The sequence below is a fragment of the Delphinapterus leucas genome, chromosome 1 (assembly GCF_059928025.1).
Source record: "Delphinapterus leucas isolate spDelLeu-1000000601 "Yukka" chromosome 1, BTC_Dleu_Yukka2, whole genome shotgun sequence".
Lineage (NCBI taxonomy): Eukaryota > Metazoa > Chordata > Mammalia > Artiodactyla > Monodontidae > Delphinapterus > Delphinapterus leucas.
Window position 1 is genome coordinate 177286051 of NC_143129.1, and position 272030 is coordinate 177558080.

At 53.7% G+C, this 272030-nt stretch overlaps 1 protein-coding gene, 1 long non-coding RNA gene and 1 other non-coding gene across 18 annotated transcripts; 2 read left to right on the forward strand and 1 right to left on the reverse strand.

Moving 5' to 3' along the window:
- Positions 1-64826: 64826 nt before the first annotated feature.
- Positions 64827-204225, reverse strand: ARHGEF10L (Rho guanine nucleotide exchange factor 10 like). 16 transcript variants are annotated; one of them, XM_089900115.1, is made up of 31 exons: positions 201731-204223; positions 200762-200938; positions 200176-200226; positions 196086-196125; positions 175942-176015; positions 170528-170719; positions 169710-169743; positions 156084-156175; positions 154245-154328; positions 150062-150234; positions 145377-145493; positions 142389-142497; positions 139773-139879; positions 137468-137545; positions 136295-136474; positions 135181-135297; positions 133773-133865; positions 132854-133027; positions 127849-127994; positions 125425-125606; positions 122435-122550; positions 121779-121906; positions 120334-120434; positions 111474-111595; positions 105343-105429; positions 103466-103692; positions 101673-101827; positions 94670-94818; positions 74763-74937; positions 67237-67359; positions 64827-65905 (listed from the first exon to the last, which is right to left on the reverse strand). In XM_089900115.1, the coding sequence occupies exons 5-31, from the start codon at positions 175973-175975 to the stop codon at positions 65367-65369; spliced, it is 3834 nt and encodes a 1277-aa protein (XP_089756241.1). In that variant the 5' UTR covers positions 175976-176015; positions 196086-196125; positions 200176-200226; positions 200762-200938; positions 201731-204223; the 3' UTR covers positions 64827-65366. The 16 variants fall into 16 exon arrangements, 15 of the variants coding, with proteins under 15 accessions (XP_089756241.1, XP_089756244.1, XP_089756247.1 ...); XM_089900123.1 differs by lacking the exon at positions 67237-67359 and adding exons at positions 80227-80325; positions 82394-82625 and having other exon boundaries at positions 65692-65905; positions 200762-204224; XM_089900125.1 differs by lacking the exon at positions 64827-65905 and adding exons at positions 80227-80325; positions 82394-82625 and having other exon boundaries at positions 67191-67359; positions 200762-204224.
- LOC111163417 (uncharacterized) lies at positions 139022-141743 on the forward strand. The gene is made up of 3 exons (XR_002641755.3): positions 139022-139374; positions 139495-139718; positions 141148-141743. It is a non-coding gene; the product is annotated as an uncharacterized LOC111163417 (long non-coding RNA).
- Positions 182379-182485, forward strand: LOC115803910 (U6 spliceosomal RNA). Its single transcript, XR_004024709.2, has one exon. It is a non-coding gene; the product is annotated as a U6 spliceosomal RNA (small nuclear RNA).
- Positions 204226-272030: the final 67805 nt, after the last annotated feature.

The window sequence follows — 272030 nt, forward strand, 5'->3', positions numbered from 1 at the left end:
CTTATCCACTCCCCTGTTCTTCCTGTCAGAGCCCAGGGCTGACACCTCTCATACACCACAGCTCCAGCGGAGCCATCTGCTTCCCCTGCCTACAGGCCCTCTTAGCTTCACTGTGCATGGTGGGAATGGCCAGAATACCTGGTCAGCTCATTGGCCACTATGACCCCCCCAGATCCTATTCTACACGTAGTGGCTCTTTTAAATGGGCCTATAAAACCACTGCTCTCTGGATACTAAAAAAAATAAAAAATTGATCCACAAGTACCCTCCAGACCAGCGACAGCAGTAGATGTGATAAAGTCAGTAGCTCTAGCCAGAGGTCTCTAAAACTTTACGAGAGCCAACAAATCCTGCTCTTGGGCTGCCCACTGGCTTCAAATAAACCTGTCCTGCCCACAATCTCACAGGGGTAGAAAGTAGAAGTCCCTGGGACTGCTGTCCAGGTTATGGAAATCTCAAGGCCTCCCTCCTCGCTTTTTTCTCTCTGTGAATATACGATGAGGGGAGAAAGCAGCATACTCTGTTGCCATAGAAACTAGGCTAGGCTACGTCTGCATCACGAAGGATTAAAGATAGATGTCAGAGGCGGAAGTAATCCAGAGGGAGAGGTCCAGGCACACAAACTCCTAATCTGTGATTAAATTTTCTCAAAGAGGTTTCTGCCCCTTTATTAACTCTGAGCTTACATACACATTATAAACCACAGAGGTCATCAATAAATACAAATCAATATATCTGGAAGGCAAATATTTGATTTTTATTTATATGCATATTAAATGGAGCCACATCTCAGCCGGCTAGAAGAAACCCAAACAATCCAGCCCAGGCCCTGCAAGCCAGCAACCCACAGGCCAGCGCCAAACCATGCAGCTGCTCGTACTGGCTTCCACAATCATTCCCCGAATTTCTAAATAAGTCGCTAACATTTAAAACTTGAAATATTTTCAAGCACAATTCAGAGTTCTGGCTTTTTTCGAAAAGAATCTGAAGATCGGGCGATAGCATCCCTACACAGCAGCAACCGGTTGGCCCTGACTGGGGGCTGTCCCTGCAGGCAGGCACATGCCCGCCAGGCCCCTAAGTCTCCAGCACCCTCTTCTCTCCCACACCTGGCCCATTTCACACCTTGTGTCTCCTGGAGGATCCCTGTAGGTTTCTGAATTTGTGATACCCCACCCAAGTACCAGCACCCCCATTTTACCGGTAGAAACGCTTAGGCCTACGGAGGAAGAACATCGTGCCTAAAATGAGACAGTAGATTCATGACAGAGCTGGTCTCCCAACAACCAGGGCAGGACTCAGCTCAGACCTGTCTGGAAGCAAAGTTCAGAGGCTGGGTTAATATCTGTCAGCTACAAACGTGTCTAAGGTAAAAGTTAGATTTTTCTGCTGACTCCACTTTTGCCAGCTTCGTTCCAGCTCTTTTCAGGGCGAAGGGAGGGAGGAGGGAAAGCTCTGCAGAGACAAGGGGAAAGTCTCCTCGGACCCTCCCCAACCCCCCTGCCTTCGGCCATCCTTGCCTGCCCATGGCCACACTCAATGCTGTCTAGGAATACTGAGGAAGAAAAGGCTGGAGGAAAAAGAATGGCGGTCCATAGCCCAGGACAGCTGGCCAGGCTGCCCCCGACTTCACAGCTGATGATTCTGTAGCACAGATGAGTAGAGAACATCAGCCAGGCCTGGGCTCAAATCCCCTTTCTGTTATTTGCTCGCTGTGTGATCTTGGCCAAGTCACTTAACCTCTCTGAGCCCGTGTCTCTTCACCTGCATAGTGGGGGTAATAGCAGCGCTATCGGGTAGGCTTGCTACGCAGGTTAGATAAAGCCTAACAAAGCACTTGGTAGTGTCAGACACACAGTAGGTCCTCCATAAAGCAGTGTATTCCATTACTACTCAAACTGTGCTTCCGCCCCAGCCAGACACAGTCACCCTCCCCCGCCTGGTGTTCCGTTTCATCCTCAGCCAGCAGCTCCAGCTGCACGCCCCACTCCCTACCAGTGAGTGAATCCCCAGCCGGTCTCCACCTCCACTAAAACCAGCAGGCACATCCCAGCCTCCAGCCTCTGTGACTTTGCCCAAGCGGTAAGCCTCACTCAGAGCACCGTTCCCCACCCTTCCCCCTCCCACTCAAGAACACCCAGACCCACAGTTTCCACAACCTCCCCCAGACCCAGAAACCTCCGTCCACTCTGACCTCTGCGCCTCCGTTCGCTTGGAGGAATCTGGTCCTGTTCTCTAATATTCCATATGGTGACACCCTCTGCCTTTAGCATCCTGAAGGTCCAGGAGGCAGCTCACACATCTCTGAGATCCTTTGAGGGGACATTAGGTATCTGTAGCAGCCAAGCACTCGTCCCCTCTTCTTTTGATACCAACACCCCCAAATTCCTGTCCAGGACTGACCCTCACTTCCAAAATGCAGTCTGGGCGGGACCACTGATCACGAAGTCCTAAACACCCCCAAGCCAAGACTGGTCATATGACCAAAGCCCTTTCAGTTAGATCCTTCTCCCCCAGGACACGGAAGTACATCCTGTGCAGTGCTTAAAAGCTGGGGCTGCCCGTCCTGGTGGGGTCCCAGAGGCCTTTGAAAGATCTTGCTAAGAGACCACCTAGAGCTACCTGGGCTCTTGGTCTTTTTAAGCCAGTCCTTCAGCTCAGCCTCAGATCCCACGAGATTCCTTCTGATCAATTCTTTTTCTGCTGCTGTTTGCAGAGTCCGCTGTTTGCAAAAAAAGAGAGCTGACATTCTCTAGACTCCACATCACATACGTGCTCACATAAGCCTCCCAGAACCAAATCCCCAGACACCCAGTCCCATCAGAGGCTCATAGGTACCACTTGCGCATGGCCAAAGAGGCCAAAGCCCTCACGCTTTCAGGGAAAAAGCCAAGCAGCTTAACTCCTCCCCTGTGTCAGCAAACAGAATCCAAGGGCATTGAGAAGCCAAGTGGGGGGGATACCTCTTGCTTGAAAAAAATAAAGGTAACAAGAAGATGTACTCAGCAGATTACATATAAAGCAGGTATTTCTGCAGATGCCAAAAATAAGAATTGAGGACCTTAGTAGGACAAACACAGCATGCACGGATCTTCAATGTCCAAAGAGCAAAGGGCTTACAACGCGCTGAGAGACCAAAGGACAAGACAGCCCAGCGGACACAAAAGAGCAGCACCCAGGGGCCCTGGGCATAGATGCAGCCAAACTTACCCTTCCAGGAGTGCAGAGGAGGTCTTAGCCATGAGGGAAGGATGCTTAGAAGTCAGCCAGTTGAAGGAAGGGGAGAGGAGAGACTTCTAAGAAGATCCTTAGAACCACCACGGTCTAAGCAGCCAGGACCATCTCTCCCCTGTATCACAGCAACGGCCTCCACACTGTCCCCTCTGCCGCTGCCTCACCCTACAGCCTGTCCTCCACAGGGGAAGTCAGATCGTCTTCCTCTGCTCAAACCCCACCATCACCACCACCCAGCATCTCTCCACTCTAATCTTTCTGACCTCACCTCCTCCCACCTCCCTGCAGGTCCCTGAGCACGCTTCACACAGCCTGACCACAGGGCCTTTGCACATGCTGCTCCCTCCGCCTGAGACCTCCTCCCCATCATATTCTCATGGCCCACCTCTTGCTTCCCTCGGATCTCTAACCCACCCCTACCTCTCTAGCTAAGGTCTCCCCTCTCCCATCACTCTGTCCTCCCTCCTAATTCACCTTTCTCCACAGCTCTCCCACCCTGAAACTGCATTATCTGTCTGCTTGTGGTTTGTCTCCCCCAACTGGAATGGAAGCTCCATGGGGGCAGGAACCTTGTTTTGCTCCGGACTGAATCCCTAACACCTAGAACAACGCTTGGCCCACAACAGGCACCCATAAACAATGGCTGAATGTGAATGAATGAATGAATGAAGTCCCTGAAGAAAAACTAGAGTACATCCAGGAAGGCTGACTTTCTGCACAGCTCACAAGGCAGGATGGTTAGAAGCTTGGCCCTGGGGACTTGCCTGGGTTCCAACCCTGGCTCTATCACCTCCTGGCTGCCTGCCCTCGGCTCAGCATGCCCTCTCTGGGTTTCAGCTCCCTCTTCTGTAAACTGGGTATTATAACAGCCCCTACCCTGGCAGGCTGGGAAGATGAAACATGTTACATATACAAGGCAAAGAGGATGGTGCCTGGGGTGAGCCATGAGTGCCCAAGGTTATGATTTTTGCTTTTATATTATTGCTCTTCAAGTGTCCGCTGGGTGGCAGAATCATCAGGAAGTCCTCTCTAAGGGGGCCTCTGAGCAGGAGGGATGGGAGACAGCAGAAGAGCACGTGACCTGGGGGCAGGAGACCCAGGCTGCAGCCAGGCCATGCCACTCACACACCGTGCAATTTAGGGGGACAGACAACTTCTCTGCCCGACACGTCAGGGCCAAGCACCCCTCCTAGCTCACTGGCCTGCCACGAGCCTCCAAACTGGACCAGCCATGTGAACACAACATGGGGGGTGGGGACAGTGAATCAACGCGTCCCACCCTGCAGTCATGATTCTATTCACACAGCAACCACGAAGTGAAAAAGCCAGAGTTCAAAGGTGACGATGCTTCCAACACACGCCGCGAAACCCTAGCTCCCTTTGGAGATGTCGGCAGTGTTTTCAAAGCCTCGATTACAAGGGCAGGGAGTGTCACTGCTCCTTACGTTTCAGTCACAACATCAGCCGAGAGCTGAGGGTGATGCAGGGGAAATTATAGTAATTACTTCGCTGGAGGGCTGGCGGCATGAACTTCGGCTGATCTAAAACTTGGGGGGAAATTTAACTCCCTGGAAGCTGGGGTGGGGGTACACCGGGGGAACCTCTGCCTCGCGTCAGGGTACCCGGGAGATGACGCCAATGTCATTTAATGAACTCACAGCTCTCGTCAAGCCAAGCGGCAGCAAGGTGTCGTCGTCAGGAACCCAGGTGTCAAGTCCGATCAGCTGGCTCTGCCCTCCCTGTGCCCACCACGAGGCAGATGCTGTTCTCAGAGACCTTTTTCCCAGGGCAGTAGTGACAGGACATTCCTACATGCTACGGAGGAAGCAAGGAGGCTGATGTCTATGCAATTGGCCCAGGCGTCAGGGCAGACTCCTCTGAAGAGGCAAAACCGAAGCTGAGCCCTAAAGGATTGTGAGGAGCCAGCCACAGAGAGGGGCCTGGGCATGCTCCCCCCCTTCCCTAGGCCTCAGTTTCTTCATCTGTCAAATGGGTATAAATATCATGCCTACTTCATGGGGTTATGATGAGGGTCTGATGAGTTAACAGACACAAAGCACTGAGCACAGGGTCTGGTCCATACGGTTTAAGAAGAGGTTGTGGTTTGGAGGCAAGGAGGGGGCTGTCCTGTCTGAAGTGTGAGACCCCCTCTGTGCCGGACCCAGTCCAGCCACCGGGACACAGTGGTGAACTAAAGCAGATACAAATCCCAGCCCCCAGAGACCAGGATGGGAGGAAGGCTACCCCACCACGGGGTACCCCACCGGTGGAGCCCTGGGTTCACTGTCCCTTTTCACGGGAGCTTCCAGCTCATCCCATCTCTCCACCAACTCTGGATCCCAGTGGCGCCCCTCCCCTGTCCCCTCTGGCTGAACTCCCAAAGGCTGCACAGTTGCCCACTGAGAGCTGTGTGTCCCCGGTCCCTGAATCAAGGTCTCAGTCATGATCCCCTAGGGAGCTTGTGACAAAATACAGATCCCAGGCAAGGCATTCTTTGGATCTGAGGAAGACCAAGACTTCATTCTGATGCCTGGTGACCACACACAAAGCCACGTGCCCATCATCTCTCCTCAGCCCTGAGTCCCCAGGGCCTGGCACACAGGAGGTGCTCAGCAGAGAAGATAGAGGATGTTTAACCAGATCAAAGCCTCCCCCTCCCCCGCCAGGGCACCAAAGGCCCATCACACAAGACACGAGGGGTGACCTGCTCTGTGCCTGGCTAAGTGGAAGGCAGGGGACGGACAGGCAACCTGGGCACAGAAATGCCTTCTTCTGAGCCTCCATTCCTCATCCTGGGAAGGGAACTCCATCTCTTCCAAGTTTGGAGAATTCAAGGCTCAGAGGATTTCGATCTCAGACATCTTCCAGTCCAGCCCCTCACACACCTGAGAAGGATCCCCTCTGTCCCACCTGGGCAATGGCCATCGGCCCCTGCTTGAATACCCCCAGTGATGGGATGCTCACCACCTCACCAGAAAACCCATCACACAGGTCGGCTGGTCTACTGCTAGAAAGTTCTCGCTTTAGAAGCCAGTCCTGCCCTTTGACTCCACAGATTAAGGCTGCTCCTTGTTTCATCCAACTGAAGGGAAGTCACGGGAAACCTGCTAAGGATGGGAAAGAGGGCCTCGGGTGGCAGGCTCCGCAGGCATTGACCTGGGTCTAAGGCCCAGGGTCACCACTCACCAGAGGTGAGACCTTGGGCAAGTGACCCCTCTAAGTTTCAGCTTCCTGGTCTGTAAGACAGGAGAAATAACAGCATGCCCATTATTACGTAAGGTGGTTGTGAGGACTGCATAAAATAAGGCTTGCTGGGTGCCTAGCTCAGAAGCCTTCCAGGAATTTTGCAATGACAAGGGAGGCGTAGGGAGTAGGCAGATCACAGGGCCTTGAAAGCTGGGCAGAGAGGCTGGATTTATCCCCAGCACAGCCTTGAGGGCCTCCCTCTGTTTCCCTCATGGAGAGTGGGTGGCTGGACAAGGCACAAATAAATGACCACGCCCTAGAAGGGACCAGAGTTTGGCAGTCCCAGTGCCTGCGGCTCAGGCCACCAGGTGGATTCTGACATTTGCTGCCCGCCTGCGCCCCCCACCGCCTGGACACAAGGCCCAAAGTCAAGCACCAGCTTGGGCTGCAGGCAGGGGCGCAGGGAGCAGCACAGAGGCTGCCGCCCTCCCGCAGGAAGCTAAGTGGGAGCCAGACTGAGAGATGCTGCCAGTCTATTAACACACTGGTTTCTGCATGAACTCCCACGGGGAGCCAGGCGGGCAGAGTTGGAGGAATGAGGGCCTCGAGACAAGTAGAGTTTTTTTAAAGAAATATTCAGCTGTTAAAACCCCGGCTCTCGGGCCAGGCTGCGGCTGCACACCAAGTGGGCCTGGTGGATTGTCAGCGGCGTGTGGGTAGGCGAGGAGGCTGGAAGGGACCTAGACATGGGGGGGGGGGGCGGGTCCACGGAGGGGGCCCAAGAGGCTGGGCCACTGTGGTCACAAGGGTACCCAGGCTCGATCAAGCCTGCCTATCAGAATCTTGTAATGTTCCCATCCACACCCATCAGAGCAGTGGAAAGAAACAAAGTGAGACAAGGAAGGAAACTCCCAATTTTCAGGCTGACTTCATACCAGTCCCCTGGCCTTGCCCCAGATTCTCATTCAGCCAGACGTTACTGAGAGCTGACTATGGGCCCAGCAATACTGACGTCTGGGGCCAGAGAAGTCTCTGTCGTGGGGGGAGGGGCACCCTGTGCAGTGTAGGGTATTTATTAGCTTCCCTAGGGTCTATCCACTAGATGTCAGTAGCACCCACTGCCCCCAAGTTACAAAAAAAAAATGTCCCCCTGTCAAAGACTACTGGGCTAGAGAGAGAAAAGCAATTTAAAAGCAAGCTTGATCTCACTGCTCCCCTGTTTCAAACCTTCCCTGGCACCCATGACCCTTGGCACGGAATCCCAAGCTCTGTGGCCTGACATTCAAGGCCTACGTGACCTGGCTCTTCTACGTCACTGCTCACCATTCCCTGTCCCACTCTTGACCCTCCAGCAACAACAAAGCACAGGTCATCCCTGCCCAGAAGCCCTCTTGCCTCCTGGCCTGTCCTTCCAACCCTCTTGTCTGCCTGCCTCCTGTTCCTGTTTAAAGATTCCATTCAGGTGTAACCTCCTCCAGGAAGCCTTCCCTGCTACTCCCCACCCCCCCCAGGGAAGCAGCGCACTCTCTGGGCTCCCACACCCCGTATCTAACTCCATCGTAGCACTCACCTAAGCATTCTGTGGGCAGGACCATGCTGTGGTCAGCTGCTTGCCCAGGACAGCCTTCACCCTCAGGGAACTTGCAACAGAATGAGCGTTCTCTACCTCCTACTGAAAGGGGTCCCACTCTTTCCTCTGGTCATAAAGGGAAATCCGGAGCTGGAGGGGACGCTGATAAACTTCAGGGGGACCCAGACTCTCAGGGAAAGACAGAGGGACCTTAGGGGAGGAGGACCAAGGACCACACCCAAGGCCCGCCCCCCAGGCGGAGGAACTAGCCAGAGGCTTGTGCACACATCAAGGGGCACAGAACCACGGCTAGCTCTGCCGCTGGCTTCCTAAGCCTCACTCAGCTCCACTCCTCATGGCTCTGTTTCCATCCTTTGCTATCAGATCTGGGACACATCACCCAAAACTCATGACGATTGTGATAGAAAGCATGAGAGGAGCCATTTTCTCATTAACCCTGGTGTCAGCCCTGTGGGGTTACCGTTCCCACTTAGCGAATGGGAAACTATGGCTCAGACTCACGGGGTCATCAGCTGATAAAACAAAGAGTTCCATCTCAAATCCAAGGATCCTGAGGACAGACTCCTATCACTCACTACACCTGTTAGCTGGAAGCTCCCAGCCTCCCGTTCTTTTGGGCAGGGGGCGGGGGCAGGGGGAATGAAGAAGCTTTTTGCTCCAAGCGTTCCCGTGCCGGAGGCCTGGACACAAACCCAGAAATCGTGGAGAAGGCCTCCGGCTAACAATGAATTGGGAAGAAACGATGTCATCAGTCCCTGAGCAAAGCCTCTCCAAGCCTGAGAGGGAATCTACAGCGCCTTCCAGACCAGAGGGAAATCACCAGGCTCCCTCCCAGGCTAGAGGCAAGGGGCCCCGGGAGCGGCAGAGAGGGGGCGGGGGTCCTACACCATCAGGGTTCAACAATCGGGAAGGGGGGGAGTGGAACCGGGGGAGCTCAGAGCTGCCGGGCTCCAGGCCTGGGGGGCTCCCAATGCCAATCCCCGCCCGCAGCCCCAGTTTGAGCTGGGAGACCCAGGGGGGGCGGGAACATGCAAATGTGATTGAGGAAACCAGGAAGCACCCCTCCCCACCAGCACACTTCATCCATTACGTCCACTGCATAGTAGTCCCAGCGCTGCACCTTATCTGAAATCTTTTCTGCCTGGGCTGGCTTGGTCACCGTCCGTCTCCCCACACCCCCAGGGGCACCATGTGGGCTGGCTTCTGGCCGTCCTTGCTTCTCCTGCCCCTAGTACAGCACCGGGCACCAGAAGGCACGTTCAATACATAAATGCTTCATTCATCATAGTGACAGGGAGTCCGAGCTCCGAGGCCTGAAACCAAGTCCCTCCACCCCAGTCCCAACCCCTAAGCATGTTTCATCATTTGTAAAGCAGGAATGACGCAGGCTGTGTTGCTATCCTGACATCAAAAGAAGGGGAAGAGGGTGGGGTGGGGACTTGGGGGGGAGGGGAGGCAAGAATGAGTGCGTGTGCGTGTGCCATGGGCCAAGCCAGGATCACCACAGGAGCTGAACCAACAAAGCCCCCCGCCACTGCTTTATACACCGTGAAACACTGCCAGGGATGAAGCTATCAGCACAACGGAAGCTCATCCAAAGACCAAACTTCCTGCTGTTGTTCAGAGCCTACAGGCACCAAGGCCCTTCCCTGATGCCCACCCCGTCACAGGCTCTTTCATCCCCCAGTGGGGTGCCGGGGAGAGTTCTAGATACTCAAGTCACTCCAGCCCCAAAGCCTCCCCTCCCCAGAGGTCTCCTAGCCTGACCCGAAAAAGCAAACACAGAATCAGGGACCCACTCCTGGCCAGGGGTTTCTCTCCCACACTCTCCTCTCACTGTTGCCCCGACCCTACAAGGCAGCCTTGTCATCCCCACTCACAGGGTTGGAAACCAAGTACCTGGGAGGTCAGGGGACCTGCCCAGATCATGCAGCCGCAGCAGAGCTGGGGGCCCCTGCGCAGCCAGATTCCCCCCTCCACAGCCCCCAGCAGCCCAGAGGACCAAGCTGTAGGAGGGCCCCGTCTGTGGGCTGGGGGGGACCCAGGGAGAGGCTTCCCTGGCAACAGACGCCACCAAAGGGCTCAGCTCCTCGTGCACCAGTGCCTGCCACGCCCCACCCTCAGCCCCAGCGCCCATGGCTCCAGTCAGGCCCCAGGGGACTTGAGACACACCTGCTAAACGGTCACCCTCAAACCACCGGGCAGAGAAAGGGGCCCAGCCCAGAGTTACCTGCACAGAGGTGGGCCCGGGCCTGGGAAGGACATCCTGATGGCTCCTGGCCCCAGGTGTGGGCTATTCAACAGCTGACTCTAAGGCATGAAAGTGCAGCCGGCTGTGAGGCCTGGGCTTCTGCCCCTGATTTTAAAGGGTCCAAGAGGGAGGGGGAAGGCTAGTTTGTGCTTGATGGGGAGGTGGGCAGGAGAGGCCGGGGAGGGACAGAGAGTGACCACGGAGAGACTCCTGGCCTAGCAGGCTGGGGACTGTGTGTCTTCAGACTCTCAGGCCCAAGCTCTGCCTTTGAGGGTCTGGACCCCATGAACTGGTCTCTCTGGGGTCGGGTAATTCACCTCCACCCTCAGTCCTGTTTGAATCCTTTCCAGCAAGACCACTGACCTCACCGGTTCACCCCAGGAGCCCAAGTTTGCCCCCAAAATGTGGTCTTGCTCTCGGCATCTCAAGTAGGGTGAAGGAAAGGGGCTGGACTTCTAAAGCTATGTCCCTCCAAAACAGCAGGCGCACCTGGCATCCAGGTGCCCTCAGATGAGCCCCAAAACCTTCCCATCCAAGACGGAGGACGTCACCTTCATCCCCAGATGCTGAGGGGTTAAAATGGCTCAGGCACTGGAGCAAAGCCGTATATTAATAACAGAACAAGGTTGGGCCCACATTCTCAAAGATCTTCTCTCTCCAGGTTCCTTTGGGATGGATGCTTGGTAATTAATTGTCCCATTTTAAAGATGAAGCTTTAGAGACCCAATGGGGTTACATGGCTGATCACACAGAGTCTGTGACAGCAAGACCCTGGCCTAGAAAGACTGCTGCCTCTGACCAGGAGCTGGGCTCGGGCCCCAGTGGAAGAGGGAGGGAAGCAGGGAAAGCAGGAACATGCATTCATTAAGCACCTGTGGCGTGCGTCCAGGATCGTCATAAATGCCACAACCCCCAAGGTTCAAACGCAAAGGCCCCTTTTCTTCCTCCCTCTGCAGTGACGGACCTGCCCCCACCAGCCCAGCCCCCTCCGGCCCAGCCCGCTATGGTGATCTGGCTCACTCTGATGAGGACATCTGCAACCTTATTTAAAAGTCACTACTGCACATAATTAGGGGCAGTTACCCCCCTAGATCCATCCTTCTCCTCCGATCAGTTTTATAGCCAGTACTAACTCTCATAAATTCCTCAGCAGATGGAAATGTTATTTGCCTAATCATGGCCGTTTGACTTGCTGGGGTGCAGTGGCTCAGGGCTCGGGCTGGCAGGGTGCCAGTCGAGGTGACTGTCAGGGGGCCGAGCAAACAGCCCAGAACCCAAGGCCATTCTGCAGGTCCACTCCCCAGAGGGAAGCCACAAGAAGGCGTCAGAAAGCGCCGGGCGCTGGACAGCAGTGGGCAGCTGTGCTCCGCCTTTTCTGGGTCCAGAGGTGCCTCTGGGCAAGGTGCTGAGACCCTTTCCCACCCCTCCAGGCTCTGACCTCTGAGCACATGGTCGCTAGTGCCAGCAAGAAACTGCAACATCCTGGCTTAAACACCTAACAATATCAGTGTGTTGGCTGCCACGTCCCACGCACACCTGTCCCATGCCAGCCCCGTGCCAAGTACCCCATGGGCACCATCCCATTCAGTCCTGCCAACAACGCTATGGATGCACGTGAACATCCCCACTTCACAGGCTGGTCGCAAACAGATGCTAGAGCAAAGCCACATGCCAGACGCGCTAGGCTGAGCTGCCACCTTCATCTTCGGGAATTTAAGTTTGGTGCTCCACCCCCCACTCACACAAGGCCAAACAATCCTTCCAGGACCTACAGTGAATCCCATCGCCGCTACAAAAAAAACAGACCCACAAAACTCCTGGTAACTCCTCAGCACCCTCCAAAGTTAAAACCCATTAGCCGGGGACTTCCCTGGTGGCACAGTGGTTAAGAATCCGCCTGCCAATGCAGGGGACATGGGCTTGAGCCCTGGTTCGGGAAGATCCCACATGCCACGGAGCAACTAAGCCCGTGCACCACAACTACTGAGCCTGCGCTCTAGAGCCCACGAGCCACAACTACTGAGCCCATGTGCCACAACTACTGAGCCCACGTGCCTACAGCCCATGCTCCGCAACAAGAGAAGCCACCTCAATGAGAAGCCCACGCACCCCAACGAAGAGTAGCCCCCACTCGCCGCAACTACAGAAAGCCTGCACGTAGCAACGAAGACCCGAGGCAGCCAAATTCATTAATTAATTAATTTAATTAAAAAAAAAAAAAACGGGCTTCCCTGGTGGCGCAGTGGTTGAGAGTTCGCCTGCCGATGCAGGGGACACGGGTTCGTGCCCTGGTCCAGGAAGATCCCACATGCCACGGAGCGGCTGGGCCCGTGAGCCATGGCCGCTGAGCCTGCGCGTCCGGAGCCTGTGCTTCGCAACGGGAGAGGCCACAACAGTGAAAGGCCCGCGTACCGCAAAAAAAAAAAAAAAAATTATTAACTATAACAGGAGACTGCATTAACACGGACTAGCTAGAAAGAAGTAAAGAGAACTCGGGTGAACAGTATCCAGGAAGAATCCCCCAAGGGCTGACACAGAGCCCCTGAGGAACAGCCCCCTTGCAACCTGGACTGAACAGAGCCCACAGGAAAGCACCCCTCTACCCCCGAATGAAAGTGTGTCCAAGGAAGGGCCCCCAAGCCTGAGGCAGAACCCCCAAAGGAGTATACACACAAACCCTCCAGAGCTGACATCCAGACCTTGTTGAGCGGGACGTGCCTGTGGCTCAGGCATGGCAATAAGCGGTCTGTGCCACACACCCGTGGAACTTGCTAGAAATCCAACCTGCGGAACTTACCAGAGATCTGCCCTGGAGGATGCCACACAAGCGGCTCACAGGAGGTGTCTCACCAGAGGCACCCCACTGCAAAACTGCCTTTAGAAGCGTGCTGGGGGAGCAGCTGGGTGCTACTGACCACCGTGCCCCGCATGCGCCACGCGCTGGAAAGGCCGCACGTGGCGCCGGAGCCCGCCCTTGAGCGCCTGGAATCCGGAAGCAGAGCCCTTTGCTGCTGCATGGGCTCTCCAGCGCCCTCTACTGACGAAGCTCAGCTTGCCGCTTGGCCAGGAAAAAAAAATTTAAAGGGCCCAGATCCATTTTCAGCCAGCAGGCAAGAAGCATGAATTTGGAGCCGCAAGGCAATCATGTATAACCAGCACACTCCATCCCTCTGATGACTCAGCTTCCACATGAGCCCTTCTCACACGACTGAACTCCTGTACAGCAACACAACTCTGTATTTCTACCTAAGAAGACACAGCTATCGTTCTTACAAGCCAAGTTCTCACCCTTTCCGTAAAATGAAACCAACAGTCCCACAGTCACAATACTGTCTTTATTACCCCTCAAATTCAGTCACAGTTCCACAGAATATTGTCACCTAAAGACTAAATTGTAAAGCTAAGCTCCAAAAATTTGCATATAAAATAAAACTGGAAAGGAGAGAGAAGAAAACGGTTAGTTGCTAAGTGTCCTTATTCTCATTTTTCATTCAAGAACTGGGGAAATAACCTCAAGGTGGGTCCATGGACCAGCCCAGCCCACTGTGAGTCAGACTGGAGCCAAGACTCTTTCTATCACCTACCATCAGCCCCACTTTGACTTACGGGCCACAGTGGCACTGTAGGTCCCTAGGAATTAGGGTGTACTCAGAGCCAGTGTCTAGTAATCTCAGAACCATCTGGGCATTTCCTTGTCCCCAGTGCACAATCGCTCTGGTAAATGGCTGCAGGTCCCAGTGGGGGAGGTTTAAAGGAATATTTACGGTAAGTACTTGCAGCAATGATGCAGGCTCCTTCCTCAAGGGGGCCTGGCCTCCTGAGGGCTTCTGGGTCGGTGAATTGACTTAGGTCTGGGAACTGCAGATTTCATGTAACACATCCAGCCCAACACTCCTTTCTCCCCAAGCCTTTGAGTTCCCTCTTCCACATCATGACCTTGCAACCTCATTAATTATAGGCCACCGTTGAGTCCAGATTTCAGTCAATCAACCAAGTAAGCTGTTAGAACCACCCCCAGCTGCACATGCGAATAATCAAACCCAGAATCTCTAGTGAGGGCATCCACAGCAATGAATTCAGCCCAATCTAGTGTTATATGTTGCCCTCTTTGGTCAGAAAACCTTAGAATACATTCCCACACACGTTCCCCAGGTTTCTGCTGATATATATTAGCAAAGTCCAGCAATTCTTTTGGGTTTTCCTCGTAGGTCCTACTGTGTCCCTGTCACCAAGGAATGGGTTAAGATTTGATCCTTAACATCTAGTGACAACAGGGGGTGGTTATGTAGAATCTTAAGGAAAACGGCCATCTGCCCCCAGTGAGGTTATTACAGGATTTTTAAGTAGAGGAAGAATAGCCTCCTCAGACAATGGAGGGCAAACTCCCACCACCCACATGGGAGGCTAAGAGCCTCTTGTGGTTTGAGATCATCAGTTTCATCTGGGTCTCACAGACCTCCCCATTCCATGTTTCAGGACCCCCTTCTTTCCCAATTAATACCCTAATTTTCACATGAGCAATTTGTCAAGGTGTGAATTCAATTCTCATTGTAATTCAGCAACCAGCACAATTAAACTTTGTATTTGACTTTTAGCAATATCAGCCCTGGGGCTGCAAGAAATAAGAGCTTCTGTAAGCGCTGTCAGGAAGCTCTCTGGTTCTCACACCAGATGAGAATGACAGTTGATGGACCTGAGCTCGTCGTTTTCTGTCAGTGCTCAAGAGGCCTCAAAAGAATCCACCGCACCCCACAGTTCTTATAGCCATCAATACTGCCCTAGCAGTCGGGGGCAGCATCACTCAGGCTCCCAAGGGATGTGTCTCTGTGGCACTTTATCTCAATCAACCATGCGTGATACCTTGGTTAACTGTAAGGCCACTACGTGCCTTGGATTACCAGCACCCCATTTCCTATTGGCAAGTGCTCATGCTTGGGCCCAAAGACATGAGAAAACCAATCTGTAAATCTCACGTTTACAGATCAATCTCCCGGTATCTCTCCTGACACCAATTCTATATTGGTTTGGGTCCAACCAAGAAAAAGAAACCACACGGTAATTTTAACAGGGAAAGTTTCAAATGATGAATTATTAACTTATCATAGGGGACTGAATCAAGAGGCATTGGCTAATTAATGTAAGAACAGCAGCTATAAAGAGTAGCGCAACCCACAGAGCTGAGATTGAGCCCCTAAGTATCCACCACCCACCCCCAGGGCTAAGACACAATCCCCAAGAAAGATCTTCTAAGGGCTTTGGTAGAACCCCCCGAGGACGAGTCCCTCCCCCACCCTGAGGTGAAGAAAAGTCCCAAAGAAAGAGTTCTCTAGGGGGCTTCCCTGGTGGTACAGTGGTTGAGAGTCCGCCTGCCGATGCAGGGGACACAGGTTCGTGCCCCGGTCCGGGAAGATCCCACATGCCGCGGAGCGGCTGGGCCCGTGAGCCTGCGCATCCGGAGCCTGTGCTCCGCAACGGGTGAGGCTACAACAATGAGAGGCCCGCGTACCGCAAAAAAAAAAAAAAAGTCCCCTGGGGCTGAGGTAGAACCCTGAAGGAAGAGTTCCCCCAAACCATGGCTGATACAGAGCCCCAGAGAAGAGCCCTCACCCTAGGGCTCATATAGAGCACAGAGCCCCAAAAAAGAAACCTCTCACCAGGATGAGACAGAACCCCAAAGAAGAGCCCCCCCCAAGGAGGAGCTCCCACCCGGAACTGAGCTAGGGCCCCCAAGCAAGAGCCCCCTCCCAAATCTGGAATAAAGTCGTCCAGGAAAAACCCCTTAGCTGAAGGAGAGCGCCCGGAAGCAGTACCCACACACACAACCCTCCAGAGCTGACATCCAGACCTTGTTGAGCGGGACGTGCCTGTGGCTCAGGCATGGCAATAAGCGGTCTGTGCCACACACCCGTGGAACTTGCTAGAAATCCAACCTGTGGAACTTACCAGAGATCTGCCCTGGAGGATGCCACACAAGCGGCTCACAGGAGGTGTCTCACCAGAAGCACCCCACTGCAAAACTGCCTTTAGAAGCGTGCTGGGGGAGCAGCTGGGTGCTACTGACCACCGTGCCCCGCAGGCGCCACGCGCTGGAAAGGCCGCACGTGGCGCCGGAGCCCGCCCTTGAGCGCCTGGAATCCGGAAACAGAGCCCTTTGCTGCTGCATGGGCTCTCCAGCGCCCTCTACTGACGAAGCTCAGCTTGCCGCTTGGCCAGGAAAAAAAAATTTAAAGGGCCCAGATCCATTTTCAGCCAGCAGGCAAGAAGCATGAATTTGGAGCCGCAAGGCAGCCATGTATAACCAGCACACACTGAAATATTACCCATCAGTGAAAAAGAAGGAACTAACGATGCCTGGATTAATCGTCTAGATATTATGTTGAGTGAAACAAATCAGACACAAAACAGCACATTCTGTAATTCACATTTTTATGAAGTTCAGAAACAGGCAAACTAATCTACGGTGACAGAAATTTAAAAAACAAGATGGAGAGAGGTGTCTTACTGTAAAGGGGCACAATGGAATTTTCTGGGGTAATGGAAATATTCCCTGTTGTGATTGGGGCAGTGGTAACACAGGCATTTACATTTGTGGAAAACCTTCAGACTGAACATTTACTATCTGTGCATTTCATTGCAGATAACTTATAACTCAAATGTTTTAAATTAGCCCCCAAATTTCTGCTTTCAAATTTAGCCACTATGTAGTGCTTGCACACAGTAGGCAAACACATATGTTTAAGTAAATAAATGCATGCATGAATCACACACTTTTTACTTTTCTCACATCTAACTTGACAATCGCCCCCAATCATTAAGCTACTGGTCTGCTTTTCTGGGCTCCCATAGCCCTCAGCTCTTAGTTCAGTCACAGCTTTTATTATACTGATGTTCACTGCAGAGGGGTAAAAACTACTACCAGAGTGACCAGCATATCATGAGTGCTCTGTGCCTGACCCTGTTTTGAATAGTCTAATATGTCTAACAACCCACGCAGTAGTTACTTCTATCATCCCCATTTTACAGATGAGGAAATTGAGATACAGTTTGTGTACACTCTTAACCACTTTGCCTCTGGAGTGAGACTGTCCTAGGTTCATATCCCAGCTCTTCCACGTGCTAACTGTGGGTTTGGGGCAAGACAACTGATTACTCTGAGCCTGAGTCCACTCATCTCTGAAATGCAGATCATATTTTGCCCTTGGGTTGTCAAGAGGTACAAGTTAGTTTATTCACACAGACTATGTCCAGTGTCCATCCAGAGCAATGGCTCACCATAATAAGTAAACAATGTATTTCATCGATGCTAAGACCCATATGTTTTCACGTTTTCGCATCTTTTTTTTTTTTTTTTTTTTTTGCGGGATGCGGGCCTCTCACTGTTGTGGCGTCTCCCGTTGCGGAGCACAGGCTCCGGACGCGCAGGCTCAGCGGCCATGGCTCACGGGCCCAGCCGCCCCGCGGCATGTGGGATCTTCCTGGACCGGGGCACGAACCCGTGTCCCCTGCATCGGCAGGCGGACCCTCAACCACTGCGCCACCAAGGAAGCCCACGTTTTCACATCTTTGAAAACAGAATGTGTCTTGCAATCAATGGCATCTCACAATCTCCTTGGACAGTGGCTGTCATGATATAGTTGTCACAGCCTATGCAGGAGGAAACCTGATCTAGACTGTTCATATCACTGCCACTTCTATGTCTAAGTAAGTATCAACAGCTCTTTCCATAAGAATAAAATAAAAATACAGTGAGCTGAGAAAGCATCATATCATACTTCAGTTGGCCATCACTTTTCTTTCTTAGTGGTACATAAATTAATGGTGTGTCTTAAGGTTGATGGTTTCCTGAATTTGATGAAATGCACTACAGTATTATCACAGGTCTGTCTTCCCCCCTGCAGACGATTAGATTATTGTTCCCTATTCTTCCTGCCTCCCTATTAGAGAGTTAGACATCCGTGCCTTTGTTGTATGACTTTGCAGTTCCTCCCACCAAGTAGAAAAAGAAAATTTCCCCACCCCATCAATGTAGGGCTTGGCCACTTAACTTGCCTTGGAATATGAGCAGCAGGACAGTGCACCCATTTCAACATGAAGCCTTAGGGGATATTGTATATTTCTGCCCAGCCATGAAAGCAGGAACTGAGTAGCCACTGTTACAAGGAGATGGAGACAAGGGAAGCTGATGTGGACCCAACTGGCAGCCTGAAGCAGAGCCCTCCCAGCCGACCCAAACTCTGTGAGCAAGAGGAATAATTGCTTAGAGTTATAAGCCACTGAGATTTGGGGGACTATTTGTTACACAGCATTCATGCAGTACCAATAGCTAATACACTCTCTAAACTATGAGCGCTTTGAGGGCAAAGCCCATAGCCCATTTACCTCTGTGTCTCCAGTATCCAGACTGGTACTTGGACACAGTGGGTGTAGAGGGCACTCTGAGAGATATCAGAGATGGGAAAAGGCAGCCTTTGGAGTCAAACAGAACTAGATTCAAATCTCAGCTCTGCCACTTAAAAGATGGGTGACCTTGGAAGAGTCATTTAGAGTTCCTAAGTCTCAGCTTCCTCATCTGTAAAATGGAGACTCCTATATCCCAGGTGTGATGAGAAGTGAAGCAAAGGATGTGCAAGGGCTTCACTCAGTGCCTTGCACCAGCAGGCACTCTGGATGTACACCAGTCCCCTTTCCTTGTGATTGAATACATGACTGAGACACCTGTAACCCATCCACACCCCAGGTCCTGCCAGAACACTCTCTCCCAGATGTTCCTGGCGCATGGCCGGCAGGATCTGGTGGGGAGGAGACATCCCTAAGATGGATGGTCTGGCAGGAGCCAGGAGAGGCGGTTGCCAAATTGCTCCCAGCAGTTCAGCCCCTCAGGGACCCTCTTTACTAATTCTATTTCCAAGTTGCTTGGTACCCAGTTGCCCAGGCTGATGCCAGACTCAAACTTGGCAGACTGTGTGCTCCCCCAGAATATTCTGCCCCAGTTATTCCGGTGAAAATGCGAAGGTGGAGAAGATGGGAGAGGAGAAGGCAGCCCATCTGGTCCAGGCAGCAGGCAGGGGTGGGTCAGCTCTCCTGGCAGTAGATCTACCAGCCAGAGGCCCATGCACACAGGAAGCCTCTGGACCAGGGCATCCCAAGACACCCACTTTAGGCCCCACCCTGGGACAGTGTTCAGCAAGGAGGCCTGGATTCCAGCCCTGAGTCTGTCACAGCCTGCTGTGTGACCTGAGGCAGGTTCCTTAACCTCTCTGTTCCTCCATTGCTCTTGTGTCTACAATGAGCAATATCTAGGAATTCTCCGTGGTTCAGGTCACAGTCCCATCTGAGAAGCTGGGGAAAGCCATATACAGCCTCCCAAGAACAATGCTTCTAACTTCAGATCACCAGGACCTTGGAGCAAATGACCCCAAGGGAGCCATCTGATGGGTGCTGAGAACCCTGTGCTTCTGGAATGTTGGGACTAGAGGTCCAGGGGCTTACCTCCCACTCAGATCCTCTTTGATATCTCTCTACCCAAATAGTCCCACGGAACCAGGGAAACAAACCCCAATGGACCTTCCTCCTGGGCTTCTTTCTCTGCGGTCTCAGAGATATACCAGTTCCTGGCCTCCCCCATCCCTGCTCATTAATTATCTCTTTGTTGCCATGATTTTTCTGAGCCTTCCACAGAGAGAAGGCCAGAAACAAGCAGTGAATCAGATCATCAGCCGCCCTTGGGCTGAAGGGTCGTCAGAGGCGACCTAAATACACCCACATATGCACACATATACCCGCACATGCACAAGTGTTCACACGCACATGCATGCACATGCACATATGTGCGCGCACATGCATACACACGTGTTCACACACATACACCCGCACATGCAAACACACGTGTTCACACATATACCCGCACATGCACACACATGCACATGTGTGCGCGCACATGCATACACACGTGTTCACACATATACCTGCACATGCACAAGTGTTCACATGCACATGCATGAACATGCACATATGTGCACGCACATGCACACACACGTGTCCACACACATATACCCGCACCTGCACAAGTGTTCACATGCACACACATGCACATATGTGCGCGCACACGCACACACACGTGTTCACACACATATACCCGCACGTATGCACAAGTGTTCACACGCACATACATGCACGTATGTGCACGCACATGCATGCACACGTGTTCACACACATATACCCGTACACACACACCCCTACATAAACACATACGATACATGTATGCACATGCATGTACACATGACACTGTTCCTGTGGCTCAGCCCTACACCCCCTGCACATACCATGGCTGCTCGCCCTCCCAGAGGCCCAGAGACTGTCACCGCCACCATCACATCTTCCCCCGATCCCTCCACCCCCGATCCTGCCATTTCATTTCTGGCAAAGCCTCCAGTACCCACCAAGGTCAGTAAGGTTTAGGGGACACAAATGGTTAAAACAGGGCATCTGGGAACCACAGGATCATCAACCCTGTTACCCCCTTGCTATGTGACTCTGGGGGCTGTCAGTGATATGCTTTATGCTGTCATTGTTATATTTCACACAGCCTTCCACATGCATCATGTACCATGCAAAGTGCTTACCTGAATTTCATCTTCACAACAAACCTACAAGACAGATATTATTATCCCCATATGTTATTTCCCCACTACTGTGTACCAAGTTACCCCACAACTTCACAGCTTAAAATGACACACACTGATTATCTCATGGAGCTTCAGAGGGTCAGGAATCTGAGAGTGGCTTAGCTGGATCGCTCTGGATCTCCCACGAGGTTGCATGCAGGCTGTCAGCCAGTACAGCTGTCTCATCTCAAGGCCTACCTGGGCCTGGAGAATCCACCTCTAGGCTCATCCACATGGCTGTTGGAAGGCCTCATTTCCTTACCACGTGGCCCTCTCCATATCCTGCCTGAGTGGTCTCAGGACAAGGCAGTTGGCTTCCCCCAAAGTTAGTGATAAGAGAAAGAGAGAGAGAGGAAGAAAGGGAGAAAGAGACAGAGACAGAGAAAGAGAAACCCAAGACAAGAGTCTCAGCATCTTTAATAACCTAATATCCTAGCCTTAGAATTGAATACCTTCCCTTTTGCCATGTTTTGTTGGTCACACAGACCAAGCCTGGTACAATGTGGAAGGAGATTGATAAAGGGTGTAAATACCAGGAGGTAGGGGTCATTGGAGGCCATCTTGGAGACTGGCTATCACACCCCATTATGCAGATGGAAAAACTGAGACTCGGAGAAATGAAGTGACTTGCCCGAGGTCACACAACCAGCAAGTGATGGAGTAGAGATTTGAATGCAGGACTGTCCAGCTCCAACGTGTCTCCCCTTAACTGCGTATCTTCTCGTCTATCTGGCCTTGGTTTACCCAAATAGTAGAGATGTTAGAGGAAGGAGTTAAACTGGATAATCTTTAAGGGCATGGCCCATCTCTTTAAAAGTTCACCAAAATGTTCATCGCAGCTCTATTTACAGTAGCCAGGACATGGAAGCAGCCTAAGTGTCCATCAACAGATGCATAAAGAAGATGTGGGACATATATACAATGGAATATTACTCAGCCATAAAAAGGAACGAAACTGAGTTATTTGTAGTGAGGTGGATGGACCTAGAGTCTGTCATACAGAGTGAAGTAAGTCAGAAAGAGAAAAACAAATACCGTATGCTAACACATATATATGGAATCTAAAAAAAAGAAAGAAAGGAAAAGGAAAATGGTCAGAAGAACCTAGGGGCAAGACGGGAATAAAGATGCAGACCTACTAGAGAATGGACTTGAGGATACGGGGAGGGGGAAGGGTAAGCTGGGAAAAAGTGGGAGAGTGGCATGGACGTATATACACTACCAAACGTAAAATAGATAGGTAGTGGGAAGTAGCCACATAACACAGGGAGATGGTGCTTTGTGACCACCTAGAGGGGTGGGATAGGGAGGGTGGGAGGGAGGGAGAGGCAAGAGGGAAGAGATATGGGGACATATGTATATGTAAAACTGATTCACTTCTGATACACCATTGTAAAGCAATTATACTCTAATAATGATGTTAAAAATATATATATAACTAAAAATTAAATAAATAAAGAATAAAAGTTCAAAGGCTTAATTAACAAAGGTACAGACTGGGACCAGTCTCCCGACTTCCAGCCACCAGGCTCTTGTCTACTTCAACAGAGGAGCCCTCAACCCTGGGAGCTTCTCTTCTGTATAAAATTGGCTGGTGCAAGTCTCAAACCATCTCTGGGTCTCGATTACCTCCTCTGGAGAATGGGAGCAAGAGAGGGCATAGACAAGCTCTAATGACGATGCCAACCACAATGAAAATGAAGATGGTAATGGTGATAAAGAAGATGGTGCTGTTGCCAGGGATAAAGATGGTGAAGTTGAAATGACGATGATGGCGGTTGCCGTGATGACGATGACGATAGTGATAAGTAATATGTACTCTGAGCACCTCCTACGATGCTAAGAACTTACATTTCATTTCATCTTCACAAGCTTTGCCATTCGAAATGTGGTCTATGGGCCAGCAGCATGGGCACCACCTGAACACTTGTTAGAAATTCAGAGTCCTGTCTCACTTGCCCACTCCAGGAGATCGGTGTGCACAGTTGAGCTTGACAAATGCTCAGACTTCTCAGAATCAAAAGCTAACACAACCATCCAGAAGGGGATGTACCATTCTTGACCCTACTTTGCAGTTAAGAAAACTGAGACGTGGAAAATTTCCCAGCCAACAAGGGGTAGAGCCAGAATAAAGTTCTTGATCCTCACCCCAGACCTCTCCCACTCCTGCCCCTTTGGATTGAAGACTCGTCTGTCCCTGGGCGAGGTGAGGTTACAGCCAGGGAGGACCCAGCCCTGAAAGCATCAGGACCGGTCCCAGCATCTCCTCCATCAGTCTGCCTCCTGCTGGCTCACAGCCCCTCCTCCTGGCAGGGGCTTCAGCAGGTAGATCAGAGGCGAGGAGGCCCTCCTGGTAAACAGTGACCTTGTTCCAAATTACTCCAGGGGGAAGGACATTCAGAAACAAGAAATAGCACTCAGCACAACATTTCTGAAAGAGGGGGAAAAATTAAGTCTTTGAAATAACATTAATCATGATAATGCTTTTGCTGGTTCCTTCCCTTGGTGTTTGCTGGATGTCCTTTCCTGATGTAGGTTTAACCCTCGGCAGCCCGGGCTCCCACAGAGTCCCTGGTGCTACATTCTCTCCCTGCCTTGGCCAAGAAACTCACCTGGTGCCTTGCAGTCCAGGGAGTTCATCTTTCCCAATCTCCCACCAGCCTTCCTAGGGCCAGGTGTCACTCCAGAGCAAGGTCAAAACTCAGAGGCCGGGCAGGTAAAATAAATGAAGGAAGTGGGCTGCGATTAAGACTTGAGTGCCCGGCTCATCCTGGGTTGCCTCGTTTTAAAAATGAAAGACTGGCGTCCCAGGAACCCCCTCTGTGCCAGGCAAACCATGAAGGGTAGTCACCCTAACTGGGACTGTTATGAACAGAAAAAACAAAGCCCTGTCCTGAGGGAGCAGCTGCTGTTCACCTTGGACTGATGCTACATCATGATAGTTTGGACTGAATTATGTCCCCTGAGTTGAAGCACTAACCCCCAGTGTAACTACATTTGGAAAAAAGGCCTTTAAGGAGGTAATTAAGATTAAATGAAGTCTAAGTGTGGGCCCTAATCCTATTGGACTGGTGTGCTTTAAGAAGAAGGAGAGACAGCAGGTATGCACGTGTACAGAGGAAAGGCCATGTGAGGACACAGCAAGAAGGCAGCTGTCTGTGCACCAGGAAAATAGGCCTCAGGAGAAACCAACCCTGCCAGCACCCTGATCTTGGACTTCCAGCCTCCAGAACCTTGTTTAAGCCACCCAGTCTGTGGTATTTGGTTGTGGCAGTCCTAAGCAGGTTAATATCCATGGGGAAAAAGATAACAATAAGAAAAGGCAACATTTACACAGCCCTCACTGAGTTCCAGGCACTATTCTAAATCTCTACATGCATTAATATTTAATCCTCACAATGACCCTATAAGGAAGGTACTATCACCGTCCCCATTTTACAAATAAGGAAACTGAGGCACAGAGTTTAAGTAACTTCCCCCGAAGACTCACAGCTAAAAAAGGTCAGCACTGGGATTTGAACTCCTGGCTGGGTGCAAAGCTTGGCTCTTTACTGCTACACTAGGAGTAGGAGCCCATGTTGCCCAAGCTTTCAGTTTTCCAAGGGAAATTGAAAAATTGCCTGATTGTTAAATGCTGTCTGTTAATTAAGAAAAAACCCAGTATTTATGGACATGAACAAAGGATACCTGTGTCTCAGCTGCCAGCTTATAACTGCTGCTTTTCAAGAATTTCAGCAAGTCAGAATTTAAATTTCATCCACCTCTACCACCCACACAACTACCTCTGCTTTCCAGTACGAGTGTGGATCTTACAACTCTGGGGTTGAGAGAAAATTAGATCATCAAAGAACATTGGAGCCCAGTGGGAATTTGGAGACTGTGGCAACCAAGCCCTTATTTCACAAATGGTACCACTATCCTCAGAGAGGTTCATGGATCACTGAGGTCACACAGCAGGCTAATGTCAGGGCCAGTGAGACCTGCTCACTGGTCACCCATCAAATCAAGGACAAAGGGAGCTGCTGTGCAGCCTGTCTTCATTGCCTGCTTTTCTCTCTGTCTCCAAATTTGGCTTTCTGTCCATCCATCTGTCTATCCATCTATCCATCCATTCATCCACCCATCAATGAGTGGATGCACTCATTCATTTGTCCATTTATCTACTCATCCACCCATCCAACCATCCAGCCAGCCAGCCACTCAGCCAGCTGGTCAGCCTAGTTCAAGGCTTGCCCTGATTGTGAATGCCTTGAAATCAGGGGCTTTGTCTTGCCTGTTTTTGTATTCCCAACTGTTACACAGCACAGTGTTTAGCACAGTCTTATCCAACTTAACCCCTTGCTGGCTGTTATCCTTGGACAAGGCACTTCACCTCTCCAAGCCTCAGTTTCTCCATCTATAAAAATGGGGCCTGGGGCTTCCCTGGTGGCGCAGTGGTTGAGAGTCCGTCTGCTCATGCAGGGGACACGGGTTTGTGCCCCGGTCCGGGAAGATCCCACATGCTGCCGAGTGGCTGGGCCCGTGAGCCATGGCCGCTGAGCCTGCGTGTCCAGAGCCTAGGCGCCGCAGCGGGAGAGGCCACAACGGTGAGGCGCCCACGTACCGCAAATAAATAAAGAAATAAAAATGGGGCCATAACAGTACGTACTTTGCAGTGTCATGAGGAGAAGAAGGAGATGTGGGCACCTAGTAGGTGCGAAGTAACCACCAGCTGTGATCATCATCTCTCCTGTGGGGCTGGAGCCCATGTTATTCAAGGCCCTTCCAGCTCCACGCCGCTGAGTCTGCGTGATCAGAGCATGCGACAGGGCAGGTGAGGAGCCTTGCTGCAGGAGAGGGGATCGGGGGTGGAGGACTGCAGTGGGCCATAGAGCAGCACAGGACAAGGCTGCAGAAAGCTGACTGGAGACCTGGCATTGCAAAAGAAGACAGAGGGACAACGGTCAGTGCAGTCGCGAGGGACACAAGATCTGCATGGGGGTGGGGGAGCCGCCCAGCCTCAGGGTCTCTCTTGGAACCACAAACACTTTGGGAGGCAGGGCCCACCCACCCTGCTCCCCGCCTGGTACAGCTTCCAGAACGATGCAGAGCTGCACTAGTTTCCCATCATCAACTTCTGAGAAAAATCAACTGTGATCGCTGAACTCCTGTTCCTTTGTTGTTATTGTTTTTTAATTATAACTCCTTTTTTTTTTTTAGCTCAGGAGCCAAATTGGATCTAGCCGACCTGAAATTAATTTGTGGTGTAACGTGGCGGTGTAGAAAACTGGGCCATCCGCTCTCTCAAGAAAACTGGTCATTCTCTTCTCCCCCTTTCTTCTCCATCCGGTCCCTGTTGGGAAAAGACGTTTTCTCCTCCATGGAATCGAGACTGAAGAAAAGCTGATGCCTGGGGATTTTAGCTCCTGTTTCAGGGCACAGATGGCATTAGGACCCACAAGGGGAGTCAGGCTCCTCATGCCACTCCCAGGGAGCGTGGGAGTCCTGGGGATACAGTGGGGACCCTTTTCCAAGACTGAATTTCTCTCTCCCTCTTTGTACCCTCTTTTTTCCATTATTTTAATGTATTTTTGCTCAAGGCAGCGGGCGGGGAGGATAAAGAACACCTTTCCCTTGTATTCCTGGGCTTTTTTGGAAAGGGCTTTCCTCCTTCTCCAGAAGTGGGCAGGTCAGCCCATGTCCCAGTGCCCCAAGCTGGGAGAACCCCTTAGGCCAGCCAGAATCCTGTGTGGCTCAGGACTCCTCTTCCCACTGCCAAGAAGGCCCCCATCAGGGGTCCCTGCCCCACTGCTGGGTTCAGCAAGTTCTTCCTAGGGACTTCTGACTCTCACTGGCCAGGAGGAGCTGCCCGGCTCCCTTCCCGCATCTCCTCACCCACCCGCCCTTCCTCCGTGTCAGCTTGGTACACAGCAGACATCCCAAAGGCACCACGCAGTTCCCTGTGAGGGAACGTTCCCAGGAAAGAGAAGAAACATTCCCTGGAGAGAGATGACCTTGTTCATCTCCCATCACCCTGGGCTCAATTTCCCTGCCGCCATTTCCCATTTTCTTTTCAACCCGAGCCAACTTGGGACTCAAAATATAACAGCCTCAGTAAATATGGTCAGTACGAGATGACCTTTAAAAAGAATACGGTGTTAGGACAAAAAATACTTAACGACATTAAACTGTGAACAGCTGATGTCTTTGAGAAGGGGGAGGATTACCAATACCAATAGTATTTTAATTTTTCACTATAAGCAAACATTACCTTTCTAATCAGGAAAATGAAATAGAGCAGTTTCAAAAACACAAAAGCCAGAAACCCCTGGTTCAGTCTCAGTTTGACAATCAAAGGTCTAGAACAGGGGTCAGTAAACTATGGTAGGGAGCCAAATCCAGCTCACCACCTGTTTTTATAAATAAAGTTTTATTGGAACACAGCCACACCTAGTCACTTATATATTGTCTACAGCCCCTTTAGCCCTACAACTCCAGAGTCGAGTAGTTGTTATAGAAATTGTGCGGCACGCCAAAACAAAAATATTTACTATTTGGCCCTCAGAGAAAAAGCTGGCCAAGCCCTGATCTAGAAGAACATAGTTTTGTGAAGAAAAAATTAGTCCTTGCCCAGTGCCAAGGCAAGATTACCGACATTTATAGGTTGGTAATCTGGGCATTACAGAATCCTGGGTCATTCGGGATTCAGAGGTCACTCAGTCCATCCCCTACCTCCATCCCCCATAGATAAGGGTCTTCTCTGCTCTGACCAATCACCTAGGGAGAGCAATACCACGACCACCTTCTGACAGGGGAAGTCCTTCCTTAAGTCTAACTTAAATCTGGCACCCCCTAATCCTCCTGCCTCATGGCTCAGACCCCTGGACCAACCCCAGGCACTTTGTTGGGTGACCCCATTGTCACTGGCTGAGGCTTGGATCTCGCTCAATATCCCATCAAGACAGCAAGATCTCAATCATCAGGAGGGAAGATGGCGCTACCCCACCCCTCCCCCTCCTGGCCTCCGGGCTCTGGGGAGGTACACAGGCAGGGTTGACCGATGGGGTCCACCACACTGGCAGTAGGTGGGAGCTGATGGCTTTGGAAGTAATGTTACCACTTCTGGAAGAACGATTACTTTAGCGTTGCATAAACACCCATCCAGACCCGCTCCTCAGGGGTAAATGAAAGTATGAGAGCATCTGGGCTGATTTATCTCAACCAAAGGAAGCCAGAGAAATTCATTTCCCCCTCTAAATGATCTCCTCTGGGTCCTAAATATTCAATAATTTCCTAGCTGGGAAATGGATTACCTCCCCTTCCCCGTGGCAGACAGTTTGCATTCTCACGCCTGACGCCATCAGGGTGTTAAAAGGCACACTTAACAGTGGGCTCTGGGCTACAGCCCCTAACCCAGCTCAGGGAGACTTAGTAGCATGTCAGGACCACAGACCCCCTCTGAGCTGGGGCAGTTCTCACCTGTTCCTGAGCCAGGTCTGTGGTAACTGTCCCAGCCCAGCCCACCTAGCCCACCACCAGACAGGCTGAAGAGGAGGTCTGGCCGCCCAGACCTGGAATCTGATGAGAGCTCGGAGCCTTGTCTGTCTTCCCCGCTAGGGGGTGACTCTGAGGGCAGGGACTGTCTCAGGTTTATTCCTATATCCCTATGTGTCTGTGACATAGAAGGCGGTCACTCTTTATTGAAGGAGTGAATGGATAAATGGATGAATAAATGAACGACGAGAGAATAGAAACGTCGATGAATGGCACTTTCAACATCATTCACTTGACTCCTTAGGGTGAGGATTACGATTTATTTCTCTCCTGCCTCAGTGCCTGCAACACCATAGACAGCCCACAAATGTTCATTAAATTCATGTATCAGAGAATGAACCAGAGTCACTGCCCTAACTAGTCTTGAGGACCGGGCTTCCTAACCCAACCAAGACTGGAACATGCTCAATGGGGACTCTGACCCCTAAGTAGCCCCTACCCGCTCCAGGCCTGTGGGGAGGGGGAAAGGCAGGATGCTACAGTCTGCTCTGCATGCACTGGCCAGGGAGGGAAATTTGCATCCATTGGCAGAGGAAGGGAAGCAAGTCAAGCTGCCCAAGGGGTCTCGGAGCATCAGGCTTGGAATATGTTCATCAAGAGGGAAAGGATATAGCCAGAGAAGAGAGATCCAATCACTAGAGACGCTTCCAGATGTCCCAAGGTGTCAGGGGTTCGAGTGTGCCTGGAGGGCTGGAGACAAGCAAACAAAGGAAAAATGGAGAGAGAGAAGCAGAAAGAAGGGGGCAAAAACAGAAGATTGAGACAGAGAGTGAATAAAAAAAGGGGGGCAAAACCAAAGAAGGAAGAGAATGGGGTGGAGACATGAGACAAAAGCAGCCCCCAGACCCACCACCTCGAGACAGGCCCCAGGGGAAGACCTGCTGTCATCTTTTCTGGAGGCAGAGGGGTGGACTGGATGATGCTGAGATGCCCGTCACCTAGAAACTGAATCAAGGTCTGCCAAACAGGAGATGGAACCCAGGAAAAAGTTTGACTCCCTTCTTGGCCAGGTTTTAGAGACTCTACCTAGAGGGTGTGCTGGGAGCCTCCCCTACTGCCCCTGTACCCAACCCTGACCCCACTGCCTGCCCCAGCCTCCAGGCTCCATCACTTTGCCAGCCGTGAGTATGAACAAAGAGATGTTCAGATGCCAGAACACCTCTGGACCACACTTGGCATATCAGCACTATAAACTCGAACTTGAGCTTCATGAAAGCAGGGATGTCTCTCTGTTTCACTCACAGAATGTATACCCCAGGATCCAAAACAGTGCTCATAGTAGGTGCCAAATACGTGTCTACTGAATATGGGTGAATGAATGAACAGACGCCCCTCACAGTACCAGATCCAGGAGAAGCCATCTCAGTAGCTCCAAGAGGAGGGTCCTGGGCTGCCTGGGCCCTGAGTCTGGGAGTGCCCCTGCTGGGAGCTAAACCCAAGGTTCTGCCCCAAAGCCCCAAGGTGTGTCTTTCCCCCTCGCATCTCAGAAGCTCTAACAGGACACAGCTTCTTCTTACTCACCCCATCCCAAGCCTGGCTGAGCTCAGTGGTTCTTAGCTCTTGACCACACACTGGAATCACCTAGAGAACTTTTTAAACTACCAGCTCCATCCCAGATCAATTAAATCAATTTCTCAGGGTGGGTAGCAGTTTAAAATCTCCACAGATGAGGGACTTCCTTGGTGGTCCAGTGGTAAAGAGTCCACCTTCCAATGCAGGGGATGCGGGTTTGATCCCTGGTCAGGGAACTAGGATCCTGCATGTCACGGGTCAACTAAGCCCACACGCCACAACTACTGAGCTTGCACGCCTCAACTGGAGAGCCTGTATGCCACAAACTACGAGCCCACACGCTCTGGAACCCACGCGCCACAACTGCAGAGCCCATGCGCCCTGAAGCCTGCACACCACAGCTAGAGAAGAGAAAACCCGCACACCACAACTACAGAGAAGCCCACACGCTGCAACGAAGAGCCCGTGCGTCACAGTGAAAGATCCTGCATGCCTCAACGAAGATCCCGCATGCCACAGCTAAGACCCAACGCAGCCCAAAATAAATAAAATACATAAATAAGTCTCTGAAAAAAAACTCTACAGTTGATTGATTCTAAAATGCAGCCTGACATACATGCAGACAAAACAAGAATTCAAAAAGATACGTATGCAGCCCTGTGTTCACAGCAGTGCTATTCACAATAGCTAAGACACGGAAACAACCTAAATGTCCGTCGGCAGATGAATGGATAAAGAAGGTGTGGTATATATATACATATATATATATATATGTATATATATACAATGGAATACTTCTCAGCTTGAAAATGAACGAAATAATGCCATTTGCAGCAACATGGATGCAACTAGAGGTTATTGCACTAAGTGATGTAAGTCAGAAATAGACAAATACCATATGCTATCACTTATATGTGGAATCTAAAATATGACACAAATGAACCTATCTATGAAACAGAAACAGACTCACAGACATAGAGAACAGACTTGTGGTTGCCATGGGGGACAGATGAAGTGGGAGGTTGGGATCAGCAGATACAAACTATTGTGTATAGGATGGATAAACAACAAGGTCCTACTGTATAGCACAGGGAACAATATTCAATATCTTATGATAAACCATAATGGAAAAGAATATATAAAAGGGGCTTCCCTGGTGGCGCAGTGGTTGAGAGTCCGCCTGCCGATGCAGGGGACACGGGTTCGTGCCCCAGTCCGGGAAGATCCCACATGCAGTGGAGCTGCTGGGCCCGTGAGCCATGGACGCTGAGCCTGTGCGTCTGGAGCCTATGCTCTGCAACGGGAGAGGCCACAACAGTGAGAGGCCCGCGTACCGAAAAAAAAAAAAAAAAGAATATAAAAAAGAATATATATATATGTATAACTGAATCTCTTTTCTGTACAGCAGAAATTAACACCACATTGTAAATCAACTATACTTCAATTAAAAAAATTAAAGTAAAAAAAATTAAAGTACTTTGAAGGCTAAAAGACGCTATACTTCAATAAAAAAAATAAAGAAAAAATTTTTAAATAAAATGAAGTAGAGCTAAAGAACTTAGCATCTAAGTTCTAAGTTCCAGAACAGAAGTTTTCACAGTGTGGTCCCGAGAATAGCAACAACAGATTCACCTGGGAACTTGTTAGAAATGTAAATTCTTGAGCCCCAGACCTGCTGAACCTGCAGCTCTGGAGGTGGGCCCAGGCAGTGTGTGTTTTGAGGAGCCCTGCAAGTGATCGTGATGCAGTTCAAGTGAGAGAGCCAGGCTCTAATATTTCTCCAAAATCCCTCCAGGGAGAAAATCCCTCACAGGGTCTCCATCAGGCCTGGAATGAGCTCCCGAGAAAGCCAAGTTTCCGAGGGCCTGGGGATGAGAAAGGATTGTTTCTGGGGTACAAACAGCACAGGGAATAAATATTCTGGGGGGATCAATTTCCTGGGATGGGAGTCCAAGACTTCTTGAAAAACAGCATTCTTGGGTGATTAACACTCCTGCAATCACAATCCCAGAGACTGTGTTCCAGTGATCCTTAAATATGTGTTTCTGGGGCATCAACTTTCTGGGGTATCAACAACCCAATAACAACAGTTGGAGACCAGCAAGATGGGAACATTAATCTCCCAAGATGGGATTCCAATCCTCCTTCAATAGGAGGTCTGGCAGCGCATCACTTATTTCCAGGCTACTTTTCTCTGTGTCCTGTGGGAAGTCTTTCCCACACCATTTGCCAAGTGGGGCCTGTTTCACAGGTCTTTCCTCCAGCCCCGGAGCCTTGGGGGAGAGGGCAATGGGGGTTCTGCAGTTTCCAAAAAATCCTTCCTTCTTTGCTCCCCACGTTGTTGAAGGGCTCCTAGTGGGGCAGAGGGGGGTTGAATGGCTGCCTGGTGAAACTGCAAGACTCCTCCTGGAGTCTCCTCCCATCTTAACTCAGTCCCATCTTAACAACGGTCCAGTCAGAAGGGTAGTTTCTCCAGGGCGTGTCCAGCCCAGCTCTGGGTGGGAACAGGGAAGGTGAAGCCTCAGACACTGGAACGGCAGCCGCAAAGGGCACAGTTTCTACCTGGCTGGACCCATCAGAAGAGGCAGATGAGGGAGAGGCAAGAAGCAGGAAGCCTGCAGCCAGGAGATGGGTTATACACTTGCTGACTGGGGAGAACCCAGATGTCCCAGCAGGAGGGAGGGCCCCCCTGAGGCCACCTCTTGGGTGCTGGCCGTAGAGGCTGGAAACTTCTGGCCCTGGCTCCATCCCAAATGCTGTGTGATCCTGGAAACTCTCTCTTCTTCTCTGGGCTTCAGTGACTGCATCTTTAAAAGGGTAGAATGAGCCTGGATTGTTTCTGAGGCCCCCTCCAAACTTCCAGTCTAATCCAATCCATCTAATCCAGCTGTCAGCCTTCATTCAACAAAAGTAATATGACCATCTTAAAGATGGAACAACTGAGGCTCAAAAAGGTGACATGAGTTGCCCAAGGTCACGTGATGAATCAGGGACAAAGGAGAGAGCCAGAGCCCTAGCCCCTGCCCTCTAAAAAAGGACAGTACCCTATGGGGTGGTAGGATTTTGAGTTTTAAATTCCAGCTCTCTCTTTACAGCTGTGTGACTCTGGACAAATGACCCCCCTTCTCTGATCCTCAGTTTCCTGATGACCTCTTGGAGGATTCCCGCATGAAGATAAAGTAAAACAGTAACCACGAACAATTTCACAGCCCTAACTTTGGGCCAGGCCCTGTTGTAGACACTTATGCAGATGGATTCATTTGTGTCCTCCCCACGGCCTCATGAGGTACGTACTGCTGCTGTAGCTCACAGTTCACAGAGAGGAAGTGGGCTCAGCACAAATTCCTTCGTCTGAAGACACTGGCTTTCTAGTGACAGAGCCAGGGTTCCACAAGGTCCATGCATTGAGCCGCCTAAAAGAACATTTGAGGTTTGGGCCCATGTTACACAGTTTAGCTGTTTCTCTCCCTCCTGCATCACCTGATTCCCTTCACGATGACAAAGGTCTCCCCCTGCAGCAAATAAACCAGCCAAAGTCAGCTGAGCAGAGGCAGGAACTTCTTCTCGGGCAGCATCAGCCTCACTTCTCTGCAACCTGCAAGACAAGAGCCCTCGGGGGTCCCATTGGCTAATGAGACCCTCCTTCTCCACCATCACGGTTAGGAGGACAATTAGCCAGCAGCCAAAGAGGATCCTGGGCAGCTCCTTTCTGTCCTGTGCTAATTATGTCCAGGGCCAGGCCCAGTGCAGGTCCCCATCTTTGCAGGCGGGAGCCCACAGGCTGGCAGTGACCCTTGCAAAGACTCACAACCTCCACCCCGACAAAGCTGGACTGAGAGCCAGCCCTTCCAGGGGAACGCAGCCACCCCCTGCACGGTGACAGGGGAACGTGCCCAATAGTCCCTGCAGCCAATCCAGCCCTGAGATTTCAAACCAGCCACTCGGGGGACATTTCTGCAGAGAAGCACCAGGCTTGGGGGAAATCCCAGGCAGTGGTCGGGCACAGCAGCCACAGCTGGGGGCAGGGACAAGAAGCAGCCAGCAGGCGAGATAGTTGTGCCCTCTTGTCTAGGAAGGAAAATCTGAACACTGCCTGGGCCAGATAAAGGAGGCCTCCCCCGCCCCGGACCAGAGGTGTGTGGCGGCCACAGAACTGGCTGGGGGTTGAGGTTATTAATTCACCAGTCGAACCCTGTTCAGTGGTTCCATCCTTAATTGCAATCAAGCGGGTTGGAGGCTGTGGGAGGGATAGGAGGGAGGGAGCCACCCCCAGGACTGGGGCCTGGGGCTGAGGCAGCCCGGATGCAACAAGCAGCAGGGTATCTCAGGGACATCCCGTGGGCCCTGGCCTTGGCGGGGGGCTGCCAGGTGGGGTTTCACCCCACCTGGGTTAAGTCCCCGTTATGTGTATGAACCAGCATCAGATAAACGCGGTTCCAGTCCCAGCTCTGCCCCCCCAGGCAAGCTACCCCACCAGCCTGAGCCTCCATGTCTTCATACGAATGGGGATCAAAATAACCCGTCTCAAATGGTTATCGAGAGATTAAATGAGATAATCCATACCGAGCAGGAGACACAGCCCTGCCCTGTGCCCAGGGTCAATGAACATAAGCCTGTAGTATTTCTGAGTCAAGAACAGAATGAAAGGGCTGTTTCTAAATAACCACCTCCACAAAATGCTCATTTGATGGCTCTGAAGGGAGGCTGGTGCATTTAAGACAGGAATCGATCCGGCCCTCGGCCAGGCCGAGGAAGAATATCAATCCTTGGGTACATTAAGAGCGGGATTGATGGGGAGCTTGGAGCTGTGATGAATGGAGTCTGTGGGGACCAGGCCCTGCCCCAGCCAGGCCCCTCAGGCTTCTCCCTGCAGTCGGGCTCAGGAGAGGAACCCATAGGACCCTCAGACCCGAACCATGACTCCCGGGCCTTTTCCCAAAGAGCAGCTGGGATCCAAAGCCCTTACACACACACACGCGCGCGCACACGCACACGCACACGCACACGCACACACACTCTGAGCTGTGCCCACATCCTAGGGACAGCTGCAGTTTGGGGGGATGGATGGCAGCTCACAAACTCAATCCAGTTACACTAGTTCTTGTAAAGCCCCAGCTGTGCCGGGCCCTGGAGCCGGGGAGGTGAGTGACGTAGTCCTGCCCTCAAGGGGCTCACAGTCCAGTCTGGGATACAGACCTGCCATAGGGAATCACTGCTGAGCTGGTGAGGACTCTGAGAGCCCGAGGGCTGCAGGAGCCCAGAGGAGGGGCACACGCCCGGGCTAATAGCCAGGAAGGAAGCAACACCTCTGCTGAGCCCTAGCGGTGGACGTTAGGCAGGGAGAGAGGGAAAAGCGTTCTAGTCAGGGGAACAGCATGAAAAAGGGCCAGAGGCAGGAGAGCACCGCGTGTGTGTGCAGGGACCAGCAGCCATCCTGCAGCAGGCAAGGGAAAGGGGTCCAGGTGTTATCCTGTGAGTAATGAGGAAGGATGAAAACATTTAAGGAGTCAGTTCTAGACCTTCTCTCGGGAGTGGGGCGCAGGTCGGGGATCAGGTGAGGTGGAGGGGAAGGCTGCCGTCCTGGGCTCCAGGAAGGCTCTGAGCAGCCCAGGATTCTCTGTGGAGCCAGCCATCTGGAAGCTACATGAGCTCTGCTGGAACCCACAGAGCAGAATGCCACCCTTGACCCCCAGGGCTGCCCCCCTATAGCTGACTCTCCGTCCACAGGCCTGAGGTTGGAATTGAAGGGAATCGTGTGTATAAAATTGACCAGCACAACCCGCTTCCTACCCAGCCTGGCTTGGCTGTGTGACCCAGGGGCACTCACTCCACCTTGCTGAGTTTTCAGTCCTCATCACTGTAACTCCCCCACCCCGGCCTTTCCCTTGACCTTGGTGGAAAAAAGGAGAAAGAAGGAAACTGACTTCAATCTAGTAAGTGCCAACTGTGGGCCAGGAGCTATACTTCCTTTCATCACTAGAAAATTCCTCTCTACTAAATTGGCTCTGTGACCTTGGGTCAGCCACGACCCCTCTCTGGGCCTCAGTCTCCATGCTATAAAATGCCGTGGTTGGTAATGCTTGCCTTCAAGGGTTCATCCAGGGCTAAACAGTGCAAAAAGAACCATTTCGGAGTCAAAGTCCTGGCTTCTGGCTCTTGGGCTCTGTGACCTTAGGCAAGTGCCCCAAACTCTCTGGGCTTCACATTCTTCTTCAAGATGGGGCTAATAACTCCCACCTGGCCAAGAATGGTGGGCACACCAAGAGAAAGCTTATGCAAAGCATGCAGCTCATCCTGAGCACACAGAAGCCCCTTCCTATATCTGTGGGGTTGGATGTCTGCATGGCTTCCCGGCGAGGAGCTGGCCCTCCTCCAGCACAGAATGGCTCTGGCCGGGCCCGGGGAGCTGGGGCTGCAGCAAAGGACAGGGCAGCAGAAATGCACACAGGCACTGGCTGCTTGTTCAGGCATTCTGTTTGGAATGAATCTCCTTTTATCCCTGCGACTGAAGTCTCCCGCACTGGGCAACTCGTCCTAGGTGAGCGTCTGCCGTGACTCGGGCCCCCCACTTATCACGCGGGCGTTTGATGGAATATTCCTCCTGAAGGAATTGCACTCCCAGACACTCCTCACACCCCGCCAGGGTCTTTGAAACTTAACAGCAGGTTCTTTAAAGGGACAGGAGAGGCGAGCTGCATCCCAATTTGTAGCTTTCAAATATGTCAACATTAATAGAGGTCACTGTTCCGGGGGACATGGGACCCTTCCCAGGAATAAATCAACAGCTGGCCCTGCCAGCCGATCGATCCATTTTGCTCATGTTTCCTTTCTGATCGTCCGCTGGTGCCTGGGGTTAGAGGTGTGGGGGAGGTGGACGTATCTGCACCTCCTTCACTGGGCCTGGCAGGGAGAATCCTGTCTGAAAGATGCCTGGAGAGGTCGTCTGTCGTCCTGTCCCTTCTGCCATGGCCAGGTAGGATGATGGGATTTCAGTTCAGGATACCACTGAGCATTACGGAGGGTTTATGGGAGCCGGGCACCGGTCTCAGTGCTCAGGGTGCATCCTCTCATTTCATCCTTAGAGCTCCCTGGGGAAACTGAGGCCCAGAGATGGTAGGGACCTTGCCTGAAGTCCCACAGCTGTTAAGGGACTCAGCTGAAACTCCAACTCCGACTCACCTCAATCCAAAGTCTGACCTTAACCATGCACCAGACTGCCTGTCAGAAGGGTTTGGCGGTCAAGAATTGGAGAAAATGAGATTTCCTGACCTGCAGACCCACTGGGTATGATCCCTAGTGACCTTATGTCATTTCAGTCTGGCCTTCCCTTTCACCCAGAGAGGAGGCAGGAGGTTGCTGCCCATCTGACCATCAACTGTCTATCCTGACCCAACTTCCTGGAGAAAAGCTCCTACAGTAGGAAATCTGGAGGCAGCTTGGCTCGAAAATTACACCCCAGGCTTTGCAAGCAGACAGTGCTGGCTCCAATCCCTGCTCTGCTCTGTCCTATCTGTGTGGCCTTGGGCAAGTGACTTGACCTCTCTGAGCCTCAGTTTGAAACATACACTCAGCCTTGGTTTGAAAACACAGCCCCTCCAGCAGGGCCCCTGCACAGTCACGGGATGGGGGCTATAGGGTCTACGTGACCATCGCCCCCACTGCCCCAGACCCCTCTGACTCTTTTTTCCCAGCACTTCACTGTCTGCAATAATGCAGGCACAGAGCAGCCTGACCCTGTGATGGTCCTGCCACACTTAAAACTCTTGCCAATGCTCAGATGTATAATGTTTTATGTTTCTGTCATTTCTCAGTTACTGATTGTTTTATCAATAGTGCCACTTGTGTGAGGCTTATGATTTATCTGGTTCTGCCCCCACCTCCCTGGGTGGCCCTGGGCAAGTCATTCATCCTCCCGGATCACAGAGCACAGGAGCTGGGAGGGAGGGACCTCGGAGATCATCAATCAGGCCTTTCATTATATCAATAAGAATCACAGCAGCAACCCAACCACCTAAGAAGCCGGTGGTAGACCAGTACACTGGGGCCCCACCCCTCACCGTGCCCCTGCGTCCCAGCCCGCAGCCAGCACCACCTGCCAACCAACCACGAGAGTGATGCCATCCTCAACATCCCAGCCGAGTCAAGCCCATCGCCGGCTGCAGCTGCACGAGTGACCCAGACAACAACAGTGACCATCTCAGTTTTCCCTGGGACTCTCCAGTTTTAGCGCTGAAAAGTCTCACCTCCCAGGAACATGCCTCCCCTACCCCAGTCACCCTACTGAAAACAGATGGAGCAGAAAAACCAACCCATCAACTCGTAGAGTTAAGAGAAACAGTAAACAACTGCTGTTTTAAGACTCTTAAGTTTGGGGGTGTTTTGTTGCACAGCGAATGGATAACTGAAACCTGTCCCTAACCTGTGCCAACCTTTCAACACAAAAAGTTCCAATCTTCACAACAGTTCTTTTGAGATGGTTTTGTTACCCAGCAAGTGGAGAACATGAGGCTCAGACAGCTCACGTGATACTTCAAGGTCAGACATTCAGAGAGCGTGTTCAAACCCCAGTCTAACTCCAGCAGCTGAGCCAACAATTGTCATCACAAAAGCCCTGAGTGTTACTACTGCCGTTTAGCAAATAGGAATGACATTTGAGACAGATGTGACTTCTCCAAGGCCACACAGCAGGATAGTGCACAGGGCTGCATCCTCTGACATCCTAAGTTCAATAATACAAATATGTGCATCACTCATTTAGGCCATAGCAATACTGTTTAACAACCATAAAAACTCAGTGGCTTAAAACAAGCATTCATTTAGCTCATGAGTCTGTGGGTCACCTGAGCAGCTCTGGTTTAGGCTGGGCTCCTGTGTCTGGGGTTTGGCTGGCTGTTGGTTAATCCACTGGAGCAACTCAGCTCTTCTCCGTATGTCTCCCATCCTCCAGCAGGCTAGCCCGGGCATGTTCTCATGACAAAGCAAAAGTGCAAGGACAAACAAGTGGAAGTGTACAAGACCCAGCCTTGGAACTGGTGCAGCATCACTCCAGCCACATTCCCACCTGACCACAGCAATCACAAGGCTAGACTAGGCACAAGGTTTGGGGAATTAGACTCTGCCTGTTAAGTGACAACACTGCAGGGTCTTTTTTTTTTTTTAATTTATGCAAATAAGACAGTTACTTATCTTTCCTTATCGTAAACACTTTTCTATGACGATACATAATGGTAGAAATCATCCTAATGATTGCAAAATAGTTTATTGTAAGAATTGCCATAATGAATTAGATAATGCATTTGACTAATTTAACTGATTTGTTACTGCATATACAAGTTCATTCAAGAACAAATATTCAGTTCTTTTTTTTAAATTTTATTTATTTATTTTTTATACAGCAGGTTCTTATTAGTTATCTATTTTATACATGTTAGTGTATACATGTCAATCCCAATCTCCCAGTTCATCCCACCACCACCGCCCCCAACTTTCTCCCCTTGGTGTCCATACATTTGTTCTCTACATCTGTGTCTCTATGTCTGCCTTGCAAACCGATTCATCTGTACCATTTTTCTAGATTCCACATACATGCAATAGCATACGATATGGTTTTTTCTTTTTCTGACTTACTTCACTCTGTATGACACTCTCTAGGTCCAACCACATCTCTACAAATGACCCAATTTCATTCCTTTTCATGGCTGAGTAATATTCCATTGCATATATGTACCACATCTTCTTTATCCATTCATCTGTCGATGGGCATTTAGGTTGCTTCCATGACCTGGCTACTGTAAATACTGCTGCAATGAACATTGGGGTGCATGTGTCATTTTGAATTATGGTTTTCTCTGGGTATATGCCCAGTAGTGGGATCAACTGCAGGGTCTTATTGCCAAGGATAGAGGTACAAGAAAGACTGAAAAATGGAGCTTGTTAATACAATCAGTTTATCACAGTAGAGTCTTTACCATGTGCCAAGCAGTGTGCTAGATCTTTTACACTAGCTGTTTATTTCTTGAACCATTTAATTAGGTACGATTATTAGCCCCTATAATCCACTTAGGGAAACTGAGTCATATGACCATTAAGCAACTAGCCCCAGAATATAGTCAGAATTCAAGGTCAGGTCTGTTTTGCCCTTAACCACTGAGCCACACCAGCTCACCCAGCTTCCTGCAGCCGCTCCAGCCCAGACATTAGAGGACAAGAGGCTGGGCTCTCTGAAGGCTCCCTCTGGAGTCAGGAACCTGTTTCTTCCCCAGCCAGAAGTTTCTGCTGATGGGGAGGGAAGTCCTGCTCACTGAGATGAAAGCCCTTTGCTGGGAGAGGTGGCTCTGCTGACAAAGGACGGGCTTCCTTTAGAGTCAGTCCTCCAGGAGGGGAGCAGGTGGGAGCCTTGGGGGTTGAGGGAAGATTCTAGTGTGCAGCTGGTCCCTGGGCATGCAGAAGAGGGGTCAGGGGCCCACAAGCTTCGCCTGCATCGAGGGGTCCAAGGCAGAATGGGGTTTAGAGGACAGAGGCTGCCCGAGCTACTGAGGCACTAGGGGTGGTCCAGGCCCACAGCTTCTGGTACATGTGGGGAAACTGAGGCCCAGACAGGAGCAGAGACTTAGGGACACACAACCAGAGGGAGACCAACTGGACACTGGGCACTCCTCCTGCCTGCTGGTGACCCAGCTCACCCCTGCGTCATGTCAGGGCATCCCTACGGGTTCCCACTGAGAAGGGGGCCCAGTAAAGGCAGGGGTCTCCGGGACTTCACATGGCCTGGTCCTCGCGTCTCCAGGGAAGTCAGGCCTTGGGGCATTCAGGGCCCGCTGAGCTATTTCTGTCTTTTCTTCAAGGAGATTCAGTGAACATGGTCTGATCGGCAAACATCATTTATTACGTCCACTGCTCCAGGAGCTCCGCTCTCTGAGACAGATAACGCCCCTTATCTCAGCCTGGAGAGTGGGGCGGGGGAAGGCCCGGAGTGATGAGCCCCGCTCTAATGATAAGGATTTGGAAGCACTAGCCTCCGCAGGTGTGAGCAAACACAACGCCAGGGACACGCTTGGCGTCTGCATGGGGAATTTTACAACGTGGAGCCCTCGGCCATGCAGAGGACTCAGCGGACGCACACCCTGGATGCCATGCAGCCTGGGCCTTGCCTCTGCCCCTGACTCGCTGGGCGACCTTGAGCAGGTCAGGGGACCTCTCTGGGCCTCCTTCTCTCCATCTACATGGATGAGAGTAGGGGTTTTCAAAGTGGCTTCCTTGGGACCCCAGGGTTCCCTGGAATAGCCTCAGGGGCATTTTGAAGTGGGGGTGGGGGGCGGGGGAGTAGGGGGCAGTGGGGAAAGTGGAGCTCTGGCCCTGACCCGCAGCTGTCCCCCAGACCAGACTCGCTTTTACCTGCTTGTGTGCTGGGAGTCCATGTTAGATGTCATTTCAACAAAGGATTCCCCTCCTTTCAAGGAACCTTGAAAGCCTGGACTAGACGAGTCGTGAAGGCCCTTCTGGGAGTCTAAGGGAGGAGGATGGGGTGGGGGAGGCGGGGAGATGGGACTGGGGGGGGCTGCATGATGGGGGAGGGGTGTCAGGACTGAGAGAAGATACAGCCCCACCCGGCAGACTTCCTGTATCCCCCCATTTCTCCACCCGCTTTCAACCCAGTGCCTCTCCCACGCCTCCCTCCCTTGAAAAATCTATTACCTGCCTCGCACTGGGTGGTCTGGCCCCAGTGACAGGGAGGATGGAGATGGGGAAGGAAAGCAGGAGGGCGAACCAGCTGATGGAGGGCCGCAGCAGGAAAGAGGTCTGGCTGCAAAGCCCAACCCCACTCTTCCGAGCTGTGTGACCTGGAGCATGTGCCTTCACCTCTCTGAGCCTCCATTTCCTCCCCCTATAAAATGGGGAGGGTATAGTGCCTCCCCCATAGAGTTGTGAGGCTCAAAGTATACGTCACAGTGCTTAGCACAGGACCTGGGACAGAACAGGTATACATTCAGAAGGACACCACACAACCTATATAACGGAAGCCCAGCAGTGGTTGTTAACTCCAGACCATTGGCAAAGCAGGGTACTCCTGAGTACCCATGGGTTCGGGGAAGGGAGAGGGAATGACCAGGCGGGGCAGAGATGCTGATACTAGACACCTCCTGTGTAGCTCTGCAAGTCCTCTCACCCCTGCCCAACACCCGCCCCTTCTCCAGCCACTGCTGCGGACCTCACGCAGTTTCATGTAGGGGCCACTTCACAGCACTGAGGATGCTGACCCCTCGCTTCTGGCCCCTCTTCCGAAGCTGCAGCAGGACTCACACGCACAGCCACAAGTGTGGGGAGCCAACACCCCTAGGCCCACCTCGACCAGTGGGGGACAGGAGCCAACAGGTGAATGTTTCTCCCTCTGCCCCCTAGGTGGACAGTTCAGAGATTTTTTTTTTTTTTTTTTTTTGCGGTACGCGGGCCTCTCACTGCTGTGGCCTCTCCCGTTGCGGAGCACAGGCTCCGGACGCGCAGGCTCAGCGGCCATGGCTCACGGACACAGCCGCTCCGCGGCATGTGGGATCTTCCCAGACCAGGGCACGAACCCGTGTCCCCTGCATCGGCAGGCGGACTCTCAACCACTGCGCCACCAGGGAAGCCCCAGAGATGTGTTTCTTAAGTCTTCTCAGAAGGTTCCAGCAAGGTGGAACACTGATCCCCCGTGCCAAAGGCTAACTTGATAACGCTTGCCTCCATCTCTCTTCTATTCCCCTGGTCCTTGGGATCTGGTCCCAAATAAACCACCTGCACCCAGTCTTGTCTCAGAGTCTGCTTTCTGGGTGGGGGACCCAAGCTGAGACAGATGTGCTCCAGGAGACAGGTCTCTGCAGTGATGAGCCTGCTGGTGCCGCCTGCTTAGAAGGCTTTCGGAGAGTCTCCTGGGGTGATCCCAGGGCCCACCACCAGCCGCCAGCCCCCACGAGGCTGCAGGAGTGGGGAGCAAACTACAGGGAAGCATCATTATCTCTGTAGGGAGATGCCACGGGCCTGGGGGAGGGTGAGAGGGAAGAAAGGTTGGAGGCAAGTGGTGGTTATGTCTCAGGGAGAGTCAGGAGGACCCAGGCCCTCAGCCCTCAGTGACCCACACTCACCAGGAGTACGTGGTAGAAGCTGATAGAGAATTCCTGCAAAACCCTGAGTCAGCTTCCTCTGCAGGCACCACAGGATCAGAAGAACCAGGGCCCCAGCCCGAGCAAGAAAGGGACAGAGAACGAGAAGGGCAGGGGAAGCCGTGGGCACTCGAGGCAGACAGGCCAGCTGAGTCCTGCTCTGCCACCTCCATGCTGTGTGACCTTAGGCAGGTGATTCACCTCACTGAGCATCCCCCCATCAGATCATAGTGAAGATCAAATGGAGTTAAGGGTGTGAAGGGTTAGGATGGTGCCCAGTACAGAGTAAAGATTCAATGAATTTGGCAAAAGTTATGTGTGGACTTTGTACATTGTGATCTCCATAGGGTCAGGGGAGGCACTATTATACCCACTTTCTAGATATGAAGCCCAAGACTCAGAGATAACAAAGGATTTGTCCCAAACCACATAGCCGGTAGCAGGCAGAGCTGGGATTTCAGCCCAAGTCTGTGTGATCCCAGAGCCCATCACCTGAAAACCAAAGCAGACTTATCCACGTCACTGTCCCTTCTCTCTCACATGGTTCCTGTAAGAGAATCCCCATAGGAAGTTCAGACGCCAGCTGAACTGTCCAGATACATCAGACGACGGCACACAGGTTCCTCAGGTTGGAGCTCACAGAGCCTTTGCCTCCTGCCCGCCTCCAATCCCATAACCCAAACCCTGGCCCTGTCCCCTAGAGGGCCTGGTCAGGGCTAGAATTCTAGGGCAGGGATCACATCGCCTATTCACAGCCCTGATGGAGTGTGATGAGTATAAACCAGACAGGGTTCAACCCCAAGTTGCCCCCTTACTGGCTGTGTGACCCGGGGTAAGTGACTTGACCTCTCTGAGCCTCAGTTTCCTCAACTGTAAAAGGTGAATTGTAACACATGGCTGATGTGAGATCCACTGAGACAGCATAGAAAGAAAGAGTACACTGTAGGTGCTTAGGACTCCCCCACCGGCTCAGACAAGAGTGGGGCTGGATGTGGGGTGGGAGGAGGCTGGGTTTCCCAGGCCCATCATAGAAGAATCTAGCCTCCAAGGCTGCTGTGCAAAATTCATCCACTACTGGATGCCTCAAGAGGTGGTCATACAGCAACTCCCCAGGCAGAGCTGAGGTCAAGGCCAGGGGGCCTAAGACTTAGTCACCAGAGCAGGGCACTGGCCCAGGCATCTGCCAATGGGGAGCTCGGCCCTCCCCAGGTGAAGGGCAGCAGGGAGCAGGGAAGGGGGGCTGATCCTGAACTCCTTCCCCCTCCTTAACCAGCCCTGAGGGCTCAAACCACTTTGGCCCCTCGCTCACCACCAACACCCCTCCTAGCCCCTTTACCTTGGGTAAAACAAATCCCTAGTCTGAACTTCAGTTTCTTCAACAACCAAAGTGAGTTTTAACACAGATTAATGAGCTAATACATGTAAATAGGTTAGAATAGCGCCTGGCACACAGTAAGCACTCAGTAAATATTAGCTGTTCCTATTTGCGGCTCTAACCAAAGTTCCCCCAGAATCCTCCTTCATGCACCAGCATCTCCACCCCACCTCACACCCAGTCCAGACACCTGCACTGTCTTGGCTTCTGACATAAGGCAAAAGATGTGGAAGAAGGCAAGAAGGTATAAAAGCAAGGATTCTCACCCCAGGCCAGCTAAGGAAGAATCCCTGGGCTGAGCACAAGAGTATCCGAGAGGGCAGGAAAACGCTAGATTCTAGCAGAAACTCTATGAAGGTACGGAAATCTAAGGCCAAGAGGGCCCGCCTGCCACTCCCCGATCCCTGCATCAACACAGAATGAGAGTGGAAGACATGTCTGCCTGCGGGGTCCAGGCAGAGGGTGCCTTCGGAGGCACGCCTCCTCAGGTTTTTGTGAGAATTAAAATAAAATCCATGTAAAGCTCTTTACAATTCTCAGCCCGACTCAACAAATGATCCTTATTATTTATTAACAGTATTGTTATTACACAAATGGTTATTATTACCTATCTCCCAGGCTTGACAGTGAGCTCCTTGGTCGGGGGTGGGGGCGGGGGCGCGGGTAGAGGGAAGGACAGAGTTTTTTGGCCTTGTGCATCTATTGCAACAACCTGAATTATCACTGAATTGTTGATTGAGTGTTGCATTTTGCCTCCTTGAGCCTGGTGGCAAGTTCCCTGCAGCCAGGGCTCAGGACTCACCTCTGTGCTCTGGAGAGGGTGGAGAGGTAAGCCATGTGTCCCAAATCCTTCCTCAGTGCATAAATGGATCCTAGGACCTACTGTGTCTAAGCATCACAGCTACCAGGAGGCCATCGCCATTCTCCACTTTGGGTGGATGAGGAAACTGAGGGCTGCCATGGTGATGGGGAGGGCAAAGGCCCCAGGGCCCCAGGGGCAGCAGCTAAACAGCATTTGAACTCGGATCCATCGAACTCCAGGGCCATGCTCCCTGCACAGGTCTCAGAGGTGGCGGTCATGGTGACGAGAGGCTTCAATGAGCACGTGACACACCCCGATGGGGAAAGAGGTGAAGGCAGCCCTAGAACAGACTGGACTGCGGGTTTAGAGGCAAAGGTTAACATTCATTAATATTGCTGTTGCTATTATTACATATATATATATATATAAAATACTAGATGGTTGCTGCTGCTTGAGGAAAAATGGTCGAGGTAGGGAAGAGTGAAGGGCCCAGAGGATCAGTGGGGAAGAGGCTCAGGCAGGTGGGAGACGAGAGATAGAGGAGTCGAGGCCTCTTGGTCGGGGGTGCTGGGTCTCTGGCTCCTGGAAGCTGGACAGGGGAGTGAGGGTCTTGTGCCTGGGACCTCACTGCCTCCCCGCAAGACAGCTCATTCAGAACCAGTAAAATGCCCCCTACACCTGTGCAGACTGTGAATGCACCAAGGGGAGAGTGGCTGAGGGCCTGAGAAGGCCTAAAAGGACCTGGAAAGTTCCAGAATCAGATCAGAACTAGGAGATCAGGGCTTCCCTGGTGGCTCAGTGGTTAAGAATCTGCCTGCCAATGCAGGGGACATGGGTTCCAGCCCTGGTCCGGGAATATCCCACATGCCACGGAGCAGCTAAGCCCGTGCGCCACAACTACTGAAGCCCGCGCGCCACAACTACTGAAGCTCCATGTGCCTAGAGCCCGTGCTCCGCAACAAGAGAAGCCACTGCAATGAGAAGCCCGCGCACCGCAACGAAGAGTAGCCCCCACTCGCTGCAACTAGAGAAAGCCCACACGCAGCAACGAAGACCCAACGCAGCCAATAATTAATTATTTATTTATTTTATTTTATTTTTTTAAAAGAAAGAAATAGGAGATCAGGGAGGTTCCCTCCCCTTGGACACCAAGAAACAAACATCACGACAGCTGTGGTGACTGAGCCTGAACTCTGGAGAAACCGAGGCTCAGGCAGGCTGAGCAGCTCGCCCGCAGCTGGGCTGGAGAGCTTGCAGCCCGGCCTCTTTCCCAGCACCAGGAGCCTCTCTCTCGGGTGCCTAGTCAGAACCAAAAGACATGGGCAGGCACGGCCCCTCCTCCTTCCCTCTCCCTCACAGGTCCTGCCCAGGGCTGCCCGCACTAAATCGGCCAGCGTTTGGTTCCCACGTGTGTCTCCCAGGCCTGCGATGGGAAATCCTGCCCCCCTGCAAGGCCTGGGCAGGGTTGAGAGGCTTAGGGTACCTGTTGTACAGTTGAGTACACGGAGGCTCAGAGAGGACCACAGCAGGCCCTGGTCACTGGCTGGCCGGAGGCAGCGGAGGTGTTAGAATCCAGGTGTGTCCCCATGCCGGGTCCCTCCTGACTCTGACCTTCCACAGCTAAGAGGAGGCGGCAGGCACCTTCCTGCAGGGCCTGAGTGTCTGACAAGGTGGGGGGATCTGGAGCTTCTGAGCAGCTGAGGTTCTCAGGATGTGGAAACACAGAGGCGCGAGGTCAGACGCTCTCCTCCAAGTCTGATGCAGGCAGAAACGACAATTTACAAGCACCTTGGAACAATGGGGGAACCATCTCTGCAGACTCCCAGCGCCTCTAAAAGCTGTCTAACTTTCTGTTTCTTCCTCTGTCCCCAGCAGCCCTGGATCCACAGCTGTCCCCTCTGCTCCTCCCATCTCCACACCCGGCATCTGCTCAGCTCCCTACCAGCTGTCCCGCCCCGAGGCAGCCCCTCTGAACCTCAGTCTCCTCCTCTGAACCTGCAGGTGATAAAGCCACACCCCCAGGACTGTTTTGAGGGTGGCTCCTGGCACTTTGTAAGGGCTCAGTAATGTGGGGTTTTTTCCTGTGGAAAAGCAGCCCAAGTCTTGGCCCCGCCCAATACACCAGGCCTGTGAATCCCTCCCCCTCCTCAGGGTGAGGCTCCAGGGACACCCTTGCTGCCCCTTTGCCCCTTGTCTTCCCAGAACCCAGAGTCAGGAATGTCCATTTCCTCGGGATCATTTCTCCCAGCCCCCTTCTCTGTGGTCCTCCAGACCTAGAGCAGGACCCCCATGAGCTCAGTGAATAATTGTCGAATGATCAACCAACAGGAAAAACAGGGTTCAGGAAGTTGCCACCAGGAACCCCCTCCTCCAGGAAGACTTCCCTGACCCTCTACCCAGGCTGGGTTAAGGGCTTCTCATATGAGCTCCCCTGAAACCCCCAACTATTTTAAGTGTAGGCTCTGGGGTCCAAGCCTTGGCTCTGAACTGGCTAGCAGTGTGCCTTTGGGCAAGTGACATAACCTCTCTGTGCTTCCATTTCCTCACCTGTAACAGGAGGATAATAATAACAGGGTCTGCCAAGGAGAATTGTGAGGGGTCAGGGGACAAGCACCACACACAGGGTGGCACCAGGCACATTCTGAGCGCTCACAGATGTGAGTGGTTTTTATTAGTGGTCACGAGTGTCACTTCGTGTCGTCTGTTTACCAGACTGTCTTTTGCCACCTGCTCATGAACTCACTGACACTTGTCGCGAAGATGGTTGGGTGCTTCCCAGACCCCCACGGAGCCCCTTCGCAGCTTCTGTGAGCCTCCCCGCTGACTCTGGCCTACCCCTGTGAAGTCTGCACCCACAGCTCTCCTCCAGAGGCTGGGCTGCTCTGCCCACGTCTACAGAGAGCTGAGCTGCCTGGGCCTCTGCAAGCCCAAGGCTGGCCCTTGGCCAGAGACTGACAGGTCACCAGCTGAGACCAACCGTGAGGTGTAACTTATACTCCAGAGTCCCCCGGGGGATCAGGCTGAGGCTGCTCCCTGCGGGGCTTTGCCCGAAATCACACTCTGGCTTGGCAGTCCCCCAGCCATCCCCCAAATCCTCATCTCTTGAAGCCACCTATGGCAGTGGCAGGTGTGCTGCCCACCTCTAACCCCACTCTTTTTTTTTTTTTTCTTTTAGCATACGGGATCTTAGTTCTCCGACCAGGGACTGAACCCGTGCCCCCTGCAGTGGAAGCACCGAGTCGTAACCACTGGACCTCCAGGGAAGTCCCTACCCCACTCTTAACACAGCGCCCAGACACAAGCTGCAAGGTCGCTGTGGGGGAAAGGTTGAACTGAGTGATGCCCAAGAAAAAGATGTAGCGAGTCAGCCAAGGGAAGAATTCTGAGAGGGAGAAGCCAAGGCTGAGAGCCGACGGGTTTCCCCTGGACCCACCCCACCCCATCTGCACACAGCCCCCTCCCCTGCCCACGCTGGGAGCCATTTGCAGCCATAAGTGTTCAGTGGAGTATGTGGTCTTTAATGCACGGGCCTTGGGCTGCATAAACAAGGTTGTAAAATTTAAAGGCAAATCAGGCCGGGATCCCAGGGGCAGCCACACTGACATCACAGCTGGGGTCTGGGCTCGTGTGGAGTGGGGAGGAGGGAGCTTTCGACAGCGTCCATTCTGGGATGGAAAGAAGAGGTGATGTGGGCCCGACTGCTGGTTGCTTCTGTTTAATCATTGGATCTGAAATGACTAGATGGGTGCAGGCCCACATTTAGACCATACCACAGTCAAGGGGGTTATAGATATTTCGTCTCTTCCAAGAAAATTCATCGTCCTCTCTGCGGATGAATAAGGGACCCAGCACAGGATCATAGGTGTCAGGGCTTCAGCCAAGGGAACAACGTGAGGCCCTGCCCTCCTGGGGCTTTCATTCTAGAGGGGAAGAAAAAACAAGTACACCAGGAAGTCATGACAATTTTAGGTACTGATCAGTGCGATAAAAGTAAGATTGGGAGGGAAGCCTACTTGAGACTGGGGGGTCACAGTGGGATGACACCCCAGTAATACCTGTATGAGGAGGGAGGAAAGGGCGCAGTCTGCTGCGGACCACAAGGCTGGCTGCTCCGTCAGCAGGCCACTCCAGGCTTCTCCCCCCACCTCCCTGCACTGCAAACCGGGCAGCTGCTTGCAGATCAGACTCATCTTCACAGCCTCACCCAGGGGGGTTTCTCACCCAGCTTCCCAACTCCACACGATGCCGATTAAGCATGTAGGCTTTGGAGCCACAGTCCTGGGTTCAAATCCCAGCTCTGCCACTTACGAGCTGCATGCTCCTGGACCTCGTTTCCTGGTCTGCAGAATGGAAGTAGTGACAGAATCTACCTGCTGGGATTAACAACACTGGGAAGATGAAATGAGGCAGCGTGTGGCACAGAGCAAGCCCACAATAGGGCCAGCGATTATGTTGTTTTTATCTTTATCACCCCTTCCTTGTTATGACCCAAGATAGCTCTGAAGTCAACATAAGCAGACCTGGCAGATTGAAGACAAAGGGTGAGAGCTACAGAGATGCCTGTTCCAAGAATCTGGCTGAGACCGGAAGAGAATGAGCCAGTCAGCTGGAGACAGAAGCAGCTGGGGTGGGTAGGGAGGGGCTGGGCAGAGGAGGAGGGGCCTGAGGGCCTGGGATCAGGATAAGAATGAGCATGGAGCCAAAGCGGGGGCTGCCTCATCCAAGACATGCCACAGACGGCATCTGAAGGATCCAGTGGATGCTCTGGGATGCTCAAACACGCCTGTTGGAAGGTACCCAATTTGTAAGATGAGGGAGGCAGCAGAGGAGGGGAGAGGTGTCAGGTAGGCCTGATCAATCCTGGCTTCAGCCATTTAGGGGCCATGTTATGAAACTCCCTAAGCCTCAGTGGTACCATCTGTAAAATGGGGAGAACCCTAGAACCCACCTCAGGGTGATTGCAAGGATTGAATGAGACGTTGCATGAGTTAGCACTCACTTAATGGAAGTTAATAGAGTGAAGAGTCTCTGATTTTAAGATCCAGTGAACCCAAGGCTCCAGATTTTATGTTTCTACATGGCTCACGAGTTTAAGACTAAATCTTACTAGAATGCTGGCTCTGTGAGACAGGGATTTGGTCTGTTCTGTTCATGGTTTTAGTCCCAGTACCTGGCACCCAGGACTTGGGAAATATACGAGGGACTTCCCTGGTGGCGCAGTGGTTAAGAATCCGCCTGCCAATACAGGGGACACAGGTTCAGTCCCTGGTCCGGGAAGATCCCACATGCTGTGGAGCAGCTAAGCCCGTGTGCTACAACTACTGAGCCCGCACGCCTAGAGCCCGTGCTTGGCAACAAGAGAATGAGAAGCCCGCGCACTGCAACGAAGAGTAGCCCCTGCTCACCCCAACTAGAGGAAGCCCGCGCACAGCAATGAAGACCCAACGCAGCCTAAATAAATAAATAATTTTTTTTAAAAAAATAGGTGAGCAATGTGTGTTTGTGTGTGTGTGTGTGTGTGTGTTGAATGAATGAGTGAATAAATGAATGAATGAATTGGCAGGGCTGACCATTCTCTGGCCAGTTGCACAAACCAGAAAAAAGGATGCCATTCCTGACTTTTTCTCACCCCCATCCATCCATCCATCCCGCCTCCTAAGGAACGCTCTCCCATCAACCACCAAACCTCCTCCCTCGGAGCCGGACCCTCACTCACCTGGAATGCTGCTGCAGCCTCCCTTGCCTATCCTCCTTTCGCATCTTAAAAATCTCATTTACCAACAGAAAAGTTCATTAGCCAAATTGGGGGCATGCTGCTGCAGGACTGAGCCATTATCGGGCACAAAAGGAAGTCTTATCCCTGTCACTTACAAAATTAACTCCAAGGAGCTCAGGCACTGCAGGCCACGGCACACCCTCCTTCCCAAGAAGTCCTGGAGTGTCGCCAGGGGCTGGCGGCAGTGACCAGGGGTGGTCACTCACAGCCCCAGACCATGACGGAGCAGGAACCCCACCGCGGTCGGGTCATGCACTGACACCCTTCCCCGGCTCACCCCAGGACACTCTGAACATGAGGCCAGCTGCTCCCGTATCATTAAGCAGCTGGCACAGGGCCCTGGGAAACGTCTTAAATAGATGACCACTGGCTCTGATGACTACACTGGTCAGCAGAGCTGACCACGTTTCTGAGAGCAGCTGCCCTGAGCTCTACGAATCAGAATCTAGGGAGAGGTGAAAGGGCTTGTGGCCGGTGACTCCAAGGCAAGCTGTCCCTCCACTCTGGTCTCTGCCACCCCCAACCTCCACCATGCATTTCATCCTCCTTAGACTGAAGGACCCAGGGGACCTAAAGGTCCCTGAGAACAAGCTGGGTTTCAATCCAGGCTTTGCCATGTACCACAGAAGTCAAGTCACCTGACCTCTGAGAGCCTCACTCTTCTCTGCTGTAAAATGGGCATGACAGTCCCACTTCCTGGCGCTGGTTAAATGAGATACACATAAAGCATTTGACACAAGCCTGGACGTAGTGGGTCCTCAGTAAACAGTAGCAGTTACTATTATTACTGAAATAAAATAATGAAGCCCCTTCACTGACTTCGTGTATCCATTTGGAAAATGGTTCTATGGGATAAACGAGTGACTCCTGATTTTCATGAGACTTCTCTCATTCTGGGTTTTCTGTTCCCTTTGGGATTCAAAGGGTTGAAGAATTTGATCAAGGTCACATAGCTGGTAAGTGGTAGATGCAGGATCTGAGCCCAGTATTTCTGACCCCAAAGCTAAGCTCTTCTTACCATACCATGTGCTAAGGAGGGGCAGCTGTGCAGACATGTGAGCCTGCAGATGGATGGCTACGCCTGAACACATTCGTTTGACCATGTTTTCCTTCTTACCAATCGTCAATTGCATGGGAGACTTCAACAACCTTGAGTTCACACTGGCCGTATGCAGTGGGTGGAAAATCTGTCATATTGGAGATCAGGAGACCCCGGGTCCAGGCACAGCTCTGTCACAACTCTCTATGGCCCCTTAGCTGGGTCACACCCTCTCTCCGAGCCCCTTCACCATCTGTAAAGAGGAAGGAAGGTTTCTGACTCTAAACAATGTTCCAGCCCAATTCCTTCCAAGGGTCCTCCTCTAAGGCACCTGCTCTTAGGTTTGGAGGTGCCTGAAACCTCTTACCATGCACCTTGCACCCCGACACAGCGTCACCCCACGGAGGCTGAGCACACCTGAACCACCTGCGCTCCGTCTCCTCAGAGAGCAGCACAAAGGATTAAAGGTAGACTTCAGGAATTCCCTGACTCCACATAAGGCAGTTCCGTGGGGATGAAAGATTCTGGAAACGGAAGATCTCCTTGGGATGTAAAATCCACAAGCTGGGGTACGTGATAACCACTGATCAGCAAAGAAGAATAACAATGATAGCACGAAGGCTTTTCTTCCCCTCGCTGTAAATGAAAGAAATGCATTGGGTGTCTAATTAGCAAAATATTAGATAATTGGTGTAATCTGGTACTATTCCCTTTTTGACAGCCTCTGCTGTGCTGTCCCATTTCAAGCTAGAGCTGCCGGTAATATCAGCTGATAATCGTAATAGTGAAAATGAAAAATCAAATCAGAGTCATTGGAGGCTCCCATTAAATTGATTTAAGGCTGGAAAAATTAATGGGATTCCCTTGCCTCCCCCGCTCTTCCCCCGCCTGATTTCTGCCTTGCTCTGCCCCAGAGCAGAACTGCCACATGAAGAGAGAGGTTGGGTGGGGGTCTGCCCCTCGGCCTGTGACCTGCTCCCACCCTGCAAAATGGTCAGAATCCACCTCCCCTGAAGGCAGTGGTGGGAGTCAGTAACAGAAGAGGGTAAAGGGCCCAACGCCGGGGCCTGGACAGAGCAGGTATATCTTTCCTTTCCCATGAGGACCAAGCCTCTGAGACAGAACAACAAGTTTGATAATGCCAAGAAGTGGAGTCAGTTCAAGTGACAGAAATCACCTCAAACCAGCTTAGAGATAAAAGAACATTTATTGGCTCATGAAACTTGGAAGTCCAGAGGAAGGGCTGGTCCAATGATGTCACCACACCATCTTTTCTGTCCTCTCCCACGGCAGCTGGAATTGTTCTACAACGAGCTGGTGTGGGGATGGGGGTGGGGAACATGACCACAGACGACTTCTGGATTCATGTCAGTCCCAGTTTAGCAACCTCAGAAGAAACAGCTTCTCTCACCCAGCATCAATATATAAAGCCCAGGGAAGGGCCCTGATTGGTTCATCTAGAGTCACATGCCCATCTCCGAGCCAATCACTATTGCCAGGTGGCTTAATATTATATTGACTAGACCTGGGTCCCAACCCATTCCTGGGACTGAAGGAGCAAGGTGTTAATAGGATTGGCACCCCCACCAGGAGAGCAGGTGAAGGGGCATCCCAAAAGGTTGCCTTTACTACCAGAAGAGGAGGAGGCATGTGGTTACAGAAAATGAACCATCCCAAAGTTTAGCATCTTAGAACAACACCCTTTATGATGATGTCATGATTCTGTGGGTTGACTGGGTTCAGTTTGGTGGTTCTTTTGCTCGATGTGACATCATCTGGATCTGTAGTCATCTGGGGACTTGACCAGGCAGCAGCGTCCAAGACAGCTCACCTGAGTGCATGGTGCCCAAGGCCAGGACTCTCTCTCAGGTCTTCTCTGTCTCTGTGGGTCTGCCCCAGTTGCCTCTCCAGCAGGGTAGCTGGGCTTCCCATACGGCAGCTCAGGGCTCCCAAAAGCATGAAAGAAGAAGCTACCAGGCCCAGAAATGGCATAGTGTCACGTCCATCATACTCCATTGTCAAGCAGAAAGACAGACTCAGATTCAAGAGGAAGGTAAGAAACTTCTCAGTGGGGACAGTTCCAAAGAATCTTCGGCATTTTGAACCCATCCTGGGAGGACTGAGCAAACAACGGCAGCAGGCATGCCCCCTCATGTCCACTCAGCTGTGAATTAACTCCAGAAGCACTCATGGAGGCCCTGCTCAGTGCCAGGCCTTGTGCCAGGGGCTGGGCCTGAAGCTGGACCTCCCCACGACCCCCTCCCTTGTCAGGAGGAGGGTCCTATGACTGGGCCGTTGTGTATTTGTTGTCATGGGAGCCAAGCCATTCTGGAGGCACAGGTGCTCCTACAGGTCTTTCCCCACGAGGCAGTCCAGTGAAACATGGGAAAAGAAGAGGAGAAGGCCTTTCCCTGGGAAAGAGATGCTCAGGGGCTCCGAGGGGGACTCTTTGAGCTGTTAAAGGTGGGGTTTCTCACTCTCCCTCATCAGAGCAGAAAGGTTCTGGAACCAAATTGGCCTGTGTTTGAGTCCAGGGCCTCCAAAGACCAGCCTTGAATGGGTCCCTTTGGCTCTCTGCACCTCAGTTTCCTCATCTCTAAAATGGGGTTGATAATTACCCACCTCATATAGCTCTAAGGAGAAAATGGACTCACATGTAGAAAAGCTAGTACAGTGCCTGACACAAAGTAGATGCTCAATAATGAGGCCCTATTAAGACAGGTTACCACCACTCCCCAATGTCTCAACCTGTTCCAAGGTCTGTGCTGTGTTCCAAGGACACCCTGCCCTGTGGTTTCATCTCAGCCGATTCAGCTTCTTCATACCCAGGCCCCCAGTCCTGAGCATGCCTGGAGGAGCTGGCCCCAGTGTCCTTCCCTGGTCTAACCATCCCCAGGAGAGCACTGGCCCCTCTGAGCTCCTCCATCCCTGCCTGTGGGGTTCAGGCCAGCTCAGAGAGGTTGGACTCAACATACTCATTTCATTTCACACACATTGAGTTTGGGCCTCTTGAACCTCATATCCAGAGAAACATGCAAATTGATGCAAATGATCCCTGATTTATGCAAAATAGCATGCAAATGTATGTGCCTGGATTTGCCAAAGAAAAAGGCCCAGTCACCTAATTTAGCAGAAATAACAGGGGGATAAAATTGTGTCTGTCAGTCAGAGTTAGGTTCAGGCTCAAAGAACTCTGGAGGCCTTCTGGAATGGAGCTGAGGGATCCCTAATCACCCTGGGCCACAGACCCTGACCACAACCCTTGGAACCAGGAGCCCCCAGCCGTGGGTTTGCCAGCAGAGCCCAGCTTCACAGTGGTGCCCTGTTCCCCTGCAGCTGAGCTCCCAGGATCTCCCTTCCCTCCAGATGGGGCCCTGGAAGAGGATGCTCCCCAGCCCCACCTCCCTGCCCACATATACCCACACGCTCACTACCTATCAGGCCCATTGTTAATATCATTCAATTAAAAAGAGCTACCACTGAGTGGGCAGGCCCTGTGCTGAGTACTTTCCACACACGGCTCCTTCACTCCTGACAGCAGCCCAGGATAAGGAACTGTTATCCCCATCTTACAACAGGTGAAACCGAGGCCAGCAAGCGGGAGGCCCCACATCTGTGGGACCGCCCCCCCCAGCCAAAACCAGCGTTCTCTCCCTGCACACTGGGTCTCTAAGGACCTTTTCTTTTCACACCTGTGTTGGCCTCGAGGCTAGGGGCTTAGCTCCAGGAGGGCAAGGACTGTATCTGCTCCGGAGCCCCGCCCAGAGCCTGGGGCACAGCAATGAATGAAGCCCGCTCTGGGGTATCACTTGCTCAAACACAGGTATGTTTTCTGCAAACTTAAACTGCCTATTTTATGGACCCCTTAAACAGCTCACAATGTGATACCTATCAGGACAGTTTTCACTGCACTTTGCCCTTATTCTCCAAAAACACTTGGTGAGAGGAACCAGTTTCTCTGTGTCCTAAGGCAGCAGAACCAGTAAGACTTTCTGCACACACTGCTGAGTTCTCCGAGCTATGCCTCTCTAAAGGAGGTGCTAAGGGCTCACAACGTGCCTGGCACGTTTAACGCTCTAAAGAGGGGCATCTCAGATACAGACGCCTGGCAGGGCTCCTGTGTGAGATGATAATAAGCCAGTTAATGAGGGCTCACCGTGGGCCAGGGGTTGCTCGGAGTATTTTACATGAATTAACTCATTTCATCCTCAAAACAGCCCATGCGATCAGTGCTGTCACTATCCCCACGTTCTAGAAGAGGAAACCGAAGCTAAAGGTCCGCGTTCTGTGGCTTGCACTGGCACCTGGGCCCCTGTTCTCACGCCTCTGTCCTCAGGCAGCAGAGGGAGGGGGCGGGGCCGGGACAGGGGGTGAGGATAGGGTGGCAGGGAGTGCAGGGTTAAGGGTATGGGCATTAAGGCCACAGCCCTGGGGTCCTCTTCTGTGCTGTGTGACCCTGAGCAAGTGACTTCACCTCTCTGAGCCTCAGTTTCCTCATCTGTAAAGTGGGGATAACAACAGAACCTCCTTGGGGGGTGGTTGTGCCGATTCCTTGCCATCAAGGTTATAACTCACTTAATACGGTGCCTGGACCCGGACGAGAGCTCAGCACCTCTGGATTACTATTGGGCAGGACTTGGGCTCACAGAGGTGGGCACCCGTGGGTCACATGCAAAGTGGTGACAGAGACAAAACTCAAACCCACATCTCCTGACTAAAGGCCTAGCACCCTCTCCACCACACAGCCTGCCCATCCGTTGGTGGGGGGGGGGGGGCTGGCTTCCAGGGTGGGGCACCTGTAAGAATCTGTTCCCTGCAGAGAAGGAGCCAGCTGTCTGCCTGGGGGAGAGAGCCTATAATGGCCAGGCTTCTCAACAGGAAAGCTTTGTGGTTTCTGTTGATATGAAAAGATAACAAGAAATAGCTCAGGTAATTATATTAATCTTCCTCAATTTACACATTCTTGCTATCTGCTATTTCCCCAGGAAAGTGTAAATGAGGAGTTGAGAGCAGTTCAGCAGCGCTGTAATTAGGTCTGTGTTGTGAAAAAGTTTCTGTTGTGTTTCTTGTTATCAGATCTCTTCACATTGAGGGTCCTGCCTCCCCTGTCAGACTGGAAGCTCACCAAGGGCAAGGGATTACCTCCCACTTCAGGCTGGGGGTCTCCACCATCCGATTGGAGAATCCTCCAAGGGAAGGGATAGCTCTCCCCCATCAGACTAGGGTCTCCTCCTGGGGAGAAACTGTATCTTCCCCATCAAACTGGCAGATCCCTGAGAGTTGGGCTGGGTCTCCCCCATCAAGTTTGGGGTTCCCTAGAACAGGCCCATGTCTCCCTGTTGCTAGTCGCAACTTCTCCATCAAACTAGGTGAGAAAGGCTGTGAGTCCTCCATCAGACTGGGAGCTCCCTGCGAACAAGGACCTCTCCCCCATCAGACTGGGAACATTCTCGTCTGGCTCTGTCTTGCCCATCAGACTGGTGGGGTCAGTGCTGTTAACATCCTCATATGCTGTGGCTGAAGCTGACTCCGTCCTCGTGTGGACCGCACCCACATGAACACACATGCACGTGCATGGCAGTCTAAAGAAAGCAGGATCAGACCCACGAGAAAGCAGGTTTCAGAGGTTCTGTGACCTCTAAGGAATAATGGGGCAAGTTTACATGTGTGTGTACTGGACTTTCATAGGGTCACACAAAACATGTTGGTGTCAGGAGGGCTGGTTCCCCTCAGACAGGACAAAAAGGAGCCCCACATGGTTCTGGCCTCAGGGAGGGACAGCTGAGGTTACCCTGAGCTGAGCCTAGGATTTGGCAACAGGCCAGGAGAGCCTGGGCCAGAACACAGCCCCGACCCCTAGCCCAGCCCCAGTCCCTCCTGGAACCAGACCTCCCAGAATGGCAGGCCTCTGCCCCACCATCCTCGTCCCCCTCCCCGGGCTGTGTGCACTGTAGCTTACTGCGCCCTCTGAGCCTCCGTTTCTTCATCTCCCTCCCTTTCCAGTTAATTTTGGTTTTTGGTTTTTCTGTTGTTGTTTGTTTGTTTTGTTTTAATATTTAGTTAGTTAGTTGCGCTGTGTCTTACCTGCAGCATGCAGGGTCTTCATTGCCATGTGCGGGATCTTTTTGTTGTGGCGTGCGGGATCTTTTTGTTGTGGCATGCGGGATCTAGTTCCCTGACCAGGGATCGAACCCAGGCCCTGTGCATTGGGAGTGCAGGGTCTTAACCACTGGACCACAAGGGAAGTCCCCTTTTCCAGTTAAGTTTGAAGATTCACTGAAATAATGCTTGTAGCAGTAGCAGCAGGACTAGAAGATGTAGTAATGATAGTAATAGCTAATACCTAACATCTACTAAGCGCTCACAGCCACCCTGCAAGGAAGGCATTAGTAACCCATTTATTCAGCTGAGGACGTGGAAGTACAGAAGCCTGTCCCTTGTCTAAGGCCGCATAGTAAATACATGATAGAGCCAAGATTCAAACGCAAATCTGCATCACTCCAAAGCCTGAATCTGCTGCACCACACCTCACTGCCTCCAGAAAGCCTCCCTCGATTGAATCTCCTTGGCACCAGTACCCTGCTTGCTGGACTGCATGTTCCATGAGAACAAGAACAATTTCATATCCCCAGTGATTCTAGTGCAAAGTACCCAGTTGTATAGCAAGGTGATGTGTTTGAGATATAAGCCCGAGGTTTATTTTCATCCCCTATAAATCTTGATGAGTCAACATCTCCCTGGCCCCCACCCCACTAAAACAATGCCAGATAGCGTGTGTGTGTGTGTGTGTGTGTGTGTGTGTGTTGCAAGGGAGGAGAGAGAAGTTGTTATGGGCTGAATGTGGGTCCCAACCACCAATGTGATGATATTTGGAAGTGGGGCCTGTGGGAGGTGATTAGGTCATGAGGGTGAAGCCCTCATGAATGGGATTAGTGCCCTTATAATAAGTGGAAGAGACACCAGAGCATCTTCTCTCCATCACATGATGATACAGCAAGAAAGCAGCCTGCAAGCCAGGAAAAGAGCTCTTACCAGACACTGAATCATCCAGCACCTTGATCTGGGACTTCCCAGCCTCCAGGACTGAGAAAGAAATTGTTAAAGTCACCCAATGATGGTCTTTTGTTACAGCAGCCCAAGCTGATTAAGACATAGGGGATGAAACCTAAAAGAAACAACCAGCTTTGAGTTCCAAATTAGATATTTTTGTGTCCATAGCAAGACTATCTTCTTGGGCTTCCCTGGTGGCGCAGTGGTTGAGAGTCTGCCTGCCGATGTAGGGGACACCGGTTCATGCCCCGGTCTGGGAAGATCCCACATGCCGCGGAGCGGCTGGGCCCGTGAGCCATGGCCACTGAGCCTGCACGTCCAGAGCCTGTGCTCTGCAATGGGAGAGGCCACAACAGTGAGAGGCCTGTGTACCGCAAAAAAAAACAAAAACAAAGACTATCTTCTTGAAAACCTGGCTTTGTTGGGGAAGAAAACATTTAAAAATTATAAAAGCCACAGCCAGCTCTCCTGGGCACTCACTACAGCAGTCCATGCTCTACTGGGGGCACAGGGGTTGCTCGGCCCGAGGCCATCTCTCTGGCTGCAGTGAAGCAGGCTGGAGGGCTGGATGAATGGCTCTGGGAGCAGCCTCGGCCAGGACCCTACTGACAAGAGGTGGGGATATATGCCCAGTGTCCTCGCCCCGAAGCTGGGGAATTCTGAGGCTCTGCATGTCTCCCGAGCTCCCCAGCATGGGTCACCTGCTCAGTTAACACACACTGCTCTGGCTTCTGTCCCATCCCTGTCTCACGTCCCATCCCAGTATCCCCAGTTTGAATCAAAATCCTTGTCTCAGGATCTGCTTCTGGGGGAACCCAGGCCAAGTCACTTCCTTTGATGAAGCATGAGCAAAGCTCCACGTCTGAGCCCAGAGACCCCCACAGGCCACAGAGCAGCTCTTCCCAGGCCAGAAATCCCATTTTAATCAGCAAGTTGGAAATGGGGGAGACTGGAGGAGACAAGCCTGAGGATAGACACTATGTGGGCTCCCGGGGAGGGAAGCACACTCCCAGCCCACACCCTGGGCCTCACAAGTCCAGGAGAAAGTCAGGAAGATGAAGGGAGACAGAGCCGTGGGCAGGGATCTGTGTCCCTGTCATGCCCACCAGGGTGGGAGAGGGATGGGGACAGCAGGGAAGAGGACGGTCTGGGCCAGCAGGTCTGCGATGGCCCAAGTGGTGAGTGTCCTTGTGTGCAGGGAAGGACAGCAGGAGGGAGAGAGCAGGCTGGGGCACCCATGGGTGGGTGGCGAGCAGCCTGCCATCAGCCTGAGATCCCCAATGAGCAGCTGCACAGAACCCCAGCTGGGAGACGGGCCCAGGTCACAGCTGCCTCCTGATGAGGGTCTCATCTGGAGGCTGTATCTGCTCATCGGGGGTAAAGAAAAGAGTGGTTTTCCCTCAGGCAAGGGCAAGGGGCTAAGGCACATGGTCTGATATGCTCTGGGCCCTCAGAGCTATGGCATCCACACCTGTCACTCCCTCCATCCCAACCACAGGGGCCCCAGGTTGCCTCAGCCTCAGAGCCTCACCCCGGACCCTGCTCCCCGGGCTCTTCGCCCAGACCAATCAGTTCTTCGCCTCCTATTCGACCTTGAACCCCCTTCCATCAGGCCATTCCCCACCACTCTGCCCGAATTCTTCTTGTCAAGGTCACCAATGGCCTCCACGTGGCTAAACTGAAGGTCAGTTCTCAGGCCTTGTCTTACCCTCTCCACAGCATTGGACGTGGAAGATCGTTCCCTCTTCCTTCCAACCCGCTCACGTGGCTTCCAGGACGTCTCGCCTTCTTGGTTTTCCCCTTGGTCTGGGCCGGGCCTTCTCAGGCTCCCTGGGTGTTGCGTTCATCTCCCAGACCTCCCAACACCCGCCTTCCCTGTGCTGTTCTCACGTCTCCTCCATCTCCTCTGCTCCCCTGAGATACAGCCAGGCTCACACCTGCCTCTAGCCTGGACCTCTCCCTGGACAGCTCCAAACGCACAGGGCCACTGCACCCCCTGCTTCTCCACTCCGATGTCCAATGGCAACTCAACGGTAACAAGCCCCAAACCCAACTCCTGGTCTCCCCCTAGAAAACCAGCCATTCCGCAGCTATCTCCAACCCCTGCCCCCACCTCAGTAAATGGCAGCTGCGTCCTTCCAGTTGCTCGGGCCAGACACCTTGGGGTCATCCCTCACTCCCCTTTCCCTCCCAGCCTACCCATCAGCTAACCCTGTGGACTCCAGCATCAGAACCCATCCACAATGACTGGCGCCCTTCACCTCCACCACGCCCACGGTGGTCCCGGCCTCCAGCATCTTGCACCTGGATTACAACAGGTGGTCTCCTGACCTCCGCACTTCTACACCTGCCCCCATGCAGTCTCCTCATCTTAGCAGCCAAGAGTGATTGTTAGAAAGCCAGAGACAGATGGCATCATTCCTCGGCTTGAAACCCTCCGATGACCCCCCCATGTCACCAAGGAAAAGGCAAGGTCCCTCCACAAACTGACCTAGTAATGCAGGACCAGCTCCTATGGCCCCCCTCCCTCCGTTCCAGCTGCCCTCCTGCCTCGGCGCTTTGCGCTTGCTGTTCCCTCCGCCCGAAATGTTCTAGGGCCTCATGTCTGCTCCTCCTTCTGCTCTTTGCTCAAACGTCACATCGTCAGTGAGGCTTCCCCAACCACCCGGTTTAACATCAGAGCCCCCTCTCTAGTACTTTCTAACCCCCTTCTCTGTGTCATTCCTTTCCAGAGCACAGACGCCATCTGACACATTTTACTTATTTATCTTCTGTTCCCTCTGCAACCCCCGTAGAATGGGGGGCAGGTGCGTACCGGGTGTCTGGTTCACCAGTCTACCCAGTGCCCATCTGGATCTGGGTCCTGGCACATAGTAGACTTTCAATAAACCCTGAATGAATGGTACCCAGCTCCCATGGCAGGAACTGTTTACCATCCCCTCCCTGAGACACAGAGAGGTTAAGGTGCTTGCCTGATGTCACACAGCTAGTAAGTGGGTAAAGCACAGTTGGAACTCTGTCTCCCAAGTTTTGCTCTTGGGGGCAGAGTCACCTGGTGGCTAAGAGTCTGGCTCTGGCGGCAGACAGACCTACCTCAGTCTTGGCCTTGACATTTTTCAGGATGCTTAACTTCAGGATGCTGCTTAACTTCCCTGAGCCTCAGATCCCTTACCTGCAAAATGAGGCAAACAGAGCAGCTACTCAGGGCTCGGCTATGAGGATGAAATGGGCTGGCGCACCCAGAGCGCTTGTGGTTATTATTACTCTGATGAATATCTAAAGTGAGGGCCTCTCCTCTCCTATGCGAGGCACATCCTCCACTCGACTCGGGAGCTGTTTCCGACGCCCCCCGATCCTCCCTCACTCTGTTGTCAGAGACTCGAGAGAGGAACTGTTGACTGATATGATAATTTCACTACAGTAGCAGAGTCATTCAATTGCTCAGTGACAGATTTCACGGGCCCCATCACATCTCCCGGGTCCTCTTCAACTGAGCGATCTGCAGGGCTAGGATCTAACAGACCCGCAAAGCTCTCAGACACTAACTCCTGCACAAAAGGGGGGGACTTCTTAATATGAACAGCCTGCCTCAAATCGTTTGGAACAAGGCAGGCTACGACGACATAAGCAATCATCACAGAGCCGCTGCTGGAGGACCGTTCTGGTGCTTTCCATGGACCTGTTAACACTCGTCCTCGGTAATTCTTCAAGGCATCATCGTCCCCATGTTAGAGGCGAGGAAACCGAGGCCTGGAGGTGAAGGGAGGCCCTGGAAGACACACGGCAGGGCTGTGGCAGAGCTGGACGTGAATGCAGGCCTGCCGGATCCTGGACTCCAGGCTTGGCTTGTCTGTCGTCCCAAGCGGCCTCTACCTATCAGTCACTGTCCCAGGAGAAGCCCCGCCCAGCTCCCCCGGGGAGCCCCACCCAGGCAGTGCACTCAGTTATTAACTTGAGCAATGAAAATGAAGACATGTTCTTTTTTTTTTTTTTTTTTTTTTTTTTTTGCGGTACGCGGGCCTCTCACTGTTGTGGCCTCTCCCGTTGCGGAGCACGGGCTCCGGACGCGCAGGCTCAGCGGCCATGGCTCACGGGCCCAGCCGCTCCGCGGCATGTGGGATCTTCTCGGACCGGGGCACGAACCCGCGTCCCCTGCATTGGCAGGCGGACTCTCAACCACTGCGCCACCAGGGAAGCCCAAGACACGTTCTTTATCTCATTTGTACTTAGAAAGGACCCTCCTCTCCCATTGGAGGTAACAAGCCTCCCTTTGATACAAAATGGGAAACTGAGGCCCAGAGAAGATGGGTTCATCTGGAGTGGATGTAGTTGGCCAGTGTCCAGGGCCAGGGTTCCTCCAGACACAGCTTCCCCCTCCTCCTCCTGGGCAACCATGCTAGAACACTCACCCGCACCCCACCCCCCGCCAGGAATAAGCCAACCTGTGCACAGGCTTTACCCTCCACAAGGCCTTTCCCTTTCCCTGCAGCACCCTTGACCTCCCCCAGCCCTCGCCCACTGGCTCATGCCTGCCCTACCCGCTAAGCAGGTACTTCCTGAGGACAAGGGACAGAGCTGGCTGTGGCCTTGCTCACCTCCGTGGCCCCAGCAACTAGCATGGTGCCTTAGTCCAGCGGGGCTCAAGGGGCGTGTGAAAAGAGCGAACAAGGAAGTGACTCCTCCAGTGCACGAGGTCCCATCAGGTAGTCGGAACACGGCTGAAATGTCCCCTCCTTGGCGGCTCTTCCCCTGGGTTCACGGAGCTTCCCATGGAATCGCATCGAGCCGTGAGGCCGGGTCTCATTTCGAGGTTTGCTTCCCGCCTCGGCTTCCCTCCTCCCTGTATCCCAGTGTGGCCACTGTTACGTGTGGAAGGGAGGACAGGTGGGTGGGTGGGTGGTGGGCAAACAGACACGCCGACAGATGACAGAGAGGTGGATGGATGGGGGGGAACACTTCCCTTCTGGGTGGTGGGTTTGGGTTTTGGTGTTTTTTCTATAGGCAGCTCCAGAAACTTAAGGATGGAGATTGAGCCAGGTCCCCACCTGCCAATCCCACCCCACAGCCTAGGCTCTGCTCCCAGCCCCTGGAACTCACCCCATCCTCCCTCAGACCCAGGGACCTCAGCCCCCTCCCTCGTGGCTCTGTTGCCCTTACCAACAGCCCCAGACCCTCACCCTCCACACAGTGAAGCCCTTCAGTTTCTTTTCCTCCCAGGTTTGCCAGATGGATGCCAAGGCCTGTGCCTCCACACCATTCCAGAGCTGGGGCCCAGCCTTCTCTTCCAAAAACTTTCAGAAAAGAAACTCCCAAGAGCCCCTGCCCGAGCAGAAGAGAACTCTCTGGGGTGATGGAAACAGTTGTACCTGTGCTGTTCAATGCGGTTGGCACTCACCACCTGGGCACCTTGAGCCACACTAGAAATGTGGCTAATGGGACCGAACAATTGAATCTGTGATTTTATTTCATTTTAATTAATTAAAAAATTAAACAGCTACATGTGACCAACGGCGACTGCACCGGACAGCACAGTTCTAGGGCCTGTTCTCGCGGTGCCTGGCCTGGGTCCTTCCTGCTGGTTCCAGAACAACCCCTATCCAGTGACAGCTGCTCTGTCTCTTCGCCCATCACATCTCGAAACAACAAAACAAAACAAAAAAACAACCCTCAATCCAAGTACTGATGTTATTCTTGCCTTTTATTCCAGCATCTCCCAGAGCTCCAATATGTACAGACTTTATACACATATAATATACACCATATATACGTATTTATATATATTCACACACCAGCCCACACACTCTCATACACTCACACACACGCACCCTTCCAGGAAGGGTGCGTGGCCGCCCCTGAGCCCCGCTCGGGCCTGGACAAGAGGCACTGGGCTTGCCAGGCAATTGTGAGGTTTTGTGTTTTTTGCTTTTAAAAAGAAGGCCATCTTCTCCAGAGGTGTCCTCCCTCTCCCCAAACCCAAACCACTCCCCTAAACACTCTGAATTTTTTCTTTTTTTTCTTAAAAAGGAAGAGGTTTTCCTCTGCCCTGCTCAGGTAGTTACCAGAGCTCCAGGCCCGTCCGCATGGCGCCATGCAGGTCCCTGGAAGGCATTGCCACCCAGTGCTCCCTGGGGACCCTGGACCGCTGGGAGGGTCCATAGCAGGCCGAGAGCCTGGCTTGGCTGCGGCCAGGCCTGTAGCTGCGCGGCCTGGGTGGGGGCTATAGCGTCAAGGGCACCTGCCAGATGAGGAGGGCGCTGTCCGTCTCCCCACACAGGGCTGGTTTCCCACTGCCGCCCGGGGCGCCGCCGAAGTTGCGGTAGCCCTGCCCTCCGGAGATGATAGCCACCGAGCAGATCTCCTTGCGGTGGGCGTCACGGGCACAGGGCCGGCTGCGCACCCAGACGTCGGGGTCATCAGCCATCTCGTAGATGGAGCCGTCCTCCTCACTGTGCTCCAGGGCTGAGCCGTCCATGGGCTCCGGCTCCCGCACAGAGAGCAGCGGGCCCGGGAGGTGGGCGGTAGAACGCAGGCGGTACTGCAAAAGGATGCCCTTCTTGCGGGTCAGCTCTCGGCCCACGTGGCTCGCAGGCACGGGTGCTGGCTCATGAGCCTGACTGTCTGGCTTGTCCTCCTCGGCTTGTGGCCCCTCGGCCTCCTCCTGGTCACTCCGCAGGATATCGGGGGCCAAGATGCTGGAGGCCATGGCCAAAAAGGCCACAGGTCCACAGTGACCGTTGAGCGAGACCATGCCTTTCCCTGCAGGAAGAGGGCAGAGAGAAGGGGCCCAAAGGCCCAGAGTTTTAAAGACCCAACAGGTCTCTTGGAGAATTTCTGGGTTTTGTTTTTGTTTGTTTTTTTTTTGGTTATTGCCATCTACGTTGTTATCTTCCCAGAAGGCCATGGGTCTGGGGGAGGGCTCTCAATGCTCCAGGGTTACTTTCTTTGGAGAACTGGAGCAGGGGAACACGAATGACTTTATAAACCACATGGGGAACCTCGGTGTGAAAGCACCTGCAGCTCCCTGCCTGAGCCATCCTCACATCTCTGTGCTTTTGCCCAAGCCATTGCCTCTGCCTAGAGAGCCTTTCCCATCCACCTAACTCTACAGCTCAGCCTTGAAGCCCAGCTCAGCTCCTCCACAGGGCACCCTTCTTGCCTTCAGCCATGAAGAAATGACCACTTCTGTCTCCATGCCCTGCAGATTCCAGGACACCTGCCATCATAGCACCTGCTACCCTGACTACAAGCTGCCCCTACCAGACTCTCAGCATTTGGGGGCAGGGTCTCTGCCCAATGCATCCCTGCAACCCCAGGACCAAATTGACCTATGTGATAAAATCATGAAAATGGGAAATCTTACAATTTAGGAAGAGAGTCTTCTTTGGCAGAGAGGTTTGAGCTCCACCTGGGGCTGGTCTCCCTCAGGACTTCTCCCTCCCACTGCACTCAGCCCCGCCCTCCGGCAGCAGCTGAAAGAGGCCACTTCGTCATCACCCTCAGGACAGAGGCAGAGAGGGGCCCAGAGCTCTGGGGTCTTCCCTGATCCTGGACCCCAGTGCCACAGTCAGGGCAGCCCTCCCTCTAATCCATGCAAACACAGCTGCACATGGATCCCCAGCCCCAGGAGCCCTCAGGTATTTCTACCACTGGAGCCTGGACACTTTGAAGCTGCTGTGGGGAGGGGGCAGAAGGGGCCCCACAGATCCTCTACCATTAGTCAGTTGTCTCAGCCAATCCCCAGACCATCTGGCCAATATGCCTACTGTGTCCATTGCTAGGTTAGGTAATTGAGACTCAGAAAGAAGACTCAGAAGGAGACTGCAAGGCCAAGGTGATTTAATTCCACTGAGCCACAGTGCCACCTGCGATGACAGAGGACGTTAGAGAATGGACCCCCACCCCCATATCAGAAGAGAGCGCAAACACCTGGGCACAAGATCCACCCTTCCCTGGCCGTAGGTAGCTGACTCCCCGGGCCCTGCAGGACTGGCTCCCAGAGCCTCACCTGTGATCTTAGGGATGCCTTCCAGCCGAGGCACAGGCAGCAGGACAATGACACCCTGGTCAGTGCCCACCCAGAGCCTCACCTGTGATCTTAGGGATGCCTTCCAGCCGAGGCACAGGCAGCAGGACAATGACACCCTGGTCAGTGCCCACCCAGAGCAGAGCCTGGCAGATGAGGAGGCCGGTGACACACAGGTGCTTCTGGCCTGCAGAGGGAGAGGTCAGCATGAGCGGTACGTCCTCTCGGGGGGGGGCAGTGGATGGGGGCCACGGCAGGTGAGAAAACGGCACAGTCTGGGCTCCTCTCCTGAGATAAGCAAGAAGCTAGACAGGGTTGTGATTAAGCTCTGGGGCTTGGGAGGCTAACCCGGCTGGGGTCTGGCCCCTGGGTCCCCCAGCTGAGGGTTCCCCCGACGCAGCCTCAGTTTCCTCCTCTGTAAAGCGGGGCTGCCTTGAGGATGCTATGAGGGAAGGCCACGGTACTGGCCCACGTGAGCATGGCTGGCTTATCTTGGCACAAGGTGTGCACTAAGGGCCGCCCGTGCCAGGGACACAGCTGGCCAGCTGGGGAGTGAAGGGAGGCCTGGGAAAGTGGGGGTTTGAGGGTGAAGCAGATGGTGCAGACGGGATGCGTGGGGAGGGGTCCAGGTGAGTTGGCAGTCTGTTGCAGCCCCTTGGTTTCCAGCCCGGGCTTAACATCTTGCCCACACGGGCCCTTCCTTTGGCGAGGGCAGTGTGCCCTGCAGCCCCTGGTCCCAGCAGTGAAACGGGCACTCAGTGCCAGGCGCTAGCATGTTTCTGATGCCAGTCCAGATCAGTTCTCATCCGGCTATCCCCGGGGCTGTCTCTTCCTTTTAGCGAGAACAGCAATAGCAGGGAAGGCGGGTCCCCCTGCTCTTCACAGGGAGGAAGCACAGTACGGGCTGCACAGCATGGTGACTGCGAGCACAGCTGCGGGGCCAGGCGCTGGGTTCAAACCCCAGCTCTGCTACTTCCTGCCTCCGTGTCCCAGAAACAAAACCTGTCTGTGGCATGGTTCCCTCGCTTGCAAAAGGCGACAATGATGATATTTCAAAGCCTTGTCCTGAGGAGTAAATGAGCCAATGATTGTAAATCACATAATCCAGTGGCTGGTACATGGCACTCACAGGTAGGGGCCGTCTGCCATCCTCGCTGCTGTTCCACTGCTAACAATTCCGGTCAACGGGAATGGGCATGAAGGAGGGGCTGGGAGCCCACTCCTGCCCCTCCAAAGGGCCGTCTCACTTCTGGCCTGAATTGTTCTGCCCAAGGACAGGATTATTCTCTCCTCAAATTCAAAGTCATGCCATGACGCGAAGTGATGCTTAGAACAGGGGGTTCTCGAGCTGGGCATGCATCAGCACCACCAGGAGGGCTGAAAACGGAGGGGCCAACCCCAGAGGTGAGCCCCAAAACTGCATTTCCAGCAGGTTCCCAGGTGATACCGATGCTGCTGGGCCCGGGACCACACTTTGAGAAATACTGCTTTGCAGTTTCCAAAGCACTTCGTGTACCTGCCCTAGCCTGACATAAGCCTTGCAACAGCTGAGAGGTACGCAAGACCCGGATGCTGTGCTCATTTTCCAGACAAGGATTTTAAGGTCCAAAGAGGTCACCCAGCTGATGAGTGGGGGGTGGAGAGTGGGCAGGAGCAGAGCTCAGGTCTGCCGCTTCTTACGGCCTGATGCTTTCACTGCCTCTCTACTCGAGCAAATTACCTGAGTTCCATACCTGTAGGTGTATGGGCTTCCTCTGCAGAGCAGAGTCGTGTGGCTCCATGGTCACCCCAGAAGGAAGGTTACTATCTTGGGGTTCACACAGCATTTCCTAACACACTGGTCTATACCATCACCCATCCATTCGCTCGGCACCCCAGCACATCCCCAGGACCTACTGTGTGCAGGACGCTGCACTCGGTGCTGGAGGCACAGGGGGAACCACGCACACAAAGTTCTGCTCCTAAGGAGCAAACATTCTAGAACTTTCTACCATAATGGAAAGGCTCTCTACCACACTGTCCAATTCGGTAACCATTAGCCACATATGGCTACTGACACTTGAAATGTGGCTAGTGGGACTGAGGGGCTGAGTTTGTAATTTCTTTTAATTTTAATTTTAATGGTAGCTACTGTACTAATGCAGCCCTGGGAGGGGAAAGAGGAAAAGAAAACAGAAACAAGGAATATAGCTACTAGGCAGAGGAGTGAAACGGGGCAGTGAGGCAGAGAGTGGGTGGGAGGATGCCGGGGTTTCGTGCCTTACTCTGCTTCCTGGGGGGATGGGGAGGCTGCATCCAATGACAAGGAGGCGGCAGCCACGCCAAGACCCAAGCAAAAGCCCTGGAGGCGGCACGTGCAAAGGCCCTGTGACGAGATGAGCTCGCAGTCTGTGGAGGACTGAGCCAGTGCAGCTTGGGGATGAGGGCTCTACGAGACAACGGGGGGAGGGTCAGAAGAGTGGATGGGCCAGGGCTAGGGCTTTGACTGTTCATTCCGAGCGTGATGAGGTGCCACTGGCAGGTCTAAGCAGGGGAGTGATGCACCCGGATTTTAGAGGAGCATGTTAGCTGCAATGAGACGGAGGACTGGGGTGATGGGGGGAGCAAGGAGACCAGCAAGGCAGGGATGGTGGCACCTGAGACACGGTGGTGGCAGGGAGATGGTGAGAAACCAACAGGTTAGAGACAGACCTGTTGACAGACTGACGGGGAGCGGGGAGGGGAGAGGAATCAAGGACAGCTCAGAGTTTTTTGTCTCAAGCAGCTGGGTGCATGGCAGTGCTGTGGACCGAGACCAAGGAGGAGCAGGCTTGGAGTAGGAGTCCAAGTTCAATACCGGATGTCGTTTGAGATGCACATTAGATACCCAAGTGGAGCTGTCAGCAGGCAGTGGGATATAGGAGTCTGGCGACGTGATGCAAACTCAGCAAGTCTTATTCATAGTGTTGATTCAATGTGGAAATGGAAGCCACAGTGGGAAAAAAGCCAGTTTGTCAGGGGCTATTTCACAAACAGTATCTGGGTTTGGGGGAGCTGGGACTCTTCCCCACATCCTCATCAATTCAGAGAGTGTAGGCTCCCAACCACTAGGACAGCCTCAGAGGACAGTCCAGCCGTGGGTGATTCCAGCCCTCGTGAAATCAGAAAGTGCAGGAGGCTCGGTCTGTGAGCCCTCTCACGTCACCACCTATCTTCTCTTCTTGGCTCTGCTCAAGGTCTGTAATTCCTCTATTTCTCCCTTTGCTCATTTACTGTTTGCCTTCCCAAATGTAAGCTTCCTGAGGGCAGCAGCTTATCTGTGTCTCAAAGTTGATTCCCCAGCTCCTGGCCGAATACCCTGGTTCACGGTAGACACTCGAAAAGGACCTATGAGTTCAGATCTAGAGAACAAACTAGTGGTTTCCAGTAAGGAGAGGGGCCGGGGGTGGGGCAGGACAGAGGAAGGGGATTAGAAGGTACTAACTACCAGATAGAAAATAAATGTGCTACAAGGATATATCGTACAACACGCGGAATATAGCCAATATGTCATAGCGACTATAAATGGGGTATAACCTTTAAAAATTGTGAGTCACTATGTTGTACACCGGAAACTTATATTGTAAATCAACTGTACCTCAATAAATATTTTTTAAAAGCACCTGTGAGTAAATGAGTGAATGAGAGAATGAATGAATGAAAGCAGAGAAGTGAGTAAGGACACAGGTGTTGCTGTCACTTACCAGCTGCGTGAATCAACAAGCCACTGTCTCTCATTGTTCAATGAGTATTACAAATGTCCCTTGCTCGATTTTATGATTATTAGCAATATTATATATGTATATATACACAGGGAGTATGTATATAAATATATATGTCTATACACACACTATAATATATACACACAGTTGAGCACAGCTCTTGGCCCATAATATATAATCAAAAAATGGAGGCTATTAGGACAATATTTGTGATTATTAAAAGGACCTAGTCTCTTGGGATCAGCTCCATCAGAGCCAGAAACCCACGAAAATAATAAAAGCCAAGAGAGGGAGCAGTGGCAAATGTTCCATCTCACATGCCTCCCCTCCTTTTCCAGGGCCCCTGAGGCCTCAGGACCAGCAGGAGATCATTTCCTGATGCCCCTGCCTCCCCTCGGCCCCCACTGGACTGCAGAAACCTGGCAAACGAAAGGAAGGCAGCGAGAAACCAAATGAGATGGCGGAATGGAGAAATGACTTCATCTGCAGACCTCATGCCGAGGCCCTTCCTCCTCCCACTCTGCCTCGAGGAAAAGAACAAGGCCCTGCACAAACAGAACGAAAGGAAAAAAGAAAGTCTAATGGTGGATAAATATTTTATCACAGAGGCTTAATGCAGCAGTGTTCAGCTCACCCAAGCCATCTATCTGGAGATATACAACTTTAAAAAGCTCAGGCTCTCAGAGAACATTTTATTAATGACCTGTCTAGTTAAGAGGAGGAGGGAGTTTAGGTTCAAAAATGCATTAATTCCAGTTGGGGACGCGAGTGGAGGAAAGGGGTCGGGGAAAGGAAGCGTGATGAATTTTTAACATGCCCTTAAAACATATCCGCACTTAGAGGAGGAACAAATTTATTAGTAATTACACAGTTATTTCATTTGGTGGGATGGGGGAAGAAAAAATACCTAAAAGCCTTTTAAAAATATCTCTAATAAAGAATTTAAGAATCCTGCTCTTTTCTTCTGCCGGGGCACAGTGTAGGGTGGATTTGATGCCCCCCTCCACCCAGGGCTGGCTCCTCCTGGGCTCACGGTGTCCCGGCCAGCAGGGGCCCGGGCTCCCCAGTGTTAGGAAAGGTCAGGTCTGGGGGAAGGAGGCCCAGGACAGTAACTCCTCGGGACCTTTGGGAAGCCCTGAACGCAGGAAGCTCAGCCTCCACTCTGACGTGTCCAGGGCCCAGCTCCAGGAGGTCGGGCAAGCGGACAGGTGGCTTCTGTCTGTGCCGATGTGGTGGGAGGGGCCCTGACTGGAGGGTTGGGGGGTGATGCACGGCCGAAGGGGACCAGTGCAATGAGGGGCAGGGACTGCCATGAAGATAACGATGGTGGACGATACCATCACGCACTGGAGCCGGGGACCGTGGGGCGCTGTCCTCACCGCCTCAGGTAAGGCCCACACCTGCCCTGAGAGGCGGGGACGAAAGGTGGGAGAGGCTCCCCACTTGCTTCCGGTCACAGAGCTGGAAGGCGGCAGAGCCAGGATCCCAGCAGGGCCTGTCTAACTCCGGGCTCTGGTCTGCCCTACGAGCTCTGACTCAGATCTCCGGCCCTCGCTGTACAGATGGGGAAACGGAGGCCCGGGAAGGGGGAGGCCGCCCAGTGAGAGAGCTGTGATTCGGGTCCTGGCTCTGGCCCCTCAGCGGAGTGACCTGAGGCCAGTTATTTAACCTCCTGGGCCTCCGTTTACCTGCTCATGAAAGCCAATGTCCTTTCTTCTTTAAGGGTAACTGCAAAGAACAAGTCAAGACAGTGGACGTGAAAATGCATCTTAAACCTACAGTGGGGTCGGAGTTGTGCAGCGGGAGCCTGCTGGGTTTCCACCTGCAGTGGCTCTGTCCACAAAGCCTGCCTCTGACTGCGTGATCAACTTGATTCTTTCTCTACTCTCCACCATCCCCACAGATAGACTGAGAAGATGCAAAAGGCCCATAAGATTATCTATTTCTTCCACTGTTCCACTAGCTTGAAATAACTTAGCTAGCGGCATAAATGTGGAAATATTTCTGTGATACTGAGAAACTTTTACTGTAGTTAAAATAGATTTACCTCATATATAAATACTATGAAAGACAATGAAACTAAAGCTAAAAAAAGGAAGGAAGGGAGTGAGGGAGAGAGGGAGCGAGGAAGGACCCATAACATAGGTCTCCCAAGCCCCTACCCCAGACCCCAGGAGCAGGTTAGGAAGCCGTTTATTCTCCTCATGGATGCCCCAGACCTAGGCAAGGCGTTTTCCCATGCCTGACGCCATTTATCCTGAGCCAGGAACCACTCTCCATCCCACAGAGGGACCAGAGGCTCCAGGAAGCAAAGAGACCTGCCAAGACCCGACAGTGGCCAAGCCAGGACTCTGGCCACCTCTGAAAACATCTCTTCCCCTGTTACGACCAGCGGGACTCTGAACTGAGTCCGACCTCATGTGACTCCCTGTCCTGCCTCTGGCCACTTTACCCTGATGAACAAACCTCAGTTTCTGCATCTGTAAAATGGGGACAGTGAGCTCCTGTATGTAAAGCCCTTGGGACCTAGCTCACTGTAGGGCTCCTGGCAGGCTGGCAGCCACTAGGTACTATTGCTGTTGTTGTTGATCTTGTTGTTAGTAACCATTCCCCACTCCACCCCCCTTGGCCGCTTCCAGCCTCTGCCATGGCCCATCTGCCGAGCCCCTCTCACAATCAGCTCCAGGTTCAGCCTGCCACGCCTCTCTGTTTCCCTGGCCCTGGGGCCCTTCGGTGCCCCCAGCTGCTGCACCCAGCCCAGTCGGCTGAGCTTGAACAGGACAGTCCCCACACCCTCCCAGACCAGCCCCGGGTCAGGGCAAGCCAGGCCAAGGCCTGCTAGCCCTGAGGGCTGCTCTAAAGCCCGCTGGGGGTAGGGATGGACCCTGAGCACATGTCTGCCCTGGCTCCCAGCACAGTCCACAGGGATCTGGGCGGCAACTGGGGCAGCAGACAGTATGGGAGATGCCTGGAGCCGATTCTACGGATGCCTCGGCAGGTGCCGGGTGGCAGCGGGGGTGCTAGGTGAGCTCAGATCTTAATCCTCTCCGTGGGTCTCACAAACAGCTCTGCAGGAGGAAGCACGGGCCCCAAGGGGATGATGTCCAAGGTCTTCACCCTCCCCTTGCCCCAAACCTGAAGGCAAACTAAGGGGGACAATTGTCTTTCTTTAAAAACCTCTAAGGAGGGCTTCCCTGGTGGCGCAGTGGTTGAGAGTCCGCCTGCCGATGCAGGGGACATGGATATGTGCCCCGGTGCAGGAAGATCCCACATGCCGCGGAGTGGCTGGGCCCGTGAGCCGTGGCCGCTGAGCCTGCGGGTCCGGAGCCTGTGCTCCGCAGCGGGAGAGGCCACAGCGGTGACAGGCCCGTGTACCGCAAAAAATAATAATAAAAAAATAAAAATAGAAACCTCTAAGGAAAGAGACCCTTAGTTGACCTTCTCTCTTTCCCTTTGCCTTATTCTGAAGGTGATTTGAGGCAGAATTGGGTTTTTGGTCAACCTGAGGAGCGGGAGGTATAGATGAGCCTGGCTTCCTGCCCAGCGTGGCTTTTTAGCGGCCGCCTGACTTGGGGGAGTCCCCTGAGCTCAGAGCCTGACTTCCCACGAGCCCCCGTCTGCTGTGCTGTGATGACAGCCAGAAGGGCTTTGGAAGGACAGGCCTGGGTTCAAATCCTGAGCCCACTGCTTCCCCTCTGGGAGGCCCAGTTTTCAAGGCTGACGAAAGGCTGCCTCAAGGGTTAATGAGATGGGCTGGGCTGGCCGTGGAAACTGCTTCCCGGATGTCTGCTCCCTCCCTCCCTTCACAGCCCCAGGACAGCAGGGCATGACGGCCCAGCAGCAGCCTCACCTGGCAGCAGGAAGGTGGTCCTGGTGGCTATGTTGATCTCCTGCAGATGCTCCAGCGTCTCCGTGTGAAAGAGGCGGATGGAGGAGCCGGAGGAGAAGGCCATCCAGACGCCGCTGCCCGCCTTTACCATGTGTGTCACACTCACGGCCGCGTCCTGGTGTGCCTCGAAGCTTTGCTGCGGCACAGAGGGAGGGCTGTCAGTGCTGGGTGGGGCCGGCCAGCCAAGCATCTGGGAGCCAAGCTAACCTGGCCTCTGTCTGAACCCAAGTCAGAGGGAAGAAACCTCAGAAGCCCGGCAGTGCTGTGTCGGTAAACATTTTAACAACGGGCGGGGGGAACCCTGGTGTGTTGTGTCTGCTGATTCCCGTGGCGTAAATACTTCTAACATGACCCATCTCAAGCTACCCACGTGACAGCACCGAACGTGGAGCAAGGGAAGACAAGCGCACACCAGGCTCTACCATGACGCTGATGCAAGGGAAAGACAGAGCTGCAAGTCTACGGAAGAGGAAGTGACAGCTTACATATATTATCTAAAGGTCTGAAGGCACCAACAGAACAGAACTCTCGGGGAAGGCAGGTGGGTGGTGTGAGCCAAACCCTCATCTTCACTGCAGGGAGGCAAGACATTATGTCCAAAAACTGATAAACCCAGAAACAGTGGAGCACACAACTGAGTCACAAGAAAAGTGCCCGGTGGATTAAAAACAGAACAGGTGAAAGTATTTTCTTCCAGGAAGCAGGACTGGAGACGGGGAGTAGGAAGGGCCTTTCCAGATAAACCATTATGTGCTATTTGATTTTTTTTTTTTTACAGTTTTAAATAAAATTTTGATCTTTCATAAAAAAGGGCTTCCCTGGTGACACAGTGGTTGAGAATCCATCTGCCAATGCAGGGAGACACGGGTTTGAGCCCTGGTCTGGGAAGATCCCACGTGGTGCATAGCAACTAAGCCCGTGTGCCACAACTACTGAGCCTGCGCTCTAGAGCCCATGAACCACAACTACTAACGCCCGCGCGCCTAGAGCCCGTGCTCCCCAACAAGAGAAGCCACCACGATGAGAAGCCTGCACACAGCAACGAAGAGTGGCCCCCACTCACCGCAACTAGAGAAAGTCCGTGTGCAGCAACAGAGACCCAACACAGCCAAAAATAAATTAATTAATTAATTTAAGAAAAAAAAAAAAAACTCTTACAAGAGAGGAGATAAACATCAGGCTTCCCATCTACTGCCGGAGAAAGTCTAAGTTCCTTAGCTGGGCTTTCCAGGCCTCAGCTCTGCCCCAACTCCCACCTCTCCTGGCAGGCTCCCTATGCTCCAGGCCAACCAGAGCCCGGGCCTGGAGGGTGCTCAGGATGCACTATGCGGCCACGCCTCTGCCCTCGAGATGGCCTGTCTGCAGTGTGCACCACCCACTGCCCTCCTGGGAAAAGCTTTTCACCATCCTCAACCGTGAAGCCCACTCCAGCCACCCTTGCACCGGCCACTTCCTCTGCCTGCCACATTCCAGCCTGACAACATCTACTCCACTCTGGCCCTGCTCGGCTGCCTCCCACACCGGTCCAGGCCCGTCAACACCCTCCCTGTTCAGCATAGGGCCCACTGCACAGTGAAATCTGGTCAAAGAGCGAATGGATGGATGCTTGAATTCCAGCCATGACATTGAGTTGTCACTTAAACATCGACAACCCCAGCGCACCAGGCTAGATAGAGGCCCAAGCACTGGGGACAGTCAGGTAACTCTGGTGCATCCACCCGGTGGACTGTCCTACATCTATTCAACGTCATGTTTACAGAGACTGTGTGATGAACGTAGAAGAATGTGAATGTTATAGCAGTAATTGCAAAAACAAACAAAAGCAAAAGGCCACATTCAACACTGGGGGAGGGGAAGGGGCAGGAGAGGTGAAACCTGCGCACTGAGGATTATTCCAGGGCCGTACCTGCTGATTTTCCTCCTTTCCAATTGTCTGATTTTCCTTTTTTTTTTTTTTCTTTTTCTATAAAGAGCAGATCTTGGGTGGAAGCCCAGGACAGCAGGAGGTGTTGGCCAGAACATCAATGTGGAATCAGGCCTGTGGTTAAACCTCATTTCCTCAATAACTTCCCAGGTCTGGGCCTCAGTCTCCCCATTTGTAGATGGAGGTTGTCATGAGAGTTATAGGGACTCCTGGGTGAGGGAGAGCTTAGCACAAACCCAGTTCCTAATACGGCCTCATTCATCCAACAGATGTTCTTGAGCCCCTACGATATTCCTGGCGTGGGTCTAGGTGCTGGGAATATAGTGATGAACAAGATAAACAAGGGGCCCACACAGTTAAAACAAATAAAGATTACTCCCAACGGTAAAAATACTGGGTGCCAATAAGATTGGGTGACCAGAGAAAGTCTCTCTAGGAGGTAGTATTTGCCAGAGATAATAAAAATGTGAAGGAATCGGATCTGGGATGTGGGATGGGGGAGGGGAGAGCATGTCAGGCAAAGGGTACAGCAAGTGCAAGAGCCCTGGGGCAGGAATGAACTCGCCGTGTTTGAGAAACAGAAAAGTGGTCAGTGTTGGGGAGCACGGTGGCAAGACAGAGGTGGGACAGGGGGTCAGGGGCCAGATCACACCCGGCAGCCCTGAAGTGCACGGCGAAGAGTTTAGATTGTATTCAAGTGCGGGAGGGGGCTGAGCCTGGTAAGTGACAAGTTCAGGTTTACCTTTGAAAGAAGTTCAGTTCGAGGGCTGTGTGGCAGCGGGCTGGAATTCTGGGCCTCGCATGGGCTTAGCCAGTGACAAGTGGCAATAAAAGGACTCGGTTTCTTTTGCCGCTGTCACACCAGTCCCAGCTCAACCCCAAATCCATCCCCGTTCAAATCACTGGAGGTTTCCCACCGAGATAAAGAAGCTGGGGCAGGGGGCTCTCCATGGGGAGCCAAGCCAATGAACTCAGTGCTCACTCCCGATCAGAACACGGGGCCCAGGCATCCCTGGTGGTGCAGTGGTTAAGAACCCGCCTGCCAATGCAGGGGACAAGGGTTCGAGCCTTGGTCTAGGAAGATCCTACATGCCGTGGAGCCACTAAGCCCATGCGCCACAACTACTGAGCCTGCGCTCTAGAGTCCGTGCGCCACAACTACTGAGCCCATATGCTGCAACTACTGAAGCCTGTGCGCCTAGAGCCCATGCTCCGCGACAAGAGAAGCCACCGCAGTGAGAAGTCCGCACACCGTAAGGAAGAGTAGACCCCGCCCGCCGCAACTGGGGAAAGTCCGCGCACAGCAACGAAGACCCAACGCAGCCAAAAATAAATAAATTAAAAAAAAAAAAAGAGAACACGGGGCCCCGTGGAGGGCAAGGCTGTGAGACGGCTGATGAAATGGCTTTTTCTGAGCCAGTCCCTGCAGGCTGAGCTCTGCGGTCCAGGTGGGGTGGCCTGACGGACGGGCTGGGGGGGGGGCAGGAAAAAGCAGGGTCCCAGAGGAAGGGCCCCAGGCTGCTCTTGGGAGGCAGGGTCCCAGCGCGCAGCTAACCCCTGATGGGGGGGCCCCTCGAGCAGAAGCTGCAGCTCCCTCTGGGGCAGGAGTGCCTCATCTCCTTCAAAGTGGGCGCTCCAGTGGTGAGGAGGGGGTCGCGTATCAGGCCGGGCACACTCAGAGGGCAGGGAGCGATTTCCTCCCTCAGACTGGGGGCTCAGATAGGGCCTCCTGGGGGGGTGTCTCTGTTGCTCCTTCCTTGGCTCCCCTCCTGTGCCCCGGTGAAGGCCCGGGCGCTGGAGGCTCAGCCAGGCAGCCCTGGGATGTGAGAAGAGGCCTGACCCCCTCACAGCCTCCACAAAGCCGGGCTCAGTCCGTGCAGCGCAGGGCAAGGCGGGGAACGTCCAAGTCTCTGGCCTTTTGCTCCGCAGTCTACTGCCCACTGCCCTGGCAGTGCTGGCCGGCAGCTCCTTTCCGGAGAGGAGCTCTCCTTCAAGGAAAGAAACCGCTGTTGGGGGTGAGGGGTGGTTATCTTCCTGCACCAGCCTGCATTCAGCTTTCCTAAAGGCTCAGACCCAGGCCGAGCCCATGGTTACAACAGGACACCCCCCCGAGGGGGTCCTTGCTGGGAGAGTCCAGCCGAGGAACCACCAACCCCCATCACAGATGAGACCCTGAGGCCGGATCCGCAGTCTCGCAATGCCCGCCGTCAACGAGCAGATGGCTGAACGGATGGGGCAGTGGGATGGGAGGGGCACCCAACGTGCTTGTCTGCAGACTTTTCCAAACACCGGCACGCACGTATTTGCACATGAAAGCACAGACACATAGTAACCAACAGGAAGACGTGCGCAGGCTCACGCACGTGCAACAGACTCCTGCCCGGCTCCCGAAGGAACGTCAGAAGCATTTCCTGCCTCCGGAAAAGCCAAACCGCACTACAACCAAGAGACCTGGGCCCACGGAAAGCTGCACCTGAACCTGCGTGCTGCCGCCAGACTCTCATTAGAAGAGAACTCAGGGCTTCCCTGGCGGCGCAGCGGTCGAGAGTCCGCCTGCCGATGCAGGGGACGCGGGTTCGTGCCCCGGTCCGGGAGGATCCCACATGCCGTGGAGCGGCTGGGCCCATGAGCCATGGCCGCTGAGCCTGCACGTCCGGAGCCTGTGCTCCGCGACGGGAGAGGCCACAACAGTGAGAGGCCCGCGTACCGCAAAAAATAAAAGTCAGCAGAGGACATCCAGGCTCATTTCTCCAGAGGCATAACACGTCTGTCTCCAGGCCCAAAGGGCTTTGCCCAAGGCCGGTGCAAAGCTGCCAAGTCCAATGGTAAGGCGAGTGGGGGTGAGGGCAGGGATAGGTGTGAACAGGGGCAGCTCCAGCCTCCGCCCCTCACTCCTCAGTTATTCCTGGGCTGCCAGGACCCCTCCCCACACCAGGAGCCTGCTGGAGGAAGCCGGGTCTGGGGCACTGGGGCTGGGCCTCCTGGGCACGCAGGGCAGGGGTAGGTGGCACCCTGGCATTGTGGGTCCCCCAGGAGGGCGGAGGGAGCTGAGCACAGCACCCCTGGGTGGGAGCAGGCGGCAGTGAGGCCCAGCCCTGGCTGACACTGGGTTCGGAGCTGACAAGCATACATCTCATTTTGTTTTCCAAACATGGGGTGTTTGCCTGCCCAGAGCCGGGGAGGCTATCAGCTTATCAAGCTCTCCTCTCCTCCCAACCAGGATCAGGTGAAACACTGCCCACCTGGCACCCCAATTCCAGGCCATGGCTCCCCATTCTCACCTCTGGACCCCTCCTCTAAAACCTGGCCAGCCTGGGGGGCCCAGGAGTGGGAGGACCACCTTACCATCTAAGAGGCCTTTACCCCGTGTCCCTGAAGAAGGCCCCCTGCCCCCCTGCACAACCAGCCCAGTCACGCCCCTCCTCTGAGCCCCAGAAGGCCTGATACTTCCTGCCCACTCGGCCCCTATGGTCCAGGCACGGCTATTTACCGGCTGCTTACCTTGCACCAGGAGCTGCTCTGTTAGGATGGTAGTCTGGACGAGAGGTGTGCACACAATGGCCCTCAGGCTACACCAGCCTGCCGCCGGTTTCGGTGAATCTAGTTTTATTGGAACATGGTCACACCCACATAGAAAAGAATCCATTCAAGTAGGTTGGGAACTCACTACACAACCTTGGTCCTTGTTTAAGGACAAAAAGATCCACAGAAAAAATCCTGAACTTTACTTAGTAAACTTGGTGGTGGTAATGGAACAGGCACAGTGATTCTGACACTACACAGTGTGACTGAAGTACCCTGATGTTATTATTGGGAACCAGGGTAAACAGCAAGAGTCAAGTGTAGAGTGAGAAGTTAGGGTAGAGCTCTATGACCTTGGACTTGAATTAGAGGTATCGGTATGAACTTGAGATTTTTCTCCTGGCTCTGTCCACTGAAAGTGTCTGGAAGCAATGACACCCCGGCAGCAGGGAGCACACCACTTCTTGATTTCTAAACACCATTCCCCACGAAAGGGAACCCTGGAGAAATGGCTGATTAGAGCAGGGTAAGTACCAGATGAGCCTAGAGCTTCTCTAGAGGCAGACAAGCAAGGAAGTGCTCAAGAATGATGAGGAAGTGTCCACAGGACCCAGAACCCAGCACAAAGGGGCCCCTGGTGTGCAAATCGGGGACAATTTGAACATCAAAAGTAATAACAATGGTCCTGGATGATAGCACACTGGATTTTAAAAATACTCTTTGAATTTGCAGCAGTAATAAAGGAGGAGGGTTAAGTGGGAGGGGAGGAAACTCCTCTTTAAATAAAGTTCGTAGTGAAAATTCACTGAGGAACAGGGTATTCTCCCATTTTCCAAGAATCCCCCACAGTAATTACAAAGGAAAACTGGTACCTTTACGATGGGGAGACCTGGCAGACCCCCACCTTAACCAAGTGATGAAGGATGGGACCAGCCTGCATTTCCCGCCTCCCCAGGGATTCGATAGGAAGGCATGGCTTCCTACACCGAATCTGGCCAAATACTCCAATCGCATCAGGAGGAAACAATGGGGCAATTCCAGCTGGTGGGACCTATGAAAAGACACTGGCTTGGATCTCTCAAAAAAGTCACTATCATGGAGAGCAAAAAAAAAAAAAAAAAAAAGGAGAGGAATTATTCTAGATTAAAAGGAGACAAAAGAAACATGACAACCAAATGCAACATGTGTTCCCAGCTGGATGCCGGAGGTGGCAATGGGCAGTAGCTATATTTTGAAGACAACTGGGAAAACGGGCCTATGGTCGGTAGATTGATGGGCACGATAATGCTACTGAGGTTATATAAGGGAGCCCAGCTGAAGTATTTACGTATGAAGGGCAATGATGTCTGCAACTAGCTTTTAAGTGAGTTAGCCCCAAAAGGTGTGTGTGTATATGTATAATATGGGAAGAAAATTATGGTAAAATGTTAACAGTTGGTTTACTAGGTGAAGACAATTTGTGCATTCATTGTACTATTCTTTCAACCTCCTGTAGTTTGAAATATTTTAAATTAAAAAGTTGGGAGTCAGGGGAGTAAAGTTATTTTTGAAAAAAAAAGGTTGGGGCTTCCCTGGTGGCGCAGTGGTTGGGAGTCCACCTGCCGATGCAGGGGACGCGGGTTCGCGCCCCGGTCCGGGAAGATCCCACATGCCGCGAAGCGGCTGGGCCCGTGAGCCATGGCCGCTGAGCCTGCGCGTCTGGAGCCTGTGCTCCGCAACGGGAGAGGCCACAACAGTGAGAGGCCCTCATACCGCAAAAAAAAAAAAAAAAAAAAAAAAAAAAATGGTTGGTCGCTGGAGGGGAGGGCCCGGGCCTGACTCCCGGCTCCCAGCTCATCTCTGGCAGGGTCACTGGGTCTCCTCTCTCATCTGCCAACGGAGATACAAGGAGAACCTGCCTTACGGGGAGCTGGGCAGTTCATGGGACGGGGCCAGCACACCGTGAGCGCCCCACGCACGCGGCTGTGGGCAGAAGCGGGTCGGGGAGCAGGGACAAGGCAGCGTCCTGCAGCTGCCCACGAAGCCCCGTCCCCTTCGCCCTCTCCCAGCAGCCTCACAGCAGCCCTGCGGCAGACATTTGCTCAGAGGGTCTCAGGTGAGTAATCCCACCCCAAGTAGTGCTGACACAGCCCAGCCTCAGTCTTACAATATTTATGTGCCTCCAGGTGATGCTTCTGGGCCTGGTTTCCATAAATTCCTGGCGTGAGCAGCTCAGCACTCAAAGTCATTAGAGCTGCGATAACGCCACGGAGCCGGGAAGGGATGCTGGGGCCTTCGGGGGCCAGGGGCTGCCAAGGAAACGTCAGGAGGCTACTGCTCGCTGGGCACCTACTGTGTGCCAGGCCATGCCACATCTGGTATTTCATCTTCCCAGAGGCCTTCACGAAAGAAGAGGGAAAGAGCTCAGAAGGGGACACGATGAGCCCAGGTGACCCGCCAGACAGGGGCAGAGTTGGGGTGTGGGCCTGACCTGTGGACTCCAAGCTCCAGGCTTGCCCCCGACACCTTCATGCCAAGCTCCCCAGCAGGGTGTGGGCGTGAAGGGGCTCTTGCCTCCTACTCGCTGCTCGGTCACCACAACGAGCTGGCCTGGGAGGCCCGGTCATGGGCCAAGAGACCATCCACGGAGCGCTCACCAGCACTTTGCCAGCTCTGGCTCCGCTTAGTATCCCTGCAACCTGGGATGAAGACACCACCCTTCCATCCTCACCTAACAGGCAGGATGCCGACGCTTCGAGAAAGCGGCGTGGGGTCACTCTGCCAGCCAGGGGACAGGCTGAGGATTGAGACGCAGAGGTCATGCTCCAAGCCGCTGCACTGGGCAGGCAGAGGCAGTCTTTTAAAGACAATTAGGACACAACTCCCTTCCCTTATCTATCTTATTCTTACCAACATTTTACAGCTGAGAAAACAAATTGAGAGGCTGAGTGCCGTTCACAAAGTCACTGTGCTTGGAAAATGGGGGGAAAGCCAGGATTCCAGCTTAGAGTGACCCACTCGTCCCAGTTTGCCCAGAGAGACCCCAGTTGTAGCACTGGAAGTCCAACTCCTTGTCTGGACGAAACGGGACAGTTGGTCACCCTAATGGGACTCCAAAGCCTACATGTGACCTCTCAGCCATGGACAGACATCTTCGTGGGGCTCCGTCCAAAGCTTAACACTCTGCCTTCAGAATCGGACCTGGTCAAGGCCAAGGGGATGGTGTGCCAGCGGGGAGGCTTAAGATGTGGCATCCACCTCTACCTCTTACCAGCAAGTCAGTTAACACCTCTGGGTCTCAGTTTACTCATCTGTAAAGTGGGGGTGAGGCCATTCTTGTCTAGCAAGAGACTTAATTGGGTGCTGGGCTCTCCTGGCTCAGGGCCACCCCGGGAACCTAGAAGGGACAGAGGGAAGGATGACGTCTCTGCCCTAAGAGTGATAGCCGGTCCCAAACTTGTCTTCAACAACCCATTTTGGAATTGATTGTGCAAAATTTGGTGTGTTTGGTGCATTTTTCTAGAAAGATGATCAACAGTTTTTGCCAACATCTCAAAAGAGTCTGTAAACCACTCTTGCCCCCCGCCGCCAAGTTTAAAATTCCTGCACTGAAGCTTCTTTATCACTAGGCACTTAAGGAGGTGGGCACAGACCCTCCTTGCCACCCACCACACCCAGAGCAAGGCCCACAGAAACCGCCACTGCAGGGATGGTTGTCCTGCTGTGGCCACACCAACGTTTTGTCTTTGAAAACAAAACTTCAATATCCCGTAATAAACTACAGTGGAAAAGAAAACAAAGCAACCAACCAAAAAAAACTAAACCAAACTGACATCCACCTGTGCATCTGGCTGAAAAACATCTCAAAGTGTGGGCTATAGATATTCTCCTCATTAGTCCTATTTAATTTCCTTCTGTTTTCTTCAGTTATACAAGCCAGCACATGCAGTGCAGACACCTGAGGAGGGAGCCGGACTGCCGGCCACCTGGGGCCACCGAGCACCCTGGCTGTGGGTCTGCTCCAGCCTTGCTCTGGACTAGCAGGTGCCGGGCTGCACCGGGGTCTGCCTGGTGCCTGTCCCTTTCCAGCACCACAGGGACCCCGGTGAAGACCAAGCAGAAGAGCCGGGGACGTGTAGCTCGGCACCTGTGTGCATCTGGGCTGCGCTCACCACAGCTCAGCTCCACTCTGGGAGCCCCCGCCGGCCCCGAGCTTTGGTGGGACTGCGGAGCCTCTGGTCAGATGAGGAAACCGAGACTCAGAAGGGGAGTGGCCTGTCCTGGAAGTAGTGGGGCCGAGCTTGGCTGCCTGGCTCACCTTCGGTGTGACATCACTGTGGCCTGAGGTCATCTTGTCACCTGCCTCCTGCTTTCGAGAGGTATTGAGGCCATGGGCTCAGGACCAGACCATCAGGGTCTGGGTCCCAGTTCCACCACTTCCTGCCTCGGTTTCCTCAACTTTAAAAGGGGGGGTAATGAGGTGACCACCGGCATAAAACTGTTGTGAAGGTTATACGGGTCGCTACTCACAAAGAGCTTGGACCAGCCTCTAGGTGAGTCTCGATAAGCGTTAACTCATGAGGGGGGGGGGTCTCTGTCAGCCCTGTGACCACACCCACACCAGAGCGGCAGGTCCATGGGGGTGGGGGCCGCTGCTGGAGCCCAGGGCCCTGCACAAGGACTGGAGCCCCAGCCAGTGCAACACCTGAGCTGGGGGCTGGAAGAGCCAGGGAAGAGGCAGCCTGGGTGGTCAGGCTGAAGCAGGGTCAGGTGTGATGGAGCTTTGCTCTAGAAAGAACCCCCGTGGTGGCTCAGCATTGCTTTCCAGCTCCAAGGGGCAGATGGCATTACACCTGCCGACCCTGCCCCGAGCGAGCCTGTGTGGTGCAACTCCAGGCACCCACCCAGCCCTCCATGGCCCCCACCCCTTCACACGGAATCTGCTCAGCACCTGTGGCACCTGCTTAACCAGAGGGGGGCCTCCTGCCTCGTGACGGCCTGGACTCCAGATTCCCCTTGGGCTCAGCAGCAGAGGTGAGCAGGCTTGGCCAAGGCGTCTTCCCTGCCATCCCGCTCAGGGCACGAGTGAAAGGCTCTGCGGAGGGCCACCTCTCGGACCAGGCGCAGATCCACACCCAAGGCGCTGGGGAGCTGTGGCAGCCATGTGAGAGATCAGGGTGACTGTCCAGAGCGGGTGGGAGCTGGGGATGGGGCCAGGGGATAACGGAGAGGGGGGACTGATTCCAGGCTTGACCCAGGCCCTCAGGTCCCGACAGGGTCCATCAGCACTCTCAGATCACAGGCAAGGACCTGTATGACATTAATACACTCGGCCTATTTCCCTCCCTCTCGTGTGCACGGCCCATGTGCACTCACATGCACATGTGCTCGTGAACACGGGCACTGGAGTCACAAGCACCCTGAGATCTGGGCTCCACCACCTACTGGGGGAGAGGGGTCCCTGTGATCCTGAGCAGGTCCTGTAGTCACCATAAAACAGCGGCTGACACCTGCCCGCCCTGCTGACTCCTCACCGGGCAGAGAGCCCTGGGAGTTTTACGTACATCACGCCGCTTAGTCCTGAGGTAGGTTCTGTAATTATCCCCATTTTATAGGTGGGTAAACTGAGGCAATAGGTGGTGGAGCTGGGGGTCGAAACCAACCAACCTGGCTCCCGGGCCCACACTGACCATCAGCTGAGTCTGCTCAGACCACAGCAGGGGCAGCCGGCAATGCGTCTCAAGGTTCCCACCAGGCAGACCCTCCCCCAGCCCAGCGGCCAGGCTTGCAAAGGCCATGACATAACCACCGCGTGCACCCTAAGCACCGGGCACTGGCCTAAACCTCTCCCGGTGTGACCCCTCCCAGCCTCCACTGTATTAAGGCCCAGCCCAAGGCCTGACATTCCGTGGGTCCGTCCGTGGCTCTCTGTGTTTTTGCCAAGCCCCAGGGGATTGGACAACTGCTGCTATGGTGTCCCCATCCCTAATCCTGCAGCAGGGCTCAGAGGGGAGAGTAACCATGGTGGAGGGGAGGACAGACTGACAGCCAGAGATGCTGGGGGACAGAGGCTCAGAAGACAGAGGACTGCCCACTCCCCACACCTCACCCCCAGCGCCATCGTCTGCCCCTGCCCCATCTCCAGTCCCAGTCTGTTCTCTCTCCAACGTCCCCTCCCATCTGCCTTCCCTCTACCGTCTCCCTTTTCTCCTCCATGGTTTCACAGAACCTGTTCCCTGAGCCGACAGCTTCAAACAATTTTTTCTTTAACCGTGAAATCCTTTCATCAACCTAAATCTTCCAGGACGGGGGGAAACCAAACATCAGAGACAAGAAAGCCCTGAGCTCTTCTTGGTGAGGAGAGAGGAAGCCTGGAGCCCAGCCCCTTAGCCACCCAAGTCCCACAGGACGTCCCTTGAGATATGTCCCCACAACCCCCAGACCCCAGAGCAGAGGCAGCAACCATGGCCCTGGACCACTTCTGACCCATCGGTGCCCCCCCCAGGAAAGGAGCCCCACGGGATCCCCAAATCCACCCCCCACATTCTATCCTTCATAAGCTTCCTGAAAGGAAGACCTTCTGAACATCTAACCTCAATTCTTCAGGCTACTAGAAAACACTTGCACTCCTTTGGAACTTGTTACTTTCCTCCTGGGAAGTCTCCACAACCTTTAGAAAGTCGAGTTCTCGAGTTTCACCTGCCAACTTTTAATTAAAGAAAGAAAAACAGGATGACAACAATAAAAATGACACACACACTGAAAAAAATTCAGAGAAAACTGCTGAACTGAGCTGACTCCATGGAGTGTCATGACTCCTGATCCACAAGCTTGGGTGACCTGAACACCAGGGCTCTGGGCCTTGGAGTCTCCCTGGACGCCCGAGGACTTGGTGCATCTTCCCACGCTCACACCAATTTGCATACCATTACCCAAGAATCCCTGCGCCTGGATTTCGCTTTTGCAAATTCCCACCTGTTTCGTGTCATAAATAAGATAGGAGACAGAAAACTAATACAGGCCAGTGATGCATTATTCATGCCACGTCACACTGTTATGATAGAGTTACAACAGCTAACACATGCAAACTAAGTTTGGGCACTAAACGTGAAAATTAAGGCTGGGGAGGGCGGGTGTGCTTGGGACGGGCAGGGGGCTATCTGGGGTCTGTTGGCGTCCAGGGAACCAGAGAAGTTTCTTCTCTGGCGTGCTTAATGACAAAAAGCGTGAGTTCCGGTATCAGAAGCCAGCACCCAGGCACCGGGGTGGTGGCAGGGGACGGAGCAGTCGGGGCAGACGATGCTGGAACCCCTACAAGGCGGGACTATTGACAACACGCACTTGGGAAAGCACCCGTGCTCAGCACCGAGCTCTGGAGCTGGTCAGCTCTTCTGCCCACCCTGGCCACATGCTCCTTACACGCTTAGATCCACCACAGACAGAGCCCACTTCCCTGATGGAAACTTCTTTTCTCGCCACAACCTTTCACTGAGCACCCACTATACATCAGCCTGGTCTTGGCACCAGGAATGTGCTGGGAGCCCGCCAGGCACGGTCCTGCCCTACAGGGCCTCGATCTGGCGAATCTGATAATCGTGGCAAGTGCTGTGGAGAAGGGCCCAGTGCCGGTGCTGTGACCCAGTGCACATGGATGAGGGGCCAGACAGGCTTCTCCAGGGTGGGTGGGGCGCCGGGGCCCAATGAGAAACAGCTGACCCGATTAACCCTCACAACAGCCCTGTGGAGTGGGAGCCGGGCCCACGGCCCAAGCCGGACGTATCTTGCCCTGTGTTCCGGCACTTTCCAGGCGGGGCTGGGGGAGCCTTGGCCCCAGGCCTGTACTTCTGCAATCACACCCAGGAGGTTCTGGGAAGAAAGGGGGTTGCCTTGGAAACGCCTCAAGGCCGGCGCAGGGGCGAGTCAGAGGTGGGACCTGGGCCCTCGTGTGACACAGCTGTCCTACCCGCATCTGTCCCACCTGCCGAGTCCCTCTGCCCAGCGGTGGTGGCTGCTATCGAGTAGGACCCACCCCTCCCAGCCTCAAGACCCTCTGACCAGCCCTTTCCCCAAATTCCTTCCCACCTCTTTTCTGGTGTAGCCTCCTGGCCCGCTTCCTCCAAGGCACTTCTCCATCTGGCACCAGGGCCCCAAACCTCCTCCCGCCCAGATTTTCAAACATGTAAGGCAGCAGCCAGCCCCCATCTCAACCCACCCAACAGAGGAGGGGGTCCCTGCACGCTCCCACCAGCACCGGCTGAGAAGCTGGTGCAGCGCCCAGCCCTGGGATGTGCTGGTGAACAAAACAGACCAGGTCCCGTTTTCATCTGTTTATGGCCGGGTGGGTGCAGAGGGACAACAACAGTCCTGGAGACAATTTCAGACAGTGACCAACGCTCTGATGACAATAAAGCCACTGACGTGTCAAGACCCTGACTGGGGGTGGAGGTGACTCTGATGGAGCCGCCAGGGCAGGCCCCACTGAGGCCACGGCAGCTGAGCCAAGACTGGGGGATGAGAAGCAGCTGCCCGAGGGACAAGCTGTGGGCACAGTGGCCCTGCCCCAGGCAGGGGGACAGCAGAGGCAAAGGCCTAGTGGTGGGAAGAAGCCCGGCATGTTCAGAGGCCAACAGAGGGGCCAGCGGGGCTGGGGAGCAGAGGTCACAGACCACAAGTCAAGGGGCTGCTTTCTAGCTGGTATCCCCATCTGAACAATGGGCCCAGCTGACCCCTGCGGCGACGCGAGGATCCAATCGCATAAAGCACACTCGCAGCCCAGCCCCTTCTCCAGCACCCCTCCCTGTTGCTACTGCCCCCCGCCCCTAAGCCGGGGTGGCGGAGATCACAGCACACGCTGTGCTGGGGAGCAGCCTTGCCCCGGTGCCCTGGCCAGGCCGACTCGGCAGAGTGCACCCCACAAGCCGAAGGCCTCCTGTTGGCCTGTCGCTAATTCATTTTTTTTTAATTAAGATGCAACAGTCATCCCATAGCCGACTTCCCCTCCAGCGATCAGTTAAAATGAACTCCAGACAACTGGATTAGACTTTGAAGGTGGCGATCCAGATAATGAACATGGAGGATGCGGTGTTGACACAGGCCCTGGTGAGCTACATTATTATTGAACAGGCCTCGCTGCTGCCTCTGCTGGGATCAAGGAGCTGAATAAGCAGTTGGCGGGCAAGCATCAAGCCCAGAGACAGACCGCGGCACCGGCTCCGCAGGACGGGCTCAGCAAGGTCAGGGGCTGCCGGCAGAGGCCAAGTGGGCCTAATGGAGACGGCTGCTCAGAGACTCCTCCCGGGGAGCCGCCCACCCCCATCCCACACAGCACGGGGCTGGCTCTGCTCAGGCCTGGCCCTCAGTGCTCTCTCTGCTCAGGGCATCCTCCCCGCCTCCCCTCCCCCTTCAGCATCACAGCTGACTCACCTGCCCCGCCCAGCTCAGGGATCCTGACCTCTGAAAACCTCCCCTGTCCTGTCCCTCCTCCACGTGTCTGGAACCCCTCGCGCCTCCCCTGGGTTCCCACCAGGCCTGGGCCTGCCCCCACGCCGCACCCCACAGCTTTCCTCCCACTTGGCTGGCACTGACCGTCCTGGGTCTGCTCCTCATACTGGACTCCGAGCTCCTGAAGAGCTAAGAGCAGGTCTCACTTGTGCCCACCCCCCTCAACACCCTGCACAAAAGGCCTGCAAATCAGGACACCACCTTCCGTCTGTCCACCGCGACCATTTACTATCTACTTAGAGTAAATACCTGCTACGTGAGCTACGTGAGCCAGACAGACATGGGCAAATGAACAGGGTGCAATCCTTGGCCCAGAAGATGTGCTGGTGGAAAAGGCAGGCACTTAAACAATAACACAGCCCGAGAGTGATACAGGACAGGACAGAAGCTGCAGGGGGACAATGCAGCTCAAAGGAGACCGAGCCTCTGCCCACCCAGGCAGCCAACACGGCAGTTAAGATGCCTCAGTTCAGAACTCAGTCGGAGGCCTGAGTTCAGATCCCAACTCTGCCTCCTTCTGGCTGTGTGACTTTGGGCAAGTCACTTAACCTCTCTGGGACTCTTATTTCCTCATCTGTAAAGTGAAATAACACTAGTACCCATCTCACAGGGTGGTTTGAGGATTAAACGAGCTAATACATGTAGAGCACTTAACCTCATGCCTGGTCTGCACTACACACTCGATACATGATGGTTATTATTACTTCCTGGAGGGTGGGAGGAGCAAGGGAAAGGACCTTAGAGTTGACACGATCCCGGGATGAACACTCAATGTCTGTGCACTTGGGCCAGAGCCACGCGACCACACTTGGGCTGACAGGACACTCCTGGGCCCCTGGCGTGGAGCCTTAGGCAGCTCCGAGGCGCTCCAGTCCCCACAGAGGTTCTCAGCCCCGGGGGAGAGTCTAGCACATTGCTGCCACTAAGCAATGCCTCTCGTCTGAGCTGAGGCACGCTGCCGCTGCAGGACGTGTGCTGAGCCCTCGGCACCCCTTCAGGACCACAGCTGCCTGGACAGCAGCCCAGCCTACAGGCCGCTCCTCGGGTCGTCTGGCCACCAAGCCGAGCGTGGAGCTGCCGGCTGGTTCCGGCGATCATTAGCAGCAGCGAGACAGAGCAGTTCCCAGAGCCCCGGCACAGAGAAGGCTTCCTCTTTCCCAAGCAGCAGTGAAGTGAGGTTTTATTAAACATGCATGACAAGGGCTTCCCTGGTGGCGCAGTGGTTGAGAGTCCGCCTGCCGATGCAGGGGACGCGGGTTCATGCCCCGGTCTGGGAGGATCCTACATGCCGCGGAGCGGTTAGGCCCGTGAGCCATGGCCGCTGAGCCTGCGCGTCCGGAGCCTGTGCTCCGCGACGGGAGAGGCCACAGCAGTGAGAGGCCCGCGTACCTCAAAAAAAAAAAAAGATATGCATGGCGATCGTCTCGTTACTGTGCAAAGGATTGTGTGTACTGAAGGCGAGCCGCCGCATCGCGCCATGCACAAACTTTTCAATTTCCCTGGCTGCAGACAGGGGGCGGGGGGGGGGCGCGGGGGGGCGGGGGGGCGGGCCAGGCTCCCTCCCGCCCTTCTGCAGAGTCTCCTCCACCACCCCTTCCTCCATCCAAGCTGTTTCCACCCAGTGCCCTCCCGACGCCTTCCAGGTATGCACAGCAGGGCAAAGGTCATATTGATCCCCTTCTTAAGGACAGCTGGTCCAGAACTAATCTTAAATCATCGCAGCCTCACGCTGGAGCCTCGTGGCCGATTGGCCCAAGGGACAGTGGGGCTGGAGTTGAGCTGCAGGGCCTGGGTGGGACTGCATGGCAGCTGGTGAGGGTCGAAATCCAGCGAGGGCCTCGCCTGGGCCCCATCCTTCCCTTCGTCCGTCTGTCTCAAGCTCCTAGGACAGCTGTCAGCAGAAGGAAGCCTTCCAGCCAGCAAAGTGAGGGGACAGCAGACCTGCAATGCGGACACACACCCCACACCCACCAACACCACCGACTCTAAAGGAGCAGCTTGATTTTCCAAACAAACCACATATACGGCAATAAGGACTTAAGTCAGGCAAACAATTACCACAATAACCGATGCTCATCCAACACTTAGTATGTGCCAGGCACTGTGTGAAACAGCCCTTTATATAAACCCTCCCATTGAGTCCTCTTGTAACTCTACACAGTACTGCTGTCATCCCATTTTACAGATGAAGTGACTGAGGCCCAGGAAGGCCCAGTGCCTTGTCCAAGGGTGCACAGCCTGGCAGGGCAAGGATCTCCCCAATCTGAAGCAGGCTGCCGGCAAGTCAGTCGCCTCCAAGGGAGTGGGGTGCCCAGCAGACCCGAGGTGGGCATGGCCGGGACAGGGACAGGGCCTCTGTCTTTGATGATGCCTCCCAATTCCTCCCCCTCTGGAAAGTTTCGTAGCCCTGGGAGGGGCCGCCTGGGGGCCCAGCTTTCACCAGCTCCTCAGGCCCTGCTGCCCACACCGCCTGCCCCAACAACCAGTAGCCACTTTGCTCCCACGGGCCTGTGGTTTCAGGGTCCTACGGCCTCTGGATCCTTCCTTAGAAGATTCTTCCTTGAAAACAACTCTTAGCTCACATCCTGCCTCCCACTTTCCTCGGCTGCCTTCTGCCTCTCCTGTCCCATTTCCCCCGCTGGCAGCATTGAGAATGTCTGCTGGCCAACAGGGAGCTCACAAAGCCTGCTCCTTCCCACCTCTTCCGCACTCCGCTTTCGGCTTCTTCATGTTTCTGGGCTCACTTTTCCCATATGGGGAACAGAGGGCAGGCTGTGTCTCCCCCATCAGACTAGAGGCCCCCAGGGAAGAGCTGTGTCTCCCCTAACAGACAGGAGGCCCCCCAAGGGCAGGGCTGAATCTCCCCCATCAGAATGGAGGTCCCCAAAAGTAGGGCTGAGTCTCCCCCATCAGACTAGAGGCCCTCTAAGGGCAGGGCTGGCTCTCCCCCATCAGACTGGAGGCACCCCAAGGACAGGTTGGATCTCCCCAATCAGACTAGAGGTCCCCAAGGGCAGAGCTGTGTCTCCCCATCAGACTGGAGGCCCCCTAAGGGCAGGGTTGGGTCTCCCCCATCAGACTGGAGATCCCCAGGGACAGGGCTGGCTCTCCCCCATCAGACTGGAGGCCCTCCAAGGGCAGGGTTGGGTCTCCCCCATCAGACTGGAGGCCCTCCAAGGGCAGGGCTGGGCCCGCTTCCCTCTCACCGCTGCCCTAAGCTGGGCCCCAGTGCTCGGCTGCTGGCTGAGTCAGAGCCTGTGCAGGCTGCCAGCCGAGAAAGCTGGGAGGTCACTGGGCCTGGCGTGGTGACAATGCAGGGATGCTTGGGCAGGGGCTGCAGAGGGGCCTCATCCTTTTTCCTGACAAATGTCTTGAGACCCAGGTCAGTTGGGGACCTCAAAAGCCCTGGGGAGCCAGTCCCCACTACTCACCCTCCTCTCAGAAGGCCAAGAAGGTGACAGGCCCTTGAGGGAAGTGACAGGGCAGGGTCCGGGGCAGCAGGGAAGCCCCCAAACAAGAACCAGGGGCTGGGAAGGGAGTCTGTGGCCACAGCTGCTCAGGGCTCCCCGCCCCTACTCCAGCTCTGCCTGGGAGAAAGAGGACCAAGAAATCCAGAAACTGGAGTGGGGGAGGCAGCAGTGTCCTTCCTGCTGGCGTCTCCCCGGCCCCTCCCAGAGCCCACCCCCTCTGTCCAGGCCCAGCCCCGCCAGTGAGGTCAAAGGTCCTGGTCCTGTTCAAACAGCCCCTCAAGGGTGGCAGCCCAGGCGTCACCTTTAGCCCCCAGCCCTCTTCTCCTCAAAGGTTGATTATAGTTCAAAACCCAAATCCTCTGATTCTGCCCACGGCGCTGCCTCTCACCCCACCTCCCTTTCCAGCACCCACAAGAGCCACTAATCAAATATTTCCTGGCACTGGCCAAGCATTATCTCACTCAGCGGCGAAAGGACCGCAGGGAAAGGATGCTTGTTCCCCTTTCACAGATGGGAAAACTCGTGTTCACAGACGGGGTCCCCCAAGGCCCCCGCAGGTGAGTGGGGGAACTGGAAGGCAGAGCCAGGCGTGCACAGCTCCGAACGCTGCACTCATGCTTCAGCAAAGATGGGAAAGTTAGCGCCGAGACCCTGAGGTTCAATCCCGGGTCTCAGAGCTCACCCACAGCTCCCTGGGCCTCAGTTTCTCCATCTGCCAAACCAGGACAGTGTCATCCGGGACCCGGCCCCAATCCCCTGGGATCTTACAGTCGCCTGGCTGTTGAGTAGCTGATGTATGGCTGTACGAGAGAGGATAGAGCGGGCGAGAGAAGCCGTGGAGGCACGCGGGGGCCTGTCTGTTCTGACCCCAAGCCCACACCCACAGCTCCCCTCTGGGCCTGGTGGCCGCTCATTTCAAGTTGATAATCCAAACACATCAAATAACGGCAAACTTCACCAAAATACCATTCAGGGAGCCACGCGGGCATGGGAAGAAGCCCCTGGGCCAGGCTCTCATCCCAGGGCTGAGGATCCAGCAGTGCTTGTGATGGGCCAAGGCAGGACCTAGCAGGCTCCATGTCCACACTGTTTAAAGAGCCCAGCGCCCAGGATGGCTGCGTTCACCCTGGCTATCCCCTCAGCACAGCTGGGTCCTGGGTACCAGTGGGAGCACAGGGACCCCAGCTCCACCTCCACAGGGAGCAGCAGACACAACGGAGGAGCTGTATCACTGCCCAGTGGGCTGGGGAGCCTCCCCCTCACAGCAGCCCCGAGGGTGCGTGTCGGGGCAGGGGGTGGGGCCCCACAGGGATCCTGGCCCCCTCTTGCTGCCCAGCAAACTCTGATGATCCCTGAGACGCGGCTGGGAGCCGAGAGCGGTGCCAGGTAGAATGCAAGAAGGTCTGCGAGGGTGTGCCCGGAGATGACCCCCCCAGGGCCTGGGCCCACCAGCCACAAGGCAGGGCCGGTACCTGAGTTTGCAAGCTGGTGGCATCCAGGACAGTGACCCGGGGCCCACAGCTGGCCCACACGGTGTCCTCCAGGCTCAGCAGGGTGCGGACGGGCCCAGGTCCCACAGTCAGGCACACAGGCGGGCTCTCCAGGTCCCAGGGGATGCCTCCTGGAGGGAAAGCAAGGAGGCAGGTCAGCAGCAGGGGGTGGGGGATGGCAAACGGCTCAGAGGCCCGGGGCTGCTCAGCCCTCGGGAGCCACGGGCCACAGCGGCGGCCACGCCTGGCTCCGTGAGAGCTCTTGGCCCCTTTCTCTGCCCCTCACCCTCCCCAGTGGCATGGCAGCTGTTCCCATCTGCCTCTGTTTATGTTCCACCCGCTCTGGGGGCTGTACTCCCCACTTCTCCCTCCCTCCCTTCCTCTCTCCCTTTCCCTCTCTTCTGTGCATTCATTCCACACACACCTAGTAAGCACCTACTCCATGCCAGGGCCTGTAATGGGTGCTGTGAAGACAGAAATAAATCAGACACAGACCCTGCCCTCAAGAAAATCCCTGCTGGATGGAGAAAACAAAGGGTTAAACAGCAGTTACCATATGAAGTGCTAAGCCCAAGTGGCCAGGCGTGCACAGAGGGCCTTGAGAGCTGTTAAGATGGAAGGAACCAACTCTGCACAGGAGAATTCCAGGGAGGCTTCCCCGAAGAGGCAGCATCCACAGAGCCCTGCCAAGAAGGTGGCACATGGTGGGGAGTGTCCTGGCCCTCGTTCTGCTAGCAGCTAACTAAGGACCTTGAGTGCGCCTCTCTACTTCTCAAGGCCTCAGTTTTCCCACCTGTAAAATGGGGAGGGTGCTGCGAATAAGACTGTCTCTGAGGACATTTCTGACACCGTAACTTATTGAAAATGAGTCTTGCCTTCTCACACATCTTCTCGCCTACTCCAAGGCACTCTGTCACCTCTACCAAGATCTCTGATGACCTTCCTCCTCCAGAGATGCCACCACCCCAGGTACGGAAGGAGGAAGTCCTGAGAGGCCATCAGTCCCCAGCCCACCATCCCTGAAGACAGGCAGATGAAGGGATCTGGCCCAGCACTGAACGAGGCTCTCTCCCACCACCCTAAGGGATGCTCGGCTCACCCAAGAACATGCCAAGGATCTTCCCTGGCATGAGAGCGGTGCCCACGGAGACTGGTTTTTCTCTGAAGCTACACCCGATGCCATACAGAACCCCAGAGGCTGTCCTGTCTGCCAGGGTGCCAGATGGGACAGGAGGGTTGAGCAGGAAGTGGGGCACACCTCTGAGATAGCGTCAGCAGTGGGAGGCAGGACAGAGCCTGCCACTGGCTTGTCAGTGCCCAGCCACTCCCGTCCCCCCTCCACAGGGTCCCTGGAAGGGGTGCAAAGCAGCCCCGGCACAGGCCCTCCCTCTGAGCCAGCTGCTGGGTGGTGCGATGGAGCACAGCTGTCTGCAGAGCTGGAGGGCTGCGGCAGGAGGACCCATGGAAGACAGACCAGATTCCCCCACCAGCACGCTCCCCTCCCCTTCCTGTCAAGCGTGTTCTCCTCTCCCCTTCAGCCCTTCTTAAACTTGGCAGACTCCCAGCTCAGCTAAGAGTTGGAAAATACGCCCCCCAGCCCCCGCCCAACCAACACACATCCAGTTCTTTCCAGCCCATGAATAGGAGCATGTGGGAAGCTGCGGCCTCTCAACCTCTGCATTAACTTGGATGGGTGATGGTGATGTCACCTCTCTGAACCTTAGTTTCCCCATCTGTAAAGTGGGCATGATAACCGTGCCTACACCTCACCGGATGTTGGAGGGATCAAATTAAATGTGTAGAATGTTTAGCACAGGGTGGGCACCCAGTGAGGAGCGTTGACAGCTGTTGCCACATTCTGTTACACGTGGGCATGCCAGGCACTCTTTTCATGAATTATTTCATTACCTCCCACCAGCCTATGTGGAAGATTCTATTCTTATCCCTGTTTTACAACTGAGGAAACTGAGACCCAGAGTTTAGAGAACCAGTCCGAATCACACAGCTCGACGGGACCCGCTGCTCATTAGCTCTGCTTGTTGGCTGTCTTTTGACACAACACGAGAGCCCGCGGAAGGGCACTGATGCGACGGCAGACACCCAGGGAGCCCAGAGCTTGCACAGAGCCACCCAAGGAGGGTGGACCAAGCAGGGTTGGAACTCGGCTAACTCTGGTCCTGGCCTCCTTCCCCAGTCCCTGCTGCCCTCTCAGGTTCCAAGGGTTTCCAAAGATCTCTGGGGAGAGTGACCATGACGCAACCACGCCTCCACAAAGGACGCTGACCCCCATCGGGCCACCAGAGCCACAAAAATACGAGGCTTTGCGCGCCCTCCAGCGGCCAGAGGTGAGTATTGCTTGTGGCCAGAAGCTGGAGCTCCCGCCACTAAGGCTAAGGTGGGGGCTGAGACCCCTGCCAGGAAGGAAGCAGCTGGGATACTGGAACCACACCCCCAAAACGGAAATGCGAGCTCTGCTCCGTGGGCAGTGATGACCAGCAGAGCCCGTGCACCCTCTACTCTGTACCTTCCTGGAATAGTACAGCTGCCTGGGGTAGGGGGTAGCACCTGCTACCCTTGAGGGTCACAAGTGCACTGACCACTCCTCTGCCTGCTGGGCATCTCTCCTGAAACCAGGAGAGAAGGATTAACTGATAAAATAATACCGATATCATTATATCAAAAAGGACACAGGACAGGAGTCCCTGATCCGAAGGCCCATGGCGGGACCCTAAACAAGAGGTTTCCCCTTGCTGGGACTCAGTTTTCCAATCTGCACCCCAAGGGGACAGACCTCTGACCTCTAAGGTTCTTCCCAGCCTCCACAGGCCACAAGTCTAAGACTTTAAACATAATCATTGTGAGCTCTGGGCAGGGCTAGAGCCCTACCCACCCCAAGCCTGCTGGGGGATCCATCCCTCCACCTGCTCCCTGCCCACCAGTGGCTCTAGGTACACATGCTCCAGAACACACATGCACACCTACAAATTCACACCCGCCCCCTGCAAGACAGCCCATTCGTGAGGGCTGGGCCCGGCATCAGCTCTCACGCCAGATGAACGGAGATGAAGCCCCTGTCTCAGCAAAAGCAACTTCAAGAGGCAGGAGTCCCTCCTCCCCCAGGCTGCAGGGGAGAAAGCCCAGCAGGTGTCCTTGGGGGTCCAGATGGAGCCGGAGCCAGAAGTTAGGATACAGAGTGCAAGTCGTTGAGATCGAGGGGGACCCAAAAGGCAGCCAGTACCCCGGAATTAATAACAACAGTAACAGTGATGATGGTGGAAAGGTAACAGGCATGAGTCTCTGTGCCCAGGCTCCGTTCTGGGCACTTGTGTGACTGACCGCACCTGGCCTTCACAACCACCCGCCGCAGTGGGGCTGAATTCATCCCCATTTTACAGGTGGGGAAACTGAGGCTCCAAGAGAAGCAGCAGCAACAGGCCCAATCTCTCACAGCAGGGACCCAATCCCGACAGCCTGACCACGTCCCAGACCATCATTCACCCATTCCATCGTCTGGTCCCTCCGGGGGGTGACCCTGGCCCACGTCCCCAGCATCTAACCAGGGACATTCCCACACCCCAACCCAGGCCCGGTCACGCTCCTGCCTCTGCTCGGAGCCGGGGGTGGTGGCGGACAGAGGGGGTCCAGGCAGCCCCGCCCAAACACAGGATGGGCAGGGGCAGGGGTCGCCTGGCTCATGTCCCGGCGCAGTACCAGCCACCTCGTGGGCACTGAACGTGTATTTGCTGAGTGAGTGAATGAACGAATGAGGGAATGAATGCTGATAAGAGGAGGCTCCTGGGGGCAGCAGACTGACTGCCACGGCCACACTGCCATGGAGTCGGATTCTCCATCTGTCACCTGGAGCTTGGACTCCAAGGCCCCCCCAGCTCTGACAGCCCAGGACTCCAAGTGGCCTGGTGACCTTAGAATCTTCACAGTTACCTCACAGCTGCTGGTTCCACAGGACCTCCAGGACTCAGCAGGTCCCCAGGTTGGTTTCTACCTGTTTCACCCAGTATTTCTGGTCCTGCCCTTCTCCAATGAGCCAAAGCTGGGCCAGGGATGCCAGCTTTATCTGGTCTTGGTCTTAGCCAGACCCAGGCAAGACGGCAAACCTGTCACATGGACACTGACAGATATCTCACCAGTATCTGCTCCACGCCCAGAATAAGGGTCTGGATTATTCAAAATCCCCATGGGGCACCAGAGGTGGGTTCTGCGGGCCCAAGGCCAGAGGCTGGCCCGGGAGCAGCTCCCAGCTCCAGCTTCGGGGCTGGGACGGAGTGGGGGTATCTGAGGGGTATCCGAGGCCCCACGGCTGGGTCATGGGCCAGGCTGGTGATTCCAGACCCAGCCACATGCAGCCCAGATGAAAGGCGTGTGGTCCTGAGAGCCCCCCTTCCTGCCCTGGCCACCTCTGGAGGACACCATAGGAAGGGGAGGCGCCAGGCCAAGGTCTCTCCCAGAGGCCTCCCTGGCCAAAGCCAAACCAAAAGCCAGAGGGTGGGCTCCCATGGACAGAGTGACCCAGACTCCCCTACCCGGCTGGCTGTGGCAGCCTCCCAGACAGCCTGCCTACGTCCACTCCATCCACCAGCCACAGTGCTCGGCCACTCCCAACACTTCCCTCCACTTCCCATCGACCGAGACAAACCCCAGGCCCACAGGGTCCAGTCCATCTACTCCCAGACCCTGCCTGGTGCTGCTTCCCACTCCGGCTACTGTCCAGCAAGACAGCCTCCCCACCAGACCAAACGCTCTCCTGCTTCCAGGTCTCTGCACATGCACTTCCCTCGGTGAGAACACTGTTCCCCCAACCCTCCACTGGCCTGGCCGCTTCTCCTTCTTCAGGTCTCACCTTCAGGATCTCACTCCTTAGAAAGGCCTTCACCAACCAGCCCACCCCACGCACAGGAGGTCAGGCTCTCACCCGACACCCTCTTCCTCCCCTTAGGACCCTCAGCACGATGAGTAATTGTAAGCTTCCTGCCTGTTCATTTGACTCATCTATACATTAAACTTGTCTCCCTCTATAAACTGTGAGGGTGGGCTCACATCTGGTTTGCTGGCCACCATATCCATGGTGCACAGTAGGTGCTCAGTAAATACTTGGGGGACAAATGTTTGCAAGGTGGGACAGCTAGTGGAGCATCTCAACCTCCTCCTCTAGGCAAGAGAGCACCCAGCCAGCCCTGGAGGGAGGATACTTAGGTTCAGGTCTCGGCTCACCTGTGGGACTCTAGGCAGTCCCTTCCCACCCAGAATATGAGGGTGTGGCATCTGATGGTCCCCAATGGCTCTTTTGGTTCTGACGAACCACCAGGCTCCAATCCCAGGCTGAAAGCCAATGCTTAGACCCCATCCCCCTATGGGTTGAATTGTGTCCCCCAAAATTCAGTCATTGAAGTCTTAACCCCTAGTGCCTCAGAACGTGACCTTGGTTGGCAACAGGGTTGTTGCAGTTGTAATTGGTTAAGACGAGGTCATATTGGAGGAGGGTGGGCCCCTAATCCAATATGACTGGGGTTCTTATTCCAAAGGGCTATTTGGACACAGGCTCACCCAAAGAGAATACCACATGAAGATGGGGGATATGGTGCCACAAGCCAAGGAACTACCCAAAGCTGGGAGAGAGGTCTGGAACAGATCCTTCCCCAGCGCATTCCGAGGGAGCACGGCCCTGCTGACACCTTGATCTTGAACTTCCAGCCTCCAGAATGTGAAACAATACATTACACTGTATAAACCACTCAGTTTGTGGTACATTGTCATGGCAGCCCCAGCAAAACGATACACCCCCTCGCCTCCTCCCAACCCGGACGCCCAAACTAATGAGTCAGGAACCAAGACGGAAAGGGCTGGAGGCAGCCAACTGGCGGCTGAGAAGCCAGCGCGGGCAGGGCAGGGCTCCCAGCCTCCCGTGGGAGCCAGAGGGTAAAAGTCCCCTGAGAACCCCTGATCTAGATCTCCGAAAATCTGAGCCCATATTGACATTCACACGCACAGTCTGTCTGATGGTGAGAGGGATTTTTTCCCCCTCCCTCTACCCCCTTTAATTAAAAACTATAAACGCCTTATTGAAAGCTAATTTAAAATACCAACACAGTGCCAAGTGGCAAAAAAAAAAAAAAAAAAAAAAGCTCAGTACAAATATCCGGTTATAATCCTGCAACAGGCTGTGATGACGCAGCAATTAGAGGCGCGTGGGAGGGGGAGGGAGGCTGAGGCTTCGGCACATCAGCTATCTCTGGAGGTGCTGGGGGCAGCTCTCTGCTCTGCCCAGCCCTTGCCATTGGACTGGGAGCTGAACGAGTCACAAGGGGACAGGGGACCACAGCACTCGTGTCCCTCCCCGAGTCTCAGGATCAGCATCCGTAAAGGGGAGGCAGTTCTCAAGGGTCGTGGCGAGAATTAAGATAACGCGCCTGCATAAGCATTTCACCGCATCCCGGCACACGGCAGCTCCAACGCTCTCAGCCTTGCTCTCCAGACGTTATTATCTGTGCCGTCGATGACTTAATAAAATAATGGAGATTGAAATGCCTCACCCCACTGGGCACTCGCTGTGCCAGGTCCTATGCTTTGCCTTCACTGAATCTTTTACCCCACAGGTACCCATGAGCTGTGGGTGTTACCATGATTCCCATTTTACAGATGAGGAGACTGAGGCACAGAGGAGAAGCTGCTCGCCCATGGACACATCTGTCATCAGGGCAGAGCGTGGACATGAAGCCACATCTATCTGAGCCCAGAGACCCTGCTCTCATCCAGCAGAGTTTCCCGCCAATGGGCTGAGCTGCCTGTATGGTAGTGAGCACCCCGTTCCTGTGGGGATCAGGGATCTCCAATCTCCCCAGCACTTCGATTCCCCGATTTTTTTCTGAGCTGCCTCCCTGGCCTGCCTCCCATAGACGCTCTGGTACAGGATGTGGCTCTCAGTCAGGGCTCAGGGCTGCCCCCATCGCCCCCAGCCCCCCATCCTTACCGCTGGTCCCGGGGTACGCGGCAAGGGTCCCATCCTGCAGGCCAGCAAACAGGTGGAAGGGGCTGTGTCGCAAGCACAGCACGGGCTGCAGGCCTGGGCTCCTGCAGGTCGCCAGGCACTGGGTGCCCGTATCCACGCTGCTGTAAACCAGGATGCTGTGGGGAGAGGTCGAGTGACTCACTTAGCCCCCCACGTGCCCACTCCCCACGTGCCCTCCTGGTGAGAGGCTCCGAGCCGCCCCAGCCAAGCTCAGCGAGCCTCCCTGCTGCGTGAACAGGCCGATGCTCGGACTTTTCCATGGGTGGCCTTTAGAGGATGGTGCCCGTGGAAAACAGGGGGCTCTGGGTGCAGCACAATAGAGGGGCTAAGAGAACAGTTTTCAGGGTCACACAGACCCGAGGGTGAATCCAGACGTGGCCCATCCAGCTGACTGACCTGGACCGCTGAGCCTCAGTCCTCTCCAAAAAACGGGGCCGTGATGCCTACCTCACAGCCATAAAAAGGAATGAAGAACCGAGGTGCTATGTGGGTGAACCTTGAAAATGTTATGGGGAGCGAGAGAAGCCAGGCACAAAAGGCCACACACATTGTGTGACTCCGTTTGCCTGAAATGTGCAGAAGAGACAAACACAGAGCAATGAGAAGTGGACTAGTGGTTCCCAGGGATTGGGGCAGGGAATGGGGGCTGATGCAGGGTTTCTTTTGGGGGTGGCGAGAATGTTCTAGAACTATGTAGTGGTGATTGTTGCCCATCATGAATGTACTGGAAGCCACTGAATTATACGATTTAAAATGGTTAAAGTGGTGAATTTTATGTTGTTTGAATTTGATCTCATTAAAAGCAAAGAGTGTTCACCAGACCCCTGGGTTCTGTGGACCCAGACCAGGACATCCCAGAGCCTCTAGTGCCTCCAAGTTGGTTCTATGTATGTTAGCTTTTAGCTCCTCCCCCAGCTGCTTGTGTGGGAAACACTTCATAGTGGGGCTACTGTGAGGCTCACAGCCCCTGGCCCAGGGAGTAGCACACAGTAGGTGCTCAGGAAACATCCTCTCTCCCCGCTTCCCCCGACTCTAGGACAGGCGTGAAAAGCTTGGAGCTGTGAGGAGGACGCGGGGGTGTAGCCCATCTCAGGGTCTTGTCCATCACCATCTTCACCTTCCATTTAAGTGGGATGAATATTCACCCTCCATCCACACGGCTGGACCCTCCAGCAGGCTAAACTCTGGCGGGAGTGCCCCTTGCTGCCAGGAAGTATTGCTGACTCACCAGCTCCGGGAGGGTCTTACTGGGGGAGCCCCCTCTGCCAGCAGGTCTCATAACCCGGGAACACCCAGGACGCCTACCCGCCCTACAAAGCTAACTGAGGCCATAGCTGGGTGGATGCTGTCAATTACAGAGAAGGGACCTAAAGGCTTCACATGTCCCATGTCCTAGTGGACTCTCACCGCGGCCCTGCATGGAAGGATGCTAACACCCACTTCACAGACAGGAAACTGAGGCTCAGAGCGCTTAAATGGCATGAGGAAATAGCAGATCCAAACCCAGCTCTGGCTGACACTGAAGTCAGCGTTGCCCTCGGTACCACACTACCCGGAAGGGAGCCAGCTTGCACGAAGCAGCCACTGAAGGGTCCTGGTTAAAGTGCGAGCAGCTCCTGGTTCCCCCTTTCTGCTCTCAGCCAGGGGTGGAGAATGTTGGTGGGTGACAAGCCAAAGCTACACGGATAGCCTCCGATGCACCTGCCCGGCCCTGCCCCAGGCTGTTCCCAGCCCCTCCTCCCTAGGCCTCTAACCTGCCATCCTGGAGCCCGAGGCAGACGGTGGGGTGCACTCCAGCCGAGGCGTCAGCAGCCGAGCACTTCTTGTCTCCGTCTCTGCTCTCCTCCTCCTCCGGCTCCGGAATGTACTCCATGCAGAGCACAGGGGCCACCAGCGGGAAGGACTTGACCGTGCGGGGCGTGGGCCGGTTCAGGGAGAAGATCTCGATCTGGCCCCCTGCACCTTCCTGCCCGCCCCCGACCTGGGGCAGAGACCCAGAGAGGCCATCAGGTGAGAACCATGAGAGTAAAGGCAGAGCTCAGCCCCTGCCTCCCAGGGACCCGTCCCGAACTTCTACTTGCCACTGGGGTTAGGTATCAAGAGAAACGTCCCCCCTCCTGCCCACACATATCCTGCTGTCATTGAAGGTCGCTCGGTCCCAGCTGCCATGGCAACAAGTCAGATTCAGGGCCCAAAGGAAATCAGGTAAAGAACTAAGGTGGACTAGATACCCGGTCAGCTTTCTATTTCCTCATCTCCAGGGTAAATTTCAACCAACAAATAGTGAGCATACACTCTGCGCTTTAAAATGTCCTTCTCTGTCCTGTTCACTGTTCTACCTCTGTGTCTAGCACATGGCAGGCACTCATTATATACTTGCTGAGTGGACGGATGGACGGATGGGTGGATGGAAGGATAATGGATGGATGGATGGATGGATGGATGGAAGGATAATGGATGGATGGATGGATGGATGGATGGATGGAAGGATAATGGATGGATGGATGGATAGATGGATGGAAGGATAATGGATGGATGGATGGAAGGATAATGGATGGATGGATGGATGGATGAAAGGATAATGGATGGATGGATGGATAGATGGATGGAAGGATAATGGATGGATGGATGGATGGATGGAAGGATAATGGATGGATGGATGGATGGATGGATGGATGGAAGGATAATGGATGGATGGATGGATGGATGGATGGATGGATGGAAGGATAATGGATGGATGGATGAAAGGATAATGGATGGATGGATGGAAGGATGGATGGATGGAAGGATAATGGATGGATGGATGGATAGATGGATGGAAGGATAATGGATAGATGGATGGATGGATGGAAGGATAATGGATGGATGGATGGATGGATGGATGGATGGAAGGATAATGGATGGATGGATGGATGGACGAAAGGATAATGGATGGATGGATGGATGGATGGATGGATGGATGGATGGAAGGATAATGGATGGATGGGTGGATGGATGGATGCATCATGTGCTAGATGCTGAGGAAACAGTGAAGGACAAATCACCCTCAGAAGGGACATTTGGGCTGAACTCTGAGTTCAGAGTTTCCCTGCTTAAGTACCTGGAGACAGGAATAAGCAAGAGGAAGTAGAGGATGACCAGAGGGGTGGTGAGGCTGGAACCTCAGGGAATCTATGGGAGGCCACCATCTGCACACCAGGAGCATGGGGGGTGGGGAACACCTATTTGAATCGAGGGAGGCTCTGCCAGGAACCCCAGGGGCAGAAAGGTGGGCTGGGATCTCCATGAGAGATGGGCGGCCCTGCCCCCTGACTCCTGGAGTGAAGACCCTGCCATCCACATACTCCACACAGCTTCCCGTTCATTTCCATCATGGCACCAAGGCCACTTCGAAGCTCAGAAATAAGTGAGCTTATTTGTCCCTTGGTTTTCTATTGTCCCTGGTGAGGTCACACCTGCCAACTCTGAGCACAGAGCCTGGCACAGAAGTTCCCAGGAAGACCTTGCTGGATGAAGGTGCAGAAAATGGGGGCCACAGGCAGGCAGCTTTCTCCAGCACCCACCCCGGGTGCCACCCTCCCTGCTCATGCCCTGAGGCCAGAATCCCTGGCTGGGCCTGGGGGTTACTCACCCAGAGGTAGCCCTGTGGAAGGGAGGTGCTGACAGCCGAGAAGCCCAGCAGGGGACAGCTGACAGGGCTGTGGATCAGGGCCCCAAGCTGCAGAGACAGACGGCACACACAGGGTTAAGTGTCGAGGTGACTGAGATGCTGACATTTGACAGCAAGACCTTGGTCTGAACCACCCGAGGGGCTGTTAAACCTGCAGATTCCTGGGTCCCCTTCAGGCCCCGAGTGAAGCCCCTGAGAGTGGAGCCAGAAAGGGGGCAGGTTCCTCTCCAGGCAGCTCCTATGCACTCGCACTTGACCATCGCTCTCCTAGAACCTTCTGGCCAAAAGGAGGCTGAATGAAACTCTGGGCCAGCAGAGGGATTTTCAAACCAGGCAACTTCCAGATAAGATATGTTGAAAACCACTAATGCCCACCCCCCATATTTTACAAACAGGGAAAATGAGGTCCACGGAAGACACGCAATTGCCCGAGGCCACGGGGACGGTAAGTGCATCCCCCAGGGAAGCACAATGGAGGGGGATCCTCAGGTCAACAGAGCCCCTCTGCAGACGACCCCTCCAGGACCAGAGGGCTGGGTCCGCAGTCTGGGGGCTCCGTCTGTAATGGGTTGTCACTGAGAACCACCAGCCGCTTGTTCCTTGTGCATCTGCTGTCCCAAACCCCATGCCTCTGGTGGCTCTCTGGGGCCTGTTTCCTGAGCTAGACCTGCCCGTCTCTCTCTCCCTGTCCACAACATTGGCCAGGACAGCAATGTGAGGAGATGGCCTGGCCCTTTCATGGGCCTTGCTGGAAACTCCAGCCAGACTGAAGGAGAAGGAGGCTGAGTGGGGAGAGCTCCAAGGTGCCCCCAGGAGAAATGCAGCACCGCTGGACCTTTTGACAGGCAGGTGCTGCCCTCTGCTGGTCCTGAGGGCCCGGCCAATCCCAGCCCTGCTAGAATATTCTAATCAAGTCTCTAATGGCCATGGGTGAGGGGACCCAAAGAGGTCACCGCATCCAGCCCCCTCATTTAGGAGTTGGCAAACTTGAAGTTTGGTGGGTGGGGGGATGTGACTGGTTCAAGGTCACACAGCAAGTTAATGGCAAAGTCGGGGCTGGAATTCACTTCCGAATCCCAGCCCAGTGCTCTTTCTGGTTGAACTCTACCCAGAGGCCAGACTGCCAGGCTGGAGACCTTGGCACTCTGGGGTACAACTTATGCCAGGCCTCCTGGGCACCCTCAGCCCCCTGTTCCCCATCACTTTGCTTCTTGGGGGGCCACATCCAGCTGGGTGCCTGGCCCTTTCTGCCACGCAGCTGCTCCTGTCCTCTCAGACGGGGAGGGGGCAACCGCAGCCCTGGCTCAGACGTTTCCATGGCAACTCCAGCAGGCCGGATGTCAGCCCGGTCAACAGAGCCTGGGTCCAAGACGATGGCAAAAACTCAAACGGCTCCTTGGAGGGGCAAGGCCCTGGACCCAGAAGTCCTGTCCATGCCAGGAAGCCGACTCCCCAAAATCAAGGTGCCCCATGAAGAGTGGAGGAGAGCACAGGCTGTAGAAAGGAGGCCAGCTTTGGACGCGGCCAGCGGGCTCCAGTCCCAGCTCGGCTGCTACCAGCTGGGTGACCGCACAAACCCGTTCTTCATGGTCATGGGGACCTTGACACCCTGTCAGGATGGCCTTGGGGACTAGGGATGGTGGACATGAAGCCCAGCAGCGGCCACTGCTTACGAGGACTTCCTGTGGGATGCGTGGGCACTCGCTAAGCAGTAACACTCCGTCAGCAGAACAACACTATGGGGGAGGGGCTATTCCACATGAGCCACCGTGACACACAGTTAGGAGCCAGGGACCCACGAACAGCAATTCTGGCGGATGGAGGGTGACAGCCGGGACAGAGCCCACTTAGCTAGTGTACTGAGGCCTAGGCAAGCCTGCCGACAAGACCCTCTGCAGCTCTGGGATGCAGCCCCCAGGCCCCCAAGATGCTTGCATGTTAAAGCTCCCCAGAGTGGGCACCCACCCCCTCCCCAAGGCCCTGTCCCCAGCCAGGCCTCTAACTGGACCTCAGCCCAAGGGAGAAGGGGTTTGCACTGAGCCCTCCCCTTCCCACCCCCCTTGCCCGCCAGGGAGAGGCTTACACCTCGGATGGAGCCCAGGTTCAAGAAGAACCTCCCAACACCTGACAGTCAGGCTATCGCAAACCCCCCAAAACAGACACCAGTGACTTTTCCTTCCTGGTGACCAAGATGTCCTCAAATATTTGCTTCCAATTCTTGAACTCCGAAGGTAGGGCACACAGCAGACAGTAAGCATTTGACAAGAATCGTATCATTTAACCCTCACTACGACCCAATCGGGGAGGCACCACGGCCACCCCAGTTTATGCACTGAAGACACAGCTGGGACGTGCAGAGCTGGGATTCAGACCCAGGGCAGGTGGCTCCCATGGGGGCTCTTTCCCTCCCCCAAGCAATTCCCTGATGAGTCTGAAGGCCATGGTGCAGCCCAGCATGGGGACCGGCCATCCTCAGCACGGAGAGGAGAGATGCCCTTTCCTTCAACCCCAGCATCCCTGCTCCCTTGAGGGAAAGAACCCAGCACACACCCCCATCTGGCTGGCAGTACAAGAGGTCTGAGCTCATCTACGCTGGGAGGGGGTTGGAATAACAAGACTTTCTGGGAGAACAGCCTCGGCTGCAGCTCTCGTCGGGCCAGCCGCGGAGCCCGAGTCCTGGACCCCCAGGACTGGGCCTGGGGAGAGGCGTAGGCAGGGACCCACACGCTCACATGTGTTCGCGGTAATTGGACAAGGCCCTGGAGCTCAAGGCCCTAACCCACCTGCTGCCGGCACGGAGCCGATGGGCACATGTGTTTGGTCCGGGGTGGGAGGCAGGTGCAAGCAGAGGGCACGGTGTCTTGGGGCCCAGCAAACGGGGACATGCAGGCTCTGATAAGTCCCTCGGGAGCTCCACGGGCCCATCACTCGCGGGGATTCCCTCACAGCTCCCTTGGATCACTCGGGGGCGGGGCGGAGGGTGGTGTTCCTCGGGAGAGGTCAGGCAGCGGGCTGGGAGGGGGTTGAGGATGCTTCCAGCCTACACGGCCCCAGCCCCATGAGCTTCACATGAGGAGATTCTGAGGCCCAATTACCCCCAGGGAGAGGAGGTAGATGGCTGCCCGCTCAAATGGGCGTTTCTTGCAGGGAGGCCCCAGAGGCAGCCGCCTGTCTGTGACCCCACCACCCCGTGTGGCCTGTCAGGGCATGGGCCCGCGTCCTGTATTCCCCAGAGGCCCAAGGCCCCGGGAGGAGATGGGACAATCCACTCCCCACCCCAGAAGTCCTTCTCCACGGGATGCGCTAGGGCCAGGAGAGCCGCAGGCAGGGGCGACCTGAACCATCCCCACCCCGAGGCCCACAGGCAACCCCCAGGAGGTAAGAGCCTTCCGTTATCAATAAATAAGGACTGAAGTCCTACAAAGGCTGGGACTGTTTGGTGGGGCGATCGCGCTGGGGCACATGCCAGCCAAGCCCCAGGGAGCGGCGGGAAGGAACAGGATCGGGCAGGGGTCAAGAAAACCCTCCTTGCCCAGCGGGCAAGTTATCACTCCTGAATCCCTTCTCTCAGCTGCAAGGAGTAGCAGCCCCTCCTCTGAGGGCAGCTGCGGGGATCAGAGTTCATCGCTGGGAAATGCCCAGAACAGAGTCTGGCACAGATGCCTCTGGGAAGGGCCTGACCCCAAGTTGTCAAGACTAAAGGACTTTAAGTCATATCGCTGTTGCTGTCATTGTTGTTGTTGTTATTACGGCCACTGTCCACTGAGCACCCGCTACCAGTCAAGCTCAGTGCTGGGAACCTGACCCAGCCTCTCTCACTGAATCCCTAAATCAGGCTGTGGAACAGGAAACAGCAGCTCACGCCGCTGACACCAGCTTTCGGGAGCGCAAGCCAAATACTCAGCTCATCCGTCCTCTCCCTCACCCTCAGCCCCCGTCTAATCTCTCACCAGTTCAGCCATTCCTACCCCAGAGCGCTGCCCCAATGTTTGCCCACCAGGGCCGGGACCAGGGTGAGGAGAGCGGGGCACTCATCCCAGGGGCACATCTTCAGCGGGGCCCAAACACTCAGAGATATATTTTAACACAATCAAGAAAATATTTTAACACGATTTGTTTACAATAAAAATGCAAAAAAAAATCCATAGTGAATAATTACTAAGAGTTTAAATAAAGACAGGACATGACCCTGCCTCACCCTAATGCTGGCTCTTTATTTACCAAAAAAAGCCGGCAAACCAAGGCCACGGTTTGCTGGTCTGATTTTTTTTTAAGTATTGTGTGAAAATATCACTTATTTCGACCATGAGTGCCTCACTCGTCTCGCGCTAGTCCTCCCCGGCCTCCAGCCTGGCCTCCTCCCCGGCCTCCACCTGCACCAAGTCCCACCCCATCTCAGCAGGACCCCAGCGCCAAGCTCTGCTCCGGGCTCTTGGTCTCCAGCCCTGCTCCCTCCGTGTCCACGGTTCACTCCCACACAAAAGCCAGAAGGATCAGATGATCCTTCCAAAATATAGACCAGATCGTGCCAGTCCCCTGCTTGGAGCCATGCTTGGCTTTTCGTTGCCAAGAATGAAATCCAAACCTGACCCAGCCTGCGAGTCCGGTGCGGCCCAGCTCACCCACCATTGGGCCTCCCCTCCCAGCTCACTGAGCTACAGCCATGCCAGCTGCCCCAACTGCTCCTTTCATGGGCTTCTGTGTCAGTCTGTCTTGTCTTGTCAATATTTGAAATATTCTACCCCTGGGGCCTCAAGGGGTTGGATCCTCCTCGCCATTCGGGGCTCACTTTATTTTTTTATTTTTTTGCAGTACGCGGGCCTCTCACCGTTGTGGCCTCTCCCGTTGCAGAGCACAGGCTCCAGACGCGCAGGCTCAGCGGCCATGGCTCACGGGCCCAGCCGTTCCGCGGCATGTGGGATCCTCCCGGACCGGGGCACGAACCCGTGTCCCCTGCATCGGCAGGCGGACTCTCAACCACCGCGCCACCAGGGAAGCCCCGGGGCTCACTTTAAATGCCACCTCCTCTGAGAGGCCCTCTCTGACCCCCTAGCTACGTGGCTCCATCTCTGTATCTATTATATTGGATTTATTTTCTTTATGACACACAGCACTCTTTTCTATTTGCTTTTGTTTGCCGGGGCGGGGGGGTATTACCTGTCTCTCCTCTAGATTGAAAGTTACATGTAGGCAGGAACCTTGTATGTTTTGGTCACCACCGTATTCCCAGTGTCTGGCACAGAGCCTGGCACACAGTAGGTCCTCAAAAATTATATGCAGAACGGATGAATGAATGAATTGGCATCTCAAGGGTATTTTAGCTGTTTAGAGCCCCTATCTACAGCCCAGTTTGTCTCTTGGGGATTCATCTGGGCCTAGATCCCCTCCCTGGAGCTCAGATGACCTCATCTCCTTGGGAGGCGGATGGGCAGTAACTACTCCAGGTGGAGGGGTGAGCTCAGCCGGGACATCGGGGACAGATGACACTGGAAGTGAACATCCTTGTGGTTACAACCTGGGGCGCTGGAGTCAGCAAGGTTCCAATTTCTACAACTCACTCATCCTTACCGGCGGTGTTGTTTTTTTTAGAAAAATCACGTCACCTGTCTGAGCCTTAGCTTCCTTACCTGTGAAACAGATCTAGAAACATCTATTCATGGGGTTCTTATAAATATTAAAACAAGACAGTGCCAGCAAAGCACCAAGAGGCATGATGGCTGTGGAGCCAAAGCTGGCTGCCCCACGGCAGCATCATAAAGGGTGAAACCCACAAAGTCTGGCACGGCCAGGTGGGCCTATTACCGTCTATCTTCTGAGCTGGAGTCACGCCATCAACTGATGAGATCATTGCTATGTGTCAGCTCAAAATGATGGAATTTTCTGTTCAATGACCCACAGAGGGCATCTGCCCCCTTTTTTGGGGGGGAAAGCTGACTCTGAGAACAACAAAAAGGCTCGATCAACTCCGTCAGCAAGAAGTCTAGAAGCTGAAGCTGGAAGCCAGGCCTCCCCTGCCGTGGGCGCCACCTGGAAACCCTGGTTGTCCCAGGAGCCACCTTCGTGGTGGGCTCAGCAAGATGCGCGCCACTCACCTGCAGGCTGAGGCCCCGGGGAGAGAAGGCAGGGATGCAGCAGGCCAGGATTGGGCACCAGAACGGGGCTTTGCTCTTCTTGTCCTCGTCCGGACACAGCCAGCCCGGCTGGTTCTCCTCCCCTGCGGCAAGAGGAAGGAGGTGGGAGGAGCTGGTCAGAGAGCGAGGACCAAGTGGACTTCCTGAAAGCCCAGGAAGCCACCGCGGGCCCCAGAGGCCTGGCCCGCATGCCCCACGGACCCAGCCAGCCGCTCCCCCAGCCCCACGCCTGCCCGGTGAGGTGAAATCCAGCCTCACTCCACGGTCACAGCCATGGGTCCCAGGCTGGGAGTCGGGAAACCTAAGGCTTCAGTCCCAGCTTGCCCACCTTCTCACTGAGCAACCTTGTGCAAATCTGCCCGACGCTCTGAGCCTCGATTTCTTCACCTATGAAATCGGGACGATGAAAATGCCTTCATCCTGCAGTTGCTGCGAGGATCCAGTGAAATAGCACATGTGACAGGGTTTCAAAAGGCATTAAGACACGGGGCACAGTCCAGGCCCCTGCTACCTTGACCTTACCTTCTAGAGGCGGGAGGCGGCCAAAAACAAGTAGGCGGACAAGAGGATTTTGGATTGTGACAGCGCAGCCATGACACTTTTATACCTGTGATGACGATGGTCAAGAGGAAGACTCTCTCTCCTGCTCCCTTTAAGACCTACCCTGAAACCTAGGAGGTCACCTGCCTCCAGGTCCCCCAGTCGAGCTGGCATCGAAGCCCCTGGCAGCCTGTTAGAAGTGCACATGCTGGGCTTTCCTGGTGGCGCAGTGGTTAAGAATCCGCCTGCCAATGCAGGGGACACGGGTTGGAGCCCTGATCCGAGAAGACCCCACATGCCGTGGAGCTACTAAGCCCGTGCACCACAACTACTGAGCCTGCGCTCCAGAGCCCATGAGCCACTGAACTACTGAAACCCGCACGCCTAGAGCCCATGTTCCGCAGCAAGCGAAGCCACCGCAACGAGAAGCCCGTGCACCGCAACGAAGAGGAGCCCCCACTCGCCGCAACTAGAGAAAGCCTGCGCACAGCAACAGACCCAATGCAGCCAAAAATAAATAAATTTATAAATTAAAAAAAAAAAAAAGGAAGTGCACATGCTGCTCAGGCCCAAGCCAAGCCTGGACCCTGGACCCTCACCTGGAGACTGCTGCGCTCAAGAGCATCTGCTCAACCACATTCTCTGTGGAGTCTCCTTCACATGGGTCTAGGCTCCCTCACACGCCACCACCTCCAAGAAGTCCTCCCTGACCACCCTGGCTACAATGGCCCCCTTCTCTCAGAAACCACACTAAACACCCTGTCTTATTTCCCATACAGCTTTCACAATCAAAAATCATGTTTTCTGTTTCCTTGCTTACGGTCTGTCTCTATATGTCTGTAGAATGTAAGTTCAAAGCAGTAGGGATCTGGGTTTTCTTGTCCGCCACTATCTCTCTGGCACCCAGCACGCTGCCCACACATAGTAAGTGCTCAGCGAACACGGGTTGAAAGAATGAACGAGTGAGCAAATGAGTAAACCGCCATCTCTCCTGAGGAATTCTCCCTGCTAAGGAGCCCATATTCTTTATACTCCATCTGATGCCTGCCCTCCAGGGATCCCATGACGGCAGGGGCAGGGCGCAGCTCAGACACGCCCAGTATGTGTCCAGGCGTCAGGCACACTCTGAGGGCGTCACATGTGCTCCCTGGCTTGTTTTCACAATAACCCAGCACAGTCAGAATAACAATTTTCACCTTACAGATGACGAGACTGACAATTAAGTAAGCTGAGCAAGTCACGTGCACGGCTAGGCGGCAGAGCCCACATGCGGACCTAGGTCTGTCTGACTGACAGGCTGAGCTCTTTGCACTAATCCAGGCAATCTTCCAGCAATCAGACCCCCCAGTGACACCCCTGGGCATGAATGACCCTGGACATGGTGACACTAGACAATGAGGAGGTACTCTGCCCCGAAGATCCAGAGGCACTGGACAGGCCACCCCAGGCGAGAGAGGCCACTTAACGCAATGACATCAAGATGAGGGGTGCCTAGAGCTTTGGAGATGGGAGGAGAGGTCACCAACCAAAGGGTCCGACAGCAGCCTTCCCCCCACCACCACACACATCTACTCAGCTACAAGGAGGGAGCGTCAGCTCAGCCCAAGGGTGCCCCGCCGCCACATGGGGACCTCCTGACCAGTCTTTCTGTGCTCCCTACTGCCCCCTACAGTTGGTCCTCCCCACAGCAGCCAGAGCCATCCTGCTAAACTTCCCCTGGACCTCGTTGTTCCCCTGCTTAAAAATGCCTACTGAGTCCCCGACCAGTTGGAATAAAATCCAAACTCTTCCACACGAGCTGCAAGGACCCTCCTTCCCTCTCAGCCTCATCCCTCGGCTGCAGGCTCCACCACGCTACGCTTTCCTCAGCAACTTAAACGGGACGAGCCCGGAAAGCCCCCTCTGCCTGGAAGGCTGCACTCAGCTCTCTCCAGGGCTGGCTCTGCTCCTCTGCGAGGCTTAGGTTGCGCCTCCACCTTCTCGGAAAGGCCTTAACTGACCATCATCCCGTCCGCCGCCTCCATCACTTTCTGTTTCAGCCCCTGTCGGTGTGTGTAGTGGCCCCCGACCACAATTTCCAGCTCTTTTACTGGCTTGTCTCTTTTCTCCTCCGTGTGTGTGTGTGCGCCCGCGCGTGCGCGAGTGCACACGTATATGTGCGTGCGTGCGTGTGCACATGTGAGTGTTTCATCGTGCTTGTGTGCCCAGAGGCTCCCCTACAACGCCCATGTTCCATGACGGCTGAAACCTTCCACACCATCTCCTTCTGTACCCTCCAAACCCCTCACATGGCGCTGGACACACAGCAGACCATCAACACCCTCGTGTGGCATGAACACAGTCTCTTCCTGGAGCCTCATTTTCCAGATTTGTCAAATCGGAATGATGGCCACCAAGAGCAGTCACCACCCCCAACCCCCGGCCAGCAGAGAGCGACACTGCAGAAATATGGTCAACTGCGGGGGGGGGGGGGGGGGAACAGGAGGAACCAATCCAACGGTACGAAGCTTTGCTTTTGCAAGGTGAGTGAATCCTAGAGATTATCTGTACAGCCTATAGCTAACAATTCTGTATGACGTGCTTAAAGATTGGCTAAGAGGATAGATCTTATGTTAAGCGGGCTTATCACACACACAAAAAATAATAATAAGGAAGAGGGCAGGAGGGAGCTTTTCAGAGGGTGGGTTTGTTTATGGCGTAGACTGTGGCGATGGAGTTCACAGGGGTATGCTTACCTCCAAAGCCATCAAGTTGTATTCTTGAAATATGGATAGCTCTTTGTATGTCAATCACACCGCAATAAAGGGGCTTTAAAAATGCCGTTTAGGTCTGCGTGTAGGTCACAGCAGAGAGAAGCCGGAATGCGGGGAAAGGTGCGGAGGCTCTTTGAGAAGATGAAGACATCCGCAAATGTCAGAAATTATTTTGTGAACAGCTGGCTCCGACAGAGGCTCCGGTGCCTGCCCCACCCCCTCAAGTAGTGGAAGCGCTGGATAGGGAGCTCACTCCCTAAACGGGCCAGAGGCGTCCCCGGTGTCAGGCCCTCTGCCCCACTGAGCCCTGGAGGAGACAGAGTCGCATGAAACCTGGTTCCCGCCACCGAGGAGAAGAGGCCATCAAGGAAAGTACAACGATGGCACAGGGTGGGCATCACCGAAACAGAACGGCTGTGCGCGCCGCACTTCACGGTTTACAAAGCTCTGTCCCGCACGTCATCCCACAGACACCAGGGGAAGTCGGAGTTCCCATCCCCGTCTACACTGGGGAAACGGAGGTCAGGGAGTCAAAAACAGGGTCCAGGAGCCAAGCAACTAACCTCTGGGGCACTTTGCACAGCGCCCGCGGCCGGGCCGTGACAGCCGAGACAAGACCGCCCGCCCTGGGGGACACCACTTCTCCTTGGCAGGAACTCACATCACAGCCACTGCTCTGCCCCTTGGACAAGGCTCCGGGCAGTGAACAAAGATGATCGAGATTGGAGAGTCTGGCCCTGCTCTCAAGGAGCTTTCAGTCACGCAGACCCTCGCCTCCCCAGGGGCAGGAGCCCGAGACAGCAGTCAAGCCCACCTGCTCGCCTGGAGCTCAGCGGGTGGAGATAAGCCCCCGTGCCCGCCCGTCACCACATCGCCCCAAGCTCATCCCTCTCCTCCCGCCACGCACCCACAGCCCATCAAGTCCTGACAACTTATCACTACACGTTCCTTTAATGATCTGACCTTCTGGTTTCAGGTGGTGCCTTCCCTGCCTGCGACTGGGAACGTTAAAAGAAACTGGAGTTGTTGTTCCCCATCTGCCGCTGCCATTGTTCCCCTCACAAAACCAGAGAGGCTGAGACCACATTAGAAGGCTGTTACCACTGGAAATTGAAAGCCCGCTTGGGATAAGTGACATTAAGAACAGGCACCAAGGGCAAAGCTGCGATTTCCAACTGACGTTAAGTAGGGGCTTATTTAGCCTCCAGCTCTGTTTGCCAGCGCCCACCGAACTCGAGAGTACTCCAGGGGGCAGTGGGAGCAGCTCCAGGGCCGGAGCCCACGTCCCCTCTCGCTCCCCCCACCCCCTGAGCCCTCAGGACCACCCGCCGGCTGCAGGAAGCCGACTCTGCCGGAAGGGCCCTGCGGGGTACAGAGCTGGACACTTAACCTCTCCTAGCCTGTGGCCTCGTCTGGAAAATGGGGGAAATAATCCCAACCATTTGGAGTTGTTGTGAGCACTGGAAAGACTATATTTAGTACCTAGTGTACACCAGGCACTCAAGGAATAGTGCCCATTATGACCACCGTCCTCATGGTTGAAAAGCTGCCTATTGCTATGCCCGAGGTCAGACCACCCGCCGCCACTGGGCTGAGCCCGCCACCTGCGCTGGCCCTGCCCCGCTTCTCCAGCCCCACCTGCCTCCCAAACTCCTCCTGAGTCCCAGCACCATGCCCTTCCTGTCACTGCTGGCCCAGCGGACAGTTTGGGCTGCCCTTCTCTTCCTTCTTAAATCCAAGGCCCCTCTCACACTTCCCAGCACCACGGAGATGCTACTGGCCATGGCCACAGACATCAGGGCTGCTGGGACCTCAGCATGCATCTTATCCTGCAGGGAGAGACGCTGGGGTCCAGGGAGGCCAGGCAGTGGCCATGATCACCCAGCTGGGGTAAAACCCAAGTCGGGTTCCTGGGCCAGTACCCTCGGTCCCCCTCCTGGAGGGCAGACCTACCACTTCCGGCCAAGGGCTTGGGCAGGTCCCTGGCTCTGGGACGGTTGAGGGCTAATGGAGATGAGAGATGAGGGCTGGAACACGCTCGGCGGCACGCAGCCTGAGCCACGCTCAGGACTCCGCAACCAGATCCGTCATAAGGTGGCGCGTCAGTGTTACTGTGAGGAATGAAGGCTGGAAAACTAACCAAGCCACAGGCAGTGGGGAGAGCCAGCCAGGCCACGCCCAGCGAGGACCTGTCCCTGGGAGCGTGGGATTAGCCTGGGGCCTGCCCAGCCCAGGTCCTCCAGGGGTGGGAACCAGGAGGGCCATGGGGGGAGAGGCTGCAGGGGTCCCTGGGCCAGGGATGCAGCAATTAGAGCTGTAAGGGTTGTGGGGGGGATGCGGGAAGGGAGAGCTGGAAGCCCCAATCTCCCCTTTCCCCACCCCCACACTTGGAGCCTCCTATCTGCATCTCTTTTCTGTAGCCTTAATGAACAGAGACTAATTGGCAGAGAGAGGGGGAGGGCATCCTGGCACATGACTAAATGTCATGTGACCCCAGGCCAGCCACTTCCCCACGGTGAGATGCAGACACCCCTTTCCTAGGAGCTTCTCCGGTCTGCCAGGCGCCTTCCAGGCACCATCTCCCCATACGCTCACAAGATACCCTACGAATATCCCCATTTTCTGATGGAGAATCCAAGGCATGCAGAGGTGAAATCGTTTGCCCAAGATCTCGGAGCTGGCAAGTGGCAGAACCAGGAACTGAACCCACGCTGTCTGGCCCCATTTCACGCAGTGCTAAGATCCTGAAATGCAACAAGGAAAAGGCCCGTGGAACTCTAGGCCAAGTTACTGAGGAAGCCTGCCTTTCTCAGGCCGCACAGCATAGCAGTGGCCACACTGGGATGTAAACTGGGTCCCCAGATTCCCCAGGACCCCTGCCCTTCCAAGGGACAGAACTGCCCCCGCCCTCTCGGATCCCAGGCACCCCCAACTCCAGCCCTCTCTTTAATCTTTAGTGGATTATGATCTCAGCACGCTGGAGTCAGGGAGAGAGAAAGACGGAGAAAGAAAAAAAAAATTAAAAGAATAACATCCTTTGTGCATAAATGTTTTTAACGGTTCTGTTTCTAACGGGCCTATTTCTAACGGGCTTATATTGTTTTCCTCGGCACCAGGCACTGAAGATTAAAAAAAAAACTGGCAAAATAGAAGAAACAGATTATTCAAGCCCCAGGGGAATCCAGGCATTCAAATAAGATTTCAAATGACTCTCTTTCCATTAAAACTTTTGCTGCAGTGAAACCATGTGGAGATAAGGCAGCCGAGCGTCTTCACAGGCCGCCAAGAACAGAGATGCTCACATCTGTCGGCTCCTCTCCCACCAGCGCCAAGGCCCACTCGGCAAAGCACCTGGGCTTCAAACGGGAGATGCACCTGCCTTTAGCGGGTGTACAAACAGGGCTCGGGAGCTTGCCCTAGATGCACTGCTCCACAGGAAGGGGACAGATTGGAGTGGGTGGCCCGAGGCCCGGCAGGCAGGCCACCTTAACCTTTCCTCGGCTGGAATCTCCGAAGCCCTCTGCCAGGGCAGGGGCAGCCTCTACCTAAAACCCTTCCTCCACCCTCCACAGGCCTCCTGGTCGCCCAGAAACATCCAGCGGAGGCCTGTGCAATGTCAACGCCCGATCCAAGAAGGGGCTGGCTGAGCAGAAGGCTCTGATGCCGGCTCCTCCAAAGCCACAACCTCTTCCCCGTTTCCCTCCCCAGTCTCCACATGCCTCTCTCCGAGTAGCAGCCAGAATGATCCACTTAAATAGAAATCAGTTCACGCCGCTGTCCGGTTCTCTCAGCTCTGCAACCCACAGCCCCACGCGTCAAGAAACAGCTCCATGCACCTCACCCTGGCTTTCTGGAAAACCTGCTCCCCACTTCCACCTGTTTCCCCCCACACCCCACCATTCATCAACTCTGGCTACCTCAGGACCTTTGCACTTGCCGTTCCAAAGCCTGGATCGCTTTACCCAGACCTCTGCACAGCTTCAGACGTCACCTCCTCAGAGGCCCTCCTTGACAGCAGTCCCGGCCCCCAGGCTCGATGCCAGTCACACATCCAGCTCTACCCCCTCACAGCACCAACCCCTCCCTGTTGATTTGTTCCTCATGTAAATCTCTCCCTGCCCCTCATAAACTGTAAGTTCCTTGAGAACAGCGACCTTTCTGTTTTTGTCATTGTTCTTTTCCCCTATGCCTAAAATTACTGTAGAGACTCTATAAATAGTTTTTTTGTTTTGTTTTGTTTTTTTGCGGTACGCGGGCCTCTCACTGTTGCGGCCTCTCCCGTTGCGGAGCACAGGCTCCGGGCGCGCAGGCTCAGTGGCCATGGCTCACGGGCCCAGCCGCTCCGCGGCATGTGGGATCTTCCCGGGCCGGGGCACGAACCCGTGTCCCCTGCATCGGCAGGCGGACTCTCAACCACTGCGCCACCAGGGAAGCCCAATAAATAGTTTTTTAATTGATGAAAGCCATTGACGAAGGTCCTGACTCCTTTCCAGAAATGTTTTAAAATCTATCGGAAATACATATCTATCTAGATAAAGATCACACCAGAAATAAAAACAAACAAAACCCCAGAAATCACTGCTATTGACTGGAATCGGCAAATGGGAATTCTAGTAGGTCACAGCAAATAATGGTCCTGATCGGCAAGAAACTAGGCCTTTTGCCAATTCAAAAAAACACAAAGTAATTATAATTTAATGAATGTGGTTTGGCAGACAGAAGCTCACTAACTTGAGGAAGCAGAATGGACAGGGATTGAGAGTGGGCTCTGGGAGCCGACTGCCCAGGTTCTGAACTCCTCCCTGCTGTGTGACCTCAGGCAAGCCACTGCACCTCTCTGGGCCTCAGAATCCTCAGCTGTACAAAGGGATTCACAACAGACTTACCTCTTAGAGTTATTGTGAACGTGAAATGAAAGAGATGTGTGTAAAATGCTTAGAAAAATGCTTGCCACACAGGAAGCACTCTATAAATAGAAATACCCATTATTTATCTGTACTATTATTAGGGGGTGCATAGGAGAAAAGAATTATAAAGAGGTCTTTGCTTGAGAATCAGTTTAGTCTAACCTGCATCATTCTTTATGTAACAGTTTTATTGAGATATAATTCAGCTACCATAAAACCCACCCCTTTAAAGAGTACATCTCACTGGTTTCTAGTATATTCGCAGACTTGGGCAACCATCACCACTATCTAATCTGAGAACATTTTCATCACTCTCACCAAAAAAAAAAACTTTAGTGGTGACTCTCCATTCCCTCCTCCTCCCAGGCCCCTGGCAACCACTAATTTACTTTCTGTCAACTCCCACCATTTTACAGATGGGGAAACTGAGGCTCAGAGAGGGGAAGTGACGTGTCCAAGGTCACAAAGCAGAGCCTCTGGCCCCAGTTGTTTCTCCGCTGCACCATCTCCCTCCACTCAGAAGCCTCCCTGCCCCCCAAGACTGGATGATGCCCTCTGACTCACATATACACTCCCCAGACCTCCCCTCTCCACACTCCTGACCCCCAGGGCTTTACTCACGGAGTCCGATCTTGGCCAAGTGCAACCTGTTGACCCAGGAGATCTTGCTCAGGGGGTTGGGGGTGATGAAGACCACCATGAAGCTGATGGGGCGGCCAGACCTGTGGTGAGAGGGCAGGAGCATGAGCGCTGGAACGGGGCCTGGCTCACCCGGGAGGTACGCAGCTCTTCCCCCCAACCACCAGCCCTGGAGATAGAGCGAGGTCTGTGCAGAGCATCAAAGCATGGCCAGAGAGGCCAGTGGCCTGGCAAAGCCTCAGTCCCCTGGGGGAGGACTCCCTCCACCCACCACAGCCCCGGGGAGGGGGCCGGTAACTCCCCCGAGCGACCAGGCCGCGGCCCCCAGTCCAGCCCAGGCACCCCGGCGTGGGTGCCTAGCAAGGCCACGGGGGGTCTGGCCCTCTGCAGGCTGTGACTCGAGAGGCCCTCCAGGGCACCACCTGGTCAGGGTTCCACAGGCCTCGTCAGACACCTGCACACGCCTGACCCGGAGCCTCTGACTCGGGCCTGTTCCCAGCACCTGGCACAGGGCACTTGCTTGGTAACTGCCTCCTGAACGGACACATGAATGAATGGAAAAATGAATGAATGGCGGTATGTACAGGCTTGGGGTGGCCAGAGGTCACTGTTGTCACCACACTGTCATCTCACCTTAGAGCAGCGGAAGCCCCTTCATTGTTCTCCGGGGCCCATTTCCCCGCTGTGAGCCAACCCAGCCCCCGGGAGGTGGACAGGAAGGTGAGGAAGGGGCGCAGAGAAGGGGAGAGAGCCGCTCAGCAGGACACTGTGAGCCACTGTGCGAGGGCACCCAGAAGGTTCCAGGCTGCTGACCCTCAGACTCCAGGCCTGGGCCTTGCATCCTGGCTCCCGGACCTGCCTCAGACCACAGCGCCCCAGTCTCCCCTTCCCTGCAGCCACTGTGCTTGTAACACTGTCCCCGCCCAACCGAGAGGTCAAAACCTGGGCTCTGAGCCCCTCACTGCGCCAGCCTAGGCTTCGGAGTCAGACTCCTCAGAACCCAGCTCTGCCACCTACTTCTGAGCCTCACCTTCCTCCTCTGTAGAGTGGGGATCAGACAGATCGCCTTCCCCACCTCTGCATCAATACCACAAACATCAGCTGTGGGTCGACTGAGCGTGAGCTCCTGCGGGAGCATTTGCGGGGAGGCTGGATCCATGAGAGGAGAGCCAGGGCCTGGCCCCAGGGGACTGCACAGTCTGCCAACCGCTGGCAGGGTGTCCCAGTAGCCTAACAGAGGACAGGCTCACCCCAGGTACAAATAGGTCGTTCGTTCATTCATTCATTCATTTGACCACGAGCACCTGCTCTGTGTCAAATGCTTTGCCGGGCGCGGCCCACGATGCGTGTACGCCCACGCCCACCCCCGCAGTGCTGGCAAGCAGGCTGGTCCCGACGCCCCTCTCCAAGGCCCCTCTTCCTCTCACTTGTCGGGTTTCCCGGGAAGCAGGAGCCTGAGGCGGCACTTGTTGGCCGAGTGGATCTCCTCCTCCTTCACCCGCATAAGCCTCTGCAGGGCCAGGCACCAGTCTTGAGCCACGGTCATGTTCAGGTTCTAGGGTCAAGGAGGCCAAGGAGGTCACCATACAGCCCTCTGGCTCCCCGAAAGCCGCCCCAGATCCCACAGCAGTCGGGGCCCCAAGGGGAGAGGAGCCGGGGGCTCAGTGCGGGAGCTCGACCTGGGCGGCTCACTCGGCCACAAGCGGTGGGGGGATGCCGACTCCCCGGGCTCCAGGCCCTGGTTCAGACCTTCCCCCCTCCATGGCACCCCTCCTTTGAGAGGGACACACCCTCCCAGCCAGCTTCCTCTCCAGCCTGGGACGAGGCTCGGGAAGGAGCTGCAGGACAGACCAGACACTGAGCAGAGAACGAAAAAAAAAAAAAAAAGTGCCCATAGCCGGGCCCTGCTCAACTCGAACCAGAGCTTCAACCCGAACCGGAGGCCACCCACCAGACTTCCAGGTAGCGACAGGAGCTTCAGACAGTACTGCTGCTAGTGGGAGCCCAGAGGCCAGGGCACATCGGGGGACAGGGCGGGAGAGGAGCCCACCCACACTTTCCTGCCGAGGCCGGTGCTGGGTACCTGGTAGGTGCCATGCAGCGTGCTGACAAGGAAGGTGATCTGCTCCACCACAGCCAGGTCCTTCTGCAGGTCCTGCAGCTCCTGGAAGAGGCGCGGGGGCCCGAGGTACACCTTATCTGGGCAGAGAGAGACCCTACTCAGCCTCAGGGGTGGGGAAGGCACCACCAAGGGCCCAAGCAGGTACTCACTGCAAAAAAGAAGAGCTGTCGCCCTGGAGATGTGGCACTAGAGACACAGAAGGAAATGTACCAGGCTCTTGTCTACTAGCGGGGACAAATCCAATCACGGGTAAAGTCTAGCGCCTAGGATCTGGGCCCCTCTCAGTCTATACAAAGTGTCACAGGAGGCCAGAAGACTGAGAACCAACTGTGCCCATGAGAAGTGAGGAGACTTCACAGGCCCAGGAGAGCTGTGGGCACTGCCAAAAAAGGAAAACCGCAGGTGCAAAGGCACTGTGGCATAAGGAAGCCCAGGAACAGTAAGTTGTTCAAAGATGTACTAAGAACCTACTATATGGCAGGTTCTAGTCTACATGTTGGAGAGACAGCTGCAAATGAGACAGACAGGGTCCCTGTTCTTGTGGAGCTTATGACCTGGTCAGGGTCAGGGAGGAGTCAATTAACAACTGCAGATGGTGGGAGGTACTGGGGAGAAAGATATCGGGGTGATAGGACAGAGACGGGATGGGGGCTGAGGGTGCCCAGATCTCTGGTGATGCTACAAATGCAGTGTCGGGGACGTGGAGGGAGGGCAGCAAGAGACAGAGCGGGAGGGCCCAGCAGGACTGGATGGGGAGGTCCCTGAATGCCAGGCTAGGGAATTTGGGCTGTGTCCTCTACACCATGGTTACTCAAGCTGAGATCTTACAGAATCCCAGGGAGGGGCGGAGGCATGTAATTTGGATTTTCCTCGAGATGATTATCTAAAAATCAGGTGCACATCTTCAGTCACCTGGATACAATGACTTTAAAGCCACACATGCTGCTGCGTGGCATCAGGGCTTCCGTGGACTTTGGTGCCACGTGATGGTCGCCAGGTAATGAACACAGAGCGGGGTGGGCGTGGGCGGTAAGAGATACGCTCACACCAAACGAAGGGCAAAGAAGGGCTCTGCAGCGCCCCAAATGGGGTGAGCTGGTGGGAAATGGAGATCACCGTGAGGCACTCTGGGGCACAGGTGCAGAGAACTCAAAAGAACCTGCCCCATAAGAGGACCACGTCTATGTTGAGAGCAATTTGGTGCCAGCAAAACAACATCATCCATCACATTAAATTAATGCTGTTACTTGAGTTTTATTATTTTGTAGCATCATTTTTATTCCACTTGTGATTCTGTTTTGGTTTTATGGTTGTTCAAGGGATATAAGCATAAGGAGTTTATTACACCTAGTCTTATACTTGCACATATTTGAATAACAATATAATAAAAAACCATTCAAGGCCAACTGGGGTTCAACAAGGATTTCTTTTTTCCTCTTTCAAGGGGGTCTGGCAGCCTAGTACTCTGCTTTGAGAAATGTGGCCACAGATACAACAGTGGCTGAAGGAGCACTGCCAGAGCAAGAGTCCGAAGGGTGGGGGGAGAGTGGAGTGGAGCCAGGGCTAAAGGCACCTCTGAGGGGGGCAGATGGGCCAGGAGCCCCTCCCAGGGGGCTTCTGTGAACAGAGAGCCATGAACACAAGACAGCCTCCCATGCCTCCCAGGCCTGGGGAGGGGGACACAGCAGCTGAAGTGGGCGCAGCCTTCTGAGGACGAGAGTGTGTGGTGAGTCCCTCCCTCAGAGCCACCTCCCAGGTCAGGGATGGACCGAGCTGGCCAGTGGGGAGGGGTGACAGCCAAGTGCCTTCCTGCTGGCCATGCAGTTACGTCCTTCGTTCATTCAACAAATGTCTATTAACACCCACCACATACCAGGCTCTGGAGGGCTACAGTCACACCAAGGGAAAAGACAAGATGGAAACCAGACCATCACCATAGAGGTGAAAACATACCCGGGCCTTGGGAGCACTGGACGGGGACCTGGCAAGTCCAAAGGAATCAGGAAGGGCTTCTCTAAGGAAGTGTCACCTGAGCTAAGATGAGTAGGGGCAGATAGACAAAAACAGGATGGCAGGAGAACACTCTGGAGAAGGGCAGAGGCCGGGAGAACGCCCTGGGGCAGGAGGGGGCTCAACCCCCCAGGAATGGAGAGGTCAGGGCAGCCAAGCCCAGGGAGTGAAGGAGCGGGGAGGGCTGAGGTGGGGCGGCAGGTGGGCCCCCAGGACGGGAGTGTGAGCCCGGGCGAGAACCTGGGACTTCACCCTGAGAGCAGTGGGAAGCCACCGGCGGATTTCAGGTGGAGGGTGACACACAGCTCTGATACGCATTTTGAAAAGTCGGCCTGGGGAGGGTAGAGGATGGGACGGGACAGGACAGGAAGGGGCAAAGGGGAGGGAAGGGCAGCACCAGGAAGTTCCTGCCACAGCACCGCGGAGATGGAGAGGACGGGGCGCACGGGGGAGCCTGCCACCCCGAGTTCTCACTGTCCTTGTTGTCCAACAGTCTGAGGGGATAGCACAGGGGAAAGAGGATCCAGGCAGAGCCAGGCAGCCCCGAGCCTGGGCCCTGAGGGTTTCAGGGACAGGGTGAGTGTCACCGGGGCCCCTCACTGTATAGACGGGCGAACTGAGGTCCCACATGGAGGCAAGCAATGGCCAGGCAGGCACTGGAGGTCACCCTTTCTGATCCAAGGTCACTGCGTGTGCACGCATGCGTGTGCACGTGTGTGCACGTGTGTGTGTGCACGCTCGCCAGGGTGTACAGGACTGGGGTGGGCAGGGGCTGGGAGGTGTGACTGCATGCAGCATGCATTTGCACACTCATGTAGGGATGTGGGTGTGTGTTTGTGTACAGTTATGCACAGCAGGAAAAGTCTCCGGGCCAAGTGCCCGCGGGCCTGGGGGCCGAGCCCAGGCAGATGCTCCCAGGGCAGTGTCGGGCAGGTACTCACTCTGGGCCTGGCCCGCAGCCGAGGCCTTCTTGGCGCCGGCGTGCTGGATGAGTACGTTGTCCTTGTCATAGGAGCTGCCCTCCTGGCCCACCTCCATCACCTGCACCTGGGGCAGCGCCGTGTTCCACTTCACCACATACTTGGGCCCCAGGGGCACCAGGCTGCTGATCTCCAGCTGGCCCCTGCCAGGAAGAGAGGACACGGCCCTGGAGAGCCCGCAGCACCCAGCCCCAGGGCCAGCCAGAGCCGCTCCTCAGCAGGTCAGCTCAGCCAGGCACCTCACAGCCCAAGCACAAGCCCTCAGGCCAAAACCAAGCCAGGCGGAGCAGGGAATGGAGGAAGGGGCAGAAGCATCAGGGCGTCCAGGCCCCAGCCCCATATCCAGAATCACACGCCCACCCCAAGCCTTGGCGCCCCTACCTGTGGTTGGCAGGCCTGAGGAAAAAGACAAGAAGGGTCGTTATCGTTACGGAGTGGTTTCCGTAAAAACCACTGCAGCCGCTGAGACCCCCCTGGGGGTCGGCCACTGGGCTGGGCCAGGTGTGGGCAGAGCGGACCACACGGAGGGGCTTCTCCCTGGACTGGGCACTGGCCTTCCATCACCTATTCCCACAGTGGCCCTGCTAGGAAGCCTGTACTATTCCAGAAAAGGATACTGATGCTCAGACAGGTCACGTGACTCACTCCAAGTCACCCAAGATGACCCCCCAAAAGTGGGCCACTAACACCCTCATCACACTTTCATGCCATGCTAGGCTCCAAGCAACAGGAGGGCAGAGAGGGTGTAGGTCAGATCCCTGGCACCTGCACAGAGCCCAGGATATAAACGGGACTTAAAAATTATAGGGCTTGGGCTTCCCTGGTGGCGCAGTGGTTGAGAGTCCGCCTGCCGATGCGGGGGACACGGGTTCGTGCCCCGGTCCGGGAAGATCCCACATGCCGCAGAGCGGCTGGGCCCGTGAGCCATGGCCGCTGAGCCTGCGCGTCCGGAGCCTGTGCTCCGCAACAGGAGAGGCCACAGCGGTGAGAGGCCCGCGTACCACAAAAAAAAAAAAAAAAAAATTATAGTGCTTGAATGAGGGAGGGAGTGAATGAACGAACGAATGAATGAGTCAGCCATCAGCACCGCTGCACTGATCTGGGACAGAGGCTTCCTTGCCCAAGACCCCTACCAGGGCCGGATCCTGTCCAGACCTGTGAACTGACACCAAGTAAGAGTTCAATAAACATTTGATGGATTAACAGACTGAAGGATGAGTGGGTGGAGGCTGTGTGTGAGCCCCCAGATAGCCCTGCTTGCTCCCCACCTTCCAGGACACGTGATCCGCAACCACGGATAATCCCCAAATCTGCTCCGTGGCCATGCACAGGAAGGCACAGCCGACTCTGGGTGCAGAATCTAAACCAGTCTCCTCGGGTGCCCCCCGCCCCACATGTGCTCCAGCCAGGCGGCGGGAGGCCCAGGCTGGGGTTAGCGCCCATCTACGGGTGACTGCTTTCCCTCGTGGGTCTGGGGTGTTGCTGCCATCTGCTGTTTCTGTGGTTTTTGAAACTGCTGCCGAATATCGAGAACCGAGATTCTCCTCCACTCGAGTGGATACGAGTATGGCTGGAAAGGTCGCAGCTGGCCTTCATCTGGTAAAGGGTCACAATCCCTGACGCCCACAGGACCAAGCAGTGGATGCGAGTGACCCGGGCCAGGTGGGAGCCCCAGTAAAGCGTTCACGCGACCCAGCTGCAGGCCCGTGTGGCCCCAGGCACTGTGGGCCCAGAACGCGAGATCTTCACGTTTCTAAGAGAAGCCAGATGTCTCAACCTTTGTGTGAACTCCCCGTAGGAGCCAAACACAGGATTTCCAGAGGCTTAGTGCAACCCACGGGCCGTGAGTTTGCAGACTCTGGTCTAAAGAATCACCCTCTCCCCACTGCAGGGCTCCAACTCCAATCCCGACTCCAGGCAACACCTGGCAGCCTGCCTCTGGGCATTTCTACAACCTCTGACCCAGAACCGGGAAACCAGGCTCCTGCAGGGAGTTGGGGGAAAGGCAAAGACTCATGTTGAGAAACACTCAGATCCGGCCGGAGGAAAATCTATTTGACTTAAAGCAGCAGGGATTTGGGATCTGGGCTGGGAACAGGGAAGAATCTCTTGAATTTCAAAGTGGTCAAAACTCAGCAGACTGTTCAGTTCCGACGGCAGAGTTCCAGAACAGTCCACCCTGTGCAACAGACAGCTGTTTGCCCTCAGTGACCTCTGCAGGTGCTTCCTAGCTCTGGGGACCAGGGACAGAGCAGTCACAAAGGGATAGAAGAGGAAGTCGGGACGTTGGAGGCCTCCGATGAGCTCACGCAGGACCCCAGCTATGACGGACTGGGACATGACAGGAGGGGTCCCCAGGGAGGGGCAACAGCCAGGCCTGCTTACTTGAAGTTGATGTTGGCGCAGACCAGCATGTCGCTGAGCAGGAAGACCCTGCGCTCCTTGGACTTGATCAGCTGCCCGCGGTCACCGTACACGGTCTCCGTCAGCGTCTCACACAGGAGCAGCTGACGCTGGCCTGAGGTCAAAAGCTGGGGGGAGGGGACAGAGCAAGGTCAACACCAACATCGTACACGGGCTGCTCCACAGACATCGCTGTGCCAAAGACCCAGGATTCTCCCTCCACATATAAAGGGGACCACAGCTGGGGGAGGTGGAGGATGAGGCAGGGCCACGCCCTCCACCCCCGGGGGACAGGAGGCACTGACCACCCACCGGCCCCAGCAGCCAGCACCCCTGCTCAGGTGAGCCAGCCACTGCCAGCGGCACAGCTCCAGAGCCGCAGACCCGTGCTCTGACCTTGGTTCCCGGAGCGCCCGCTGTGAAGCCCTCTGGCAGGCGCCATGTCACCTCTCCACACCTCAGCTTTCTCAGCTGTCAAGTGGGCGATACCTCTACGAGCTCACATCACCAAGGCAACAACGTGTGACCGGACCTGGCTACATGATCCGCAGAGCCCAGCAGAGGAGGAAAACCCGGTGCTCGCTCAGAATTATTAAGAATTTCGAGGGCTTCCCTGGTGGCGCAGTGGTTGAGAGTCCGCCTGCCGATGCAGGGGACACGGGTTCGTGCCCCGGTCCGGGAAGATCCCACATGCCGCGGAGCGGCTGGGCCCGTGAGCCATGGCCGCTGAGCCTGTGCGTCCGGAGCCTGTGCTCCGCAACGGGAGAGGCCACAACAGTGAGGCCCGCGTACCGCAAAAAAAAAAAGAATTTCAAGATGGCAATGGCAGAGCATTAAGCCAAACGTGGGGCCCTTCTGAGTGCCCACCCTGGTGACGGCACAGGCCACACACCCAAGTAGCCGGCCCTGCGACGGGACACCCCGCAGATGGCCACTGTCCCCACTGCTGCCACTGTTCGTGTGGCCTCAAGCAGGGAGACTCCTGGCCTGAAAGTAGGTCCCATTCGTCACCCTGACCTATTGAACAACCTCAGCTACTGGCCTCGTGGAAGGCCTCGTGTGGGGCTGGGACAGATCTGCTGGTCGACAAGGCAACCCTCTGACAAGGCTGAAGGCCTTCAAGCCTCCAGCGTCCGAACAGGCGTCTGCCCATCTCGGGCTGGATTCCAAGAATGCTGCCAGCCCCGGACCACCATCAGACCCAGAGACCCGCTGGGAAATCGTCTCTTTACTAACTAAGGATTTTGCTGAGGAGTAAAAGGAGTGTTCAGCAAAATTCCTTCCCAAAGCCCGTGATTCTGATGACAACAGCTAGCGCCCCTCCGCCCCATCCTCACAAGGGAAAGGGCGGGTCATCCCCAAACCTCTCCTGGACAGAATGCCCTTCTGTTCTGTGAAGAGCGGTGTCTCTCCAGGCGACACGAAAGCCCGAGTGACACCACATGCCACTAAAGAGTCCACGTCTCATTTAATCGCCTCAAGAACGCTGAGGCCTCCCCACTCTTGGACAAGGGGATGGAGATTCCAGAGGTAAAGAGACTTGCTGAGACCCAGTGCCGGTTGAGCGGCAGGGCAGGACAGAGCCAGGCCACACACGCTGTTCCCAGCACCGGGCAGCCAGCCACACGCCCTCTGGCTCCTGACTGGGGGTTAGAGGAGTCAGAGAAAGCCCACTGCTCCCAACACACACAAAAAGTCTCAGGGTGCCCCAGGGATACCCCCATGACTGCTAAGACTGGGCTCCCCCAGCCCACAGCTTCCACCAGCAAGCTGACTGCCAGCTCGTGTAGACACAGCTGGGACTCTGAAGACAGCAGGCCCCTCAGAAGACGGCCAAGTGTGCCGTGACCCTTTTCCTCAGGAGAGAGGAAAGTCCCCTGGCTTCCGACAACCATCCTCCTGCCACTTAAGCAGATTAAAAAGAAGAAAGACAAAAGAAAACTCGGATATTGCACAAGCAGCCCCCTGCAGTCGTGTCCTGAGCAGGCACATTTTGAAACAGCCGACACCGTTCCACTTCGGGCACACCCAGTTTCATTTCCACTTCTCTCTGGGTGATGGGTGGCAATAGGGAAATCACTGCACTGGCCTCAGAACTGGCCGAGACTGCCCCAGGGGGGCCCTGGCAGGGGAAGGCGTGGTGTGCGGCCACCATCACTCTCTCCACGACACCATCCCACACGCATCCGACACACCCACTTGACAGGTGGGGAAACTGAGGCTTGGGGCTGTCAGTTCCTCGCCCAACACCCAACAGGTCCCCCTGACCTCCAGCCAGTGACCACTGCTCCTCACAGCCCAGGTCCCCCCCAGCGGACAGAGCAGAAGGGAACAGACAGCTCTTCCCAGAGCAAGTGCTAAGGAGAAGGGTTTCCTTCTCCCGAGTGATCTCACAAGTGTGTGAGCCAAAGCGAGAAAAACCCTCTTGGTTACAGGAAAGGAGCTAAAGACAGAAGAAGATACTTCTCAAGTGCAAAGACCATCAAACACCAGCACGGTGGCCATGGCTGGGCTAAGGTCTTTTTAACCCGAGAGACATTTCAAAATAGAAGGTTTGGGACTTCCCTGGTGGTCCACTGGCTAAGAATCCGCGCTCCCAACACAGGGGGCCCGGGTTCGATCCCTGGTTGGGGAGCTGGATGCCGCAACTAAGAGTCTGTATGCCGCAACTAAAGATCCCGCGTGCCACAACTAAGACGCCGCATGCCACAACTAAGACCCGGCGCAGCCAAATAAACAAATAATTTTTTTTAAAAAAATAGAAGGCTTGTGTGGAACTGGCTGGGGAAGTCCTGCCTGGAGGCGGGGAAGGGGGATGACCTCCACCCATCAGGCCCACTCTGAGCAATCCTGGATGGGGATACACCCCGGGGAGGGGGCTCCATCCCCTGCCTCATCTTTTCTTCCCAGCTCTATACTCCTGGAACAGGCAAAGCAAACCCAGGTGCCTGCAGGGCCAGAAGTAACCTCAGTGGGAAGACCTGGATGTGGACTGAGGGGGCAAGGGCAGCCGCTACTCAGGTGACTGGTGCCACATAGGAGGGTGGGCCGGAGTGCCAGCTCTTCCAACCCTTAAGAAGATACATGAGTCTAAATGTTGTGGGACATTTCTCCATTTCTAAATGTTGGCAATTAATTCCATTTTCCTAAAAATACTGTGTGGGCCTAAATACACATGTGCAGCCTGAATTTGGCCTGAGGTGGGACAGTCTTAAGATGCAGGACCCTGAAGCTTAGAATTGCAAGGGACCCTGCAAGTTCACTTGTCCGGGCCTTGTTTTGTAGGCCTGTGGTGAAAATCAAACATGACAATGCAGTTAGTAAGTATCATGTACTGTAAAGGGCGGGGCCACGTGGGAAGCGCTGTGGTGCTCCTGGTGACACTCCCCAAACATTAGAAAGTTCCACCCCGTGTGGCTGAAATCTCATCAGCCTTAGTCACTGGCCTTAGTTCTGCTTTTGGGGCCACAGAGCCAGGAGGCTCCCAGTTTTCCCCCAAATACCTGAACACCTCCCTGTGACTCCACAGGATGTCCCTTCCCCAAAGAACAACGCTTGCCCTCGCCAAGTGCCCTGGGGTGGGGGTCGCCTCACCCCGAACCATCGGGGCCAAACCCCACACTCTGGTGGGTGAAAGAAGGCGGGGCCCGGGGCCTCCCAGATGTGGGTGCAGCTGCAAGCGGCTCATGTCACAAGCCACTAGGGAAACAGAGGACTAAAGTTCACCAAAGGGACCTCCCTGGTGGCGCAGTGGTTAAGAATCCGCCTGCCAAGCAGAGGACATGGGTTTGAGCCCTGCTCTGGGAAGATCCCACATGCCGCGGAGCAACTAAGCCCATGTGCCACAACTACTGAGCCTGAGCTCTAGAGCCCACTAGCCACAACTACTGAACCCGCGTGCCACAACTACTGAAGCCCGCACGCCTAGAGCCCATACTCCGCAACAAGAGAAGCCACCGCAATGAGAAGCCCGTGCACTGCAATGAAGAGTAGCCCCTGTTCGCCACAACTAGAGAAAGCCCGCGCACAGCAACGAAGACCCAACGCAGCCAAATAAATAAACAAATAAAATTTAAAAAATAAAGTTCACCAACAGGTGACTCTGGGAGGTGACTAATTTTTTTGTACCAACTTTGTGTTTTAAAAACAGAGTTCCCAAGCTTCCCTGGTGGCACAGTGGTTGAGAGTCCGCCTGCCGATGCAGGGGACACGGGTTCGTGCCCCGGTCTGGGAAGATCCCACATGCTGCGGAGCGGCTCGGCCCGTGAGCCATGGCCGCTGAGCCTGCGCGTCTGGAGCCTGTGCTCCGCAACGGGAGAGGCCACAGCAGTGAGAGGCCCGTGTACCGCAAAAAAATAAAATAAAATAAAATAAAAACAGAGTTCCCTAATAGACCCATTTGAAAGTTTTTCAAGATTTTTTTTCTTGCTAGAATGTTCCTAAGTTGCAATCCCAAAACATGGCGTGGATTTTTCTTTTTGCTTCTTAAAAAATAACACTAATAATGACAGCTGCCACCTTGTATTAAGGGCTCTGGGTCTGCCAGTTTGCCAACTCACTCATTTGCCTCGCAGAAGCCCTGAGGGTCAGGCGCCATCGAGCTCTTCTCATTACAGAGGAAGCAACTGAGGTTCAGAGAGGTTGGGTGATTCCCCTGAGGCCACACAGTAAGCACCAGTGGCAAAATCGGGATTCAAACCCAGACTCTGACTCCACGGCCCACTAGTTTAAGCACAGCACTAGGCTATCATTTCTGGCACCTTTACTGGCGATCACACCTGCTGAATTAAATCAGCTGGTATCCTAAAATCACATGAGTAGTAACGAATGTGGAGGTCTAGTCAAGATTAATCCTTAAGGTAAGGTCTGCGGGCTCAGAGAGAAGCAAAGAATCTCCTCCCTCGGAGAACACTGCCACCTGGTGGGTGCCACAGGGCAGGAGGCAGAGCGACAGGCGAGGCCGGCTGCAGGGCAGGTACGCACGCACCTTGTTGAGGCTGCTGCGGTCACTGACGCTCTTGGTCAGCTGCTGGATCTCGGCCACCTGGTCGGCCAGCCGCTTCTGCTCGTTCAGCTTCTCGGCCAGCGTCTCCAGCTCCGTGAGCGCCAGCTGCAGCGAGAGCCTGTCCGGGTGGCCCCTGGGGGTGTTCTTCAGCATGTCCTGCCGGGGCCCAGAGGGAGCCACGACTGAGACCCCCACCCCAGCAGACCCTCCCCTGGCTGGGGTCACAGCCTCCGCCTCCACACTCGGGCCTGAGAAGGGCCCAGCTTGTAGCCAGGACAGGCGGGGCCTGACATAGAGCAAGGCCTCAAGAAGCAGCTGGTGAATGAAAAACTAAAATAAAACAGCTGTGCGGACCGATCCCTGATCCACTGGTGAACTTTACACTGAGACGAGACCCACTCCTGCTGCTGGTCGCTCTGAGAACAGAGAGGAAGCCCAGCTGGGGCCCTTGGGCTGGCAGCCAGCCTTCCCCCCAGGGGGACTCACCCCCTGTGAGGACCCCCGGCAACCAGGGGAGGTGCCTCAAGCTCTCGGGGCCCAGCATGGAGGCTAACGCTCCCTCGGGAAGCCTGAAGTGCCAAGATCAGAGCATCCACGGGGCATCTCCTCACTGCCAGGGGCCCCACGGTCGCCCGGATTCCACGTGCCTTCCCACAACCTGGGCTAACGTCACCACCGGTCACCAGGTTCCCACCAGGGGAGGCGAAAGTAAGCTCGATGGGCTCCACCCTAGGAGTGGGGAAAGAGGAGGCCGGGGGGCCAAGGCCCTGCCCACCGTGCACAGATGCGTGGGTTGTGGGTGACGGATGAGAAGCCAGGCCTCCTGCCCCAACCCCATGAGGCTCGCACCATCCCACGCCCCACCCTGCAGGTTGGTGGCCGCCGGAATCCCCCGTGGTACCTGAAGCAGGAGGATGAACTGAGGGAACCTCTGGATGGGCTTCACCATCAGCCCGTAGAGCGTGACGCGGTCGGGGCTACACACCTGCCGCCGCTGTTGGAGATGAGGGGGGATAATTCACTGAGCCTCCGCAGCAAGGGCCCAGCACCCGGGGTACAGATGCGGCCAATCCCGGGCTCCCCTCCCCGGACCCAGGACCCTGCTCAGCCTTGGGCCCAAGAGAAGAGCCCAGGAGGTCCCTGGTTCCACAGTCAGGGGTCCCTGCCACCACAGGGCTCCCCGGTACAGCCCCTCACCCTGGAAAGCCTAGAGCATCACGTTAAAGTCTCTGGACTAAAAGCATAAGTAGGACATTTCAGCAATTTATCCAAGAAGTCAGGCTACTGAAAGTAGCCAAGACAACCATTCCCTCCACCTAAACTAAAGCGGACGGGCCTGGGCCGGGGTGAGGATTGGCAGGGGGACGGTTCTTACTGTCCTGTCTCTTGCTTCTGTTTCCACCTCTCCATCCACACACCTGTCACCTTGACCCAGGCCCTCAGCCCCTGCGACCCAGGCTGCCGCCACAGCTTCCCCACCGGCCTCTGCCTCCATCTGCCTCTACCCAAAACTTCAGTGGCTCCCCGCTGCCTGAAATACGACATCCTAGCCCCTGGGCCAGGAGGTCCAGATCCGCCCAAACTGAACTCCACTGCTCTGGGCCTCTCTCCCGGGCACCCAGTGCTCCCAGGATCCAACCAGACTTGCCTCTGACCTTTGCCCCATCACCCTTGCACCTGGAACACCCTCTTCTCCATCTCTCCATTTCAACCCCACTGACCGCCCCCAGGACCCATGTCAGATGGCACCCCATTGAGAAAGCCCCCTGATCCTCTGGGATCCGGGCTGTAGGCTCCTCGGCTGAGGCCGGGGGCCCTAGCCCACCTGCGCCCTCTGCTGGGTGGCACGTCTCTGACTCACCTAAGTGTGCGCCTAGGAAATGGGGATTGGGGACCTGGTCCCACAGCTACTTGAGGCCTATAGTCCTTTAAACTCTATTCTCGCACGTGATCCCCAAAGCACCGCTTTAAGAAAAGGGATCATCCCGGCCACAACCTGAGCCACACCAAGCCCAGCCGCCATCTGCAGATGTCACAGGCCTGCGCTTCCACCTGTCAGAACTCCAGGATCCCAAGCGGCTTACAGAAACTTTAACTCTTCTTCACCCTCCCCTTGGCAGAGTGGGGAAAGGAGAGGCAGATTTTCTTCCCGTGGGCCTGGGGATGGCCCAAAGGAAAGAAGAAAGGCGTCTGGGCCAAAGAAGTGATGCTGCAGCGATCCCTCCCTCCTGAGACACCTCCCTGCCCGCCCCCCCCCACCGACGGCCGGGCCTCCATTGAGAGGGGCCCCGGACCACCCTCAGGCCCACCTTGAGGAACTCGAGGAAGGCGGGCTTGGTGAGACAGGCCTTCTTGATGATGGACATGGCATTGGTAAAGTTGTTCACGTAGTCACTGTACACGTCTAGCACCACGGACTTGGAGAACTGAAACAGGTGTGGGCGCGGCCCGGGAGGGTCACATCCATGCGAGGGGGAGGGCGACCAGCACCCCACCCTCACCGGCGACCACAGTCCTCCTCTGCTGGAGGGTCTCAGCTAGCCTTGAGGTGAGGAAACCTGTCACCCGGTGAGGGGAGGGGACAGGGCTCAGAGAGGCGAAGAGACACCAAGGTCACAGGGAGGAAGAGGTGGTGCTAAGGAGAGCCCGGGGACGTTCCTCGTCCCGCAGCACGGCAGCCTGGCCCACAGGCGAAGGGGGGCATGGCGGCCCTTTGCTACGCCCCCCAGCTCCCCACCCTCAAGGATGGTGCTCCTGACCTGAGCCCCATGGACACACCGACCAGGGTGCTGGGTTTTTTGTCTTTTAGCAGAACCCAGTTGCCTACAACATATCGAAGCAGTTTCCACCGATCTGACCATCTCTCACCCCATGAATCTCTCTGGGGCCCACAGACTTCAGTGTCAAAAACCATGAGTCCAGCACACCCCCTTCTTCCACAGATGGGGACCTGAGCCCCGAGAGGGCCCTGGAGCTGCCCATGTTTGCACAGCTGAGCTGGGACCAGGCCAGGTCTCCGGGAGCATGACCCAGTGGCCTGGCCCCGACACCCTGCAGCATCCTCTGGGGCCAAGGCCATGCTCTGTGTGAGCGTCGCACAGTGGTCCCTCTGCGAGCACTCCGCAGGGGGCACTTGAGATCAGCCAGGTGGCTGCCCACAGTGGCCAGTCTCCTAGAGGCACTGCCACCTAGGCGGAGCCAGAACAGTGAGCGGGCGGCACGCAGGCGGACATCTCCGAGGACACGCTGCAAGGTGTCACGCCCACCCCCGCGTAGGCCAGGCCGACTCAGGCCCTGCCACCCTCTGACCCCGCTGTCTGGGACGAGGCGACCAGGTGGAGGCAGGAGGCTGGCCCGGAGAACATCCAAATCACGGCCGCGGTTGGCACCTTGGCAGGCTGGGGAGAGTCTGGGGACACCTACCGAAGCCACGAAGAGGTCCCCAATCTTCTCGGTGGAGTCCCACTCGGCCACGCGGGAGGACAGGGCGATCTGGAACATGGAGTGGCAGTGCAGGATCTCCTTCACGCGAAAAAACACCACCTGGCACTTGCGGGCACTCAGCGCCTTGGGCTCCATCTCCATCAGGGGGTTGCGGTAATCCTGAGGGGGGGGGCGCGGGCAGGGTGAGTGCCCCGAGGCCAGGCCACAGCCCCTGCCCCCACTGCCCTCATGGCCACCTGGACCGGGCCAAGCAGAACTCGGCAGACCTTCCTGCGGGAGAAGCACCCACCCCTCACTCTTCACCTGTCCTTCTGGAAGGATCTCCATGATCGTAACACTCCTGACCCTTCTGCCCATCCATAACCCACCCCCGTGACTTATGTGTTAAGCTGGGTTTTCGCGCAGACCCCTGCCTGCAAGGAGCTCCACGGAGGCAGTCCCCAGGGGCCGGCCCAGATCAGCTTTGCCCACAAGTGAGCCAGTCTGTCTAACAGAGCAGTGGCAGTGATGTCACAGCAAGACCTAGAGCCACACTCTCCAACCAGCTTTGTCAGAAACACGGGATATTTTTGTCTCCACCTGCCTGAGGTCTGGGCTCCTCCACTGTGGATCCAAACTCAGGAGGGGAAATGAGGTTGTTACTAGCACCCTCCCACCCCTACAATTCCCCTCCCTGTTGTCCTCCCCAAGAGCCCACAACATCCCAGAAGGTTCACCTTTTCAGGAATGCAAACTACAGACCAGGCCAGCACACCTTAGTCACGTAAGCATCTACTTAGCAATTCCTGTGCATCCAGATCACAGGGGAGAGGGCACCCCCAGGGAGCTCCAAGATGACGGGGAGACATCAGCCCCTGCCCCAGGGGCTCCCAGAGTGGCGAGGGAGGCACAAGAGGCACCACATGCCCTCAAGTCCATAGGATACAGCTCATTTTATTGAACCCCGACATGGTTTCAGGAAATGCAGTCATCCTGTGAATACCAAGGCATCTGGAATTCTTGGTGTCCCCCATTTGGAGGTCCTGCTGTTTCCATAAAAGCCCTGGCCTTTGGCTCCTTCCCCTTAAAAATGCCCACAGTCCCCAAACGCTCCTTGTAAAATGTCCCTCCGGGGTCTCCCCTGCCCTCTCCCCAGACCCCCCGGAGTCCTACCTGGAGTACCCGTTTCAGAGACTCCACATAGCTGCCTTCGCTCTGCACGATGGAGCCCAGGATGTGCCTCCGGACCACCTGCTCGGACAGAAAGCACAGTCAGCACCTGTGCCAACCATGGCACAGAGCGAGCTCCGGCTGTGTGCGGAGCCCCGGGTGATGGGACGAGGAGTCATGACGCCCAGTGGAGCTGCCGGCCGCGGGACAGAAGGAACTCGTCTTTCCCAGAGCTGCTCCTGGACCACTGGGGCCTGGCAGGCCAGCATTCCCTTCCAGAGGCCCTGCCAACCCCAGACAAATGCCCGTGCTCCCCAGACTGCAGCATGGGGGCAGGGGACGCTGGGACTCGAGTCCCCTGCCTGGTCTCTGCTCCCACACATCCAGGGATGGGAAACCACCACTCTCCTCCATGGGGACGGGCGGCCTCCTCCATCTTTGGACAACTTTAGTAGAAAATTCTTTCTTAGATGAAATTGAAGTCTCAGCTCCCGACACTTACAGACCCGATCCTTAACCAGTCTCTCTCCCGTCCCCGCCAGGTGGGCTCTACTTCAAGCTAAACGTCCCAGCCCCTTATCCTTCCCTCTTGCCCTCCCTGTCTCTCCTCAGCTATAATTAGTGCATCTCTCAGGTGCAGACCGACCAGCACCCAGTCAAGAAGCCCTCACCTGGATACAGCAGCATGCGGGCTGGGGGGGGGGGGGGCGGGACTCACTGGAATCATGTGGCTCCCACCCCAGACATTCTGAAGGAATTGCTATGGGGTGCAACCTCAGTAACAGTGTTTTTTAAAGCTTCCCGGGTGATTCTAGCGTGCAGCAAAGCTGGGACAGAGCTCATGAAAGGTATCGCACATGAGAGGTGTCCGAGGGGGGAGCCTATCCACCTTGGCCCAGAGCTGGGAGGGTGACTGATCCCCACTGTGCCCCCAAAGCCATCCTGAGAACATCGATCCAGGCACCCACCACCATCTCCCCTGCTCCCCTCTGTTTCCTCCCTCCTGCCTCTGGCACATCTTTGCATCTCCTCCCACCACCCTGCCTGCGCCCAGGCCTGACCGTGGCCCCTGTCCTTCAAGCTGCCCCACAGCGGGATGCCTTGTCAACGATCCCCAGTTTCCCAGGTGTTCCCAGAGCAGCGTTCTCCACCTCAGCATGCTGATGCTCGGGGCCGTCCCGTGCACTGTAGGACGTGTAGCAGCGTCCCTGGCCCCTACCCACCAGATTCCAGTAGCACCCGACCCCCCTCAAGCTGTGACAACCAGAAGCATCACCAGACATTGCCAAATGTCCCCTGGGGGACAAAATAAACTTGGTTGAGAGCCACTGGCCTAGAGTAACTAACATTGCTGATCCAAGAAACGCAAAAGGCTCCCGAGGAGACAGACCCGACCGACATCAAAAAGGGGAACCCCGGATTATGAGCTGGAAACCCGGGGTCCTGCCTGGCTCTGAGCTCTGACGGCTCTGACAGTGACTCACTGCATAGGGGAGGGAGCAGGGGGGTCACCACCTCAGTGTTGCCAGGGGCCAGGCAGGAGAAAGAAGGAAGGAAGGAGGCGGATGGACTCCCAAGACGAGAGGTGTGGCCGTATCTCCGATTTTCAAAAGGGGCCCATCATCAGGATTTCCTGCCAACTCCAAACCAGCCAACCCCCTCATTGCATTTGCTTCCCCGACATGTCTTGCTCAGAGCCCTCATGACCAGAGGGAGGCAGGGGTCTCTCCCTCTGCCTCATGGCTAAGAAAACCCCAGCAGGGAAAAATTCAAACCTGACTCTGCCGAGGAAGGTCCCAGAGCACAGCCACCCCGATCTCAATGTGACACTTCTGGAGAAGGAAGACATCGCCCGAAGAGCCCCGCTCCTGGGATGCCTGCGGTGACTCTGGGGTCTGAACTGATGACAGGTGGGTGGATTGGGGGAGGGGGGCCGGGCACCTCCAGGGCTCCTCCCTGAACTGTATTAGCTCGATGCTTCCCAGAAAGGGACTGCGGGCCCTTTGTTCAAACACCTTCGTTTGACCCAGTTACACAGGAGCTACTCTGGCTGCCGCAGGGCTGGGAAGCAAGACCTCCACATGCAGCCCCACCGCCACCCAGGATGATGGCATGGAACCTGCAGGGTCCAATTTGGAAAGTCTGTGCAGCAGGTCGAGAAGAGACCCCAGAAGGTCCCCCACCCAGCTGGGGCTCTGTCAAGGGCCCCCTGATCATCAACTCCCCTTCCAGACCCAGACCTGCATGGTCCCAGGTAGGAGGCTGGGGTCCCCACCATCCCTCCCCCTGAAGACACCCTCCCACAAACCTGCTGTGGGCTCAGGCCGTCTGGCATGGGGCCCAGCTCCGGGGCTGGGGGCTTGATGTCCGTAACGCTGACCTCCAGGAGCCCCATGTCCTCCTCCTCCGAGTCACCTGGAAAGTGAGATGGGCTGGTGACACATGCAAGGCAAGGATGACACACCTGCTCAAACTCCAGGAGCTGGAAACCACCCTCCCCCCCACAGACCGGGGTCCTGGGATAACGGCTCCTGGGGCCACAGAGGATTAGGGCCTACTCACTGGCCTCCTGGCTATACTCTGCTAGAACAGTCCACCCGGAAATAGAAGTGAGGGAGGGATGGAGCAAGGGAGTAGGAAGCAACACGCAGCAGGGGCTCGGCTCTCAGAATCCACCCTGCCAGGAGTCTCTGTCCCCGCTCAGACCCGCCCGCTTCTGGGCTGGCAAAGGCCAGGCCGCCCATGTCCCCATCACTAGACACTAAAAATAGTTTTCTTCTGGTTGCCAAAAAGGGGGAAGAAAGTTAACCCCGAGAAGAGCAGGGCTGTTTGGCTTTGTGTTTTCATCTTTCAAAAAAAGAGACCCAATGGGGAAAAAGTCCAGCTGCTGTCCAATAGGGGAACGCAGACATGAGTCGGGGTAGACCTCAGAGGACAGATCGAGACAGACAGAGGCCGGGGTGGAGAGAGCGGAGGTCAGGCGGAGCGCAGTAACCCGGCCTCGCAGGGCTCCCGCCCCACGAGCTCCAGGCACAGGCACAGGGAGACGGGACCCCGCTGCTTGCGGCCCTGAAACCTGGTGCCGGCAGCCGCAGGCAGCAGGAAGCGGGTGCTAAGGGGAAGCTGGGAAGAGAGAAGTGGCGGTGGCTCCCGGGGGCCGAGGGAACAGGGACACGCAGACGGGCCTTACCTGAGCAGGAGACAGAAGAGGAGGAGGAGGAAGGACAGTGGATGACAGTATGGGGGTCGGGGTGGTGGCGGCCCTCCTGCCTGGCCCACATGGCACCCCGGGCATCACTCCGCACCCACCCCAGCCGCTGGCCCCGTGGCTTCCTCTTCCCCCATGCGCCACTGGGTAACATTCTTGGCCGGTGATTCGAGCCTTGCCGTGGCTATTAATAACGCCTCTGGTGGGAGGGTCGCTTTAGGAAAGGCTCCGGGCTAACAGGCAGGGTGGGGAGGGAGCCTGCTGGCCGCCCGGCTGGCCTGGGGATAGGGAGGGTGACCAGGAAGAGTTCCCAGCCAGCCAGCATGTCCAGCCTGTCCGTTCTCCAGGCCACTCCAAGTTCGGAATGGCTCCTCAGCCCATCGTCCCCTCCCTCGTCGGGGGGTAGGGCTTCCCCAAAAGTTTGGCGCTGAATCAAGTATATGCAGTGGTGGGGTTAATTAAACCCGCTTCACAGACGAGGAACCTGGCAGTCCAAGAGGGGAAGAAGTGGGCAAGGTCACACAGCCAGGAGGCCGTGGAACCAGGATCAGATCCAGATCAGCAAGATGCTGTCCCAGCACCAAACACCTCCTTTTTGTGGCTGCCACCGGGAATAACACCTGCCACACAGCGGTCAGGAGCTGTGCTGGGCTCTTTCCATGTACTACTACTCGGTCATCCTCACCAAAGCCCCCTGAGACAGATGCCAGATTAGCCCCATTGTACAGATGAGGAAACTGAGGCACAGAGAGGGGAAAATACATAGATTTCAAGAGGGTGCAGAGCCTCAAAGTCCTCCCTGGCTTGAATGCCTGTGCTAACGGGGCCCTGATCTCTCACCCCTGCCCTCACTCCAGCCAGAGGAAGCCTCTTCCATCCCCTCCACGCCTGTGTGTCCCCAGGCGAGACACTGAACCACTCTGTGCCTGTTCCCCCATCTCCAAATGGGAACAAGACAGTCCTCTGTCCCTGTCTGGTGTTTATAAGTATTAAATGAGAAACTGTAAAGCTCTTCAGAGAGTGCCTGGCACACAACAGACACTCCATAAACGATGACCATCGTGAAAATCACTTCTTGAACGTCTCATACCTTCCCACCTCCGGACCGTTGACATGCTGGCTCCTCTGCCCAGAGCACCCACTCCCTGCCCCGTTCCCTGGCCTGATGGACCTGGGTCCCCTTCTCCTTCTGCTCTCAGCCCTTCCCTGACCTTTCATTCGCGCATTCCACGCTCACTTCCCCCACGCTCCCACCGTGGCAGCCCACCATGCGGCTGGTCATTTCCTGTTTGCATGCCTGTCTCCGTACTGTCCCACGTGCTCCTGCAGGCAATACTGCCTGACTCATCTTGGTGTCCCTGCACCCAGCACGGGGCATGGCACTTAGTAGGTTCTCAATAAATGTCGGCTGGTGGAGAAACAGGTGCATGGATAAAGAAGGGAATGAACAGGCGCGTTCAAAGATGAGGTCAGGTGAGCATGGGAGGCAAGAGGCCAAGGAGGCCACGACAGAGACCAGGGCAGGGATGCTGAAGGGAGAGGCCCACATTTCCCGGAAGAGATGGGGTCCACCTGCCACAGGCCGGGACACAAGCTGGCACACTTGGGGATCAGTCCCCAAACCCCACCGCCAGAGGAGCCCGGACACGCAGTGACCTCGCCCACCCACCCCTGCCGAGACTGAGCCCGCCCCTGGCCCGGCCCGCAGCTCCTCACCGAGGACGTCCTTCCTGTGCAGAAAGGACACTTTGCGCATGACTGCGATCCTCGTCTTCTCCAGCCCGTCCTTGGTCCCGCTCTTGGCGGCCTTCATGAGCTGGGTCATCTGAGCAAAGGCAGGGGGGCTCATCAGAGAAGCGGAAGGAGGCCTTGCGACATCTGCCACCAAGGGCCACCGGCCCTATCCAGGCCTCCCGGCCGGGGCTACAAACATGAGGACCCCGGAGCCCACTGCCTCCCAGGGAGGTGGCAGCAGAGGCCAAGAAAGACAGCAGGGCAGTGCCACCCCGAGACCTCCTGGGAAGGGCTGGAAGGGCATTCATGCCCTGGGGGACCTTCCAGGGGGAACCCTCTTTACTAACCCAATTTTTTCCCCTTGGGTGTCAAATTAAGGACATGGTGTGACACTGGGGAAAAGTCTGGAGGCCTGGAGTCCTAGGCCTGGTTCAGATCCCAGCCCTACCGCTCCTCACCCGCGTGACTCTGGACAAGACCCTTAACCTCACTGAGCCTCAGTTTCCTCCCTGAGACCCGCCAGAGCCTGTGAGGACTAAACAGGGTCTGGGAAAGCACGCTGGACAGTAAAAGGAGCTGCACAGATGCCCAAGCTTACTTTAGGAGCAAGTATAAAAGGAGGGGAGCAACCCCATCCCATCAGTGGAACCCCGGCCCCACCAAATAGCCGGGTTTCTTACTAAGCCTCTGCCCAGGAACAAGGGGGAGGCTGCTGCCTCCACGGAGCCGGGCGCAGCTTCCCTCAGGTGGGGAGGACCCGTGGGCACAGGCGCAGCGAGCGAAGCAGACACAGGGCGCGGGCGGAGGCAGGCCCAGGACGGGGAAGCGGCACCTTGGGCCTGCAAACAGAGCTGCCGTCCCCTAACTCACTGCTTTGTCCCCTCAGCCCCTGGCCCAGTCCTGGAAGCTTCCCTGACGTACAGCCAGTGCTAGAAGTTTCCACATGGTTGGAAATGTTCCCTGTCTGCGCTGTCCAACGTAGCAACGGCCAGCCACACGTCGCCACTGGGCACCTGAGAGCTGGCGGGTGTGACTGAGCACCCCGAGTCCTGGTGATCTTTAATTTTAATTAACTTAGATGTAAAGAGCTGGGTGGCTATCATAATGGACGGTACAGTTCTAGGAAAGCCCCTTCTCCCTGAAGCTCTCTGCTAAAGGTGGGAAGCACTCATCTGGGGGTCCCTGGTCTCTGCTCTCTCTATCACCTTCCTCCAAACACCCGCCCTGGTCCCCAGCATAAGGGCCCGGGCACTTCTCAAGGGTCTGGGTCAGGAAGGCTTGCCGAACACTGAGTGGGCGCTGAGGCTGGGGGCAGGGTGGTAACTTTTCAGGAACAAGATGACTTTCTGGAAACAGCCAACAGCCAGCAGGGGAAAGGGAAGTCCCGGGCCCCTCCCTGCCTCTCAATGGTATGATTCTAGAGCAGCAGTTCTTGGCCTTTTGGAGAGGTGGGTGGGGCTGTCATAAACACCTGTGAGAATCTAATGAGAGGGACATTCGACCCCAGACCCCGGAAACCGTACGAAGATGCTCACCCTCCTCTGAGGGGGTCATAACCCCCACAGTGGAAACCTCTGTCCTGGAGCCCAGTTCCTGTCTCAGCAGAAAGCCGTCAGGGGGGTTGTCCTAGGAACCCCCAAAGTGGTCTTTGGGGGAACCATCAGAGACCCTTCCTGGGCCAAAAAAGAGCAACAGGTGAGCACCTGGAAGGCGTCCCTGGGTCAACCTGCCACCTCCACTGGCTCACAGCACTGAGGACAGAGCCCGATCTGGGGGCCGACTCAGGGGCCGGGCTGGGGAAAGCACCCTGGTCTCGACGCCGCCCTCCACGTGCTCCCTGCTCCTCCCTGGGCCGCAGCTTCCTAAGAAGTTAAATCTGCCCCCACCTCCAGTCACAGGGCTCTCAGAGGGTGTCCGTATAAGGGTCTTGCAAACTGTAAAGGGTCTCTCCGCCTCCTCCAGAGAGGCCTCCGGTTCTGAGGAAATGGGCAGGGCTACAGGATAGAGGGCGGGCAGGCTCTGGCTTGCACAGACCGAGGCTTGAACCCCAGTTCTGCCGCTGGCCGCTGGTGTGGCCACCAGCCAGTTGCCTCACTTGCTGGCCTTACTAACGCTGAATGACAGCAGTAAGACAGCGGCCTGCTAGGGCGTCTCAGGGAGAAAACGGTCAGGCACACAGGTAGTAATGGTCACCATCCACTGAACTCTTAGGCTGTGCCCGGCGCGGCCCTAAGCACCTGACGGTTCTGAGCTCACATCCACCCTGGGGGCTGGTACTGTTCATGCTGCCATTTCACAGGCAAGGAAACTGAAGCTCAGAGAGGTCAAGAGGCCTGCCCAGGATCACACAGCGAGGAGGTGGTGGGGCTGGCATTCAAATCCAGGCCTGCAGGCCTCCAAAGCCCACAGCACACAGTAGGTGCTCAATGAATGGAAACTACTGCTGTCCATATCATCATCCTTATGCAGAGGTCGGAGTCCCATCTGAGAAGAAGGCACTGCGGTTTCTCCTACTGGCCTCCTTACCCCGGACCTCTCTGAACAGCTCCAAGGCAGAGGAACGTCCAATGTCACCAACAAAGTGTAACCCAAACCCGCCTGCCATAGTTACCAAATTCATAGATTCCTAGGCCTCGGCCCAGACCTGTAGAATCAGCTTCTCTGGGGGTGGAGCTCAGGAATCTGCATTTTTCAAAGCACTCGGGTGATTCTGAGGGCCCTAAAATTTGAGAGCCCACACAGGAATTCTTATCGACGGTTAAGGTGTCAGTTGATGGTGGGAAGAAAGAGAGGCGAGGACATGGACAGGAGCGAGCCAGCCTTTGGCATCAGCCCGCGAAGCCAACGAAAGATGCCACCAAGTTCCAGGGCTCGAGGCAGCTCCGGGACTCAGCCCCGCCCCTGCGGCCCCAGAAGCAGCAGGAAAGGCCCCGGGAGCCCCCAGGACTTGGAGGGACAGACAGACAATACCTTATAATCGTACTTGTGCTTCAGCTCCTGCATGTCTCTCCCCCCAACTCTTAAAGCCAAGATGTCTCTCTTAGTCCTGGCGCATCGCTCCTTTAGCCTAGTCAGGTCTGGAGAAAGCTGGAGCCCCCAAGCAGCCAGGCAGAAGGACAGCAGGTGAGAGAAGCAGGCGGGGAGGGCAGGAGACAAAACACCGGCAACAGAGTAAAAAGGAGACTCAGGTGAGGTGGTGGATAGACAACCCGGGGCGGGTGGGATTGGGCACCTGGGGACCACCAGGCCCCTGCCTGGAATGAGCTCCAGCAGCATCCAACCCCAATATGCCAGGCAGTTGGGGGCTGGGTCTCTGCAGCTGTGGGGGAGCAGAGGTGGGAGGGGAACAGCCCAGGCCCCCTCCCAGTGCTCAGAGGACAAGGACTGTGTCTCGGTCATCTCCCCATCCCAGGAGCCCAGCATGCGGCTCTCGACATAAGAGGCTCTTGGCAAGTTTCCGAGATGGATGAATGGCAGGTGGACGGATGGGTGGAATGGGTGGGCAAGGGGATAAATGGATGAGTGGGCAAATGCAATGCAGAAAGGTGGGTGAATGCAGAGAGGGGTGGATGGTTGGATGGACAATAGACGGATGGGTAGATGGACAGGCTCATAGATGGATGGATAGACAGATAAGTGGATGGATGGGTGAGCAAATGGATACATTTAGTTGGATGACTGTACAGATGGCAAATGGGTAGAGGGATGAAGAGACAGTCAGATGAATTAATAAAAACATGGATGGTTGGAAGCAGTGCTGTGCTGGTAAATATTCAACGAGTGGTTCTCCAGGAAAAAGAGCCCTGCCTTGTAGTATTTCCACGGCGTGGACACGCCCACCACAGCCAATTTCAGACTACCAATGTGACATCACTGAGTGTGAAGTTGTAAAGGGATGTGCACAATTGGTTCTTGGGTTCTTGTGAGCTAGTTTGAGCTGGCTCGAGCACACCACTGGAGGAACAGAGGGAGGGAGGGATGATGGGTGGGCAACGGGATGGAGGGGTAGGTGGCTGGCTTACATACTATCTGGGAAGACGGACAGATAAATGGACACACAGACAGACATTCAAATGCATGAACTGTAGGAGCAATTGTGACATTTGGTAAAATATAGAGAAGACCATGACTGGGATTACTTGTAGAAAAGTAGACAAGCAGAGGAATCAAAAGCACGAGCTTAGAGGCAGGTGGGCCTACATTCAAAGCACTGCTCCCCGCGTACTAGCTGGAAAAGTCTCCTTCCCTCTCTGAGTGACAGCTTCCTCACTGGTAAAGTAGCCATAATAATAACTACCTCATAGTATCACTGAGAAGGTGAAATGGACAAAGCATGTAAACCCCAGAGCTCAGTGAGTGTTCAAAAAAATGGAAGCTTTTTTAGATATTAGACTATCTTTCAAATAATAAACGCTCAATATTTGTTGAATGGATGGACAGTTGACTGGATGGATGGATGGATGGACGGATGGAGGGATGAACGGATGGACAAGGTACTTCCTTTCCAATCCTATGTGATGTTGAGCTACGGTTCTACCACCTACTTGCTGTGTGGCCCTCACCACATCATTTAACCTCTCTGAGCTTCTGTCACTTAGGTTCTCTGATCAACAAAATGAGACTCTTAAAGCAAGTAATACCAACCACTCTAGGGTATTAGGAACAACAGATGAAACTGCTCTGCCAGCTGTGCCACACTGGGCAAATGCTTACTATCGTTATACAAAGAAGTAGCAGGACGGCATCCTTCTGAGAGCTACTCAGACTCCCCAGAAAACTGGAGTCCTGTTTCATCTATAAACAGGACTGACATGATAAATCATAAAGGACCTGGGCCTCTGCCTCTCTCAGGGTCCGAAGAACTAGATTCGAAGGTGAACTGCAGAATTAGCCAGATCAGAGTCAACCAGCTGAGGTCAGAGCTGGCATTGCTGCCCAGGCCCCTGGCCAACTGGATCACGGTCACCTTCATTATGAAGAGATCACAATCAGAAAGTGGACAGGTTCAGTGGAGCCCGTTTCACAGCTGGGAAAAAAAAGTAAAAACCTCCCACTGACCATGGGGGGCAACCAGCAGGCCCTCATTAATCAGGATCAGGCTCCCGGTCACATCTGGGTCAAGGGCTCCTAAGGAGGTCCCTCTGCAGAGCCTCGGTCATTTTCTTTGGCAAAAATCAGCCCACTGAGGGCTGGCTTGGCCAGACACCTACAGGAGGGGCTCCACTAGTTCTTTTGCAGCTGCACAGGGTACCAGGCTCCTGTTAGACTCTAAGGACAGGACCCGACTCTGCCCAGATCTCTGCTGCCTGACGCGCCACAGCACAAACTACATACAGGCAAGCAGCGGCGGCACCGGAAACATGCAGCGGCTGCAGCACGACGCATAGGAGCAGATGCGCCCCAAGCAGCTCAGGAGGGCAAAGCCCTGCAGGTGGGGCTGTGGTGGGGCAGTTCCCAGGCAGAGGTGGGTGTCAGAAGAAATACCCCCCTACAATCCCTGGAAGCCTGCTGTTCAGGGAACAGGCGGGCCTGGGCCCATGGCCGGAGAAAAGTCCTCATGGTCAGAAATTCCAAGAACTCTGCACGTCGTCTGTCTGCTGAGGAAGAGTCCCAAGCCCCCAGCTTGAGGGTGTGCGGGACACAAGCCCAGGGGCAGCCCCCAGAGACCCCCACCCCTGGGGCCAGGCCAAGGTGAGGGCCCGCCCAGCATTTCTCAGAGTGCTCTGTGGGGCCCTTGCATCCCTGGAGGACAGAGCGCTGTTAAAAAGCAGATTGCCAGGCCCCACCCAAACCCCGAACCTGGGAGCGAGGCCACGACATCTGCGATTTCAACCAACTACCCACATGATCCTGATGCCTGTGCAAGTCTGAGGACCACCATGGGAGAGCCCGAACTCAGCATCCCCACGCGTCCTGCCCTGAGAGGTGCTGACAGTTCCCTCTTGGTCCCCAGCAAGAAGGCACGGGGCTGGGGAAGTGGCCGTGGGAGATTAGGTGGGACAGTCAGAGGCTGAGAACAAGGGCTGGCCCAGGCCTGGAGTCCCACCTGCTCACACCCTCCAGAGGAGGGCTGGGACACATGAGTCCCGCCCCCGCTACGCAGAGGCTACCCAGGGCGTGTGGAGCCTTCATAACCAAAGCCCCCTCTCTCCCCTAAACTAGAGCATGCTGCCCCTTCTAAGGACAGAAGCAGGAAGAGGCCTGTTCCTGGGCTTTTGCCTGGGTCATTCCTCCAACTGGGGGAGGAATCTTTCCCATCTCCTCTGGCTTCTGCACCCCAGCTCCCAACCCGCCTCTCTTTGAAGGAAGCCTCCTGTGATTAGGCCCATCAAATCCCACCTGTGTCGGGCAGGCGGCCATACGTACACGGGCTTGTGTTCACAGAAAGGCATGTTTTCTTCATTTCTGACAAAGCGTTTCACATTCGGTGTCTCCTCCTAGACCACAAAGGTTCCCCAAGCCTGGGCTGGGTCTTCCAGTCTCCCTATACCCCAACTCACACCCTAACATGTGGACTGGGCACAGAGTAGGTGTCAGAGATGCTTAACTTTTTTTGCTAGCAGGAGGTCAAGGCTGTTTTCCGTGGCGCCGCCCATGGGGGCCCAGCCGAGAGGAGAGCAGGGGTTCAGGAGAGACCTGCTCAGCCCCCAGGCTTCCTTCATCTGAGTAAAGTCTGTCTGAAGACTCTTAGGCGTAGGCGCTGCTCTGGCCCGTGCCCCTCTCCCAGAAGGGATCCCCAAACTCAGAAAGGGGCAGGAGGCACTCAGAAAAACTTGGGAGTTGGAGGCCCCTGTAATCCAGCCTGGGCCTGGGGCCCCTGCCTGGTCCCTGCCCCGCCTGCAGGCAGGACTCGCTGACAGGTTGAGCCCACTTGCCTGCCTGTGTCTTTTCAAAAGGACCCTTACAGAGACCCAGTCACCTCTGGTCGGGCAGGGCCTGTCTCTAAGAGGCTGCTCCCATTCAATCCCAAATCTCGGCATGGATAGAACCTGCCTTCTGGTGGCTTCTAGAGAACACATGGGACAGGCAAGGCTGTCACAGCAAAGGAGGAACCAAACAATCCATCCTCCTCTTGGCTTCCGTGGCTCCTTCCATGAAATCAGCAGAATGAACTCTGTTCCAGGCAGAAACACTGGAAGCAATCAACGCATGGATGGCCCCTTGAAAGGCTCTGGAAAGAAGCCTCCCGGGCGCCTCTGACTTAGCCCGCTTGCTCACCTCCCCAGAGCAGAGGGTTGTGGGGGTCTCAGATCGATCTGAGAAGCATGCTGTGAGGCAGGGAGATCAAGCTGACTTGATCCATGTGTCCACTGTAATCACTTAGTTAGGCCGCCCAAGCACTGTGTTCAGGAGGATTCTGAAGCCAGATCTGAGCCCGTGAGCATCGTCATCAATTGCCGGGTCTGCCACAGGCCTGGAGCAGGGGCAACACCTGTGCCAGGCACTAACCACGCCCATCCTAGGTTTAGGGCTCTCCACGGCCAATCAGCAATGCGGGTGGGTCACTTCCTGTCTCGGGATTACATGGGCCACTTCTCCCTCTCTCACCATATATCCCTGGGAATCACTGAGGTTTAGGTACGAGTCTCAGGCCTGGCCCTCACCACCCCACTCGCAGGTGCCTTGGCTGGGGTGAGAGACGCCATCCCCCTCACCTTGGGCTGGAAGGACACTCGGTGCTTGGCGGGTTCCGCCTCCGGCTTGGCCTCCTCCCCGGAGTCCTCGCTGTAGCTCTCAAACTCACTGGAGCTCCAGCCTAGGTCCTCCGTCTCCCGGGGTGCCCCGTCCCGGCGCACATCCTCGTAGAGCAGCTTCCTCTCTGCCCCTGCTGGCCAAGAGACAGGGCTGGTGAGCTGAGGCCCTGAGGCCAAGCCCACCAGCCCCAATTTCTGAACCCAGGCGGGCAGGCGGGGGCGTGTGTCAAGGTGGACCTTCAGCTCCACGTCCTGGTCCATAAGCAGGAGGCAGTGAGAAGACGACATCCACCCCGCGGAGTGAGGAGGACGTGAAAAATGCAGAGAAGCACAAGAAATGTGCCTGGCACACAACCTGCTCAACAACTTCCCCTATCCACATCACCTTGCTAGGATCGGAATGCTCATTTGGGGCTTCTGTGGCTTTTTCTTTTTTTTTTTTTTTTTTTGCAGTACACGGGCCTCTCACTGTTGTGGCCTCTCCTGTTGCGGAGCACAGGCCTCCGGACGCGCAGGCTCAGCGGCCGTGGCTCACGGGCCCAGCAGCTCCGCGGCATGTGGGATCTTCCCGGACCGGGGCACGAACCCGTGTCCCCTGCATCGGCAGGCGGACTCTCAACCACTGCGCCACCGGGGAAGCCCTTCTGTGGCATTTTTTAGAGGAAAAGAGAAGCTCTAAGACCAAGCCCTGACTCAGGCCCTCAGCTCTGGCCTCAGCATGCTAGGGGGGAAAATGAAGATGGTCCGGGGCATTGAATGACTCAGATCCCTCACCCCAAATCTGAGTTCCCCGTGAGGGTCCAGGATGGTCCAGTAGGGGGCGCGCCTGGCCCAGCGTCCAGGAATGTTCCCTTTTCTTCCCCGGCCCCACAGGAAATGCCTTGAACGGGAAACTGGGGGACAGAGACCTGACAGTCCACTGGCCTGGAGGGACAGGTGCCACCAGGGCCGGGCACTCTTGGGGGTCCCTGTCAACTCGGGTTTGAGATGCTGTTTCTAGACTGAGGTGGGAAAGCCAGTTTCCCGGGCCAAGAACACAGGGTCCCAGCCCTGGCCCCAGCTCTACCTCTGGGAGCTCTCGGCCTCACCTTCACCTCTGAGCTTCACTTCCTGGGCTGTTACCTGGAGAATAACTGAACTGCAGGCCTCACAAAAGTAAGGGCAGACTCCAAAAAAGTGCACGAAGGTGAAAATGCTTTTCGTTAACACAGACAAAATATGGCACTGAGAAGCGTTTAAAAAAAAAAAATCTGCTCAGAAACCACGCATTCTAAAGAGCAGAGAACTTTGGTTATTGGAGCCCTCTCTACAAAATGAGGATAATAAGCTGAAAGGTGGAGTAAATATAATATTTGCACAGAAAGCTCTTAGCCAAGAGCCTGGCACATGGCAGGCGCTCACCAAAGAGCAGCTGATCCTTACTCGCGGGGGCTCTGGGTGGGCTTGAAGGTCTCCACACTGACCCCAAGCCTCCACCTCCCCCGCACGGGAAAGCCGGGCGGGTGAGGGGTCGGGGAAGATTTTCAGCCAAAGAGCAAAACAGACACACTGGGGCTTAGCTGGAGACTCAGGTCCCAGGATCAGGAGGAAGCATGGGGTTATTTTTCAGCAAAAGATGATAGTGACTAACACCTGCAGGGAGTAGAGCAGCTGGTGACCAGGCTGTGACCTTCACAAGGCTGGGCTGACTGTCCTATTACTGCAGTGGAGGCCCCACAACCCGTGCGTGAGTCAAGGGGCAGAGCCCAGTTCTTGGGGCTGCCCCAGGGGAAGAACCACGTGACATCTACTTCCCCTAACTTCTGGCCCCGCCTACCTAATCTACATGCCAGATTCTCCCAGCAGCCCTGTGGGGCCGGAAACTATCACCGCCTCCCATCAGACAGATGAGAAAATGGGGCCCAGAGAAGACGTGTGCTTGCCCGAAGTCAGGCAATGAGCGGGGAGGGGGCTCCATCCACTCACCGTGCTGCCTTCCACAGAGGCACCACCGTGCTGACGACCCCCTGGGCTCGTCCAGAAATACTCTCTCCAGTGGAGACAGCATCACCAGATTCCTAAGTCTTCAGAGGCCTAACAGTGGCCTGGTCCCCACTGCCCCCCCTCCCCCCGTCTCCTGGGGCCACGGGCTTCACTAATGCTCAGGAACATGGCTCCCCTTTCGAAGCACTTACCACCACCCACTCAGTGCTCTACATCAACTATCTCACGGCATCCTCCCCACAACCCAAGGAGGAAGCGAGCATTGCCCAGTTTTACAGATGCATCGACTGAGGCCAGAGAGATTTAACCAGAAGTTTTGCAGCGTGACCCTCCCCAAAGTCCTGTGAGGTCAGGACGATATTCTGATTTCATACGAAGAAGCCAAGGCCCAGAGCACAGAGCGCTGTGCCCTAATTAATGGCAGAGCCGGGATGAAAGTCCGAGGCTGTGTGGGTCCACTGGCCTGTGCGGCCTGCACCTCAGTGGACAACCTCCACACTGAGCGCCGGCTGAGCCCACAGGCCGTGTGGGTCAGTGCGGGGCCCTGGCAGGTGTGATGTTCACAGCGCTCCTTGTGGGGTGCACCTGCTGAGGGCTGGGCCCAGCCTCGCCGACTCAACCCTCCCACAGCCCCGAGAGAGAGTGGGGGGTCTCAGGGCAGGAGTCCTGGTCCTCAGTCGGCAGGCTCAACTGGCTCCCAGACCACCTGCTCTTGCCCACCTCAGGGTAAACCACAGGACATGCCATATCTCCACACCCTGGGGACTCGAGGGTGCCCAGTGAAGACTGTGACCAAGTGATTAGTGGCTTCATTGGATTCAGGAGGGAGAACAGCCCAAAGCGGTCAAATAATGGCCTCAGGCCACTCCGATCTCCTGGCTCTGGGACCTTCATCCAGCCACCCTTTCCCACTCTCCCGGATTCACATGAGCTACAAGCAGGAATGGGTTCCAGGCTCCTCCAGGGCTTGTTAGATGGATGGGTGGATCACGGGCCCACCCGCCCTGCTCCTGGGACAGGTGTCAGGAGTGTGCCCCTGGGGAAACGTCGGGCCTCATCATGTTGTCTGTATGTCTCTCCCGTTGGACTATATGCTGCCCCAGGATGGTTACGGTCGCCCCTGTCAGACCAGGAGCTCCACAAATGCAGGGGCTGTTTCCCCCACTAGACGGGGAGCCCCTGAAGACAGGCAGAAGAACAGTGTTGTAGAAAAAGCAGAGTCCAGCAGATGTCTATTCAAATTCTGGCTGTGTGATCTGGGACTGGTGGCTTAACCTCTCTGATGTGACTGTCAACTGGAGCCATAGGCCCTGCCCTACCAACCTCACAGGGTTGACTGAATAGGGGAAGCAAATGCGTTTCATCTTTCATAAAATGCCACCCAAGTCCTTTTGGGAGGGGAGGAGCAGAGCACTGGACTTGGAGTCAGAATGACCCAGGTTCGAATCCCAGCTCTGCCTCTACAGTTTCCTCCTCTGAAGAATAAGGAAGTAATACCCTAAGTCAAAGTTTCAAAGCATTTACCGGAGATAAACCATGAAGAGCAGCTGGCAAAACGTGTTTAAGCAAAGACGGCTCTTACTGTGAACGGATATTAAATATCCCTCGTCCCTGGGTAGTCCTCCTTCCAGCCAGGTGAGTATGTGGGCCCAGTTCCAGCAGCACTCACCCTCCTCCACCCTGTTTCTCCTCTGCGGCCCCAATCTCCCCAGCAGGGCCCAGGCTTTCCCAGGCTTTCTCTGCTTCACCATTCAGCAAGTCTGGACTATTAACCCATTTTCAGGAGGAATGGAGGCTTGGAAAAGTGAGTGATTTGCCTGGGGACCCACAGCCCAGCATGTGTCTGCCCCTGAAGCCCTAATCCCTGCGCTTGAAGCGTTAACCCCTCCCCATGGAGCCCTAACCCCTCCCCATGGAGCCCTAACCCCGCCCCATGAAGCCCTAACCCCGCCCTAGCCCCAGCCTGGCCACGCCCTCAGCCATCTCCTGACTCTCCCGGGAAGACGGCCGTGGTTTTTGAAAGCAAGAAGGAGGGGCCATGGACTGGGTGGGGGCCGGGGAGGAAGTGGAAGGACAGACCTTCCCCAGGCCCCGCCCTCCCGCCGCCCCTCCCACCCCTCCTCTGTCCGGAGAGAAGCGGGACGCCTGAAAGAGGCTTTACCGGGTTGATGGGCGTCCAGGTTCTCGCAGGGGACGTCGTCGTAAATCACATCTTCTTCCAGGGCGGGGAAAGTAAACCGGTCGACTGGGAGAGAAGGGAGAGGAAAAGAGCACGAAGGAGGCTGTGGTGGCCCAGGGCGGCTGCCAGACTGACAGCAGGACTGCACCAGTTGGCAGCTTCGCCCGCCCGCCCGCCCGCACCCCCACGGCTCATCTGGGCCAGCATCCTGCAGCCCAGCCCCTGGGGAGCCCTAGCCTGCCACTGCTCTAAGAGGACGCAGCTTCCGCTGCCTCTTCCCGCTCCCCAGCCCCTCCAAGGCGCCCTCCCACTGACTGCGGCACATTCCCCCTGCCGCCCCGACACCTGCAGGCCTGCCCCTCTGACTGATGGCACCTGCAGGGAGCATGAAGCAAACCCAGCACCTGTGCCCCAGGGCCCGGAAGCCTCTTCAGCCGCCCAGGCCCCCAGGACTACCCCAAAAGGAGTCACCCCCCCCACCCAGAGGCGGGGGGAGGGCAAGGCAGCCATATCTAATGAGCACAGGACACGGCAGGGAGTGGGGGAATGGATTTGGAGAGTGGGGTTAAGGAGAGTCCCCCAAAACTCAGCCAGCGGGGCCCTGATTGGTAAAAAATTCTGCAAATGAGCACATCACTCCCCTAACATTTTGCTGGGTGTGCTATGAGCGGGGCAGAGAGCACATCCTGCCCATGTTAGCAGCTCCTGAGCTGGAATATTTAAAGAGGTCTCCCCCCCATAACTGTGTGCCCAATCTCTGCCCTCTCTAGGGGCATGTGGCCCCCGCAGAGCGAAGGTTTGGGAAACCAGTCCCCACCCCTGATGGTAGCCTGTCCTCACCCCACAGGCCTTCCAGGAAGACAGAGGACCAGATGGACTCTGAAGTCCCTGTTCCTAACTGCGTTGCTCCCTGCGGTCCCAGGGCCCCCAGAGCCCTATAGGAGCCTCACCGCCCCCTCCCCACCGACACAGATTCTGCCTCCCACATGGCTCAGACCTGCCCACCTCTCTCCAGGTCCCTGGCTCCAGCCATCAGCCTCCCTCCCCTGGACAGCCTCCAGCCCACCACCTTGTCTCGGAGCATCAGTGATGGGACTGAAGTGCAGACGTGGTCTCATGGCTTCGCCTTGGCCTCTTATGGCTCACTGTCACTTTTGGGAAAGCACGGCCTCCGGGGGCACCCCACACACACTCTGGGAGGAACTGGGGAGATGGCAGCCTCACCTGGCCCTGCTCACCCCTTAGACCCGCCCCTCCACCACACCACAGCTCACTGCTTCCGAGGTGCCAGGCATCCCCTCGCCCTTGGGCTCCAGCACAGGTTGCCCTCTCAGCCTAGACACTCGTGCCCGGAGCCCTGCTGTTTCACTCTCTACCTCAGGACTCGTGGGCCTCCCAACCCCACCTCCCCATCCTAGCGCCTGCTCTCTGCATGGTAACCGCCCGCCTACGTTGTCTGGTTCTGCTGCCAGAAGGGCCTCGTCTTGGTCACCAGTGTACACCCACCACCCAGATCACCCTGGCCCGCTGTAGGAGCTTTGGAAGTATTGGGGGGACAGATGAGCAGCTGAATGTGTGATCTACTCCTGGATCACGACTCACATCAGGTGGCAAAGGGGGGCAACTCTCAAGGGTGGGCAGTGGCCAGTCCACCTCAGAGCTGCCACCAAGCCCACAGCAGCCATGCAGCAAGGGCAACCCCTCGGCTCGCATGAGCCCACATCAGCTCTCTCAGCCTAGAGAAGGGGAGGCTATCCTGACCCAAACTTCCTGGGGCTGAGACCTGGGGGGCGGGCGGTAGGGGGGGTGCGGTGGACTTACTGCGACGGGAGCTCTTCCGTCTCCAGCTGGAGTGCCGGACCCCAGAGAAAGCTGTGTCCACGGCATCCCCATTGCTCACCACGGCCGGCTCCCTGCGGGTGGAGAAGCAGGGCCAGTGAGTCAGGAGGATTGGGACAGCTGGTTCCTTGAAGCGTCAGACAGCCCCTCACCAGGTGACAGGGCCACTTGACCCCAAGGCCGAGCTGGGGAGGCCACAGCTGGGTTGGCCTTGGACAAGCCCCGTCCCCTCTTGGTTTCCTCACCTTTAGAAGGCACCGTAAGGCCGACCTGCTGCTTTACAAGAGCATAAAGGTCAAACGTATTCACGGTGATAAGTGATAAGGATCAGATGTTCTTCAGGCCAGGGCACCCTGTCTCTCCTCCTCCAGGGCAGACTCAGTGGGAATCTCCATCTCCCCAGTCTCCACATGCAAAATGGAGGAGAGGACTGGGGGGCCTTGCGTCTGAGAGACAAGGACCTGCAAAGCTTCACAAGACCATGCACAGAAGGCAGGGCTTAATTCCCACACACACTTGAGGATGGGCTGGACCAGAGACACGCTTCCCAGGAGCAGAGAAGCACAGGGAAAGCAGTGGAGAAACAGCAGACATCACCTTAACCAAGCGGTCAAGTGAGCAAAACCCAGTGCCGTCACTCGGGCATCATGTACTCCAAATACAACATGATGAGAAGGGTGCTCACCTCTGTGGGATTCTTACCCCAAGTCCATAACCCCAGGCTACTCATGAGAAAAACACCAAACAAACCCAGATGGGGGAACATGCTATAAAACACCTGCCCACTACTTCTCAATGATCATGAAAAACAAAACTGAGGAACTGTCACAGAGCAGAGCAGTGTAAATGACAACTGAATGCCACGTGGGTCCTGGATGGGATCCCGGGACAGAAAAGGAACATAAGCAGAAAAACTGATGAAATGCAGATAAACTCAGGAGTTCAGAGAATGGTAACGTACCAACACTGGTTTCTTAGTTTTGATAAATATCCCATGGTCGTGTAAGATGCTAACAATGGGGAGAACAGGATGAGGTGGTATATGGAACTCCATGTGCTACCTTTACAACGTCCCTGTAAATCTAAAACTATCCCAAAGTGAAAGGTTTTTGTTGTTTTTTTAAGCCCATGCTCAAAAAAAAAAGCCACATCTGGCAACCCAGAGGGTAGACGCCTTCTACTGTCCAAGGCAGCTGCCACTGTTATGAAGAATTGCCTTGAACTTGCCAGCACGCAAGCCCTTAACAGAGGAGGAGAGGGAGGGGGAGGGGAAGGGGGAGATGACAACCGGAAGTGCAGGGAGAGGGGAGGGAGGAGAGTGAAGTGTGGAACACCTCCTGTGAGCAGGCCCTTGGCCTCGCCTTCCCAGTAGCACTGACAGGTAGATCCTGGCATCCTTCCCACTCCGGCAGGTGGCGGGCAGAGGAACCTGCTCAAGGTCACCGGCCTGTGAGTGGCAGAGCCGGACGGTGAAGCCAGCCTGCTGGGCCCCTAAGCTGGGCTCTCAGGATGCGTCTCAGGTAACAGAGCAAGGACGGCTGTGACGGTGGCAACATGCCACGTCTGTGCTGTCCAGTGAGCCACGCGTGGCTACGGGGCACTTGGAAGGTGGCTAATGGAACTCGTGTGGCTAAGGAACTTAACTTTTCATTTTAGGTCATTTAATTTTAAATAGCCACACGTGGCAAGCGACCCCCGAACTGGAAAATGCAGGCTGAAGCCACCAGCACTATTGGAGAAGCAAGACTCAGCTCCGGTTTTACTGCCAGAAGTCAGCAGTGTCGCCTGGCGGGGAGGGGCGCGTTTCAGTCCTGGGGTAACGCTTTCCATCAGCGGGAAGTTAAGGCCAAGAGGGGACAGGGCTGGTCTGGACCAGGAGGGGTGCTGGGCTGGAGCCACCTGAGCCCCAATCCCTAACAGTGCTTCCCTGAGTCATCACCTTCTCAACCTGGAGGCGGCTTCAAGGTGCTGAGTGCAGCCGCTCAGAAATGCTCAGACAGAACCGAATCATTCCAGCGGGAGCTGACGTGAGACTTCGGCAGAATTTGGTTTTAAAGTTTGCTTTGCTACGTTAACCGTGACAACTGGTGACTCCTGGAAGAACGCGCCAGGTGCCGCTTGCTGTACTTTACCTATATTTGCATACTTCACAACACAAGAGCCCACGTGAGGTAGGCAGTGCCGTCCTCATTCTAAGATGGGGAAACTAAGGCTCACGAAGTCTTGATGACCGACTCTACTGAAGTCACTCGGCTCGTCAGAGGGAGCTGGGATCTGCAGCCCAGGCTGTCCGCCTGCAGAGTCTGCTCCTTCCACCAGACCATGTGGAAGCAGGGAGCCCGCATTCAAACATTCACCAACATCGCAGACTCGCTGTGTCACGACATCACTGCACCTCGCTTGACTACTCTCCCAACCATGTTTTTAAAAAGGAAAGAGAGGGCTTCCCCGGTGGCGCAGTGGTTGACAGTCCGCCTGCCGATGCAGGGGACACGGGTTCGTGCCCCGGTCCGGGAAGATCCCACATGCCGCGGAGCGGCTGGGCCCGTGAGCCATGGCCGCTGAGCCTGCGCGTCCGGAGCCTGTGCTCCGCAACGGGAGAGGCCACAACAGTGAGAGGCCCGCGTACCACAAAAAAAAAAAACAAAGGAAAGAGAGAAAGAGCTCTTGGCATAGTCAGAGATGCATGATCGAGTCTCCGTCCAGGAGAAATCGTGACACCAGCTCCAAGGCTGAGGTGCGTTTCGACCAGTGAACACCCCAGAAGGTCCCGGGTGACCTCTAAAGGGACATGGAGGCAGGATGGGCATTTGGGGGTAAGGTCAGACAGCTTTAGAAGGGATCTGTAACTGCTGTGACATGCTAAAAGCCAGGATGGGGCTGAAAATATGAGCCTCTGGTTTGCACGTTACCAAAACACAGTGAACTTATTTTTTCATTGTATTTCATTTTGAACAGCCACACGTGGCTAGTGGCCCCCGAACAGGACAGCGTGGGTCTAAGCCACCGGCACGACTAGAGAAGCTAGTCTGGGCTCGTGCTTCTGTTGAGCAGCCACCGAGCAGTCCTGGCTTCCTGGGCGGGGGAGCAGGGGTCACGCAGCAGAGCAGTCACCTTTATGCCCACCCTGAGTGCCTCAATGGCTGAGGCAAGCGGAGACACCAGGGGCCCCAAGGGAGGGAAGAGGCCGGTGTCCGTGCATGGACAGGTCTTCCCAGCCTTAGCTGGAGACCACCAGCACCCCTGCCCTGCACTTTGCTGGTATCTTCTCTGCGCCCAGCCCTAGGCAGAGTGCTTGAGGACAAGTGTGTGTCTCATTGCGACCATTTTACAGATGAGGAAAGTGAGGTTCAGAATTGGCAAGTACCTTGCCCCAAATCACCTGGCCAGCAAGTGGCAGAGTTGCACTTTGCCTGCAAAGCCTTGCTCTTGACACCAACTCTGCTGCCCTCAGACCGGAGCAGGTGTTCCCCAGGCAGACGGGAGGGGGAAGAGCCTCCCAGGCCAGGGAAGCAGTGGGCATGGCAAGAAATGAGACTGGGGCTGCCTCCTCCCTCCCTGGCCCTTCTAGCTGCCTGCCAAGGCCACTGACCCACCCTGAGCCCACCCAGGGGCAACCTCTCCCAGCTGCTGCCTGGCTAGAAAATCTAATTCGCCTTGTGAGCAAACACTCCTGGAGCCTCCCCAAAGGTTTCAGATAATAAAAGAGCCATAAAAAAGCAATAAGAGGCCAATTATCTCGCCCTTATCTGAGCTTCCTGCACTTCTAATGCCTCTCAGCTTGCACAGGCAAGAAAGGCCAGTCACTAAGATGACACCGTCTTACAAAGTGAGGCCACCGCCACTCGAATGCCAAGAAAAGGAGCCAAGTCCGTGGAGAGGAACAGAGAACAAGAAGCTGGGCAAAGAAGAGGAGGCCCCCCCATGACAGCGTTCACCGACCAGACCGAGGTCAAGTACACCAGGGGTCCACCACAGAGCTCAAGGCACATTCTGAGCCCACCTCCTCTCTCTCCAGGGACACGCCGGGGACAAGAGGGGAGTGAGTTTCCTGTGATAGCAGGGACCTGCTCTGGCCTGGTCACCCCATTCCGTCAGCCCCTTCACACGAGGACACTCAGTGATGATGGATGCCCCGGCCCCCCGGCCTCTTTTAAAGACAAGAAGCCCCACTCAGAATGGCGGGCCCGGTTGCTCAGCAGATTCCACAAGGTCCCTTCCCAGAGGCTACACAGTGTGAGTTATCAGAGAGAAGACCCCCAAAACCAGTATGGTCAGAGGATCCCTGGCTGGCTGGGTGTGTGTGTGTGTGTGTGTGTGTGTGTGTGTGTTCACGCGTGCGCACACACGGTATTCCGGATGCCTTTTCCAGGACAAGGTTTGAAAAATATGAAAGAGGAAAGAATTCCACCTTTGGGAATTGAAAGGACCAAAATAACATGAGCCTTATAAGGCCTTGAGTAAAACCCAGTCTGCAGCAGACCGAGGGCTGGGACAGCAGGGCTTGCCCAGGATGGCCCGACTCAAGAGCATCACTCCCCTCAAGAAATTCCCCAGCAGCACCACTACCACTATCCCTAAATCCAAGAGACACAAAAGAAAGGCAAAAACATCAAGCCCGGATTAAGCCTGCTGCCAGTTTTCTTTTCAGCCCTGGCCACTTTCTAGTTCATATAGCATGTTAAAGCCAGAAAGGGGGCAGGGGGGAGGGATAAAATGGGAGACTGGGATTGACATATACACACTACTATATATAAAATAGATACTTAATAAGGACCTACTGTAGAGCACAGGGAACTCTACTCAATACTCTGTAATGACCTATATGGGAAAAGCATCTTAAAGAGAGTAGATATATGTATATGTGTAACTGGTTCACTTTGCTGTACAACTGAAACTAACACAACATTATAAATCAACTGTACTCTAATAAGGATTTAAAAAAAAAAAAAAGAAGGACTTCCCTGGCGGTCCAGTAGTTAAGACTCTGCGCTTCCACTGAGGGAGCACAGGTTCGATCCCTGGTCGGGGAAGTTCCACATGCCGCACGGTGCAGCCAAAAAAAAAAAAAAAAAGGCAGAAGGACCTTGAAGATCACCTAGTAGGAGGATTCAAAGCAGCTGCCCACGGCAGTCACCTGGGAAGCTCCTCAGAGATACAGACCCAGAGCCCCTGCCCCAGTGATTCTGACCCATCCGTCAGGAGGGGCCCAGCATTGGTGTTTTTAAAGCTCCCTGCTGGCTACAATGTGCAGCCAGGGTTGAGAATGGGGGAATCATGGGCTTAGGGTGGGCACAGACATATGCTCCAGAGCCAACAGACCTGGGATAAGATCGCAGCTCTGCCACTTGGCTGTGGACCAGGACAGTGGCTAAACGTCCTGGAGCTGCTGAGGGACGGGATGAATAATCACTCTACTTCCTGCTGTGAGGATTAAATGAGATAACACAGATAAGGCACTTAGCACCTCTCTGTGCCTCAGTTTCCATATCTGTGAAATGGAGCAATAATACTTCCCTCTTAGGGTTCCAGGAAGGAGTAAATAAAGGCTTGTAAAACTCTTAGCAGAGGGTCTGGCTCACGATAAATACCCCCGGTGCACTGTTTCCCTTCCCCCTCCTTCCCCTCCACCCCTCCTCCAGCTAATGGGGTCCCTGTATGCACTCACCTCTTCACACTGAGCCCGGCCACCCCTCACATATGGAATGGTTCTGGGCCCCAGTCTGTTTGTCCTGTGCCATCCCCCACATGGTCACAAATCCACTTACTGCATGAGCAGAGTGGGGAGGAGCCCCCAGGGAAGTCGGAGGAGGGGACCCTGACTTGATATCTATAATACAGTCCTCAGTGGGGAGCGAGCATCAAGGCCACGGGGGAACCATCTTTCCCCACAGCCATAGACAATAACCCAGACCCCACCTTGGCCTTCTGCTCTGTGGTGCACGCACCTCCCTCCCGTCATCTCGAGGGCCCCAGGCTCAGCAGTCAGACCCAGGACAGGCACTGTACCCCCAGCAATAACTTATCAAGAGCCTTGTGGGGTACTGCAGAAGTTCCCATGGGAAAATGCTCACCCTATGTAATTAGGTCAAAAGGTGAGCTGGGGGGCTTCCCTGGTGGCGCAGTGGTTGAGAGTCCGCCTGCCGATGCAGGGGAAACGGGTTCATGCCCCGGTCCAGGAAGATCCCACATGCCACAGAGCGGCTGGGCCCGTGAGCCATGGCCGCTGAGCCTGCGCGTCCGGAGCCTGTGCTCCGCAACGGGAGAGGCCACAACAGTGAGAGGCCCGCGTACCGCAAAAAAAAAAAAGGTGAGCTGGGAAACAGCATGTGCAATAAAACCACAGTTCTATAAAATATTGATATATATACATATGTACACTTCTATAGCAAGGAAGCTGGGTAGGAACACACAGTGATAGAATTAAAGGTTGCTTTTAGTCTATCATTTTCTGTACTTTCCAATTTTTCTACAATGAACATGCATGACTATTAGAAAAAAGGAAAGAAAGAAAGGGAGAAGGAAAACACATCCCAGGCAACGCTGAGCAACAGATCAGCCAGCGCGGGCTCCCTTGTGCCCTGGAGTCCTGCTCCAGGCAGACCCACACCCCTTGAGGACAGCATTAAGGGCAGCTCGCTGATAGAGAATCTGGTCCTCACATCTCATTTACCCTCCACTTTACAGAGACGACATAGAAGGTTAAGCAGATCAGACAATGAACGGGTCCTCGGTTGTGGAGCTGATGTGGAAGACAGGCAAGGTCCAAACCAGATCTATGCGGGACAGGGGAGGGCAGGGGTTAGAACACTGGGTCTGGAAGCCAACCAGGTTCAACCGTGGCTCTGTCTCATCTCAGCTCCGTGTCCGGAGGTTGACAGCGTGTGTCCTCTGCACCTGCTTCTGCACCTGTAAAATGGGGATTACAGTAGCAGCCACCTGTGAGTGTCACAAGCATTACTGGAGGCAGGAGAGGCTCTTAGAACAGGGCTTGGTGAATAATAAGTGCAGAAGACGGGCAGGCCCTTTTTATCTGGCTACAGAGCCCATAAACACACCAAGGCACAGAATGTCCGCTCTCCCCCGAGGGCAGGGACTGTCTGCCTCGGTCGCTGCAATGCCTGGCACATTGCAGGCACTCAGTAGAGAGGTGGAGGATGGAGGACAGAGGGGAAGGGCAGGGGGACTCCCAGCAGAACGCTGGCCTGGGTGCGCAGGGGGCTGCTGGGGAAGAGCAAACAGAGCCCCGGCCCTCTGGCTTTGAACCCAAGCGCCACTACCTGCCACTCGGCTCCCTTGGACCACTGACTGCACCTCTCTGGGCCTGCACAACGGGACCGATAAGAATTCCCTCTCTCCAGGGCTGCTGTGTTAGTCTCCTACTGCTGCTGTGACAGTTACCACAACCTTAGTAACTTCAAACAACACAGATGTATATTCTCTTACAGCCATAAAGTTCCGAAATCCACAATGGGTTTCACTAGGGTAAAAGCAAGGTGTTGGCAGAGCTGTGCTCCTTCCGGCAGCTCTAAGGGAGAATCTGATCCCTTGCCTCTTTCCAGCCTCTGGAAGCAGCCTTGGCTCGTGGCCCCTCCTCCATCTTCAAAGCCAACCGCACAGCATCTCTCAATCCCTCTCTGACTCCACAGGCCCCCTTATAAGGATCCCTGTGATTCCGTTGGGCCCGCCTGGATAATCCAGCATCATCTCCCCATCTCAAGGCCCTTAACTTCATCACATCTGTACCAGGTCGCACATTCCCAGGTTCTGGGAATTAGAACATGGAAGTCTTGGAGAGGGACATTACTCTGCCTGCCACAGTTGTGCAAATCAAAATGAGATGCGTGTGGAAAGGGCTACATAAACTGTAACGTCCGTGCACACGTAAACTATTAGTACCGTGTCTTCTTTGTGCCAGGCACTGGGATGGAAGATGCATAAGGCAGAGTCCGGTCACTGCAGGGATCCAGGGGTGGACGTGACACGTTCCTGAAGGGGGACTCGATGTAATGGATGCGAACCTGGGTAAATTTTTTCAGGCCAGAGGCTGTGTGGCCTTCATACTGGGGACTCAAAGGGTCTGTGACCCAAAGACCATAGCTCCTATATGGAAACCCCTTGTAGCCAGGGGTGGAAAAGGGGAAAAACAAAAATACAGCTTTTCCAATTTAGGGACTGGCAAGGGGCCAGACAGAGGTCTTTCATGGGAAAAGGGTCCCCATAACCCTCCCATGAGGGACTCCACTGGGAGGGAAGCTTGTCTCTGTCAGTCCTCGGGTCCCATGGAGACCCTGCAGGACAGGACACAGGAGGCTATGAATGCTCTGGATCTGGGGAAACAGCAAGTTAAGGGCAAGCTCGGGATGCCAAGCAACTCCAGACTGGGTCTGCAGCCATCTCACAAACCTTCAGGGACACCTCCATTTCCTCCCGGGGCCAGGGGATACTCCAGCCTCATCGAGCTGCCCCCCAAGAGCCCCCATGCTCCCCAGACCCTCGGCCCTCAGAAGCCACAAGGCCAGGCTGCAGGCAGGGCCTCCAGCGCCCTGTTTCCATCCTGTTCAAACACTGTTTCCCCAAGCCTGGTCTGATCTTCTCGGCACCTGATGCGTCCAGGGAGGATGGGTCTCCTTGGCTCTCCCAGCTGCCCAGCTGCTTCCCTCAGGCTCCAGGCCCGGGTGAGAGATGCTGGCCAGTGGGCAACACAGTCCATCTTGCCTGGATAAGCCCAGGAAGGGGCAGGACAAGTACCTCCCGGGAGCCACTGAGGGTCCCTGCAGCCGGGCCAGGAGCCAACAGGAAACGCTGAGGCTGCAGTGGGGCCGGTGGGGATGGCAGCGAAACTGGCCAGGAAAAGCAAACAAATCCAGAGGGCATGGTGCGCTCAGAGGTGAGAGACACGGCCCGAGTCCGGGAAAACACAGGGAGCGGGCGACCTACGCGCTCTCACTTCCCAGCAAGTACTTACTGGGTGCTCAGGGTGGCTGTGAGTTCACAGGTTTCAAAGTCCACCAGAAAGGCTAGCCCTGTGAGCTCCAGCGGATGGATGGCTGTGGAGTCAGACGGGCCAAGCTGCAGCCCTGCCATTCACCAGCTCTGCAAGATCTCGGGTAAACTACTTCAACTCTAAGCCTCAGTTCCTCATCTGCAAAATGGGCATAATCGGTAGCCCCGCCTCCTAGGGCTGCATTGCCGAGGAGATGAGACCTTGTGCAGGAAGCACTCAACTCGGACGGTGACTCAGGAAACAGCAGCCGACATGAGTGGCATCGGCGGGATCAGCCACTCAGCCGCTTGAGGCCTCCCTTCCCGCGGGCCTCTGTCCTGGCCTCAGTCAGCTGCCAGAGTCAGAACCCCGGGTCAGAGATTCTGTTTCCACACGGTTTGTTTTCTCTTCATTTTCACGGAGACACTGAGAGTCGCCTTTCAGACCCGGCTCCTCCTTCTGTCCATTGGAATCCATCGTTCATTCAACGGGGATGCCTTCGGCACTCGCCCTGTGCCTGGCACCATGCTAAGCCAGGAGGATATGGCAGCAAACAAAATACCCGCCTCCCCCGCCAAGAAAAATCCCTGGCCCCATGGAGCCGTCCTGCAGGTGCAGACGCCCTTCCACACCCCTCTACCATCACAAGACCTCTGTGTGGGGCAAGAGGGGAGGGGGCTGCTTTTACCCTGCTCCCATCTCAAGGGAACGGGCGCCACCCAGAATCACACACAGGCAGGGCCGAGGCCACTCTGCTTGGCTCCCCAGGTGGGGTCTATGGAACATTCCAGCAACAGCTTGGACACTACTCTCCCAAGAGCTCAAGAGGCAAAGTTAGATCTCATAAGAGGCAAAGTTCTTACCCCAATAAACACACACCGAAGGGGATCATTCCTATGGAGCCAGCCACCCCTCCCAGCATGAACCGAAGTCTTAAGTCCTGAGCTTGGATCCTGAGTCCCCAGCGCATCCCTGGAGGGTCGGGTGATGGTCAAACACCTGGCCTCTGGTCGGAGAGGCCCTGGTTCTAAGTCTCTGTTGAATGAACATGTACCATCTATATGTAACTCTGGCCACCTAACTTCCCCAAGTCTCAATCTCCCACCTGTGACATGGGTAATGAAGTGTCCACTTCCTAGAGACAAGAGATGGGACTGGGCATTTAGCTTGGCGCCTGGTACACAGTAAGCACAATCACTGTTATTACTGTTATCATTCGCTATTATTGCTGTTGTCGTTGTTGCTGTTATCTGATAATACGTCCCGTTTCGGAAAGAGAAAGTGGCAGTAGCTAGCCGAGCAGGCTGAAGGTTCTTTTGCCGGCAGGAGGACGGACGAGAGCCCAGGCCCCCTCACTCCTTGGGATTCTGGAGCAGCAGCGGGGCCCGACCCTAAAATCACCCCGTGGGCCTCGGCGCCACACACACTCAGCAAAGCCAGCAACTCTGCCTACCCCATAACAGCCTGGCTGCCTCCTCTGGGCAATCCCACCTACCAGGTGAAGGGACCCGGAAGTCCACAGGCCTCACAGCCAGACAGGGACCCGGTGCCCCTGCCCAGGTCACCTGGACTGCCCGTCAGCCTCAGCTGTCCTCGTAACCACTGATGCAGCACCGAATAAATGTTAACTTGCCCAATGACACACAGGTATTAAGTAACAGGTGAGACTCGAAGCCAGCTCTCTGCGGCTCAGAGCCCGAGCTCCCAGGCCCTCGAAGACCCGGACTCCAGCCCTCACTTTAGCCACGGCGCTCCCACCCACTCCCCTCCCCAGCTGTGGATGAGAGCTGGGGAGGGAGTGAGGTCACTTTGAGGCTGCCCGGATCTGGGCAGTGGTTCTAACTGTGCTGTCAGGAGCCTCGAGTCAGGCAGCCCTTGCTTTTCTTGAGGCCAGGTAGGCAGCGAGGCAAAGCCCAAGGCCATTTCCAAGCCTTCAGGCAGAGGGACCGTGAAAGAAATGCAGTGAGAAGAGATGAAATGTCCTCCGCTTGGAGATTTGCTTATTCAAAGCAATGTCTGCTTAGTGACTACCTTTGGGAAAATTTTTTTTAAAAAAACAAAAGAAAGAAAGAAAATCAAGATATTTTTTTTTCCCTTTGTCTTGGATACCAAGGAGAAGGAAAGCGATCTGGATTGACTCTTCTCCCAGAGGACTCCAGAGTGGAAATTCACCATCCGGGGAAGGAGGTGGAACTTAAGTAAACGGAGACCTGGAAGGGAGGGAACAAAGCTGGGAGCAGCACAGAGACACTTGACGGACAAAGAGTCAGGAGGCCTCCAGCATCTCACTGGGGGACTGTGGGCAAGCCCCACCCCTCAGTCTCTCCATCTGTAAAATTAAGGGGGCGACAAAGGAAGTCTCTCGGGACTCCTGCTGCAATCAATATTCTGCAGGGGACTCACAGCCCATGAATGCCCCATCAAGGGCTCTCAAAAGTGATGTTTATTCACACCTGTTGGCAACCCAGGCCCAGCCCAGGAGTCAGAGGCACTGGGCACACAGTCTCAGCCCCTTCGGCCCCATCGCACTGGAAACATCCAAACTGGTCAGGAGGCAGGAGCAGAAGCAACCAGCCTCACTTATTCCTCGCGATGCTTAGTGGCAGAGAACACGCCCATCTTACAGATGCAGAAACTGAGGCTCGGAGAGCTTCACAGAGCCCAAAGCCACCCAGCTAGTGAAGGGCTGAGTGAGGATCTGAACCTCCAGGAGATGGTGTTCAAGGGAGCTGGGCCAACACCAGGACCAGGTATAGGATAGGTGGGCATGCTACGGAATGGCGGGTGGTGGGTTAAAGGCAGAGGCCGGGCCCCTCTCCCAGAAACGCGTGGCCCACACTGAGTGATTCTGACGCAGTATAGCACCAGCTCTGGGGGCCACTGCAACAAGGCCTCCACGGGGCACCAGCGCCAGCCAGACACAGCGTCTGGCCGCAGTCACCAGGTCTCCAGGACACACAGAGAGAAGGCGGCAGGGCCAGGCCAGACAGCTGTGCTCCTGACTCTGAGGTCAGGGAACCAGGGTCTCCAGAAGGATGGCCTGAGAAAAGCAAGTGCCAGACTCCTGGAAGGGGTGCACTTGCTGGCTGCCCACACCGTTTCCCAACCCCCTGCCCCCCGTCCCTGCTCAGTGGCTTCCTCGTGTGGAGCCCTCCTCTCTCTCCCCCGGTGAATTTATGCTCCCTTGCTCAGCCAAGACCCCCCCTAGCCCCGCTCCAGTCAGTGTTCCCTGGGCACCCTCTGTCCCACCTGGATGAGTCTGCTTCCCTGTTCAGACTGAGTTTCTGGGTGGCTTTATCCCTGGCCCAGCCTGGAGGGATGTAACCCCTGGGAGATCACAGCAATGTCAGGACTTCCCAGCCCAGGTGCAGAATCGCTGATTCACTTCAGGTTCCTAACCAGGGAGGAGAGAACCTGGCCCCTCTTCTGGTGGTAATTACACAGTGGCAAGCCCAGCAGAAACCCTCCCAGGATCCACCCACTCCAACAAGCAAATGAGCACAAACAAGGACTCCTAGGCTTGAATTTGAATCCAGAATTGCCCTGGCTCCCGGACCCAGGGCCACAACCTGCATCTCTGAGACCTCCAGCTGGGTGACACCTACCTGAGAATTAGCCGCCCGATTCAGCTCACTCTAGAAAAACAAAGGGAGGCTCAGACACCCCTCCCCAGACTAGGGCAGCCAGGATTTAAACTCAGGACCCCAGGGGCCCCGGCCATCAACTCCAGGGCCTAGATCCACCACTGAGGCTTCCCTTAGAAGAGGACTCTCTAAACACCCAGGTCCTGAAAGCCGAACAGTGAGCACCAGTGAGCAAAGCTCCAAGAGGCCTCAGCTTTCATAGCCCCCGACTCCCAAATGCGTGGTCCAACTTGCTGAAGACCACAGAGGGAGTGGTGGCAAAACTGCCTTGATTAGGTGCCTGCGGTGTCTCTAGGTGTCTTACCCAGCAGTTCTTCATTCTTCTATGGAGGAAGCAGTGGCCCATTTTACAGATGAGAAAACCAAGGCCTGGGGGACTGGGACTTACACAAGGACCCATGACCAGTGCTGGGCCCAGAGTACGATGCCGGCAATCACCCCAACACCCAGGGGTGTTAGCCTTTAGGCTGCCCTGACTCAGACTCCCAGGTGGAGAAGGGCAGAGTCCCCAGCAACAGTCACAGGAAAGGGAGCAGGAACGATACTGGCAAAACAAATGGTGATGGCAAAGACAATTACAGAGGGTGGCACCGCGTGGAGCACCAGAGAGCTGTTTAATTCCCAGCCACAGCCCAATGGAGTGGGTGGCTACTTCATTGTTTTCATTTTGCATGTGAACAGACTGACTTTGGAGAGTTTATGTGACTCCTTCTAGCCACACAGCTGGCAGGGGACAAAGCCAGGATGTGGAGCCAGGTCTGCTTTCTACTTCACATGCTTGTGGGAAAAATAAAGGAAAAAGTAACACGTTTTAGGGACTGACCTCTTCCCTCCAGCCCAGGGATCCTGAAATGCGTTTCTCCTTAGCCAAAGACCTGTCCTGAGCCCTCACAGCCGCAGTTCCACCCCTTCCCACATCTCCTGCCCGGTCTCTCCTCGTTTTCCAGCTGCCAGAGCAAAAGAACGAGGCTCACTTACTGTGTCTGGGGTGCTGCAGCCGCTTGGTCTGGGTCTGGGGAGGAGAGCAGAGGCAGAGCCCGTCAGGCCAGCGGCTGGCCCGAGGGACTCAGCGCATCCCCGCCCCCTTTCCCAGCTTCCCCGGGGGCCCCAGAGACGGGGCCGCCAGCCCGGTGCCTGCTGCGTCCCTGCCTGCCTTCCCCCAGCCCCACACTATCATTACGCTCCCCTACCGGTCCTACCTGCCTGTCCCCACCCCCAGCCCCCTGGCCCACATCCCAGCTCCGACCAAAACCAGTAACGCTGCCTGCTCCGGGCCTGCCCTCACCCGCAGCCCCTCAAGGAGCCCCTTGTCCCCAAGCCTGCAGGAAGTTCCTGCCGGTCCAGTCCCCAGTCCCTCCCGATGACAGAAGCTGCCATTTAACGCCCCTTATCAGGGCCTTCCTGCCCCCAGGGCTCTGGGAGGCTGCTGCTCTGGCGGCTGTGATTCCCTGGGAGAAGCTGCGGGGAGAGGGGAGCTTCAGAGAGACAAGCTCTGGGAAGTAACTGTCACTGAAGCACAACCGACAGCCAACCACTGCCATTGACGGCCAACCACTGCCATTTAGGACGTGCCAAAGTGCGCCAGATGCTGCAGGAATGCTAGGAATCTCCAATTCCCAATGGGAGCGATGGAATGCAGCTTCTTCCCAGTGGTCTGTCTTCCCTTCCTGCTTTCTGGGGACAGTGGAGGAGCCACAAGGCATCACTGGGAGCCTGGAGCCTCCATGCAGCCCTGAGCTCCCTGTAGCCCCGGAGGCCCGGAAATGGGAAGACCCTGGGCTTCCAGAGCACCTTACCAGCGACGGGGGCGGAGTCCAAGTGGATCAGTGGGGCGTCTCCTGCCTCCTTCTCTGGAGCAGCGCCTGGGACGCCCAGGCCAGCACTGTTGTCCTCGTCATCATCGTCACTGTCATCAAACTCAAAGGCCTCGCCAGGGTCGTCCTCTGCCTCGGGGGAGGGGCCTGGGCCTCCAGGAAGCAGCGGATCTCCTGGAAGGGAGGAGGAGTTAGCCTGCTGTGGGGTCTCAGGGTTTGGTCCAGAGAGAGGGCTGGAAGTGGGGAGAAGCTGGGGGTCCGAGAGAGAGCACGCGGGCAGTTCCCAGAGACTAGATTAAACCCATGCCCAGGTCAGGTGGCCCTCCTGTGCCCCGAGGTTCCCGTGGGTGGCTTGGGGCTCTAAGCAGATGGGCAGTAGAGGGAGGGCAGGGAGCAAGCTTCTAAGGCGAGCGTGTGTGCATCTGGACTTGAATGGAAGTCTCTGGTTGTCTTGTTTTCTACTTTCCTATTTTGTAAGCAAGGGGGGTTTATAAATGCATCTGCCCACGTGCGTCTGGGCACACACCTTCGTGTGTATTTCCATGTGTGATACGTCTTTGCATTTTGCATATATGCGAATGAGCTCGGCACCCTGTGCTTTATTTGGTATGCATGGGGGAGGGGAGCCTGAAGGCAGCCAGCTTTCGGGTACCAGGGCACAGACTGGCTGGGGCAGGGCTCCCAGCATGAAGGTCAACCCGGCCTTACTCCCTGCTTCTCTCCCCTGGGAGGACCCCTGCCCACATCCCTTCTCTGTCTTAGCCTCTTGTTTTCTTCATCTGTTCCTGTAAAATGTGTAATGATTTATTTTGCCCCTTTAAGGGGGCAGGTCCTGGCCTGGGGTATGTCGCCCACTGCAGCCACCCCAGTGGTGCACCCTGAGGGGATTCAGGACCGAGAGAACAGGATGCTGGCCCCAGATAGCTAAAGCGCATATCAAAGGAATGATTTCAAAGAGCCCAGCCTCTTGCACTTCCCATATACAGAAGAGTGCTAACTTCCATTAACTTGAGATGCCTGGTTTTCTTTAGTTAACAGTAATCTTTTGATGTTCTCATTACCTGATCTTTGTTGCAAAAACTCCTCTATATCCTGGCTCCCCCTCACCTCTTAGGAGCAGTCCCTCAGAGCTATCTGAGAGGTTGCCTCCCGGGCTTAAGTCCTCAGTAAGTCCGGCAAGTAAAACATAATTCTCTCCTTTTACGTTGTGCATTTTTTTTCAGTTGACGGGCAGAATTCAGAAAACTTGAACAAGAACTTCACTTGTTTCATTCAACAAGTGAAGAAATGGATCCTCTATCCTAAAGAGTGTAACAAGCCCTCGCCTTCGGCCCTTTTCAGCAAGCTGAGATCCCCCAGTCTTCTTCCTTAGAAGACTTCTTTTCTAGAATCTGAGCCTAAACAGAACCTCAAGCGTCCATTTAGCCCATCTCCCTACCCCGTGCAAACCCACTCCCAAACCAAGGGACAACGTGGGCTGGTTTGAAGCTGATCGCCCCTCCCTGGGCTGCCCGGAGCAGGCCTGTCACAGCTCATGTCACACATTTTAGAGCATGAGCTTGGGGCCCACCCAGTCCTGTCTGGGTCCCATTCACCTCACTGAACCTTGGTTTCTTCCCTGTAAACTGGAGAATGAGACAACAGCACCTACCTCATAAGGCTAATGTGAATGTGACGTGAGATGTGGGTCAGGGTTTCTCAGCCTCCTATCGGGGCTGCATGGTCTTTGTGCTGGGGGGCTCTATAGGATGTGTAGCAGCATTCCTGGCCTCTACCCTCCAGCTATGACAACCAAAAATGTCTGCAGACATTGCCAAATGTCCCCTGGGGGACGAAGCTGCCCCTGGTGGAGAACTGCTCTGGCAGATGTAGCTCTTGGCATAGTGCCTGGGATGTGAGTGTTACACAGTGACACCTGCTGTAATTTCTGTCCCCTCCCTGCCCGAGATCCTTGAGGACAGGACTGTCCACAGATGGATCGATAAGTAAATGGGTGGGGAGGTGGATGGAGCAGAGAGACAGCTAGATGGGCCAACGGATGGACAGATGGACATATCTGATTCTAGCAGTCTCACTGACCAGAAAAATCCAAACCCCCCCGCCCCACCCACAGTGACCTGGGGTTTCCAGAGCAGAACATTTTAGGCGCAAGTGTATCAAATTCAAGAAGACCCTTCCTCAGCTGCTTGACTGCAGCAGAAACCCAGAGCTGACAGGCCCTCCCCAGGCACATTTGGTATTACTTTTGATATTGCTTTCAACACTTGCGTTTTGGATATGTATATGTACACACACATATAAAATGTGCGTGTACAGCATCTTCTACTGTTCTCCCCTTGCTCATTCCACTCCAGCCACACCTGTACCGTGTACCGTGTAAGGCGCCAGCTCTGTTCCTGCCTCAGGACATTTGCACTTTCAGTCCTGGGGTCCAGAATGTTCTTTCCCCCAGGCGTCTTCTCCTGCTCTCACCTCCTTCAAGTCTTTACCATACATCAGATTCCAACGAGGCTGCCAGGACCAAAGCTGCCCCCAGTGACACCCGGGGGCTCCCGATTGGCCATGCCTGCTTTCTTTTTCTCTGTGGCCCTTATCAGCATGTGACACACAGTATGTTTTATTTATTTTACTGTCTGTCTCCTCTGCTAGAATGTAAGCTTCCTGAGGGCAGGTATTCTTGTCTGTTTCACTGTCATATTCCCAGCATCTGGTAATGTGCCTGACATATGGTAGGCACATAATTATTTGCTGAATACACACACACACACCCCTATTGTCAGGTCTATGGGTTGCAGTTTTAAAAGTTTAAAAAATACTGGAATAAATGACCTCAAAGTCCCTGCCCACTATTTCTGGACCACCAGATTCAGACCTATCCTGACCAAAGGGGCTTCAGTGCCCATGGTCCTGCCCTCTTGAATCTGCTGGGCATACAGTGGGGGGAGGGTTCCCTTTGCACGTGGCCTGTATCATTGTAGTCACTACGGTTTCACAGTCAGACCACCTGGGTTCAGACTCCAGCTCTCCCTTATACTGGCTGTGTGAGTGTCAAGTTATTTCACCGCCCTTCCCCCCACCCCACCAAGCTGCAGTTTCCTGATCTGTCAAATGAGGACAATAATAATAACTGCCTTACAGGGCTGTTGGGAGGATGGAATGAACTGACAGACATTAAAGCACCCGGTGCGAGGTATGGACTCGCTAAATGTTAGCTGTTCTTACAATGACGATTCTACTTACCATCACTGTCATTGCATCATCATTATCATTAACGTTATTACTATTATTATTGCCTTGAGTCATAGCCCAGGCCCTGACCCTGGGTGAGATGGAGAGCCCCTCCCCATTCACAGGCCAGGCCCAGCCCCAGGTGACCCGGCCCCCAGGCTGTGTCCAGGGACTTAGGTTATTTCTGCACCTTCTCCCTTTAAGAGTACAAATAGCTTCAGTTAGCCCAGCAATCAACACAGTCATGCCCGCATCCAGTGAACTGTCCCCGAGAGCCCCTGGGCCGGGAGGTTCAAGCAGAAGACAGACATGGCCCCTCAATGTCAAGGAGCTCACTACAGGGTAAGGCAGGCAGATACAGTCGGAGAATAATGTAAAAGCCCAGAGACTGAGCCGGTGCTAAAGAGAGGAGGGGGCTTATGTGGGGCGCGGCTTCGGCACAAGGCTGCCCCTGTGCAGAGCCTTAAAGGGGGAGCAGTGGTCTGACAGGCTCAGGTTACGGGTCGGGGGTATTCCAGGCTGAGGCCAGAACAGAGAACAGCAAGTGGCCCAGTGGAAGTGAAGACGTGAGCAAGGATGATGGGGCTGAGAACACGGCTGCGAGGGGCTGGGGGGATTTGAATTTATTCGTGAAGACCATGGGAAGCTCTCAAAGAGTCAGAAAGTGGCAAAGAGACTAGTTCAACCAGATGAAACCAGCCCGCAATGTCAGATACACCCAGAACAGTAAACTTTCATCAAATGTTTGCTGAACGGAAATGAATTGATTTCATCATAAGATACTTTCGCTCTCAGTTTGCATGTCTGGCCCCTTGGTGTGTAGGAGAAAGGGTTCAGGGTGCCTAGGACAGCGGCGAGGGGTGCGGACATCCTGGGACCCAAGGCCACGGCCATGAATCAGAAAATGACCTTGTTCCCAAGATTCTGTTCAGGATCCTGAGACCCAGGCAATTAGGCACAGCTCCTTATCAGAAGGAAAAATCAGGAGGCCCATCCCTGGATAATTGAGAGCTGAACTGAGCCCTTCCCACCCATCCAGACAGTTGGCAGGGCTGGAGGTGACCACACACGCCTGTGATGTTCATGGACATGCCCCGTCCTCGGGAGAGCCCACCCCAGCGAGTCCCCAGCGAATCCAGAAGGCCGGGACCCAGGAAGCCACCCACGCTATGGAGAAGGTATGACTACCGTGCTGGTCCCCCACCCTTCAGAAAAGAACACGGAGGCTCGGGGTGGGGTGGAGGGGGGGAGAGTCCTCCCTGGGCTCTGCCCGGGGGCTCAGAGCACAGCACAGGCGGCCCATCCTGCCAACACCCCAGTGATAGCAGCTGCCATGCACTGAGCCATTGATTACCACATGCCAGGGTCCCACCTGCATTTAAACCTCAAAACGTCACAGCAGTGGGTATCGTTATTATCCCCATGTTTGTGGGTGGTGAAACAGAGCCAGAGAGACACCAAGTCACTCAGCTGAGCTCACAGTGGCAGTGGCAGGGTTGGACTGGAGAAAAAGCCCTGGCTTGTTACCATTCTGCTAACTGCCACCCCCCAAAAAGAACAAGAGGCCAGGAAGCTGGGCCCAATGGGAGAAATGGCCTTGCCTCCAGCTCCTCCAGGATGGGGTCCCGATTCTACCAGCAGTGTCCAAGGCCCCACCGTTAGGGTTGCCATCAGGACATCAAATTGAATTTCAGATAAAAAAACAATATTTTTTAGTATAAGTATGTATTTTTCTGCTTTTTTTTTTTTTTAACTTAGCAGCCCCACCACTGCTAGATGACCCGGCCTCCTCGGTTCCTTAGCAGATGGAGATGGATGGCCCCGCCCTTCCCCTGAGCCCCAACTCCCCACTCAATTCATAAGCTTTACCCTCAAGCACACCTCAGTCCCCAGAGGGGCTCTGCTCGTCTCTCCAGGGGACCTCAGGGAGAAAGGTAAGGCGTCAGCCCTTACCTGGAGCCCGCTCTACGAGGAGGAAATCTTTATTTCCATGTTGTAGGCAAGGAATCTGAGGCAGAGGGGTGAGGCCACTTGCCCAAGGGCACACAGCTAACCGCCAGTAGGGCCAGATTCACACCCAAGGTCAGCCTACTCCAAAGCTAGTGGCCCTGGGGCAGGCCCCACGGCCCGTTCAGAGGCGGGAGAAGCAGGCACCCGGAGTACCATACCTATGGCAGCCTGTGGAGGATGGGAGGAAGCCATCAGACAGGGTGCAGCTCACCAGCACCGTCCCAGCGCTCACCTGCAAATAGAAGGCCAGAAATCTGATCAGAGGGCGTTCAAGGCTGAAGTCCCAGCGACAGAGAAGGCTCACTGACTCATGACCTGTGCACGCCAGCCAGCTCTCACCCTGTTCCCCAGCCGCTTCGGGAGCACAGGACAGCGCCAGCAAGGGCCCAGCCCTCACCTTCACAAATCATTAACCTGCAGAAAAACCAGCAGCGGCAGAACCCTAAGCCATCTTCCCAGAAGGCCCCTGCCTCCACGGACCTTCCTCTGCCCAATACCAAGGAACCTCGGGAGCCTGCTGGGTCCAGCTAGGCTGACAGGTGGGTCCCCACTGGCTGACAGGTGAAACTCCAGCCTCAGAAGCCGGGATCACACTCAGCCCCCGTGTCGCAGAAGCTGGATCACACCTGAACTGTCATGGACGTGGCCGGACATTTTCTCCTCCACGGGCGCCCTTGGGTCCAGCCGCCGCTCTCCCCAGCTCCCGCCCCAGTGGTCCCACGGAAGGCCATTCACTCTCTCTCTGTCTCTCCCTGTTTTGCACCCACGAGGTTGGCCACTTAGCACGTGGGTGTGAGGGAAATAAAGGGCTTCATGGAGACAGGTTGCTCGAGATCGGGGCGGAATCCCAAATGCTGGGAGCTGGGGGCAGTTTCTCCAGGCCTCGCAGTAGAGGATCCCGCAACCAAGAAGCCAGTGCCTCCACCGGGCTTCCCGGGCCCTGGAGCCAAGCTTGCCCGATGCCTCCTGCAAAGCAGTGACGGAAAGAGTTCTCCCCACTCCCGGTTCACACCCCCGATTCTGAGCTAGAGGCAGTCCTTCTAGACTTCCTGGGGAGGAGGGGATCGACCCTGGAGGGAAAGCCCCAAGCCCTCCTTTCTAATCAGCGCCTGACGCAAACTGGCTGCGAGCCTATTTTCCTTTCCAATCCTTAAAGCCTCTATTTGTGTTAGCTGGTTTCCTAATTAAAAATAGGATGCATGTAAAGGGCAATTAATTAATAACAGCAAACATCTATGCAATGCCTACTATATCTCCGACATTATTCTGAGCACTTTACAAATGTGAAAATCCAAATTATGAGAAAATGAGGCCCAGGGTGGTTAAGTAAGTAGCCCAAGATCACACAGCTAGTAGGCAGCAGAGCCAGGGGGTGAACCCAGGCCATGGGCCCCAGTGTGTGCTCATTATGTAACCACCATGCTCTACTGTCTCTCAAAGTCCAAAACAATACAAAAGATGTGCAATGAAAAGTCAGTCTCTCAAATCCCCCAGGACTGACCACTATTACTGGTTTCTTATGAATCTTTCCAGAACTATGCCATATATGCACCAGCTTGTTTATCCGTATATATGCCTTGTTTTAGACAGGAGGAAGCACACTGCACACCCTGTGGTGCAACCACGTTTTTAAAAAATTTTTTTAATTGAAGTATACTTTGTTTACAATGTTTCAGGTGTAGAGCAAAGTGATTCAGTTATACACGGGCACGTGTGTGCATATATATTCTTTTTCAGCTTCTTTTCCATTATAGTTTATGACAAGAGATTGACTACAGTTCCCTGTGCTATACAGTAGGTCCTTGTTTATCTGTTTTATACATAGTAGCGTGTTAATCCCTAATTGCTAACTTATCCCTCCACCACCCCCTTCCCCTTTGGTAATCATAAATTTGTTTTCTATCTGTTTTGTAAATAAGTTCATTTGTATCAGTCTTTTTAGATTCCACATATAAGTGATGTCACATATCTGTCTTCTCTGTCTGACTCACTTCACTTAGCAACCACGATTTTTGCTTAAGAATCTCCATGATCAATTCAAAACAGTACACAGAAATCAGTCTCACTTTTTTAACGGCTGCGTAGTATTTTGGGGCGGATGGGATATACCATAATTGACATAACCCCTATCAAGGGACACTGAGGTTGTTTCCAGGCTTTGGTGTTATAAAGCCTTCCTCCATACACTTGGCCTTGAGCGCATTGGTGCATGAACCTGTCAGTCACACTCCTAGGTGGGATCTGCTGGGTCAGAGAATTGCACTTTTCATTCTGACTGAATGCAAACTGCTCTCCACTAAGTGTGTGACTGTGTCTTTTACCCACACTGAAAACTCTCAGCAAAGGTTGGGGAAAGCAAACTAAAATGTCTGCAAATCCCTTCGCAAGTTGAAAAGTCAAACAACAGCTGCATAGCAGTCCCCCTGCAGGTCCGTCCGTCCTGTGGGCTCATTCAGAACCACTGAAGAAGGAGCAGGGAGACATACCCATTTTGCAGGAAGAAAAAGGAAGGCACCCAGCCCAGGTTCATGTGCAAACTGCTCCTTAAATATTTTCTTTAAATGTACATTGTGTTTTAGACATAATGCCATTGCACACTTAATAGACTAAGGTATAGTGTAAACATAACTTTTATAGGCACTGGGAAAAATAAAGCGTGATTCGCTTTACTGCAATATTCACTTTATTGCGGTGGTCTGGAACCCAACTCAAAGTATCTCCCAGGTACGCCTGTACTAGTCATGGTAACTTTGACCACTTAGTTAAAGTGATGTCTCCCTGAGGTTTCTCCACTGTAAAGTTACTATTTTCCTTTGTAATTAATAAACATCCTGTGGGGAGAAATATATATATATATTTTTTTCTGATCAAGCAGAAGCCCAGGATCCTTCCCTCTAGGCCAGAAAGTCCAATGTCCTCTCCTTTTTCCTCATTTTCAGGGATGATTCCTGCCCTCCCCTCCAAGCCCAAGGCTTTTCCCAGAAAGGAACAGAGACATCAACATATAAGGAGCCCAGAGATTTATCTGCATTATTTCATTAACAGATGAGGAAACCAAGGCTCAGAGAGGTAAGGATTTGCCCAAGGTCACAGAGGCAAGTGAACAAAGTGACAACACTAGGATTCAATCCAGGGGTATTGACTCCAAACCCTAGTCTCAACTCCTTAATCACACGGCCTCCCTGGACTTCAGGGCTGGCATCTGGGAGGCGTTTGCTGCAGACTAAGCGGGGGCAGTGAGGTCCCCGGGCAAGGGCCCAGGCTAGCAAGCCCCGTGCACACCCACAGGCCTGTGGCCACCATTTTGCACACACGTGCCCCAAGGCTCAGAAGGATGTGAGTGAGGGAATAGGCATGGCTCAGAGCAGCGCAACTCCCTGCTAGAGACCTTCACGGCACAATAATTAGAAAAGAATTCAAGGCTACCTGATACCACCTGGGCCCACTACTCAGTAGCCATAATACCTTGGATGAGTTACTTAACCCCCGTCTCTGTGCCTCAGTTTACTCATCTGCAAAATGGGGATTAAAAAGTACCTACTGGGGCTTCCCTGGTGGCGCAGTGGTTGAGGATCTGCCTTCCAGTGCAGGGGACACTGGTTCGAGCCCTGGTCTGGGAAGATCCCACATGCCGCTGAGCAACTAAGCCCGTGCACCACAACTACTGAGCCTGCACTCTAGAGCCTGCGAGCCACAACTACTGAGCCCCCGGGTCACAACTACTGAAGCCCGCACGCCTAGAGCCCATGCTCCGTAACAAAGAGAAGCCATCCGCAATGAGAAGTCCACGTACCGCAATGAAGAGTAGCCCCCACTCGCCGCAACTAGAGAGAGCCCGCGCACAGCAACAAAGACCCAATGCAGCCAAAAATAAATAAATTAAAATAAATAAATTTTTAAAAAAAATACTTCTAAGAAGTACCTATTTCATGGGGTTCTTAAGAAAATTAAAAGTAAATACATACAACACTCTTGGAGGGGTCCCTGGGACACGGTAGTCTCTGGCTGTCATTAACGCCCAGGGCACAGACTGTGATGATCAAAGCTCTACCTTGGGAGTCGGGGATCCAGGCTGGAGTCTCATCTCCACTGGCAGGTGAGCTGAGCCTTGGTGTCCTCATCTGTAAAATGGGGTTCCTGCTACCTGGCCCATGGGACTCCCAGCAGCATCCCTGAGGTCAACCACAAAGCCCCAGCAGGCTCAGTCAGTGCCAAGATGCCCGTCCTTGACCTGTCACCACCAAAATGGGAAACGGCAAATGGGACCGTGTGTCTGGATTCTGCATCCCAGGAGATACCCTGGAGGAGGCTCAAAGGGGAACCCCAAGGGCTTCCAAGCCGTGAGGGTCTGGGGGCAGCCAAGTCCATCTGTGGGCTGGGCTCTGCCTCCTCCTCTCGGTGTGACCCCAGGCCCCACCTTGGCCTCTCAGAGCTTCAGGCTACATCTCTGTAAAGTGGGCATGACAGCACCCGTCCGGAGGATGCCACGGGCTGCCACAGCCAGGAGCCGGGGCATATAAGTGTGAACATGAGCAAACAGGTGGTGTTGCTCAGCTATTTCCTTTTTTTATTTTTTTTTTAAGTCTTCCTTGAGCTATGCATGGTCTGCAAGCTTCAAGGTCGGAGGCTGAGCTGGAAGAAATGTGTTGTGATGCCCCTGAAATGAACTTCGCTCTTAAAAGCGATCCAGAACCTTCCTGCCACAGCGGTCTCTGGCAAAAGAGGCAGTCTGGCTGGGGAAGGAGCGTCGACTGAAAACCAAGAGTGGCCCAGCAGGATTATCTACAGAATTATCTACACTCAGGGATTCCAACTGTTTCTAAAGTGCAGAGAGGAAAAGGACAGAAGGAACTCACTAAGGTATATGAACAGTGTTTGCCTGGGTGGCAGGGCTCCAGAAGATTTTCTTTTGACCCTCTTTCCATTTTTCTGAATTTTCCAGATCTTCTACAGTGAGTATTATAAGGAGGGAAGATGAAAAGAAGCATTCTCATTTTTAAAAAGAGGACTAAGGCAAAACATCACAGGCCGGACCAGACAGTAGCTGCAAGATGGTGTTGAAAGGGTGGGATCTGTTGCTAGATCTGAGTTCGAATCCCAGCTCTGCCACTTCCAGCTGTTACAATTCACCCCCTTCTCCCCAGCACCCGCCTCACAGAGGTCCTGTGCTCATGAAACGGGACCGTGGTGTGTGGTGGGGTAGCTCTCAGCCTACAGTGGCCACTGTTAGCACGGTGATATTCACAGTGCTCCACAAGGGTGGTAGGGTTATGGAGACTTTCTTCTTTGGGGGGCCATCTCTTTAAAAACGACTGCCAAGACTGGCTAGGCAGGCAGACCCCCGAACGGTGCTCTTGCCCGTGAGCCTACACAGAACGACCAGCAGCAGGCTGTACTTCTCGAGCACGTTCAGACAGAGCGAGAAGCAGAGGAGCAAGCCCAGCTCCGGGTGTGCCCCCCAAGCGGGTCAAGTTCAGTGACCGGGACCACCCAAGAGCGGCCAGATTAGCACTTCCCTCCACCCTGGACAGCCCTGCTCACCACAGCAGGTGTCTTCCAGGCTCTAATTTAATCAGACCCTTATCAGTTCCTCCTTCCTCTAGAGCTCAAGGTCCATCCAGCCCAGAGGCCCGGCAGGAAACCCTCCTCCAGCCTGCACGCACCTGTCCCTCCTCACTAGTCCCTGAGATTCACCCCATCCCGGACCATCTCCCACCTCCCACTCAAGTGAATGTCCCCATCAGCTCCCCCTGAATGAGGCCTGGAGAAATACACCAGGAAGGCTCCTCAAAATCAGGGAGGCTGCACAAACCAGGCCAGGAGTTTGAGGACGGGGAAGGCGGGACTCTGCGGGGAGGAGAGGGGAGGGGAGGGGAGGGGAGGGGAGGGGAGGGTGGGCAGGGGCCCAGGTAGGCAGGCAGGCAGTCCCAGAGGAAGATGCTGGCATAACCGAGTCGGGCAGCCTTGCCAGAGGAAAGGTAGATGCCACCCTGTTCTGCACGGAGGGGAACAAGGACCAGGATCTGGCCCAGGCCCCCACCTCCAACTCTGGCCTCAGAGGCACCCTGTCTGTCTCCTGGAAGCCAGGAAAAAAGTGCGGGACGGGAGGTAAGACCAGGGGTGTGGACCAGAGCTCCTCCTGCAACCACAGGAGGCCTCTCCAGGTTTCGTCCCCTGTCAGATGTGAGCTTGACCAACACACGCCCACCTCTGCCGCCACAGCAAGGGTTCCAAAGCACACAGCCTCAGACTCTTCCTCATCACCTTCGCCTTAGGAATGCAGGTCCTCAGCAAGGCCCTCCCTGATCTGCCGCACCACCCTCCCCACCGACCTCTCTGGTCTGGAAGGTGCCCATGCCCGGCCTGACTGTTCCAGCCCTCATGAAGGGCTTCAGGCCCATCGCTTTGCCGACCTGTTCTATATCTCTGGGTCTTTGCTCAGGTTGTTTGTTCCCTCCAGGGAGAATTCTCTCTCAGAACCAAAGAGCAAACTCCTACTCAACCTTCAAAACCCAGACCCTTCTCCTCTGTGAGGCCTCCTCAGACCCATCTCATGCAGTGGTTCCCAAGCCTGGTTTAAAAAATACCTGAGTCTGTGCTCGCTTCAGCAGCGCATATACTAAAATTGGAAAGACACAGAGAAGATTAGCATGGCCCCTGCACAAGGATGACACGCAAATTCATGAAGCGTTCCATCTTCTTTTGTTATACAGCAGCAACTAACACAACAATGTAAAGCAATTATACTCCAATAAAGATGTTAAAAAAAAAAAGAAAGAAAGAAAGAAACCTGTGTCCCAGGCCCACAATTCTGAATTGGTAGCCTGTGGGTGCAGCCTGAGAAAGTCTATTTTCAAAGAGCACAGGTGATTCTGGGATACCTACAGCCCCCATTAGAACGGTCTCACTCCCTAGACTGGCCTCTTCTTTTCGTCTCAGTGCCCAGGGCACCAACCCACACGCTAGACAACAGCTGAGCGGCACTGAACTAAGCCCGGAGCCTGATCTGGGATCCCACCTGCAGTGGATCCCATCTGCTTAGGATCAACTCAGGAGACCATGAGGCTGGCGTATCCCTGAACCTGGGGTGGCTGCAGGTGTGGGGCTTCCTGACCAGTGGAGGAGGGGCACAGGCCCAGATGGGGACCTCAGCCCAGGTGTCCTCTGCCCTGCCCAGAAAGCCCGGGGCCAGGAGGAAGAGCAGGGTCTGCAAGCTGTATGGTGGGGGCACCTCTGCCCTGGGAGTCCCTCAGCGCAAGCAGCCCCCCTGCTGCAGACTGTGGAGGGGGCTAGTTCGCAGGGGCTCTGGAGAGACAAGGTGCCTTAGCCAAGAGAACACAGGCGGAGGTACAGCAAGAAGGACACGTGTCCAGGACTCAGAGCCCTGGAAAGCACTCAGCCTGGGGTCAGAGAGACCAGCTTCAGACGCGGAATGTGCGCTTGCCCTCCAGCGGCCAGACCTCAGGAAGTTACTCACCCTCTCTGTGCTTCCTGTCCTCATCTGTCAGATGCAGACGTAAGTGGAGTGACATCTGAAAATGCCGGCAGGGGCAGGCCCTTACCAAATGTTAGTTCCCTTCCTGGAGTTCCTGCCGCTCCTGGAGGACAGTGTTGCCCCATTCTGCAGATTGCTCAACTGAGTCCAGGCCGACGGTCCACCAGAATACCAGCCCTGACCTTTGTGACCCTCGTCATCCTTGAGATCACAAAATGATCGTCTTAGAAACGATAACAGGTGCCGTCTCCCAGCACTGCCGTCTCCCAGCACTGCTGTGCACCAGAACCCCTGCTGAACATTTTACAGTGTCTGTCTAATTTAATTCCCACAACAGATGAGGGAAAGGAGGCTGAGAGACTGAGGATGTTCCCAGGGCCACACAGTGGCTGAGCAGGGTCCCTGGGTCGTGAGCTGGGAGAGCCAGGGCGGGACCTTCGGGCTGGTTCTCACGGGATCCCAGCACGGACCAGGTGCCAGGTGGCTGAGGGCACGGGTGAGTGGGGAGAGCATCCTCCCAGACCCTCCACAGCCCGTGGCGGGAGCCTCCAAATGCCAGAGGGACACAGGGCCAGCTCTTCTCCCTGCACACTAGGCGCCAAGCCACTCAATGGGCTTCCTGCCATGGGCAGGGGTGAGGCTGGCCAGTGGCTGAAGCCTCAGACAATGGAGGCTCTGTAACTGCCCGGGGTAAGTGTCCCCTCTCCCTAGGCGTGCCCCTGGTCAATGATCCCCAGGCAGGACAGGTTGGGGGCAGGCCCCCTCCCACACCAACCCTGGAGGAGGCCTCTGGGCAGAAGGGACCCCTGGGGGCTGTTGCTAGGAAACCAAAGCCAGCCTGGAGAAGCTGCTGCCACCAGAACAGCCCCCTGACCCTCCCCCTCCTCCTCCGCCTCCCAGCCCCCAGGCACATTAACCCCTTTGTCCCCAGAGGTCCAGTCCAGGCGCAAGGCCCCAGGCTGAAGGGCCAGGTGAAAAACTGCCAATCCAAGGGTCCCAAATTCTTGGCCACATCCTGGGTGGCCCATTCGATGGGGCTCCACAGCACACACACCTGGAAGCTGGAAGAGGACAGCATGGAATTTGCACCACCCCTTCACCTTTCTGCGCCTCAGTTTCCCCATCCAAAGCCCGGGCAATTTAGTGCCAGGGCGGCTCTAGAACACTCATGCCAGCAGTGGAGCATTTTCATGGCAGAACCAAACCCAAGAGGTGGCTTTGTTCCCTCCTTTTCATGGACAGGGAAGCTGGGGTTCAGACTGGAGAAGCAACCTGCCGAAAGTCACCCAGGAAGCATGAAGTGGGACCAGGAAATGGAGGGGTCTGACTCCAGGCAATTTCACGGAGCTGGATGTGGGGGAAGGATGGACGGTCCAGGCTGCAGAAATGGCCCAGGCAAAGGACCTCCAAATGCTGGGCTGCTCCCAGGCTCAGGACTCCAACCTCATCTTGATCTGCGCCTCCCCAGGCAACCTCACCCATTTCATGGTTTTTAAGACCATCTCTACGGTGACACCACCAGCCTGACCTTCCCTGGAACTCCAGACCTCTGCCCAGAAGTATGCCTGCTCGGCACGTCCACTCACTGGTCTACAGGGCATATTGAACTTAACATCCTGATCGCCACCCTCAGTCCTCCCAGGCGTCCCGCGTCCCATCTCACCTGACAGCAGCTCCAGCCTGCCAGGAGCTCAGGCTAAACACCTCAGGCTCATCCCTGGCTCCCCACTCTCTCTCACACCTACATGCCACCCATCAGCAAGCCTCGTTGGCTCTACCCTCCAAACATGTCTAGAATCTGACCACTTCGCACCGCCTCCCCTGCTACCACCCTGATCCACACCACCATCATCCCTTCCCTGGACCATTAAAATAGCCCCTTGCCTGGTGTTCTGCTTCCCGCTTTCACCCCCCTACCCACTACCCCACACACTTTGTTCTCAACACAGCAGCCAAGTTACTCTTCTGCTCAAAGCCTCAAATGCCTTCCTACCTCATTCGGAGTGGAAACCAGGGTCCTCACCTTGGCCAACAAGGCCCTACATGATGTGGTCCCTCCACCAACTCCCTGATTTCAGAGCCTATCCCTCTCCCCGCAGCTTTTCTACCCTAGTCACAATGACCACCGTGCAGCCCCTCAAACACCCTACCACAGGGCGGCCTTTGCACTTGCTGTTTCCTCTGCCTGGAACACTCTTCCCCCAGATATACACATGGATGACTCCCTCACCTCCTTCAGGGCTCTGCTCAAAGGTCACTGTGTCAGAGAGGCCCCCTCCAACCACCCGCTTTAAAATCGCACATACATATCCCCATCACACTCTTTCCTCTGACTCTGCTCTCCCCGCCTTCATAGTATTTAACACCTCCGGGAATCTATACATTTTAGTTGTTTACATCAGTTTCCTCCTACCAGAATATGGACATTATCGTTTATGCTCATCGCTCCATCCACAGCCCTGGAATGGTGCCCGGCACACAACAGACCTCAACACACACTTGCTGAATGAAGGAAGGGATGCTGGTCCACACCAGCTGCGCCACCACCATCAGAGGAGGGGAGAAGGCGGCCGAGGCCTGTGGGGCACCCGCTGTTGGGGCCGTACCTCCTGCTGCCCGAAACCAGCCTCCGCCAGGACAGCTCCTCCCAGGAGAGCTGCACAAACAGAGTCAGTGCCAAGCTGCGCAAGAGGCGGTTCCCCCAAAACCAGTCTGGGAAGAGGCCCGGGGCCCGTGCCAGGGTGTGATCAGGAGAGGGGTGGGGCGGGTACGAGGAAGGACTCGCTCCCAAAAAGACCGCATTCTTGCTCTGGTGAGTCAGAAGCATGTCGTCGGGAGAGCAGACAGGACGCCGAAGCCCCGGTGGCTGCTGCCCTCGGCCGCTCTGGCAGGCAGGTGAGGGACCCTGGCATACAACCGGCTTTCCCGGGAAGGATCACGGGAGCCCCCGGCTGGCAGGCCACCGAGAGCAGAGGAAGCCTCCCTGTCAAAGCCCACAAGGGTCCAGTCTGGCTCCAGTCTCTTCTTCTGGCCCAAGCTCTGCCTCCCTCTGAGAGGGGGCGGTCCACTTTGTCCCACAGAGAGCTCCAGGCAGGAAGAAATAACCTTTGCAAAACTCGGAGCTAAAAATAGCTCAGCCCACCCGAGCAAGGCAGGGCAAGCTGGCTGGACAGCACCTGAGGTCTCCCGAAACACAAGCCCCTCAAGGAGCCCCAGGGGACCCAGAGGCCTCAGCCCCAAAGGCCAGCACTTAAGCTTCAAGCCACCCCCCTCACAATGTGCGGCCCTCCCCCAGGGAAGATGTGAGTGTCATTCCAGCAGCTCCCTGTCCGCCGCACCTGCCAGGGAGAGACGGAAACGCCTGTCCTCCCACCAGCCCCCAAAGGGGCGGAGCACACACGAGTGGAGAGGATCAGCCCCATTTTACAGAGGAGGAAACTGAGGCTCAGAGAGATAGAGAGATCTGTCCATGTTCAAGAAGCTCATCAGAGGCAGGTCCATGATTAAGCTGCAGGTGGAGAGGTCTGGTCACATCTTTTCGCTGTAGCAGGGTGCCTCTCCCTCAACAGACCAATGGATCCATCCCACTCCCTTGCAATGAATAGCACACCTCTGACAAGATGCTGCTGGGGCTCCGGGAAGGGGGCAGAGGAGACTGGGCTGGAGGTGTTGGGGGGAGGCGGGGTTTCAACCATGAAATAAATTTGCCCTGAATCCTGCTGTCCTGGGATGGAGTCAAATCCTGGACTATGGCCCCCACGGGGAACCAGTCCCAAACACCGGTCCTCTTTCATTATCAGCTTTGGCAAAAGCTTAACTGATGCTCTCGACACCAGCCCTGTACTTGGACTCTTTAGGGACTGGCACCCACAGCCTGGTCCTACAGAGAATCCCTACCCTCCCTTCTCACAGAAACCGCACTGGGTGCCATGGGCTGTGAGCCCACCTCTGCCTGCATCCTGCTGCCCGGTGGAAAATGGGGGACCCGTTGCACCCCATCCTGAGGCAGTCTCTGGTCCTGCAGGGTATCCCTTGGGCGCCCCTTTCTGCCACCATCATGCCCCAGGTATGATTTTTAGAAGAGTGAGTCTGCAATCAAACCTCGTTGGGTTCTGGCTCTCCATTTCCTCACCGTGACACAAAGACATTATTTCACTGTTCTGATCCCTGGTTCCCTCTTCTGTAGGAAAACTCTAAAAATCCCCACTGCAAAGAGTTGTTATAAGGATTAAATGAGAATAATTCACATAAAATACCTCGCTGAGAGCCTGGAACACAGGAGGTGCTCGATAAATGTTTGTTGAATGAATGAATGACCACCACCTCCTTCTAACTGGCCTACAAGAAGGGGTGGTGTCCCAGGTAGAGCTGAGCAGTCCCAGGGCCCTCCCCATCGCTGTCCTCCAGAGTCTTTCTGGGTCAGTGAAAGCCCTCCTGCAGCTTCTGACCATGCAGTGTCCCCCATTGAGGGCCAGGGGTGCCCACTGATGTGCTCTGGGACAGCCACCAGCTTGGCCTGGCCCTGAAGCCAACACTCAGCTCCCCAAAGCCTCCACACACCTCCTGCTCCTTTTAAAGTCAAGATTCCAGGCAAGAAGGTCACATCAGGAAAGGAGAGGACCCCAAAAATGACAGTGATGCTGAGTTCCCTTAGTTGGTGTGAAACACAGTGATGACCAAAGCACAGTGTGTGGTGCCAGGGAGACATTCCAATTGCCTGAATTCACGTGGTCAAGGGGAGGCTGGGCCTCGCAGCTGGCTGCAGATGTACCTCTTATGTAAAGCACCCTGGCTGGAGAATCAGCCCTGGGGAGAGTTGCAAATGTCAGGATGCTTCAAATGAACTCAAATGTATTCTGCTAAAGTCAGGGACAGCAACCCCGCCTCCAGGCAGCAAACTTACAGTGACCCCCCACCCCCACCCCGCCTGCCCACGGCTGTCACTTGACACTGCATCAGAAGCATCCTCAAGTGACCTGTGGAAAGAGACAGGCCTGGGAAGGCAGGATCTGGTGCTCTCTTCCCTGCTTGCAGCCAACAGGTGCTCCAAAATGCTAGATGGCGGCAGGGGGACACACGCGCGAACACCTGTGCATTTCCCGCCAAGGCTGAGCCTTTGCCAGGTTCATCCGAGGGCTGTCCTGTGGCCAGGGCCTTGGTCAGAGGACGGAGACACCATCTCCTTTCCCATTAGGATGCAAACCAGGAAGCGAGTGAGGAAGGTCACGTCTTCCACATATGTGCCATGTATGTTAGAACTGAGGTCTCCAGGTCCCACTCCCTCCTTCTGGGAACCTAACAGCGTTCAAGGGGAGGGCGGGAAAGCCGACCTACTTTTCTGGATCCACCCAACAATACCTCTTAATCATTGCACAAAAATTGATTGAGCACTACTGGATGCCGGGTACCATGCAAGGTTCTGGGGGTTTGGATCCTGCCCCCTTGAAATCCACAACCCTACAGGGATGCAGATACTAAACAATGACACAAGTCCACACGTCTGTACAAACCAGGACAGGCACTAGCGGTGGGGGAACACCAGGGCTTAATCGAGATTGAGGCAGCCAGTCGAACATTCCGACTCAACTCCCCCAGAACTGGTGATGGTCGTTATGTCCACCCTATGGCTGTTTGATGACCTGCCCTACGTTGTAACCACACCGAGCAAGGGGACACAAGGCCTGGCGATGGCCCTGTTCTTTTGCCAGAGGCTCTGCCTCCGGTTGGCCTGGGCCAAGGCACACAACTGCTCAGGCCTCCAAGGGCTCTCCCACCTCCCAACGGATGTTTGCATTTTATGCCAAACCCAAGGAATACAGGATGTTGTGGGCGCTTTTTTCCTCTTTTGTTTTTTTTGGAGGGTGGCAGTACTGGATTTCAAATTTTCCATTCCATCTTGATGTATGCAATTACAGTTTCACTGATCCATCTAAGGCAGTGGTTCTCAACGGGAGCGACTTTGCCACCCAGGGACATTTGGCAATGTCTGGAGACGTTTGGGTTGTCACAACGGGGAGGGAGGGGGAAGCTAGTGGCATGTAAGGGGTAGAGGCCAGGGATGCTCTGCATGTCCTACAGTGCAGAGTCCGGCCTCCACAGCAGAGAACTATCCAGCTCAAGTGTCGACACTGCTGAGGTCGAAAACTCCTGGTCTCGGGGCATCTGGTCAAGTCCTCTGGGGATCTAGGGCAGACACTGGTCTGTTAATGCGGGGTAGTGTTACTGTTATTAGTCACAGGGACACAGAGACCAAAGTCATTGCCACCGGTTTCCATGGCAGAATATACCAGGTTCCAAGTCTCTAAAGAAACTGAATTATGCTCTGGTTACTTGTTTTTGTGGATCTCGGGGCAGAGACTGGGGGCAGAGACGACGACCTACTTTTCCGTGTGCCTCCACCACCTGGCGTGGCATCTGGAATACAGGAAGTGGGGAGGGACGGCAGGAGGGAGGGAGAGAGGGCAGGTTGCAGCCTCTTCAAAGCAAGGACCACGCCTCACGCCTCTCCCTCCTCAGCACCCAGCACCTGTTCCTGGCACCTAGCCGCCATCTCTGAGTTCACAAATAAACAACCAGACCTGAGTTCTCCTGGGCCAGGGCCGATGCCCAACTCCCCTCTGACCGCCTCCGCCCCCCACACCGCCCCGAGCCCAGCCTAGCACATGGCTCAGCCCTGGACACTTATTCATCAAGCATCTCCAGCCCTCGGAGCTCACGGTCCAGCAGGGGAAGGTGAACTGAATGGGCTCCAACAGTCAAGAGCAGGCAGTGCTTCTGCGGGGAAGACCTGGAGGTCTAGGGGAACTCCCGGGAGTGGCCCTGAACCTGGGGTGGGAGGATGTCAGTTACTACTCCTTGAAACAGTAAACAAAAGCATGAATGGTTCATCTCTGCAAGGCCTGGGACATGGGAGCAGGAGAGAGGGAGGGAGGATGGTAGAAAGGGGGAGACGCACTGCCCTGGCTCGTCTCTCCCCAGCAACCCGGCCCAGGTACTCATCCACAAAAGTGGCACTGAGTGGGTGGAATCCAGGGCCCAGACACGGGGCACAGAAAAAAGGCAGACGCTGGTTCCTCGAGCTGCCACCAAGGAGTGAATGCCAAAATCAGCATCACAGCACCTCACATGTATTAACCGCTAACTAAGGGCCCGGAGCAATTCCAAGTCCTTTACTCCTATAGTTACTTTAATCTTTACAACAACCTTTTCAGAGAGGAACTATTATCACCCCCATTTTACAGATTAGGAAACAGAGGCACAGAGAGGGTAAGAAAATTGCTCAAGGTCACACGGTCAATACAAGGGGGAACTGGGATTGGATCCCAGGCCATCTAGCTGCAGGGCTGTGCCTTGAACCCCTACGGTATTCACACCTCCGCACCTCAGCCACTAGCCAGCCACCAGTCCGCTGGGCTGCTCTGCTGCCTGGGAAATGCTCAGGTGAGCAGACGGGGCCATGGGGAGCTGGTGGGACAGGGACCCTAAGCAGCAGCGCATCAGGAGAACGTGGGGGACCAGCAGACAAGTGCTCCGGCCCGGTGGCCCTGGGCAAGTGTTCTAGCTACGATGTCCCCAGCAGAGCCTCAATAAGTGGCCCCCTCCTGGAGCAGTTGAATGCAAACATGTCAAGTCTCGCTGGGCATCCTTGTCCAGAGCCACCTGGGGGCTGAGGGTAGGCACAGGTTCCCGTGAACGCCAGGGATTCACCCTCACCAATCCAGCCACTCCCCCGGAGCAGGCACCTGGGCAGGGTCGGCCTGAGATTCAGGTCCCACTGTGCCGGCAGTGTGCCAGCCACCGCCTGAGCCAGCGCCCTCCCCTCTGCTGTGGCTGAGGGTGACCACAACATCAGGCCAAGCCTGGCGGGACCCCCTTAGGGCGGGCAGCATCGATCCCCTCCTAACCCCTCTCTTTGAAAGGGCGCCTGCCGATCAGAGCAGGCTGGGTGATCCACTGTGATTCGCAGCATTGGCCCTGCCATTAGTTCTGAGTCAAGCATGTTGCGTTTTCCCACAATCAGCCACTCTCAGAAGAGAGGGATCTCTGAGAGGCTGAAATCCAACCTGTCAGCCAGGGCAAGAATTCCTTCTTGAGGATCCCAACAGATGGGTGGGTCAGAGCACAAGCTTTGCAATCAGGCAGCCCTGACTCCAAATCCTGACCCCACAACCCAGCAAACGTGTGACTTGACCGCCATAGCCTCAGTTTACTCATCTCCACACTGGGTCGTAACACCCCTGAGGCCCAGTTAAGTAACATACGCATTCATGCAGTCAGTCAATTCACGTTTATTAAGCACCCCTGCGGGCCAAGTACTGTTCTAGGCGCCTGGGATACATCACTGAACAAAAAAAGGAAAAGCCTCCCTGCCCTGATGGAGCTTACTAAGCCCAGCCCTATGCCAGCCACAGAGTGGCTGTTCCATAAATGCCTCACCTCTACCCAAGCCTGAGTCACTGTCCCGCATCATAGTCTCATGTTTGAATTCCTCCTTTGGCAGAAGACTCATCGTCCCACATTAGAAAAGTCTAAACCTGCCCTCGTTTCATCCTGTGAAGTTTCTCAGGACAAGCCTCCTCCCTCCTGCACGGGACACCCATAAGCTGGCCCTCCTTCCCCGAGTCAATCACACCCTCGCTAGGATGTGTTCCAGGCTGCCACTGTCCCTCTCATTGGTTCAACAAACACTTCTTGAGTACCCACTACATGCCAGGAGGTGGACTACCCTGGAACATCATCTGGGTTGCATTTCCTCCTTGCCAAGGTTGGGGCACACGTGGGAACACGGCAGCCTCAGCTCACCACCTGGGACACGAACTCACATCACCAACGTGCGTGGAAAATCAAGGCCGTTCCTCCAGAAGTAGGTCCTGCGCTTTCCTGCTAACAAGGGTGAAATGGAAGTGACAGTAATTGACATGAAATCCCAACTGCTGCTCTCGCTAGCTGGGAATCAAACTAAGGCTCACTATGATCTCTGAGTTTCTAGTAAAACCGGGAGCCAGGTGTGGGGTTTCACATGTGCTTCGTGTTGGAAAGCCCGGTCCCCACGTGACTCCGCACTCAGTCTCGAGGCTCCCGGAGGACAGCGGCTGAGTCTGCTTGCTGCTCTACCAGAACTGCCTAGCGCCATACCTGGCAGCTAACAGGGTTCAATAAATGTGGGTTGGATTGAACTGAGTCCGAAAACTGAGGCTCAGAAGGGCAAAGGGACTTGCCCAAGGTCACACAGCTAGAAAGCGGGCAGCGAGCTCCGGACCCAGGTCTGCGCGGCTCCAATGCCTCTGCCCGGCCTCCCTTTAAACTTACCCAGGTTTGAGTACGTGCAGTCCAGCAGCCTAACAGGAGCCCTCCCAGGACAGGCTTCCTGGGGCAAAAGTCACCACTCCTCCAGGCCCAAAGAAAGGAGAGGTGAAAGCCAGCCACATGAGACCTTATTAGGGAAAAGTAAAGAAAGGAAAACCCAAAGCGCCCTGGTGGAGGAAGGGCCAGTCTGTGAGTCATGTAGCCCAGAATATTCCATTCATAGCTGGCTTCAGGGCAGGCCGGAGAGGTGAGGGAGGCCACCCGCCCCAGGGGCCCACCCCAGGCAGCTGATGGAGCAGCAACAGGACCCGGTGGACCTCGGGCTAGGGGTCAGGCTGCCTCTGCCACCAACTCCCACCAACGCTCGACAAGTCACTTCCTCTCCCAGGCTTCTGATTTTCACAGTCTGTGAAAACAGCCAAGGGTCTGGGGCTGCCACTGCCTATAGGGCTGGGGGTGGGGAGACCAGGTAAAAGCCAACACCCCCCTCTCTCCCCAGCTAAGCTTACCCCACATCCCACCCATCCTGTTGTGGAGCGGACGCCCCGTCCTGCCCCGTCCCCAGCTGCCTGCAGCACCAGCCCATGCTACTCCTAGACTGCTGGCAGCACTGGGAAGCAGTCTTCACTCGCCTTTCAGACCTGCTGGTCACTTTCAGCCTTAGAAGACTATCCCCTGAGAGCCTGAGGAGGGCAGTCAACTGACTGAACACCTACTTTCTACCAGTAGCTCTGAGAGCACCATCTCACTTCCTCTTCACCATGGCCTGGTGAAGTAAATTATAATTCCTGTCTTTCAAAGCGAGCTGACAAGGCTAAGCCAGACGAAGGCACCTGCCCAAGATCACAAAGCTAATAAGACCCAGAATGCAAACCCAGGTCCTGAAGCCCCAAACCTATGTTCTCATTCTGGCTTGTGTATCGGCTCCCAGAGGATGGGAACTGTGGCTGGGCCCTGTCATACATGGTATTCAAGAGAAGGTTTATTTGGGGCTTCCCCGGTGGTGCAGTGGTTGAGAATCTGCCTGCTAATGCAGGGGACACGGGTTCGAGCCCTGGTCTGGAAGGATCCCACATGCCGCGGAGCAACTAGGCCCGTGAGCCTCAACTACTGAGCCTGTGCGCATCTGGAGCCTGTGCTCCGCAACAACAGAGGCCGCGATAGTGAGAGGCCCGCGCACCATGATGAAGAGTGGGCCCCGCTTGCCACAACCAGAGAAAGCCCTCACACAGAAACGAAGACCCAACACAGCAAAAATAAATTAATTAATTAATAAACTCCTACCCCCAACATCAAAAAAAAAAAAAAAAAAGAGAAGGCTTATTTGACTGGCCAGGTAGTTACTCCCGAAGCCCTCAGGAGAGCTTTGTACATTGCAAACAGGAAGCGCTCCCTGGGATCCTGGCCCCAGCATCACTGCACTCAGGTGTCCTGGGCCCGGTCCTGCCTGCCAGGGACCCCAAATAAGACTGTCCCCACTTTGCAAAAAAGGGAATCTGAGGCCCAGGCTCAGAGGAGCCAGAGAGCAAACCTCAGCACCTGTGATCCCCACAGCATCCTGGCACGGCCCAAGCAGCAGCAAGGAGACCACTGGGGGCCCAGGGCCAGAAAAGCACGGGCTTTGCTGAGAGACCCTCCCGGGTCCAACCCCAGGTCCCCCCATTCGCTATGTAAACCTAAGCAGACCTCCTGCCCTCTCTGTGCCTTGGTTTCCTCCTCACTGTAAAGCAGACACAGCAGCCCCGGACCACTGGACAGTAACGGCAAGTAAATGCAGTCACGTGGAATGGAGCAGGTGCCCTTTCTTCCCCTGGAGGGTGCTTGCCTATCCTAGCCATCAGCTGGGTGGGAGGCTCAGAACCTGGCAGTCCCCCAGGCAGCCAGCCCAAACAAGTTTCCATTCAGAGCTAGCTTTCTGGGTTTAATATTTACCTGCTTGTGACCCAAATCTTCTGGGGCATCAGGCATGCCCAAATCACTCAGCCCTGAGCATTCAAACCAAGCAGCGACATGATGTGGGAGAAGTAGGGGGGTGCTGAGGCCGGGACAGGTGTCTGAAATCCCGGTCTCTCCAGGGCACCCAGACCCAGGCTGGCTGGGGAAGAAGAGTCCCTTCCATGTGCCCCTACAGACTAGTGCGACCCTCCCCCCATAGCACCCTGCTCTGAAGACCCCATGCCCCTGTCATATGATGATCCATTTCCAAAGGACACCAGAAACCAGTGAGGGCATGTGAAGGGGGGGCTGGGACCAAGAGAGGTGGCCCTACAGACATGAGACCGACCCCCAGAGCCTGCGGGCTGTGGAGGTGACCGTCCACACCACCCTCACCAGATGGAGATTTCACTCTACCGGTTAAGACCCAAGTTTTCGGACTTCAGTAATAAGCCCAGTGCAGAGAAGGAACCACCAGACTCCGCGCTCCTCCCAGCAATCCTATGGGGCATCACAGATGAGAAACTCGAACTCGGAGCCTGAGTCATCTTGCCAAGGTCTCTATAATTAGTCAGAGGTAGAGGCGGGATTCGAACAAGGCCTTCTGGGTCCAATCACCCCAGCACGGCTGCCTCCCAAGCTCCACACGTCAACTAACATTTATCAGATGCTTTGCTGGGTGCCAGGCGCTGCTCTGAGTGCTTTGCACACGACAACTTTCTTAATCGGTTCAAGAACAAACTGAGAAACTGAACTGAAACACAGGGAGGTAGAGACACTTGCCTCAGGACACACAGCTGACAAAAGGCAGAAGTGAGAATCAAAACCAGGCTGATGGGGCTTCCCTGGTGGCGCAGCGGTTAAGAATCCACCTGCCAATGCAGGGGACATGGGTTCGAGCCCTGGTCCGTGGAAGATCCCACATGCCGTGGAGCAACTAAGCCCGTGCGCCACATCTACTAAGCCCGTGAGCCACAACTACTGAAGCCCGCGTGCCTAGAGCCTGTGCTCTGCAACAAGAGAAGCCACCACCATAAGAAACCCACTCACGCAAAGAAGAGCAGCCCCCACTCGCTGCAACTAAAGAAAGCCTGCGTGCAGCAACCAAGACCCAATGCAGCCAATAATTAATTAATTAATTAATTAGTTTAAAAAAAAAAACAAGAACAGGCTGATGTCAGAGCCCAAGGCTCTTAGCCACCCACCCTTGCATCTACTCACCTCCCCAGAGCACCCTGCCCTCCTCATCCACCAACAGAGGCAGAGCCCTTGGGTTGCAGGAGAGACCCACTCTAGGAAAAGAGGCATGGGCTCAACGAGTTTTCACAGAGGCAATGGCTCTGATCCGCACAAGGAGAGAACTGAAGGCCCAGGAGGCCGACAAAGGTGAGAGCTGGGGGGCCCCCTTGGTCATGTCCATTCTCCCCCTTCCCCCAGCCAAGGGAGGCCAGGCGATGGTGTCATTCCCCACCTGCACCCTGCCCAGGGCCCACAGAGCCACAAGCTCCTCAGTGTGGCCCACAAGGCCATCCCTTCTTCCAGACCACCCCACACCTCCCCACTCACCAACGATGAGTGTTTGCTGAGCACCTACTGTGGACCAGGCCTCATGGAGAAACAAACATGGAAAACAAAAGACAGAGCCTGAGCTCCAGGAGCAGAAGAGGTGCCCCCACCTTCCCAGCCACAATGACCTGCCCTCCCCAGGGCAAGACCCTTCCTTGGCCTGGAAGCCATGCCCTACGTTATCTGCCTGGGACCCTCCCACCTACATTCTGAGCCTTAACACAAGCCAGCTTCAGGGAAATCTTCCATGAGGCCCACTGGGAGAACCAGCCACTCGCCCCTCTGAGCAACTAACACTCTGGATTGGAATCATTTGCTTTGCTTTCTGACCCCTCCACCCACTAGACTGTGAGCTCCTTGAGGGTAGGGACAAGGCTTTTCATTTCTGTCTCTCCAGTACCTAGTGCAGCCCTCAACACATGGTAGAGATTCAAGAGTGATGTGTGGATGGGTGGATGGATGGTTAGGTAAGTGGGTGGATTAGTGGATATATGGATGGATGGATGGATGGAGAGATGGGTGGATATGTGGATAGACGGATGGGTGGATCAACTGATGGATGAATGGATAGGTGGATAGATGGGTGGATGAATGAATAGATGGATGGATGGATGGATGAATAAAAGAATAAGTGAATGAAAAAATGACAGGTGTCCATAAGCAGTGACCAAAGGCCACTGGGCTCAGGGCTCTACCTCAATCTGGAATTTACCAGGAAGCCCAGCTTTGCCCAGGTATTTAATCTGACCCAACCATTTTCTAGACATATTTCCCCAAACTGGCTGAGCATCCCTATGTGATCACTGTCTGTCTCCTTCACCAGGTTGTAGCATAGGTGACATAATGTCCGAGACTGCATCTGGTCTAACAATTAAGTCCTCAACGCCTTCCCCTGGGCCTAGACCATTGCATGAATGAACGACAAACAAATGAACCAAAGACCTAGGGAGCCTTTTAAACATGGAGATTTCCTGTCCCAGCCAAGATCTGCTGGCTTAGAATCGCTAAGGGTGAGACTCAAGAATTCGTATTTTGTTCAAAAGCTTCCTGGAGATTCTGATAATCAGTCAGGTTTGGGAAACACTAGCTTGTCGGCAAGAAGAGTAACCAGCTACTGAAGGCTGTGAGCACAGATGAGGGCAGCTCGGAAGAGGGTCACACAGAGTCATCACCAAACCTGGCAGGTTGTCCCTCTCCTAAGTCTTTTTTGGCCCAAAGAGAGTCTAAGGGCCTTTTTCAAAGTGTGGCCCTTGAACCACTGACTTCACAACAACCTGAATGAAGGGGAGGCTTTTTAAAAATGTAGACTCTAAGGTCCAACCCCAACCTACAAACTTAGAATCTCTAGGGGTGAGGCCCGAGAGTCTGCATTCTTTGCAGGCTGTCGGGGCAATGCTGGCACACACTAACTTAAAAGAATTACTGGCTCCCAGTTCCCAAGGGTGCTCAGAGCACCTGCTTGTATCTGGCACCTTCATGCACACCTAACCTCCTGAGAAAAAAAAGCTCCTGTCAGGACATCTTGGGAGTTCCCTGGTGGCCTAATGGTTACGATTCGGGGCTTTCACTGCCGTGGCCCAGGTTCAATCCCTGATTGGGGAATGGGGAACTGAGATCCCGCAAGCTGTGCGGTGCAGCCAAAAAAAAAAAAAAAAATAGGGGGATATCTTGGATGACTCCAAGAACCCAGCAAATGAATGAGGGTATGAGGTCAAAAGGTAACAAATGTGCCCATTCCTCAGAACATCAGCCCCAGAGGGAACCAACAAATCATTACACCTAGCCTCTTATCTTACAGATGTGGAAACTGAGGCCCAGGGAGGGCTGTGTCTTGCCCAAGGTTATAAAAGAGTGAGTGGCAGAGCCAACCTAGAAGCCAGGTGGCCATGCCCCAGACTCACCCCTCGGTCCCAGGCCACCCTGCCTCGCATCCTCCAAGCCTGCTCCCCGGTGAGCCTGGCAGCAGGGTAGCAGCTGCCGGCCCTGGACATCTCAGCCAGGCTTGCTGTCCCAGGAAGACAGGGCGGCTCCAATCAGGGAAGGCTCCTTCTGTTTCCACCACGTATGGTGATAAAGCAACTCGTGCTCCAGGAAGGAGGAGGCAGCAGAGAATGGAATGAGCAGAAACAGTCTGGTCGGTTATGCATCCCAAGGAGACTGGTGAGGGTGCTGAACGCCACAGCTCAGTAGGGATGTCTCCCCAGAACTCTACAATCAGTCCACAGTGTCTGAGTTCAAATGTTTAGATAGTCCTGAGGAACCACCCACATCAGTGTTTCTCAGTCTGCACATCTAGGGAAATACCTGTGTCCTGAAATACGCTAATAGATACTCAGGGCAAAAAAAGGTGTTCAGTGGTCAAAGACCATGGAAGAACCAGGGTAGAGGTTGCCCTTCTAGATGTTAAAGGCATTGAAAAGTCCTGCAATTTCAGAATCTGCTTGAATCATGATACAGATGAAGAAAGTTGGAGGCTGAGAGGAATTACATGCCCTTCCCAGAGTCACAGGGCGAGGAAGGGGGTGGGGGGACGGTAAGGCTTGAGCAAGACAGCCTGCCTCCAGAGTCCACACTGGCGACCACCGTGCTTATACTCGGCGAGATGATTCCTCTGTTTACTATCACTGTTCTTACTCTTGATCTTCTGATGGAAGGGAGCGAGGGCGGGCAGCAGCAGGGCCTGGCAGGAAGTCATCCCCATGACAGTGGCCAGAAGGAAGCTGAGGATCCAGCTTCCCAAATCCTCTTCTGTTCTCGGGTCTGTTGTCACTGGCTGTGTGGCCTGGGGCAAGTTATGGCCCTTCTCCAGACTAAGATGTCCCATACATAAAACTAGGAGCTTGGAGTAGATAAAGAAAGCCCTTCCAGCTCTAGACAAGAGTCCGACCCCACTGTCCTACCCTCAGCTCCCATTTCCCTCCCCATCAGCCACAGCCTCTCCCTGGTCCCAAATCCTCGACTCTGTGAACAGCCGCGGCCTGCGCTCTGTGTCCGGGCTGCCAGGCTAGGCTGAGCTCTGGCCGACAGCGGAATAAGCACTGTTTGGCTCTCCCTGCCATCATCCCTTCATCATCCTCCCTGTGACTCATCCGTTGAGTGCTTCCAGATTGGACCCCAATCACCATTGCTCAAGGGTGGATGGATAGGGCGAATTTTTCCATCTGGGGTCCCAGAGAGCCGGTTTTACCAAGAGCTCCGTACGATGGGCCACGAGGCAGGACGGATCCCGCACAGACCCTTAGCACTGCCTCTGGGCTTATAAGTCCAGTTCTTATATAAAGGTAACTGTAGAGCCTGGCCCTCGGGAGAGTTAGCTAACCTCTTTAGGCCTCAGTTTCCGCACCTGCAACGTAGCTAATAATACCCACCTCCCTGGTGAGCACACCATTCAGTTATACGCAAAGCGGCCAGCTCAGTGCCTAGCACACAGGGCGCTCCATCAGTGCTTAGATTATAAGCTGCTATCTAACTATAGGGCTCTCTGAGTTGTTTTCTCAGTTCAATCTCCGCCTGCCCCCCAGGCAACACAGGACAGGAAGTAGGAAAAAGCGGCAGATGTTTGACTCTTGCAGACTCCCAGAAGTCTGAAATCCTACACTCGTGGGTTATTAGAATTGGTAGAGACCCTAGATTCTCCACCTGCTCATTTTGCAGAAGAGGAAACTGAGGCTTAGGGTGACGTTAGAGGCAGGATGAAATGTTGCCCAAGCCTTCCTGGCTGGTTTAAGGAAGAGGTGGGATTAGAACCCAGGGGCCAGGCTCCCAGCCCGGTGGTCTTTCTGGGGCCCTGGGGCAGCGAAAGAGCAGAAGGCCAGTATCCCTGGGATGCTGGGATTCTTGTCCCAAGTCTGCTCCAAGCGGCTGTGAGATGATGAGCAAGGGGCTTAGGCCCACTGGGGCTCCAAGGCCTCGTGATAAAAAACTTATGGGGTTGGACTAGATTGGGGTGCCCCAAAGCGGGGTGGCCAGAAAGCTGGAGCCCCAGAAGATTCTATCAGGTGATTTGCCAAGGAAGTGTGACAGGGACCAAAGGGGTTTCAAGGGAGGGCTCCAGAGTCAGGTGGATCAGTGTTCAAGTTCTGCCACTTACAAGCTGTGCGACTTCAGGCGAATTACCCTCTCTGTTCCTCGACTGCCCCATCTGTAAAATGAAGATAACCCGACATACCTCAAAGGTTGCCACATGAACCGGAAGAAGATAATGTATACTGCCTGGCACGCTCGAGGCCCTCAGTGAACAACACCAGTTATTTTTTCAATCCCTCGGGAGCACGTCTAATATTATCCCTCCCTCACAGATGAGGTAACCAAGACTCCAGAGGGGCAAGACACCTGCCCAAAGTGACGGGACTCACAGGAACAGGGCTCTGGGAACCGCTCCCCATCTCTTCCAGCCACCCCCCCGAGAAGGAGGTCTCTGCCTGGCATCGGTAAAATACAGCCATCCTCCCCAGAGGATACCACCACCCTTGCTGGCCTCCCATGACCTGGCCCAGCCCCAGAGAGTTTTCTCATCACTCACTGGGGAGGAAGCCAGTTCCCCAGGAAACTGCTTAAACATGGGGTCCCAGCTCCTGGGAAGGCGGTTCCCAGCAGCAGCCCAGCTCCTCCCTCCCAGAAGTCCCACCCAGCCTCTGAGACCGGCAAAAGGACAACATTTAAAGGCACAGGAGGACCTGCAGGTGGTGACGGTCCACTGGAGCCTCCTGTGAGCCCCTTGCAGAGGTTACTTGCCACCTGCTTCCACCTTTGAGACCCTGGTTGTTTCACTCAAGATACCAGCAGAAGCCTGGATGCCGTGTTATGCTGCGTGACCTCAGGCAAGTTGCTTAACCTCTCTGAGTCTCGGGAACCTTTTTAGACAAGAGAAATGAGCAGAGTTTGGGAAGCACGAAGAAAGCAGCAAGAGTTCACAGAACAACCTAGGAATCAGAGGGCCTGTAACAGCCTCTAAATGTCTCCCTGATGTCTCCTGTCCCTTCCAACTCAGCCCCCACCAGGACAAAAAGTTCTGACCACGCTGATCATGCCCCCCCCCAGCTAGAAACAACTGAATGGCTCCCCATGGTCAAGATAAAGTGCAAGCTCCTAGTGAGACGGACAGAGTTCTCAAGTGGCGTTCCTGACTGCACCCCTCCTGACCTTGCAGGGTCCTACTTTGCACTCACCTCCAGCCTCTGTACACACCTGGGACGCTTCCCTCTCCCAGAACCAACTCTGCCTCTAGGCTGCTTCATCCAGCACTCCCTGGGAAGCTCCGGTGAGCCCCTATGCCTGGGTCAGGCACTCTCCCCTCCCTCCATCGGTTACCTGCCTGCTCCCCCAACCCCAGATAGGTGGTCACCATACTTCACTCATCTCTAGCTCCTAGCCCAGTACCCAGCTCCCAGGGGGTGTCCAGTAAATATATGCTGGGAGGAGAGGAATGCAAGGACGAGCAACTGAGAACAAATTAACGAATCCACGAGCTGTGGCGCCCTCCTCTGCAAAACGGGCATGCGTGGGGGAAGCGGCCGGACTCGCTGGCTGCGGACCCTCACCCCCCTTTTGTGGCTGGCACAGGCTTGCTGGGTGGTATTTCACCTCTCAGGACCCTTCTCCCCGCTGTAGAGGGAGGACAATAACAGCACCCGCACCTCACTTACCGTGAGGACTCAGTGGGCTAATCCTCCCAGAGTGCTCAGTTCAGTGCCTGGCATGAAGAGGTGAGTTCCTTGCACTTGACCTCTGGGGAAGAAAAGTGGGAGACGGGCGTGACACGGGGCGCTGAGCTCCTGCTGCAGGGTCCGAGTGTCCTTGACACCACCCTCCCAACTGGCTTGAAAACTGCCCCCATCTGCTGGCACGGGACCCACGCCCCAGCAGCCCAGTGCCCCGGAGAACGTGAGCCCGACTGAGTCGGGAATGAGGGCTCAGCCCCTCTGTGCCATCTCAGACCAACCACTGACCTCTCTGATCCTTTCTGTCTATACAAAGGCGGGCTGAGGCTGCTTCCGTCATTGAGGGGACCCAGCCATCTCTGCCTGTTCCTTTAGTGGCAGCAGAATGACCTCTCCTGGGGGGAGCAGTCTTGGGGGGCCCTTACTTCACCGTCCTCTGGTCCAGGTTTCATTGAGAAACATGAGGCCATCAGATGGGACTGTCCCCAACTTCTCCTCATGTATAATCCAAATCTATCCCATCTTCTCCCATTTCCTAAGAGCATCCTGGCTCCATCAAGGGCCAATGCCTTCCCCCCCCACCGCGACTCCCACATCATCACACCGGGTACCACCCTCTCTCATTTGCCTAAAGATCTGGCTCCCGTAGCTGCCCCCTGTGTCTTGTCCCCTCTCGGAGCAGTCCTGGCCACCAGCACAAACCACTCTCCTGGGTCTCCCCACTTCCCCTCCACCTGAGACATCTTTTTCCAACCCCCCTTTGCCTGGCCAACATCTCAGCGCTGTCCGCACACGCTGTCTCTCCTTGCTCCCCTCCCGTCCCAGCCACTCCCACTGCAGATTCCAGCCCCATCCCTCCTCCAAAAGTGCCCTTATAAAGGCCCAAACTACCTCTGTATTTCTGTCTGGTCTTACTTCCACTCTCAACAGCCTGCAGCCCTGTGTCCCACCAGCTCTCTTCTGCAACAGGCCCCGTGGCGTGGCGTGGCATGGTGTGGCGTGGTGCGGCATGGCATGGTGTGGCGTGGCATGGTGTGGCGTGGTGCGGCATGGCATGGTGTGGCGTGGCATGGTGTAGCGTGGCTTGGCGTGGCATGGCATGGCATGGTGGGGCATGGCGTGGCATGGTGTGGCGTGGCATGGCGTGGTGGAGCATGGTGGGGTGTGGCGTGGTGTGGCATGGTGGGTGGGTGTGGCATGGCGTGGCGTGGCATGGTGTGGTGTGGCGTGGTGTGGCATGGTGTGGCGTGGCGTGGCATGGCGTGGTGTGGCATGGCATGGTGGGGGTGTGGCGTGGCATGGCGGGGTGTGGCATGGCATGGCATGGCATGGCGTGGCGTGGTGTGGCATGGCGTGGCGTGGCGGCTTCCCAGAGACCCCACTCTCCCTCCCTTCTCCTCCTAGCACCCTGGCTGCCCCTCCTTGGCCTCCTCTCCTGGATCCTCCTCCTCCACCTGGCCTCTGGGTGGTCCCACCTGCGCCATCTATATGCTAATGACACCCAGCCAAGGGGCCCCCACCTCTCCCGTGGACTTCTAAGCCAGCCTCTCAATGTGAACCTGTCCCCAGCTGGATCCCTGGATTCTCCAAAAACATGCTCTCAACCCCCTCTGAACCACCTGTTTGTAATGACACCACCGCCCACCCAGACACTCAAAAGAAGATTCTAGAAGTCTTGGCTCCTCTTCATTCCTCTCTTTCCCTCAGCCCCTGTGACCAATCCACCAGCAATTCCAGCCGATTCTTTCTCTAAGTCTTCTCTCCAGCTCCATGGCCACCTCTCATCCCTGAGCCACCCGAGCCTTTCCTCCGGGCCCAAGTCCACCCGGGTGCCCACAGCCGGTTCTCCTCCTGCAGCCAGGGGGGTCCCTTCCTGAGGTGAGTCGGGGCCCACAGGCTCCAGCAGGCTGCGGGAGGGGTCAGCAGGACAGCATGCAGGCACGCAGTCACCGGTCACCTGCTGATACGGCCTCGCCTTTCTCATCTATGAGCCCATCCCTCACCCTCCAGCGTCCACTCCAGTGCTTCCCCGTCATAGGCACTCAGTTATTTCTGAATGAATTATCTGAAAAGAACATAAATTTCTTTCCAGAGCTATTTATAGCTGGAATCTTGGGATTGTATTTCATGAATAAAGGTATTTACAGGAAACTAAAAAAAAACTGTGGATGGCTTCCTGCTCGCCTGGATTAGCCACCCTAACTGCTTGCCTTGATCCACACGGCCCTCCACAGCATCTCCTTATACTGTCCTCCCCGCCTTGGCTGCTGCAAGCCCTGGGCTTTCTCCTGTTCAAACCAGCCAAGATCATTCTGACCTCAGGGCCTTTGCATGTGCTGTGCACCTGCCTGGAGCACGTTTCCGTCTGCTCTTTGCATGGGGAGGGGGAGGGGGGTTCTCCCTCGTCATTTGGGACTCAGCTTAAATACCTCTCCTCAGAGGGGCCCTCCTCACCACCTCCAAATTCTGCACCACTAACCCCCACATACACCCCCTCCTCTCCCAACAGCCTCCCCCCAGCCCCTGCTATTCCCATCCTATCACATTAGGTGGTCTCCTTGGCAGGACTAATTCCATGACATGTGGTTACTTTTACTCGTTTGTCTGGCTTTTGTCTCCTCCACCATCACATAAGATCCACAAGGGCAAGGCTACTTACAATTGGCCTGGTCACTGTGGTAAGAACCACCAATTCTGCCAGGACAGTGGGCCAGGCACTGTCCTGAGCAGTGTACTTGTATTATGCCCTTTTTGCAGATGAGAAAACTGAGATACAGAGGGGCCAAGTGAGTTACCCAAAGTCCAGCATAGAAAGAGGCCCAGCAGGGACTTCCCTGGCCGTTGTGGTTAAGACTCCGTGCTTCCACTGCAGGGAGCACGGGTTCAATCCCTGGTCAGGGAACTAAGATCCCACCTGCCACGTGGTGCAGCCAAAAAAAAAAAAAAGAAAAAGAAAGAGGTCCAGCAGGAAGCAGGGTACCATTTACCTGTGCCCACTTCACGCCCAGCACAGACCCAGCCCTTTGTGGGCCCTAAATTGGTACTTGCCGAATGATTAAATGAATCGCTGAATAAATGTTATACACTGCAATACTGAGACAGGTTGTCTTCAGGTGGCATAACAAGGGGGATTCTTTTTTTTGTGTGTGGTACACGGGCCTCCCACTGTTGTGGCCTCTCCCGTTGCGGAGCACAGGCTCCGGACGCACAGGCTCAGCATGGCTCACGGGCCCAGCCGCTCCGCGGCATGTGGGATCTTCCCGGACCGGGGCACGAACCCATGTCCCCTGCATCGGCAGGCGGACTCTCAACCACTGCGCCATCAGGGAAGCCCAACAAGGGGGATTTTAATTTTCTTCTCCCTGTGTATTCCAAGTTTTCTTCAATAGTCACATAATACACGCATAATTTAAAGTAAAATAAACCCTTATTTTAAAAGAAATTCAAAGGTTCTGGGTAATGTCAGGGTTCCAGAATATTTTTCTTCGATTTCCAGAGACGGTTATTCCGCTACTTCATTTAAACCACAGTTTTTCTAGGGAAATTGAATAAAAAGCCCGTATTTTTAAAGCTCGCTCCAAGTCTGCCCACTTCAAACAATGAAGAGGACAGTGATGGGAGCTGGTTCCCGCCTCATGTGCTCAGGGCTGGAATTCAGGGATGCATACCAATCAGGCAGCCGCTGGGAGGGGGGTCCTGCAGAGGCCAGGCTCTCAAGTAGGAGGGGCTCCAGACTCAGAAATGCCACCTCACCTCAGGCCCGATGTGCAGTCACGGACAGGGGTCACCCCAAGCCACCTGCACTGCCCCGGACTGGCGATGTCCCTGCAACGAGGTGGTGGTGAGGCCGGGGCCAAGGCCACCCTCCCAACAGGTCAGTGGGAAGATGAGCCGCTTGGCAGGGGGTTCTCTCTCGACAGGTCAGGAAAAGGTAAAGCTCTTGGCTCAGCACCAGCCTCTGACCAAGGGATGGGCACAACCTGCACTCCTGGCCAAGCGATCGATTGCCCGCCCCGAGTTCCCACGGCATGTGGAACCCGCTGCCAGGGGCTGTCAGAGGCACAGAGAGGCCAGGCCCTGGAACGGGTGGCACGGCTCCAGGACACAGGGTTGAGAGCTGGGGCTCTGGGCAAACAGAACAAGGTCGAGCCGTGCTGCTTTTGCCCCTCGGCGCTACGTGTCTCTGGGCAGGCAAGATAACTTACCTGAGCTGTAAAACGGAGTTGATGACACAGCCCTCGTCAGGACTGTCGAGGACCAAACAAACTCCTGCGAGCCCCGCCCCCGCCCCCGCCAATGCGCCTGCCACTCTGTCAGTTAGCACTCTCCATAAACACAAGCCGTTTTATGAGCACTTTCCAGACACCAGGACTAGCGGTCCACCTGGGCACCGAGTTCTATTCTAGGCCTTGACCCTCAACCACAGGGTGAGGAACCCAGCTATATGCGAGAGCAAACACGCATTCACTTCCAACGAAGAAGGGCTGAGTGTTTTGAGATTCCAGACGTGTCAAATCTTCTCTTCCTCCCCTCCTCAAAGGGCAAAGGGGAAAATAGAACAAAGGGGGACTGTAGAAAGAGCTCAGGGCCCACCTGGTTCGAATCCTGCCACTTATACTGTGGCCTTGGGAAAGTCACTCAACCTCTTTAAGACTCAGTTTCTTTATCTATAAGATGGGATAATAGTACCCACCTGCAGGATCAGTGTGGGAATTAAATGAATTGATGCATGAAAAATGTCTGCCACATAGAGGCATTAAAGTAACATGAGTTGTCTTTAAACAAACAAGCTCCCAATTATCTGCCTAAATGAAGGGCAGAAGTAGCAGAGGTAATCAAAATACTGGATAACCTAAATAACCGTTACTTTTATCTTTGGGGTGGAGGGAGGGCAGCAGACCCACCTTCCCAATTCTGTATTTTTTTGGCCTGATATTAAAATGGAAATTTTTTTATGAATCCACCAGCCACAGATGCAAGGGCTGGAGCAGCAGCAAGCTTGAGGATAACAAGAAACTACCTGGAAAACTTAAAGATTTTCAGGGGAGGGGGTGATCCGCAGAGCACCATGCCCCTGGCAGGAGAGGTCTGGCAGCGTTCCTTCGCTGGTACCCAGATGATACTGTGCGCTCTGACTTGAGAAAGGTTCAGGACTTCCCCTGCTCTGCCACCAGCTCTGCAGACTCCTGGTTCACCTGACACCTGAGCCAGACTGAACTTCCAACAGCTCATGCCTCCAAGCCTTTGCACATGCTGTTCCTTCCACCCAGACCCTTGCCCTCTCCCCATCCATTCTTCTGCTACACTCTGCACACACTCCCGCTGTATGTAACTGTGCTCATGCCCCTCTCCCAACCAGGGCTCTCAGACTGTACAAGAGCTACAGCCTGCCCATCAACAGCCTGGCTCTACTCTGCCCCTGAATCCATATGGATGGTCCTGTCCACTGTTGCCTAAGCCACCCCCAGACAGCTCTAGCCACCCGAGTCCCGGCCATCACACCTTCACCAGCCCCGAGCTATTTGAGTCGTCCACAGTCTCTCCTCAGGCACCCCAACCACTTTGCCTCCCAGATACCTGAGTCATCTTGAGTGTGGTTTTTCAGTCAATGGCAAAGCAAGCTCGCAATTAACTGAAACTTATCCTCATCCCACGTGCCCTCTTCTTGGTGCATGGGAAGATAACTCAGTTTCTGGAGCGGAAAGCTCATTTAAGGGCCACTTATAACCCTACCATCATAGCAGACCCAGCCCAGCAGCTCCCACTCTCACTGGGATGACCCTGAACCAGCCCTGGAGTTCTGTCACATGAGAATGCAAGCTCCAGAGAGGGGCTGTGCTCAGGGAGCTCACTGCTAGATCCCCATGCTGTGCTGGTAAAATGTTTAACAGCTGGTTCTCCACAGGGGGGAGAACTGGGACACCTGCATCGTTTTCCAATTTCTGTGGTATAAATGCTCTCACTGTGGCCACTTTGAGCTACAAGGTGAGCCCGCTGAACGGAGTTGGGAAGAGACGGGCAGGAGCGCACCCGTATGTACATTACATCCCTGACTTAACAAAGGTTCAACTTACAATTTTTCAACTTTATGATGGTGCGAAAGTGATACGCATTCAGTGCAAACTGTACTTGGAATTTTGAATTTGGATCTTTTCCCGGGCTGGTGACATGCAGTACAACCTCTCGTGATGCAGGGCAGGGCAGCAAGCCGCAGCTCCCAGCCAGCCATGCAGTCACCAGGGGAAACAGCCGATACGCTTACAACCACTGTGCACCCAGACAGCCATTCTGTTTCTCACTTTCAGTACAGTGTTAAATAAATTGCGTGAGATGTTCAATACTTTATTATAAAATAGGCTTTGCGTTAGGTGATTTTGCCCAACTGTAGACTAATGGGAGTGTTCTGAGCACGTTCAACGCAGGCGAGGCCAAGCTATGATGTTCAGTAGCTTAGGTGTATCAAACGCAGTTTCCACTTATGAGATTTTCTTTTTTTAACATTCTATTTATTATCTATTTATTTATTGGCCGCACCTCACGGCTTGCCGGATCCTAGTTCCCCAACCAGGGACTGAATCCGGGCCCTGGCAGTGAAAGCGCCGGGTCCTAACTACTGGACCGCCAGGGAAGGCCCTTGACTTATGGTATTTTCAACTTACAATATTTTCAACTAACAATGGGTTTATCAGGACCCATCAGAAGTTGAGGAAGATCTGTATGTGTGTATATATATGTATATACACACACACATACACACACATATAAAAGGATCTATCTATATATATATACACACACAAAAGATATAAATAATCACAAATACATAGGCAACTGTGAAAAACAGTGAAATAATCAGGAAGTACTGTATCCTGAGTACTTATTACCCTTGTTTTTGGTATAATTTATTTAATTGTAAATGTATATACTACAGCCAGCTTACATACTATAAACTTGCAGGTTAACAGCCAACTCGCAAAACGCCTAAAATTTATCAATCAGATATCATTCTTCAGTACAGACTCCAGCACACCACTGCCTGGGGCCGGGCACAGGCTATGCGAGGACGGGTCACTCCTGGGAGCTCATTAGACTAGGACCCCAAAGGAAGGCGACTCAAATGCCCTCCATTGAGGCAAAGAGAGACCAAGGAACTCTTCAGGGACACGTGGCAAGAAAGGAGCTGAGCTGAGGCCCAGGCGGCACAGTGGGGGAGGAAAGAGAACTTTGGCCTACTCCGCTGTTTATGAGTTTGACTATCTTTCCTGGACTTGAGGGCAAGGACAGCAGATGAGAAGCCAAAGACACTAAAGACAAGCTCACAGAAGAAAGCAAGGACTGGGCGGTCAGGAGACCCAGGCTTGAGTCCTTCACTGACTGTGACCTTTGGCATTCACTTAAATGCTGTGCTTCATCTTCCTCATCTGTAAAATGGGTATGAGCCCATCTTCACTGCCTAATTATCAGGGCGGTTGTAGAAACAAAAAGACAGCAGACATGAAAGAGCAACATAAATCTAAGCTACTATTATCATACATACATATGCAGATGACATATATGCACCAGCTAGCCCAGCACCTGGCACATACCTGGTTCCATAAAGAGCTTTTAATTTACTGTTGATATATCTGTTAATTTACTATTTATTTAAATAACAGTAGGCCTTCCTCTTAAACGAACCTGGTACCTGGGTCTCAAGAAGTCCACCAAGTTTCCCCCTCCCCAGACTCCTTCAAAGCTAACCTGTGAAACAGGACAATTTAGGATCCATTAGTTCCAGCGCATCCACATAACCAGCAACCATTTACTGAGCACCTACTGTGTGTCAGGCGCTGGTGATCACGACAGACACGGTCCCTGCTCTCGAAGGCTTATAGTCCACTGGGAGGGGTAAAAACCCACCCCGACCACAGTGAGGGCTCCAAGAGCATCACGAACAGGAATTATGGAGCCAGCCTGGCTGCCCAGAGAGGAGGAGATCCCTTGAGTGAGAAGCGAAGACGGGAAGGATGGGACCAGCTAAGGCAACGGCTCTCTGGTAGAAGAGAAAGGAGCAGGGGAACTCGGAAAGGCAAGTGTGATGGAGCAAAGTAAGAAAGACGCAGGCACAACCCGAGGCCTCACAAGCCAGAAGAAGAGCTCCGTCCCGAGAAGTTTTAACCCAGCCACAGGGAGCTCGGAGATTTCCAGGCTGTGCCCTCCTTTCTAGTTTATATACCCGAGGCCTGGACACTGTGGGGCATAGTGCTGGGTGGACAGACAGAGCGACGGATGGATGCTGCAGAGAAGAGCTGAGCATGCTAATAAGCCTGCACGACCTCTCCTCTCTCCCCAGCATCCGAGGAGGAACAGATGGGGCTTCAGCAGGCGGAGCATGACTTCCCCGGACTGAAGCCCTCCGGAAGGCCAAGGCCTTTGAGGCAGTCTTAGCTCCAGAGCCTGTGCGCAGGGCGGCCCACCCCTACCACCTCCCCGCTGTGGCCCAAGGCAGGGTCCTCAGGCTCTCAAGGCTAAAGGAGCTTCCTGACCCCCTGCCCCAGGACCCCAGCGTGGAAGAGGGAGAAAGAACTCTCCCCAGACTCCCCTACATCAGGCCTGGCCTTCCTCTCAAAGACCACCCCCGGAGGCCCAGGAGGCTGGTCTTCATCTTCACAGAGCCTGTCCCGGACACACTTTTCTGTCTCCAGGAGTGTCCAGGCCTGACCGGGTTCTGTGGCCTTGGCCTTCCGGCTGACCAGGGCATCCTCTCCTCCCACACTCCCCTCCTCCAGGAGGCCGCTCCCGTCCAGTCTCTGGGCAGGGGTCCAGGGTGGGAGAGGTGGGCCCAGAGCAGAAGCGAGAAGAGCATCCCTGACTCCACTTAATCCCAGGGACCCTCAGGTCAGTGCAGGGGGGAGCTGAACCACAGTGACAGCAGGACCTGAAGGCCTGGGTGAACCAAAGGGAAAGTGAAGCCCAGGGTGGGGGTGGGGGGATTTCCAAACTGTCCCTGCCAGACCTGCTGAGGTCACACACACACACACACACACACACACACAGATGCACAAAAGCCAGACAGGAGTCATGCAGAGGGATGGGACACCCAAGAGACACAGAGTCTCCATGGGGGGAGGGGACACACAGACACACACACACACACACACACACACACAAGTAATACAATCGCTCCAATGTCACAGGACATACATACACACAGAGAGGAAACCCCAGCTCCGGGACCTCACCCCCAGAGACACTGAGATACACACTCGCATACACAACCGGGCACACGGAGGAGACCCAGGCTCCGGGAGAGACTCTCCCCCGGAGAATCGGGGACACAAGGATCACGCACGAGCGGAGACCAGGACCACGCGGGAGACCGAGACCCTGGACTCGGCGACACTCGCACAGGGACGCCCACGGCCCCGGAGAAACCCGGAGCCACACGGACACCCTGGCGGGGTCTCGGGGATCGCGGAGCCCCCCGCCCGGCCCCGCGCCCCACGGGCCGCACTCACCGGCTCCGGACGCTCGGCCGCGCCTTTGTTGTCCGCGCCGCTCACAAAGGCGCCGGCGGCCGCCCGCACCTCAGCTGCCCCGGCGGCCGCGGGCGCCCATGGCCGGGCCGGCCCAGCCCCGCGCCCCAGCCGCCCGGCCCGCCGCTGCCCGAGCCAATGGCCGCGCCGCGCGCAGCCCGCGAGGTCACGGCCCGGTCCGGGGTGCGCCCGCCGCCGCCGCCGCTGCCGAGCGGCCTGGTCCAGCCGCGGCGCACAACGCAACGCGGCGCCGCCCCCGCCCGCCTGACAGCCCGGCCCGCCGGCCTGCACGCCGCGGCTGAAGTCACCGCTTAACCCCTGCTGGCCAGACCGCCGCGCCCGGCGACCCCCGGAAGGCCGGGAGCTCCCCCAACCGACCCCACCCCGCGGCCGGAGGAGGGCTTCCCTCCCTCCCGCCCACCCAGCCTCTCGCCACACGGGTGGGGAAACCGACGCCCGCAGGGGCTGGGGCAAGACCCTCCAGGTCTCACAGGGCTCCCCACTCCTTCATCCCCACCCCCGTGTCCCCTCCCCCTTCCCCACTTCTCCCTTGGAAAGGTCTCCGGCCCGCGCCCGCTGCTTGCTTCTCCCTCACTTATAGGAGCTTGCCCAGGGCTACCCCAGAAGGGTGAGGGATGCCTGGGTTGGTCCCGTAGGAAAACCCAGACCTGCGATGGGCCCCCACCGAGCCCCTGCCGCAGAGAACCCTCCTGACGCATTACATCAGCCCTGCACCCTGGTTTCCCATAATAACCTCAGGAACCGTAATCCTGGCAGCTGCAGGCATTGAGGGCTTTGAACTAGCAACCACCCTGCCATGTAGCTCCATTTTCTTGATGAGGAAACGGAGGCCCAGGGCTGTAACTTGCCAAAGCCCACCCAGCAAGGAAGAGGTGGAACCGAGAACCTAGCATGCCCTTCCCTTCCAGTACTCAAAGCTACCAAACCCTAGTTACTCCCTCTCAGAATTCCAAAGAGGGCCTCCGGATATGATGCAATTAATTACAGTTATCAGCTCATTAATTAAGATGATCCCTGTTGTTATTAAACACTGCCCTGCTACCTCCCTATATGCAAAGAAATTCACACTCAGGCTTATCAGCAATTACTCCTGGCTTGATAAAGAGCTCTGCAGCCTCCAAAGGGCACAGGTGTGTGTAGCCTGGAGTCTGTGTTGGCCTGTGTTCGTTCTTTCCTACAGCCAGCAAAAACATTTTTTCTTTTAACTACTCCCTGTTTGGCAGGCACCAGCCTCAGGGGCTAGGAATGAAACAAGGAACCAGACAGACCCTGGCCCTGCCCCCTCGGCTCTCCTAGGCTAGGAGGAGACAGGGATAACAGGCCACTACAGTGCAGCCAGACAAGCCACACCAGTCCACGCTCTCTGAAATCATCTTATTCATTGATAGGTTTGTTTTTTTATTGTCCATCTCCACACAAGAACATAAGCCCCATAGAGCTTGTCCTAAGAGTTGTTCATAAAGTCATCCTAACCCCCGAGCCTAGGGCAGCCCTGGGCTCACACTGTACAGCCAGTAAATATTTGCTGAGCACTTACTATGTTCCAGACATCATTCTAGGTACGCAAGAGACATCAGTGAACAAAACAGGCAAGGCCCCTGCCCTGCTGGATTGTCCATTCCAGGGAAGAGTAAACAATGGCCATGACAGCAGGGAGGAAAGTTTCTGGAATGGCAGGAAAGCAGCAAGAACGTCTTCAGATGTCTATCCAGTGACCTCGGGGCTCACGGTATTAAGCCTTGGACCAGAATTTAGATATTCGGGTCCTGCTGGCATAGAAAAAGTACAAGTCCCTGGACCTGCATTTGCAGCCTTTCAGACCTCTTCCAGCCCCCCTCCCTGGCTATAGTTGTTTCCCTCCTGGGCCTGAGCCCTCCTCAGTCCTCCAGTCTAGAATGCCTGCCCCCTGTTTGGTTGCACTAAGGTCTACCCTCCCTCCCAGAATGATCAGAAGGCCCAGAATCTCCAGGAAGCTGCCCCACATGGCCTCTGTTCCCCAACCACCTCTCCTTCTGAGTCTACAGCACTTCATGCTTTGGTTAGTTGCTTCTGTTAGCGCTTTTGTTTCTGTTAGCTGATTCTGGGCATGTAATGACTCGAACTGTCTCCAGCTTGAGGGCAGCGGCCATACCTCAGGCCCCCATTGTGCCCCCAGAGCCCAGCACAGGTTAGGGGCATACCAAGTGGACACCCTCAAACCCTTATCAATAGAAACTTCTGGATCCAGGGTTGCAAACTACCAGCTCACAGAACAAATAGAGCCTGCAGAAGCATTTTGTTTTGCCCGCAGTGATTTTATTATTGTTAATTAGCTACCAACATTTAACAATTGAGAGATTTCCCATCCATTGCCAGACTGCTGGCTTCTCTTAACAAATCTGACGATCTGGTAATGCCAGGCCCCCATGGCCACACTCTATAGGCCCCAAGGAGCAGTGGTGGCCCCTTAGAAAAAGCCGTGTCCTTCCACTTGTCACCATTCCTCCCAGTCCTGTGTCATCCATTTGACCTTGAGGCCCCTCCTCTGTGAATTAGTGTTTTCATTTCATTTTCCATCTACATTCTACTTATACTGTATGAGAAAAAAAAAAAAGCACATCAGGAAACACATACTCGAGAATAAATGAGCCTGCAGCCCTCACCTTCTAGGTCAGGCCAGGCCCCAGCCCAGCCCAATTCTCCTGCATTCTTGCTCTCCTGACACGCATACACCCCTTCTCTCTCGCCTGCCCAGCCTCACATGCTAAGCTCCACAGCACGAATGAATGTACGAGGCGTTTCACTGGGTCTTTGCCTATGCTGTTCCCTCTGCCTGAAACGCCATTACTGCTCCATCCCCCAGACACTGTGGCTTTTTGATGCTCTGCACATAGAAAACACCTTCTCAAGGATCTGTTCTCTAGTGACCCAAGACTGGGCTCCTGGGCTTCCATAGCATCCTACGGTCCCCTCCTCCGTGCACCCATCCTACCGTGTTGTGTAGGGTATTCACCCCATGCCTTCCCCCGAACTGTGAGTCCTCAGGAGCTGGGACTCTGCTATCTCATTCATGCTGGAATCCCCAGCACCTGGGACAGAGCCTGATGGAGCGTAAGCACGAGACAAATATTTGCTAAATAGTTGAACAAATGGGTTTCAATAGCCACAAAAGGAACAAAAGGGATTTCTGGGAACGTTTCCATGTCCCAGAACATTCAATTAACCAGAATTTCCCACTCGCTGAGCATTCTGGTGGGGCGGGATCTATTGTGTAAGCATAATCATGGATGATACATCTGGATGGGACTGGGACTCTGTTCTCCCTGGTCTCTACTGCTGACCTGGGAAAGAGGAGGGGAGGGAGGGAGGGCGTGGCAGTATTTCCCATTGGTCAGAGAGGCTAAGTGACTTAGCCAAGGCTGCCTAGAAAGCTGGTTGCAAAGTGAGGATGGGAACCCAGGGCTTCTGCCTCTGCCTCCCAGCCTGGCCCTGCTTCCGTTGGCCCAGGCTTGTAGTAGATCAAAAAGGAAGAGGGTAGGGCTTCCCTGGTGGCGCAGTGGTTGAGAGTCCGCCTGCCGATGCAGGGGACGCGGGTTCATGCCCCGATCCGGGAAGATCCCACATCCCACATCCCACATCCCACATGCCGCAGGGCAGCTGGGCCCGCGAGCCATGGCCGCTGAGCCTGCGCGTCCGGAGCCTGTGCTCTGCAACGGGAAAGGCCACAACAGTGAGAGGCCCGCGTATGGCAAAAAAAAAAAAAAAAAAAAAAGAAGAGGGTAGATGGGAAAGTGGACTTCCCAAGTCCAAGTCCAAACACCACCCCTGCACAGGCAGTATGAACGGAGAGTGTGCAGAAAGCAGCTAGTCCTTATTATTTCCTGAATCGCCAAACCAGTCATGAACAGGCTCTTATCTAAGAGAGGCTGGGTCGCATTTGGATTATGAATGAGGACGACATAATCTGTCTTACCAAAATGAAACTCTGTTTTAGTAACACTGCTGTCCCTGTTCAGTAGGATGGGCATTTGGAAGGCAGCTGGGCTGCACCGGGCAATCTCCCCACCACCTCCCAGTTTCCTCATAACTCAAGACCTGCCATTTGTGGGGAAACACACAGTTAGAGGTGGTATGGGGGGCTCAGGTGAAGAAGGAAACTTGACTTTCTGAGCTACCACTTTATGGGCCTTGGTGTAAGGGAGAGGACAGTCTGAGCAGCTCTTTCTCTTGGGGATGTAGTCTCAAAGTTCTCCCAAAACAACCATTGGGGGTGATGGACACTCTTGTCCAGTGGGCTGGACACAGACACAGGACAGGGCTCTGCACCCCACGCTCTCCATGGGACCCTGAGAACAGCCTTCAACCTCTTCCACTTGGTCCCAATGCCTGTAAAAGAGCAATAATCCTTTTGCCCTCTTCTCTCCCATAGGATTTTGAAGGGATAGAAGACTAATATAGTCTAACAGAGATTTTTCAACATCTCACCAACAAAATTAGATAAATATGCTATTTGATACTATATTATCATAAACGATCATAAGTATTATTGATGAGAGGCAGGCTAGTATAGTGGTTGTCAAGAGTTCAAACTCCAAACACTGTTGGAGAAGCGAATACAAATATGAAAAGGGAGAAAAGTAGAATGAACCCTGTGGTGTTGGACTGGAATTGGAGATTTGGGTGTGAGCTCATAGCTCTCTCATAGCTCTGTCCACCAAAAGGGCCTGGGAACAGGGACACCCAATGACGATGAACACACTTAGCAGTCAGATCATGGTTTCTAAATACCATTCTCTGAGACTTCCTTGGTGGTCCAGCGGTTAAGACTCCGCGCTTCCACTGCAGGGGGCATGGGTTCGATCCCTGGTCGGGGAACTAAGATCCTGCATGCCTCACGGTGCGGCCAATACCATTCTCTGTTAAAAGGAACCAGAGCTCCTTGGAGAAATGGCTGATTCCAGAGGAGGCACAAGCTGTGCCTGAAACATATTGCTGGGCCAGAATTTCCAAGAGTCTATACCGGTGTAAGTGAGTAAATGAATGAATTGAAAGCTAGGAATGCTATTCACAGAGTCTCAAAGTACTTCCTCACAAAATACTTATTAACCACAAAGGGGGAAAGAGCAACTTTACAGTAGAGAAACTTGGCAGTTACCTTCTCACCCAAGTGGTCGGATTGGGTTACCATGACCAGCTGGGGGACATTTTGACATCATGAGTCTCCTGATGTGATTCGCTGAGAAAGACACAATATCACTTCATGATCTTCCTGCCAGATATGCACAACGCACATGATCACAAGTGAACATCAAACAAACCCCAATTGAGGGGCGTTCCTCTAAATGTCTTCTAAAGTGCCAAGGTCACAAAAATCCAGGGAAGACCAAGGCGCTTTTCCAGACTGAAGGAAACCAAAGAGACTCGACAACCAGATGCAGCATGTGGTCTGAACTCCATCCTTCGCCTGTAAAGGACATTATGGGGACCATCTGCAAAACTTGAAGAGGGTGTGAGGATTAGGTGGTAGAAATGTATGATGTGAATTTCCTGACTTTGATGGTTGTATCATGGTTGTATAGGAGCATGTCCTTGTTTGTAGGAAACACATACTACATATCCAAAGAGAAAGAGCGTCACATCAGCGGTTTCCTTTCAAATGCCTCAGAGGGAAAGTCGTATTGTACTTGCAGCTTTTCTGTAAGCTTAAAGTCATTTCTAAAGTCAGATGGCCCGTGCTAATATAGAGCAAGTTGCTTAATTCTCTGAGCCTCAGTTTCAACGATCTATATAGTATAGGTGAAAGTAATAATACCTACCTTATGAGGTTGTTTAGAGGATTAAATGAGGTAATATTTGTGGACTATTTAACACAGAACTGGGCTCATGTATATATTCAAAATTTTTGAGGGACTTCCCTGGTGTTCCAGTGGCTAAGACTCCGTTCTCCCAATGCAGGGGGCCCGGGTTCAATCCCTGGTCAGGGAACTAGATCCCACATGCCGCAACTAAAGATTCCGCATGCTGCAACAAAGATCCCTCCTGCCGCAACTAAGACCCAGCGCAGACAAATAAATAAATAAATATTTTAAAAAAAATTTTTTTTGAAAAGCTACATAATTTTTCTTGTTCTTTACGCAGTTCCCTTCCCTAGGTAAGAGCCAGCATATGGAGTAAGGTAGCAAATTCCAGGACCTAGGGGGTCGGGTAGGAGATGAAAATGGGAGAAGCAGGTTGAACATGACCACTGACACTATGTCTCAAGGTTGGAGGCCTGGAAAGCACTGCCCCAGATAAAAGGGGCAGTCACCACCCAGTTCTGGAAGATGAGTCACTGTGCACTATGAAGCTTTCATATTGTTTTTCCCAAGAGAAGCTAGAAATCCAGATTTCCATATGAAATCCCCTGATTTTTAACACTGGCAACTATTTCAAATTTTAAATGGACCAATACTTTGTAAGCCACACAGGCTCCAAGTGCCAGCAGCAGGAGTTCTGAAAACTTGTCCTGAACACTTAGAAACATGGAACGCTCCTGTGGACTGACAGAAATAGCACCGAACCGCTGTTCACAGTTCTTCTGCCGCTCTGGTAGAGGCTCTGAAGAGGCTGGACTGGACGTGCCAGGACGCGTGCACCTCCATGTGCCGTGACAGCAACCTATTCCCCAGCGCGCTTGATTGGACAACAGGGTGAACATCTGACCGACACTGGGCCCATCAGCTCGTCTCACTCAAGAATTTGGCATTGGAGAGCTGAGAGGCTGAGTCAGTCAAATGACCACGGACGCTGAACCTGAAAGATGGCGCCGAGCCAGAGCTGGCAATCATGCTGCAACAAACCACAGCCAAGTTCAAGCTGAGGTTCTGGGAGATCAAAAACGCCACAGAAAAACAAAAACAACAACAGCAAAAGTAAAGTGGGAGAAAAAGACAGTGAGGCAGAGGTCACCTAGCCCTAGCAATAATAATAGCAGATTCTTCCATAACACTCTGTACTGGGCTCTGTTTAATCACTTTCATGTATTAATTCATTGAATCCTCACAGCAACCCTATAAAGTAGGTACTTTTATCCCTGTTTTACAGACGAGGAAACTGAGGCACAATGATATTCTGTCCTAGCCTTGAATGTCCATCTGAGTGAACTGTTGTGTCCTTACAGAGACAAGCCCCCTTCACTGCACTCACCTGAGTGGATTTTTATTCATATGATCAAAGGAGAGTGGTGCCCACTGCCCATGGCTACCATCTTGGTACAGGATGAGGGGGGATTCGGGGACCAATTCATATATCCAAACATCCTGCTCTAGTCTCTCTGTATCTCCCCAAATGGAAAAGATGAAACGGAAAAGGGAAAAGTCGCAGCCTGGGCCATCAGAGGCAGCTGCAAACATGTTAAGATCCTCTGCCCATCAGCCCATGCCCACCGGCCCCGTGTGCCAGCCCAGCCTACCCTAGGAAGCCAGCCTCACCTACTCCTCGGGGTAGCTGCAGCCTCCGCTGGGGATAAGCAGGCAGAGGACTTGGGGCTGCCTGCAGAGCCAAGGGGAGGTTGGGTTTCTCTGCCTGGGACCTGGCCAAGGAGCCAGAAAGGACAGAGAGACAAGGTCTTCTCTTCCTGGCATCAGGTTACTGCCCCTACCCAGGGCTCAGGGTGCCAGGCAAGCCTCCCAAGCAATGAGAGTTGCCGGTCAGCTGACAGCAGACAGAGTCCAAAGCCTATTCTAGAAGCTGCCGTAAGAATGAAGAGGATATGGCACCGGCCGCTGAGGAGGGGCAGCAGAAAGGGAACCCGGCAGACCCAGTGAGCCTCCAGCATTGCCAAGCAGACCAGGCTGGGCACTGTGGACCAGACAGAAGGTCTCCAGGAGAGAAGGTCCTAGGCCTGGGGAAAGGGAGGCACAGCGGCTGCCAGCCTGACGCTGCAGTGACACTCCAGGGAGGCCTTAGCCCCTGTCAGCAGGAGGGCCTGGCAGTGACTGCAGCCTGGCACCAGCCCCAGAAACCTTCAGCATCCCCCAGTTTCACCGCCCAGGGCTGGGAGGTTCCATAAGCTCCCTGGTCTCCCAGATGAAAGACGCTTTCTAAGAGTCATAAAACCGTCCCCACTGAAACAATGGGCCCTTATCCCGCTGTGTCCTTCACATAAACTCCCATTAGCAACGCACCAGAAGCTGCAGGCAGGAGTTTTATAGACTGGATTTTTGGACCAACCCCAGCGTTCATTAACACCTACTCCCTCGCCCTGCGTGGAGACTTGCACAAATCACTCCCCTTTACAGAGGCCCACTGTGTGCTCGGCCTCCAGAGAATCCTGCAAGGAAGGTGGTTTTGTCCAGTTTTATGAATACAGAAACAGACCCAGAGAGGTTAAGTGACTTGCCCAGGGTCACACAGTGGGAGAGTAGAGGAGTGGGGATTTAAATCCAGAATCGGCTCCTTCCACCCTACCCTGTGGCCTCGGGTTAAGATCACCCAAGAGATGAAGCCAAATGGGTTTCCTAGGTTTTCTCCTGGAAACAAGCAACTTCTGGGACCTCAAAGACTTCACCAGGATGGTTCTGTTCACCTACACAATATGTCAGCAGAGACACAGCGGGCTGGGATTCCCAACACATCAGGGAGGGACCTGAGCCCCTTCCCTCGGATGAAACGCAGAGTCCCTCACCGTATCTCACATTCACGCTCAGAAAGGCTTTTCACCCCATTCCTCCCGGATGGCCCCCAATGATAAAGCCAGCCCCCTTTACTGGGCAGTAAATCCCCCTTTACTGAGGGATATGCCAGTCCCTGTGCTCTTCATGTATGACCCCATTTACTCTTGTAAGAACTCTGTAGAATGGCTGCTTTCAAGATCCCCTTTTTTTCACATGATGAACTTAGGCACAGAGAGGTAAGTAGACCACCTAAGGTCACACAGCAAGTAAGCAATGGATTCTAGGTCTATCTGACTCCAGCTACCACACCTCCCCAAAACATCACAACGTGGGGTTCAGCAGACACTCCGTCCCCACCAGCCCAATCCCACAGTCCTGGCTCACAACTCTGGGTGTCACCCTAGATGTGTGGAAAATGACAACAGCTGTCACTTCTAAATCCTTTGGCCATCTCCTGTCTACCCAACAATCCTCAAGGCTGATGCTGCAATTCTTATTTTGCAGATGAGGAAACTGAGGCTCAGAAAGAGGAAATGTCTTATTCAAGGTCCCACAGAGCTGGTAAGTAGGGGTACCGGGGTTTGCACCCACTCTTGTGGTTTCCAGAACCACTGCTTCCTACAGGTAAACCAGCATGATAGTTAAGCCAGACCATCCCAACAGCGTCTTGGCGTGTGTTGGGCTGCACCCCATAGGCCTGCCAGCCCTGTATTAGTCCAGCCTCAAGACCGAAGAAAGAGCCTGGAGTCAGCAACAGAGACATTAATGGTTTAATTGATGGGGGAGCTTACATGTCTGAAACAAGGTCCTGGAGCGACACCCTTCCACGTGCGGCGGAGAGTAGGCAGGACACGGCTGCCGTCTTTGCTTCCAGGGTTTGGGGGGAAGAGGTTACTGGTTATAGGGGGAACTTACATCAGGATGGCTCATCGGTTACCAGGGAAACCAGCAGAGGATCATCCCCTCACTGCCCCTTTGTTAAGCTATGGTGGAGATGTTCTGATCTAAAGATTAGAACAATCACTAGCTGGGCCAGGGGGCAAGTACGTAGACATTTACAGATTAGGCTCTATGATTAAGAGGAAAGGTCAGTCCTGTGAGTAGGGTGTAGGTGAAGCAGGGACTGGTGTAGCTGGGGATGTATGGAGAGCAAGAGAACAGCCGTCTTGGGTGGCCTGATCAGACAGCATGCATCCAACTAATACTCCCCAATTAAGTGCCTAAGGTGTTCCTGGCACTGTTCCAGGAGCTGGGGGTACAGTGGTGAATAAGACTGCCATCCTCAGCCCTCATCAGCCCCATGGGGGACCACCAGGGACCCCCTGACCACGTATGGCTGCTCCCCCTAGAACTTCATCCATAGCCTCCCCCTGCTGAGCCCCCAGTGCAGGGGTTCATCCCCACCTCTGCTGCCCTTGGCTGCCCTGCCCTCTCTCAGCTTCTGGGAACTTTCCAGATAGCCTGCTCCAGCCCTGCAAAGGCAGTCTACAGTGCCTGGTCTCATGGCTGATTTCACCGTAAGACGCTTCATAACCAACTCCTAACTGGGCCAACCAGAGAAGCAGCTGCGTTGACTCAAGCTCCCCCTCAGACCCACACACCCTGCCACCAGATGGCATGGCCAGCACCCTCGGCCCCTTTGTTGAGATGATTAGCTCACGGGCTGCCCCACCCTGAGAAGCTGGCTCGGGGCCTGCCCTTGGTCACCATTCCCCTATTACCTGCTGCTGCCCAGAACAACTTATGGATGTGCATGGTTGCTAGTCAGTGCCAGGCACTGTTTTAGGTGATCTGAATCATCATCGTCTTTACCATGCTCATGAGCATCGTTATTATCACAGCTAACACTTACTGAGCACTTTACTACATGCCAGACAGTGGGCCAACTCTTTACCTGTATTGTCTCATCAAATCTTCACACTACCAGGAGATAGGCACAGTTACCATCCATGCAACAGGTAAGGAAACTGATAAATAGATGAGGCCATAGCACCCCGGGTACTATATTGCCTAAATTGTCTGTCACCCCTGCTGTACTGTCACCCCCTTAAGGAGAGGAGGCCTGTTTTGCACCGAGTGGTATCTCTAGAATGTAGTGTCTGGCACAGAGCAGACACTCAATAAGCAGTCTTTGGATGGATGGGCACATGGATAGATGGCTGGGTGGACAAATGGATGGATGAAAACAATTGAAAAACTACAGGAAAAAAACCACTCACCCCCTGGGTGAAGCAGGAAGAAGCTGGATACGGCTTCTCTACTAACTAAAACATCCCCCATCTAGGATCCCAGGAAAAGCAGAGGAGATCGTGCTGATTTTTAGGGGAAGGAAAAAAGAAACGTCTTTTGGGTAATGCGCTCTGAGATAGCAGCACGTAGCTTTATCAGGCACGTTCCCCCTTCCCAGAAACCACCACTTCGCCAGGGAATTTCATCTGCTCCATCCCCAAACGCATGTCTGTGAATCAGGGGCAGCCATACGATGCTCCATCTTCAGTGAGCTGCCTGCCCTGCGGCTCCAGGGCTGGGCCGAGGAATACAGCTGTGCCAGCCCCCGGGCTTTGGTTGAAGTCAGCTCCAGCCCTTTCCCTGGGTGCGCTCGTGAAATTCTGGACCACCCCCCAGGAGACTTGAGCCTTAGGGGGCTCGTTCTCTAGTTCATTGGAGAGATCTCACCCTGACCCATGAATCCTTACACCTTGTGAATTCTGATCAGTCGTTTGAGCCAGCCAGCCAGATGTGGGGATGAGGTCAGTGTGCGGCAGGCTGCCCCGCTCCCCACTATGCCCTGGCTGGAGCCTAGGGTTCCCGGTTTTCCGTGGGGAAAGCAAGACTCGGGGCGGTGGGGTGGTGAAGAAACCCAGCGGCCCCAGGAGAGCAGGCATTGAGGCATGTGGCCCAGTTCCGTAGTTTCCAGAGCAACTTTAAGAAAGAGGAAGAGGAAAGACTAGAACTAGGGCCATATCATCCCTATCACACCAGGAGACACCCGCTCCTCTGCATGGAATGTGTCACTGAGATCCCGGACAAGGCGTCCTGTCATTCTGGAGCCATGAGGGATCAGTTGGCACTGGTGCCAGGGACCTGTCCTCTCTTTTATTGAGCATCTACTATTTGCTGGGCCAAGTACTCTGCCTGGGAGAATTCATAACCCTCATAAGGTCTCAGTGAGTTCAGTATTATTATCTTCCTTTTCAAATGCAATAACTGAGACCAAGCAGCCTTTCCAAGTTCACACCATCAGGAAGGACAGAGCTGGGATGTGAACCCAAGTCTGACCCCAACGTCCATACTTTTTCCACAAACAACAAGGTGGAAAGGGCCTCAGGCAGCCTCTCCCCTGTAGTCAAACAGTGGCACCCTGGGTTTATTCCAAAAATCAGCCAGACAGAGTAGGAGCGGGTTTTTATGGAGCTTACTCCCATCTTTGCCAGTCCCCACGTATCAGAAGCAAACGGGAGCCTCCCTGCATGCCTGTGCTCCCAGGGCCACGTGGGGAGGACAGAGAGCTGGCAGGGAGCTCAGAGGGCACCTCGGGGCCATCCATTCAAGCAAGTCAGAGACTTTCAAAGCTGGCAGGGCCCTTAGGGATGATCCAAGCCAAACCCCTCCTTTCACAGAAGGGGAAACCGAGGCCCAGAGAGGGCAAAGGATTTGCTCAAGTTTACACCAGGCGTGAAGAACGCAGTGGAAGAAGTGGCAGCCTCCTGGCTCCCGGCCTGGGGTCCCCTCGCCCACCCCAGCCAGTCTCAAACAAGCCATGATATTGGACCCCCTCTTACCAGATAGAATGAATGGTTATCAGGTTCAATTACGACATTGCTCAGGAGGAAAAGCAGGGAAGAGGGAAAGATGGGGAAGGAAGAGGTGGGCAGAAGTGCGACCTAACCCCGATGCGTCCCTCCCTCTGCTGGGCCATCCGACGACTCTCTGCAGTGGCTGAGCTGGGCTGAGCTGGGCCAGGAGGAGGAATCAGGGTTACCTTCAGGGCAGGTCCCAGAATGGCTCAGGAGTGCTCCCTGTTTTCCTGTCCCCTTGGAACAAGGACTGCCTCTGTCCCTGAGACAAGGAAGGATGGGGGAGGGGAGGTCCCTCTCATTCTGCTGAAGGGCCAAGTGGGAGAGGCCTGAGCAGGGGAGACAGGGACTCACCTCATGGCAGCACCGCCCCACCTGCCCTGAACCCACCTGCTAAGCTCCTGGGACCCTGCTCTTGGGAGTCTGACCCCCTTGAGGCCAAAGGGTCGATATCTCCAAACCCACTCACTGCTCCAAGCCTGGGTACCCTGGGACATCCCCAACCCCAAGGAGCTGTCTCTCATCGTGATGGGGGTGTTCACTTCTGAGGTCAAATCCCTGCTTCCCCACCTACTAGTCCTGTGACCTCAAGTGAGTGACTTCACCTCTCTGAGCCTCAGCTTCCTCATCTGTGAAATGGGAGTTCTCAGATTGACTGAACAAACTATGGCATGCGGGCTGCCTGACTCAGAGCTTAGCAGGTGGTGAGTGTCCGACAAATGGAAATGGAGCAATGGTGGCAGGACCAGTAGTCAATATCGCTGTTAATATCATTATTATTATCAGGAGGAGAGGACAGAGTGGAATCACCCTGGGGACCTCTTGCCCACGTGACTGTCCTAGGGAGGGAGCTCTGGAAGGAGACAGCAGGGACTCTTCTCACCTTCTAGGTGGTAGGGATGTGAATGGGGCCAGACCGGTCACCACCCTGAAGTTCCCAAAGTCCCACTAACTGAGGAGACCCAGCTGGAGGGCTGGTTGCATTAATCCCAGAAGAGCTCAGCCCTCAGGGGGATAGAAGAGAGAGGGTAGTCCCCAAACAAGCCTCAGGAGACCCTGATTCAGGAACCAAAAGCTGGGGAGGCAGCCTCACTCAGACACTTCTGCCCCAAACGTACCAGGATCCTCTGGAGGAAAAGCTACCCAGAGGAGGGGCCGGCCTGGTGCGGCACACACTCTGTTAGGAGCCAAGAGGGAGAGTCTGACTCTCTGCCATCTCTTAGCTGTGTGACCTCAAGTAGGTCACCTCACCTCTCTGAGCCTTGTCCCTCTCCTGGGAGGTCAGCCTGAGGGGCACACAATCATCTAAATTCCCCATTCCAACCTTGGCCTCGCCATGCCCAGCAGGACTCCCCACCCCAGGAATCATCACGCAGCAGCGACCAAGTCACGGAGCTAAGGGCTCAGTCGGGCTCTAGAACCAGACTTGTCTGACTTCAAATCTCAGCTCCCCTTGTTCAAGCTGTGAAATCTTGAGTAAGTTACTTAACCTCTCTGTGCCTGTTTCTTCAGCTATAAACAAGAATGATAAGAATAAAACTTACCTCATAGGAGTGTTGGGAGGATTAAATGCGTTCGTACATGTAATGTACTCCATTAGCAAAGCGCCTGGCACCAAGTAAGTGCCCAGCAAGCATTACACCAGCCTTCGCCAGACAGCAGTCACACAAATGAAAAGGCCACCTCCAAATGCAGTGAGTTCTCCGTCACCGGAGATATTCAAGCTGGGGCTAAACAGCCACCTGTCAGAGACCCACAGCCAGGACAGCCCGGGTGACCTTTCAAATGCTTCCAACTGTGAGTCCATGAAATCACAGCCGTGAGATTGCATGCAATGCATTCCTCCCTCCTCCTAACCAGGATAGGATGAGGTGCGAGAGGGTTACCAAGGTGGGCCAGGGGCACAAACAGCGGCGCAGGTGCTGAAGAGCCGGGAAGGAGCCCTGGGCGGGGAGGCGCAGCTGATTCTGGCCTCCAGCCCCTGTTCCGCCACCAATCCACAACGTGACCTTGAGTTACTCCCTCTCCTCCAAGCCTCAGTTCTCCCAGCAGTAAAATGATGCCTTTGAACTAGGTGTCCTCCGAGGCCTTATCCAGCTGCAGCTATCAAACTCCGTGACCCTAAGCAGCGAGTTGGGGAAAGTTCCCACCGCACTCACGCTGCAGCCAGGCTCCCTCTGCATTCCTCACCCCCATGTTGCCCTGACCTGCCCCACAAGGTAGCCACGAGGGTCAAGGTCATGTCCACTGAGGCTCCCAGCGGAGTTCTCTTCCCTGAGTCCAGCACAAGGCATTCCAAGCCCCACCACCACCTGGGAGGGAGCAGGGTGTCCCTGGGCCTGAAGCCCAAGGATGTCAACGGCAACAGAGACCCAGACACACCCAGTGACCTCCAAAGTGTCCTCCTCCAACTCCGCGAGGGACAGAGATGTTTAAAAACCAAAAGCCTGACCTGGATTCTGTGCAGACCAATTCCAACCAAGGAAGAAGGCAGCGCGGGCCCCAGCAGCAGGGAAGGGTCCCGTCTGGTCGTCGTCGCAGCTGACAGGGCGAGCGGGAGCCCAGGGGTCATGTACGCGGACTCCCCTCGTTGGGTGTGCAGTGGACCCAGGTGTGTGAGTCACTCACCTGCCAGACCCGCCAGGCGGGCGGGCAGAAGCACAGGAGGCGGCCCCTGGCAGCCCACAAGGAAGGGCTAGACTGAGTCAAGCCAGGCAGGGCAGGGCAAGGCTGGGCCGGGCTGGGAGGACCAGGAAGTTGCTAGGATGAGGGAGGGAGGAGGGGCATGAACAAAGCGGGGGGGAGCCCTCTAAAAGGGGGTTCTGAGCAGAAGGGCTGAGCGCTGACAGCTGCCTGTTGGCTCAGGAACGGGTGGAAGAGAACGTGACTTTGAAGTTGGAACGTTTCAGGTTTGAATCCCAGCCCTTTTCAGCTGCAAGGCCTTGTCTCTCAAGCCCCAGTTTCCCCCTGTTCGACTGGAGTAATTATAATAGTCCCAATATGACAGCGTTCTCATGAGAGTGAAATGAAACTGTGCAAGGATAAAGCTGGAGTCCCGGCTGCCAGGGGACAGACAATACGTTGACTCTGATCACAGGATGCTTTTCAGGAAAGCAGGACGGCCCACCCAGGGCTGACCCTGTCTGCATTCTCACTGTCAGCGTTAATCACCCCCCAAGATTTTAGTCAAATATCCGCTGAGCTGATTAAGAGCATGTGCATCTGGACATCAGGGAAAAAGTCATTTAACCACAAAGACTTACTCTGCCCTAACCATGTGCTTCTGAGAACCCAGGATGGGGTCTCAAAGGAGATCAGCCCCTGCCCTTAAAATGCTCACGGACAGCTTGCACTTCACACCAAACCTGACCTGGACCCTGCTCCACCTTCTGCTACAGGACACTGGCAGTCAAGCCTCAAGGTCTTAGATCAGGGCCAAATCTGGCCCTTCACCTGTTTTTGTAAATAAAGTTTTATTGAAACACAGGCACGGGCATTGGCTTATTGTCTATGGCTGCTTTGGGAGAGACAAAGACAAAATTGAGTGGTGACAGAGACTGCAGGGTCTGCAAAGGCAAAATATTTGCTGTCTGGCCTTGAAGAGAAAGTTTACTGATCCCTGCCTTAGATGATGATAATAATGATAATCCTGGGTTTTTGCTCTTAAACGTTTTATCCACTCCATGAATAACTTCGTATAAGCCTTGCAAAAGTGTCTCCCCCTTTTACAGAGAGAGAAACTAAGGCTTCTGAGAGATCGGTAACTTGCCCAGGGTCACATGGGGAGTGCAGTAGATGGATATTTTGAATCATGGGCTGATGGAAGCAGAAGCCTCTGGTGAGCACACAGGCCTGGGGCACAAATGGCTCAGCAAACCCTAGTAGGATCGGAAGTCCCGCCCCACGGGAGAGAGTACACAGGTCCCGTTCACTGGATTCCCACCTGGGAGGCTGCCAACCTCTGGACCAGGGCCAGACCACCTCCTGGCTCCACCGGGAGCCAGCTGTAAGGTGGGCATGGGAATAGTGCAGAATGAAAGCACCTGGAGCAGCACTGGGCAGGCGGGAAGGCTTCTGTCATTTCTAGAGCTTCCTTGTCATTATTATTGGGGCCTACAGTTTGAGCAAAAAGAAGCCCATGGAGGAGTGGCCCCTCCATCCACAGAAGTGGCAGAAGGGGAGGGCTCTCCTTTCCAGAGGGCCTGGCTGGGGTTGGGAGGGATAGTTCCTTGTTCTGGGGGTCTTGAGACGAGAGATGCTGTCTACTACCGCTTCCCTTGCCTCCATTCCAGCACCTTCCCTCAGCTCTGGCCGGGGAGAGGCTGCCACTGTCAGAAGGCTGCACTCTCGTTCCCAGAGCCCCACCCCAGAGGGCACTGCCTTCACCCACCCAGAAGGAGGGCCTGGGCCTTGCCTCCCAGAAGAAGCAGCACCAAAGGTCATGGAAGGAGGGCGGGAGGGGCCAGAGTCACTCTCAGTGCTTTTCTTTGGAAATCTGGACCACCACCCCACACTCCCATATCTTCTGATAGGTATAAAGGCATCTCTCCTGCTCTCTGGGGGTCTCCTCTGGTCCCTGCTCTCCCCACCCACCCCCAAGGCCCAGTGGCAGAGGAGGGGCTAAATATTAGTTGAGAAAAAACCATGAGTTCAGAAAAAACTCAATAAATCTACATCCACTTCTTTTTCCCAAACTGTTGGTCCCTCCAAGAGGTTGGGGGAGGCTTGCTTTCCGTCGTCCACACCGTAACTGGTTTCCTGAGAAGTGCTCTGCTGGGTGAGGCCGCAGGGCAGCGCTGGGGAAGCGCCTGTTGCCAACAGCGGCTATGCTTACCCACAGCAACTTATTTATTCGCTGATCCAGTGTCCCAAAGAGCCCCTCCCCACACCAAGCCTTTACTCCTAGTCTGCTCTGCCATCTGTGCAGGGCCTAAACAGCTGCATGCCAAGCTTTCCACTAACTGAGGAAAACTTTGATGTACAAACAGAATCTAAGTGCTCACTACATGCCAGACCCTCTGCCCCCTCCCCACCATAGGGAGGGGCTGGGTCCTTTCCATCCTTGAATCCTCACCAACGTCCCTCCTCCCCCAACACCCAGGGCCAAAAGATGCTCAAAAAGTCTTGCAGAATGAATGAATCTTCCAAGCGGCTCTAGACCCGTGTTCCTCACCTTTGGCACTGCTAATGTATTGGACCAGCTATAACTCTTTGTTGTGGGAACCATCCTGTGCTCTGTAGGATGTTTAGCAGCTCCACGGGTCTCTAACCCCTGAATGCCGGCGGTACCCACCCCTCCTGGTTGTGTCAACCAAAAATGTCTACAGACACTGCCAGATGCCCTCAGGGGGGCCAATTGCCCCCAGTTGAGAACCCCTGCTCTGTAGTCATCAGTCTCATGTGACACCTGCACCAACATCTAAAGAAAACAGACAGGTATTATTAGCCATTTCATCACTAAGAAAACTGAGGTTTCATAATATCAAGAGATGTGTCTCATGTCAGTTAGTTAGTGGCTCATAGTCACAAAACAGAAGTTGGAAAAGGTACAAGTCACTCTACTGAGGGGCCTGAAGGATGAGTGAGGATGCTGGGGCAGAGGCAGGGCTAGTCCAGGGACCACCAGCCCCAGAGGTTTTGAAAGAGCAACTGGATGACACTCCCTCCTCCCATACCTGCAGCCAACTGGCCTCCAAGGCAAGCAGGTCCCCAGGCCAGGTCAAGGTATCAGCCCAACCAGGGCCCAGGATGACTTATAGAAGCCCTCAAAAACAATAAGCCGGGTGACACAAAACATGCATGTATGCAGAAATTAACAGCATTTTTCTGAGTCTTCTGATTTTAAAATTCCAGATAGGTTCATCAAAGTGGACATATTTCCATCTGGGGGTGTCCTGGCTTAGTTTCTTTTTTAAAAAAATATTTAATTATTTATCTATTTATTTGGTTACTCTGGGTCTTAGTTGTGGCAGGCGGGCTCCTTAGTTGCAGCTCGAGGGCTCCTTAGTTGTGGCATGCAAACTCTTAGTTGCGGCATGCATGTAGGATCTAGTTCCCCAGCCAGGGATCAAACCCTGGCCCCCTGCAGTGGGAACACAAAGTCCTAACCACTGCGCCACCAGGGAAGTCCGTTAGTTTCTTATTGAGGAGGAGGTTGCCAGGTCGCAAACAACTGCCATGTCCTTTCTGAGAACCGTTCCCTACTCCCAAGGATGGATTCCATATTGGTACCATGTAAGCCCATGCCATGGCATATACATGTGACACTCACAGTCTCTGCCTCAGAAATTTAGAACTGGGTTTCTGCTGGAGGCTGGAACTGAGCACTTTCAACTCAAAAGCTGCGGGGTGGCCATCTCTGCCACATGCCTAGAGACACTGAGAAATCTGGTCCCAGATGCAAGGAGAGAAGCAGAGATGAGATCATGCTATTGGCATTACTCACAACAACCAAAAAGCAGAAACCACCTAAATGTCCATAGATGGATGAATGGATAAACAAAATGTGATCCATCCATATAATGGCATATTATTCAGCCTTAAAAAGGAATGAACTTCTGCTACAGCACAGATGAACTTCACATACATTGTGCTAAGTGAAATAAGCCAGACACAAAAGCTCATGTTATATGGTGCCATTTATATGAAGTACCTGGAATAGGCAAATTCATAGAGACAGTGGTAGAAGGCTGGTTACCAGGGGATGGGGGCGGGGCCATGGAGAGTTGTTCTCCAATGGGTGCGGAGTTTCTGTTTGGGATGATAAAAAAAATCCTGGAGATGGATGGTGGTGACGGCTGCACAGCGTTGTAAATTCACTTAAGGCCACCAAACCGTACACTTAAATATGGTTAGAGGGCTTCCCTGGTGGCGCAGTGGTTGGGAGTCCGCCTGCCGATGCAGGGGACACGGGTTCGTGCCCCGGTGCGGGAAGATCCCACATGCCGCGGAGCGGCTGCGCCCGTGAGCCATGGCCGCTGAGCCTGCGCGTCCGGAGCCTGTGCTCCGCAACGGGAGAGGCCACAACAGTGAGAGGCCCGCGTACCGCAAAAAAAAAAAAAATGGTTAGAATAATAGGTTTTATGTTATGCGTATTTCACCACAATTTCAAAAAAGAGAGAGACAGTGGGAATAGAGACCGGCAGTGCTGCCTGCGTTCCCAGCCCCTGTCCAGCTCCTGGTATCAGCCCCCATGAGGCCAGGCCAGCTCTCTGGATTTCTGAGACACCCCTGAATTCTCAGAATATATGTTCCTATTTTTGCTTGAGCCCATTCACTCAGGGCTCTGTATTTGCAAATGAAAGGATCTCAGTCGAATATCAGGGGACAGTTAATTCTGGGAGGGCATCACCCTCTGTCCAAGGTCAGCCCCGAAAAAGGTATGGTGCCTCCATACCCCAAGCTTCTCTTCCTGACCCGTAATAGAACCACCCTCCACACATTTATTTTAAAACTGCTTAAATTAGAACCACAGCCCTCCATAGCAGAAAACCTTTCTCCACCCTCCACGCTCCCCCGCCCCCTGCATTTTAATTCTAGCTTTCCCTTGTCAGCATTTCCCAGTTCAAATCTCCACCCAAAGTCAGCAGTCTTGGATCCAGAAGATTCCTTGCTAATTCCAAACACCAGACCCACCCTCAGAGGATGAATGGGCCTCCGCTGAGAACATTCAAAGTGGTGCCACAGGTTCTGGGACATTTCCAAGAGCCAAGTTCCCCTAAGAGCCTCCTGACAGGCGACCACTTTGAAGAGACAACAGTCTCTTACAGAGATAAGCGCGCATGCAGTTAGAACAAAATCAGAGAAAGAACATTTGTGGGTCACGCTCTGTTCTGCAGACTCTTCACATCAGTTGGGGAGATGCCAACACCCCAAGCTCCTGGGAGAATAGGATTCAACTTTATGCTCATCGGCTAAGACTATGTAATCATCTAGGAGCTGGATGAAACACTTTAGGTAAATCATCTTATTTAATCTCCCAAACAGCTTGAGAGGCAGGTCTTACTATGCCCATTGAAAGATGAGAAACTGGGGCTCAGGGAAGACAAGTAACTTGCCAAAAGTCACACAGTAGAATGTGGAAGAGCTGGGGACTTCCCTGGCAGTCCAGTGGTTAAGAATCCACGCTTCCGGGCTTCCCTGGTGGCGCAGTGGTTGAGAGTCCGCCTGCCGATGCAGGGGACGCGGGTTCGTGCCCCGGTCCGGTAAGATCCCACATGCCGCGGAGCGGCTGGGCCCGTGAGCCATTGCCACTGAGCCTGCGCGTCCGGAGGCTGCGCTCCGCAACGGGAGAGGCCACAGCAGTGAGAGGCCCGCTTACCGAAAAAAAAAAAAAAAAAAAAATCTACGCTTCCACTGCAGGGGGCACAGGTTCGATCCCTGGTTGGGGAACTAAGATCCTGCATGCCACATGGCGTAGCCAAAAAAAAAAAAAAAAAGAAGTGGGAGAGCTGGAATTTCAATCCAGTTTTATGTTAATTTCCAGGGTCCAGGCTCTCAACCACAGGGAGAACAGGATTGGGGCTACGGAGGGCAGGGGGTAGTGGAAGAAGGGAGTCCAGATTCTGAGCCTGGGTTCCTCCATATTGGCTCCCAACCTCCAAAGCCACCTGCCCACAGTCTTGAAAGTGTGAAAGGTCAAGGCCATAACACACACTAGCCATCAGGTGATACGTGGATGCAGAGTCAGGGCTCCCATCCCCACCCCATCATCTTCATCCAGCTTTTGCAAATACGGTTGAGATCAGGGACTCTTTTCCAGGTAGAAGGGACCATGCATCTTGGAGACAGACACTATTTGCTCCCATTTGTTAAGAGACAAGCCTCTGGACTGGGCGTGGACATCAGCAACCCCCAGCTCCAGGTCTCACTGCCCTCCCATCCCCTCTCCCAGTTCATCCTCAAGGGAGGGGACATGCCCCAGTAGTCAATTCTCTCCTGTTGCTCTCTCCCAGCCCTCCAGCCATGCAGCTTTAAAGCTCCCTGCCCAGGCTTAACAAGACAAACAGTGTAGCATGAACCCCAGCCAGCCCTGCACAGATGAGGTCTATGATTACAGCAGGGACAGACCAAACAAACCCAAGTTTGAATCTAGCTTCCTTAGCAAGCCATGTGACCCTGGGCAAGTCACTTGACCCCTAAACTTCTGTTTACAGATGCTCATCTGTAAAATGGGGATTATGACACTCAACTATGAGGGCTGTTGTAAGAAGTGAATCAGCTCATTTATATAGAGCACTCATTTACATATGTAGCCTTAGCAGGCCACTGATATCTATGGAGATTGTCATGGTTATTACCATTTTTATTACAGTATCCCAGAAAAACCTTCCGTGGGCTAGGCTGAAACTTACCTTTGGATTATTTAAGCTTTAATAAGCAAATAAATTTGTTTCCTCCAAGGCATTTATGCAATTTGTAATTACGTAATATATCTGTGTGTTTGCTTGGATTTTATCTGTGCTCTCAACTCTGTTAGAAACTCCATGAACATAGGATCCCACCTGTGTGATTCACCAGTATCCTGAGCAGCTAATCTGGTGCCTGGCGCATCCTAGGGGGTTAAATAACATTGATTGAATGAGTAAATAAATGTAGAAATTACTAAGTGAAGTAAGCCATGTGAAATATCATATGATATCACTTCCACTATGTGGAATCTAAAAAAAAAAAAAAGATACAGATGAACTTCTTTACAAAACAGAAATAGACCCCCAGACATAGAAAACAAACTTATGGTTACCAAAGGGGAAAGGGGGGAGGGATAAATTAGGAGGTTAGGATTAACATATAACATTACTGTATATAAAGCAGTTAAACAACAAGGACCTATTGTATAGCACAGGGAACTCTACTCAATATTTTCTAATAACCTATAAAGGAAAAAATCTGAAAAGAATATATAATATATATTTTTATATATATGTTTTATATATATATATATAAAAACTGTGCTGTAAACCTGAAACTAACACAACATTGTAAATCAACCATACGTCAATAAAAAAAAATTTTGAGAAAGCAAAAGCGAATAATATGGAAGCCCCATTTACAGTATTGGTGGCCAGGAAAATGGCAAATGATTCTCACCTGTCAGTTAAACAGACCCAGTGAAAATCTCAAGTCAATTCATTAAAAATGCATAGAAGACGGCTTCCCTGGTGGCGCAGGGGTTGAGAGTCCGCCTGCCGACGCAGGGGACATGGGTTCGTGCCCCAGTCCGGGAAGATCCCACATGCCGCGGAGCGGCTGGGCCCGTGAGCCATGGCCGCTGAGCCTGCATGTCCGGAGCCTGTGCTCCGCAACGGGAGAGGCCACAACAGTGTTCTTTTGCAGGTGAGAAGGATTTGAGTCTTGCCTGTGATCACACAGAGAGAAAGAGGCAGAGCTGGGATTTGAAGCTTCTGTGTTGTTCGGTTTGGGCCGATTTGGGCAAATGTCCCGTCAGAGGTCCCTCCCAGTTTGGGGTCTCGATGGCGACATCCGGATGGTGGCATTACTCACTATTAGGCGGCTGGTGGCACTGCCATTTGGAGCAATCTCTTCAACTGCCTGGGCCTGGAAAGGAGGGTCCAGCTCCTCTCTACTGCAAGAGACGAGCAGGGTAGGAGGCCCCAGCCCGGGGAGACTGAGGCAGGTGCCCAGGTACAGAGGACAGGTAAGGCAAGGGGGCCATGGAAGGTCTGAGCTGGCCAGGCATCAGCCCGGGTGGCCACGATGCACCCCTGAAGGGTGCCATCACATACAGCCCATCTGGTGCCCCCAGAGTCATGCAACGCTCAGCCCACAAGCCTGAAGGTGGCAGCTGTGACATCAGGTCGCCTGGCTGCACCAAAAGCAAGGCTCCCCCGGGTCCTGGAAAGTTTAACGGCTGATTCACTGAAAAGTAGTTCCTTCCGGTGGCCCGCCCCCAAGGCCTCCCTCTCCCCGTGCCCCTGACCTCTCTGAAGTTGGTGGGTTCCAATGGCGGCAGCAGGCTGTGCTTTCAAGAGCTGAGGCTGTTTCTTCGGAGGCTTCCAAACAGGCCTCAGGATCATAGATCAAACCTGGGAGGAAAGCACGTTGAAAAGAGATAAGTGATTTCTATCGCCAACAAAGTTCCTCGGTTGGGGCCTCATGACACTCTGCCCCACTCTCCAGACAAATGCCAGCCACCAGTGAAGAGAAGTTGAGCCCCTTGGGGCCGCACTGGCCACGCCTGGAGATGTGCAGAGGCTGGGAGAGATGGAGGGTGAGCAAGGCCCAGCCTCTGCAGGGCAGGCAGTGGGAGAAGGAAGGAAAGGGGAACAGGCAGGAGTTTTCAGGGCCCCAGTGACTCAGAGCTCCAGCGTGTCAGAGCGGTGAAGGCAGGGAGGACTTCCTCACCCCACACCAATGGTGATGCCCTCTGCACACAGAGGGTGAGGTACTCAGCTCACAGTAGGTGCTCATTCCTGGGAGGGGTTGCTGTTATCGCTTGTACGAGAAGCCCCAGATCTCCCTGGACCTCAGTGCCTCCTGTGGACCCTGGGCCTGATGCCCACCTACAATCCAACATGGCGCCCATACAGCACGAGAGGGGGCCTCAGCCAGAAGCCTGGGAAAGCACATCATTTTGTAAAGACAAGAGGTATTTTCAGAAACCTCATTCAGCGCCCTTTTAGAGCCACTGGAGGGCAGTCCCTGGAGGCCTGCTCCTGGAACTCTGCGTCCAGTAGCTGTGATGGCCGGCACTCAAACATCCACACGTTCCCCAAGCCCCCAGGAGACCCGAGGGGACCAGTGACTCAGGACCCCGCCTCCATGGGTTCTTCTTACAGCAAAGCAAGAAGGCAGGAAGCTGTCTGCGACCACCGACTAAGGTGCCACGTGTGTCCATAAGTCTACCTCCCAACGGCTCCCTGAGGTAGGCATTGCTAGCATCCCCATTCTCCAGATGAGAAGGCCCAGAGTAGGGAAGTGCCTTGCCCAGAGTCAAGAGGACACGATCTGTCCTCAAGGAGCTTGCAGTCAGTCTTGGGAGGTGAGGCTTTCACCTGAGGAGAAATTCAGGAGCTCCATGGAGTTCTAGAAACTGGAGGATGATGTAGCCCAGCCCCCTGCATCTGGGAAATCCAAAGTCCAGACCAGGGACGTGATTTGTCCAAACTCACGATCTGCCCGGCTGCAAAGCCAGTGCCGGAACCCCTGCCTAGGGTGCTGCCCCAGGGGGTTCTGTGGGGCTGGCACAGCTGGTGAGAAGCAAGAAAAGCCATCAACAGCCTGTTGTGGAGTTTGTGGGTAGGGGGCCGACACAGTGTGGACACAGCTGGAGTCCCTTTGAGGGCTCCTTTCTGGGCAGTGGAGGGCGAGAGAGGCTACCAGAGTGTCCTCTCTTGCCACCTCCTAACCTATGGACACCAAGGGATATCAGGCGCCCCCTGATGGCCATAGGAGCATGTCCTCCAGGATGGGGATACCCAAGATGCAAGAGTTTTCACCAAGAGGCAGTGATGGGATGCTGGAGGTCAGTGCTAACCTGCATCTCTGTACTATCTCATTAGGGTTCCACACTCTCTGTCCCAGCTTTTCATGGCCCTGGGGGATGGCCAGGTATTGAGGCCCTCCACCTGGAGTTTTTAAACATGTCTGCAAATTCTTTGACTCTCCTCTCATGGAGAGAGAGCGTCTGTGCCTGAATCCAGGCAGCTCAGGTAGCCAACAGAATGCGGCAGAAGTGATCCTGCTAGGTCAGAAGAGGGCATGCGATCTCAATCCTGTTGGCTCACACTCACCTCTGGAGCCACCACATAAGACACCAAGCCTGCCATGACATGAGGAAGCCCAAGCTACATGAAGAGGTCCTGTGTCAACAGCCCGAGTCCCAGCCACACCTGGGATCTGTTGCTTCCAGATGATTGCAGTGTCCAGCTCTCGACCCGCCCCTAAGCTTTAAGCCTTTCAGCTGAGGCCCCAGACAACATAGAGCAGAGAAACGCCATCCCTGTTGTACCTGGTCCAAATCCCTGAATCTGTTAGCATCACAAAATGGTTGTTTTTTGCCATGAAGTTTTGGGGTGTGTGTGTGTGTGTGTGTGTGTGTCTGGGGGAAGATCAGATGAGCTCAAGGATGTGAAAGCCCTTTGTAGCTTGGTGGTTAAAAGTGAGGATATGGGGGCTTCCCTGGTGGCGCAGTGGTTGAGAGTCCGCCTGCCGATGCAGGGGACGCGGGTTCGTGCCCCGGTCCGGGAGGATCCCACATGCCGCGGAGCGGCTGGGCCCGTGAGCCGTGGCCGCTGAGCCTGCGCGTCCAGAGGCTGTGCTCCGCAACGGGAGAGGCCACAGCAGTGAGAGGCCCGCGTACCGCAAAAAAAAAAAAAAAAAAAAGTGAGGCTATGGGGCCAGGCTGCCTGGACTGCAGTTCCTCAACCATCTGTGTGAACTTGGACAGGACACTTTACCTCTCTGTGCATCTGTTCTCACTTGTGTAAAATGGAGATGATAACAGAGGGTTGCAGAGAGGTTTCAGTAAGAAAACGCTCATGAAGCACCTGGCGTCCGTGGGCAAACAGCGCGAGTGCAGTGAATGATGGCTTTGCAAAGGGGAAGAGCCTGCCTCCAGTCTGATGGGGGTAAGAAAACCCTGAGCCTCTTAGCTCATCTGGAATTCCTCAGAGGGACGATGTACTGTGAAACCAGAAGGAGCGGGGGGAATAAAAGTGCAAAAACAGACAACTTTTTGGATTTCTGATCGTAACTGATAGGAGTCCAGGGACAGCCTTGCCTGGCTGGTCCTGTTTATGGAAGCCTGGTCTAGCCCCTTGCCTTACCTCTGGGCACTCTCTCAAATGCCCCTTGGTCAGCCTTTGGGGTCTTTGAAAAGGGGCCACATAGTCTACTAGAAAGAAAGTGAGCTTTAGAGTCCTGGGTCCAAACGCTGGCTCTGCCACCAACCCGGAGAACCAGGCAGGTCATGTAGCTCTCTGAGCCACATCCCCCATCAGACGGAACTGAGGACTCGATGACACATGTAAAAGGCCTCTCACGGTGCCTGGCATGTAGTACGCCCTCAATAAATGGAGTTGTTATTATTCCTATTACCATTGCTTCTATTACTGTTTTGACTTTTCCACTCTCTGGACTTGAAAAGCAGGAAACGATAGCTAACATTAATGAACGTTGTTCACCCAATATTTCCGGCTCTCTCCTTCTGGTATGAAGGATGCGCTTCCTGACCCCTTGGATGCGTGGGGCAATGAGTTGTGAGTGCCATGTGTGTCACTTCCGGGTTGAGCGCTCAATTCCCAGCACAAGACTCTGCCGAGTTCTGGCACGGTGCCCAGCTCTGCACCACACGGGATGGGGAGCTTCAGCAGCCCAGGACTCTACGTGACCACAATGAGCTAAGCCCTGGCCCACAGGCCATCAACAAGTAGCAAAAAGTAGAGTTTTGTTGTTTTCAGTCATTAGGATTTTGGGAGGTTGTTTCTTTATGGCAGTGCAACGGGGCCCATTCCAGCACCCTCGCCATGCCGGGCACTGTGCTTAGTACTTCATGTGCGTTTCATCCCCTCCTCATGTCAGTCCTCTGGGACACAGAAGATTATTGTGCCCATCTCACAGAGACAGAAACTGAGGCTCAGAGAGGGCAAGCAATCCATGACAAGTGGCTCATCGGTAAACTGTCATTGCATAACAAACCAACCCAAACTCAATGGCTTACAAAAATCAGCATCAGTTGGTGGTCAGCTGTGTGGTTCTCCTGACCAGGACCAAACTTGACCTCAACTAGACTTGCCTTGCCTTTGGGTCTGCTGTCAGCTGGTCTAGGATGACCTTGCTTGGGACGCACTCCTCCACAGGGCCTCTCACCCCCCGGGCCTCTAGCACACGCTTGTGTCACATGGAAGTTACAAAGGTCCAAGAGAGAGAATGTGCAGGGGGTCAAGGCCTCTTGAGTCCCTGGCTTGGCAGTCCCATGTCCTCACTTCCATCACTTTCTATAGGTTAAGAGAAGGAGTGTAAAAATTGACTCCACACCAATGGGGGAAACGAAGCATGACGGCCCTTTTTGTCACTTATACAGTGGTTGGGCCAGGATTTGAACACAGGCCTGTCACTTCACCTTTATGACATCCTGTCTCTAATCTCAGCTCAAATCACCAATACTCACCTTGTTTGGTGTCGAACTTGAACCTCTTCCCTTTCCAGCTCAGGCCCTTGAACAGTATTCTAAGGATGAGTTACCCTTCAGCAAGAGGTTCGGAGGCATAACTTAATTATACCTATTTGCCTGGCCACCCATGCATTTATTAGATTCCTATGGTGTCTCTCTTCTGCCAAGCTCAAGGCCACCCTAGGAATTAAATTCACAGCACAAACAGCTGGGACACACTCAACACATTGCAGAAATGCAGAGCAAGTCAGAGAGGGGACTAAAGCCAATGGCTTGAGGAGCACCAGTTCCCAAGAGGCCAGTGATGGGCATAATGGGTCATTACCAGCTACAGTGCTGTCCTCACAGAACTGTCTTCACAGAAGTCAGTGGTCAGCCGCAGCTGTGGCTCAGAGGGACAGCCCTGAGGGCCAGGTTTCACCAGGAGGGTTCTGCCAGGTGAATGACGCCCCCTGGCGTTGTGCACAGAGCGGTAGAGTCAGGACTGGGATGTATCAAGGGCTGGACAAGTTCGGGGCAGCACTGTGCTTATGTTCTCATGCCCTCTCCTCCATCCCAGAGGCAGCCTCTGGGTCACCTTGTCCTGCAAATGTGGATCTTCAACAAGTCACTCCACCTCCTGGAGCCTCAGTCTTCCTATCTATAAATTGGGATGGTGATGTTACCTCTCACCATTGCTATGAGGAATCAGTGAAACCATGTATGTAAAGGGCAGTGGGGGCTTCCCTGGTGGCACAATGGTTAAGAATCCGCCTGCCAATGCAGGGGACACGGGTTCGAGCCCTGGTCCGTGAAGATCCCACATGCCGTGGAGCAACTAAGCCTGTGAGCCACAACTACTGAGTCTGAGCTCTAGAGCCCGCGAGCCAAAACTACTGAGCCTGTGTGCTGCAACTACTGAAGCCCGCGTGCCTAGATCCCGTGCTCCGCACCAAGAGAAGCCACCGCAATGAGAAGCCCACGCACTGCAACAAAGAGTAGCCCCCACTCTCCACAACTAGAGAAAGCCAGCACGCGTCAACAAAGACCCAACACAGCCAAAAACAAATAAATAAAATACACAGGAAACCTTTTGTTCTCTAACATAATAACAACAGGAAGAATAAAGCAAACACACACAACACGTATTGATATATAACATTTTCAATCCTCCCAGCATCACTATGAGGAAACTATGAGATTCAGAGAGGTTAAGTCACTTGTCCAGTGTCACACAGCTGGTAAGAAGTAGAGCCAGGGTTCAAAGCCAGATCATCCAAAATGTGGGCTTTTCTCCTGCATCTAACTCCACTGGATGAAGACGTTGCTCTGCCAGCCTGCCCTGAGAGGGAGAGAGAAGACAGGTTTTATTGTCCCCATTATGCGGACAGAGAAAGAGAGTGGTGGTCCAAGCTCCTCCTGCCCCCCACTTTGGCTGTAAGGCTGACCCAGCCACCAGCCTCCCTGCTGCCTTCTCCCCACCCCCTGCCCCCTTACAGAGAGCAGGGCCTGCTCAGTGGCCCAGGGCAGTCTCGGTTTCTGTGGGGTAGGTGTGGGGGCATCCTGGGGGCACCCTGGACTCCCACTCCTGCCATGAGCTGCAGCGAGGTTCAGGGGATTCAAGTTTCCAGATACCACCTGGCACCCAAGTTCATGCCAGGAACTTCAACAGATGCTTCCCAGGAAAAGTTGGGATGATGATCTTGCCCTCTCCAAGAGCGATAGCTCCGGGGGAACACGGGGGAGCCCAGGAATGTGAGGTGGAGCAGCCTTTAATCTGGACCCATAACCAGCTACAATGGAACAGGAAAATATCGAGGCTTGGTCGTCGTCGTCGTCGTCATCATCATCAAGGAATAATAATAATAACGGGAATTGAGTAGGTAGCCTATGAGGAGGTAGTTTAAATTATCCCCATTTTACAGATGAGAAAACTGAGGCGAAGAGAGGTGAAATCACTAGTCCAAGGTCACCCACTTACATCCTAATCCTGATTCAGGCTCTGAGTTAAGCAATTCACGTGATCATTCCGTTACATATTCACAAACTGCCAAGAGGCATTATTATAGCCAATTTATAAAAGAGAAAATTGAGGGTCAGATGGACGAGTCACAAAGCCCAAGATCACACAGCTAGGAATGTCTAGGCCCAAGTCCCGGCACTTAACCATAGATGACCTGGTTCTCAAAGGACTGGGAAGCATCCACTTTGCCCCAAGACCTCCTGAGGACAGGAAGGTCTGGGCTATTCATCCCCAAGGTTGAATCCTGCTGGGCAGAATCGTGGTGCTGAGGTGCCCTCTGCTGGCTGCAGTGAAAAGAATACCAAAAGGACTGGGGATGTTGAGATGCATCATCCCTGCCCTGATGATGCATTGTCCGCAGTCCCCTCAGAGGAAATGTACCATTTACGAGTGGTAATCACACAGCTCAGAGGAAACACCTGCTGATCCTGAGTAGTCCGGGAAGGCTTCCTGGAGGAGACTATCTGCATAGAGCAATGGGTAGCCTGATTCAATTCAATTCACTGAAGACAAAATAATTTAGGTTTAATTGGCCAGGCCAATTAGGATAGACCATCTTGCCCATGACTTACAAAAAAAAAAAAAAAAAAACCCTGAGAACATTATCTGAGCTGTTATCTTAAAGAATGAGAAGGCATTAATGGGGCCAGAAGGATAAGAAGAACCACATGTATAAAGGTGCATAAGGAAAGAAGAGGAATCCAAGGCCAGATTGGGGAGGGTGGAGAAGGGTTCGGGAGCTGGGCTGAGCAGGTAGAAGTGAAGCTGCAAGTTTACAGTAGACTGTTAGCCATGGTAGAGAAAGAGAAGTAGTACTGAGCTGTGAGTCAGGGTAGCTGGTAGCAACTTGTCATCCGGGAACTTGCTAGAAATGCAGATTACCAAACAAGCGTCCCCCCACCCCACCCCACCCACTGCAGGTGATGCTAAAATTTGAGGACCACTGCTCTAAGCAATCCCTGAGGATTGCCAATTCCTGGCTGCACTTCTTATTCCCTTCAAAACCAGGTGAGCTCCAGAGAAGGAACACTGGTTGGATGGAGTTTTTGTTTTGTTTTGTTTTTTGGGGTTTTTTTGCGGTACGCGGGCCTCTCACTGTTGTGGCCTCTCCCGTTGCGGAACACAGGCTCCGGACGCGCAGGCTCAGCGGCCATGGGTCACGGGCCCAGCCACTCTGCGGCATGTGGGATCTTCCCGGACCGGGGCACGAACCCATGTCCCCTGCATCGGCAGGCGGACTCCCAACCACTGCGCCACCAGGGAAGCCCTGGATGGAGTTTTGGGAAACATGTGGCTTTATTTCATGGCTTTGTGGGTTCCTAATACGCTGACATTTGCTGCTCAGTGTTGCTGGGCTGGGCAATTCACCTACATCCTTTCAACAAGCACAGCAGTACTTCCATTCTAAAGGTGAGGAGACCGTGTCAAGGAGTTGAAGGAACATGGTCTAGTCACACAATAAGGATTGAGCCCAGCAGAAGATTCTGGAACATGGGCCTCATCACTACATCCCACTGCTGTGGCCCTGACCTTGACCTTTCCTCTTCTGCTCTTGGTTTTCTTGTCCTTAAAATAATGGGGTGCCATCCCAATGTTCATAGCAGCACTATTTACTATAGTCAAGAAATGGAAACAATCCAAGTGCCCATCAATAGATGATTGGTTTAAGAAGATGTGGTGTGTATGTGTGTGTGTGTGTGTATATACATACACACACACACACACACACACACACTGGAATATTACTTAGTCATAAAAAGTGAAATATTGCCATTTGCAGCAACATGGATAAACCTAGAGATTATCAGACTAAGTGAAGTAAGTCAGATAAAGATGAATACTATATGATATCACATAAGTGGAATCTAAAAATTAATACAAATGAACTTATATACAAAACAGAAACACACTCACAGACATAGAAAACAAACTTATGGTTACCAAAGGGGAAAGGGAGGCGAGGAGGTATAAATTAGGAGATTGGCATTAACATATACTAACTTCTATACATAAAATAGATAAGCAGCAAGAACTTACTGTATAGCACAGGGAACTATATTCAATATCTTATAACCTATAATGGAAATAATCTGAAGAGTATATATATACATAACTGAATCATTTTGCTGTGCACCTGAAAATAACACACTATTCTAAATCAACTATATTTCAATTTAAAACCCAGATTAAAAAAAAACAATAATGGGGTGTCAAAAAGATCTTAAATCTTAAGACTTATGACTCTAAAAATAATATAATTCCTAGTGCCTGGGACCTGATAATCCAATTTTCCATTCAACAAATGTGCAGTGGAGAAGACAGGATTCTACCGTTTACAGTAAGTGCTGGAGGGAGAAATAAAGCAGGGAAGGGGACAGGTGGGGTCCCTCCCTGAGAAGGTGACCTCTGAGCAGAGACCTGAGAGGGACGAGGTCTGAAGAGTTCCGGGATGGCTGGGGGCAGCCTGTTTCAGGCAGGCGGGACCGCAGGGCAAAAGCTCTGAGGACAGGGCTTTTCCCAGCTTCGGGGGCAGCTAGGAGGCTGGCTGCACCGAAGTGAGCAAGGGGAAAGGGAAGAGAGGAGACACTAGGGGCATAGGGGAAATTGTGAAAGACTCTGAAATTCAGTGAGTGCATGACCAGCTGCCCACCACCTTTCTTAGTCTATAAGGTAACTTACAGCTCTGCAAATTGTAGAAAGCCTGATGGTGATACAAATAATTCTTATATTAAAATGTAAATTGTGCTATTTACAATAGCCAAGACATGGAAGCAACCTAAACGTCCGTGGATAGATGAATGGATAAAGAAGATGTGGTATATATACACAATGGAATACTACTCAGCCATAAAAAAGAATGAAATAATGCCATTTGCAGCAATATGGGCGGATTTAGAGATTATCATACTAGGTGAAGTAAGCCAGGCAAAGAAGATGTCATATATCACTTATATGTGGAATCTGAAAAAATAATACAGGGAATTCCCTAGCAGTCCAGTAGTTAGGACTCTGCACTTCCACTGCAGGGGGGTTGGGTTCAATCCCTGGTCAGGGAACTAAGATCCCATAAGCTGCATGGTGCAGCCAAAAAATAATAATGATGATAATAGTAATACAAATGAACTTATTTACAAAACAGACATAGACTCACAGACTTAAAAAACAAATTTATGGTTACCAAAGGGGAAAGGGAGGGGGGAGGGATAAATTAGGAGTTTGGGATTAACAGATAGACACGACTATATATAAAATAGATAAACAACTAGGACCTACTGTATAGCACAGGGAACTACACTCAATATATTGTATACTTAATATATTGTAATGACCTATAATGGAAAATAATCTGAAAAAAGAATATATATATAATATATTCATATACATATATGAATCACTTTGCTGTACACCTAACTAACACAACATTGTAAATAAACTACATTTCAATTTTTAAAAAATGTAAATTGTGTCCTGGGAATACAGGTGATTTAAAGGTTCGTCTCACTCATGGAGATGGGGCGGGAGCAGCTAGGGTTGCATTTAACTAGTTAGGGTTTTGCCAGGTTAGTACCATTGGATGGATGGATGGAGGGAGGGATGAAAGGGAAAGAAGGAAGGAAAAATAGAGGGAAGGGAGGGAGGCAAGGAGGGAGGAAGGAAGGAAGAAGGGGAGGGAGAGAGGATTGGCCTCTTTCAGATCTTCAGATCCAGGACTTTCCAGAAGAAAACACTGGGCCATCCAATCAGAACCTCAAGAAGAAAAGAGCCTCAAATTGATCAGCCCTCGGTGGCCAATTACTCAGGGGGTCTGGCTCACTTTTCTCAGTCAATATTTGTCAAGTTAAGAGAGAACTAAAAAACAACAACAAGAAAAAAGGATAAGAGAGAACTAACCTGTTATTTTCTGTTTGGTCCTTGTTCAAAGCAACTTCCACTATTTCCATTGTCGTTGTGCTTTCAGCAAACCTGGGTGAAATTTCCTCCCAACCCCATTCCAACCTAATTATATAGATTTGTTTATTAGGAGTTTGCAGGGGGCTAGCTGGCACTGCAAACCAAGGACATGGAATTTAGCTGTCAAGCCTTTCTTTAAAAGCTACCGTGTGTGTGTGTGTGTGTGTGTGTGTGTGTCTTTCATCCCCTCCAGACATTTTTAAGAAAACTTTCCAAGAACACTTGAGCCAGTTCAGCACGAAGCACGAAGTCATTGAATGAGCTCTCAGGCGTCCTTCCTTCCTTTGATTCTTCTTCCTTCTAGAAAGAGGCAAAGTCCTGGCTCCCAGTGCTGCTTGCACAGCATAATTACCAAACATTAATTCGCCCTCACATCTACCACTGGGTAGACGATCCTTACACTTGGTTTCGGTTTTGCAGAGTTCAACATCATGAGGCTATTAGGAAACTTGGCCATCATGCTCAGCATCTTTCAGAATTAAAACAGAGAATTTGGGCTTCCCTGATGGCTGCAGTTGTTAAGAATCCGCCTGCCAATGCAGGGGACACGGGTTCGAGCCCTGCTCTGGGAAGATCCCACATGCCGCAGAGCAACTAAGCCCACACACCACAACTACTGAGCCTGCGCTGTAGAGCCCCCGAGCCACAACTACTGAGCCCATGTGCAACAACTACTGAAGCCCATGCGCCTAGAGCCCGTGCTCCGCAACAAGAGAAGCCACCGCAATAAGAAGCCCGCGCACCACAACGAAGAGTAGCCCCCACTCGCCGCAACTAGAGAAAGCCCACGTGCAGCAACAAAGACCCAACTCAGCCAAAAATAAATAGATAAATAGATAAATAAATAAAATTTAAAAGTTTTTTTTTAAATAAAAAAAAAACAAACGGAGAATTTGCATTTATTGGTCAGGCCAATTGCAGACCACACAGTCTGCTGGGCACCTCTCATCCCTGGGTGCATTTGATCCTCACAACCCAGAGAGGTTAAGTAACTCTCCTGAAGCCACACAGCCATCTAGAGCTGGGCCAAGATCAGATACCAGACTCTCCCTTCTTCCCTTTCCCTTTGTGGAATTGGCTCTTTCTTCACTAATCAAGACATCACTCACATGTCATCACCTTTCACTGCACTGAGGGAGCCTGCTAATTCTCAGAAGTTGCCCCCACCTCCAAGACAATGAAGAAAACAGTCTCTGAGGCCCCCTCTAGATATAAAACACGTGGCCGTAAAGTGAGCTTCAGTGTAATGATCAAAGCGATACATCTGGTTCTGGTCACCTCCCCCTGTAGGGACCCCACTCCAGACCCCTTCCAGCTACCACAGCTGAAAACAATTCTTTCCAGTAACTCGTGGTTCTCAGTTGGAGGGGAGGCGATTTTGCTCTCAGGGAACATCTGGCAACATCTGGAGACATGTTTGGTTGTCATAACTGAGAGGTGGAGCTACTGGCGTCCGGTGGGTGGAGTCCAGGGATGCTGCTAAATGTCCTACAATGCACAGGACCGTGCCCCACAGCAAAGACTTACCCGACCCCAAGGTCAATGGTGCCTGAAAAACCTCTGCATTAGCCCAAGCGCCTGAGTAAGGCCTCTTTACAGACCCAGGAAAGATGACAGATTTCAGGCGCTAAGTGGGGAGGGAAATTCTTTTTTTTTTTTTAATATTGGAATATAGTTGATCAACAATGTGTTAGTTTCAGGTGTACAGCAAAGTGATTCAGTTATACATATACATGTATCTATTCTTTTCCAAATTCTTTTCCCATTTAAGTTATTACAGAATATTGAACAGAGTTCCCTGTGCTATAGAGTAGGTCCTTGTCGGTTATCTATTTTAAATATAGCAGTGTGTACATGTTAATCCCAAACTCCCAATCTATCCCTCCCGCCCACATGCAGAGGGAAATTCCTTAGCAAAGGGAATGGTGTTGAGGGGAAAGAAGCTTCTCCGGGTTTACCCACAATAAGAGGCAAAAATTCCTATACTCTACATCCAGAAAAAACTCTAATTTGAAAAGATACATGCACCCCAATGTTCAAGGCAGCAGTATTTACAACAACAAAGACATGGAAGCAACCTAAATGTCCATTGATGGATGAATGGATCAAGAAGATGTGAGATATAGATATATAGATATATATAATAATATATATTTTTATATATAATATATATATATTACTCAGCCATAAAAAGGAATGAAATAATGCCATTTGCAGCTACATGGAAGGACCTAGAGATTATCATACTAAGTGAAGTCAGACAAATACCATATGATATCACTTAATATGTGGAATCTAAAATATGACATAGATGAACTTATTTATAAAACAGACTCACAGACATAGAAAACAAACTTAGGGTTACGAAGGGGAAAGGGGGTCGGGGAGGGATAAATTAGGAGTTTGGGATTAGCAGATACACACTACTACATATAAAATAAACAACAAGGACCTACTGTATAGCACAGGGAACTAGATTCAATATCTATAATAAACTATAAGGGGAAAGAATATGAAAAAGAATATATATATGTATTCCTGAATAACTTTGTTTTACACTAGAAACTAACACAACATTGTAAATTAACTATACTTCAATTTAAAAAAATACCAAAAAAATTCCTATGTTCACACCCAAACCTTGGCCTGAGGGATAGAGCAGGCCACTGGACATGTCCTTCTTCACCACTGGCTACAGACGTGTCACCCCAAAAGCATGAATGTGGACCACGGGATTGGGCAGGGAGGTCTTCCAAATCGTCACTGGGTCACTCACCTGTCCCTGGTGCTGGGCTAGGCCCCCTGCTGTTTACAGACATGGCCAGCCACCAGGCACCTGCCCCTAGGGAGGTTATTCCTGAAAGAAGATGGTCACAGACACCCTTCCTACAAGATGGTTCATGCTGTTCATGGAGAACAGAAAGGCAGATTTTATTCAGGGACTATTGCAATAGACGGAGGGGCCACTGAAATGAGGCTTTGCAGTAAGGGAGAAAATTCCCAACTCTCAACTCAGAATACAACCAGGAAAAGTGGGAATGTATCGCCAAGTGGGGACAGCTGTCTGTGGATGGAAAATTACTAAGAGGAGACAGCAGGGGTTGGGGGGATTCTGGACTATAAAGAAAAAACACACTATTGGGACTTCCCTGTCAGTCCAGTGGTTAAGACCCTGTGCTTCCGATGCAGGTGGGGCATGGGTTCAATCCCTGGTTGGGGAACTAAGATGCCGCTTGCCAGAGAGCACGGCCAGAAAAAAAAAAAGGAAAAACACACTATTGTTTTCCTCTACACCACACACAATACTCTGAACACTTCTGTACTCTGTCACCAAATGTGGTGTTTGTGTGTGTGTGTGTGCGCGCGCGCGCGCGCGCGCACGTGCCTGGGGGCAATTCCCAAACCAAGCAGTTCTTCAACACCAGCTGAATGTCCTACGATTTAACTCCATCCTGACACTGTCCACCTAGAGTTCACATCAGATCCCACAGGTCAATGACTCAGTCCCACAAAATTACTCACCCACACACACTTCAGACGCCAACTGAAGTTCAGGTTGTTACCTGTGCTTCCGACCCACAGGCTACAGATCAGAGGTTCCCACGACCCCCTCCCTGGGTTTGATTAATTGGCTAAAATGGCTCACAGAACTCAGGAAAACATTTTATTTACTAGATCGCTGATTTACTATATAAAAGGAGACAACTCAGGAATAGCCCAATGGAAGAAATGCAGAAAGCAAGATATGTGAGGAAAGGGTGCCACCTTCCAGCACCTCCCTGTGTTCACCAACCCAGAAGCTCTCTGAACTCCATCCTTCTAGATTTGTATGGAGGCTTCATTACATAGGCATGACTGAGTCAACCGTTGGCCTTTGGTAATTGAACTCGATCTCTGGTCCTGCTCACCTTCTGGAGGTAGGAGGAAAGTTGAAGGGTGGGACGAAAAGTTCCAACCTTCTAATCATGGTTGGTGCCCCTGGCTACCAGCCCCCATCCTTAGGGACTTTCCAAAAGTCACCTCATTAACGTCGGTTCAGGTGTGGCTGAAAGGGGCTTGTTATGAACAACAAAAGACATCCATTTCGCTTTATCACTCTGGAGCTATTTCAGGAACTGAGGAACAAAAGTAAATATCATAACAAAAGATGCCCCCTATGGCTCTTCTGTAGGAAATGACAAGGGTTTTAGGAGCTCTGTGCCAGAAACAGGAGGAAAACCTAATATATGTCTTATTGTAAATCACAGTATCACACCGACCTGGCAGGATTCCTGCTGAAGGCAGGTCAGGGTGATCTGACAGCACCTGGGGGTTGGTGGAGGATGAGGAACCCTATCAGATATCTAGATGATCCGATGTCAGTGGGGGATCCTGGCTGAAGTGCCTTAGCAGGATTCTTGCGGAGAACGCAGGACAAAGCAGAGACGAACATGGAAGCCCAAAGTCAGAGCCCAGTTGACAAGAGAATTCAGAGGAGCCTAAGTAGATTTGGCCAAGGAGAGAATCTTTGTCACCACTCAGAGCTGAGCCCTGCGCTGTGGGACATACAGTGGCGAAGACCCGGAACCCAGAGGCTGGTAAGATGGGCGGAGGACAAAGAAGGTCCAGGGATGGTCCAGTCCTGAGAGACAGCTGGCTTCCTGGAGGAGGCAGCACAGACAGGGGGCTGGGGAGCAAGGAGCACTGGACCAGGAGTCAGAAGTCCTTCAGCCCCCCTGTGTCTGAGGGAGGTCATCTTAGCTCTCTGGTGACCTCATGAGCTTGCCATGAGGTCAAATGACAAAGCGTTAGAGCCCCTAAGCCTTATTCATCATAAAAAAATGCAATGACAAACTGGATGTAGGAAAAGGCGCTGAACTTGGCAACCGGCGAATCGAGGTCTTCTTCCTAACTTTGCCATCAACTGGCTGTGTAACCTTAGACCAGTAACCTCCCCTCTCTGGGCTTCACTTTTTTTCCTGTGAAATGTGAGCATCGAATGGGCAGAGCTGTGAGAGGCTTTCCACAGCTATTATCTGAGATTCCATTCCTTTGAAGATCCTACATAATTTCAAGGCTTTAAATAGTATGCCTACGCCGAAACGATGACTCACATGTTTATACCTCCAAACCTCTTCTCAACTCCAGACTCTGAGAGCTAGCTGCCTGCTCAACATCACCACTTGGTTATCCAATGGCATCTCGTGTCAGCATGTCCCAAAATGAGCTCCCAAATGGTCCCCCTCTTCTTATCGGCTTCCCTTACAGGCTCCCAACTCCATCTGCTTCTACCCAGGTGGGTCTTCCCCTCTCCTTTGACGACAATGACTCCATGCTTCCAGTGTCACACTTTCGTCTTCCCTCACACCCCACAGTCAACGAACCCTAATGGCACTACCTTCAAACGACAGCTCCATGTGGCCATTTCTCACCACCTTCCCTGTACTCAGTCCTCCCTTGGATTTTCATATTGGTCTCATAAAGGATCTCCGGGCTGCCTCCCTTGCGCCTGCCTCAACATAACAAAGACATTTTAAAAATCCCATTTAAAAAATAAGAGAATCATGTCCCTCTTCTGTTCAGTGCTCTCCAGGAGCTGCCATGTCATTTGGAGTAAAAGTCGAAGTCTTAGATGGCCTACCCTACATCCCTTACCTCTCCCACTTCATCTCCTCCCCTCTCTCTCTCCCTCCCTCATCTCAGCCTCCTTGACTGTGCATCCTCAACACAGTAGACATGCACCTACCTCAGGGCCTTTGCACCTCATTTTCCCTTTGTCCAGTGTTTCCCCCCAGGTATCCTCCTGGCTAGCTCCCTAGCAGGGATGTCTCCTTCCCAGTCAAATCATCCCCGCCCACCCCTGTTTGCAATTGTAAACCTTCCAACGTGGCACTTTCTCCCCTTTCCCTCCATGGCATCTTTCCCTAACAAAAGCCACAATTCACTTCTTTATCTTATTTACTCTCTATCTCCCCACAATATAATGGAAACCCTGGGAGGACAGGATCTCTGTCTGCAGCAGTCACTGTTGTATCCTCAGTGCCAGGAACAGTGCCTAGCTCGATCAATGTTCAATAAGTATTTGTCAGAGGAATACTCCCAAAAGGTGGTGTTTGGAAGAATGGAACACTAGGGCAGGTGTTGAAAGGGAAGCAAGTGTAGGGGAGGAAACTTTTCCTTTCTCCCCTCCTAGGTTTTTTGGCTGGTCTAATAATTAAACTGACATAAAACAGACGAACAGGAGAAAAACAAATTGAATTTCGTATGTACAGGAACTTATGAAAATATGAGACTCAAAGCAGTGACCAGAGCAGGAAGCTTTTATACCTTTAGACAAAGAAACAGATTTGTGAAGAATTGACAGGACAAAGAAGCTTGGGCTTGGGCTAGTAAATTAGTGAGGAAATAACAAGGTTTGTTTATACCGCCTTCTCAGCCCTAAATTTCCTCCTGCAATAAGATGCCATCTACCCTCCTGGTACAGGGAGCATACCTTTCACCTGGGAGAATTATTTCCTGCTTTCAGGGGAAAAAGGAAGGCAGAGTGTCATTCTTGCACTGACTGTTTCTCAAATAACTTTAATTCAAAATAACCAATATGCCAAAATTGCATATTTTGGGGGTGGTATATTCTGCTCCCCATCAGAAGATCAAATTAATTCTGAGATATTCACCTTAACTCTGTTTCGTTGTCGTTTTAGTTTTATTTATTTTTTTTAATTTTTTAATTCTTTTTGGCCGCACCTCGAGGCATGCGGGATCTTAGTTCCCCGATCAGGGATCAAACCCATGCCCCCTGCAGTGGAAACACAGAGTCTTAACCACTGGACCGTCAGGGAAGTCCCAATATTCACCTTTAACTCTGAACAAGTGCTTACCTTTTCACTTTGTTCTTCCACTTTCCCCTCCCCCATCTCTGCCTCCCAGCTTCCCCCGCAAAAAAAGAATTTATATGTAGGGCCACCCCCTCCCGCATTTGTGGAAATACTCTAGGTCCATCCCCCTGACTTGGGCCAGGGGCAAATAAACGTCCTCAGTAAATCAGGTGAGCCGCCCCCTCCTGGCAGGGGTCACTGTTAAAGAAAAATGATTCACCTGCCTCACTCGGCTCCTTGGCTATAAATCCACCCTCCTGCAATCCTCCCTCCCCTCCCCACCCCCATCTGTGATGTATTCAGAGTTGAGTTCAGCCTCTCCCCTATTGCAATAGTTTTGAATAACCCTCCTTACGGTTTTTAACTAGTGTCCAGTGCAACCTTTCTTTCCTTTAACAGCACATGTTGGCACAGTCGTGTTTTACACACACACTCCTGAATGAGCTAGGCTCTGGCCCTCCTCCAAGCATCTTCCCCATGGCTGGAAAGCCCTCTGCTGGGCTATTTCTGTATCTCACATCAGCCTCTCGTTACCTGGGTCCCCACCCAGTGAAACCAGGCAGCTCCATGAAGGCTAAGGCTGGGTGTCCCTCGCCCCAGGACCCTGGAGAACAGGCACCCAGCTCAGGACCAGGCATTGCACCACACAGGCATTTGGCCAGCCATCCGGTGAGTGCCGTTGTCCAGGGATCATGAGGGAGAGAAGGGACTGAGGGAACTTTCTGGAGTGATTGGCATTGGTTCGACCTCTTGACAGGGGTGCAACCTACACCGTTGTATACACTTGACAAAACTGATCAGATTGCACCTTCAAATCCATGCATTTCACTGTATGTAAATTTCACCTTGCTGAAAAGAGTCTTAAGGAAAAAAGCTGGGGAGGGAGAGAAAGATTCCATCTGAGCAAGAGAGGGATCGGACAGCAAAGGGTTAACCTCCCAGCTGGCCTGAAGGAACTGGAAGGTAGAAAAAGCTGTTTCCAAGAAGTGCTAAAACTTCTCTTAAATAGAGAGAGCAGGCATAAAATTCACATATGGAGCCTGTTTTTTCCACAGTCCCAAACAAAAGGAGATCGTGGCCAAACCTACAAATACCTGTGAAGAGCCAGTGCACACAATCTCTCAGACTTTGCCAAGAGATAATCACTCCACCATGGGGAGGTAGAGGGGCCTGTGCCGTTCTCACGAGAGAGACCTGGATGGTCCCCAGGGATAGAAGCCAAACCTCAAAGGTCCCAGCTCCTGCCTGAGATCAGACCACAGTTCTGCCCATAACAAAATGGCTAGTGTTATCCATGTACAGGGTGGTTGGGAAGAGGGAGGGCTTTAGAATCTGTGCAAGCTGGTCAGAGGTCAGGGGTCAGGGTGAGCCAAAGGTTAACTACAGGTGGTGTGGAGGATCTGGGTTCAAGTCCTAGCTCCCCCCAGGATCAGCTAGGCTGCTTTGAGAGAGGCTCTCCCTGCTTCTCAGTTTCATCCTCTGTAAAATGGGGATGCTGATGAAAATAGCACCTGCCTCATAGCGTTATACTGAGAGCTGTATAAAATTATACATACGTATAGTACAGAAAACTTTGCCCAGCACCTAGTAACTGCTCAGTACATACTAGCTATCATCATCACCATCTCTGCTTTACCCGATTGCAACTGTGTGAGCTAAAGCTAATCAATTCCCCTCTCCGGGAAGGAGCAATGCCTCCTTCCAATAAAATAATGTGTGCTAAGTACCCAACATTTCCTAGCAAAAGCATAAGAAATGGTAGCTCTAATTATGATGATTTCTCAAAACAGCTGGCCTTTGCTTGCCAGCTTTCTTTCCGGGCCCCTGATCGGCCTGTGTTTAGCATTTAGATCCCTCGGGGGCAGGAACTAAATTGTTTTCCAAGGCCCCAGCCCCAGTGCCGTGGGAATTGAGGTTTAGCCCCTGCTTCTTGATCTGTTCTTGTAGGTCACCACCACAACAAAATCAGCCAAAATGGTTGTGTTTAGATTTTTGAAAATAAAGGCCATCAGAGGGAAAACATTACGGTAAGCAGATAAGGTAGGGGAGTCCCCAGAGAAAGAGAAGCAGGAATGGCTTCTGGCCTAAGCCATTTTGTGATCTAAGCCTGGCCACCATCCTTACCCTCAGGTCTCAGTAATTCAAGATCTTAAGGGAGGGAATGCAGAAATAAGGGAGCAACAGTCAAGAAACAATAGTTTCTTGCCCCAGCCTTGGGGCAGGTCCTGGTTCCTCAAGGGATATGCATAATAATATATCTTGGAGTTCTGCAGGAGCTAAGACCCCCAACCAGGGAGAGGGTAGAAGGAGGATGTTGACCCTCCTGACTTCAATCAACTAAGCTTGGACTCTGTTGACCTTTGCCCCTATTCTGTGCTGAATTCTCCTCTGCTCAAGCCCCCTCATGAATATGCATGTACCCTTAGCTCAAAACTTCCCCAGTTTTACTGTCTGGGGAGACATTGCTTTGGGAGAGATCACCAGTGTAATAAGTCCTTCCTTCTCCCGATTTTTGTCTTGGTTGTGTCTACTGGCTCCACACCCACCTAGAGGTGAATGTTTTGGGGTAACATTACCTGGCCGAGTAACTAGCTGGCTGGGCAAAAGGAAGGCAGGGCAGCAGAGAGATACGTGGCATGGGTTCCTGAGGGTGGGGTCAGGGGCTTTCAGTGCTAGAAAGGGGGTTCATGGTATTCTGAGGGTGAAGCCTAGAAAACCACTGCCCTGGAGAGGCCCACCGATGTAAGTCAAATCATTATGTTGTACACCTTAAAATTCTACCGCGCTGTATGTCAATTACATCTCCATGAAACTAGAAGAAAAAAAGTTTCTCGCCGTTCATGGGTCAGGAAAATGTCTTCAGTTAGGTCCGCTGAGTCTGGTCATCTCCTGCCATGCCAGGTACATGATTTTTCTTTTCTTTTTTGGCTGTACTGCGGCATGCAAGATCTTAGTTCCCTGACCAGAGATCAAACCCGCGCCCCGTGCAGTGACAGCGCGGAGTCTTAACCACTGGATGGCCAGGGAAGTCCTTTTGATCATTGATCAGCTTCAGCTCACTAGAGCCCCTTGCCATGAATTACAGCCATTTTGTTGTTGTTGTTAATTTAAGTATAGTTGACTTAAATAGCAGTTGGCTTTGATGGTTCCCAGAAAGTGCTGCTGTAAATAGAAAAAATAAAATTTTTACACAATGATGGGTCATTAGATAACCTTTCTTCTCCCTTCTTTCCTGTACTTTCAACTTTGCTTCAGTGATCTCTGTATTGTTTTCATACTTAAAAATAACTTTCAAGAAACATCATATCCATTTATATGAGAGTTGTAGAGAAGTCTAAGCCACAGAGAATGTAGAAGGACGGTGGCCAGGAGCTGGGAGAGAGAGGATGGAGAGGTACTGTTTAATGGGTTTAGAGTTTCAGTTTGGGAAGATGAGAATGTTTGGGACATGGATGGTGGTGCTGGTTGCACAACCATGTGAGTGTACCTAACGCCCCTGCACTGTACACTTTAAAATGGTTACATGGGGAAGTTCCTGGCGGTCCAGTGGTTAGGACTCCACACTCTCATTGCTGAGGGCCCGGGTTCAGTCTCTGGTCGGGAACTAAGATCCCACAGGCTGCATGGTGTGGCCAAAAATTTTTTTTAAATAAAGCATTTCTGGGCTTCCCTGGTGGCGCAGTGGTTGAGAGTCCGCCTGCCGAGGCAGGGGACACGGGTTCGTGCCCCGGTCCGGGAAGATCCCACATGCCGCGGAGCGGCTGGGCCCGTGAGCCATGGCTGCTGAGCCTGCGCGTCCGGAGCCTGTGCTCCGCAACGGGAGAGGCTGCAACAGTGAGAGGCCTGCGTACCGCAAAAAAAAAAAAAACGCATTTCTGGGACTTCCCTGGTGTCGCAGTGGTTAAGAATCCGCCTGCCAATGCAGGGGACATGGGTTCAAGCCCTGGTCCGGGAAGATCCCACATGCCGCGGAGCAACTAAGCCCTTGTGCCACAACTACTGAGCCTGCGCTCTAGAGCCTGTGAGCCACAACTACTGAGCCTGAGAGCCACAACTACTGAAACCCGCGCGCCTAGAGCCCGTGCTCCACAAGAGAAGCCACCGCAGTGAGAAGCACGCGCGCTGCAATGAAGAGTAGCCCCCGCTCACCGCAACTAGAGAAAGCCCGCGTGCAGCAACAAAGACCCAACACAGCCAAAAATAAATAAATAAATAAATAAGCATTTCTAAAAGATAAATAAAATGGTTACAATCGTCAGTTTTATGTTATAGATATGTATTTACCACCACCTGAAATTTTAATTGAAAAAAGGAAACATCATCCTGGCCAACAAGGTGGACCCCACTGACAGATGTGATGGCCGAACCGGTACCATACAAGCCCTCCCCCTGTAAACAACCACAGAATTGGACAAAGCAACTGCAGCAGCAGTTTTCAGGCATCGAACCACAAGCAGCACAAGCCAGAGGAGGGAAACTCACAAGATGAGCCCCTGCCCTTTACCACCTCCCTTCTTCCTGGGGACAGTTCCCCAAACACCACACAGCAGCTGGAACCCAGGCGGAGCGCGGAGGTCCTGCCTTTGGGGCAGCAGAAACGCCTGCAGGTGGTGGGGCAGGGTGCCAAAGGGGCACTCCTCCTGGCCAAGCCTCTCACCTCTGTGTCTCAGCTTCCACATCAGTAAAAGGGGGATAACAAGACCATCCACGTCATAAGATCATTAGGTTTAAATAACTAAGTTAAAATAAGCAAAAGCATAAAAACCTTTATATGGCATGTGCGAAGGGCCACATATCTCCCCTTTACATATGCAATAAAGCTGTGCTGGGTATAGTTATAGGCATTCCTACTTGGTGTTAGGAATTTAAAATGCATCCACCAGTGATGATGCCAGAAATCTGCACTGTTTATGGCGGGGTCCACACCATCTCTCTTCTTTTGGTGTGTAGTTTGCATCAAGAGCCTTAACAGTACGCATGCCCTCTGCCCCAATAATTCTACTTCTGGGAATAAGCCTGAAATAACATTCCTAAATACAAACAAGTTCTGTGATTTGTTTAGTCATTGATTCAGAACATGTTTTTAACACATGCATGAAATGGTTTGGAAAGGAGCCGTTCTCTAGTGCAAGGCGTAGTAAGGATTGAAGGAGGTCTGTGTTTACGGTTGAGGTTATTATTTCAACACGAACCCTAGGACAGGGAGATTTACCAGGCTTCTCTGAGCAGAGCTGCTGGCCAGAAGAGCTTCGATGTCCCCACCCCTCGTGCATGCCTTTCACGTGCCACCTGAAAGAACCTAGGAAGCCGTCTCTTTCATGCAGGGATTTTGCCTGAAGCATCCTTCTTGGTCCCTGGCACAGCCAGGTTGGCAGTTGGAGAGCTGGGACTGCCCCCCGCCCCATGGGACCCTGGGTTGAGGGTCATGACCAGCAAGGCAGGTTTGAACTTGGTGTCTCTCCAAAGGCCTTTCCTCTTCACTTTCACGCCCAAACCCATGCCACTCTGGGGTTCCAGGACCCCAAGTGTCCTGGGCTGAACTGGGTAGAAGGAAGGCAGTGGCTTCAGGGAAGCTGACTGGCTGCAGAGGAGGTGGCAAACCCAGAACCCACCATCTGGTTGGTGGAGGACTCCAGGGAATGCATAACATCTGGAGAACTGTCCCAGTGAGGTTTCACTAGGCCCCTAGGAGAAACGGACATGTCTGCAGAAGGGGCACAGGCTCTGGGATCCAGCAAGCTTAGGTTGAATCTGATTCTGCTGCTTTTTTTATTTTTTATTTTTTTGGCCACGCCATGAAGCATGCAGGATCCCAGTTCACTGACCAGGGATTGAACCTACGCCCCCTGCAGTGGAAGCGCAGAGTGCCAACCACTGGACCACTAGGGAAGTCTCGCTTCTGCATATTGATGTGTGATTTCTGAGAACTTTGCTCAGCTCTCTGAGCACCAAAAGGATAGCAATGGTAACAATAGTGATACCTGCTCCTGGGATTGTTCTGAAGATGAGGACATAACTTGTGAAGCACCTGATAGGAATTTGAAACTTTTGAACGCAGACATGAGAATTATTCATTATTACTCCAGAAGCCGTAGAGTGTGTGGTTGAGATCACTAACTCTGAATCAGTTTGACCTGTGTTCAAATCCTCCATTACTAGCTCTTCAACCTTGGTCTACTTACATGACCTCTCTGGGCTTCAGTTTCCTCATCTGTAAACCAAGGTTGGTAATAATAGTGCCAAGTCACAAGGGCTTGTGAGCAATACATACAAAAATACATTAAAAAAACAAGACCTGTTCTATAATCATCATCATCACCATCATTACTGGTAGATCAGAGAAGGCTTCTGGAAATATGTAACCTTGGAAAGGGTTTTGAAGGATGAATAGGAGTTTGAAGGACTCAGAATGGTGCTGAGCACATGACAAGCACCTAAGAAGTATGTGTGGTTGTAAGATGCAGAAGGGCAGGTTCTGCAGGACTTTGGGTGGCAGGAATGGACAGCCCCACCTTCTAGAGTTAGCCTGGTGTCCAGGAGAGAGCCTGGGTTTGGTCAGCTTTGTGTTTGAATCTGTATTAGTTAGGATTCTCCAGAGAATCAGAACCAATAGGACAGGGAATTCCCTGGCAGTCCAGTGGTTAGGACTCCGTGCTTCCACTGCAGGGGACCTGAATTCGATCTCTGGTCAGGGAACAAAGATCCCACAAGCCGCGAGGCGTGACCAAAAAACCAAAAAACAATAGCACGTATAGAGATAAAATATAGAGATTTATTGTAAAGGATTGGCTCACTTGGTTCTAGAGACTGAGAAGTCCCATGACCTGCTGTCTGCAGGCTGGAGGCTCAGGAAAGTGGGTGGCATAGTGCCAGTCCAAACCCAAAGGCCCACACACTGGCGGGTGCAACTGTGTAAGTCTGGGTTCAAGCCTGAAGCAGAAGCACGAATGATCGAGGTTGGGAGAAGTTGGGACGTCCCAGCTCCTGCCAAGAGAGCAATTTGCGCTTTTGTTCTATTCAACCATCAAGGGTTTGGACGACAGCCATTCACCTGGGTGAGGGTGCTCTTCTTTACTCAGTCTATCAATTCAAATGCTAATCTTTTCCAGAGGCATGCTCACAGCCACACCCAGAAATAATGTTTTTTCCAGCTATCTGGGCATCCTTGAGCCCAGTAGAGCTGACACATACAATTAACCATCACAGAATCCTGGCTCTGCCTCTCCCTGGCTGCGAGAATTTTCTCTGACTCTGTTTCCCCACAGGAAAGTAGGACCCTGACAACACTTGGCCTGCAGGTCAGGTGTCTGTGGAAAGTCCCCAGTGCATGGTGGGTACTTTGTAGATGACAGGCACCGTTAGGGGGTTGATAAAAAAAATCAGCCAAGTAAATTTGAAGATCTAATTGGCTTTAGACGAGGATTCCTAAATGGGGCAACTAGAAGGGTGCTCCGGGGGTTGTACAAAATGTTAGGTTTTTATGGGAAGAAGGGTAGGGCAAGGGAACTACTAGCAAAAGGAAAGAGGGGTTTAATTTTAGGCAAGGATGGCTTCTTTGTGGGGCGAAGGGAGTGGCAAGGGTTTTACCATACAGATAGATGCCTCCTCTTCCTCTGGGGCATGGAGGGGTTCCACTGGACAGATGACGTCACCAGTGCTGATCAGAACATTCCAGAGTAGTGGATTAAGGTTACATTTCTGGGAAAGGCTGAAACTGCAGTTAGGTCAGGTATTAAGCCTAGGTTTGGCATCATGGGCTTTAGCACAAGCGATGCCATTTTGGACCTGGATTTCCTCCTTAACAGGGTCTTTGGGGAAACAGCAGCCTTGTCCCCACTCCTTATTAGCTGCTCACCCCCTCCTTCTGCCACACACCATCCTCCACTGCCCAGGGACACACAATCTGTCACCCACTTCCTTATCGTTTTATCTGGATGCCCTCGCATCTCCCCCAGCACTTGCATTAAGCTCAAGTTTTCCCTCTCTGCAGTTGGGGTTGGCAAACTTTTTCCGCAAAAGCCCAGATTGTAAATATCTTAGGCTTTGTGAGCCAAGAGGCACACTTGGGGATATTATGTGGGTACTTATATGAGAGAAAACAAATGTTCATAAATGCTTTATGGTTTGTTTACAATTTCTAAAATAATAATTGAATAGAATTATTTTTTTAATAACACAGATCTACCAATGAGCAGAGTGAAATTCTTTGGAGAGGGGATAACATCTTGCTTACCTGGGGTTCAAATGTAAAAACTGTTCTTAACTCCCACGTTGAATTTTGTCTCTCTTGGTGCCTTTCCTTTTTCTTGGCTGGATCTTGTTGCAAAAAAAAGAACTGCCAGGACTGTTCATCCAAGTGCTGCTGCTTTTCTGATTAGCTTTGTCTTCTGGGGCATTACTCTGCTCAACGGCACAGTATCTTCCGAGCGACTACTATGTTCTGGAAGCTGTGCTTAGACCTGGGGACACAGCAGTTAGCAAGTCAAGCCTGAGCCCTCCCTCTTGAAGCTTCCGGTCTAGTAGACAGAAAAGTTAAAAGGCAAACCACTTGACCTTTCTGAGCCTCAGTTTCCCCTTCTGTAAAATGGGCATAATAATCTATGACCCATGCCCTCTCCAGATGGCTGTGAGACCCAAGAGAGAAGACCACCGTGCTTTACAAGCTTTAAAGCATCTTACTGATGTGAGCAGGGACCTTCTGCGTTTATCATTTTTAGCTGCTTTTTTTTTTTTTTTGTCGAAAACAAGAGACTTTGACAAGCAGCCTTCAAGGTCTCACTGCAGTTGGTAGGGACAGCAGAGAGTGAGTGGAGAGAGACGTCAGCTACCAGGGGAATCTGGGCCACTCCTGATATGAAGTTAATCCCGGAGCATCCACGTGTATTTGGGGAGAGGGGGTGCAGAGGGAAGTGTTCCCATATGCCCCTCAGCCCTCTGCAACTGCTCCAGCTTCAACTGGGGGCCTTGAGTGGCAGGAATTCTCTTCCGGGATCAAAGAGCCAGTGGATGGAGGCAAGTTTTAAATTCTCATTGTGAAACCCCACACCCAAGTCCTCAGGGCTGGGTCTCTCCCTTGATCTCCAGCCCCTCATCTAAATTGCCGGCTCTTATTTGCTCCTCACAAGAGGGTTGCCTGCCTCCCTGTGGGCCCAGGCCCCTGGCCAGGGATGTCATTTGCCCCACTAATGACCCTCCAGCCAGAGAACCTGCTTTTCTGGGGAGAGAGGCCTCAGATGGTGAGAAGAAGGGGTCCTGGAGAGGCCTGGTACCCAGGAATCTCTTTTCTGGGGGACTTTCATGCTGAACTTCATGCATCACCCAAGACGTGTTAGCTTAGGACTAACTAATACGGTAATTAGAGCCAGGGGAACATCGGCATCGCCTTGCTCAATCGTTTTCAAACTATTTCAGCAGTGCAATTTTTTATTCAAACACAATCCTGCAGGGGGGCTTCCCTGGTGGCGCAGTGGTTGAGAGTCCGCCTGCCGAGGCAGGGGACACGGGTTCGTGCCCCGGTCCGGGAAGATCCCACATGCCGCGGAGCGGCTGGGCCCGTGAGCCATGGCCGCTGAGCCTGCACGTCCGGAGCCTGTGCTCCGCAACGGGAGAGGCTGCAACAGCGAGAGGCCCGCGTACCGCAAAAAAAAAAAAATCCTGCAGGGAACACAAATAGATAAAGACTACAGATGACAGAGTGTTGTGGTTTTACATCCACTCTCAAAAGAGGAGGGATAAAATCGACTATACTTCAATTGAAAAAACAAGATTAAAAAGGTAGATTAAAGAAGAGGGAGTTTTTTCAACAAATGACACTGAAGCCATGAAGTTGACCTAAACCACACACCTCATATAAAAACATGCAAAAGTTTTGCTGTACAGAGATTAACACTACACTGTAAATCAACTAGACTTCAATAAAAAAAAGAATTAAATTTTTAAAAACATGCAAAAATTAACTCAAAATGGATCACGGACTTAAAAGTAAAACATAAAACTATAAAACTTTTAGAAGAAACATAGGTGACTGCCTTTGGGATCCAGGACTAGGGTCGTCAGCAAGATCCATGAAAGAAGAAAATCGATAAATTGGACTTCATCAAAATAAGAAAATATTTGTAAACCACAGACCAGCAGGGAGTTCCTAAGAGACATTTCTGAAGAGGGTTTACAAACGGCAAATAAGCAAATGAAAAGATGGTCAACATCAATAGCCATGAGGGAAACATAAATCAGGACTCCCATGAGACACCACTACTTTGTACCTACTAGAACAGCTAAAATAAAAAAGATAGTGACAACGACAAATGCTGGTTAGGGTATGTAGAAACTGGAGCTCTCGCACATTGCTGGTGGGACTGTAAAATGGTACAGCTACTCTGGAAAAGAGTTTGGTAGTTTCTTTTTAAAAAACTAAATATACACGTACCTTATGATCCAGCAATTACACTCCCGGGCATTTATCCCAGAGAAACGAAAAGGGCTACACAAAAACCTGTATACAAATGTTTATAGCACCTTTATTTGTGATAGCCAAAGACTGGCAATAAGCAAAAGGTCCTTTATTTGGCTGAATGGGGCATCTGTACCACAGAACACAATTCGGTAATAAAGAGGAACAAACTACTGATACAGAGAGCAGTTTTGTTTGTTTAATTTATTTATTTTATTTTTGGCGTTGGGTCTTCGTTGCTGCATGGGCTTTCTCTAGTTGCGGCAAGCGGGGGCTACTCTTCGTGGCGGTGCGCGGGCTTCTCATTGCAATGGCTTCTCTTGTTGTGGAGCACGGGCTGTAGGCGCGCGGGCTTCAGTAGTTGTGGCACACGGGCTCAGTAGTTGTGGCTCGCAGGCTTTAGAGAGCAGGCTCAGTAGTTGTGGCGCACAGGCTTCGTTGTTCCGTGGCATGTGGGATCTTCCCGGAACAGGGATTGAACCCATGTCCCCTGCATTAGCAGGTGGATTCTTAACCACTGCGCCACCAGGGAAGCCCCACAGGGCAGTTTTAATGGAATCTCAAGGGATTATGCTGAGTGAAAAAGTCAGCCTTAAAAGTGTATGATTCCATTTATATAACTTCTTGAAAGGACAAAATTATACAAGTGGAGAACAGATTAGTGGTTGCCAGGGGTCAGAGATGGCAGGTAGGAGGGACGTGGGTATGACTATAAACGGCGACACAGGGGAGATCTTTCTGATCATGGAACAGTTTCCTATCTTGATTGCTGTGGTGGTTGTACAACTCTACCCATGTGATATAAGCTGGCACAGAACTATACAATACTCGTACATACCAATGTCAATTTCCTGGTTTTGATATTGTACCACTGGGGAAAACTGGGTATAAGATGTAACCATTGGGGAAAACTGGGTGAAGGGTACACAAAACCTCACTGTACTATCTAGGCAACTTCCTCTGAAGCTATAATGATTTCACAATGAAAAGTAAATAAATAAATACCCAGGCTCAGAGGTCACTCAGAATTGAGTTTAAATCCCAGCTCCGCTGTTAATTTGCTGTGTGACCTTAGGCAAAATGCATCACCTCTCTGGGCTTCATGTCCCCCTCTGTAATGTGGAACTACCTCAGGAACTTGTGAGGGTTAACTGCATGCATGTAAAGTGCCTGGTGCTTAGTAAGGACCCAACAGATGTTTGTTGTTATTATAAAAAGGAATATGCTCTGATTGGAGTGGGGCTGGGGGAGCTGTGGCAGGCACCTCCAAGGAAACCTCACTGGAAGACCACTTCTCTTTGTACCCTGGGTGCAGCTGAGGCCCTGGAAGTAGGAGGAACTGTACCCTGGGTCATCCAGAGCCCATGGCGCTGGGAGACTCAGACCCAGTGCTCCTGGCTCCTAACCCGGGGCTCTTCTCACTTTACTCCTCTGTCGGCCCCTCCCATCCATGCAGCCAGAGACATTCACTCCTCAGGGTTATCCTGAACACTCCCTGTGTGAGGCCAACAGGATTCCAAGGACGTATGGACTAGAGTCTTAGCTCATGCAGGTTCTTCTTTCTCAAGGGCTCCCTCTGTGCCAGGCTCTGGGTTTGAGTCCTTGACTCCTGAGAACAATCCCAGGAAGTAGGCTCTGTCATTGCCCTGATTTGACACATGAGATAACTGAGGTCCAGAGGAGTGCAGTGTGTGGTTCACAGTCATGGTGCAAGTAGGGCTGGAGCTTTGATTCTGGCCAGGCTTTGGATCCAGGGGCTGCCCTCCTAAGGTCTAGGATAAAAGCCACCCGATAGCACTTGCTAGCACCATCCTAAGACTAGCTCACTTAGGCCACAGAATGCGGCTCCAAGGTAGCTTCTGTTGTCATCATTCCCACTTACAGAGGAGGGAAGAGAGGCACAGAGAAGTTATTTAACTTGTCCAGGGTCACACAGCAATCGGCAGAGCTGGGATTTGAACATGGACAGGCCAGTTCCAGAGCCTGAGCTCTCCATCTCCCTCCCACACTGTCTCTCACTCCAGTCCATCCTTTTCAGCCTCTTCAGATGGGCCCTGCCTGCGTTCTTGGGGTTGCCTGTGCTCACTGCTGCCCTGTGAATCACTGGAAACCCCCTTCCTGCCAGACTGGTAGGTCCCCAGCGCCCTGTTCTGAACACAGAGCATTAGGTAATGATGGCATGGCAGGAGGAAGCCTCTGTGTCCAGCCAAATTTCTTCCTTCCCTCCAAGGCAGGGAAGGGGAACCAGCCCACAACTCAGGCAATTTGATGAGGTTTGGTAAGAAATGCACTCTTTCGGAAAACTTAATGATAGTTATTTAAACTACCCAGAAGATAAAAAGTAATGAGTGGTTTAGGTGTCAGGGTGGATCCTGGCGGAGCAGTGAGGAGTCAATGCAGGGGCCTTCATCCAGCTCAGAGTCCAGACAGCTCCCCTCTCCTGGGTCTTAGTTTTCTCATTCCTCAAAGGAAAGGACTAGATTCCAGCTGGAAAAGGATAACTTTCCAGAGCAGTCTGCTGGACACAGAAATGACGATATTTCCCACATACACACTAGACTCGACAGGCCGAGATCAGGTTCCCATCTGCAAGGTTCATCCTCCTTCGGTGCCAGCTTTCTGCTTCCTAAGCCCCGCAATCAGGCTGGCATTTGAAGATGGGTTGCACACCTGGTCACATATTCAAAGCCAAGAAGTTTTCCATGGATCAGGTCCAGACCTGCGTGATCCCGTGTGTTCATTTAAACAGATCTGGGACTTCCCTGGCGGTCCAGTGGTTAGGACTCTGTGCTTCTACTGCAGGGGACACGGGTTTGATCCCTGGTCTGGGAACTAAGATCTCACGCGCTGAGTGCCACATCCAGAAACTTAACAAACAAACAGGCCCACTTTCTTGTCCACTCCCTGAGTGCCCTTCACAGTGGATTGTTCTAGATGGTCAGACTCTGGTCCATCATAGAACTGAGAGCATCAGAGCTGGGAGAGGTGCCAGAGTAGCAAATCCAAGCCTCTTAGGCCAAGGCTGTGTGTGAACCGAATTTCCCATTTTTGCAAGATCTATATAACACCTCATTAAATCTCTTTCTTTAAATAAGCACCTATTTTATTTATTTTTAAATTCTTTTTTGGCTGCATTGCGGCATGTGGGATCTTAGTTCCCTGACCAGGGATCGAACCCATGCCCCCTGCAGTAGAAGCACGGAGTCCTAACCACTGGACTGCCTGGGAATTCCCAATAAGCCCCTATTTTAAACTGAAATGAATCATTTTGAAAAGGAAACTCTCTATCATTCATGATTGAAAACATGGATTTAATTGCTAGTTAAACAAACATACACATTTCTAAAATGCACAGAAATACACGTGTAGCAATTGGAATTTAAAAAATGTTCATCTGCGTCCCAGCTAAAACACGTCCCGGTGCACAGCCGTGGTGCCTGTGTATGCTGTGCATCCACGGACCACGTCCACAGTGTGTGTCCACCGGCACGTCCGTCCATGGAGCACAGACCCATCCCTTCCATTTTGCAGTGAGGATGCCTGGGGTCCAGGAGGTTTGCCCACAGCCCAAGCCTAACATCATCGATGCATATTCTGAGAAGAAGCCCAGGTCTCAGGGCTGAGGGGCAGTGAGCTATGGCATAAAGGATGTGGGTTTCAGAATTGCCTCAGACCCCCCGTTTCCCTCATTAACTGCTGCAGCTTCACAGGGCACATCTCACTGGGCTGACTCCTTAAGAGTACTTGGTCTATAGTCATTCTCTTGCTCCTTCGCCACTTTGCCCAGAGGAGCAGGATGCATTCCTACCCCGGGGCCTTTGCACGTGCTGTTCCTACTGCCTGAATTGCCAAGTGAAGAGAGGATGCTGAGGCTTGTGACCCTCATGCCTCTGTGTTGGTTGTAATCTAGGGACCCAATCTAAGGTCATGATAGAGTGGGTGACACACCTGGCCTGGGGCAGGTCCAGCATACAGCAGGCACTCAGCCCACACCACAGACTTGCCAGCCCATGTGGTCCACTCTCCAGGAACAGCACAGCCCTGGGGTAGAAGCAGGGCCCTGGCATCATCCAGTTCCATGCCTGGTGTCACGGTTGCCCATAGTAGAGAGAGTATTTTAAGATGTTGCCTCCGCTTGCGACTTAAACCCACAGAACCACGTGTGCTATTGCTATTCAGGACTGCTCTGTTTGCAGCCTCAGAACCCAAGTGAGGGAATTCCCTGCTGGTCCAGTGGTTAGGACGTGGTGCTTTCACTGTCGCAGCCTGGATCCCATCCCTGGTCAGGAAACTAAGATCCTATAAGCCATGCCACGTGGCCCCTACCCCCCACCCCCCCCCAAAAAAAAGGAACCCAAGTGAGACCCCAGTAGAGATAGCAAGATAAGGAATTAAATGAAGGGGTCATAGGAAGAGGGGGTATTTAAGAAAATGAAGGAGGGGGACTTCCCTGGTGGCGCAGCGGTTAAGAATCCACCTGCCCATGCAGGGGACACAGGTTTGATCCTGGTCTGGGAAGATCCCACATGCCGCGGAGCAATGAAGCCCGTGTGCCACAACTACTGAGCCCACGTGCCACAAGTAATGAAGCCCGCGTGCCTACAGTCCATGCTCCGCAACAAGAGAAGCCACCACAATGAGAAGCCCGCACACCGCAACGAAGATTAGCCCCCGCTTGCCACAACTAGAGAAAGCCCGCGCAGCAACGAAGACCCAATGCAGACAAAAAAATAAAATAAAATAAAAAACAATTTAAAGAAAATGAAGGAGGGCATGGGGGGAGGACAGCAAGTAGAGAGCTCGTGGGGGACAGTGGAGTAAGTAGAGGAATGGCTTGGGTAGAGGCCTTGAAGTCAGCGGCTTTGAAAATAGATGAAAGTTATGAAAGTATTATATCATTATTCCTTATATTTTATCTTGACATTGTCATATCTCATATTGAATCCTAGTGAACAACAAAGCATTAAGTCACTGCAAAACACACTAGAAAGTACTCAGTTTAAAGAATAAGGTCCTACTGTACAGTACAGGGAACTATATTCAATATCCTGTAATAACCTATAATGAAAAAGAATACATATATACATGTATAACTGAATCACTTTGCTGTACACCAGAAACTAACACAACATTGTAAATCAACTATACTTCAATCAAAAAAGAAAAAGAGAGATGGTACTCAGCTAAGGTGTTCTAGTGATTGCACGACAGGGAAACTAAGACAGAAAGAGGTGGGCTCTGCCTGGCTCAGTGGATGCTTGTGGAGTGGATGACTTCCTCAGGTGACTTACTGGCTGAGCCTCACCAGGAAGGGCTGAAGAGGAGACGCACATGGTTTTAGGTGCTGTGTTGACCTAAAGCCACACTGTCCCCTGTTGCCAAGTTTCCCTTACATGGGAACAGCCCTTTTACAGTTTAGGAAGCCCTTTCATGTGCCACCCCTGGGAGCAGGCAGGGCAGGAATGGTTGGCCCCATTGAGAGTCTAGGAGCCCAGGTCCTGGAGAGGTCAATGGGAGGAGGCCAGAATCAGCTCCATCATGCACTTTCCATGCGCTGGGGAGCGTGTGCCTGCTGGACCTACAGCCTTGAGCGGAACCCTCTCCTCTTTGGTGAGCTGGCTCTGTTTTCCACACTTGGGGCCTGAGGTTCTCAGAGATTGCCCTGTGCCCGGTCCCAGGGCTGGGTCTGTCTGACAAACAAGAAAGAATGGGTTGGGAGTCACTTGCTGAGGTTGAAATCTCGGCTTCTCCACTTCCACCTACTAGACTGTGACCGAGTTACTTAACCTCTTTGTCTCAGTCTCCTTATCTGTAAAATGGGACTGTTATGGGATGAATTGTGTCCCCCCCACCCCCCCAAAATTCTTATGTTAAAGTCCGAACCCAAATACCTCAGAATCCGATTGTATTTGGCAGTAGGGTCTTTAAGGAGGTAATTAAGTTAAAATGGGATCACTAGGGTGGGCCCTAATCCAGTATGACTGGTGGCGTTATAAGAAGAGGAGAATAGGACATAGACACACACAGAGGGAAGACCATGGGAGGACACAGGGAGAAGATGGCTGTCTACAAGCCAAAGAGAGAGGCCTTGGAAGAAACCAACCCTGCCAACACCTTGATATTGGACCTCCAGCCTCCAGAATTGGGAGAAAATAAATTTCTGAGGTTTAAGTCCCCCCAGTCCGTTATGCTTTGTTACAGCAGCCCTAGCAGACTAATACAGGGACCCATAGCAGCAGCCATTGTTGTATGGGTGTTATAAAGATTAAACAGTTTTTTCTACATAGAGCACATGGCCCGATCTCTGGCACATAGTAGGTGCTCAATAAATGTCAGAGCTTGATTCAGTTGAAGACCTCTTTTCTCTCACCCGGCTGACTCAGTCCATTCAGTGAAGGTGAAAATCAGACAGTCCGGGTAGTTAGCACAGTGGGGGCCCCCACTGGTTTGGTTTGTTCATTTTCCAAAGGGTTGTTATAGTTTGGGATGACATGACATGGCCTGAAATGCAGGGGTTCCCAGCCAGCAGGGCCACCTGACATATTCAACAGGCTGAACTCCTCCTGGCTTTATCACTAACATTCCAGGCACATGACCCGATTCTACAGCTGAGCCCAAAGCCCTGGTTTTTCTTGTCCATTCAAACTCTGTCTCTTGTCCTCACCGGAAAGTTGCCTGGCTTCTCAGCTCCATTACACAATCGATGCTGGGCGAACATCTGTAAGGCCTGCAAATTGTTTGTCCTTCTCTAGCCTCAAAACCATATATCCATCCTGCCCACGGCCAGGGGAAAATAGAATCTCTGCAGTAGACAGCTTTTATTTGCAAGCTTGGATGAGAGATAGTCTTAAAAAGACCAATTCTGCCAACGGGGCTCTATCACAGGCCAGGAACACACCACGAATTGCGAACACCAGTGCAGAAGCAGAGAGGGGAGGCACTGGCAGATATAAACAACATATAGACATTGATGCAATTGATTTTGGTCCTGTTTTCCCTGGATCTGAAAAATTAGATTGGACTTCCAAGGTGTGCCTGGTTTCATTTCAAATTCCTCCTGGACTCCCTTGTATGAAAGCAGGATAGCAGGACCAGCAGGGGGCTTGTGAAAACTGCTTGTTCCTTGAGGTGCAGGTGGCTGGAGCTACAAAAGTGTGAGCCCCTCAAGCCCTCAGGAAGAGAAGCAAGAGCACTGGCTCCAGGTACTGGGCATAGCAGAGGCTCAGTCAATATTACTGGAATATCTTTAAATCTTAGTTTTCATCAGCCAGCATGTGAGTCTTGGTGACTAGCATCCTATACCTCTTCAACCTGGAAATAGACTTGGAATAGCTTCTGCAGGGCACAGACAGGGAGGCTTTCCTTGAGAGAGGTGACATGACTTCAAGTGGCAGTTTTCATACTTTAACATACATAGAAATCACCTGGGGGGGAATCTTAATAAAAATTCAGGTTCAGATTCAGTAGGGCTGGGGCCGGGCCTGAGATTGTGTTTCTAACAAACACCCAAGTGTTGCAGCTTCTGCTGGTCCAGGGACCACGCCAAGGGTTTCCTGAACTGGTTCAAGAGGACTGTATTCTTCTTGACTCTCCTACCAGCCGGCTCTGTGTGGCCTTAGGTGGTCTCAGTACCTCTCTGGGCTTTGGTTCTTCGTCTGGATATTATATAGGTCAACAAACATTTATGGACAGCTGACTACAAGTCAGACTGCCCTGGGTGGTTGCTGGAAAAACAAAGATGAATGAATCACAAGCCCAGCCCAGGAGGGGCTTACAGACTAGGGAGCCTAAAATTCCAAAGATAATATTTAAAGACCACTTGGATTCCAAAATGTCATGGCTCATTCGTAGAAGAGGCTTAAAAGATCTTCCTCTACTAGAAAACATCTTTCCAAACACTATGACAGGGAGCCTCCACCAACTACTGTTCTTAGAATCAGGGGACATTTAATCCAGAAGTAACCCCCCGAAAATTTAGCCCAAACTATATCTTGCCATTTAGCTGATGGGGGAACTAGAGAACAGAGGCAGAAAGTGTTGGGTCCTGAGCGAATTACTGGTTTCCAGCTATGCATTTTGGAGGTAGTGCTCTCCAATAGAAATGAAATGTGAACCACAAAATTTTAAATAGGTAATTAAAAAATTTGTTCTGGCCACATTGAAAAGATTAAAAAGAAACAGGTGATATTCATTTTAATACCACATTTACCTAAAGGTCAAAAATATTATCATTTCAACATGTGATCAATATAATCAAATTATTAATGAGATATTTCATACTCTTTTACGTTGTCCTAAGTCTTAGAAATCCAGTGTAAGTACACTGACAGCACATCTCAATTTGCACTAGCCACATTTCCGGCATGGCTCTCACGTTGGATGGTAAAGATCCAAGTTGTATCGTCCTAGCCTAACCCAACTGTACAAACACAGACCAGTTTTCCAGTGGGCAGTAGCATCATTCCCATGATCAGTGATTATCTTTTATAGACACTGGACCAGAAAGTTAACTGTCCAACAGGAGGTGTACCTTTCTGTGGCCAAGTTGAAGAGCATTCCTTTTCCGGGAGGGACCTTAAAAGTAGTCTAATTTAACTTGACGTATGATCTTATGAACACCCGGGGCAGCCAAATAGCCTGCCGTGGGCCCCAGTGATGGCAGGCTGGCAGCTGGAACCCACAATTCCGTAGTTCCGTGGGTAAACTGCTTAGAACACAGTGCCAGACGCCCAGTTACGTGTCCGAGAAACCTCCGCAACCTCCTCTCCTTTCTCCTCTTCCAGTTTTGCACCAAACTGGTCTGTCCCAGAGAAGTTGCTCCATTCAAGCGAGAGAGAATTCAGAGCACATCTTGGAGGCAGAAGTGTCGTTTCCAGCCTGCCTGGTAGGTGCATCTCCCTAGGTGACATTCGTTACAAAGCTGCAGAATGACATACCTAACTGATGAATGTCGACCGCACACCCATTTCAGCCAGGAAAGCCACACCGGCTTCCTCCGGGAAAATAGTGGTGTGGAACTGAGGCATGTAGTTGCAAAAATTACTTTTGCCATCTGACGAGTAGGGTCAGTTCTTGGGTGTTCTACCCAAAGCGCTTTTCTACGGCAGCGTGACCTCAAGAAAAACCAGTTTCGGGCCACCACACCTAGGATCATATGATGCAATCTGATATTAGCGTCTCATTGCATCAGTGTTTTTGACGCATGTGTCTTTTGCGCAGGCAAAAGGCTTTATAATTGGGAAAGAGAAAAAAGAAAAAGACTCGCTGGCTGACATCTAAAGGTACTGTCAGTACCGCTCCTAATTGGCCACACAGGGTGTTTGGAGGATAAACACCCACCTAACCACTGCAGCTTGACAGGCATCGGCATACCATTTCCTGGAGGGGACTTGATGGCATATTTAGGTGAAATTCTTGTCTGGTTGGCTCTACTTATGTTTTATACCAAAATAGCAAGGTTTAATCTCCTACATCTTTTTAAATACATGACTATTAAGAAGAGGTTTTCAAAGGGTGCTTGGCCTTTCTGAAAAATCTCTGAAATGTACCAGATGATTTCTCATTTCCAAAGTTCTTTTACATAAGTGCTCTTGGCTCCCTGGACACACATACACTTTTGACTCTGATCAAATACCTTAGATTTAGGCCTCTTGGTTTCTCTGTCTTCCTTTAAACATTTGTTGCCTTCTGAGTCCTGCTTTTTTTGTGTGTTTTTTTTTGTGGCACCACGTGGCACGTGGGATCTGTGGGATCTTAGTTCCCCAACCAGGGATTGAACCGGCACCCCTTGCCATGGAAGCTCGGAGTTTTAACCGCTGGACAGCCAGGGAAGTCCCATGAATCCTGCTTCTTCCTATAGTGGTTAAGGAATTAATTGACTGCAAAAATCCTAGTACTCTAGCCATCTTCAGGAAGTTGCCTAAAGTAGGAAC

Bases quoted from the DNA above. Each gene is read 5' to 3' on its own strand.
- ARHGEF10L (XM_089900115.1), bottom strand. From the start codon at position 175,975: ATGGCTTCCTCCCATCCTCCACAGGCTGCCATAG. The intron at 139,880-142,388 runs GTGAGGAGCTGC...CTCACTTTCCAG, and splicing joins GCACAGGAAGGACGTCCTCG to GTGACTCGGAGGAGGAGGAC. The intron at 121,907-122,434 runs GTACCCAGCACC...CCTTGACCCTAG, and splicing joins CGCTGCATGGCACCTACCAG to AACCTGAACATGACCGTGGC.